Source organism: Bombus affinis, chromosome 12 (genome assembly GCF_024516045.1).
Source record: "Bombus affinis isolate iyBomAffi1 chromosome 12, iyBomAffi1.2, whole genome shotgun sequence".
Taxonomy (NCBI): Eukaryota; Metazoa; Arthropoda; class Insecta; order Hymenoptera; family Apidae; genus Bombus; species Bombus affinis.
Window position 1 is genome coordinate 9,600,333 of NC_066355.1, and position 288,358 is coordinate 9,888,690.

Here is a 288,358-nt window from a genome sequence, read left to right on the forward strand (position 1 = left end):
TAATAGCTCGTTACCGAGTCTCATTGTAAACCGGCGATGTTAATGGGGATAGCAATTTTTCCGTGAGGTTGTAGCCAGCGGAGCACTCACGTTCGTACTACTCTCGTTGTCGTCGGCGTAGCTGCTACCTGGCTCGAACTCACGCGTGTACGGCAAAAGGAGCACGGACAGCCCTTATAAGGGTTGTCACCGTGGTTGCCGGTATAGGATAATAAGATACTACCTCGTTGCTTCTGGATCCCGGACAACGGGCGGAGGCCGTACAGATCGTGACTGTTCTGCCTGCAGAAGACGCACGCTCCTGCTCCGACTGCTGTCTCTCTTTCTTCGACGCGTTGCAACGCGTGCCTCGGCTGCCGAAAATCTTCCTTTACGGGGAAAATTCCAACGCCACGTCGTTAACCGCGATAATCCGCGGGATTTTTCCACTTGGCGTAACATCGAATTCGTTAGAATCGCGATACGGATACGGGGTCGCGTACAAAGTCTCGAGAGCGACCTAAACCGATACGTTACTGTACACACGTGGAGCACACGTATAAGGTGGTGGTCGAGCATCGAAGTTCACGAGGATCGGACGCACTAGGGTCCCGCAGATCGTATCTGCCGAGCGAGTTTACGTAGAAATCCGCGTTCTACCGACGAGCCGGACTAACCTAACTTAACCGCTCTCGAACAGTCAGCCCCTTCGGCTTCTGGTATCGCACTACGAATCGTCTGCTGAATCTTTGGCGCATATATTATCGAACACAGAGACTGTCGCGGAACGTTCCCCGCTAGGAACCGTGGAATTGTCTCGGGCGACGATTATCGACTTCGTGTGGCGAAGACTTACCACGGGCAAGGATGCTAAATTGGCCCTAATTCGAATCCAAAGATATTCCACTTATCCTCGTGGTCGTAAACTTTATACGATATTCTACGTCAAATATGATCCCGTTGGTTTTCACGGTTTTAAAATCAAACTTCCAATTATAGTTTAATAGGTTTCTTCCGTTGCTTTAATATTTTTTTTCCGCAAGATGGATCGAAGATGCATCGATCGTAAAGTCGAGGAGATCGCGAATACGAAACGCATTCTTCCGTTGCTGCGTCTCTTGCCCGAAAGCCGTGACGTTTATGGGCCCATATGGTGGTCGCTCGAAGCAAGCTGATCGGTTCATAAAGCATCCGACCGCGATTCTCTGGTAGTCACAAATCAACTCAACTGGATCGTTTGGGCCCAGTGTTTCAGCGGTCTGTGGTGTAACCAGGCTATATCTGTCGGAATGTACCTATGGTCTCGCGCTACTTCACCAAGACAAACGAACGCTCTCAGATAGATACGAATGAACGGTCCCAGAGACAACACCGAACCTTCGTCTTCTTCGTGGTCTCTCGTAACGGACGAGCCGCGGTGTGATACACGTAAAGCGACGCCCTTAAATCACCACGGACCCGAACGCCACATCCTTCCTTCCCTTTCCCTCCCCAGCCCCCTGTTCCCCTTTCCCTGACCGCCCCAAACCCTTCTCCTCTTTTCCTTCCCTGGCGACTCCGAAGAAGGCTCACCACGTTGGCCACGCAGAGAACCTTCGGCCTTAAAAGAAAGATGGATTTATAAGGGCCCAACGGCAGGCCACGCACAGTTTCGGTGATTCCTGCTCGATTCCACTAGCGACTCGCGTTCTCATTCGTCCGACAATTAGGTATAGGACGTACGTAGCGAAGGACTGCGAGGATGATTAACGGGACAGAGACAAGGACAGTAACTGCTTCGAATAGTTTCTTTTGTACGTGTTTTTAGCAAGTCAGAGTGACGACAATTTTTATTAATTTCTTCGTTTCGTTACATAGGTACGCGATTATCAAGGTTCGATTCACGAGCAACTTTCATACGGGCACTTATGCAACGTAAACGGTCAGCGATATAAATAACAGTAAATTCGAAGGTAGATTTAAAGAACAACGTTTGCAAGTTCATCGTTTCCACGCATTTTTCGATCTATGAAGTCGATCGACGTGACTGGTAAACTGCTTGTCTTTTGAGTCAATACTCGTACTTACCCCTACGGTCGAGTCTCGTTTATCAGACATAATCACTCAGACCTGTATTCCTTTACCTAATCGTCTTTTCGGCTCTTTATTACTCGTACATCTATCGTTATCGGTTATCGGTTACTTCCGATCTTTCCTAGAATCGATACGATATCTAGCAGTCTTACTATCGGATAAACCCAGACGAAGCTAGCCGGTATGTTTTTCATTTAAAAGGATGCCAATGGTTTCACTCGTATCGACGTGGCTATATACGGTGAAAGATGTAATCGCCGAGAACGGGCAAGATCGATACGATATAGAGCAAATATGACGGCGCGTTAACTGGGAACGCCGGGAGGAAGATTTTCCGATGACATCCCCCTTGGGAGCAGCAAATGCCTCCGCGTCCCCTCTGTGTTCTTTATCACCGTCCCGGAATGCTTGATAACGTTTGATTTGTTTCAATCGTAAATATCAAGACCACGCAATATGGCTCCCTCATTGTGGAAGGGGAGGGATCGCGTAGGTGGTGTCGATGCAGACTCGCGTAGCCAGGACGTACGCGCTGGCATGCACGAGACACTGCGTCCTAGGCGAGTGCAATAATCGCGTTGCTCGCGTTACCGCTAGAATGATTATTAAACGGTGGCGTGACTCCACGAACCACCGAGGCAACCGGTTTAAACCTTCGTCGCTTTTGTGCCCGAATTCACGATTACCAAGTAATTTACGCCGCGCGATTCGTCGATTCGCTCTTAATATACAAAAGCAATCCGTAGGATGAAAAGTTCGCGCGTATTGATGCGGCCGTGGTCGTCGAAGCGAGAGCACGTGGTCTTAAATCGCGGAGATACGACGACGGCCGGTGAAGCGAGTCGATGTGGGGAGTAAAGATCGTGGAGCCGCGAACTTGCTATACACGCACGAATGCGCGCATCGTGGTTTTTCAATCGGGTTTCGGCGTATCCTTTAATTCGTCGCTCGAGGATAACACCCCTTCCTACTCTTCACCACGGTCGTCCGGCCGTGTGCTCGCTCGTACGTGCATCTACGCACACGCGAACGAGCCACGTTTCTGCATTTGCATTCTCGACGCAAGAGCTGCGCGCACGCCGCCAAGACAGGAGGCATCGAATGTTTAATTCAAGATACGTGAGAGTGTCGAGCCCGAGCGAGAGACTGAGAGAGAGAAAGAAGGAGAGCACGGAAGAACAAGACTGCTGCACCGACGGAGAGAGAGAGAGAGAGAGAGAGAGAGAGAGAAACTCTGCGGTATAGGGGTAAGGGCGAAGAGCTACAGAAGTTGCGTGCGTATAAGCGAGTCCTAGAGAGTGTGTGTGTGAGAGAGAGAGAGGGAGAGAGAGAGTGCGAGTGAGAGCAAGAGAGAGGCGAGCAGGGAAAGGGAATGGGAAGGAAAGAGAACCGAAAGCGTAGGGTAGCAATTGATGGGACAGGGTGGCGCGTTTGTTGAGCTAATTACTGTAAGGCGAGGCGCTTACGCGCGCCGCTACATACAAACGGCATTAAAGGTGGTGGCCATCAATCCCCGTGGGTCCCCTTTTCCAGTCCTGGCAACTCGCCTCCTCCTATCCTCCGTCGTCTTCCCTACGCGGTATCTCTCTGTCTCCGGCAACGTCCTTCTCGCAGGCCACGCGGCCCTTCCACGCGATACGGGATTCGTGGTATTAATTGGCGCGATCCTCCGTCCTGGCGATCGTTTCGAAATTTCACGGCTAAAAGAGAAGAATCGACGACCGGTTGTCCGCTGGAAGAAGGAACGGTCATCGAAAGGAGCGCGGGTGTCGAAACGCTCGACGATCGGGGGCGTTCGGTCATCGAGGTTCGCCAAAGCACAACACGAGGAGTAGGTACCTGCTATGAGAGTCTTGGTGCGATGGTGTGACGCGACATAAATAATCGCAGCCGATAATTAAGATGGCGTTTCGGCGCTTGTGCGTGTACGGGCCGACACCCGCTGTCTCTTCGCGACGTGGCATCGAGCTCACGCGTGTAGACACGCGAGGCCGTGTCCGAGCCATCCAGGGAAAATATATCGTCCGCCCTCGGCCCATTCCGCCTCGATCCTCTACACTCGCTTCGTTCGTCGTTTCGCGGGATAGAATGCCAGCGAATCGTCGCGAACTCTGGGACATCGAATATCGTAACGGGTAAGGGTCCTCTCTTCTCTCTCGGTTCTTTCTTTAGGAACGAACAAAAAAAAGGGGGGCGGGGGAGCGAGGGAAGAAAGGAAGACGACGAGGAAACAGAAGGAGAGAAGAGGAGAAGGGGAGAGGCAAAGCGAGACCGTCGAGTGCCGTATGCGAGAGCTCTGCTGTCACGGTAGAAAGTATTGCGTGGATTCATCTGGATAAACCTTGGTACGATCAATCACCTCGCGATTAACCGAACTGCCTACGAAATTGAACTCGAACAGCGTAATTTATAGCGCTTTTTTCGGGATAAGATAAGACGTGGCGGCTGGTGACACGGCCGCTCTACACCGACAAAATCTTCTCGCTTATAGAACGCGGGGAAGCCGCTTTCGACGAACTGACCGACCAATCACAGCCACGGCCGATCACGATTAATCACCACGATCGTTCGATGACTATCGGCATCCATAAAGTCGCAGCTAACGCAGCTAACCGTTGAAGGTTATTAACTGTCTAAATAAATGACGCGGTGAAGCGACATCGCGAGGGGAATCTCTGGCTGGCAGTGACATAAGTTGCCGAGTGTAATTAGGGGAATAAAGTCCGCGGAATTTCGCGAGCCACGCTGCCCGGCTAAGATCGTAAAGAGGACGAGTGTTCTGGCGTAACCCGAGGCCCGCAGACTCGTTGCGAGAAGGGGCTGCTGCTGCTGCAGAAACGACGAGGACGCGTTGGGGAATGAAGGTGGGGGGCGTCTCGGTGCCGACGTCGTCGTGCCAACCCCACGGGGCGCCAGGCTCGTTATATCTTCATTAAGCGGTGTACCTAACCATCCTGTCGCGACTTCTTAGCACTTTGCAGTTCACACTAATTTCGCGTTACTTTTTCTTTCTACGTATATCGGTTTCCTTGTTCTCCGTGATAAACTCGCTATAAAGATGCTCGAAAGACAGCCACGCAGACCTCGTACATTCCCTTTTCGCGCTAGTTTTTACGATTCTTTGCCCGCGTAGACTCGATTCCTTACGGGTCGCTTTATATCTGCTAGCTTTTCGAACATCGAACGGAACGTTAGCCATTTGCCGCGAACGGCGGACGAGGAGAGCGACGCAGCTTGAAGATTCGCGAGAACGAACTCGCAGCGTGTACTAAGTTTCCAAAGATTAACTGAAAGTTACGTGACTGAGTAAACGACACTCTGGCTAATGCCATACTCGTTTAAAGCAGAATATATATGTACGTATGTCCCGAAATTTGTAGGGGAGGCCGTTATAAGGACGCCGCGTGTACACTGTCGGTTATACCCGGACAGAAATAAAGTTAATACGCGTATAAATCGCCTCTGCGTTAGCCGTAGGTTTACCAATAGCTGTAAGGCGAATCGTGCCGCGATCACACGGTGGTTTCGATAAGCTCTGGTTCGGTTGTTGAATCGATTTAGACGCGGGTCTCGCGGCGAGAGAAGCGGCGCGAGTTTCGCAAGATTTAAGCGCGATCCTTTGTCCGAAGAGTAACGCCCGCGAATTTCGTGCTCGTGTGTCGGAGTAGGCCGTAGGATCGCCATCGGCAAGGAAATTCCAAGTCCCCGAATCGCCGTAAGATCGGGACACGTCGTTATGGGTCCGCGCGCTCTTTCCTCTTCTCCTTGTCCACCCCGGGCCTCTCCCTCACGGTTTGTGTTTCTCAAGCAGGGGACAGAGGCAGCAGAGCAGCATCGGCATCGGCATCAGCATCGGCATCGGCATCGGCATCGGCATCGGTATCGGGGCGGAGGGCCCGGTCCACGGGCAGAAGGAGGACGCGGTCGTAAATATTCGGGCGCCAAATAATGCCGGTTCCGAGCGAGAGCAAGCGACCACGACTGCTGCTCGACCCGTAATGAAGGACATCCTCGTTAATTAGTCAATAAATTATCCTTCGCGCTCACGACGCCCGTGCTCTCTCTCCTCTCTCCGTCTTTCCAGCTCGGTCTCGTCCTTTTTGCCCAGGAGAACTCAAGGGCCGCATACTTTACGACACCTATCTCGCGCGACAGCACGATGCATTTCTCACAATCAGGACCCTCGAAGACGGAAACGCGTCTTGTAAGACGATCCACGAGGTGGTCCGTCGCTGGCTTTCAGCCACGATGAATTTTTCAACGACCGTTTCGTCTCGTTTCGTTCCATTCCCTTCTCTCTTCTTTCCTCTCCCTCTTTCTCTCTCCTTCGTACACCTCGGTACTTTCATCCGCTCTTGTCCGCGTTCCCGATATCGTGTAAAGCAAAGACGAGAAACAGTACGATTAGTCGCGAGGGATCAACGCGCGCGAGCCGTTCTTCGTAAATTCGTTCGTCACGTTTGCCTTTATTTCTAATAGACGATGAGACGGTATACGTCTACCTTGGTTACACGAGTATGACGAAGCGAAACGTAATACAATGACGACAACTCGCGAACTTACGTACCTGCTGCGTACGGGCGCGTCGAGGAATCCGAGAAATCAGCAGGTGGACTCGAACGATTCTCGTAATATCTCGACGCTAGGGACATAAAGATTCGGTCGTGTACGCGTCCAAAGTACGTACCGTGCCACGTGACCGTACATCACTTTAACTATTTCCTGGCACGGTACAGGCCTACCGGTTCGCACGATCACGAACAACGAGAAGCAACGCCGATACCACCAACGTCCACTGAGCTATGTTCGCCGCGGCTGACGATCCGCGGGATATATATATTCGAACGACGGTTGCGGCGCTTTTAATTTGACTCGTCGCAGTCTCGTCGAACCTTAAAAATCCCGACCGCGTAATCGTTCGCATGGTTAGGAGTTGGGAAAGCGTCGCTGTGCACTTCCAACAGATGCGCGCGGAGCTCCTTCGCGAAATTCGTCTGGAACGGCTTCGGGTTGTCTTCTTGGCAAACGTCGCATTCGTAGATCGTCTTGCCCGGATGCAAGTTCGTGGACAACACGTGTTTCCTCAGGTTTTCCTGCAACACAAACCATTACTATCAGCCTTGTTATTATTCAGAGGTATATAACGCTTTGGTATACGATTCGATTACAAGTAGTTTCTAGGTGACAATACTCTTTTAGCATCGTAACTGAAGGAGGATCGCGAGCTTCATCTATATATCTATATGTCATAATCGTTTATCAAATCGGCCAGTGATAGCGCAGCGAGATTTTTCATGCAGAAAATTACGATTTCTTCTGAATGACACTGACGCGTTTAATTTAAGAAGAGACGGTATTTCAGGATAACGTGATAACAAAGTGACAAGGTATTGCAATATTGTACAAGCGTATGTCTGCAAATGCTTCGTAAAAGACTTATAAGAGAAATATGAAACCTAAAGTCAATCGACGAATATTACGATGAAAGATGGTTTGGTCGGGGAGGTTGCATCGTTTGGCCCGCGAGATTGTCACATCTTACGCTATTGATAGATAGTATATCGTGGAAGAATTGATTTTAGACAAGAACCGATACAAAGTATTCGACGATGAGAAGCAAAATAAGCATCAGATTCGGAGTGTGACGCAAACACCTAACTCGAATTGATTAGTTTTCGCATTTCTTGCGCAACCTTTTGACGAAGCGTTTATAGACTTACGTTTGCATAATGTTTCTTTCCTGTTTCTACTCACAAAGCAAACAACCGAAATTCGATCGTTTAAAACCTCCCCCAACTAACGGACGAACGTCTGTCCGTGTTATCCACCGAAAACTACAATTAGTATCTTATTTGGCACATATCGTAGTTCTCCTATATCGCGTGTCTTATCGTCGTATGCATCTTAAATTTCCCACGAATGCATAAAAATCCGCGTTCTATCTATGATAAGCGCAGATGCTTTTCGTAGCCACTGCATAATGCAACGAGGATCTAAAGGACGCGCGAAACTGAAAACTAGCGGGAGAAAATTGCAACAAATCGAACCGAAGATGCACGCAGAACGCGAAGGTAGAGGCAAAGCAAATGGATGGATCGCTTCTCGATGTCACCGTAGCGGGAAAGATCGGCGCGGGATTAAAGAGCGTGGTCGGATAGGTGAACAGTGCGAAGACGCGCGACATTCGGGAAGTCGAGGACGTTGGAGACGGAGTCAGAGTCTGGATTCGGTGTCGAGGAACGTTCAGGACGAGCTTTCGCCGGTATCGGTCGACGGTGAATACCTGCGACCAGAATCGGTCTGCCGCAAACCGGACGCGTTCATTGGCTGTGCCATGGAGCATTTAAAGGCGCTTTACCCTCTCGAGCTAAGTAGCTGGCCGTAGTCGTAAACATCTTCCTACCAGGCGGGCTTATACGAGCCGTTGATGGCAACGGCAACATCAAATTTAATTTCCCATAAGTAAATCTTTCTGCACGAGCAGCGCTCCGTGACGGTCTCTCGGATAAAGACCCGTTCACACCGTCATGGGCGGTCGTCCACCTCCGCGCGAAACGCTTTCTACAAGCCCGCGGAAAGTGTGCGCCGTCACGCAAATCGCTAGTATACGCTTTTCATTAATCCGATCGATTCCGATTCCTTCGGATATAATTTTCTGTTGCATCGAGACCGTACACGCTCGTCTGTATGTTACCGGCCGTAGAATACTCCGTTTTACGAGGCTTCGTTCTAGGATTTCAAATCGCCGCGCTTTATCTTCCTTCTTCTTTATTTCTTTCGGGATTCCAGCCGGTTCGGGGTCATATTAATTTCCTTCTACCTGTAGACTACTGTATCGTAACTCGAACGTAAATGTTTCTCGTAACGTATGTATATATACATATATACGTAGACATATACATAACGCATATACATTTATACGTATGTAATACTTCTATGGGAATTATCGAATATACAGGAAGGAAGAAAGAAAAAAAGAAATGTTCGATATTCTGTTAGCCGGCCGCTGACCGAGGAGGATTGTAAAATTGTAAGCGCAAACTGCCGGGATCTTTAACCCAGATCAAGATTTTATCGATGAGATATCCAATGGATGCGCGTTTCCACTTTTTACTCGATAACTAATAAATTCCGGCCAACGTTTATCCCGTTGCGTATCCGAGCCCGTCCGAAACCATCCCTTCAGGTAAATTTCCACCCAAGATACCGAATAAATCGATCGTATCGCTTCCATTCGATCGCCTACCACAAACGCCCGATCGGTGGGAATTATTAAATCTTTATTATTTCGACTCGCCATTACTTACCGTGGGGCGGGGGCCAAGTCGGCAAGAAAATTGAAGAGGCAGATAAAAAACGATGGCAGTTGGGAGGAGATGAGAGGAGATGCGTGGAAACGCGTAGCGAATCCTAAACCAACGATGCCTTCGAGGATTATCATTAACGCTACCACCACGTTGTTAGGCAAAGCTACAGTATCTCGGACAAGGAGAAACGTAATTTTTCCTAATGATATCACGAATTAAGCAAAAAAAGAACACAGCGAGTAAAAATTCACTTGCTGTTCTTCTCGTGATTACTTCTTTTTTCCTTCTTCTATGTAATAATTTCGTTCGTGTTTTCTTCGAATAGTTTAAATTAATATTATTATTAATTTCGTACGAAATCCATCGAATCGAGAAGCGTCTCGTTTGATCAATTTGTTTATTTCTCGATAAAACGTTTGTCACTGTCGATCGAAAAGTGTTAAAGTATCAATCCGCTTCGTTTCTCTCGTACGGACCAGTCATTCCTTGACGAGGATTTTCTATAATTCTAATTAAAAGTCGATAAACGCGACCAGACTCCGGCCACCTCATTGATACGATCGATCAAAAAACGAAAGAGCCATAGATAAAAGAATCGTTGTATCGAAGGAGATGGAGTATCCTGGTGACGAGTTAACTCGTTCTTCCGTGGTTAACAGCTCGAAATCTCAGCAAATAAACATCGTACTCGATATCGTTCGCGAGCTAAATCGATTCTTACATCCTCGTCCCGATTTTTCATCCCGTGCCTGACGTACGAACTCGAATCCGATCGAGTACGAATTTAATCGTTCGTTCGATTGCCGATCGTAATCGTAATATTACGATACCGGCGAAACGGCCGACCGATCGTATCCCCGGAAGAACGAAAACGAGCAAAACGAGCCCAGAAGCTGCCACGTCTTCCGTACAGTTACATACGACTCGGTACAATTCAGAAGTGCCTACCTGCTGTATCATTATCGATGCAAGACGTACACCGTTCGCAATTCTCCGTGCCGCGAGATTACCTTGGCTCAAGTTATCCCAGGCTGAGAGCCACTGGAATGAGTTTATGTCGCTATCAAAGAGACACGGAGCCCTCGTATGCGAGTCGCATCCTAACTAAAGCTTCAAAGGGCATTAGCATACCGGCCGCTCGGTATGACTGGGCCGTGCGTGTGTGGGCATCCAGTGAGCACAATTAACTCGTTATCTTATCGCGCCTCGGTGGCGGCAGAGGCGGCGGCATGGTCCAAACGTTAAGGTGTACTTTGCTTAATTTACGCCGCAGAGTCACCGCGGCTACAAAAATTGAACTGCGAGTCAACCTTCCTACCGTGTACAGCCGTAACAGTTCGCAATACGAGACCGATCTTTCCGTTTCGATTCGACCCGCGTTCGAAGGGGTTGTCGCAGCGAGGATGCAGCTGCAACGAGTAACTGTAAAATCCGAGATTTCATATTGCAAACGTTATTCGAACCGATCGGAAGTCGGATCGATCGAGTCGACAAATTGAAAAATAGGACGATGATATGGCAAACGTTGTTTCAGAGATCTACTTTCTAGTTTACCATTGCTCGTGTGCTTTTTTTTCGTATCGCGACAAGCGAATTTATGGAAGTAAATCGTATGGAATTAAGAAATTAATCGAAAGTGGAGTTTGGTCAGTTTGGCTACCGAAAAGCTGATTTATGAGTCGATAAATATTTGCTTGTTACTTTCCATCGATATTACACCGTACCGATGTCCCATGACTTTCTACTTTAGGCCAATTATTGCTTTTATAAAAGCTAGCCTATGGCTGTGGAACAACTAATTCTGATTCCACTGTGTCTCACGCTACTCGCAAATCTCCAACGCTTTACGTGTCCTACGATTTTTCAAATTTCCTTTTCGAGAATCAGAGCTACATCTTACGAATCGATATATTTCGCAAAAAATATATCGTATACGTGGACTTTCATTACGAACTTTTTAACAACTACATCGTCGTACGTTTCGTCTAATTTTCTGCTCTACGATACTTTGAGTTTAATCACGTGGCTTTATTTACCTCGATTAACTCGACACGATGCTCGCAGTATAGATCCTTAGCAACTGGTTCGACTTACCAAGTTGTTGCTGGCGTACGGACAATGACGACACTTGTATGGCTTTGTGCCCGTGTGGAGACGCACGTGCCGCTGCAAATGAGAAGCGAGCTTCGTTTTAAAAGCGCAACCACTGTAGGGACATGCGCGAAGTTCTGATTTTGCCACGTTCCCTGCTTCTTCGTGCCGAGTGCAGTGTCTGCAACAAAGAATTCGCAAGTCATGTTTACACGATCCACTGCTGGTTACACATCCCAGTTTATCTACTTTGACGAACTCGACTGCGCTACTTACCGTAATAAAATTTACGTCTACAGCTACGATCGAATCTACATGTAAATTTCAATCTGAATGTACATGCGAATTGGTTTGATCTTAAACGCGAACACCAGACGATCAATGGGAGCTGGTTGGCATTCGGCAGAAACGTAGTTTATGGTAGTCGACTTTTTCTCTCGTGTCTCGCGTTCCATCAGAGCAGAGAGCAAGAAGGAAGGACACGCAGTTGGAAAAAAACACGGTACCATCGACGAGTTCATCGTCGTATCAGGGCCGGTGATTATGAACGATGCGATATGCGTGCGCGATATTGCGAGGGAGCCATTGGCCATGGTTACGTGTATATCAGGTTCGAAATGCGTGACACGTTTAATTAAAATCCTCTGTGATTTACTCCGCCGCACAGAGCGAGGCCGAAAGAGAGGGAGAAAGATCCGCGCTGGGAGAAAGAGGGAAAGGTGACGCTACAGGACAGCGACGAAAAAAGAGAACGAAAGGAAAACGTGGAAAGGGGAAGAACAGGGTATGGAAAGAGCGAAAGAGAGGGAGAGCAGGACGCAGCTAGAGAAACGAGAGTTTAGGGGGAGGCAGAGCGTAGAGAACGCGGAGGTGGGAGAGAAAGAGAGACCCGTGACACTCTGTGGCTGCGTTGAGTTCGACTCACGTAGTAAGTACTCAATTCGCGATGAAATATCGCGCCGACCATCGCCATGCGGACGATCATAACGGGTTGCCCGCACTTGGCCGACTGCTGCACGCAACTTCCGCTTTCGCCGCTCTTTCCCTCTCTCTCTCTCTCTCTTGTTTCGCTTTTCGCCCCTTTCGTTTCTCTCTTCGTACTCTCTGTTTCCTCCCCTTTTTCCTCTCTGGCCATTCGTTTGGCAAAAGAGAAAAAGCGCAAAACGGTTCAAATGAACAACGAATCAAACGAGATGAAATTTATTAGAGGTCTTCCCCGATACAATGTCCTTAATAAGACTTAATTTAAATCGAATCGCTGGCGTTCGTGCGTAATCTACGAGGCACACGCATCGCATATTTTCCGGTATTAGTGTCCAACCACCTGTCTGCTCGGACAACTAAGAATCAATCGATTAATCCGATTAAAACGCGCGTACGTAGGATACCGGCGTACGTTCGTCGAATAATTAGCGTTTCGCTCTGCTGCGCCCCTTTCTCTCGCTTTCCCTCCAATCTTTTCAGTTATCAGAGAATTTGTTCGATTCGAAGAAGATACGAAGCGATCGTCGTTGATACGCCTGTCCTGTGGTCCGAACATTGTACCGAAGATTCTGTTAAAGCTTCAAACTTTTATTATCGGAAAGTTTATTCATTTGAAAAAAACAGGGAAGAATCGTTAAAGATCTATGCCCGATCTCTCGTCCGAACTTTGCGCCAAAAATTTTCCCAAACGAAACATTGAAATACAGAAAGTTTCAGCTGAATTTAAGGTCAGATCGGGGCAGACAAAATTTAAGCACCGCGGCAGAGTTCTATCATCGGATCTAAACATAGTTGCAGGATGCGTTGTAAGTTTCCTCGTAGTTTCAATTATAAAATAAATATGATGCATCAGCGCGAATGGAAAATTGCATGGAAAGGAGCGTCACGGAACGTGTACGGACCTGCAGTATAGATAAAATAAATTGTATCGATAATATTGGACGATAATATATTCGAGATTGCTGGATCGTGTGGCGACCGAGGGATCACGCGCGCGTACCAAGTGGCGCGTCTTCGGGCCCAAAGTACTACTACGCCCATAGCAATTAATTTTCTACTTCCGCAAAGACATCGATCACGCGTCGTACATACGCGATCCACGAGCACGATGAACAAGACGGAGGTTTGCATCATTCCCAGCGGGAATCTTGATTATAATTAATGCTGAATCCGACATCGAATATTAACGAACGAATTTCTGCGTTTCGTTGCTTGTCTCATTTATTCCGCGATTGCCTTTATTCCACCGAATAAAGTAACACGAACGTACGAGAAGCGTACATTGTCGGTGTACAAAATACATGTGCTTGGTCGATAAGAAAATTCGGATCGTTTTTCTCATTGCACCTATTCCACCTATTGCACCAAGCTCGTTAATTCGGAATTAACGCTAGAAGCACGAAGCTGCGAAACAGCTTTCTAAGATGAGAATTTTCTGTAAGGAAGCAAAAGCGTGAATTGGCCGTTTGGAATTTCTTATCGATGAGATACGATAGCGATTACGAGAAATTGTACGTACCGGCGTAGCTGAGTTTTCGTTTTGGCCGCGTAAGAACAATCGGAGCACTTGTATCGTCTATTAGACGGCGTGCTGTCGTGTACCAAGGTTCTGTGCGATCTCAATTCGGAGGCTGTTCGGAGCACCGTTGGACAGCCCGGAAGTCCGCACTTGTACTTTTTCCCAGCGTGGCGCAGCATATGCTGTCGCAGCGAGTGCCTGAAAGAAAAGAGAAATGGTTGTTGGAAGCGAAACCATTCGTATATGGGTGTTTAGCGTGTTCTAAAAATATTTCGCCGTAGAATTCGTATAATTTTTCGAATACCGAGAGTGGAACGATTGGCCGACACGACGGCGCGCGGAATAATGATTTCGCGACTTAAAGGGACACGTTTTCGTTAAATTCAACGCGTAATAAGACAGCACAATGGCCCAACGAATGCATGGTACGCGTGTGACCATCGGCTGTTCGCACGCCATACGATCCGATCGCAGCTGTTGCATCCTATATCAACCTGCCGGCGAGCGCACACAAGAGCTGCACTTTAAATAGTTTCTGTCAAGAGGTGACGATCTATACGGTTACTGAACTTATACAACCAGATAGTCGAGCAACTCGACGAGTTCGCGTTCCTACTCTAGTTTCGCTACCGACATTGCCTCCTTCCTCGTTTCTTTTCCGATGCGACAGTTACTCTTGGCGAATGGTCGACTGGAAATGTTGCACGGGTCCGTGCCATCCGTGTAAATGCGAAAACCGCGAACCAGGTAGCGACTTGGCGAAGAGAAGAGGGGACGAATGAACGGCAGGAAAACGACAGAGAAGGCACGGGTAATACCGGCATTCCTCGGGACGTATAAAACTAAGCGAAAGCTCGTCGATGTTATCGAAATCGGCAGCAAATTTCCGAACGTGGTAGCCACGATCTTCGCGTACGTATCTCTCGGTGCTGTATCGAGATCTTTGCGAACGAACGTGGTCACCGGCGCAGGGAAACCTACCGCGGTAACAGAACGAAGGACACGGATTTTTCGAGATGGCAGCTCGACGATACCGGCAGCGGGCTCTCCGCGAGCGCGCAACAGAACGAACGCAGTGCCAGGATCCGAACGTGGACGAAGGACAGGCGGATCGAAGAAGAAAATCGAAGAAAAAGGGACGCGGAGGAGGACAGAGATTCGAAGCGGACGAAAGAAAGAAAGGGACAGAGACGAAGAACGGCAGAAGCAGAAGAGAGGCTACGAGATCTGGGCCGTCCTAGAGGGAGTCCCGGCCTACCCAATTGGCTACGCAAGTGTAACGGCAACTTTTACAATGTCAGGATATACACGCCCTCGCACGAGCTTAGGACGTACCTTCTCTTACACCTGCACTCGAATAGTCTTTGCAAGTACGTTCCCGTGTCACCCGTTGCACCAACCTCTGCACCCACTCGCCAAGCTGCGCTTCTTCTTCGCCTCTTGTTTCCTTCGCGACCCCTGTTCGTCCTCTTCGCGCGACTTTTTTACCAGGCTCGTACTGCCGGTCAAGGACAAGTCGTATTCGAGCAGATCGGCCGAAAGCCTACCGCTACGGCAGCGAATCGTCCAAACAAATTGACCGATCCTTCGAGAACGAACACACGCGACGTATCCTTCTACGTACTATAGAAAGGATATAACAACGATCGATTTATACGAAACTACTCGTACGCGTTATGCGAGACAACTTTTTATTTGCAAATTCTTTTCCATCGAATTTATGTCAACAGATTCTGTTTTTCTTTCTTTCTTTGTTTTTCTTTTTCTCGCGTGGAAGGAAATGGAAGCGGCTATGAAAGGAAATTAAGGAACGTAAGGATTCGCTTGATACTTTTGTCGTCGTTTTTTCTGTCGCCGAGATTCTGGAATTTTATGACGTTCGAAGACGTTCAAGCGTTTACAACATTACGACAAATTATTGCCTGGTCCTTAATGGGTTAACTTGTTAACCGAGTTTTCCTTTAACTAGAAACTTTTATAATCAGGAATTGAAAGTTAATAAAAGCATAATTTATTTCGAGTATAAACTTTCTACCGTATAGTAATCGCCGCATTTGTAAAAATTAATTTGCCGCTGCAAAACAACTAGTTTCCGAGTTCTGCTCGAACGCCTCGTCTCTTTTTAAGTTTTCTGTTTGTCTTTTCAAGTTTCTGTTTCGGTGATCGAAACCTGCGCATTTTCAAGCTTCGCCAATTTTACGACTATCGTATTATTCCTGCCAAGAGTGCTATTTACTTTCCATTGTACTTTGTTGCCATATCGAAAGTTATCGTTCCGATAACTTTACGAAAAATCGCGATGTTAATAAGATAGCACATTTTACGCTGAATCGATAAACTTAACGCGTACGACTATCCGCTGCGCACAGATGGCCTTTAGTTTGGACGATTGTTTCAGTCGCACGCCTCTAGCTATCCGTTTTTAGTAGAAATTAAGTACTTTTATCGCTTTTATTTTCCAGTTAGCGATCGCGATCTCTCATTCGCACCGTGTGTCTTAGAAAATTTGCTAGATGCTGATAAACGCGATAAACGACCGGCAGTGGGTTTTCTCAAAAATGTGTTGATACACGTTGCATCGTTAGTCGTCTTCCTTCGTGAAAGGATGTAACACAACACTGCCATTAATAAATTTAGGAAACATTTATGTACATAATAATAAGTGGTTGCTTCTAGGTAAAAAAGATATCGATATAGCGCATTATATGCATCTGTGTTTTCTCACGGTTGCTAAACATAGCGAGGAGAAACAGCGGAGGAGAGTAACCTCGGTCGTTGAGCAATACTCGAAACGTATTATAGACGTCTAGACGATCGTCACGCGTAGGACTGGCGAAGAAAGTGCAAACTCCCGCCGCGAAATCGTCGATCAATGTATTTATCGCGGTTTCGATTTGGATTCGCGGAGGAGTGGAAGGGTAATTCGAACAAAAGGTAAAAATTTGTCGGGACGAAGCGAACGCCGAGACGGCGTCGAGGAACGCGTCGCCTCGGTGAATTATAGCGTTGGGAAATCTCGTGTTGCCGGCCCATTCCGGGGGATTGGAATTCCGATAGAACAATATTAATATGGTGGTCGACAAAAGCGCGTCTCGCGGCAACGACATTGACGAAAGAGGGACGGAGGAGGTTAAAATACGAGGGAAAGAGAGAGGAGACACGTTCTCGGCGTGTGTTTCGGTGGAATGTCGCAGGCGTGACAAGAGGCCGTTAAGAAGAGTCTCGGTCCGATTGGGTAAGCGGATGCGGTCACTCCGGATGATTTAGCGCGACGTCCACCGTCATCTCGTGAAATATGCGCCGGTCCGGCTCGAGGTCATTTAAAAGTCTAATCCGCGGCGGTACGATCGTCCTTATATTCGTCAATAACGGCGGCGATACGTTGCCTCGAGAACTCGCGAACCCAAAGAACGCGCACGGACGTCGTAACCGCCATGATATCCTTCTCGTCTCTGGCGAATCGATCGATCGACGTAAATCGCTTACGCGACGATAGCTGTTCGACGATACGTAGAGTAGAAGGAGCAGCGAGTTGCAATTTTCAAGGCAAGATTGGCAAAAAACCGAAACTCTTCGGCTCAAGGAAGAGGACGAGCTAGTTGGCAGAGAAAGGTGCAACAGTCGGATCGAGTGGAGTCGATCACAGAACGAGGCAAGTATTCGCGTTCGTTCACGAAGCTAAAGTCAGACAGGATATAGCGACGTACAGGTTAATATAGCCTCGATCGTTCTGGGATGGGAATGGCGGAGCCAACGCGGCGATCGTGTACTATCCGAGAGGAGGGAAGCGGATGAGAGCGAGCGAGCACGGGCATTAATTAAAAAGGTTGCGCATTAAAATGATTTGTTTTAATTGGCTGAACGCGCTGAGGTATTTATGGCCTCGCGGTCCTTCGCTCGGTCTGTCGGTCTGCGGCCTCTACAACGAACGTCGACTCGGACTCGACTTCTTCTTCTGCCTCTCCTTCTCTTCCTCCTCCCCGATTCCCCTTCCCCGATGCTTTCTCGGCTCGTTTTCTCTTCGCCTTCCTCGCCTTTCTCGCCTTCCTCGCCTTCCACGTCCTCCACGCCTTCCTCGCCTTCCTCACCGACGGTCTTTCCTGCCGTGCCAAGTCCTTCGCGGCCTAGTCCCCTCCGCCCCTGACCTCTTCGATTATCTCGAAATCGGACGATCGTTCATTCCGACTAGCCACGAGAGCTAAAAGCCGATTCTCTTCTGGCGTACAGCAGAACCGAGGGCGATTCATAAATATCGAGCCACGACAAGTGGATCTTTATTACCGGGAATGATTTACGCGCGACTTGCCCGAGCTCTTTCTTCGACTCTGTCACCGACGCGACATATCCACGAGGCTAGACTGTCCCCATCCTCGAAACTAGCGAGTCGCTTCTTTCCGTAATTTAACAATGTTTCCCTTTTCTTCCTCTCTCTCTCTCTCTCTCTCTCTTTTCTCTCTAGCTCTTCCTCTTCCAGGTTCGTCTGGCTCGTTTCGGTTAGACAACGAGGCGGTCCTCGGTTTCGTTCAAGTACGTACGAGACACCTGGTGAACCTGGCGAAGAGGGAAACTCGCGGCGATATCGAGCGAAGCGGCCGAACGAAGAAACGAACGGTTAAAAGGTAAATACTCGGAGAGCCTACGGCTGGCTGGAGAGTCGAGGCTGCCGCGGTGGGTGGAATCAACGTTTCCAGCGGACGATGGCTAAGGTGGGATCGTGATGGGCCGTGATGGTGGTGTGGCCGTGGAACGATGCCGAAGAGGAGGCAGGACCAAAGTGAACCGAAGGTGATGCATGGCCGACGGTTTCTACGGCGGGGCCGCAGACGAAGAAATAAAGAATAAGAAGAATATCCGCTTCGTCGGGTCCAGAGCCGGCCCCCTGGAGCAAACGCTGTCATAACTCAATCCCACCTTCGTCCGTTCGTACGTCCGTACGTCTGTCCCGTACCGTTGCAGGTTGCACCTGCGTTCGTCTCGCTCTTTCTCCGACTTCTCTGCTTACATCGAGTCCTCTCTTTTCATCTCTATCCGTCTTTCTCGGAGCTCGATCTTGATCATGGCCAAGTATACCCTCTCGATGTAAAGTCATCGGGAGATCTTCTTCCTCGCTCAGGTTAGATTCCATCCGTGATTTTCGTGCCAGCTGTGTGACTTTTTCGTGTTCGCGATGGATCGACCGGTACGTCCCACGGAAGATACGCGGCACGCACTGTTCGCGTCCAAACACCACAGCGTCGATAAGACGAACGCCAGTTAAGGCGAGATTTCCTGCGAGCATTCGCGTTCCGATGCTTTTCGTTGGACGCGACGTTCGAAGATTTCCTATCGGCGTTCGATATCTTCGTCGTGATCGGATTTTACCGATGTTTCTGCATCCGTGGCGAGTTTAAAGGGGAAAATCTAACGTGCCAAGGTACATAGAATATTCAAAGTAGAACAGTCGTCGTGATCTTTGGTAGACGAAAGGAATTTCTATTTACGTTCTATCTCTTTTCTTTTATACGGAAAAATATAGATTCGCGCGAAAGTCGACGATTTAATTATAACGCATCGAACAGATACGCTTCGAAACGATCGCGTTCGAGTCAGATCCGCGCGTATCGCGCTCCAAGAGGAAATCTTATCTTCGTGGAGTCGCCAGACGAAATTCGGCATCCCCGCCGTACCCTCGATGCTCTGCCACGTCTAAATTCCTCCTCCGTTTGATGCGATTCCAGCAAAACAGCTTTTTGCCGAGCGAACGCGTGCGCACGCAGGACCACCGGCGTATCGCAGTTGTCGTCGACTTAACGTCGATTTCGCTTGAAACGAATTCTGTCCGTCCTCGTTTCGTCAGAGTCAGCAGGATCGAGTCCGGGAACCGGTTTAAGAAGTGATTCACGCGTTATTTAAATGGTATAAATTGGTCGATTCCAAGCGGAGATAAAAGCTCGTAAGACGAATCACGGCTTTAATTATAGATTTCTCAAATTTATGTAAACAAGCAGATAAATCCACGGAGGAACACAGATCGATTCTATCGTGCGCGTGTGTGTGTGTGTGTGTGTGTGTGGGTAGGTGGGGGAAGTGATTTGACGGGCCGAGTCGAAAGCCCGAAATAAATCGATCGATCGTGCAGTTTCGATCGTCCGCAACCCTTCGGACGATAAATCTTTCGGAGGAAAGGCCGGTCAAAGCGGGCTCTCGATCGGCGGCGGGCCATCGTTTGGATTTGGCGCGAATGGAAAGCCAAATCGGAACAAACGATCGAACGACCGGAACGTCAGAGGCTCGACCCCGAAAAGCCAGCTTCATTAGCGCGTACGTGACCGCGCGTCAAAATAAGTTCAAATTAACTCGCGAATCCCAATCAAAGGCTGCCCTGCAGGGACAAACAAAACTGGAATTTCGCTTCTGTCGACCGCCAGGGAGTGGTTTGTTAGTCCCGTATTTGGCGCTGATGCTGTAAGTCGGCGAGAATAAAAAAAGAAACGACGAGCGAGAGACGAGGAGAGGCGCGAGGGAGAGATCAGGCTGGCAGAGAGAGAGAGAGAGAGAGAGGGGGGGGTAGGGATAGGTTGGAAGGGTAGAAGGGTGGGAGGGAGGGAGGGAGGATGGTAGAAACTGGAAAAGGAAATGGGATAGAGCGAGAGATTCTAGCTGCCGCGTCAGGGAGATTAGGGGATCGTAGGGTTGGTTGTTGCCAGTAGAGCCAACGTGGGCACGGAGCGGAGGGGTGGTTAACGCTTCGCAGCCGAGGCTCAGAATAAACAACAATATTATAACGCGAGCTTAATTGCGCCAGAGGGCTCGGTAACGGGCGCATAAATCGGAGCAGCGAGCGCGCGCGCCCTCCAAACTACCCTCCCCGCATCTTCCTCTCTCTTTACCTCCGTCTTCGTCTCTCCGATTCGCCACCCCCTAGAACATGTAGCAGTCTTCCACGAGCCGCTCCCGGAGTAGGATTCATTTACAATAAACATGTCCTCCGCTAATTTCGTCGGTGGAAAAGGAGGAATCTCCGGAACGGAGGAGCGTCTTAACCGTAACGTACGTCGACGTTTCTGCCTTCTCGTTCACCGGAGACGATCATTCGTTAGGGGAAGATCGCGAGTTCTTCGTTATCGAGGATAACCTTACCAGAGATTACGAGCCGAATTTCTACGCGGATATCCGCGTTCTCAGCCATTCGTTACTCTTCCAGCCTTTACGCCAGTCTCGGGCTGGTGGAAAAAATTTTAATTAAATAAAACAACTCGCTGCTCCGGAGAGCGGACCATATTTTTTATTTCGCTTCTGGATTCGCCTTCTTCCCTCGTTACCGCATTACGAGAACGCGCTGAAGCGGCTTTCACGGAGTATTCGTGTTCACCGTACCGCACCGTACTACACCGCACCGCATCGTACAGCACCGCACACCGCGCGCCAAACTTATCGAGAACAGCGACCCGTGGCGTGCTGCGACGCGATACCGAAAAATTTCCCTCGTTAGATCTAGTTGCGATGCTTGTGGTTTGCCAATGTATTCGCACCTTGGCCCGCCAAGTCAACGCCAATGACGATAAAAGCCAAAAAGAACGTCGAACGAAGCGTCGTCCATGGTGGATAAAAAGAAAGTCGAACGATTCTTTGCTTCGTTTATCGTACCTATATATATATATAATTTATTTATTCTTTTTTTTTTTGTATGCGTGCGTGCATGTATTTTACGAACGGATAGACGCGCGGAGAAGTTAAAAGACGGCCGACCAAACGAGCAAACGAACAACAGAAGGATGGAGAAGAAAAAACGGTGGATGGAGGCTCGGGGGGATGCGGCGTTTCGAAAAGAGCTTGTAAAGGGATGGAGAGAAAAAGAGAGACAGAGGGGCGGGTTAGGTCTGGGTTAGCGGCCTGCGGCTATATCTACGCGTCCTCGACCGCAGGCCTGTTTTATTTTATGAATCGCAATATTTCACGCGACAACTGGACTCGCGGGGCGGTCACCGCTAAACTGTCTGCATACGGGGGCCGTGCTTACCGCGTGCCACCATACCAAACCATACCACACCGCGTACCATCGCTACCGACCACCATTGCCACCACATAGGAACGAAGAAAACCCATGCTTAACGTACGTACGTTCGTACACAGGCGCGTTCTTGCGACACAATGCGCGCACCGGAGAGACACCTCACTAATACATTTCAATGCGACGAATGCGGTGCAACAGCGTCGTCGCATTGTTCCTCAGGGGGGCATGCAGAAATCTTTCCTCCTCTTTCTTTTCTCTCGCGAGGCCAGCCCGAGCCAGGTCTCCGCCGTTTTGCTCTCCGGCAGCGCGGACAATCCCTCGTAGGATTCAGCAGGCCGGATGTTTAAGGGTGCCTACGGGGTGATCCGTAAAGACGACACCGTGCCTCATTAGCAGCGCCAATGGAGGTGAGAGAAAACGATACACTCACGCACACCGTCCAGACAATGGTAGGATAAGAGACGAGAAGGGTTCGCCGCCGATTCTCCATTCTCTTCGCTCTCTTCGGCCCCTCGAAATTTACGATGATCGGAGATTTATGTACCGCTTCAATTCGAACATGCCTCGCGTTCGAATTAACCGTGCCAAGCTTCCTACTCTGTTTTGTCATTATCTCGGATCCGGTAATCCCCTACTTTTTACATTCCCTCTACGATACGACGGCCAATCTATCGGAGTTTCGAATTTCCTTTTCCGTTTCGAATACAACGATTAAGACGATCGTTTGAACGATCGGTATAACTTTAATCCATTAACCGGAGGCAGATCGGTTAATTCGCTATTCGTTTCGTCAGTGTCTTCGACGCTACGTTCGTTCTATTCGGAGATCCCCTGTTTCTTCGTTCTCGTCCCTCTGCGAAACAAACTCCGTCATTTACATACGTAAATTAAGCTTAATCGAATTAAAATCAACGCGGACCAAACGGACGCGTGTCCTCGATCCACTCGAATTTATTCGACGATTACAGAAGTCGGCGTAACGATCGAACGATCGAACTAATACCCGTGAAAAAGGAAACGCGTCGTTTCTACCCCTCGAACCCAACTACCGTGCGGGAAGCTTTCGTTCGTAAATAGTATCGGGAAAGTGATCCGGTGAAACGTCAACAGGCTGCGAGGTTACGCCAATCTCACCCAGTATGCCTATCTTTACGGCGTTTACCTGACCGGCTACGAAGGAGGTGGACGCGCCATTACTGCTACGGAAGATAAAAGATACGCGCGCGCCACGCCGCGGTCCATATATGTAAATACCTCTGGGGAACTGGCGTACACATCGTCAGGCAGAAACGAGAGGGTTGCCGGTGGGTAGAACGCTGGAAAGGACTGACCAGAGCACGACGAGGAGAAAAGGCCGCGCGGTACGAGAGGCGGAGGGCCCGAGGGTGGAACGAACGAAACGTACGGTCAGTAGCTCGCGTATGTAACATACTATCTTGAATATGCGCATACATCGAGAATTGCCCGCTTATTCTGAGAATTGGTTAGACGATCGAATGCGCGGGAGCTGCCCGTCTTCTCGTAATTATCTCTCTTCTCTTCTTCCTTCCTTCCTTCCTTCCTTCCTTCCTTCCTTCCTTCCTTCCTTCCTTCCTTCCTTCTATCCAACCCTCCGTTCTTGCCCATTCGCCGCGCCATTCCTCGCTTTCCTTCTTCCTATTCTTCCTTCTTTTAGTTCTTGCAGCCGCTACCCGCCTCGTGCTCTTCCATTTTTCGATCTTCTTCTTTTATCTCGTTCCTTACCGGTGTCACGTTCTCGACCGATCCCTCGCAATTTCCTCCGGTATCTCGTAACGAAACACACGTCCAGAACCGAACGAACGACATTGAAAACTTTGGAAATTGAGACCGAGCAAAAGGTACGAAACGCTAGCTTCGTATAATCGATGATAACAGTTTGTTGCATCCCCGAGAACCTACCAAGTTTGTAGAACGCCTCTTGCTAGATTGTCTCCGTTTGCTCGGTAAAACTGAGACAGAGTTTGGATTCGACATTGTCGACAACTGACGCGCAACCGACGCTCGCCTTGCCCTCGATTCTTGGCGTAAATGAAGCCGGAGAAAGTCCTAATCAACGTGGCCCGACCGGAAGTTTTAACAACCTGCGGTCGAAAGATGACGCGCGGTTCTACGTACGCGCCTGCTTTGTGCCTCTGACAGCGGACAATGATCGAGCGGCAAGACACTGTTGCGGAAACTTTCCCGATAGACAAGTCGAATTTACGATGGAACCAGGTCAGTCGGTTAGTCTCGACGTGGAAAAGAATTTTTCACCTTCTCGCAACGAGCACGCCTTATAGAATAAAAAGCAATGCATACGTAACGTCAACGTATACGACGAGATAACGTTCGTCGCCAGGTGTGTGACAGAGCATAGTTTCTGAAAAAGTAAAGTTACGTTACAGCAGGTCACTGAGAGAAACCAACCATATATTATTCAACGATATATAAATCCACGAAAATTCTTCTCTTTTGTTGCCAGCTTTCCAAACAACTCTCTATCTCCAAAACGTATTGACCTGCCACACCGTATCAATTACCGACTCGCTGTACAATTAAAATGATTCGTTCCTTTCGCTTCGCACGACCACCAACAGCTAATCTCGAAATACACGGTCCTTCGACTTTCGTTCGAATTCGAAGATCTTAACCGCGATCGAGAGCGTATCGCGAAAACTCGATCGAGCCTGTATCGAAACGTTATGAGTGGACTGCGGAAAAGATCACGAGGGATATAGCAGGAACGACTATAGGGGTGCCTAATCCCTGGAAATGGCCGGAATCGTGACATTAAGCGAAACCCTTGTCGTTTCGGGCGGAGACGCGGAGACTTCTGACCGACTATTCGGCACGAAGACACGGCTAGGTTTGAGAAGGTAACGCGTGTACGAGACGGGATAGCACGAGTGGCAAGAACGACGAGGACCGAACGGAAGGAACGATCAAGGAGGGAGCGAAAAAGGGACGAGGAAATCGAGCCGGGTGAACGAGCGAGCATACGTGTTAACATTTGCTTTATAGCGATCGCTCGGGCAATGGTTTAATACCAGCATCGACGACGCGCCAGAGAAATGTCTCCGGTTCTGTGTGCGGCGATGTTTAGTCGCGGGAACCTACGAACGCTAACTTTCCTCCATATTACTCGGATTCACGTATCACGTAACGAATAAAAGTATTCGCGCAGATTTTTCTCCAAGATTCTGTGGAATTCGATAAAACGTACGGTTCTTTGTCGATTTTTTTTTCTTTTTAAGCAGGTATATATATATATATGTTGAGTAACATTTTTCAATTACTGTTCCAGTTTGAAAACTAAGTGACTTTGAATATCATAATACTACACCTTTAACTGGTAACTGTGATCATTTATCGTGTAAAATAAGATGCAGCAAGTACTTATTACAAGGTATTATTCTATTAATTACTTCATAAATATAAAGACGTTCATGAAAGGATGATGTAAATCTTAAGATCCGATAGTTATCGAAGTTATTAAAATCATAACTTCATCTGTCTGTTTCGTGCGAGTAAAATCATCGGTAACCGAGCAGCTCGAGATACGCAAAATCAGTATCGCGACACTGTATCTCATGAGAATCGTCGTACAAACGTTCCTATAAGCGGTACATGTACCATTGATATCTATCATATGCGTATCGCGATACACGTATCTCCGCGCGCAATTAACCTAACTCACGAGGCTCTTTGCAAATGCCTGTTGTACTTCGTTACGTTCGCGTGTTATATTTTTATTAAAATATGGAAGGTGTCCGTGGTAACACGTGGGCGATATTTAAAGAATCTCATTGAATAACATCGAATGAGACGTTACATCGCAGCTTGGCACTGATAGTGGCGCAACTCGGACAATGTAAATTTCGAAAGAGAGGCTTTGTAAAATTCACAAAGGAACCTTGGTGAGTCGTTTCAACGACATTATAAGGCTGGCTTAACGCAAGATACGCCACTATTCGCGAAACCAGTATAATCTTCCACTTGTAGCGTCGTAAAACAGCCGAAGATGAGCGAATATCGCTGTAAAACTGAGGTCAGATTGATGAAATAAGTTTGAAGAAATAATTTTCCCCTTTGACGCGAAACCGATGGAATCGTAACGTTCTAAAATTACAATTACGATGTAAACTATACCAACTATGCCAAATTATAATAAAATTATATCACGATAAATATAGAAACATAACGCAGATCTCCTATCGAACGTAAGCAAATTTGAAACTGTTCGAGTTGTGCCGCTATCAACGCCAAACGGCGATATGAGTTTCTATGAGCTTTTCTTCGTTGCTCTTTAGATGCTGAAATATTACCTACGCTATATGCAATAGGTATCGATTCTTCAAGCCGATTCAAATAGCATCGTTAAATACGTATTGCCATGGTCCACCTCGAGCATCTGCTAAACGTATCGACGATTCGTCTACGTCGTTTCGGCATTGCCTCCTATCCGTGGTCCTTCGAGTCGCGCGACCTCCGCAGCGTAAATTGGCATTAGCGGGATTGGATTCGATCGCATTTTTAATAGGACCCACGGGGCGTTAATCCGCGCTAGTAATTTCGCTAGTGTAACGAAGCATTAGCGAGTGCAAGTTTCTAGTTACGTAGGTTGGTACTGGTGGACGCGCGCGCCGCTAGGACGCATACTTGCACGGGCCATAATGCAAGCCCATTAAATGCTAGAATGACCCGTGGGCTTACAGGCCACTATGAGATGTTAATACGAACCGGTGGCAGAGAGCGAGCCGAGTTCCTTCTCGCACCACGGTTTACTCTCGTTCCTCCGCCCCCGCCACCCCGCTTCTCCCGCTCTGCAGAGTTTTCCGTTCCATCTCCGTACTTTCTTCGGCCACTCGCCTCTCCCTCTCGTCTCTCGCTACCCTTGTCCATGGACACGGTCTTTTATTTTATAGTTATGCAGCGAGGACACTTTTACTACGAGAACCCGCGAACGTTTCGTGGTTTCAGCACGCGAGCCCGGCTTTTATTGTCCTGCACTTTTTATCCGCGAACGCAACACCCTTTACTTAGAACGGAAGTCGAGCTCATAGCCACGATGCAGCACGGTGGTCCCTCGTCTCAAAGACGCTGTAATATTTGCGTTACGATAAGCGAGCGTTTTCTTCCACTCTCGACATCGAGTCCCTTAAGGTGGTGATTATACTCTTAACTCGAGTTCAAAGGGTTAGGCTTCTTTCGTTCAACGATCCTTTCATTTTATCGATACGTCCATTCGCTGGTCTCGTTGTCGGAAGGTTTAGTCGTTGCGTTACGTTCGTTCGATTAACATTAGTCCGAGCGACTAACGTTATCGGTATTCTTCAAAACGATCCAAGAAAACGACAAAGCACTCGTTTGATTAAACGAAGAGATTAAAAACCCTGTGCTATGCGAGATGGGAACACGTGCCGTGACTTATCGTATATTTTAGCCGGGGTCTTCGATCACGCGATTATTGTGATTATAAAATTAATATGATCATTACTCGGGACAATATTAATGGAAAGTGTAGCGAATAGCAGTTGTACGTGTTCGGAGCCTGATATCTTAGCTATAATAAAATTTGATCCATACTGGCTTCATAACAAGGCGAACATTTACCAGCGGCGATACGAGATCTACGCGGTGTCGCGACTACGTAACGATACATACGATACGAGGGGAAACAGCCTTCTGTATTTCGATTCAGGCTACTTTCGAGTAAGCAGCGATGCCCACTTTTGGGGCGTAGCCTAGAATATTTACGATATTACTCTCGCGTCGATGTTAACGCACTCGCAAAGGTAACTCGACGAAAGATAAATAGCTCGGTGAAAGGTAGCGAAGTACAGAGCGGTTTGCATCGAACGCGGTCACGGTTCGTTCGACGACCTACCGATCTACGATCGATGCGATATAATTGTACCTAACTGGAAATCCCGTGATAAATGCGATCCTTTTGTTAGCCGGATAATGCAGCAAGTTTTCTACGTTAAACCCATTGTTGTCACGATACAACGTTTGCTATACGTCATACGAGCCATCGAGAGCTTTCGTACACGAAGAACGTGCCCGAGCAATTACTTTTACGCGCCATTTTCGAACGATCGTTTAAGATTATTAATCGCACGATAATTTTCATCCGGACAGAGACAGCTTCTTCGAAGCGTGCCGATATTCGCTGTAAATAGTGTGGGACTGGGAATTCGTACGGATAGCTGCGTGCGTGATAGTCGACCAGATCTTATTTTCATTTCGACGCAGATGATGGAGATCCGAGCGAATATTTATGCTTCGGATAGCTAGTAAAGAGCTGTTACCGTTTTTACCATTCTAAATGAATATAATATCTCGGTTTTGAGGAACAGAAGGATAAATTATTCGCAACATGACGTCTCAACGTGCATGTACTTACTTCCTTTCTCATCGCGTTACGTACAAAAAAATATAACGCAACGTCTAAAAGTTGAAAGTTCCCGGACGATTTATCGTTATGAAACGTACGGACACGCGTATACCGTATGATCGAGAACTCGCTGTAAAATCCAACATCCTCGCAATTCCGCCGTATTAATTCGAACAGGTCGGATAGGTCAAAGGGGCTTTTTTAAGAAAAGTTGACTTTTAGCAACAACCGGCCATCGATTTAACGCACATACGTCCGAAGCATAAACTGTTATATCTTCGGTTTCGGTGTAGATAAAATATTTTCGTGCTACCTGGTATGACTTGATTTAAACGAGAGTTGCAGGTACGCTTTCTCGACTCAACACGGTAGAATAGCGTTAAATAAAACGGTACTTACTTTGTGTAGAAGGCGCTGTTGCACTCGGAACAAACAAAGCTGCGTTTCCGTCCCAAACCTTCCGACCATCCCGACGATGTCGAAGCCGTGCACTCTTTCTGATGGGCGTTTAGGTCGGATCTTCTGGAAAAGGGCACGAGACACTTGGCACACGGAAACGGACGCTCTCCGGTGTGGCTTCTGATGTGATTCCGTAATGACACTTTCGTGAATGCCTTCTTGCAGATGGGGCAAGAATACTTCGCCAATGATTTGCCAGAGTTCTCGTCTTCGTTATCGTTTCGCACGATCCCGGCGTGAAGAGCTTCGTGGAAGATGAATTCCGCCTGAATGTTGGTCGAGAAGCCACAGCTGTTGCATTTCCATTCGTCTCTCGCGTCCGCTGTTTTCGTTTTATTCGATTCATCGTTTGAGTCATGGCATTTGTTTTCCCTCGTGTGCCTCGTCACGTCTTGCGAGAGGGCAAACAGCGTACCGCATTTGGGACATCTGTAAACATCGATCAGGTACATGTACGATGGTTCGCGAAAATATTCCAACGATCGCAGAAATTTTCCATCAACGTGTCGCGCGTATTATACGAAACGTCTTGACACTTCGCGTCCTAATTATTAATCATCACTAAACTTTAGCATATCGTTGATTATACCAGCTCGTTACATCGTTTCTGTCTACGGTATTGTCCGTTTTAACTAGAGCATCCCATCCAGAATGTTTTCGTTTCTCTAAATACATACGCCAATGAAATATTTCAATTTTCCGTGTTCCCCACCCTTTGAGTAGTATCGTATCGCACAGTTACGGTTTCTAGATAAAACTTTAGTCTCTTTCGACTTCGAAATAAGAGGTAGAACATTTGAACTAAGGACTCTTGAATGCGTATTATCGCCACTTCGATTCTCTTACCTGTAACAAAGCTCGGGGTGACAATCGAGAAGGTGTGTCTTGTGCTCCGACAAATTCGTCTGCTTCTGCTTGCAATGAGGACACTGGCGAACCGTGGACGTCGACGGGCCTTCGTTGCTTTTCCGAGCCTTCACCATCTCCTTGTGACTGGACGTTCTTCGATGTAACACGGCTTCTCGAGCAGTGGCAAAGTTCATCGAGCAGAACGAACAGAAATAAGGCGTTGGCTGGGACGAATCGTTCGTCTCGTGTTTCTCGATCTTCGCGACGTGGGAAGACAACTGGTGACGCTGAAGTGCCACCAACGATCGAACTATTTGCGGGCACAGATTGCATTTGATTCGCTGTTGATATTCGTCCGTCGCGGTCAAACTCTCTTCGTGGCCAGTTTCCTTGATGTGCAATCGAAGTTGCAAATTATATCGGAATCGACGATCGCAACCGCCGCAAGTCAGAGCTTGCTGACGACCTATCCTGATCGGCACCGAACCATTCATCATGGAAACAACGTCGCGATGACTCGAATCGACCAGATGCGCTTCCATCGTTTCGTTGTCCTCGCACCAAAAGTCGCAAGGAGTGCATCTGTAACTGCCGGCGATCTGGAAACAGAGATCGACGAGACGAGAAAATATCGTCGAGCATTTTCTAAATAAGTGGATACTAGATAGAAATAGACAGAATTTATACGAAAGGAATTTCATTGTACTCGTAAATCGAAATCGTAATGTAGAGGGAATACCTGGTCGAGCGTTTTTGCATGAAGATCGGATCGCCAATGACGCAGGAATGTTTCCTCTGTGTTACAGTAAAAACGACAAGAGAAACACTGAAAAGGGCACTGCCGAACCACATTCGCCATATTTTCTAGTAAAAAGCGACGCGCCCGTGGGCTGCAAGGATTTACACCTGCCACGCGGCAGTGATAATGAGAGAGCAAATGCTTGCCCATTTGCGTTCTTCTCACTCGGGCATGGCACATTTCGCAACAAAGTATTTCCTTTTCTCGTTTTCGCAAACTTTTCTTCGCTTCTTTCGTTTCCCCCACTTGTTTAGTTCTCTGTCAAACAAGCATATCCGTCAGTATTCTATCTTCGTCTAAATTTCTCCCATATGTATTTATTATATATGGAGTGAAAAAGAGACATAAGCATATAACTAAACGAGATAATAAGAAAGAAAAAAGGGAAACATAATAAAAAAGAAACTGAAGGAACTGAAAGAAGGAAAACGGTAAAGGAAGTAGAGAAAGTTGGAACCGATCGAAGAAGCAACGAGACGAAAGGATAAAGATCGAGATCGTTACTTGATTACGAGTCGATGATTTTTTCAGTGCGTGCAAGTTGGCGGCACGCGGCGGGCAAAGAACGCCATCGATTTCTCGGATGCTCCTTCTAGCGTGCAAATCAGAGAGAAGATGCCTGTTGTAGACCAATCGAGAGGCAAGTTTCCTGCCGCAAGGACTGCACCAATATCCTGATTCGATATCCGTTTGCGCGCCCGGTACCCATTTCCCTTGTGTGTGTCCTGGCGATGGTTGTCCGACGTTGCTCTTAGTCTCGTACTCTTCCGTCTTCTACGAGATGCCAGTGGAAATTTGTCAAAACAAGAGGTTTCGTTTGTAACGACTCGCGGACGTATTTGTAATAGGCGTAACAGAAGGCTCGGAAAAGTTGATAGCAGAGAAATAGGCGCGACAGTTGCGCGTCTGATAAAACAATTTCGACGATTACGTACCTGCGAGGCGTCCGAGGGTCGCCACTTGCCCCCTGTATAAGTCGGCGGCGGATGTTCTTGATGTTCGTCTTCGGGCTCCACGTCGTCGTCCTGAAGTTGAGACATATTTTGAGGAAGATCGTCCAATTCTGGCTTCCATTTGCCACCGATGTGACCACGCGGTGGACGTTCTCGATCTTCCCCATCGTCAGACTCGAAGTAAGAGTCATCCTCCCCCAAATCTTCCTGCAATATATCGTCCTCCGAGTCCTCGTCCTGTTGATATTCGTACTCGTATCTGGTCAAATCCTTGTTTTCGTTGTTCGTTGCCAGCTCGGCCAATATCGTGTATTCCAACCACGTTTGATGAGCCTGTTCGATCCTTTGCGATTCTTCCTGTCGTTTTCTATCCGACTGCTTGGATTCCTGAGACGTCATCAGACCTTCCAAGGAATTTTCCGGCTCGGGCTTCACCGAAAATCCACCGCTGTCGATGTTCGTGGCGACGTTGTTCATCGATTGACTTAATTTGTTCCGGTTGCTCGCAACCGTAGGCTTATTGGACGTGGACGGAACGATGTCGGGAAATCCAACGAGGGATGGCATGCAGAGATGGTCGGTCGGGTTTTCGAGCTCCGAAACTCCGGGCAACATATTGTGAAGCTTCTCTTTCACCGTCGATTCGTCCGCGTCCACCTGCGATTTCTGACTCTTTTTCCTTTTGTCGTCCTTCTTGAACTTCCTACTTTCCTCGAGCAAACCGGATGCCTTTCGAGGATTCGACTTGGAGCTACTCTGTAGCTCCAGCGAACTGAAGAACGCGTCCGCGTTCAGTATCTCCGGATAGAAAACGGTGGTCGGCGAAGCGGCCGTCGTGGGTGATACCCGTACGGCTACGTTCTTGTCGTCCGGTGGCCGACATCCGGATTGACGATGTCGTACGTAATTGTCGAGGCCGTGTATCGTCAGATGGCATTTGATGCAGAAGTGAGTGTCGTCGTCGTCCTCGTAACTTTCCATAGGTTATCCGTTTAACCTGAAAACGTACGCTATATGTACGAAATAACGAAACGTGGCATTTTCCTTGCCGCATCTAGTCGGATAACTAAAGCGAAACGCGAAATAGAAGAGAAAAAAAAAAAAAAAGAAAGGAAGAAAGCCGTGGGTATCCGTGAAGTAACTTGTTTTTTTCAAAGTTAAGCGAACAGTAGCATAGAAAGGAAGGAAGAGAACGCGTGAACGGGAATGGGAACGGGAACAGGTACGGGACTGGGAATGGGAACGAGGACGGGAACGATATCGATGGGACAACTGACGGACCGTGTATGGATTACGCGTAAAGGGCAGTGCATCGCGTAAGCGAACCGCACCGGGCAAATTGAAGGTCCGATATTCGCGGAACAGAAGGGAAACAAGTTGACGCTTCGTACGAGCTAGGGGTAGGAAGATCGGTCGATGCCGCTTGGCCGTTATTCGGACGACGACACTTCGCCTCCCAGTCCTGGCCGACCCTCCGCCGCCCTCTGCCTCCCTCTCCCGTCCTCCCCGGCCCGTTACCCACCCCTGCTTACTTCCAACCATCCACCGCCACCCCATTGCTACCTCCCTCCCTCCTCCGCCTCATCCTCTTCCTCCACTTCGTCCTCCTCCCTCGTCCGGACGCCCTCCGCTGCCTCTACCCCCGGCCTTGTTGCGCCCTTTCCGTTTCCCCTTTCCGAAGTCTGCGAACCGGCAGCGACCTCGTGGCTCCGTCTCCCTACACCCTGTCTCCCGTCTTTTCTCGTTCTCTCTCTCTATCTTTCTCTCAATCTCTCTCTCTCTCTCTCTCTCTCTCTCTCTCTCTCTCCCTTTCACTCTTTCTCTCGTCTCCTTCTCGTCTTATTAAACGGAGAAAACTACCAAATGAGATTTCCATCCGGCTCGAAACACGCTTCTCGCGACCTGATCGCTTAACGCGCGGATCTAGGCGGATCGTTTACTTTTGACGTGACTAAAATTCGATTTGTAACGAGATAGCGGAACTCTCGAGTTATAGGGAAAAGCTTGCCTCTTCGACGAACGCCTTTTCTTTTCGCGTCCTCCCTTTGGAACTGGTTGAAAGGAACGCGAGTCGATTCGTTCATTCATCGGAACGATACCACTCGTCGATCGATTATCCTCGATTATTCGACCGCGTGTACCATCGATCCGAACCTTTCTCTCCGGCATCCGTAACTCTAAAATCTGTAATTATTTGGAAAAGCTTGGACAAGTGGAATTTCCTTTTTCCAAACGTCTCGTACCTTCGAAAGATCTTACCGCGTATACAGGTGCGACGAACGTGTGACGCAATGATTCGCCGCGATAGAACAAGCAAAGGCAAACGGAGCAGAGCAAACGCGTGCCAATTAAGTTTAGGATGGCCGTAGCATGTTAAATATTTGTCGAGCAGGGACAACCTCTCGAACAACGATATTAATTGTACGTCGTCGTGGGGAAGAGCGCGTACAACATGGACAAAGATGCGAACGACCCACGACACGGCAGAAGAGGACTAAATCGAGTGGACAGATCCGTCGAGATTTACGAGTGTTTGCCGGAAAAACAAGAAAGCCCGTTAATTGGCTAGCTGGTCGTGGACAGCATCGAGACGTCGATACGTCAATATAATATCCAACTTTGACATATCGCGCCGGAGACTTCGAACCAACCGATGGCCGCGTTAACGTTGATCGACGATCACCGATGACTAATCCCTTATTACCCATCGTGCTATGGGAAAAAGTACAGCGCACCTGCTACCAAGGAAACGCGGCTTTCCGTTCGATTCTCGCACGCGAAAAATAACCAGCCGTCGGTCTGGTTAAAAAGAACGCGAGGCCACTTTGCGATCTAACTGCAGACACGGGCAGGAAGTAGAGCCGCCGAAGGTGGAGGAGGGATGGATACTTGTTGAACGTACGAACTAGACGAATTCCCTCTGTAGCGATGCCATGCGAAGCTAAATTACACGTGCCGCATGCAACGTGAAACCGTACGATACTGCAACGAAGAACAACTATGTACGTGTATGTATATGTACGTACGTGTAGTCACAGTGTCAGATATATGGAAATCGCGACTTTCGTTTTAACGTTGTTTTCGAACGATGCGTGTCGTAATTATTACGTCGTGGATTCGTTTCGGAAGATGAATCGAACAGAAGCACGGTTTATAAACGGGGTACGAGGCGTCCCCGTTCACGACGATTCCGATCGGTGTCGCTAATCCGATCGAAATGGTCGAGGGTGTCGTACGTCCCTTCGTTCCTCCATATCAACCGCAATTAACGGTAATCAGCGCACGAACCCTCGCGTACGAATTCGCTCGACGGACCGACCACCCTTCTCGCTCGTCTCTCTTGCCGAAATCGATCTTTAAAATACAGAGCAAATCCAATTTCAGGATTTCGGCTAAACTTCGCTCTCCGTAACGCGCGCCGTAACGCGGACGGCTTTCGAGTCTATCGAACGAGATCGATTTTTCGTTCGACCTGGTAGCGCGGTGTGGTCGCCTGTGATCTACGACCTGCGTATCTACTTTCGTTCGAGCTGTATACGAATACTCTTAGCGATCTTTAGTTAACGTGCATAATTGACAAGGAGCAAGAACAGACGAGAACGTGTAAGAATCCGTAACGGAATGGCTAGAGACAGGGAATCTTGTCGGAGATTTGCGAATCGAAAGGTCCGAAGAGCGTAGGTAGGCGAGATAGCCATGGACGAACGTCCGAGATAGAGCGTAGAGCGCAAAGAGGTGGAGGTTGGTCTAGAAGGGAGATGGACCGGAGGTAGACGCAGGGGATGCAAGGTCCGGGGAATATTGAGCCGCTCCGTTAATGTTTATAACGACGTTAGACGTTGGTGTCCCCGGTAGCGCGTGTATAGGTGCCATAGGATAGCTAGGTGGCTTCGCCTACCCTCCAGCGTAGCCTCTGCTTCCTCCCTTCTCACCCTTTACATCCGCGTCTCTCATTCCCTCTTATTATCCTTCGCTCTTGTATCTTCTCCTTCTCCTTCACCGGCTTTCATTCGCTCTTTCTCTTTCTGCGTGTTCATGTTCATGTGGCCACGGTCTCTATCTCACCCGTTCCCGTTCTTTCTTTCTCTTCGCGTCTGTCGCTCTCTTTCTCAGCGGTGGCACACAGCGGTAGTCGTAACAACGGTAGCAGCAGAGGTAGTGGCAGCGGCAGAGACAGAGGCAGAGGCAGAGGCAGAGGCAGAGGCAGAGACAGAGGCAGAGGCAGAGGCAACGGCAGGACAGGAACTGACATAAGCGCACGAGTGTGTATGTAGAGCACGTACTCGGGGGCTCTCCAGTTCGACGGAGTAGGCGGAGGCGGGTGGATGGGTGGGTGGTTGGGTGGTCGTGGGGACCTCTCGGTCGAGAGTATGGGTTGCGGGTGGTGGACGGGTGGATATAGCGCGGAGGGTGAGTATGTCGGTGGGTCGACGAGGAAGAGGAGAAGGGGAGGGCTGCATCCTAGCAATGGGACGAGGGAGCCTCTGTCTAATCGATGCCGCGGCGGTGCGCGCTCGCCCCGCTGGCTATTACGCACCTTAATGTCCTTTTCCCTCGCCTCCCCCCCGCGCCAACCAACCCCCGGTCTCTACCTCCTCTTCCACCTTCGACGCTGCTATCCCCTCGACCGCTTCGCTGCCTAGCCACCTTCCTCGTCTCGCCAGCCTTTCTTCGTTTCTGCTTCTCTTTCTCGCTACCATCCTCTACGCTCTCTTCCCTTTCTCCTTTCCGCCACCTTTCTCTCCACGTTTCCCTCTTTCTCCCGCCACCTGGTTCTCTCGAACACCGAGAGGCGGCCATGACACGTGTCAATCTACCGCAGACGCCCGATCGATACCGACGGACCTCGGCTTCTCTCTGCGCTCCTCCACCTCTTTCTTCGCCCTATCGTCGACAACCACCCCATCCTCGTCCACCTAACCACCCCATACCACCCCACCCTCTTCGTCAACCAGCTCGCACGGCCAACTCTCGCCAACCCCCCCTCCCCTCCTCTTCGCCTGTCCCTCGCGACCCCTTACGACCACGCGCCACACTCCCTATACCGAACCTTCTGCGAATGCTGCCGCTGCTATACACGCTGACGCCAACCCTCGACCCATGACCCGTTCTGCCACCGTCACGGAGAGAATCGCGCTTATTTCGACTACAAAGGAGATTTCGTTTCCGAGACTTTGCCAATCGCAGCCGGCAAACGCCAGCCAACCATTCGACGCCCTGTTCCGTCAACCTTGCCGAAGAAACCTGTCTTTCTTCCATGTCGTCGCGACTCTGTCCCGAGAATCTTCCCAACTTTATCCAACCAGCGATCGCTCTTTCCATTTCATCGAATTCCGATGCTGTCTCGCGGATCTCCGTCATTTTTACCCGCCGACTTTTCACGCTCCTTAAGACGGCCTCGTTCTCCGTTCGATTTCGCGTATCGTCCACCAGCACGGAATACGCGCAACGGAAATCTTGGCACAGCGGACCAGTCGCTTTGCTCGAGATTCGTCAGCCCGCCGTTAATCGTCCACTTTGCTCTTCGTTCGCCATCAGAATCAGTTCGAAACGCTTTGTGCGTACGGTCCATTTATCTAAATTTACTTCTTCTTGTTTAAATCCTCCAACCATCGTAACACGGTTCGGTGGCAAAACAACGTCGACGATATGCGGTGGACGATTCACGTCGGTTCACGCGACTCGATTACGCGTTTCACGTAATATACTCTAATAAAAGGAAGGATATTTCGTTGGGAAATGTATATATATATATATATTCTCATACGTATTCTTCTATGTGTGTACGGATTCCGCGAAGTGTCAACACGTCCAATGTACGAGCGACTTTTTTTCCACGTACGAGAGCCTATATGTTTTCCATATGCGTTATTTGACGATAATAGCTGTAGGATATTGGACGGTAAGGAGCGTGTATTCGTCGGGAACGCGAAACGTTTTCGATAGCCGATAATTCACGAATCGAACCGGAGCCGATTTCGTTACGTTAGCAACGCGTAAAGTTTATCGGGCTCGTAAAATTTCAACGAGCGCGGAAATATGCGAGCACTACGAGGAAAGAACGTTAAAGTACGATCGTATGCGTCTCGTGCCGCGCTAGGTTTTGCGGGACGTTGATATTTCGATCGACGATAACGGGCTGATGTATCCTTCGCTAGAAATAATGCATCGCGAAACCATCAGAGAATGCGCGGACTTTGATCGTCATGAAAAAACGCAGACGCGAGTATAGCGCGAAACATTTGTAATTCGATTGACCGTGGGGGGTTCGTCTGTGATTTCTCCGCGTTAAAACACCAAAGAAATTATTTTCAAACAAGTGGTGCCTGGTCAGCGATCGTCTCGTCTGCCAGTGGATTCTAATCGTCTATTGCCCGAGTTATTTTCGAAACTGCGAAGCTTAACTTCGTTTCGGACAGGTCTTGGTGCGGTATTACCCCTTCGAACAAGACGAATCTTGTCCCTCTGTTCTCGTACAGAGATCTCTCTGCCTTTGCCTCCCTTTGACGTGTTTCTCTTTCTTCCGTTCCGTCTATGTGTCCTCTTTTACCCGTTTTATTCTTGTCGGCTGACCTACGCGTGGAAACCGAGCTTTCAGAGAAACCGGAAAGGAACCTTCTACCTTTGTTTTCAGAGGTAATCCGATAAAAGAATAAAACGTCGAGATCATGTTCAAGCGCTATAGGGTACCGTTTGGCTTATTCGTTCACTTAGCCCCCTTCCTTCTTATCGGACGTTTCTAACGACATCATTTTACGAAACGAAATGCGATTAATCGGTACAAGCCACTCGGTTCTCTCGATGGAATAATTCGGCGAGAAAAAGGTACGGAAAGTTGACGCTAACATCGATACGCTATCTTGTACACGTGACTTTTTACAGGCTTCGAGAACGTAGCTTTGGTAGTGTAGGTGTATCATTAAACTGAACAGTACATTTCACGTATTCATCGTGGTCGCGTGCCGGATCGAAGTCCAGGTGAGGCAAATGGCGAAAGTTCTACTTAATGTGACTTAACTTCATTTGTAATTGTTAAGAAGGAAAACATTCGAAGGCTCTGCATCGTCAACGAAATAAAGATGCGCGTGCACCAAGTATAAGAAATGTACCTTTAAATTCTACGTTACAGAGTCGAATGCAGATCCAATTTTTGATATTACGAGTAAGCGTTCCTCTATTTATACGCTGACCGTTGTAGGTGTCGAGGTTTACGAAAAACGCGTTGCGAAGAACAAAAGGAATATCAACTGAAAAACAGTTTCTTCAACATACGATTCAACTACTTTTAGATCAAACTTTGATTCGTTCTAATTTTTATACCCTGTAATCTTTCGCTTTCACGGAATCTCGGCTGTTTTAATTTCGAGTTCGTTGCGTGATCTCTAAACAGTTTCGGCAGATATCGAATTCTCTTCCAGCAAAATCATCGACATCGCTTTAAAACGAGTCCGCCATCGGCGTTCCATGCACTGTCGATTACAAGTTAATACTCGTTTAGAAAAAAAAAACTAGACGATAGAAACAAGAGAAAATTAGTAAATATCCAGTGTGCTAATACTCGTGATCGGCAATGTCAATGTGACGTTTCGAGATAAATTTAGATTTAATTCTATGCGTCGAAACAAATGAGTACAGCTACGTATAATCGACGCGTTTGGTGGTTAAAACGAAAAATTCCCAACGATTAACGTTCACGATCGAAGCCTATCGTATCGTTAAATGTATCGTGCGATCGTGCGTGATGAACGTTTTGTCCCAATCTACCGTAGTAGCGATCGTGTTAACATCGATCGAGCGATCAGTAGGCGGAAAAGTGATGCTAATGCGTAAAGCGTATCATTTGCTAAATGTATAAACACGCTTCGAGATGTCAGAAACTGTCAGAAGATGGACGATAGTGGGCCACCGTAGATAGTTGGGAAAAGCGGTGTATACGGTGCTTTATTTTACGAGCTGCACTTATTTCGGGTCCCGCGGGGAACTGACTGTACAAAATGAGCAAACGTACACCGTGGACTTGTGCACTGACCCACATTGTCGTTGCATAACGGGACGTCTTTCGAAATATTCGCAAGTTTAGTGCTTTTGGTCTCGTCCACCGACGACAGGAACGCTCGTAAATGGAACCCCCGCAGTCACCGAGAGACACAAACGCAACTGACGCTTACCACGCGCGTGAAAGCATCGTTTCTCCGACTATCGAATTCACGATCCCTCATGTTCCAACCGACGAAAATTATCTTAACGATGCTTGGCCGGTAAATAAATGTTGTCAAATACATATATATAAGGATAGTGATTATTATAGCAAAAGAGGTGGACACGTTGAACGTGTTTAATCATTCGGAGAATTTGATTTAACAAGTAACGTTTAACGAGTATGTACTATCGATGTAGGAAATCGGTATAAATGATATTTGACGGTAATTTCACGATAATCCTTAATTTTAGGACGTTTACGTTCGTAAATATTGGAACAGCTTTACGATAGCGTATCGCGATAAGCTGGAATCTCCTTTAACGTGGATCCTGGAATAAAGAAAAAGATTCGCAACAAAACTACTCGATGGAAACGTCACCTAATAAACGATCTCGTAAACGTCGGACCGCGAATGTCGGCGGCGTTGAATTGGTCTGACGCGCGTAGAAACGACACGATCGCTTCGCAACCCCAGAACAAAAACGGCACCACGATCGTCGAAATAAAATACTTTTTATGACAGTCGCCGCCGCTCCGAATCCCTAACACCATTGGCGTAAAACTCGGGCGTGACAATTGCCACGAATATCCGCAGCTCCTTGAAGAAATTCTTTTCGATATATAGACGCAGCGCCCTCTCAACGATACAAACGTTGCAACAATTGAATCGACCGCCTGACGAAGCTTACGAGGCAGCAAAATTTCGAAATTTCATCGGATCCTTTCAATCAATTCATCACTCGATGGACCGAGCTCGAATTTCTACGGATTAGGTTCTACGCGGATGAGTTCGACGCGGATCGAGCGACGAAGAAGGGGCCGGCTACCAAAGGCGACGAAAGATACTATTTTTGAAACTACGAAGAACGATTCTCAAAAAAGGAAGGAACGAGTTAATTTCGCTACCGTGAGGACAAACATTTTTCTAAAAAAAAAAAAAAAAAAAAAAAAAAAGAAAAAAAAATTAGAAGAAACACGCTCTTAGGCAAAATACAAGCAATACACAGTTTTGTAAAAAGCAAAGGGAGAAAGGTCCGACGAAGGACGAACGTTGAATTGGCAGTAAATCGGGTGCAGTTTTAATTGACAGGAATGTTTAGCGGTAATGAACGCAAGGTGGAAGGAGTCGGAATAAATTGGAGATAGGAAGAGGACAGCTAGTACGATGGCAACGGGAACGAGAACGGCAACGGCAACGGCGACCGACAATGTTAGTGGCAGTGGTGACGGTGGCGGTGGCGGCAACGGCAGCAACGACGGCAGCTACGACGGCAGCATCGGTAGCAGGAACGGCAGAAGAAGAACAGCGCAGCGCCAGGACCGCGACTAGATAGAGACACAGCGGCAGGAGCATAAACATCCCGGTGGCGGCAGTGGTGGTGGCGGCGACGTCGGCGGCGGCAGTGACGGCGGTGGTGGCGGAGGCGGCGGGGGCAGCGCGCACGTTCCACACCGTGGGCGTCGCCATCGAGTTCCTACCACAACGGCAGGGGTGTTCTATGACGCTATAGATCATGCGGGCTCCGCCTGGTAGGCGGGCACAACCTGGTAGTTGGTACGCCAATGCTCTTTTCCCCTCGGCTCCGCCAACCTTGGCAGCGCCACCACCGGTGCCCGCCAAAACGATCTCCGCTCACCAACTATCTATAGCCTGACGAACTCGTATCCTTCGACCTCCTTCCGATTCTTTTCCAACTCAAATCTTCGCCCCGAATTACCGTAAAATATTCCCGGATGGGGGTAACGTTCGTCCTTACTACGGTGACGGATCGAAACCTTTCGAGGAACCGAGGACTTTTCCGAAAAACAGACACGATCATAACTGCGATACCCTAGCCTCCGAACTTGTAAAACGACCGCCTTTCTCGTTCCTTCGTGGAAAGAGGTTTACGCTTTTTCGAGCTTGAGAATAGGAAAATGGGAAGGCTAGTTCTGAAACACTGATTCGCTATGCCGACCATACGCTTCGCGGGGTAAAAGTGTTCGAAGCTGTGGCACTTTCTTTTGTTAAAAATCATTAGGTATGTTTATATCGGAAAGGTTAGAACGGTCAGAGATTCGAGACCGACTATCGCTATTAGACGGTGGAAAAGGTTTTCGTTGCATGGAAGTCTCGATGTCGTTAGAATTCAATCTTCGAGCACGTTAGTCGATTTCATATCTATACGTTGATTTTGTTTACAGTTACATACGCATCGATATCGAGTCACGTTATTAATATCGCTTCAACGTTAAATCGAAAACGAATCGTTTTTACATATACGTATTCAAAGTTATCGTCGTTATATGTTCTATTATCAACGTTGCAATGTGTTTATCTTTCGATTTCTTTAATCCGTCAAACGTTCTTATCCACGTTATATACGTTCTAGAAATACGATCGAATACACGACGAAGTGGAACGACGACATTCGTTCAACTTTTGAGGTTAGCTTCGAAGATTCCTCGATATCGATTTAATCGCAAAGTGCAAACGAATTCGCGATGAAATATATCGTACTTTGATAAAAGACAATTGTTACGACGCACTCACCGAACTCTGCGTGAAGATCAGCGATCTGAAAGGGCTGAAATTGTCGAGAAACTCGTAGGTGTGGCTCCGTGACGCCGTAGTACGATGGCAAGCTACATCGCGAGGCAGCGCCTCTAGCGGCGGAAACAAAAGTCACTCGACAGAGCGGTTCTCCCCTCTCGCGGTTTGGAGCGGGGCCGAGGTGGTTAGGGACCCCGCCTCCTTTCTCGACCATCTCTTACGCGCGCGAGCGCAACGTCAGTCCCTCGGGCCCATCGACGAACTTTCGTCGCACCTTTCCGGTCATTCGCGAATCGTTGCTCTTTTTTTTTTCCACGAAAGAGAGGTCGCATAGCGAGATAAAGGAAAACGCGTTTGTGGCAATGTGCGATCACGTTGAAGCGGTGAGTGCATCCAGCGACGTGGAGTGGTTGTCATTGCGCCGCCGCTAACCTCTCTACCAGCCCCTTGGCCGTTATTGCCGCGGTGTCGAATCGACAAGTAGCCGAAGAAAACCGACGGTTGCGGAGAATCGTCTCTCTGATTTCGTCCGTCCATCCGTGTGTACGTTTTCCGCCTGCATCGCGAACATCTCGTTTTTGTCTCCATTTTGTCACTGGCGTCGCTTCGACTATTCGATTCGACCGTAACTTTCGATAATCGTTCGGTTTTCCGCGAGCCGCGTATCGGTCGGTAAGGTGAACGCGGACGCGAACGCGAGTATACAGCGTGGAAGAAGTGAAAAAAGAAGTCGGCGAAGAGAGGGCAAGAGGCAAAGCATAGCAAGGAAGAGCTGGCAAGCGAGGAAACGAGAACGAGTGGCGGAGACGAGAGGGAAAGAGGACTACTACTCCTGGGGCCCCCCACCACGCGGGCTGCCGCCGCGACGCCAGTCCGTAGTCAGTCAGCGCTGGACCGCCGCCCGCTCGATTTCGCGATCCACGAACGACGGTAGCCACCACTTCCACCTCCACCTCCTCCTCCACCTCCGCTTCTTTTCTCTTTACCTTGCTCACGTTCTTGCCCTCTACCCCTGCATTCTTTCTCGCTCTGTCCCACGCTCCTCCTTTTTTTTATTTTACCTTCTTCGTTTCTCTCTTCATCGATATCCATCCGCGTTTCTTCTTCGTCTCTCTCTCTCTCTCTCTCTCTCTCTCTGTCTCTTTCTCTCTTTTTCACTCACTATCTTTATCTTTCTCAACACTTTTCGCGATCCTCTTCTCTTTCTGTTCCTCTTTTCCACCCTTGCGCTTTCAATTGGTCTCCGAGGTATACACACTCAGAAACGAGCACGCACACAGATGCGATCGCGTATCGGTTTCTTCCCTTGTTTCTCTTGCTCTTTTCCATTTTCCTCTGTCGAGCGAGCTTTCGCTAGCTCCGTACGTACGAACGTAAGTACGTACGGCGGAGTGTCGTGCGCGCGTCCCGAGTGGATGCAAGGCGTCGTCGCGAGGCACACGTCCCGATAGATAAGTTATCGCGCGATCGTCGAAATTCTAGATCCTCCAGCGGAGGATCGGATTTCGCGCAGCAACGGCTCGTTCCTCCGTCTTCGAGAGCCGCGCGTCCCCATCTTCTTCTTTCACCGTCACCGTTCCAACTTTTCGAAAGACGCGCAAAGTGAACCCGCGAGTATCTGCCAGTGACACGGAGTCGGTCGACGATAACGCGTGAACACGTTGAAAGTGCGGAGCCGACGTTCGTTTCGTGCCGTTTCTACCTCGATGATACACGCGGAGGAACGAACGATCGCTTTCCGATCGTTTTGGTGTCTCCCTCGCGACGCGCAACTTCCAGAAGACGCCACGTTTCTCACGTTTGTCTTGGATCTTCCGTAGGTGCGGCATACCCGACGTTGTTCTAACCTTCGTTCGAGCAAGCGTTCCTGCATTTTCAAACAGTGAAGTATACTGGAAGTTGCAAAAAATCGTGCCTCGTCGATTTTCCTCGATTCCGTTACGGCAGTGATGTACACACGATAATAATCACGCTTGGTGACCGCAAGATTCGGATTCAGAGTGAGCTGATAGCGTATGGATCACGAAACTTGGCGACTTTCTGGGCTGTTCAAGTGTAAACAGAGTGCGCGACATTCCGTGAATCTAACTTCAACACCGAAACTAGAAAATATTCTCCTCGTATACGATCTAGCCGATAATAGTTGCGTTCTTCGTGGTTACGTAGTAGTGTATACGGGCACCGATATAGGTGTGGTTTCCTCGTAAGAGAAAGAAACAAATCGGAGGACGAGAATGACACGGATCGTCGATCCATCGATCGCAACAACGAAACGATCTATGGAAATCGCGATGAGGTAGTGCTCGTTGCGTGGGCGCGTGTGGGTGACTGTAGTGCATAGCAAAAGGGAAACTTGGAACAGTTTCCCGCGGAAGATCTACGCCGGATCTTCGAGTGAGATCGCGACATACGACCGTCACATGTTTGGGTTCCGATCGACTGCGTTTAACGAGCGAAGACCTGGAGGCCACAGAGAGAATCGAGCATCCCCGAAGGACGCAGATGCCCCGAAGGAAACAGCACGCTCCACAACGTATGAAATGTAAGTGAAACGCTTCTTCGTATCGTATCCTTATCGGCGAGAAAGGGCCCCGAAACGGTGAACTCTGACCAGCTGAGAAAATAAATTTTCAACGGAGGTAACGTTAGGGTGTCGATAGTTTCGTAAAAAAAAAAAAAAATTCCGTGAAAGCAAAAGGCGCAGTGTCTCGAGGAAAAGTTTGAAAATCTTCAGATTCGATGTTCGTTCGTTGTTATTTTCCTGCGTAGTATACGCGAGACCACGTGGAAGCACGTCGCTCGATAGTACTACGAGTCGTTTTTCCGAGTAATTTCACGCGCGAGTATTCGTCCTCTGGATAAAACGACATTTTTCTCACGACCAGGAAAGCTCGCTAATGAAGAAATAAATTTCATCGATTCCACACGTTCCTCGTTTTCTTCGATTCCGTAATCGACCGCTGTATTATTTATTCCCGTGACGCGTCTAAATTATTTTATCGAGTTGTTCGCGACGCATACGTTAAACATCTTTACGCATCGGTTAATCTAAACTGACTATAAAGTCGGAGGAAAATTTTATCTTGACTCGTAGTATGCCGTTCGTTGAAATTATAACGTTAAATCCGTCCCTCTCATCCTCGAGTATCTAAGGAGTTTCGAAGGTATCCGTTTACACGGAAACAACGTAAATTATCTCGCGTGTAACGAACAGGCATGCGAGCGTAATACCCTTGCAAATCTTCATTTTCTTTTACGAAACGATCATCGAATAGTACCGAAACCGCTCAAAGTAATAATCCTCCTTTATAAATTACCGTTCTTTACGTGACATTTATGTATGGTATACGTATACGAGAAGATTCTAACGGATGATTAATTCATAAAGTTTGAGAATGTTTTTCTGAAACAAACAAAGACGCGGTACAGTGTGTGCGACAAAGAAGAAAAAAAAAAATCTCGCTATAAAATGAAAGCAGAGCCGACGAAATTTCGTGGGCGCTGGTAGAAAAACAGCCGTCAAACGGCTAGTGGATTCGTGGGTTTGAATGCTCGACGCGCGCCATGCTGCTTTTCCCACGTGGGGAGCCATGAGGCGTAAACAAACTCGCCCCTGGTGGAGGACGCCATCTTGGTGAAGTTCTGCCGGAAACATTTACAATTCACTCAACTTGCCCTACCGAAACTCGGCCAAGCGCCGATAAATCTCGTTGTGCGCGCGCGCGGATACACGCCGCGTACATAAATCCACGGCAGTCTACGGAGTTTCGGCGCCGTAAACGCCACAGTTTTTCGCCAGCTTCCGTGGTGCCAGGGCTTCCGAGCGAATTCACCTTTCGATGACGTTTTTTCCCCGAATTCTCCGCCACGAACCGCGTCTCTTCCTCGTCGAACGTACGCGGATCTGTTCATCGCGCATCGTTTCATCGAAATTACGCCGAATCTTAGTCGTCGAATTTTCATTCTCTCGCTGTTTCGCTCCTCTTCGATATAAGTATCGGTGGGTAAAAGCATAAAGTCACGAGACCTATAGTGTTTTCTTCTTTTTCTTTTCTCTCTTTCTTTTTTTCTAACACCTGCGTAGAAAAATATAAAAATACGAAGCATAAAGAGGCAGATATAAACGAGGTACGGAGTACGATGAAGCCGTCAGCGAAAGTAGGCGCGAATAGATTAAGAAAGGACAAAATATACTGTGGCATTCGAGTCGTGCGGCATAGCTTGAGCTAATTTCTCCGTTTAATTTACGATGTCTCGGTGAAAGGACCCGAGAAATACGCCGATCCGTACGAATCGATCTCTCGTCTATCGAGTCGGCCATCGAGCATACGATCGCTACTCCGAGGAAGTTAATTAGCAGTATATTATGACGAAAAGATCGCCGCTGGATGCCGTTCTCGTGGCGCGAGTAAAATTTTTGATAAAATTATAGGCGGACGAAACGATGGGTTACGTGGACGATCGTCGTCAAAAGTGGAAAAGTCGAAACCGTGAAGGGAATGGTGATTGGCAAGCAGACTCGTAGTCAAATTTTTGCGCTCGCGTAAGCTTCGATCGAACGATAAGCGGATCGTTTAAAGTAATCGGTTGTGGAAAGCTGGCATTATTTATTGCCGCTCTTTTCGACTGGAGGAACGACGGGTGATTCAAGATCGCGTTAGTCTAACGCGTTGGCTATTTATCAGAAAATTCGTAGCTGGCGCAACAGGTGCAGTTTCAAGGCATCTTCTCTTCTTAATGTCCGAAAAAGTAAACTCCTGGGTAATTCGATCTCGAGCGGCGCTTTCGATCGAGTCGCGTTACATCGTGCGAACGGCAGGAAAGAAGCGACGATGCGTTTTAAAGCCGAAAGCGTAGTTGCTCGCCACGCGATCGTTCACCCTGAGAATCGCCGATAACGTCGCGGCCTTCTTAATATTCGTCCGACGACGAGTAAACGTCGTCGATGGGAGAGAGGGGATCGAACGAATCTTCGGAGAAGAGAAGGCTCGATAGCGGCGCGCTAATTATAAAGCGTCGCTCGAATAGCTTCAGAGGACACGATCGAGTTGGCTACCGTTCCGTGCGTTTCTCCACGACTCGTGATCCACGGCTCCATTCATAAAGCAGGAAGAGTGCTTTAAGTTGGCGCACGCGCATCCTAACGGCCGTCGTCCGTCTTCGCTACCAGATATTTTCGGCGGTCCGGAATTATAAAGCCAGCGCGGTACTATATGGTTTCATCCGAAACGCCACGAGACTCGTCGCGAGATTCCGCGCAACCGAATGAAAATGATCGATTCGACGACAGACGGACTTCGGGTATTCAAAGCCAAACTTCTCCCGTTTCGATTATATTTAGAAACGGCTGTTTGTCGTTTGGTAATAGTCGACTTTTTTCCCATTCAGCGTACGGAGAGACGGAAATCGAGCGAATCGTTGACACTCGAAAATGGTGTGTTTCTAGGTCGTCGATTGTTTCTTTTAAAGACGCAAATCTCGGATAGACAAAAAAAAAAAAAAAAAAAAAAAAAACGACGCGTATACCTGCGGGAGGTTTGCTAAACGTGGCGCAAAAAAATTTACGATGGTTTCTAACGTCCTGGAAGGGCATGCGTTGCGCACTCCTACTATATACCTGCTTCCTCTCACAAGAAGAAATTTCCCTGTCTATCGTTGTAAAAACCCTTGGTGACCCGTGGCGAACGACGCCTATTGCGTAAAACTTTCGCCTCAAACAATGCCGACGCATTTTTCGGCCTCCAAGCCTCACTCCTCCGTTGCCATAAATCCTTCAACTCTGTGAAAAAAGCATGGCTGTGTCCTTTGCTCGTCTCAGGCTTGGGGTTGACGCGGAAACGAGGCACCCGCATAAGTTGCGCGACTAAACACGGAAAACCCTCCGATGCTTTATCGTCCGTCCTTCGAAACACATCCGGAAGAAGCATGGGAAATGGCCTGTATGGATCGATGATGGGAAAGTTCGCGGCCGAGAACGTCGGTTCGTTTCTAAGAAATTGGCCGATACGCGTCGTCGATACATCGACGACAAACGCGCGATCGTTCTCGATGCCTAACGAATTAGCCATGCATGAAAGACTGGAGTTCGGGGTTTCCGCGTGCAGCGTATGCAAACCAGCTTTCTAATCTGCTTTCGTTATTTCCGGCGATCATGATTCACTCGGGATATCGCATCGACGAGCAAATATGCCAAAAAACGATATATATCTGGACAAATGAGATCACGCGAGAGAACTTGACCGTTCTCGCTTCGTTGTCGGCTTTTCGGTGGCAAACATATTTCTAGAATAACGCGTGTGTTTACCGGTATACGAACAGCGAACGAACGGAACGAACGACAGTTTCCTTCGTGGAATAAAGTTCTGCCTCTGGTGAAAACAAATATTTTTATTAGGCACGCTTGTCGTTTAATCTCTTACGATGTTTCGATGCAGCGACCGATTCGTTTCGAGGGGCGCGGTCCACGTACGACCTACCACGTACGTATATCGCACTTACCGCGTTCGGAATTGCGCGTTTAGAGTTTAGCGTAGGGCGAAACTTTAGTCTCTACGAAAGGTAGAATAGTCGCGCTACTTGCCACCTTTTCCTACGATTTGTCTTCGTAAAAGTTACAGCTGACTTATTGGAATATAATCGGCGTAGCGCGTCACCCAGGAACAGAAGAGCAGAAGTTCGATCGCGTTCTCTTAACGCGAGATTGGAGTCGACGACAGCGTAGCCATCGTCGATATTCTCATTCGGAATGAATCATTTAACGCGAAGAGAGTTTTCATCGCGTTAAGCTCGAACGGGAACGCGCGCGCCCGGTTTCGCGTCCTCTCACCCTATTTTCGATGCTCGTAAAACCGGCGTCGCTGTATCCGACTGATCCGTCTCCCGATTTATACCGAGAGACGCAGCGACGAGTCGCTGCTCGGGACTAGCGCCTGCAGCCGGATCTTTCTCCGCGCCATTCTCTAAGCGGTGCTAATAAATTAGCCGGAGAAAAAGACGGCGGTACGACAGATGCCCGATGGCTGCCATAAAGGAGCTGGTAGAGACGCTCGCGGGTGGTGGAAGCACATCAAAGCGTATCCGTACCGACTCGATGCAGTACCGTTGTTTTATGTTTACCAGGGGATTTGTTGCTCCTCTCCGTTTGCCTGACAAACACCCGAGTGAGTTATATATCGCCGGTTCATACTCTCGAATAAATTCGCGATACTCTTGCAGTCATTCTTACAAAGAGGAACAACAGGCTAACTCCAGTTCATTCAACAACGACGAGAATCGGACGAATTATTAATTTCTTTCGCCTCGTCGACGCAAAGGAGAAGACGAGAGAGAGAGAGAGAGAGAGAGAGAGAGAAAAATTATACAGAAAGTTCTCGTTGGACGTTGCCGTTGAACTATCAGAGTGTTGGCAGAAGCGGTATTCTTACGAATTCCTTTTCCGATTCTCTTTACCACTTGGGCGTTGATCGGGCAACGGAGAACGCAACGGCGTGTCCTCGTAGCGACGACACGGCGTGCCACTCGAAAACGAACTACCGCTGCAGCGCTTGGCGTCGAACGTGCCGGCACGCTTAAGTGACTTTCGGTGTTTGGCCTTTGCACGCGGCGAGAGTGTTTTGCCTTTGCGACAACGTTCGCTTTGCGGCTATGCTCGCGAACCAACCACCAGGCGGAGGCGGCAGTGCGTTTGACCTCTCGTTTCTCCTTCTCCTGTTCGCTCGTTCCTCTCGAGCACACACCGCACGCTCCTGCCGTCCCTGACTTTTCTTTCCCTTTGCGGCCTCCCTCGGGCTACCTGCGCCGTGCTCGCTTTCCCGAACGGATAACTAAATCGCCGCGTTGCGTTGCTCGAGACGATCGTAACGCGCGAAAAGAGACTCGCGGAGACGCTCGTCGAGATCGGGGTGAGTAGGTAAAGGGGCGAAACTGGGTTGACTCGAGGGTGCGGAGAGAAAGTATCCTGTGCCTCGGTGAAACAAAAGTCGGTCCGTGGTTGGCCGCCGTCGAGTAAAACTACCGACACGCATCTTCCATTTCTTTCGCTCGTCTTTCCATAGAACGGATATCTCTCGAGATTCGGTTCAAACACGTTCGTCGATGTTTCAATCGGCAAACGTTGGTACTCGTCGCGTTTGTATATTTCGTTTTGCTTTTAATCCGTTTGAACGATACGATCGAGATCGTCGATAGAGAGATCGATGTTACGCGAAACGCGGCTCTCATCGAGAAGAATAATCGTGGTCGTAAAAGTACGTTCAAGTACCGAGAGTTGTACTCGCGAGACAGGAATTTGTTCAGACGTCTACGAAGGAAGATTGGAAGAGTGGAAAGATCCCGCTGGAAAATAGCGATCGCGGAATACCGAGCCAAAACTCGTAAACGCACACGCATGCATAACCGTGTTCGAAAGACGAGACGACGGAGCCATGCACGCACACTGGCATGCTTGTACGTGTAAGAATATACAGACGCGGGAAAAGTAGAATGGTAGGAAGGGAAGTACGGTGGTATCGCGGTACAGTAGCCAAGCTATTCGGCCATGCACGTACAATCTAGGTACTGTTTCGCAACGAGAAGGCCCCGAAGGGGAAGTAAGCAGTATCTCTCGAGTTTCCCTCGTGGCCCCTCGGTCCTCGGTCCTTGGTCCTCGGTTCTCGGCTCTCGGTCCTCCGTCCTTCGTCTTCTGCTTGTTGCGATCTTCCCTATGTCCTCTCTCTCTCTCTCTCTCTCTCTCTCTCTCTCTCTATGGCAAGTCTACTACCACTGTTCGCCGCTTCATCCACCCCGTCGCCGTGACTCTCCACGAGTCTCCGGGGGAGAAGGGAAGATCGGAGTGGGGTCTTCTCCGTTCGTCCGTCCGTATGTTCGTCCGTTCGTCTGTCCGTTCGTTCCGTCCAGCCGTATCGTCTCGTCTAGTCTCGTCTCGTCTCGTCTCGTCTCGTCTCGTCTCGTCTCGTCTCGTCTCGTCTCGTCTCGTCTCGACTCGACTCGTCTCGCGTGACGGCCTCGTCAGCCGTCAGCCAAGCTCCGTCCGGATCGATACGCTTGCCACCCTTACGACCCCAACTTCCTCCACCTTCTCCTGTGAAAAGCAATGCACCTACCATCCGCGCCCCTCACCATCGCCATCACCTACCCACCCTACTCTCTATCCCTGCTCGCGTCTCCTCCGCGAACCTTCCTTTTCCCCTGACCCCCGCACCTCTTCCTCCTCCGCCACCTTCTCCTCCTCCTTCTCCGGCTGCTGCCTCCTGCCAGCAAGCAGAGTCTAGTTGAGTCGAGTTGAGCCACCGGCCGGGTCAGAAGACGTCTGCTGCCCGGGCGAGCGACAGCTACCACCCTCCCCATTCAAACACCCACCTCCAACCACCCTCATTTTACCACCTCCTCCTCTTTGCCTCCTCCACCTTCGACCATCCACCCACCCCTCGACCTACTCCACGACTCCATTCTACCGCGACGTGCCGCGAGATGGACAGCCTCGCCTCACCGTCGAATCCGCACTCCAAACTCGCTCACCCCTCTGTATCGTTCACATAAACGATACGGTTCTAGGTATTGGTGAACGCCACCGTCCTCTTCGTCAACCACTACCATCGCCACTCGTTTCTCGCTACTACCACCGATGCCAACTCTTCCACCTTCTCCTACCCTTTCTTCGGTTCCTCCATCACCTCCTTCTCCTTCTCATGCTACTGGTACTAGCGCTACTGCTGCTACCGCTGCACCACATCCTCTACCCCTTCGCGACACCGTATCTCGACCCTCGCTTTTCGCAAGTATTCTCTCGCGTCGAACGAACCGACCGTGTATGACGGCCACCATCGTCCTGTCACCGCTCTGCTTTTCCCGTCTGTCATTCCTTCCTTCCACGGATGAACCACCTTGCCTCCCCGCCAATGAGTTTCAGATCCAGAAACCAATTCCACTTACAAAGCATAGGAAATATTTGAAAAAAATATCTCGTAACTGCCGCTTGCTCGAGCTTTCGTTATCGAGCCGGGTTTCTTCCCAAGCTTGCAAACGCTAAAAGTCGCGATGATTACCCGTCTCTTCTTCTTTCTCCTTGCTTCGCGTCGGGTACTTCTCTGCCGCATCGGCCACGATCTTCCGTAATGAATCATTAGTAGTCGAGAGTCAATCGAAGATTAATTAATCGTTCGGATTCGAGAACCAATTAAAGTTTTCTCGACAACGAATCCGTCTGCTCGCTAGCACCGTGAAGATTCCGATTTGTTTTCACCCGTCCGGTTCCACCCAACTCCGCTTGGAAACACCGTTCGTGTCCGCGTCGTTCGCTAAATCGTCGCGATATCGAGAATCCCGAAACGAATTTTTGCCGCGCGCGATCCTTTCGATCTTTCGAAACGACATCGATCGCTCAGCTTTAACGCGACGAATCTTCTACGTTGCCACGCGTTGCTCCAAAGTTTGACGACCCGGTGATTCACGATCAGCCGGCGAGAATCCTGAAAACGAAAAAGCACAGATGGGATAAGCCAGGCAGAGAAGTAGTATCTACGAAAGAAAGGAAAAATGAATAGCAAAGCGGAGGAAATAGATAGCAGCGAGTAGAGGAAAGAAGATAAGATATTTCGCACGGGTGACAGTTTGCCGCTCTTGTCCTTCTTTTCGCCGGGAAAAAGGTGGACGTAACGCGCGTTGCAGCGGTCCAGCAACGAGGCAAAAGAAACTAGAAGGGGCGCGTGTACGTTGGAGGGAAACGGTTGCCGAAGTCGGCTAGGCCGATCAGTCGGCTCGCTACGCATCGATTTTAATCGGCGTCGATCGTCGCGATCCGACGAACGATCGATACAACGAACGTCGGATGTCGATGACGCGACGTGTCGTTCGGATTTCCCGTCACGTTAATCGACCAAAGTTTCGTTGCTTCGTTTCTCTCGTAGCTTGCCGGTTGATTTTCCAACGACTTCGAAACGGGTCTTTCGTTCGCGTTTACGCGTCAAAGCCAGTTAGCTACGTACGTACGTTTAGAATGCGAGTGGAGAAGAACGAGATAGGGTCAACGAGAACAGTTTGCGCGATCCTCCGGAGCCATGGCCAGTTTTTTTTCTTCCACCGGGGTGACATACGGTGAAAATTATTGCCGTCGTCCGTGCTGCCCCTCTGGCCGCTCTCTGCCTCCCTCTCTACGGTTCTCCGTCTCGCTCCTCCGCCTTCTTGCGGGTCGGACGAGTCGGAGGCGATCCCTGCCTCCCACGATACGGCACTGACGCCATCGTAGATGGGTGCCAGCTATCTAAGGGGTGATTTCTAATTTATGAGACTGGGGCGATGTGATGAACAGACGTCATAAAGCATGTCGCGCCCCGCGTCTGTAGCCTGCCACTCCTCCTCTGCCTCTACCTATGCCTCTGCCTCTGCCTCTGCCTCTGCCTCTGACTCTGACTCTGCCTCTGCCTCTGCCTCTGCCGCTGCTTCTGCCTCCACCTCTTACTTCGCCCCCGTTCCCAACCCGGTTACGCCACCCTACCCCGTTACCCGACCGCCCGACCACCCGTCCAACCGTCCACCCGTCCACCCCCCTGTTATCGCTGCCTCCAACCTCTCCGGCCCTCTTCCACCTTCCGACGAACCCTACTTCCAACGCCTCACACCAGCGCTCTGTGATTTGTGGCCTCTCGAATTCTCTTCGCGGGCTTCTCCTTCCCGAAACTTTGCCTCTCTCGCTCCCTCCTTTTCTCTACGTCTCTCTCCGTCCAAAAACCACCTTCCATTCGCCTCTTTCCTTCTCGCTTCTCCCATAGGTCTATTATCTCGCCCTCTTCATCTATCTATCTCTCTATTCGAAGCTCCAGGGTCGCTCGTCTATCCATGAGTTCGTTGAATTCTTCATAAGGGGTAGACAACACGAATGTTCTTGGAAACGATTCTATCATCCCTGTGCACGGTGCTCGAGTTATTAATTAGTTTCGTTCGGTCGTGCGTCCGGTCGTTTGCAGCCTGTCGTTAGACGATCGTCCAAGGATAGCGCTCTTCGTGGTTTTTTCTCGTACGCGTTGCGGATCGTTCGCTACGTACGTAGAAGCGGTTCATCGCGAACGTGCAAAGTTTCGCCGAATGTCAAGCGAACGGTTCGATTCTGCTTTCGATTCCTCGCTGATTCGTCCCGCGACAGATATTTCTACCGATTGACCTTAATACGCGGCATTTCGTATATAGATTCATCGATACACCGATACATCGACGATCACTGTTGACCCGCGATCGCAAACCGTTGCATCTTATGAATCCGTAATGCGCACGAGACGGAAGATAAACGTCTCTAACTGTTCAGACTTTCGGACAGTCTGTAAATTATTATTTATGAATTTAAGCAGACCATCGATGCTTGGAAACGTTCCAGCGTTGTAATCAACAAAATCAGGAAACTATGCTAACGAATAGATCCGTTTAAAATCGGGTTAGATAGTTTTGAAAAAATCGTCAGACGTTTAATTCTCGGTCGATTCGATTCTTCGCTTGCAAATTGATGCGTTGCAACCAAGTTGCAAGGTGTCATCGAGAAATCGTAGTAATCGATCGATCCGGTTTCGAAGGATTTTCAAGTTTTTTAAAAACCGTCTAATCCTTCCACCGCGCGAGGACGAGAGAAACTTGGACGAATCGTCGATTAATAACATTAATTTCTCATCTTAACGCAATTATGAGAAATTATTTATTCCGTGACACGGTGAAAGTAAAGTTGAATCGAACGTAAAACCTTGGCCAGAAATTTATTCGTCCGATGCTAGAAACGCAACAAATTATGACTACGACCAGATAATTATTTTCTTATTCTAAATTCTTCTACGCTTCACGTTACGCTCTAAAGGATACACTTTGAATTACGGCGGGTAATATTTCGACGTTTCTACTCTTTACTGGAAAGTGGATTTCGAACACGAACGACGTGATCGACCGATCAGGTTATATCGGCAGGTATCAACCTTCGATCGAGGCAGGTAGTTGCCAGGAGAAGACGTTCAAGAAGAGATGGACAACGGCTGAAAACGTGGCGCGGCGCGGTTCTCTCGACGCGGCCCACAGAACCTTTGTGAAAAATCGTGTTATAACCCTAATTTAATTTTATGGCCGGCATTACGGCGGATTGTGTTGTATATCGGGGCCTGGGCATAATGGCCGTATATGGCCGCGTATAATAATGGACAGGGCAGAGGAGACGGGGGAGAGAAAAGAGAAAGGAAAGGGAGGAAGACGGAAGAAAGGGGCAGAGGGTAGGAAGGGCGGCTAATAATCAGTTGTAACGCGAACCGTCGTAAACCGCAAAACAACTAGAATCGAGCATCAAACAGGGTACGGAGAGAGAGAGAGAGAGAGAGAGAGAGAGAGAGAGAGAGAGAGAGAGAGAGAGAGAGAGAGAGAGAGAGAGAGAGGCGAAAAAAAACTGACAAAAGAGGAAGAGCAACGCGGAGGAACGATAGGCAGGGACCTACGAGGGTGTGTGTTTATATCTAAAGGGGTGGAAGGTGGAGTATCATTATCTCCGCGTCGAAGGGAAGAGGTCTTTTTCATTTGGCCTTTCGTCACTCGTTTCGTCTCGAGTTTGCCTGGCAAATTCCTCCAGGCTTCGTTGGGTACTCGTCAAAGTGAAACCCGTCCGTTTGGCGCCACGATACCCTTCAAATTATTCGATTCGCGTTTTCGATTTAACGCGATCTTTCTTAACCGCGACGACGGTTCTTTGCCTCTTAACTCACCATGCCTTTTACCATCCGGATGTCTCCGGCCGGCGAAACGAGCAGAATTAAATGGGAAGCGAGAGTAAATAAAAATATCGACGCGAGTTCCGTGATTCCTCCGATACCACGAAAATTTTACCGTATTTTTCGTAACGTACGAAGCGGGCAGCGGTCCAAGACGCGCGGGAGAAGGAACAGAAATCATGGTACAAAATTACTATAATACATCGGGTATATCGAGGCCGGGACAAGAACCGCGTATTCCGTTATTATTATTGATCGGTGGGCAACGATATTAAAGTGGCCAGAGGGGATTCTCTATATTTACGCTGGTTCTTCCGAAAACCGTGAAATTACCGATAATCACTGTGAGCGGGAAGTAACGCGGCTAGACGCACCCTTAACAATAACCGCGACGCTATAATCACCGATCCTTGCCCCTCCTTCGTCTTACATTTCCCTTCTCTTCTCGGCTTCTCCTTGTTCTTTCCCCCCCGATCCAGGCAAACCTTTCTCTTCGTTTTCTTCGTTTGTTCGTTGGCTGTCGAATTTGAAATAGCCCGAGCCAATAATCTCTGTTCTATACGTTAAATCTAAAACAATTTTGCGTTCCTCGTCCGTGTCCGAAAGAACAAAAGAATAGGAAAGAAAGGTCTTTGCGCTGCGAGGAGAATGGGAAATTTATGTAAGGGACGAAGAACCGAAGAAGGGAAGAAAAATCGGTGAAAAACGAGAAAGACTCGTGGTGCGCGACAAACCGGCGTATCTTCGTGCAACGACGCCGCACCGACACGTTCTTCAGCGCGTTCTCGAGAGGGAAAGAAGGAGTCAGAGCGGGGTCAGCCGTCGAGCGGGTAGGCAGCAGTTCGACTTGGGCTGCCGGCCGCCGTAAAAACGTCAATTAAAGTGTTTTATTTGATCCTTCGTTAGAACGTTGAAATGGAATTTTGATTTATGGCTGCGCCGTTCCCGGTGTGCGTGTGCGAGAGTAGAAGTGCGCTCGCGCGCATACGCGTAAATAAAATAAATAGGAGGCTATAATTAGTCGGTCGGTACGGTCTACCACTCGGTCGATCGCCATATACGACCGGTCCGCGTGCTTGATGTAGATACTCGGACGAACAAATTCTTCGATTCGACGTTTCTATCCGTACGGAATAACAGGTAGATACCGTACAGCCTTGGTGTAGCATCGAAAACGCTTTTCAGAGGAGTTGCACGCCGAGAGAAGAACTTTCAGACGTTTCTCGTCTCATTCGAATGGCAAGGAAATCGGTAATGGGTGAAATTGGTCGAGTTCAGGGGATCTCTTTATCGGAACAGATTTAATAACGTGGTTATCGCGCATGAGGAAAAAGAAAGAGCAGCGAGAAGTTGAACGACAGGGCCCGGCGAGATGCCCACGCGCTCGTCGATGTCCTCCCGAAGCGATTTATTATCGAGAACCGGTGTATGTTCGGGAGCGTCGAGGCCGAGGAAATAACACGTGCGATCGGAGCGTGCGCTGGAGCGAGCGAATGACCGAGTTAAGTGAAGAAGAGTCGTACCAGCCGTCCCGCCAGCCGGCCGTCCAAATGTTATTGTTTATTGTGGCCCAACGACAGCTTGATTTATCATGCGAGCCGGCCATAGCCATGCGTGAAATAGTGGCATAATCCCGTTGATTTGTGGCTACCATTGTTCGCGCTACCACTCTGCTGAAAGTATTTTCCTTTTTTTCCCCCCGTTTTCTCCTTTTTTTCACTGTTGTTTTCTCTCCTTTTTTCCCCTCGTTTTTCTATTTTTCGTTTACACACGATTATTGTCTTTCCCGTTCGAACGCGGAACTTTCTGATTTTTCCAGCGCCACCGACGCGATCCGTTTAAAAGATCGGTCGCAAAACCGAATCGAGCGTCGCTTCGTTGGCGCGCGTGCACTAATTTCAATCAGAGTCGAGCGCGACCGTTTCACTCCGTTTTATCGTCTATCGTCTACAGATTATTCTTTTAATCGGTAGGTTTTTCCGTAGGAAAATTCGCGGCCCGTTGCGCGACACGCAACGCGTTCCCCTTCTGCGTTCTTTGATCCGCCGGTTGGCTCGCGGCTATCGATAAATTGCCAAGATGACGCGATAACGACGGGGCGACGCCAGGTTGAAGCGAGCACGTAATTTGTCGAGGATAACTATAGTGCTTAAGACGAGGATGTCGGTTTTCTGGTCGGTAATGCAAGCCGGTGCGTTGCGCCAGGAAATCGGCATCTTCGCCGAGTTTACGACACGCGTCAATCGTTGTTTCGTAATTAGCGTCCGCGCGTCGTTCCTATCGCTGACGTTTCGCCTCATTCAACGACGCATATACCTCTACGACGTATAACCGTAGAAGAGAAGAAGCATCGGGAAAGAAACGTCGTATCGATCGAAGCGTTTACCGTGGTTGGTGAAAAAAGTACCGGGCGAATGAAATTTCTCGCAGAAAGTAACCTTGAAGTCTTTGGCCGAGACGCTGTCAAGGGTCGAGTGACAAACAACTCGCGAGACTTTGAACCCAGTAAGTGGCTTGTTCTCTCGTGGGTAAGTAGCCGTCCGGTCATCGATAAGCCGACCTACTGTGCTTCTTACGCGGTCGCGTATTACGGCGCGAAACGACGGGCGGTCCCTTCCGTTTGACGAGAGCCATTCATCCTCATCCACCTACGTTGATACCCACACGCTACGAGCTGGTAACTCGCACGCAGGCACGCGTGTTCTTCCATTGTACGTCCATCTATCACGTGTCAGAAGTAACGCGGCTTTGCTACCTCGATCGGGGTCGATGCTAGACCCGCTTTATAGCTTCGCAACGATCTCTCCATTTCCCCTATCCCCACTCGCATCCTGCGGACGGATATACCGGCAGATATACTCGCGGCAGTTGTTGCGTTTTCCGTTCGCACCTCCTTCGTTACGACGCGCCAGAGAAATCGATGGAACGTTCGATGAAAGGCGAGACGCAAGAACGGCTGGAATAGCCGAACGTGGCAATTGGTTCGAAAGATTGGAAATGTTACGGAGAAACGGAAGTCGAGATTCGAAACATCTCTGCGGTGGAAGGGCCTCTAGCGGCTCGAAGCACAGGCCCTTTGGCGATGACCTGCCAACGGTTCGCGCATTAGCTCGACAGATAGCGCTGCCTAATCGGGCCTCATAAATTACCAAATTAATATCCCGCGTTGCCGACGCCAGGCTATCCGTCAGGTGTCAGCCGCGGTGCAGATAGCAGCCGCCGCCTCCACCTACTACTCTCCCAGTTTCCCTCCGCTATTCTCCGCAGCTCATCTCGCTCACCACCGACGGCGATCACGAGGACGGCCGTGGTGACAAGGAGAACGACAACGATAAAGATACATCGACGATGACGACAGATGTTTCCAGTTTCTATATACTGGCGTTAGTTTAGCTCGACTTTCGCTTTAGAGAACGCGAACAGTTTCTTTCGCTCGATTCGATACCGAGCCACTAATACACGCCAAGTGGGAGCGGTACGCGTCCAGGACCACCCAGAGTGTTTCGTTGTTCTACAAGAGTTAACGGTGATCGAGCTCGAGTATGTAGGTGTAGGTATGTAACACAGAGGATACGCGGTTCGCTCGGTGCACTGCCACCTTTTCTCCCTCGCGGTTCTCCACCTCCCCTTATCCCTACTCACCCTCTCTCTCTGTCTCTGTCTCCGTCTCTGTCTCTTTCTCTCTCGTAGTCACTCACTCGGTCTCCTATTGCCGTCGACGCTCTTTCTGTCAGGCTGTCCATTCCGTTTAACTCGCCCACGCGCGACGCGTAAACGCATAAAGGGAAGCAGAGCCGAAAGGTGTTCGCGAGAGGGACGGGTACGGGGTGCGTCGGGACGCAGTGGTGTAGAACGAAAGCGCGAGCGCATTTCGAACGGTCAGAGAGATATTTGGGTAGATGGCAAGTAGCCCGAGACGAGACGAAGCGAAACGAAGGAGGAGGGAAAGGTGAACGAAGGGAGGATAGGCTTGGGTGGGAGCGTATTCACGAAAGAAGGGGCAAGAACCGCTTACGAATTACGCGACGAGCAGCCAGCTACACAAACCGGCTTCGAGCTACCTTTATGCGACACGGCTGCCAATTAGCGGGCTGACATCGACCTGACTGACCACCGTGCACTGCCAACCAGTCGTTTCTTCGGCCATATCCTTGCCTCTCGTTTGCCTTCCTCGTCTGCCCGGTGTCATCGTCATCGATCTGTTACGACTTCTAAGTCACGCTGCCGGTTTCATTCGGCCCACCGAACGAATTCTCGCTTTTCTCCATTTTTCTCTCCCTTTCCACCTTGGCTCTTTCGGTTAGTCGGTCCTCTAAAAAAATCACCGTCGGTGCTCCTCGAGTTTCGTCAAGGATGATTTTAAACGGGCATTCGAATCGAAAGAGGACGGTCGTGCAAGCAGGACGAGGAGAAACGAAGAAACGATCTCTCGGAGAGAACGCGTGGGACGTCCGAGGGACTCGCGTAACGATCGAATCTTGGACGAGTTTCGGCGCATCGGTGTTGGTAATTAATCGACCGTTACTTATACAATTTATAATGTGGACAAGCGTGGAGAGACGTTCGGTGTAAAGTTCCGGAAGGGGCAGGGCAAGTCCGTGGATGGCTTAAAATCGTCGATCGATGCCGTTTTCTCGTGGTTCTTCGGCCGCGAGAATCGTTCCACCTATTACCTACCGATCGGTAGCAAGGCGAGTGAGCAAGGCAATAATTATTACGTATGTCGGCTGGTATTATTCGGCCACCTTTTAAAATGTCAATAAAAAACTCGAACGAACCCGCTATCTTTGTCGTTTCCTCTTTTACGCTCCCTTTCCCCCGCTTCTGTCTCTACCCGCAACCCTCGAGCGTCGCTTTCTTCTACCCTTTTTTTAATGCCGATGCAGCTGCACTCTTTTCAGAGGAGGCCCCGTCACGTTGCATTACGGAATGATATTTGCTAATTGGGCACGAAGATAAAACGACAACGGCGTGGCAACTAATAACCGTCCCTGCATCCTACACCTCCTGCTCCTACCACGTTTCTCTCTCTCTCTCTCTCTCTCTCTCTCTCCTCTCTTTTCTCCTCTTCCTCCGATCCCCTTCGCGCGCACCATCATCTCCGCGTAGTTTCTCTTCCGTCGACTCGGTCCCCAGGGGAACGGATAATCATACGTTGAACCGCGTCGCAACTAGCCGCAACACTTTGGGACGAACCGTGTCGCTCCCGTATCAGCCACGTATCTGCTCGTTTTATCGGTTCGCTTGCTCGCCAACTCTCGCCAACTCTCGTCGATTCTCACCAAATCTCGCCAAACGCGCCTCGAACCTCCCTATAGAACCAACCAACTCCGGTCTTTCGACTTGCCTACGAATCAGCAGCAACGATTATCGTCCAAGATCGCGACGATATAAACGATCGGTTAATCGTAATAAAAATACACGTTACGTACAATGAAAGTTACGGTAGGTCGTAGTTCGTACGTCCGAAGCAGACGTACGAACATTTCCTTCCTCGTCTAAACCAAGTCTGAATAGAAAAAGTTCTACTACGCGTATATGTATATGCGTACTTTTTATAAATATCTTACAAACGCACGAATTATCTCAGCCGAGATGTAGCGTTTCTCTTCTCGAGATACCTGGAAAACTTTTCGCACAGCGTGACAATGACGAGTCTCGCTGGCGTTCGTTTAAAAAAGGCGCGCGACTCGTGAATCGACAGCTTCGTTCCGGGACACGAACGTCGTTGGCCTGTGTCGGACCGCGACGAGCTTGTCGGAGTAGGTACGGCCCTGATGCTGTAATAAAAATGAGGGGAGCGAGGAACGTGTGGCTCGATCTGACGGCTGATGGAGACGTCTTCGTTCCAGACAGACGCTTCGGACGTTCGCGACGTTTGATCGACGGTTCTCTCCTCCTTTCGCATACGTTGCTCCCGATCAGACTCGCTCCCTCTTTCGCCCGTCTCTCTTCTCCTGCTGTCTCGTCTCATCTTGTCTCGTCCCGTCTTCCGCCACTCGTCTCCTCGAGGTTTGCGCTTCTCGCATCATCTTGCTACCAGCACCTCGTTCTTCTTTGGCCCGTTCTTCGCCCCTTCTTTCGTTCTTCCTTCTTCCTCCTCTTCCACCGACTCCGATTCTCCAGTCACTCAGTCGTGTGGTTCAGAGAAGGCACTTCGCGCCCCGCCGTCATCGTTCGTGTTTTTGCCGGGCCGCCTATAAATAGGCTAGCCGCGCGGAGCAGAGCCGAGGTACCGAACCGAACGCGCTTTCTCGCGTCACGGGCTCGTCATCGTGTTCAAGGTCGCCACGCTGACGAAACCAAATTCGTCCTTTGTCCCCTTCTACTTTTATTTTGCTCCGCTAATCGGTGGATCGCTGCGCAGGCGCGTGATCGATCGCGCGACGATCGCGCGAAACCAGCGCGACCGAGCAGCGAAACGGTGATCCAGGTACGACGCGGATCGACCGTTTTCGTGGCGAAAAGTCGAAGAAGCACGCGTACGGTGGCCGCGTACTCCGCTAAACATCGGACGTTCGTTCTCATAACGGCGAGTTCCGAAACGCGAAGTTACGAATAGAGTTGCGCTAGCGGTTGCGAGACGAGACACGGGAGGGAAAACTGGCTCGCAGGGTGCGAGGTTGGCGCGTTATGGGCAAAGATACGGTCGGCCCCGAGTGTCCCGGGGTAGAAGGAAAGTCGGCGGCGCGAGAACGAGACGGTGAAAGGCCACGGCGAACGCGTACCGCCTGCACAACTTGATAATAATAAACTGAAAAAGGAGCAAAGGGCGTTATTTTAAAAGGGAAATGCAGCGCCGCATTTTTATGTCTTCGCCAGAACTTTTCATCTCTCGCGCTACCGGCAAAATGGGTCGCTCGGGGGTGCGGAGGAGGGTGTCGAGGGACGAGCGCGGCTATCCGTGGAAACCTCGCGAAGGCTAAAGCGAACGCGGACGACCAAGAAGAGACACGAAAGTACCGAGGGGATACGGTGGGAAAGAGGACGGCGAAAAGGGAACGCGCCCGAGTGCGAAGGGGTGAGAAGAGTGTTTTGGTAGGGTAGGGGCAGCCCGAGTAGGAGGCTAAAACGCGGAATGAAACGGCAGACTGCCGCTGATGAAATTCATAATTTAGATCCAATGCGCTCTCTGTACCTCGTTTAGAATACACTGCTATTTATAGTCGAAATTTTCCTTCGGTAGGAACCACCCCTTCCGACCACCCTATCCGACGCTCCCGAAAGAACGTAAAACCGTCTCCTTCGCATCTATCCCCTCTTCCTTTACGTTCTTTCGTTTGCCCCTTCGTCCCTTCGTTCCCGCGATTACGAAATCTTCCGCGCCACCGATTCTTCCCTAACAAGAGCCACCTACCAATGCGAAGCGAACGCGCGCGATTTTTCGCCACCGCTGATTTAGTACGCACCTTCCGCCAACCAAAACAAAGAAACAACGAGATAATTGAGAAGTGGGTAATTGCATTGTTCGTTGGTTCGAGATGTTCTTCGAGTGGGCGTCGAAACAAGTTATTAGGGACTCGATCCGATTAAATCGAATTAAATTATATCGAGTCAGGCGACTTTAAGTCTTTGTAATCGTACAATAAGACGAATATTTCGTTCAACAAAGGACTCGAACGTATCGAATAGAGCAACTGAATCTTTCTGCTTTTCCGGAAACTTGATCGTTCTCTTGCTTCTCCGAGAAAAAAACTGTGCCTTCTTTAATGGCTAAAAATATTTCTACGATGATTCGTGGTATATCGATATATATCGAAATACGCTTGAAACGATTAAAAAATGTATAAAACGAAAGACGGAAGTGACACGGGTTTCGCGAATTCTACAAGACTTTACGAGCGAGAAACGAGTAGAACGAGGAAAAGTCCAAGAATGGCAATTTCATCGCCGATTGAATAGCTTGGCCCTTGTTATACAGGACAACCGTTCGCTTTTATCATACGCTGTCGCGTTTCATTCGGTAGTTACATCCACCCTAATAGAACGTAATATCATACGTAAGAGTCGCATCTACTCGAATTCGCGGACTCTAACGGTGAGCGATCACGAAAAGGGAAACGGAGTCCTGTGATCGTCGAGACCTACCATCTTTCGGGAAAGTTGCCCAATTCCCTTTGGGACTTTGGTTTACTCTATCGTTCTAAAAGACAAACGTAACCTATATAAGAGGACCCATATAACGAGGTACACGTAGAACTCGAACAAAAAATTACTATTGGCTTTCTATGACGATATACGAGATTTCGTATATACGCGTATGACGATACGTATCGCAGATGCGCAAACATATCGTTACCTTAAACAAACAAAAATAGTACAGTGAAAGGTATGTAATGCGGCAGATACAGTGGTTGAAAATCCTATCGATAAGTAATCTTACTTGCCGTAATATTTACATATCGATTAATTCAGACCAAATATGTTAAATTTCTTGTCATTCCTTTTTTTTATAATTAGTAGCACTTTCGTATGATTCGTTCGTAGCACGCAAATGTATGCCTTTTTGAATTAACCGAAAAATCGTTTGTATTTATAGATACTTACCTACTGCTATCTAACAATTTTACGCTTTTATAAGATGCACATTTACCTTTCCAACGAAAAGAAATTGTTCGTTTAATTCCTACGTCCTGCGTTTCGGATTTCGTGCAACGTGGAACGTATTTGCCGCGTTGTACGACTTCCAACCGTACGAACTTTCGTCACCGTTTTGTCACGTTCGTCACTCTTTCCAAAAAAAAAAAAAAGGAAATCATTTTCGAAGAAGATTTCACGGCGACCGATATCGCGTATCGCGTTCCACCTACGGTCGGGTTACTGGAGCGGGGCGAGGGATCGAGGGAAACCGAGAGGCATCGTAAATTGACCGTAATTGCGTTCAATGTTACGCGCGCACGAACGGATCAAAGTCAATTGTTCGAAGTGACGGAGTCGCGAGGAAGACGACGAAACCAATTGCTTTCTGGGTTCGTCGCAGTCCGCGAACGGTTATATTCGCGTCATCGCGAAAACTCGAACGAACGACACATGTTCGAAGCGATAATCATCGCATACCCATTTTGCTCGATTCCCCTTGTCGAGTCTCGTGTTTCGTTTCGACGAGATCGGTGAAAATCGGCGACGAAGTGATTGGAAGTAGGAAATGACCGGGTTTTCGGAAGGGCTGGTGTCGCGTGAAGCATCGCGTCGCGTGAATTTCGTTGATAAAACAAGGCGCGTTAACAGTGCGACGCGAAGCACCGGGCGCGCTCCCGCGAGCGCGCTCACGGTGAATGACGAGGAGGACAAAGACGGGCGCGCGCAAACAATAAACGTTAAGCTCGAATGGGTCGGCGTACAAAGCCGCGGCTCGTAGAAGAAAATCTAGGATATGGAAAGAGAGAAAGAGACAGTCCTGACAGGGAGACGACGCGTCGATCAAGCGGTCCGCAGAATCGGCATTCAAAGCTTCCTTTTTCTCCGACAGGCCGCGCCGATCGTTAGGAAGTCGAGTGTCAAACTGTCCGGCTTGTCACCGCGTGCACGCCGCCGTAGCTATCGCGGCGTTTACACGCTCGAAAGGGGAATACGAGATTCGCGTTGTCTCCGGAAGATGAACTCGTGCTGGTCGGTGATATAACGCAGGTGACTGTGACACGGGGCTAGAGAATAAGCATTCTGATCAAGAAACGTTTGTTTCGCGAGATCAAAGGTGTTGACGATGCACACCGATATCATTCGGCGATCGCTCGTTCCCCACATTCCAATTCCGTTTATTCGTCTTCGTCCTTCCAACTTTTTTGCCAAAAGTTGTAACTGGGAGACGCGGACGTCGTAACAAATAGAAGATCGAATTTCTTATTAAAAAGCTTATCGATCATAGCTGCGTACGGTTATACGCGATTAGCCTTCTTTGCCACTGTTCGAGCCTCTGCGCTGGATGTATATATATAACGCATGCACGCGTGTTCGCATACCGAGAATTAGCCTTTCGTTGGACGAACCATCAATCTTACAGCGAGACACCGATTGCTCGACGTTACGATCGAGACATCTTTGTTGCGCATGAATCGAGCGCGTGCTAGATCTTGACGGTCGAATCGATCGTACGTGAAACAGAGTTTGTACATGTAGTACGTCGCATATTTCTATGAGCTGGCTTATTTCAAAATGTATCTTATCGTAGCCACTTCGTCTTAACTTGTCCATGTACGACAACGCGTTTCTTCCTGCTATGCGTTAATTTTTATTCGAACGATTTGTCGGTCTGGTGCGTTGTATGCGTAAATAAACGTATAAACGAATGAATTTAGTTTTTCGACATTAGCCTTGCAACTATAGACTGTACGTATTTACTTGGCATGTTCCAACAAGCGAAGAATTCCAAGACCGAAATTTACTCGTTTATTCGTGAATCTACGTGAATGTAAGTGTGTGCGATATATTTAATCGCTGCGAGGTATTCGTGTAAAGGATTTTCTTGGGGATAGCCGTAATGCACGAGATCGATGTTTCCTTTTCGAAGCGTAAAAGTTGCGCGGGCCGATCAACTTCCGACACGTCGTTGGCTGGTTTTCCCTCGATACTGGTCGGTGGGTCGATCGATCGAATCACGCGTGGAAGCGGCCGGGGACGCGAAATATCCTTCTAATTATCGTTCTGCTCGACCCTGGAGACCGGTCGGTGCGTCGCTGCCGATGCTCCGTTGAGAAAAGAGAAAAAGTCGGCAGGTTTACCCACGATAAATCTCGCGGTACTCAGGTATAAAGAGGGCTGTGCTTTGGTCGACGATAACGTTTTCCTTCTCTTTTCGTCTGGCGCGATCTTTCCGCTTCTTCGTCGTATCCTCCGGGAACGCGAGTGCCGCTCTATCGAGTCTACCGGAGAGCGAGGCCGAGAGAAAGAGAGGAAACGAAGAAAGGAGTGGAGCACGAACGAGGCAGAAAGGGTTGAGAGATCGGGCAGAAGATAAGACTCATAATGAAAGGCATTCATTCCACCACGAACCCGACACAGTGAACTTGAGTGACGTGGTTGCAGACAGCTGCTCAAACCTGATCGTTCCGTACGCACCTTCGCGCTCGTCCATCCATCTATCCATCCATCCATCCATCCATCCATCCATCCATCCATCCGTCTCCTCGTTCTATCCATCTATCCATCCATCCATCCGTTCGCGCGTTCCTTCTCACGTGATTTCCTTTCTATAATATCGTGTAACCAGCCGGATCGCAGTTCTATGAAATCGATTCGATACGAAAACGTAGCTGTACGGGATTCTGCCAGGCGACCGCAATCATCCACGATCGTGATTTTATCTCGATGCAGAAGGCGCGGCTACGTATTGTTTAGCCATCGTTCTTCGCCCGTGCCCGATGCTTAACGCGTCGATAAACTTTTCTCGCACGCATCGGTCCGCGCGAATCGAGAAACAAAGTAGATTTTCACCGAAGGAAGAGCGAACATCATTACGACTTTGCGACGACGTTTGTTCGACGTTGTCGAAAACGTATCGAACTCGACGCCGTTATCGCGATTCCCTTCGAGGAGTAAGGTGAAACGTTTCCTCACCCACGACGTGTAACTCGGCTTTCATACCTATTAAAAGTGCACGGCGCATAAATCTTTCGACTTGCTCGAGACTAGTCGAGACCTCCTCGAAGCAAGAAACACGAAGCACGTCGTCCTACGCGTATGCCGAACAGCGTTCTTTTCCCATCTCAGACGTCGAAGAACAAGGTATCGACGTATCTCGCCATGAGAATGCCGCACGCAAGAAAAGGTCACGGAACAAACCAAAGAAAAGCGGGGGGTAAACTGGTACATACGCGTCTATAACTCAGCAGCAAGGTGCACGCAGTGATACCTGCTCGATAACCTTGACCGATGATCACGGAGCATCGGCGTACGTACGGAATGGCTTAGAAGAATTTTCGTTTGCTACCACGAAGATATTCCGGTTGGAAGCGATCCCAATGACTTTAATCCCTATCTCTTAGCCTCTCCCTCGCTTCCGAGTTGCGAGTGCTTTCGTTTCTCTTGCTTCTTCCTTCTCTCGCTTCTTCGTTGGCTGTTTCGAGGTCGAGCTGGCCCGAGAGCGTGACGCTGACAGAATTACGTCGGGGCCCCGGTTCGGCTGTTACCGTGTAGCGAGACCCATAGAGTAGTCGAACCCCTCGCTTCTATGGCTCGCCATAAATATCGGCGGTGACGTTTGGGGAGAAAAAAGAATCTGGCGGTTGGGAACTATGGATGACCTCAGTTTACGAAGCCAGCAACGGTAGGCAGGCTACCGCGATCGCGTCTTTCATCCCTCGTGCTGGCGACGCGAACAAGCTCCAGCAAACTCGCGGACGATATTCGACTCAACTCCGCCGTAGTTCTCATCCTTGCGAATTGTCACGTTTTATCATGGACCGTACACGGCAAAGTTCGTTTCGTCGAGAAAATTCTTGTCGATCCGATGTCAATGCCAAGCTATCCAAGTTTTCGTCGCGTTCGATCGATTTCGTCGTGGATCCGTAGAACGGTAGGCTTCGGCTGAAAGGCGGCACGACGTTGTTTTCAAGCTACCAGCTCGTAGGCCGTACATCCTCGCCTCAGCATCGTCGTTGAATAAGCGACAATTTGTATGACAATTCCTCTCGATGGTCCGGTGCATTGTGCCGGCATGTGAAAGTACGAACGTGGGCACGATGTGTATCCCATCGTGCTCGGTGTCTCTTTACCTCTGCTTCCAGCTCTCCTTCTTCCTCCTGGTTTCGGTGTCTCTTTCGGAACCGCGAGTGGACGAACAGCCTTACGAAGTATGAAAGGGAGCGAGAAAGAGCGCGCCGCGCAGACAGCAACTGTGGAGAGCGGAAAAGAGAGAAGCTGGAAGGAGAAAGGAAATGTGAAATGGAAGGGAGGAGCGGACGAAAAGGCGAGTCGCACGGGAGAAACGAAGAGAGACGATAGAAAAGGAGTGAAAGGGGGTGGGCAGAGGGGAGGAGGAGAGAAAGAGAAAGAGAAAGAACGTGGTTGCACGAGAGATCACGATCCTTGGAGCAAAAGCAAAAGGTCGATCCGTGCTGCACGTTGCAGCACGACTATGCTACGACGGTAGGACGAACGTTTATTAGAAGCAGAGGAAGCGCCTCTGTGACAAATGGCGTGGTTTCATTGTTGCACGAGGACCCCCGGGCCCTCCGACAGGGCCACACGGGCCCCTCTGCGACGTCGTAAATCTGACCAACGCTGACGGATAGAAATCAGAACGGACGGTGGCGCGGTTTTCACAGCTAGACGAGAAGAATGGAATGCCGGGGACATGCGAGACTTTCGGTCTTGCTTTTTGGCCTGCGAGAAAATCCAGCTACAGCTCCTACTACGTTCTCCGCTCGATAGTCAAATTTTACTTCCTATTGCATCGTATCGTATGGGATACGGTGACAGTGTGTACACCAGTTCTGACGAATTGCCGTTTTAACGAATACGTCCCGCCGATCAAATATATGGCACATATCAAATATATAAATATCTTACGAGTTATATACATTCCAGTTTTCAAATGTTTCGCTGGTGGATGCTGTTCCGGCGAATACGTCGGAGCAATCAAACATATAGATCCCTACGAGTACCAGTGCACTTCCCTTTTCAGATGTTTCGCTCGTCGGAACGTACATCCACCGTAACCATAGCCTTAAGCGATCAACATCGTACCCTAGCGGAATTTGATCCGTTTTACCGATCGAAATTACAGCTACGCGTAATGCGCGATTATTTTGCGCACGGCGTTCTCTTTGCAACGACGATTTTACAAAATACGCTTTGCAATTCGATTCCTAAGTTAACTGCAGGCGATTCGAGAAGCTGGAACTTCTAGAGGAGAAGAGAAAAATCGGGGCGCAAAAAACAGAAACGAGGGAAGCGTCGCGGAGGAAAAGAGAGTTCGTTAAGCGGCGATCGGGCACAGGTCTGTCAATCGATCCGAGTCCTCGGAGAAACGAAGGGACCCCAAGATGGCTGCCCGAGAACGTACACGCGGGCCCCCGCTTCACCAGCATCAGCGACTTAGCATAAATCACTCCCGCTCCGCTCCATTCGCTCTCTTGCTCGCTCGTTCGCCCGATATCTGACTACAGAAACGCGACCGCACCGCGATCACAGAGTCCTGTCTTCTTCTTCTTCTTCTTCTTCCTCCTCCTCCTGCTCTTTCTTCTTTACACGACTCGTTTCATAGCGATCCGGGGGTTTGTCGATGTCGCGTCGATGATTTACCTAAATCGAGCCACGCCACGTGTAATTTCTACGGCGGTAGTTTCGAGGAAGAAACGGTAATGCACGGGAGCAGGGGTGACGAAAGGGCGTACAAGATGTTGGATGGAATGTTAAACCTTTTCGCTTTGGTACCCTCGAAGCTGAAAGCTGAAGGTATAAGAATCTTCGTTAACAAGAGAAAAATACGTTTTATATGAACGCCGATGGAAACGTATAGACACGCTTTTAGAAAATTATTGCGTCACTTTCGGAAGCTGTATATTGTCTTTCGCAGGAAGAAAGGATTGAAATTAAGTATAAGGTGTATAAATTTAACGTTTCGAATATAACATTCCCGATATAACTGCGGCGGGCTGTCGATTATCGGAACATCGATCACCGAAAAATTTCGGAAATGATCTGTTATAAGGAACATTGGAAAATAAGAATAAGAATTTGCAGATATGTTCGCGCTTACGAGAGACAATTGTAAATAATTGATTAATTATTTTACATTATATAATATACGAAGAATGGAATGACAGGTTCGTAATAAAGTAAATCAAAAATGTGAAAGCAACGTCCAATTTATAACGGATATCGATAGCGTTCTAATACCGTCTCCTATATTCTTGCTATTTTAAGAAGCAAACTGCGACCAACTTAACTTTCTCTAGATTTTGATTTAACTATATCGACCTGGCCACTCGATTACGTTCGTCGATTGGCGAATCACTCGTTTGATCGTTCGGCTTAGCTTTCGTGCGTGACATCGAAGAGGAGAGTCACACGGAAGAGAAAAGCTCGTGTCACGCGTATATCCATCAACGCGTTCCTCTGTAAGAGCTTGCAGATAGTTTCTTCGGCCACTAACTTGCTACGCACGACCTCGATATTACGGTCAAAAGAAATTCGGGAATTGAGAGAGACAGAGCAAGAGAGAGAGAGAGAGAGAGAGAGAGAGAGAGAGAGAGAGAGAGAGAGAGAGAGAGAGAGAGATAGAAGGACGGAAGCAGCCCGTTAGACGGAGAGGAGAGGAAAGATTTGCAAGAGGTTGGGCGAACAGAGGAAACGGACAGGTCGCTTATTTATGGCAGCCATACTTTGGATATATGAACTGGTTCCCGTCGAAAGTTTCGGACGTCGCGTCGCGTCGCATCTTTCCAGTTGAAAATGTATAGAGAGGTGTCTGGGCGCTCGCCTTGGGCAAGATTTGCGAGGGGTCACCGTCGACGCGATGTCACGCGAGCTTAATTCTTTCCTTGCCAATCCTCGATGGACGACGACAACGACGACGACGACGACGACGAAACGTTTCGAAATAGCGAACAACAGCCGTCCGCTCGGCCATCTTGAGGATTTCCGTAAACTCGGCCAGCGTCTATCCATGTAGGTCTCGAGGGACCTTCTCGATATTTGGCGTACACCGAGTAAAGTCGCATCGGTGCGACCACGTTCGAGGCGAAGAAGCGCGCGCGAGAGCCAACTGAAAGGAAGGGAGCAGAGGGATGCCAGGAACGTAACATTGGGGAGAAGAGAGGCGATGGAGTAGATAAATAGATGGATGGGCAATATTATAACTCACCGGCTGTCATCCTGTACGGCGAGTCAGGCTGCTAATCAGACCCTGGCTCGCTCTCGCCCCTCGACCGACCCTTCACGAAAAATGGATTTATTGCCGTTCGCTTCGACTTCGGCACGCTATCGAGCTCTCTGATCCGTAGAATGTAACCATCGTCGTCGTACTATTCGCGTCTGGCCTTCTTCTCCAAGTTGGCCCCTCCTCGTCTTTCTTCCCTTCCTCGTCTCGTCTCTTCCTTCCTCAATCTCTTCGTCGCTCACGCCGTCAAACGATGTAATCGCTTTTCAAATTATCGCCTCGCCCTTTCCTTTATTTTCCACGAGGAGACCAAACCACGGTTTTTCGCGCGTTTGTTACGTGGCGGCGAGGTAAGCGGAAAAAGTTGCCGACGAAACTCGTTAACGCGGTATTACGGTACGATCGACGACGCGCGATCGGCGATCCGCGGGCCGAGCGGACGTCGATGTGGGCACGGCCAAGAAACGACGCCGAGGGGAGGGCTCAGGTGAGGACCGATGCATCAAGCAAACGGTGACACTCGCCTCTGCACGGCGTGCATAGATCATGTCGACCTCGTTGCCGTCGGACGCGGTGCTCCGCGACGAAGAGACGAGGAAAGATCTAAAGCTTTGGAGGGGGTCGCGCTCCCTCCTCCTTCCTTACGTTTTACTGGCTTTCCTCTTGCTCGCGCTCGTTGCATTCCCAGAGCACAGATGTACGAACCGAACGAGATAGACGCGCGCGGAAGAGAGCGGAACAGTCTGAGATCCCTGCTCGAGAATACGTGCATACGCGCACGGACGCGCGTGCACTCGTGTACGTGGCTGTACGTGTACGCGCGTGTGTTTTTTCAACGAGATTTATTACCGAACTCCTAATGCTTCGGGGCACGAGGAGAGGGTGCTGCCGTTCTTCCCACCCATCGACTCTCATCCCCGTCCCTCCGCTACTACCGTCGCCAACGTCGTCGCCGTCGTCGCCCTCGACGTCATCGTAGCCCGTAGCGTTGTCGTTGTCGTTGTCGTTGTCGCTGTCGTAGTCATCGTCGTCGTCGTCGTCGTCGTCGTCGTCGTCGTTGTCGTAGTCGTAGCTGTGCTCGTTGTCGTCGACGCCGGTCTTGCCTCGCCGGCACTTCGTACCTTCTCGCCGCGTCATAGCACGCTCGCTCTCGTCTTCTCGCGCCGCTTAATCCTCGGCAACCACGCTATTACGAGTTGATTTACATTCCTGCGTTAACAAGGGCCACCGGAACGCACGTATAATTCGGCGCTGCGCCACTCTGCCTCGCCGCAATCGCTTAAGGTCGCGAGCTTTCCTACCTCGAAAAGGGGGAAAATTAAGGAGCGTGCGACCGGACAAAAGATTCGCCGTTTCCAACGCAGTGGCACGCGTGCCGCGTGGTTATGCGCTCCCTTCGAATCTGGTCAAACGTTAATCCGCCTCGCGTAAGCCTAACTGCGGAGGAACTTTGGCTAGCAAACCTCTGAGACGAAAGGGTGTGTACCGACTGCCGTTACACTCGGGCAATAAATGTCATCGCCGAAATATTTACGGCTACAAACGGTATCGTAAGCGTGTAATAAATCATTATTAAGCAAATCGTATTACCGTTTATAAATTTGACTCTTAAGGAAAGCAACTTTAACGAGATCGTCGCGAAGGATTACGTAATTTCGACCGCGGCCGCGTCACCGTGACTCTTTTCTGATCTTGGGAATTCTCACCTAGAAATAGCTGTCCTCCTCGTCAACGGGCCACCGCGGCCACGTCGACTGGAAAGTTTTGACTCGGCCCTCTTCTCTTGCACGTCCTCTCTCTCTCTCTCTCTCTCTCTCTCTCTCTCTCTCTACCTCTCTCTCTCTCTACATCTCTCTCTCTCTCTCTCTCTTGCTCTGCACCTCGTTAGTCCTGCGTTATTCACCCCATCCGCGCTGCGTATCACGCCGAAAGGCGCAAACTAGCTTCGAAGGAAACACCTCGGCCATATAAGCGAATAAAAACACACGGTCGCATATACGTATAGACGCGCGAGTACGAGTATAAAAATGATCGATCACATCGTAATTCTCTTACGAGCTAAACTAATGAGAAAAATGCCGGCCAGCGAGACGCTCGAACAGAGCGATACGAGTCGACGAACGAGTCGGATCGACTGGCGAACGGACGAAGGAATAAATGGAAAAGACAAAGGAAGCGTGTGATACGGTGGGGGATGTCCGGGGGGATGAACCGAGCAAGGTGAAAAGCAGCGTGAGAAGACGGGGGAGAAGAGTAGAGCGAAAGGGATGAGCGGGTAGGAAAGCAGGGATAGAAAGGATAAACGGAAAGACACGGAGAAGAAGTCGCGAGACCAAGGAAAAGAGTCTCCTTCGTGAAACAGGCAAGAGTGGGATGGGGGCGTGGGTGGAATGGGGCGCTAGTGGGGAGAGAAATACGTCGAGCCGGTGCGTGGCAGGGGTGGGGATAGGTCAGGGCCGCGGGTAGAGGGGTACGGACGTTAGGGTGGGTGAGGGGTCAGACGGGGAAAGATACTCGGTTTGGCGCGGGGCTCGGAATGGGACGAGAGTATGCAGAGAGAAAGAGAGAGAGAGAGAGAGAGAGAGAGAAAGAGCGAGCGAGCCAGCTAGAGAGAGAAAGAGAGAGAGAGAGAGAGAGAGAGAGAGAGAATGAGCGAGCGAGAGAGAAGGGTGGCAGGAGAAGCGTGCAGAGAAGCAAGGCAGAGGGGAGGGGAGAGGCGAGGGGGGCTGAATCGGCGGGGAAGCGTGGCCAGGGGCGAGGGGATGGCATAGGGGAAGGTGAGGTAGGGGTTGGCTGGCCGCGGCGGGGCGGGTAGGGGGTGCATCGTCGGCGGCGGCGACGGTGAGGTGGAGGGGGCAGAGGTGGGGAAGATGACCGCGGAGCCGTCAGTGCGCCACGTGCTGTCGTCGTGGGAGGGTCTTTGCTTTCGCTCCGTTTCGTCGGCAAGTCATGCATGTTACCGCGAAATCGTGACTCGTCCCGTGCCCGAGTGCTCGTTCGTCCGTCTTCGATAGTGTCGTGGTCATCGGGAAATTACGTTCGATCGGTCCGTGACGAAAGTCGCGCGACGATGAGATAGTTATTATGGTCGGTGAGGCGCGCGCGAACCCGAACGCAGAAAGAAACGTTGCGAGGGAGTGACAGGCGGCTCGACGAACGCCGAGCCAGTTGAGTGAGTGGTGCGTCTTTATTGTCTTTGCGTTGGTGGAACATCCGTGAGGATGACGCGGTGATATGGTGTCGAGGGAATCACGGAGGACACGCGAGTTCCGATGCTCGTCGTCCAAGCGCCGCGTTGCTTCGCCCATACCAGTAACGAGGATAATCGCTCCTGACGTAGCCACGGAGCGAAGGACTCATCGGGACTGACGTTTCCTGCGCACTGGAACCACTACTTCACGGTGAGTCTGTTTTCTCGGTATCCATCCTCCAACCGGGTATTCGCCTTTTTCTTTCGCTTTTCGGCCCAGCTCCCTTTTGGCATTCTTCGTAACTCTCCTCGCGTCGAGTATAGCCACTGGTTGATCGAAGGAACCGAGACACCCGTTCCTTTCTCTTACGACATTCGGTATCTCTCTGACCAACCGACAAACTTGACCGCTGGTAGACGGTGGTCGATTCTTCCTCGCTCTTTCCAGGGCGTGATTCGTAAATAAGGTCAGCGGGGATATTATTTTGCGCGCCAACGTCCAGTACGCGCGATTCTACGTTTAACCCTCGTGACCGTGCTCCATTCTTAACGTGCATCCCCCTTCGACTTCGACGAAAGCAACGTCGATGCTCGACTCGCCGAGAATCGATTTTCCATTATCGATCGAAAGTCGCGTGGCATCGCGTTTCAATTTTTTATTTCGGTCCATGCGTGTCGTTGTGATTTTCGCTCCTCTTCGTCGTTTCCCACTTTTCTCTTTTTAACTGCCCCCCACCTCGCCTCTTCTCTCCCTCCATCGTATATACGTATAGGGTATACACCCACAGGAGCACATGACCTACTCGAACGGATACATATCCACGCTTGAACAAACAACCGTACACAACGCACCTTCGTACACGCTTCCTCTTCCACTATATACAACGCGTCGATCGACGAGTAACTCGAATCATTTTTACGTACAAATTTTTAAATCGTTCGTAGCAGTCGGTGACTCACACGTGCGTCGTCCATCCGTACGAGTTGCAGCGACTCTCGTCGTCTTTGATGTGTTTGACAAACGCGTTTCGAGTCGGTGACGCGGAGAAGGAGATTAAGACGCGAGAACGCGAAGGGGGATCGGCCCGTCACTGGTCAGACAAGCGGCGACGAACTCGGCCGTGGTGTTCGCGCGGCGCGCCGCGGCGGTTACGTCGCGACAAACGTGCCATCGTTGTTTGCCGAGATGCTCGACGCGTTGCCACGTGGCACGCACCGTGATTTGCGACGGAGATAACTGTCGACGCATATAGCTTTCCTCGTTGCGATCGTCTAAGGCTGCGTCTCACGATCATCGTCCCGCTAGACAAAGAGGGCTTCGTACTTTTACCTTTACATTTACGTGCACCATTGGATTTCACGTTAATTCTTTAGCGTTTTCCATCCGATTTTAAACCCAATCGTCGATCCAATCATCGATCGCCAAGTGACGAGATGAAAGAAACGATCGCGGTAGGGTGCGTGACAGACGAAACGCGTTTGTGATTTCAGGTTCTCGGGAAATATCTGCTCTATCGGAGAGGTGTCTGCGAAAGACGCTATTGTAGAACAGACACGATCGTAGAAAGTTCATCTACGCGAAATTTCGTTCGAAACTAAACTCGCTGCCTATTCCACCTCGGTATACCGTCTAATTCTATTGCCATAGATTAAAACGACGATGCGTTGCATTAACCGCGTGATAATGTTTAAAAGAAGTTATCGTATATCGAGGTGATTTTGCCTATAGTTATTTATATTGGTTAATACGCGCCTCTCGTACGATAGATGCTGCTGGAAAACAGGATATCGTAACAATTATCCATGTGTCATCGGAACAGTTATAGATCTCAGCACTTTATATCTCTGGTTTTAAAAGTCCGGTTGACTGCGTGACTAAGGTCATTATGATCACAGCCGATGCTCGATCTGTGGCAAAGTGTCATTTTGACGAATACGTTCGAACGTACGGTCGAATATATAGGAACAAATCATACGTATAGAGTCTAATAAGTAGAATTTTACGAGTAGAAAGTTTGAGAAAATAAGGATAGCTGGACGATCGAACGTTGGGGAAAATATGGACGACGATGATTCAGATAAAAATGAGATTCGAGCCCACGACTATACTTTGTTCCTTGTTCGACAGAATGATGCGATCGAAATCAGTGTGTATGGTTTGCATCGAAAAATATCGAGTTGACTGGTCATAAATTGGTATTTACATATTCTCGAGCGAGGCGCACCGTTAAAATTCATCGACTTAAAACCGAGCAAGAATGACGTCATTGGACGCGATTAAATCCGTCCTGTCACCGTGAGACGCTTTCGAGACACGTATTATATACTTACTCGCCGAGTCTACGTGTGAGTCGTCGAGAAACGAAGGACCAAGGGTATAAGGCGTTTATTTAATCGAGCATTCTGAATTTGGGAGCGCGAGATTCCTATTGTTTCGACGACTTCGCGATCGAAATGGCTTTCTGCATTTTTTAATAGACGTCAATTCTGCAGAGCTGCGCTTGACGCGTGACTGACACTACTGACGTCATTGTGTCCGGGAAAACCCGCACGTCATTCTAAAGTTCGATTAGGAATATGCTTTCTTACATCGACGATCGCTGTAGCAAATTTAGGCAATAAACCTCTGCTTCTGCCAAAGGTGAAAACGAGATGCTTCTATTCGCGTCCCGCGATAGATCGTAAAAACGGACGAACGAAGAAATCAATCTCGAAGATCATGACCCCCTTGTATAATAATTTATTAACCAACGATATCGGTAAATCGACGGATTACAGACTTCTGTGTTTGTATCGTCGTTATCGACAGATTAGCCACCAAGTGGCCCATTCTGCATATCGAATTACGCGGAAAGATAGAAGAATACGAAAAAGAAAAGCGGCGTGGAGATGGAAAATCGCTCGATGGAATCCACTTGCCCGAACGTGAACATCTAACGCGAGAATGAAACATCGCGGCGAGGAGAATCGCCTAAACTTGTATCACGCGAACCGTGTGTCCTCGGACGAGATGGCGCGAACCAAGTTTCGCCGTATAAAACCAAATTTGATGAAAGACATCCGTATAGATGGACGTTATAAATCGTGTTTGTAGAAAATCTGTCACGACGAAGAGAACTCGTACAGCGATCTAACGTGGTTCAATTATGCAAGAGGATAGCCGAAGAGCAGCTAAATCGCGCGCTACGTCAACACAGCAAAGTCATGCTTCGCTCGATCTTTAATCCGTATAACGTATTTGCTGGCGTTCGCAGCCGGTTGAACGAACATTTACCCGATACGTATATGTAGCAGGGAATGCATGGCCGTAGGAGAGTAGGCGACAAGTGTAGAACGGTAAACAAGCGTGGAGATACAGCTTGTAGGAGTACGCGGCCGAAGTCAGCCGCGGGAACGCGAACCGGAGTTGGAAGCTGGCGTGTTGGAGCTGTGCCGCGTCAATAGCACACCCCCGCGATTCAGTAGCGCCTATTGAAGTCTGCGATGACGGGCCCCGTCTGTCAGCAGATCAAAGCCGAAGTAAGCTCTCTTTGTGATGCTCCGCCGGGTCGGTATTTAATTATGTATGAGATCGATATTCGGGCCTTCGGGGGCTCTCTTTCAACTTCCCAGTCTCTCGGTCTCTTGGTCTCCCCGTCTCGGTCCATCGTTCTCTCTTTTACCCCGCCATCGAGCATTTGCACACACATTCGCCCTGCCGCGTCTCCCGCCACCCCCCTCTTCTTTCTCCCCTCTTCCCTTCGTCGCGCTTTCCATCCAGTCCTCGATACATCCTCGTTAGGAATAAACTCGAAATCATGCCAACTACGTTATACCTGTTCTCGCATCTATGTACTTTGTCCGTCGATAAAAACAGACGGAAATAAACGCCAATGCGAATCTTCGTAAGCGAGCTTCTTCGATCGATTTTTCGTTTCGATCGCATTTACGCCGTTTATATTCGCTTTGGGACGCGGCAAAGAAAAATTCGATCGATTCGCACGTCGAAGAAACGATTCGACGGTTTGTTTACGGGCTCGTACCTGCTCCGTGACGTTTGAAGGGGCGGTGCAGCCAAGCTTTACGCGCACATTTAAATCTCGCCCGATCGTAAAGATCTCGTAAACGGCGAACGTCCATCCGTCTAGAGATACGAAGGATCTTGAGGAGAAAGACGAGATTATTACCGAGGTAAACGAACGCGCGGCCGGTGGCTGTAAACTGTCAAGGGACGCCGCACCCGATTCACCACCTAACGTTTCAATGAACGATCGCTAACCTTTCGCTCGTATTTAGCGTTTTACCAGCTTTCCTTTTAACTACGTCGGTCCTTTTCTTTCTCTTTCTTCCCTTTGGTCCTCTCCTCTCGTTTGCCCCATCTTCATCTACCTTTCGGTATCAATGAACTCCTGACCAATCCAATTTTGATTCCCGTTGACGAAAGCTTCGGTTCGGCGATCGATCGTTTACGCGACAGTTAGCAACGTTATTCGGCCGTGCGAGAGAAATTCATTTTTCGCCATTGTCGAATAACAATCGTTCGATAACTTGTTGGTCGCCTATGCGTAATATAAAGACGATGCGCGTTGCTCGAGCGACGCACGGTAACTGACTTTCCCTTCTTCTTACCGCACCAACCCCACTGGCCTAAAATGTGTCTGTTGTTTATGGCCTGCACTTCGACACACCTTGCCTCGACTATATTATCGACCTATTCCAACAACTATATGTAAATATTGCGCAGAGTAAATATTCCATTTGTATCTGACTTATCTTCGACAAAGTAATTCTATTTTGTTATTCATTGACGTTCTTTAGGAAAATAATCTTTTCGGAGGTGGAAATATCAATATTTATATGCAAAAAGGCGTGTGTGTCACGGATCGTTTAATATACTTAAGATAACGCATAAATACATTAATGAATACATCTATATTGTATCTAATTACAAAGTCGATCTAACTTTATTAACTTGATTTATGAAAGTTCATATTTTTATGAATATAATCGCGCGTATAAAAACTCCCTGGTAAATTGCTCAATTTATTTATAATTAGTATTGTGTCGATTAGAGTACATTTTAGCATATCGCGTAACGTTCTTGCTTCTTTAAACGTTCTACCAACTCGCACCTGTTAATTACTCGGAAAATGATTATTCGATCGTATTAAACCATGTTATTTAGAATCTTTTAAACATCTCGTTTTAGAGATCCGTTTCATCGAAGCTCGCGTGCAAAATTAGCAAGTGTCTGTAACTCGTGGACGGAAATGGAACTGTTAAAAAAAAAAAAAAAAAAAAACGGAGGATATATTTGAATCGATATCGACCCGATTACGAACTTTCGCGGGACCCTTGTACCGCTGGTTATTCCACCAATTTCAGCGAGACTTCGTCTTGCGCGGAAAGACACACACTGGCGAGCGTGGCGGTCAGCGAACCATTTCGAATATTTATTCGTTAAATTTCACGATAAAAAAAACTCTTTGATCAAAATCATGCCACTCGATGAACGTACTATGGGTTTTATCGTGATACATACGTCATTCAAGAAACAAATTCAACGACAAAATAAAAAAAAAAAGGAGGGAAAAAATCGAGAAAAAAGGAAAAAAGCGTCACCCTCCGTGAACGCAAAAAAATATTAGCCAGCCGTGATGGCGCTAATTTGCCGCGACCTGCGGCGGTTCGGTTGTTCCCGTTCTCTTTCTCTTTTCCACCCTCGTTGCGTGTCTCCTTTCCCCCTTCGCCCATCTATCTGCCTATCCGTCCGTCCGCTCGCCTCTGTCTCTCTTTCTGCCCCGCGCGATTACCCGCTCCGCTTTTTCGTCCCGACAAATCCATTTCGCTCGATTTCCATTTTTACGCATCGATTGCGCGTGTGTGCAATCGTGCCGCGCAACGAATGACCACGAAAGGTTATCGTTGCACTTCGAATTACGATCGATGCGTACCTTTCTCGTTTTGACGTTTCTGCTTCGGCCGTCCACGTGCGCGACCTCCAACGAGATGCGGTTTCAAACGCTCGCAAGCTTTTCACGTATATGCGATTCTTTGCTTCGCATGTCGCAGAAGTCCGTAGCGCGATCAGCGAGGCTTCTGATTCTACTTGAAGGAAGAACTTCGAGGAAAACAGGAAATTATCAAATACGGGTTTATCAGGCAAATTCTCAACTGGATATCTTCAAACTCTGTTTGTTCGAAAACGACACCTTAAACGGGGAATCTTATCCCGAGGTTTTCGCTTGTTTTCGTTCTGCTGCTGATCGTCCACGTATACTAAATAAATTTTATTTATCTGTTTATTTATATCCTGGGATGGGCCCATTAAAATACACGCATTTGTAACGACAGGTAGTTACTCGATACGGATATTTAGAGAAAAAAATTTTTCCGAAATATATGTGAAAAAGCATAGTTATAGTAAATTTGGGATAAAGATAACGCCTCGTAGATCGCTCGCTCGAATAACGCGTCACTGGCGAAGATCTATGCGGTCCGAAAAACTATTAGCTGGAGAGAATAACATACGATTTAGGGTATCTAGATGGAAATGTTTGGATCTAGTAAACGCGACATCGACCTAGCAACGGTTTTCAAATTTCCCAATTCTACGTTTCATCGTATTATATCTTCGACTTATTTTTCACGCGCACTCGTGCTCGTATCGAACGCGTTATAATTACCAGGAAAATTTCGTCGTGCCAACGACCGTTCGAATAAGATTCGCCCAGCTTCGTTAACGTTTCCTAATCATTTCGCGAGCGTGCACAAGCCGTGTATCGATGATCGCGGAAACAGGCCAAAGGCAAGAGAGCAAAAACGAAACGTTTGCGATGTTGGGTGGATGAGCACGCGTACACACGATCGAAGCGAGAATTCGTAGCAAAGAGGGACTAAAGAGGAGGACAGAGCAAGAGGGATACGGGGCAAGGGGAAACGTTTTGATCGGTCGCACAGAAAATTGTATTTTCAAAATCAATTAATATCCAGAGAATAATAATACAGTGGCTAATGATCGTGCAGTCATGTATAACCGACTTGTTCCCTCCGCCCCTCTCCCTTTTCCCTTGGTTTACTCGCGATGACCCTCGGGCTACTTCGAACTGGATTCCGCGCGGGTTGTGACGCGTCGATTCGGCCAAAGTGCGTTTGACAATTTTTAATTATCGATAACGAGTTTGACCGCGAAGATAGGTCGACTGAAATGCGATGCATCGACGAACAATCGAAAACCGGGCTCTGCTCGTTCGACGATATCGTATCGTTTCCGTTGTAAGCATCGAGTTCATAAATTGTCTATTTAACACGAACGGTAGTTTGTCTCTTTACCGCGTTGGTCGCAACGATCCCGGCTAATGGTTTATCAAAGGCAGATGCGTGAAATACGATAATTCGACCGGTATGGTTTTATTCCTACGATATTCGACTAAACGCGATCGTACAAAAGTCCGTTCTCTCGTTTTTCTCGTACTAACGCTACCTATATAACCCTTGAAAGGCAGATGGTTTTACGTACGCGGCAGATACTGGGTCCGAGCGGGCCTCTAGCGAAATTTTCCTCTTTAACCCATTAAACGACCAAGATTGCGTTAACGCGATATTTCATTCGCAATTTCCTTTTAGTCGATTTGGATTATCGAGTTTCATAAAATCCGTAACCAACTGAATTTCAAGAAACGTCTCGATATTTCTTTCGTTATTATTTCACCTTTCGTTTCAATTCGACCAAGTTGACAAAATTTTAGGAAGTTTATTTATACACAGCGATTGACGAACGAGGATTAAATCTTCGTCGTTCTAAGTTCCAGCTTCTATGACGCGAGACAATCTTCTCGCCAATAGTTTCATCTCGTATTCTCCGGTTCGACCGCGTACATAATTGCTGGCGACTTCGCGGTTTTCCAGAAGTTTTTCGGAAATTTCTCGCGTGGGATTGCGGCAGCGTTTCGGGCGCCGCATCGATCAAAGAAACTGCCAAGTTGACGTCGCCGGACGGCTCGTAACTTACTCTCCTTGCACAACCATCTAAATATACAGAGAGAGTCTCGTGGTGCTCGGCTTTGTTTCTCCCCCTCTCCCTATCTGCACTCTGTGTTCGCCGTAATGTCGCCAGCTCGAAAAATTCACCGACTTTTTCGCGGTCCGCTTGCTCGGTCGGTTGCATCCATCGCCGTGGATACGTAGACGATCGCGGCCCGAATAGATGATATCTCGCAGTTAGTGCTCGAAGAAGTCCGGAAACGCGAACGACGTACTTTATGTATTCGCGATAGACGATAAATTTTCTCTCGCCTCTTGCCACGAGCGGAAAAATTCCACCGTGAATCACCAGTTAGATTACTCGCGTCGTTGCTCTCCGGATTTCGCAGGACACAAGTATTCTGCTATGCGCGGACAGAGAGAATCGCGTTGGCGACGCGCGCGCGTGTCCCCGCGATGGCTGCGCCATAAATCATTCTTGATGATTCTCCGCGCCCGTACCTACATACTTTGCTCCACGATTCACCGCCACCCGTTACACGAACCGTCTTTAATTTCGGGATCGAGCCGAGCCTACACCGTACTCTCGTACCGAGACCAGCTACTTACTTCTCGCACGCGATCGAGTCGTTCCGTCTACACGGCATTCGATGAATCATCCCCCTCGAGATCGAACGTCGCGTTCCACGCTACCGGAACCGCCACCAAATACGAAATTCGCCCTTTCGAGAGTCGCGATCGGCGAACTCGCCCAGGGACAGTCGAACCATCGTCGGGTTAAGAATCGCTGTGAGGCGTAAGGCGCGTTATCGGTGCGGTTTCTTCGACCGAAAACAGACAGAAATTGTGTCGCTTTCGAGCTTTGTACGCGGCTACGAAAAAAGATGACTGACGGAAAGGTACTGCCACGTCGGATCGCGCGTTGCATGTTTTAAAACATACCACACGCCGTACGATTTTTAATCGTCGTATTGCAACGTTATGTCATGATCGAGGATTTTCATTTCGCAACTAGTTTCATCCGCCTTTGTTTTAACGGAACGTTATTATCTACCTCTTGGTTTTATCGTTGGAAGCAGAAGAAAGGCGTAGGTTTCCTCAATTTTGCTGCACGCTTAAGGAGCTAATAATCCAATATACGAGAGGCTCTTAAAACTTGATTCGGATTAACGATCACGGCTACGGTCAGATCGCGTCAACCTAGGCATCGTTCCAGAGACTTTCATTCGTCTCGCCGGAACCGCCTATTGTTAACGCCGTTACCGAATCGCGTGTAAGCGACGTTGACCGCTGCTTGACTGCGCGTGATTCGACCGTAGCGCGGATCGTCCCCAAGGAATCGTAGCATCGCGCGACGCGAATCCAAATCGCGGAACCAGCTTCAAAAAAATCGTAACCGCGTCGAGCCTGAACCATAGGCGGACTCGAGAAGAAACTTACGCGAGTGGAATTGGTTGGCGAGTTTCGCGCGTTAAGAAGGAAAGGCGAGAGATTATGGTCGTAGCTGGAGGAAGGCGCGAGCGTGTGCGCGTTATAGGTGAAACACGGTACCGGGTGATAACAGCGAATAATAATCGTGCATGTTACGTCAGCGCCGTGCATACGTGCCGAGAGTGCCACCCACTTGCACGTAGATCACTCTCTTGTCTCTTCCCTCTCTGTCTATCCGTAGTTTCTCCCCCTTATCCTGCGTTCCCTCGCGACACGACGAACTGCATTCCGAGGAGGAGCTAGGATCTCGCAACGACAGCGACCACGTCGTAACGCGGTCTATTGTCGGTGAGGCGGCGACACCACGGTTTCTCGGTTCTGTAGCTGCACGCGCGTACCGTCTGTGCCAACACGCGTGTAACGGTATCGAAGTCGCGTGTAAACCGGTGAATCACGGCTCGGCACGGTTCGTTGCGTGGGAAGAAAGTGGGAAGGGGTGGCAGTGGCATTGCTTGGTCCGAGGACACTGATCCTTCGCGAGAAGTTGTCGGGCTGTCGTCTTCGTCGTCGTTGTCGTTGCCACCGTCGCAGACGTGCAACATCAACGACGCTGCAAAACGAGAAGGATGCGAGAACGATGTCTGGGTGGAGTCGAGCGAGGCTCGAAGCGATCGACCTTTCAACGAGCAGGTTGTGTAGGATTCACGGGCTAGGAAAACGTAAATGCGGGATAGACATCGGCGCAACAATGTGCAACCTTGATCTTCCAATTTAATACGCGGCGTTCGAACGAAAGGAACGTTTTATCGGTCGCAATGGGTTTCCGTCTCGCTTCGATCCTGCAAACGTTTTTCCCGTGTAGCGTATTATCGTCCCAAGCGTTCTCCGCCTGTCTGTTAGATTATGCGTATTAGGTTGTCCGGAAAGTTTCTTTCTAAGGAAATAATAGACGCACGATATTTCTTGTTTTATATTAATTTATTGAATTATGCACGAATATAATAATACAAATATAAGGGAATCGATCATACCTAATTCAATAAAATAATATAAAACAAATATAAAAATTATTCTTCGTCTATCATCACCTTATGAAACGAAGGAAACTTTTCCGACAACCTAATATATTCTCATTTTATCATTTCTTACGAATATAACGATTCGACCAGCGAGCAGAAAGACGATGGCAGAGTAGCTTATCCCGATGCAAAAGAAAAAAAAAAGAATTGCGACCGGTACTTGTAGAACACGATGACCAACGCGTATATCGCGTTAGATAAATTTAAAGTTTCGACGCGCTTCCGTTTCCAAAAAATATTTTTACACGCGCTACGTATCCTATACGTTGTACAAAGTTCGGTGTATTCCTCTCGCCCCTGTACCATCTCGCCAAGTTTCCTTCCCAGCCTCGCACAGTACTCGTTACTGGATCTACGTTCGCTTCGTACAGCTCGGATGGACTCCGTTTTAGGGCGGAATGAAAATTCGTGACCGATCGGCCCGGCTGGACGTTCGCGTTAACGTCCGGTCTGGCTCGTCGACACGAGGGATTTGGTTGAGACTCGTCAAGTCGATCGATTATTTTTGACAAGGTTGATCGATAGGCGCGCTGGCAAGCGGCGAACATCGACTGTGCGTCGAACGTTGCGTCGTCGTACGGCGGGCACGACGCTCGCATCGTTGTTAACGTTGCGGGATATTAATATGCCGGATGTTACTGATCGCCGAGAGCTTGTTGAACTTTCTTCCGTTCTTTGGTTCATTTTCTATTCTTAGAAAATTCCATCGGTTTAAGGAAAGTAGGAAAGAATCGTTAGAGACGCGATTTTCTTCGAACAATCTCGCTGCGTCGTTTCAATCATTTTCCCTCAAATAATCATATTTTTCTACCATTGAGAAGTTTCTCGAGGAAAAGATCGTTACCGATCTACGTAATCGACTAAAGATTCTTCTAAAACGTCAGACATTTTATACAGCCTGGCGAATAATATCGTCGAACGAGTCGATCTCTTCCTCGGATCGATCAATAAATACAAAACGAAATTGATCTATTCTTGCTGTACCAGCTTTTTCGCTCGCGCTTTCATATCCGTATCTTGTTCGATTAATTCTGCTCTTTTCCGTGTCTGTTCTTTTATGAATAATTCAGAAAATCATCAATATCCCGATGATAGAGTCAGCAAATCTAAAGTCACTCTTGAAAGTGTCAACGGAAACCTGAATGCGGCGTAATGGATGTGAACGGAGCATATTTTTCATCGTTAGAATATGTGATTTTATGAATGGAATTATTAATCGTCATAATTTGCTTTCTGTCTCCGGCAACAAATCCAGCCAATCTGCTCCGAGAATATTTACTCGTGTATTTCTTGTTGCGAAGGAAAAAATATATTAGAATAAGAATAACTACACAAAGTAGGAAAATATGTATTAATAGCGACACAGACGAGGCTACAGTCCGTCAACTAAATAATACTAAATTATAATAATTATAACGAAATAATAAGAATATCGAAAAAAAAAATATCTTCATCGTTGTAACGATCAAAGCTACTGTGAGAAATTTGTCTATCGTTGCGTAGTACGTTTAACGAAGATCGCATCGTCACGAACGTTCGATCGCCACGCTCAAATAATAATTTTTTCGTCGACCGTTTTACGATTCCGTGGTACCGGCTCGTCGACCGTGTAACCCCGATTCTTCGGCGAGAAATTTCGTGGACGATCTTATACAGCCTCGTCACGGAATGCCATTCGTCAGAATTTTATCGATCGCCGTTGAAGGGGAGCGAAAGACGACGGGTTCCCGTATCGACACGATCGATTCTCATCGATCGCGCGAGTACGATTCCAATTAACCCGTTTCCACGCATCGGTGATCGGTTTACGTTTCAAGGACCTCGTAAATTCGAACGTATCGATCGTCCGAGTATCGATAATTATGATCGAGGGATATCGTTTGTTCCGTTCACGGAGAAAGAGAAAATGACAATAATTGGCTCGTCCGTTAGCAGTTGGATGCTGGGAAACCAGCACAGTGATTCCGCCATGACGAAATCAAATCGACGAGTCTTTCTTTCTTTCGTCTTATCGATCTTAACGCGTGTTCGTCCAACTCTGTTACGCAGCATTCAGGTTTCCCTCGACACCTTCCACACTGTCTTCGCATCTTCCGACTCCATCATCGGGATACGTGACGTTGTAAATGGAATTATCGATCGTGGTAATTTGCTTTCTGGTTTCGACGACAGCCACAACCAATCCGCTCTGAGAACAATTATTTATGCATTTCTTGCGTCGATGAAAAATACGTTAGGTTACATACACATTGCGCACAATAGGAAAATACGCGTTATACCAACGCACATACAAACTTAAAAAGATAATATCGTAACGAGGCGCGATATCACGATTTCTTGATGGCCTGTCGAACGATATATCGATGGAGGTACGTGCGTTATTAGTATTTAATAGCTGGACGATTACCGCTGCTTGCCGAGTTAGTCAAACGCTATACACATTACGAGGCTGAACATGTGGCAAGTTACAACGTCGTATATTTCCCGATAGGACGTTAATTATGAATGCGAATACTAATTCACGGACGAAGGAATCATCGGATCGGTGAATCGAGATGCAAGGAGAATCGTTGACGAAGATAGGACCGGTAGCCACTGGACGAACGAAGACGCGGAAGCGGTCGATATCGGCGTCGATTAGCCTGCGGCGTAGCTCGCAAGTGTTCGAACCGGGCAGAAGGAACGCGTAATCCAGCGTTCGGCCACGTGGCGGATATAAAAAGACTCGTTGTTGCCGACGATGCATTACATAATAGGTATTCCCGTTCATAAACAGCGGCGTTTAACTATGAATGAAGCAGAGGCCCGTGGCCGCCGCTCTCGCCCACTTCTACGCATACCTACAACGCTCGTCCGTGTACCCGGTCTTGACCTGCCTCAAATCATGTAAATCCTAATCCGTCCGCGCACGATCGTTAACTCCGCACGCGCGCCTCTGGATTGTGAATAATTAAAATATTAATGAGTAACACCGACTCACCTGGCGTACTTGGTCGCCGGTTAATTATCGATAGTCGATCCGCGTATTAAACCGCGTTAGCGATTAACGACCCGCAACCCGGCATACGATTTATTTCCGCGCGAAGATAGTGAAAAATTCATTACATCGTGCTGTCTACGGTGTGTCGGTACGCAGTATCCCAACGACGGACACGTACGCGTGGAAAATACGTTGTCGCGTCTGTTTGAACCGATCGGAACGGTATTTGCAATTTTTCAATAGAACGCGCGCTAGCTGGTCGCGGCCAGAGCAGCGTAAAATTTCGTCCGGGCGGATCTGCGCGTTTTCCTGGTGTGGCCGCGGGTAGCCAACCTGTTTAGCTCTGGAAGAGAAGAAAAGGTCGAAAAAAAAACGCGTAAGAGGCTCAGGTGCAGGTATCTCCGGCGTCCGGCTCGAAAGATCGAGTTGCTCGATGTCTTCTCGAATGCCCCGAGAAATTTAAAACGTCTAAGCCGTCAACTTTTCCGCCCCTGTTGCTTGATGCGTCCACCCTTCCTTCCTTTGCGCGTCTCCTTCTCCTCGACTTTCGCCTTCTTAGCGCACGCCCCCCTCCTCTTTGTTCCTTTTTTTACGTTTGTCGTCGAAGAATCGAGCGACGCCCGTGCTTTCGAGCGAACGCCCGATGGAAAATCGCGCTCTCCGGCAGATCGATCTCGAAATAATCAATTTTACAACGATCGGTTTCGTTCGTCTCGGAGATATCCACGATGACAACGCAGTGTCGCAGAAAGCAGACAGTATTGGGTCGTTCGATAAGTTTATGCCGCGGTGAGTTTATACTCTTGATGACGTGTTTTATGAATAGAGCGATCAAGATGATCAATCTTGCAAGATCAAGTGCAGTCTAGAGAAGGCACTCGTGAGGAGAAAATCAATGAATCGCAAGCATTTAGATTCTTCCGGTTATTGTGCAATTTTTTTCTACTATTCCCGCGTCTTACATTCGAGTCAATGCCGTGTGAATAATCTAAAATAACGCGTCCAAGTTCTATGACTGGTTTCATAGCGGAGATACGCGTATCATAGATACCGAATATAGCAGACCGATGGAAGCGTTCGCACGACTATTCTCGCGAGACGCCGTATCTCGCGATACTCGTTCCGCGTATCTTGACAACGATACTTTTCCAACGAAGACGATGGACGAAACTTTAAAAAAAAAAAAAAAAAAAAATGTCGAAGTTCACGCGATACGTACGCAGTCTGCCATACGCGTACCACTCGTATCTCGGTGTGAAACCAGCCTAAAGCGTCTAAATAGCAGAAAAATGAACGATACGAATTTATTGGACGATCTAATAAATAGAAAGCGTGTTCGTGTTATTCGTCTCGTATAAGACGAGCGTTTGCTCGATCGAGTCGAGGCTCAATGGTCGTAGCCGAGTGGAAACCAAGTTTCGAGGTTTGCCTGTAGCCCCGGTGGATTGACAGCTGCGACGAGTCATCTTCCACCGCGTCATCGTGATCGTCATCGTGATCATCATCCTTATGGACGGCGGGCCACGATGATTGGCTGAAAGCGCATTTGTTTCGTGACGCAGCAGGGGCGAGAGCGCAGCGAGTTTCGTCCTTACACATACGTACGAGAATCGTACGTGCGTGTTTGTAAAGGAAGAGGGTGACGATACTCGGCGACTATAGCTCGCGCTGCTTTTACCACGTTGAAAATTCGGCAACAGATCTAATTTCGATCGCAAGAGCGAGCAGAAAGACGCGACAAGTTGCATTTCTTCGATACATCGTCGATGGATCGCGTGTCGTCAAAGCTGTCTCCTTATAAAATTCAGTTACGTGGTTTGCTCGAAAGATATTCGCGTTAAGAACGTTGGTCTCGAAGCTTTCGATTGCCACATTAGACGCGAATATTAGATTTTGTCAGAAATTTCATACATTTGTTACTTGTTCTCGCGACCGATGAATCTCTGCAAGCCGGTGTCGCTTATTTCTTGAGCATCGAATCGTTTCACGTGGACGGAGATCAAGCAACGATCGAACAGAGTTCGAAAAAGAGTTCTGCAAAATTTTCCGCCTATGAATATCGAGACGTATAGCTACAGAAAGATGGGCGAGGGACGATTTCGCGAACGCGAGTACACGCAGCATCGCGTTGTATAGACGCGTGGACGATCCGTAGCTGGAAGGTTGCTTCGTCACTGGACGGCCTTTGGGCTTCGCCGATGCATCGGGCGTAGCGACGAACCGAGACGGAGCTATACCGACGAATAGGTGGAAAAGAGAAATACGATGTACCTGAAGCAAAGTATCCGTAGCGGCAAGGATAATAAATAATAAAGGTATAGGTACGGGAGATTGATGGCTGCACCATGACTGACGTTCCATCAATCACCTCTTCGCCCTTCTCACCAAGGATCGACCGTCTTCGTTCCAAGTACCTCCGACTTCGTTTTCTTCTTCGTTCGTCCCTCGACCATTCGCTCCGTTCCATCCATTCCTTTTCTCCCTTCGTCCTCTCTTTCCGTAGCTTTTTTCCTGCTCGCTATTATCGTACCGGCCCTTATTAGCTAGCTGCCTTTCGCGTTCCTCGATGAATCGAGAAATGACTACCTACCGCGGCCCGAAGCTTTCTCGCTCGCGGGATCCCACAATGACTGCGCTATTTCCGAATCCTCTTATTTGCTGTTCACCTATTAAACAGCCGGCTGCCCTCTGTGCTCGCTCTCGTCGTGTTTTCTCGTTCTTCCAGCGCCACTTCCAACCAACCGAATGCTTCCAACTTGTGCACAACGACTCGTGCTAGTATTATGCGCGGTAATTCGTGCATACGTTGATCGCTGACGACTTGTCAGGCCGATTTTGGAAAACAAATATTTTCCATCCATCAAGTTTGACGACTGGATGATGCAATTATCGTAGTAATAGTAGTGTGCCTTCGTGAAAATTACAAGAATACCATTTTTAGCTTCATCGATGCGTTTCAATCTTTTCAAATACGATATTCTCCGTATCGCGTAATTCTTACGAGTGTATCCGTAATTACGTTTAATGGAATCGTAAAATCGTGGGACAAACGACCGTATACAATTGTTTAACTTTCGATCAACGATAACTGAAGATAAACCCGCATAGCGTTTTACGATACCAATTTCATCGTATTGGGAGTGTAGCATCTGACCGAAGGAATGGCAAAATTTGCCAAAATTCGTATTCGTTGCTCGTCGCTCTAGTCGCGTGACGCTCGCGTTTATCCAAATCGCTAATTGTCAGGATGAAGCGCGTACTCGTGATATATTTTGTGGAATCTAATGGTCAACCAACGACTGGTCAACAGTGCGTAATGTCACTTAGAGAAGAAAGTGCAAACGTTGGCCGTTTCGATTCGCTGCGAAGGAAGAGCCAGACCTCTAGGGCCAAAGTATGGAACGTAGAAGTAGAGAGTAGGAGACTGCTGCCATCCGCCAACTAATCCGTCCCCTTCGGCGTATGGTGAGTGGCCAGGACGTATCAATCGGAAGGCTGGTATAAGTTTCCGCCGTTGTGGTCCGCCGGTACGGAGGTTAGCTGTCGTGGTCAGTTTCGAATTGCGGCGATGTCAGTGACAGCTGTGCTCGAGGGCCGCGTATTGAACTCACGTCCAGTCACGCTCCTTTATACCTACTTACCTTGCCCCCTCTTGCCGCCATTTGCTCTCTTTCTCTCTCTCTCTCTCTCTCTCTCTCTCTCTCTCGTTCGGTTTCACTATCTCTTTTCATTCTACCGTACTTTCTTCTCTTTCCTTCTCTTTCTCCTTGCTCTTCTCGCTCTTCGTCTCTTCCGCGCACTCTTTCCAATCGAGTTTGCTTCGACTCGCCCGGTCCTGTCCAAAGGAAAGCTTCGACCGGGTTCGGTTCACCTAATGGGACACGCGTACAGCGCGCAGCCAATCGGTAATCATCAAGCGGACAAGCTGCGAGTACTTTATTAGGATGTATCGTTATTTTTTATCTTGCATCGTTTCCACTTGAAACGCACCTTTTGCACTACCATCATTTTCGATTTCCTCGGAGCAAAGTTCTCGCTCGTTTCGGCCGACAATTTTCGACTCTTTCGAGGCGAGTTTCTCGAAATCGATCGCGGCCCGACTCCGCCTAATTAAAGCATCTTATTCCCCGCATAGGGATTACAGTATTTCGGCGATAAGAAAATTCCAGCGTATCGGAGAGCGTTGCCCGAGCAGAGTGCGTTTCGCCGTGAAAGGCGAGGCAAGCGTGGAGAGAAGGGTAAGAACAAAGAGAAGAAGTCGCGACAAAGAGAGAGAGAAAGAGAGAGAGAGAGAGAGAGAGAGAGAGAGGTGCATACCGGGGAGCTGTTTAACTTGCCAATTACTGAAAACCCTGGCCCATCGAGACGAGTATTAAACGGGCTTCCGACCACGGCTATATACCGACGTTTCTATTTTCCTTGGCGAACGTTATCCTCGATACCTCTGCGCTCTTCTCTTTCGTTTGGTAAGAAGGCAATACGACGAGTAAGAGCGAAGAGGACGGCAGGATTTCACGAGTGCGTTGCCTTCTCTCTCGTGCTTTCGCTTCCGTTCGTCTATGGACGAACTAAACTCGGCATAACGGCGGCGAGAGGAGCAGGCACGATATTACGCCAGCGAGTCGACGATGCTCCGGAGAACGAGATCGGTGGTCGTAAGGAAGAATAGGGGACGGGACTCGGGTCGAAGCATCGGTATACGTTTCGAGACGTTCACGACGTTCCAGGACGGTCGCTCAGGGACGCTTCGACGCAACGAGCGAGCCTTATCTTCGCTATACGCTCGTAAGGGAGGTACACGGGGTGCGGCGTATCAAGCTTTCACGGTTACTTCCGTTACTCTTCGACCGCCTAGACCTACACAACATACCTGTCCTCGTTCGTTACAAATACATCTTGCTTCTCTGTTCGCAGCTACGTTGAAACACCGTATCGCCCGCCGTAAGATCCAGAGTTTCCTTAGCTCGACAAAAAACAGGCACACCCTTTTTCTCTTATCCGGAAACCACCTCCCTTTCGTATTTTCGAAATTTACGAATCCGTCGGTCGTAAGTTGTTTCGCGAAGAGGCTGCGCAAAGAATGTTATTTTTCCTCGATTCTTATGTGGCCGCGTATTTTTGGAAAGCGATCGCCGCGGTCGACGCAGAAATTACGAAAACCGTGACCGAACCGACCATCCGCACGAAACAAGGGCGAACGCTCGGCGCGAGAAGGATAGGCGACACGGAGCGACAAAAAGGGGTGTCTTGACGATTTATAATCGGTGACGAATGGGCGCGATCGCAGGGAGCCCTCGTCTCTCCGGCGTTTTATAAATGTCGCAGAGCAATAAAGACGCTCGATGGATTAGCCGTGAGCCTGGCATTCCAAAGGCAACGGATTCTATTCTGGTGATTTGAAACCAGGCACGCGCGTCCAATGAATCAATCGAAGCCTCGCTTTTTTCTCTCCTGTCTCCTGTCTCGTGCCTCGGCCTCTTCTATCTCTTCCGATACCTTTATAGTTGGCGAACGACGGACGTTTCCACGTCGGACACGTTCGATTCTCGAGATTCGTCGAATCTACGAATACGCTTCGTCGCGCGCCTTCCTTCAGCTTCGCTCTTTTACCGTACAACAGAGGTGCAGGCTGGTCGCCCCTTTTCCACCGGAGTCGAGTCCCTCCCCGGTGAACCTCCGTTGCTCTCTTTCTTCGGCGACGCCGTGACACGAACACGCGGTATCCCCGCTGTTCCAAGAATTCACGTACGCGTCATAAATAGTGGCCTGCTCGCACTCTGCCGCCTCCACTTCCCCTTCTCACCCCTCCGCTTCGATTTCTCGCACGTTTCGACGTTTTCCAATATTCCAAACTGCACCGATTCCATCTGGGGTCCCTCCGAAGCTTCTTCAACGTCGCCCTCTTTTCCTGTCTCTTCTTTGCCATTCGCCCACCCCTAGCGTTTCTCCGCAACCTCGCGAGTATCGACCGCGAGTATCGTAACCGCCACTTTTCGAATTCCACGTTCCTTTCGTCAAAAGGACGAATCGATGACACGGCGGTATGTCAAACGTTTGTTGCATCGGGAATCCGCGTGTATGTGTCTGTGTGTGTAATACGTATCTATTACGACTTTCGTATTATACGCGTTGGTCAGTGGATAGTTCTCCAAACGATCGTATATCGAGAAGAACGATGGTTGGGATTGATGCAGAAAAGCGATCTTTTCCTTCCGCGTTATTACAGTGGTCACGAAGTGTTATCGAAGAACGAGCGACGAAGTAACACTTGTGTGTAGGGACTTGGGAATATTTATTAGACGCTCTTGTACGTTTACGTGGTACTCGTGAATGTATTCGAACACGTCTCGTAGGAAGCCTCTAAGAAGATGTTAGAAATCATAGCGGAATCTTTTGTGCGTTCCAATTTAATCGCGTACTTTAACTTTTCAAAATATCGTATTAACTTAAGGAAATATATCGAGCTTTTTACAATAGCAAACAGGAGTTGATTATGTACCTGAAAACAATGAAAAGAATTCATGCAATCGTACGTACGTCCTATTCGTTCTTGCCTATAAGATGTGACCAACTTTTACCGATTAACTTTTAGACGAAACGATCGATGTTTTCCAAAATTGTCGAAAACCCTCCTTGATCTGATCACATAATTTTATTTACTATCGTTATTGTCATTATTATTTACTAACGAACGTTGGCCCTGTAACGCAACAAGGGAAACTAAATGTAGAAGTTACAAAGTTACAAAGCTATAAAATTCCGGAGGTTATGTTGCGACTGAAACAAAACAAAACAGGAATACGTCGTTAAATATAGAAACGTGTCACATTATAAATAATTAAAATAATTGCAAACGCTAAACGTGGGAAGTTGCGAAAGGATGCGGAAAAGAGATCGACTCGATTCGACAATGCGTTAGCCTGTGTACATAGCCTCGCAATCGTGTCGCCGTTTCTGTATTTAATTTATTTATTTAAACAGGAAATAACGATAAACCTCTCGACTTTGACATATAAGGCAACGCGATAGGGGAAGGCTAAAGCAACGAATTTTTGAAACGCGCGTGTATCTCGCCGATGACGAAAGTGACTGCGCGTCTAAAAATCGAGTCCGATGAGTAACGCTGGTTCTTTCAAAGACGCACCGATCCGTCTTGTCGAATGGAATTGGCGCCAAACGTTTTACGAGCATGCGCGCCACGTTTCAGCGTTCTCGGCGTGGGTTTGTTGTGCGTCGACCTTTACCTAACGGCTCTCTCGGAGTCGCAGCGAGCTCCCTTAACTCCTCTCCGCTCCCTTGGCCTCCCTTCTGTAACTACCGCCGCGCAGCCACCCCCGTCGCCAACCCTGACCTGATTTATGGGATTCTCCAAGTGTCTACCCTGCCGACGCGCGTTTTCGAGCCTCCCTCCCAACTCTCTCCCTTCCGCTTTCCCTCCTGTCTGTACGCGCAGACAGCTGGCTAGCATTTTCACGAACACGCGTTTCCTCTTCTCCACGCGTTCCGATCCTTCGTTACCTTATCACGCTTTTTACGAATCGACTTCGATTTTTGCTCGATTCCTTCTAGTTTTACTTATTTATCTCCTTATTCTTCAACTGCTCACGCGTTTTCTTCTTTTCTCTTTCGCTTTTTCTTCCCGAAATTGTCTTCGTCGCTCGACTCGGTCAGAAATCGAGCGGAAAAAAGCTATCGGAATATTAATCGCGATCTATACGTGGCGTTGAACGATCTTCGAACGAACGCGATACCGTCCCCCTGGCACCCCTGTTCGAAACGCCTTTCTCCTCTCTCTCCGTTTGCCCGCTAGATATGGCCGAGTAATATACGAGCACTGCATCTGTTCCCCGTGTGACGCAACGTCCTGCCATAGATCACGCTCAGGCTTTTAGAGAGTGAAGGCTGTTAAGAAAAGCGCGACGAGGACGGCGCGCGGACGCCGCACAACGAAGAATAAGAGGGACGAGGACGAAAGGATGGAGGGGCAGGCAGGGAGGGAGAGAGAAACGGAGTAAGGTTGAACGAAAGAGCATCGGAGATCCCTGTTACGGCCGAGAGAAACAGGAAAGCGAGAGAGGGAAAGCGTGGGACAAGGAGGGGCAAAGGGGCTGACAGGGTGACGTACTGTTGCCGTTAAACTCGGCAACAGACTACGACGTAAAGAGGAGTAGCTGCGAGTTCGCGACCGTTTCTCTCTAGAACGTCGCGACACGGAAAAACAGACAAAGACTCTCTCCTTTCGTCTCTACTTTTTATCGATTAACGATCAACGATTCGGAGTCAACGAATACGTAGACAGATATCGTTCGTTTGAAATTCGACGCGACGAGAAACGCGTTTCGATCCGGTTCGGTTCAATTCGAGAAGCTCGACGGTTATTCGCGGTGGTTCGCGACGAACGAGAAATGAGACCAGAGAAAGAAGAAGAGAGTAAAAGAGAGAAAGAGTGAGAGACCAAGAGAAACGAAAGGGAACGCGATGGTAGCCCGGCGATACGCCGAGAAGCCGTCGCGCCGCGCCGCACCACGAGCAAACCATTCAGCCGAGATATACGAGCGAGAGTTTGTTCGCGCTTATGGCCTGCGTCTGGAAAGAGGGTGGTGTGGGCGGAGGAGGGATACGAGGGGTACGCGAAGGGAAGAGAGCTCGGTTGCCGCTTTATCGGAGCACCCTTATGCCTATTATGCCTCCTCATCCCCCGATGGTAGCGGTTTAACGCGGCCATCCCCTTGCCGCGCTAGTCGTTTGGTCGGTCACGACGCGCTGCCGAGTACGGCCGAGTACGAACGAACGGAGTCGAATAGCGGCGACGACGGCCGACGAGTACCGAGGTCGGGCGACGGCGGGTGACGCGGCGTGGCGCGGCGCGCGAATTAAAACGCCTCATAAATATCTGAAACAAAGGCGGCCGCTTTCGAGGGCGTACGGTGGAAAGATATACGGCCGGTTAGGATGGCTGGTAACGGGTGGATAAGAGAAGGGTCGGGAATTGGTTGTGGCTGCGCGGGGGACGCGATTCGGCCGTTTCGCCCATCGTTCGGAAAAACACAGCCAAAGAGGGTGGAAAATTCTTTTCTCGTATCTGGGCTCGCGTTAAGCGTAGTTTCGTCGACCAACGAATTTTTGTGACCATTCTGACTTTTTCTCTTTCAGGTAAGTAGTGGTCTCCGATCGTTTGAAAAGCGAGCGGCCCGCAGCCGTCGCACCGGACGGGAGACATGCGCAGCAAGCAGCAGCCGAGGCCTTCTTTTCGGTGGCCGCAGCAACGCGGCGATAATCTTACCGGTAAATATCTTAACCCACGCAAACGCACGTAGCGCAGTACGCACGAGCACGCACACGCATTCCCGTTTGCACGCAATTTTATTTTTCCGTAGTAATTGTACGCGCTTCTCGCGCGTTTCCACGTTACTTCTATGCTTTCCATCCTTGTTTGCTAGATTGACAGTCGAACGTCCGTATCGCTGACCTTCGATCGGTATAAAGACAATGCAAACGCGTTAACGAGTACGTATCTACTTGCATGCGTCCTTCTTTCGCTATATCCACGTCTAATTGCATAGCGTGCGAAACTGTCCATCGGCTACAGCTAAATGATTTCCATTTCTTTGCTCTTCCTTTCGCTGCCCTTGATGGTTGATTCATAAGTTGCGGCAGGTCGTTGTTAACTTGTTAACCGGAAAACTCGAGTTAAATCGCCGTCCTTGCTCCCTTTTTATTGGAAATAAATTATGCTTTTCAAGATTTTCTACTTGTTTTATCGACTTTTAATTACCCGATTACAGCAGAATCCGGTTAACAGGTTAAAAAAATAAGTATCGTACGCTGTTATCGCGTAGAGACCGAGTCGAGCGTGTTTCGTTATTCGGACGAGTCGACGTCGAGAAAAAGAACCGTCGAAGCGGTAGTTCGCGACGCTGTCGCACAGAGCGTGTGCGTTCTACGTCCGTGCGTGCATTTCGGTGGAGAAATTAGAAATGCCCGGAGAGATTTATTGCCGGTTGCTCTGCGCGCAATTGCCGCAAGAAACGGGAGATCCTCGTCGCTCGTTTCTATCGAGAATCGGTCCACGGAGCGCAAACCAAAGGGACGATGATAGTCCTGGAACGAGACTCGCTTTTCGTTCCCAACGTAAACGCGGCGCGCGTTCTTGCCGCTAATTTACGATACCTCGAACGCACATAGCTATCCAACGAAACGTTTTGATGGGAAATCGTTGTCCGTTCGACGCGATAACGCGTATCCATGTTCGTTCGAACCTCGCGCGATAACCGGGCCCAAGTGCGACAACGCGGTCAGACGCAGGCGGTTGCATCGGTGCTTTCGCTTCGTCGAGAACGGAAGTCGCCGATTGAGATCTACGACGTCGATGGATGGATGACTGGGATGGTCGATGTTCGGTTACGATCGTCGATCACGAGGATCGATATGAAAACGGTCGAGAAACGAAATTAGGAAGATGTCGTGATCGGTACGGCTTTCACGGCACTTTCGATGCGATTATCTGGCTGATTAATCCGAAGATATATTATTGGATCGTAGATATTTACGCGGTCGACTTTTTATAAACGCAACAGAAGCAACCTGGTCGGATAGACGTACAGATATGGTCCCGCATTGTGCACGCTAAAGCGGCTACTACTGTGTATATTCTTCGCCCTTTTCCACTTCAACCTGGGACACCGTACTAATTCGCATACGGAACAGGTGGCAGGGAAAGAGGGCACACGGGTCTCGCGGCTCGAACACAGAAGATTGCGACGAAAGCTAGTTCGTGCAAGAAGAGGTTTGATGGCGCGCGCGTTCTAGAACCTTGGATGACGCTCGAGACAGGCCAGAGATATCGAACGATCGCGTCGCTCGAAAGCGGATAACCGACGCGGATAAAGTACAAGTCCGCGTGCGTGTGCCGGACAAACGGGGTCGTCGAGGGACACGCGACTCCTCTCTCCAATAGCCTCTAGCAGGGAATCGTGCCGGTCTCGGCGATAACCCTCGAATGACGTGACAAGCGAAATCCTGTATCCACGGTCCGGCTGGCGCGGGATATCGGCGGACGTCTAAATGAACCGTTGTACCTTCTGCTTTGATTTCAAAGAGCGGATCCCTAACAGCGGAGGAATATTCATTTAAATATCTGTCGATACTCGAGTCCGACGCGAGGGTTGCACCGATGTCAGCGCCGGACTTATGTGCCCTCCGCGTTCTCCGTTCCCTCTTCCACCTTTTCCCTCCTTTCATCCTGCACCCGCTGCCTCTTTCACCCTTCGCCCCTGCTCTCTTTCTCCACCTCTCTCCCGTTCCAATCCCGTCCCCGTATCCATCCCCGTCCTCTTCTACGGCCGCACGCGTACCTACCTGTCTACCTGCCCGCGTTATATGTATCTATACACGCCCACCAGTCGACGTCTGATCTCTGTCGCGGATACGTTCAATCCCGCACTTTGTTCGTCGCCAGTCCAATTCTATACGATCTCTCGGTTACTTTCTCTTCAGTGTCTTCTTTCGTCGCTTCCTTTCCTCTTTCACGCCTCTTTTTCTTCCCTACTTTCCTTCATTCTTTCTCCATACGATCTCGATCTTTCTCTTCGATATTTCATATATTTTACGTTTACTTATGGGATAAACCTATCGCTACGTAAAAGCGTACATCAAAATTTCAATCAGTTAGTTGTGCAGAAATTCTCCAACTTTTTAAATTACGTGCTCCTACGATAGTCGTTAAAAGAAGACAACTTCTTCGTATCGCTGTATGCACCGAACTAGTTCGGATAACTTGGATCGTCATTCGATAGATTATGCTCTACTGCGAACAACCAGCAACGTTATCGTCGATCGCATTCGCGGAGGCGTAACCTCCCTTACAGTATCCATAGTATCTCGAAGGAAATTATAAAAATCGTAGCTTGAAATTATTGTTTGTTCTTCTCTTTTTTTATTTCATTTTGACGCACTCGTGTGCGCAATACCGAAGAACCTACGTCGGTTAAATAAATAAATAGATAAAAGATAATACGTAGGAGGAAGAAACACGCTGTTCTTATTCCTTCGACTTTTCCTTAGGATCATCGTTTTGCCTCGGTTCCCCTTCCAATCCTCTTTTTCTTTCCGTTCTACTTTTGGATTCTCCTCTTTCCTCGGTTCTTCCTCTCTCACTTTTTCCTCTCGATTTTCCTCGCTCACTCGCGGTTTTCGAGCTTCTTCGCGATTCCCTTTACGATTTCGCGCTTTACCGGCACCGTTTTCTAAAGCGAACGCGTGCAAAGCGACGGAAAAGTAGCGACGAAAGTAAGGGGAAAATCGAGCGGAACGACTCGGGGACGATCTTCGCGCGATAGCAAACACCTTTCCGGTAGCCGTAGGTGGGTGGCGGTGAACCGAAACGGTTAGCGCATCGACGAGGTAGATAGAGACGAACTGGCGGCGGTAGAACGAGAAAGGACCGCCAGGGGGTGTGGAAAGGAGCACTTTGCGTGCGTCGTTTAAGAGAAGCTTAATGCCGCCGTAAAACGCGCTAACGACCGACTCTCAGCCCTTCTTCGTCTTTCACGAGCTATCGCCGTTCTTTAGCTTCCGAAACTGTATTCCCTCTAGCGAGACATTCTGCACCGTCGACGTTGGTTCCCATCTACGAACAGATTTAACATTCCTTTTATGCATCAGAAATCACATGGCCACTCGATCGTCGCGATTTCCGTTACGTGACGCAACAATTAAACACGTTGCAGACGAACGAGTTTCACCAGAGAAACACTCCATTTTCCTACTTCTTTGTATCGGGTACTAGTTGTGCCGTTGACACTCGAACTTTCTTCCACGATATTTTACCAATCGATAATATTATGATATTATTAATTTTAGAACAGCTGAAAATAAAAGTCGTTGTTGCGGCGCAACAGTACGATCGTAAAGTCATCGAGTCATCAGAAATAGTCCAGGGAATCGACAATCGTTCGTGACCAAGGAAAACTCAACGACGCGGAACTTCTTCGAATCAACGTGTCTTTTTCATTATTTTATTAGCCACAAATCGTTAATCGGCTATTCGAAAATCGCGTTCCTTCTTCGATTACTCGGTCTCTCCACCCGTCCATCTCGAGAAAATGCAAATCAGGAAGTTGGAGCGTCTACCCCCGGCAACTTTCTACCATCGGTCTACCATGATAGAACTTTGACGAATGAATACGCATCTTTCTACGAATCTACGTAATATACTTACCTTGGTTTTTTTCCGAACTCCGGTTACCCCTGAAAGAGACTCGACCGCGTTAAGTAGAAGCTCGAGGCAGTCGAGTAAAAGATCGCGCGATCTCTCGTTCTGCGACGATCGAATTTTCCTTTTCTTTTATTTTTCGAGAAAATAAAAAACATACCGTCGTTAATTTTCAGTCGATACGTTTGAAAGTGTTTCAACGATACGTCCGTCGTGTTACGTAATCGCCGTAAGTGTTTTTGTAATTATATCACGAAGTAACTGCGTTTAATGAAACGATAAAATTGCGAAACCGGAGCAGCAGTTGCTTTTGTAAAAGCACTTAATTCTCTTCGACTAGCGACACGTAAAATTTCGCTAATAATATTAGTTCAATTGCGCAACACAGCTCTGGCACTTGCTACGTGTGCGTTGCACTCGCCGCGGGTGTCGTTCGCTCGCGTCGCGTCTAATTGATCCGAATCGACGCGCCTTCGATACGTCATCTTCGATTATAAAAGTGGGAAAAGAGGAAACAGGACGGACGACTGGCGGAAGGAAGGGCGGAAGAAGCAACCGTACTCCCCGAGGGTAGCGCGCCGTATATTCCCTCCCTCTCGACAGTTTCTCCCTTCGCATTTCCGCGGGTAGTCCTACTAGCAGCATTTTAATCCAGCGAACCGACGTCACTCCACCGCCCCGAATAATCAGCCTGAAATTCGTTGCGAGCGTAGGCAGGCGAATTGTCGCGAAACGCAACAAAAGAACGAGATATTAGTCGGCTGCGGCTGTGCGGCTACGGCTGCTGGCCAAACTGTACGCTCGGGAAGCGTCGCGTCGCGACTAGGGAGGAAAGTACGAGCGACTATACGAGGACCTGCGAGGGCTGACATGGTCGACCGCAGTTGAATTCATCCTTCCGGGCTTGTCGGCGACGATCACCAAGTCCAGAACGCGATTACGATCGCGCCAAGGATAACAAAGACGACGTGGAATACCGTAGACAAATACATAATTAGACCACGCGTTGGAGGAACTGGATGGCCTTGTACCTTGCCGTGACGATCCGCGCGCTCGATTATCTGGATCGCGATCTCCCGTTTACCAATCGATTAATAATCTCGTTTTCTAGCTTGTGCGTTTGCATATACGCCACCGCGGGACGTTGATTAATCGGCAATTTATACCGCGACATAAGAATCGGCATTTTTCTTCTTTTTCAATTACGCCTCGTCGTATCTGGCAAAATGTCCAGGTTGAAAATTAATCAGAAACGGAGAACGGGTTTCGCGGCGATTAAAACCGTTTCGAACTGTGAGCGCATTCCGTCTACCTAATACCGGTTCAACGAAAGTTCGATCGTAGACAGAGATCGTTCCGTAACGGAAAAAGGAAATGGAGAGAAAAAGGAAAAAAGAAAAAAGAAAAAGACGAGAATCCGGTGTACTTACTTACTTAGTTACTTACTTGCATACAGTGTAGCACCGGTGCAACGTAAAATCGAGCGAGAGTAAAACGTTGACGCGGCCAAGTGGAGTCGGTGTGAGACGCGTTGGTGCATCGATGCGTTGTTGGTTGGTTTGGCTCGAAGAAGCGGTAGGAGCGAGCGGTACACGGGAGTGTAAGGAGAGCGGAATGAATCGCTGCCACTCAAGGAGCAACAGACGGACGTGCCGGACGGGCTGACAAGGCCGTGCTCGTTCCTCGCTCGTAGCTCGCCGATGCGATGCCGCGCGCCACTGAAACGCCATCCGCGCGTACGCTTCCAACCAACCGCGTCGATATAACTGTCCACTACCGATAACTACGACGAGTTACGGTTGCTAAGCGCGCCTTCGTTCCCAAGATCGCGTCCAAAGAAGTTGCCTGTCTCTCCTCGTTCTTCGACTCTTCGGCCTCTCTGACTTTTCGTCTTCGTCGCGTCTCACCAATCCTCCTCCTCGCCTCCTTCCTGCCTCCTTCACACCGTCGATCCTCTCACACGTTCGTCGAGCTCGCGACGAACACCGTGATGCGCCGCGTACATTCGGTCGTCCATCTATCTGCGTGTCTCTCGTACATAACGCCTATGCCACGGTTCTTGGATGCGGCTTAATTATAATACGGAGATATTTATTGCCACGCGTATCGTCTATTTCCGTCGACGACCGTAGGAGGACCGGGCAAAACCGGGTAAGCGATATCGCGAAAGCGACCCGACTGGCTTCGTGATTCGCCGAGGATCGACGAGTCGATGTTTGCATGACGTGAACGGACGAGAAATACGCTGGTGTTCGGTTTAATAGACGCGTTTTCACCCTTCTCACAGTGGGCGCACAGTTGTTCTCACCAAGATTTGGATCTGCTTCCATGGAGTGGGCCTCGACCTTATCTGCAAACCGTGATCCACGTACCTTCGGTTGGATGGTTAAGAATCATAATGATGTAAGTCAGTTCACTGCTAGTTATCATAAAATACTGTTCTGCGATTAATGATACAAAGAGTTCCTTATATTCCGTCGAGTCGTAACGACGTGTCACGGCAGACGATAAATTAATCGATTGATCGATCGTGAAATTACGTGCAACGTACATTTAACATCTGTAATACGCAACTAAATCCAGATTCTCCAAGTCTTAACTTACATCAATATGAAAAATACAATTTTCCTATCTTCGAGAAATAGTCGCGCGACTATCCTAGCGAAACCGTTCGAGTTTTTCCAACGAAAACTACGACAGACGCCACTATGTTTCGCGAAATTTGTATCGGACGAGTAAGAGATTACAACGAATGCGCGTTCCCACGAACTTTCGTTCCGGCCACTATCGCGCTTAAAAATATACATAATAATTCACGAAGAAAAAAGAAAAAAAAAATTGAACAGACGGAACTGTTGAGGCAGCCGTGACAGAAGGAGTATGGCCAAAGTATCGTTCGGCGAGCGAAGAAAAATTCACGCGGACGTCGGGTGAAAGTACAAAACGACTGAAACGAAGCATCGGACGAAACGTCGAGGGAGATTCGCGGAACGAACGGCAGGAACACGGTCGCGACTCGTGGATCGCGATTCTCGCCGCGAAGTCGCGTGTTCTTTCGCTTGAATTTATGCGAGGGCGAACGATAAGCAGGCGGCGAATAATACGGTCCACAAGCACCTGCCAGCGGGCGGCGCGGTAGCCTCCGGTCGTTCTTAATTCGCCGCGATCGTGGCCGCGGACGACGCTCGATCTCGCTAGATGGTATCGCGGCCACCGATCCCAACCGTGCCTTTCAAACGAACGCACAATAGGCTTTTCGAGCTTCGCGTCAAAAGTATCCAGCTGCTTCTGGTGCCTCTACTTTTCCGGCTTCGCTCTTACATTCACCTCCGTGTCCACCAGATAGCAACGATTCGCGACTCACGGCGAATCGGTACACGATCGTTTTCCGTTCGACGCGCTTCCATCGACGTCAATTATTCCGATTACACGCTGTCCGGTTATGCTTGTCGGAATCAATCGCCGCGACATCGCGTCGTAGGAATAAGAAGAAGCCATCGAAGAGACCTCGCTTTCGCCTCTCTCTCGTAGGCGACGCATCGCAATTAATATCCCCGTCGTGACGACCTCGATCCGTCTCGATGCACCTGGCTTTCGTCTCGTCCCGCACACTCGGACGACGACTCGAGATGACGGGACTGGAATTAATATTCGGAAACAAGACCACTGGACCCCGCTTGGGTTTCTCGGCTCGATCCCGCCCCGCCCCGTCCTATCCCGCACTGTCCTGTCCCGTGTTTCGTCCGCGACGTGGTTCGCCACACATCACCTACGTACTTTACGTTCCATGTGATTCTCTGTGGAACGCCAAACTTTGTCTATGCATACGTTTTCATCGATAAGTGTTTTTAATTCATCCGTTTATTTACCCTTTTATCGTTATTAAACGTATTAATAAAATCACGGCCCATTGCTGGTTCATGAAAGTATCGAGAATTTACCGTGGAAAGTTTGTACGTATCGTATAAGCTTGTTTGCGTTATATAAAACATTTTTCAGATATTTCATTGCCGACGTAACGAAAGATACGTATTTCGTAAAAAATTCTGCAATTCGTATCCACCGTGCTATGGAATATCGAGGCTTATTAACGCAATGGATAATCGATCGTTTAATTAAATATACGGCACCGTTAGTCAGCAAAAGAGAATTCGTTGTATTCGAAACAGCCGAAACAGAGTGTGACTTTTTAATTCGTTACATTTCCTGGCATGCCGAGGTGACTCTTAGTTTTTTAAATGTCACGCCATATTTTTCATAACCTTTCCAACGATTCAGCTGGACATTCTCCACGAAAAGATATCGATCTATTTATACCGATAAATCGTTTTTTAGCGTTTAGCGGATACTTTTACCTTGATTTGTCAAATTTAGACACGAAAATACAGGGAGAGACGAGGATGTATACCTGTAACGAATATCTCGGAGTTTCTAAATTTAAACTCGATTAACATAGCCAAATACTTTCGTGGACCACTGTACGTGCACACCTGTGTACGTTACACGCGTTTATCTCGCGAATTCTTACATTTTCGAATCGAGCAACGTTACACAATCGTGGCCGATGTCTCGCGAGGCGAATATCGGTAAACGATGCTCCGTACGTTGAGCGCGATGCGTTTCAAAGGCACATAGGTGTCCGTCGTCGAAGTTTAATCGACGTTTAACGCTTGTCTAGATCTGCGGGAAGCTGTAGGACGCGCGCGCTTGTAGAAAGGGGCTCGACGGAGCAGGAAGGAGAAAAGGAGGAGAAAGAGAGAGAGAGAGAAGGAGAAAGAGAGACAGAGAGAAAGGAGAAGCAAATGGACGCGAAGTGGACGTCCCGTCCGTCCGTCACGTTGCTGCCGTCAGATTATCGTTCCGACACTTTCCGAGTTATTCCGGCCTTGTGCCTTTTCGTTTCGTTCGGTGTTCGCTTCTCTCCTGCAGGAAGAGGAGGATCGATGCTGTCGTTCTTCTGCTTCTCCAGGGTGCTCGTCTTCGGACGACCTCAGCAGACACGCTCCTCCTTAACCGACGTGTTCGTTTCCAACGGAACGAGAGACGGAAGAAGTCGGACCCGGAGACGTCGTTCGCGTAAATGTTGAGTGATCGAGAAAGAGAAAGGGGAAGAGAGACAGAGACAGAAAGAGAGAGAAAGAGAGAGGAGGAAAGAAGAAGCGAGATGGTATAAAGAAAAGAGAGGAGAAGAGAGGCAAGAGCCAAGAGCCAAGAATCTCGTACCTGCGTATTTGAAGTCCGGTCGACCCGTTTGACCGGTGTCGATCAAATTTCCGAGGACGAGATTATTCAAGGCCGACAACGATCGAGACAAAGCTCCTTTCGCGGCCGTACACCTCTTCCCGACGTCGACTCTTACTTTTTCTGCTCTCTCGCGTTTCCACCCACCTTCGCGCCAATTTCCAAAGCTTCTTCTCTCGGCTTCTGACGGCTGTTCTTTAATTTTATCGAGAAAAAGAAAGAAGAAAAGGATGAGCGAGATGCTCGTATTGCTACGAATCTCGCGGAAGTCGCGCGACTGTACAAGGATACAGCGAAATTAATTCAATTAATCGAAATCATCGATGATCGGGTTAAAATATCTATAAATCCTGCAACGTTCACGGCGGATAAATAATAGCGGTACGTTTGAAACATAGAAACTTTCGATATATAGAACAATTTTTATGATATTTATTTCAGACGAATTAAATGGGAAATTTCCAAAATTTGAATTATACGATCGTAAACAGCGTGTATGGAATCAACGACAAAATAATCACACGAATATTAAAATTGATCGAAATGATGAAAAAACGCGAAGTATATCCGAGAGAAATTCCGGCAAGCCGTCAAACAAATTTCATATCTTAAATGTCATCATAGTTGACCGGTACTCTTCATCGGCGAGTTTTACGATAGATACGATTAACCCTGCTGCGTTCTTTAGGTCGTTCTCGATCGACTCGTATGTTTCTATCTTTAGAAAGACTCTTAGTTGGAGGAAAATTTTCTTAAAACATCGATAGTCTTCCTTTCAGCATGATATAGCTGGGTGATTTTAAACGATATAGGAAACTATATCGTTTAAAAAGAATTGCAGCAGTATTAAAAATAAAAAAAAAAAAAAATACATTTCGCACGCATCCACCACATCAACCGCGAACACTGCAGAGTTAATCGTTTCGCAGAGATCGATGGTTGGCGTTTCGCGATCGATCGTTCGACGTATCGCTAAACGTACATTTTTTTCAGCCACGTTAAACGCCGCTATCCGTCGAACGATTCGCGGTGAACAATCGTTCGATCGCGGCGACAGAGAGAGAACGTGCACGCGAAAATGCGCGCGCGACCTCGTACACGCGCATCATTCAATTAATAATTCAATCATCGTTCCCGATTGGATTACCCTTCGAACGAGGGGAAAAAAAGTCGGGACAAAAATAAATGAGAACGGGCAGAGGAAGGATGCGTGCGACGCGATGCGATGCGACGCGATGCGATGCGACGCGATGCGATGCGATGCGATGCGATGCGATACGACGCGCTGCGATGAGGCGCGACGTGGAACGAACTGGCACAGGATGACGTTAAACGCACGCGCCTATACGTTTACCAAATTATTTCAGTTTTGTACGACCTTATCGATCGGCTAAAACTTGAACTGGTTTGGACGCGGTTGTGACACACTCTTGGTCGCGCCCTTGCTGCTCGGCGCCTCGTTCTCGTTCCGTTTTATCTTTACTTTGTACGAATAAAAATCGCTCGGTTCGGTCGGACGCGGTTTTCCAACGGCGATGGACGTTCGTTCGCTGGCGAATGGAGGAAAAATGCTGATAGGTGGTGGTCGCGCGAACCGCGTATCCCGACTGCTAATTATCGGGCGTTAATTGATGCAGCGTCGCGCTCGTTACGCGTCTATCATTAGGCAACGTAAAAGTGTACGCGAACGGAGAACATCAGCGGCGCGTATTAAAATGCAAACATTCGACTCGGTTTGGACGGTTTAATGCCTCGTTCGATTCGAGCGCGCCAGCCAGGTAATTAAATCGAATGAAATTACGAACGATTAATGCTCTGGACGCGTCCGTGGGTCACGAATCAGCGCGAAATCACCGAGTACCCGGCAAAAAGTATATTCCGGAAAGAGTTATTTCATTGTCCGCGATCTGAATTTTCCCCTACTCTCTGGTCCCGTATCGTCTGTCGTTCTCTCGTTCACCGACCATCGTGCTAACCGTCCTCTTCGCTCCGTTGACTCTTGGAATTTTCGATTCGTCCGAGCCGTTCGCGTTCCGCTTCGTGTTCGTGGATATACTCGCGGAGATGAGAGGCGGGGCGGCCCACGAGAAAGAAACATACACGCAGGCCGAAAGGCAAAAAAGGAGGCTCGGCGTTATATTTTTGCGGTGTATTACGTTGTACGAACCCGGAGCGGGTTTCATCCCCACCATTCAGCATGGAGGCCATTATCGCGAAATACTGCAGATGCATCCACGCACACGGCGTCGTTTTTGGACATTAGCATAGCCGCGTAGCGTGCACGAACGCGGCCGGCGGTCGCTGTGCGCGTAAGTTAATGCTCGCGCGCCAGAGACCGCCGCGACATTTCCCTGATGAAGTCGAGCAGCGACGCGTAATAAGGGTCGCGAGAGAGACGGTCCATACCGGCCTGGACGTACGGACGAACCAACGATGATAAAAGGAATAAGAGGAAGAGAGAAAGGGAGAGGGTAGGAAAGGGTTGTGCGCGGTAGTCAGGGCCGGATCTCGTTTCTCGGTGCTTGGACGAATATTTCTCTGTACGAAGAACGTTCGACGCCGAACGACGATACCGTGTCGCAACGATGGAACGAGTACGGTAGGTCGTTCCACGAATAATTTCCTGACGGTCGAGCGAAACGCGAGCTGTTGCAAGGTTGACCGACGATGAGCGCGGAGACGGTGCTGAACGTGAAAGCGGCAGCTCGACGAACAAAGTGGTCGCGTGGTTGCGCGCGCTACGGTATCGAACGTACGGACGCTGGCGAAACTCAAGGTGGTCCACTACATCCCTGGGTGAAGTTGACGCGCGGGGTGGACCTGTCGAGGAGAAGGGTCGAGGCTGGAAGCGGACGTGACACGGCCGTCTTGTGACCCGTACCGTCCCACCGACGCTCCGCTCCTTCCCCGTGCAACCCTCTGCTGCCTCCTGCCCCCTGGCCCTTGCCCTCCGACCCCCTGTGTCCCCACTTCCCAGTCCACATGCCACCGCGTCGACCGACCGCTGCTAGTCCGGCTCTATTGTTGTTATTATTAAAGGGGGTCGCTGGGGGTGGTTGCCGCTCGGCTGAGAGGGACGATGACGGAAAGGAAGGCGGCGTCTGCAGGTGACAGATGAAACAGCTACCCTCTCCCTCGCACCCTCTTTAGATCCCCCTTGTTCTCTCTTTGCGTTTGCTCTCTCCCTTGCTCGCTCCATCCTATTCCCTATCTCTCACCAACTCTGTTTCGCTTTCTCTCTGGCTTTTTCCTCTCCGTTCTTCCGTCGAATGCACTTGTTCGCTCGCACGCACACGATCCTTCCTACGACGAACGAGATGGAGCGAAAAGGGGGCAAAGGAAAGGGGATCGAAGCTTCCTCTCTCTCTCTCTCTCTCTCTCTCCGGTTGCTGCAACGAAACGTTCGTCCCTCGTGTACCACACCCCACGGTCTTTCGGCGCGGATGTGTGCCGTCGAATGCTTCAGCTTCCTTCGGACAGCCGAGTTCAACTTTCGACGTATCTCGACGGACGACGTATCAATCTGGATCGTTTAATCGACCCCGGGAATCGTAGTTACGCGTGTACGCCACTCCGGAGATACTACGTACGTGTCGGAACAACGTTCTCTCTTGGTACGGATTCGGACGGTGGAAAATTCGGAAAGAAAGACGCGGAAACGGAAGAAACGGATATCGAAAGAGGCGGGCAGCGAGCGTAGCAGTTGGTCGAGGTTAGTTTCATCGCGGTCCGGTGTACTTTCGGGGTCTGTCGACGAAATGGACAGCGCGGGACACGCGAGGAATGCGCGTTTCGCGTTCTCTTGGTCGTGCTGGTGAAGAAAGGAGGTCGTGGCTACATACGTTTACTACGAATTCTCTGCCGTTTCACCGCGGAGGACACACCGTCCCAGACCACTCCGAAATAACTCTACGTCACGGATCGTCACCCCCCTTTAATCGTGCCCGGCACCCTACGCTAGGGATAGCAAGCTCCGGCATCCCGTTACCGTTCTCTGCGTCGACGAGATTCGAGGATTCACCGGAGATCCACGCCAGACAAAACCAATAAACCACTCTCCGGGACGATATTCGGAAGTCTCGTGGAAGGGACTCGGACTGACTGCTTGTCCCCCGTCCCATCTCCGCTTTTTCTCCTTTTTCGCTTTTCCGTTCTAACGACACCAAGACGAAATCCTCTGATCAACTCGTCCTGTCGTTTCTGTCGCCAACGCACGATGCTGCTGTACAGAGCTTGCACTCTACCGTTGATAGTTATTTGCGATATAGATACGTAGGAGGTGTTTTGCACGATTCGTGAAATTTTACACGACTCAAATGACAAATTAATCGATACCGGCGAATTCTCCGATATAATTGGAACAAGTTTGCTAATAGACCGATTGAAATTTTGCAAAATGATGTACGAATTACAATTTGTCGAGAGTCGTTTCGTTTAACGCAAAATTGTAAAGTTCTGAACAGTCTAACTAATCTATAATCCGTTACCAGCACATTAACCAACGTTACCGGTTTGCAAATCACCGTGCAACAGGATTGTTCTATATCCTCGTTACATTTTCAAAGCGTACGATAATAAAAATAAAATAGAGACGTTTCCTCCCTCTTAATTTTCTACTTCTTGTTACGATAACGCGTACGTAGTTTTCTCTACGTAGTTCAGCGTATAACGCGTACTAAAAATTCGACGCGATTGTTTCACCCGAAGCGTATTTTATATATTCGCGACGACAACGAAGTATCCAAATACCGGCGTACCGTAGCGACAACGGGTGTGGTTCCTGCAGCCTTTTCCTACTTTGGTCACGCTCGTATCGTCCGAGGAAACGAACGTCTATCACGATCGCGTGGACTCGTTCCAAGGAACATCGCGTTGCTCTTGTAACGCTCGACCGATGCAATAATTTAGAACGCTGCGGCGGTCGAACACGACGACGAAAGCGCAACGCGGCTAGCGGGCCGGTCACGTCCGTCAAGTGGAAGTCGTTCGTCGTCTCTTCGGACGACGGTGGACGCCCAGGCGTCGTCGCCGTTCACGGCATTGATCTGTCGGACGGCTGTCTTGATATCGACGGTGCGGCGGGGAGGGTGTGGAACGGCGGCTGCTAGACGGCTGCCTACTCCCTTAGCCCGCGAAATAAGCTCTCTGCCAACGTCCACGAGTATGCTCGCGATTGTACGACCGCTCGTCGAGCCCAGAGAGACGAGGGAAACTCGTAAACCGGAAAAATTGCAGGATGGACGAGACGTAAGATACGTCGTTGGAGAAACATTTCGCATTCGATCTGGTTGCCGTGTGTTTACCCTCCTCGAGGGATGCGAAGGATTTCGCCTGCCTTTCCTTGCACCGGCGTCATCCCTGTCTCCTCTCGTGTCTCTATTGCTCCGGTTCGCAGGAATTGAGATTCGATGGGATGCTCGACCGATGTGCTCGCTGGCTCGTTCGTTCGCCGTCACGCGGCAAACGTTAATCGAGGCAAATTGAACGCCGCGCGGTTCTCGACGCTCGATTAAGTTCCCCCTCGACGATCCTTTCCACCCTCGCCGAGCTTTCAGCACGTCGCTTATCCGAAATTCCGAACCCGCTACCGGATGCGTTGCATCGAGCACGAGTCGTTCGCTCACGTTCCACCAAATTATCGCGAGTTTTCCTCGTGAGAATCGACACAACGAGCGTACTCGGCGCCAAAGAAACACGGTAACCCCTAAACCGGCAGCCGATCGACCGGCCCTTAATCACAGCCCTCGGTTTATGATCTCAGACAAAATTCCGCGAACTAGCCGCGGGATCGTTATTGCGGTAAGCCCGACAAATTGTCAGAGGATCGCTCGTTCCACGGACCCGTTTATACCAGAACCACACGGTGGGTGTACACCGTCGAATTAAGCTCCGAATTTCGCTCGATCGCCCGCAATTACGAATAACCCTAATTTTCAACCTTCTCGAGACGAGCGGCGGACGAGTTTATTGCTCGGCCGGAGAATCCAGACGAGAGAAACCGTTCCACGGCAACCACCAGGGGAATTACCGCGACCGAAGGACCCTGTTTACAGCCGCGTTCGTTCGATTATCGTTCACGGCTACGATCGACTATTCGACTCGCCGTTACCGGTTAATCCGTTGCGGTCGTGTGTCCCATTCCGTCTTTTCTTTTCCTTTCCGAACGTTGCGATTATATCGGCGAAAACGGAGCGCGGTGTAACGCTCGCGGTGACGAAGAAAAAGAGGAAGCCGAGGAAGGTCACGAGAGGGAAGTGTAGGGGCTGTAAACGTGGCTATATCGGAAGAAGGCGAGGGCTCCGCGTACGGTAGAAACGAATACGCGCGCAAGTACCAGCACAAGGAGGAGGATAGCAGGGCTTAGGTTAGGTTGGTCGCCTGACCCGGTTGACAATCGATTGACGGCTGTCGCCAAGACCCTTCAGCCTTTCCACCTTCTAACCCGGCGAACTTCCCCGATCCAGTCGATGCCATTACTCTCCTTCTTTCCTAGCTAGCTAGTCGGCTGTCTGTTCCGTCGGCTCCAATAATTTCTAATTATCCTCTACCACCGGATTAGTACGATGCACGGTTGCAAGAAAAAACTCACCCGTTAACTATTTTTATGATTATCAACGAATTAAGATCGTATGCAGAAATTTCCAAGTAAAATATTTCGTACACGCGTATGTCGGTGAGACGGCGAGTTGTCCTTGGTTGTTCAAATTATTACTACGCTATACAATCGTGCATATATACGACGGCAATTATTTAACCGATTACACGATATCGAAGAGCCTCGCGTTGTTACAGTTTCCATGGTCAAGCGATTGACTGGACTCGAATGCCATTGAAAATAGCCAGAGTCGGCTGAAAGTAGCCGTGTTCTCACCTTTACTCACTCTATTACCTTCGCGATTTATTTCCTGTTACCCTTAAGAAGAAAAATGAAAATATCGAGTTTCCAAGCGATGCTAATTCGATAGCCAAGAACCGCGATACGTTACGGTTGGAAATGCGTGCGAGATTCAGATAAGCCTAATTTATTATTCTTTCGCTGGCATAGCCAAGTACGATTAGATAAATAACGCGTATCGTTTCGAAATTGTACCACAACGAAAACTCACCTTTGCTCCAGCAACGGTGGAAAGACGCATACCGATGACGAGTCAGGAATCGACTTTATTCTATCAGCGTATTTTTCCCTCGTTATTCGTAACCATCCCCCGTTAACCGAATGCAAATATAGCGGAACGGTGAAAGATACATCGAGACGCGTGGAAAAAGATTCTTTGGTGGACGTTGTGCACGGTCGATTATGCCCGTGTACGACACAACACATGGCAGCTTTCGCGCGCAAACATACAAGCAACGACACACACACACACACATACACGCACGGCTTCCATCTCGTTCCTCGTACACGAGTCTCTTTTCCACGGTCGCCTGTGCACACGGAGAAAGCTTCGTGGAGGTAATAGGATGGGTATACACCGGGCGGTGTTGGATATTATTTGCCGAGGACAGTGACAAACGCCCGTCAACGTCATTTCCACTCGCAACGTCGCGTCGGCTTCCTGCGACAGTACCGACACCGTGTGCGATATCACCCTCTCCACGACACCTTCGCCTCTTCCACCTCCTCTTTCTCCGTCTCTCTTTGCCCGCTCCCCTCCCGTGCAAGGCGAGCTAGAAACGTGACGAGCATATCTAGTTCTGGACCGACTCCTCGTCTCTGGCAGCCATCAAGAGGTGCCTCTGGTGACTGCGAGACGGGACACTGCTCCCGTCGTTCCGGTACTTTGGCCTCTCGATGCGACGCGACGCCCGACTCGCGGTTCCGCCTGATTCGCGACAACTTCCTGCGCTCACGTATTAACCCTCGCAGCGTTCAATCCGCGCAATCTCGGCGTACGAAAGTATTTCAACGTTTGCCGTAGAAAAATTCTACGAACGTAGATTAGACGCGTCATAGTCGAGATCGTTCGAAATTTTATTCCCATCGGACGGTGATAAAATTTTAAATCGATGGGGCAACGTACGTGGTACAAGACACCCGGCGTTTATTTCAAACGTTATTGCACGCGCTTGGCTCGAGTATCTTTCTTCGTTACAAACCGTGTCGTACCCGATCCAATCAAACTCGCGTATTTTCGTTCTTTCGTAATCGTTTTCACCGTTCCAAGCTTCGGAAAACGATGCCGCGACGCTTATCGCACGATCGATGTTTAACCGAAATAGAGAAAACTCCGACCGAATAAAATTTCGATCGGAGCGTGAACCATTCGAGTTGCCTACGGAGAATCAAAAACTCTGATTCGTATTCGTGAAACGTGCTCGCTCAACGTACCGTCACCGTGGCTCCCCGACGTCGTGCGATAGGCGCACAGTTGCAACGTTGGACGAAAGGTGTTTCACTGACCGTGGGGCACATCGCAAAGGGTTAAAAGCCAGCGAAATTTGCTCTTCCTCGCGCGGTCCATTATCATCGGTACGAAGAAAAGAAAACGCGTATCGCGAAGTGGACACGAGACGAGGTAAATTGGAGTCGCGACCGGAGAAATCGTCCGACCGGCGAGTAGCAAGAGTGGGGTTGGTTAGGCAGAAGGGTGTACGGTAACCGAGGTAGGAAGGGGGTACGACGACTGGAGCGGACGGGAGGAGTCGGCGGGAGGGAAGAGGGGGGGCGTAGGTAGTCATTATGTGGAGGGAGGTGACGTCACTGACGGTGACGGATGGCTACACGTCAGGCAAGTATAAACCCCATGGTACCCAATAAATTATTGCAACTATAAATTACTTCTGTGCTCACGATATAATGCCACGGCTACCGCCGGCACGATGGTGTGCGTGCACGTACACGTACGCGCGTGTGTGCTGTCGCGTCGAAGCCGAAGGTGGGGCGTGCAAACAAAGGTGGTACGATCTCCAACTAACTAGCCACGGTACGGGCACCGTTAACCCCGTCTGTTATTGCCACTCTTTCTCGCGTCTCCTCGTCTCATTCCGGCCCTCTACGAACCCTTCGTCCACGTCGCACACCATCGTTTTCCAACCTACATATTTTACGGTACAATGTAGAGAATCCGAGATACGCGATCGCCAGCTGCAGCGAAAGAGGAAGGTGAATAGAGAAACGGAAGGTGAATCGAAGGCGGCGGGTATTCTTGGTTCGTCGGGCAATGAGAACCACTGACATAACATAATCCCTAGCAATTCGTAATAAATATCGTTGCGACGGCCTGGTTCGGCGTTATTGGTGTATCTGTCTCTCATCTCGATGCCTTTGGGGGGCTAAGAAGCGAGGCAAAGCGGCGGCCGAAGGGATCGGGGGAAGATATTATGGGCGTGCGAGTGAGTTATACGCTTTGCCGCATGTGTGTCGCATAAATCTGCTCCGACCTCGGTACCGGCCCCCTCGCGACTGCACTGGAACCGTTTCTAGACTTTCCTTCGATACCGACAGCCATGACGACAACGACGACCACGGCGACGACCACGGCGACGACCACGACGACGACGAGAACCGACTCGACGACTGACTGACTGCTTCGGCTGCCTAGATAGCCGAGGCTATGTCGGCCGACCAACCGACCGACTGTTCGGCCGACACAGGACCGGCCGATCGATATCGGAGTACGCGTCCTTCCTAAACAGGCGGAAAATTTCTTGCCCGTACCGTGCGTGTCGTTGAAAGCCACTACGAAACGAACCGTCTTTGAGATTATTCTTCGTGTCGATCGCCCTGCTGAACCCGTCGATATACCGTTGCTCGTAAACCGCGTTCCGTGCTACGTTACACAAGATTATTTATAGATCAGTGCCGTCCTCGAAGCGGTGTAGTCACTCGCGTTGGTTTCGCGGCTCGAATATTACCGCAAAAATCGACGTTTCGTGTAGCAACGAAACACCGTAGCCGCGACGACGCACGCGTTTTATCGGGTGGAGACTACGAAATTCTTTCGTCGCGACGTTCTCGAGAGCAAAGAGGAACGCGTCACGGCGTGTCGTGCTTCTATGGCAGAGCAGAGCGAAGCGAAAGGGTGAGGAGATCGAGAGATGCGCGCACCTGTCCTTGCGTACATCAGCCGTCCGTCATCCAGAGGACGGATCGGCTTCTGTCCGTGCACCATCTTCACCGGCAGACTCGCGCGCACCACGAGGCATCGTACTTATTTACGTTGACACAATATTTATTAGGACGGATCGGTGAGGCGGTCGTTCGTTCGCGCCGGCAGCCTATTTCGGGAACCGTTCCTCACAGCGAAAGACCGGCCAGTCGGTCGTTTCACGGGACACATCCACTCTCCTTCGGGATTAAGATACAAAGTCCAGTCAGGCGTCTTATTTTTTCACGGCTGTCACGAGTCATCGGCTTCTAGCGACGAACGAGACTCGAAAGGGTCGTCGTACTCGTTGTGCCTGAGATTTCCTCTCATCGATCGATCGATCGATCGATCGAATCGGATCGCAGAATCAAACGCGTTCAATGCAAGTATTACGCGACGTGAATACTTTTACGATTAGCGAGCAGCGTTCGAAAGCGCGCACTCATTGGCAAACACGTTCGCTAATAGTTTTCGCGAACAATGCTATCCTCCTCGGTTAGAACGTCGAATAGGCGCGTACATGGTGTACCGGTAGTTAACGCTCGCTTGGCTCTACCGTCGCCGATTACCGATGTTCCTAGTGTCAACGCGTAACTGGCGGCATTTACAAACTCTAGGAATTTTTTGCCAGCGTGATAATTTAGAAAATACGCGTCGCAGAGTGTCGCACCGTTGATCGATGACTACCGCTCTATGTATAGTTGTATAACCATTTATAAGCTCCTAAACGTTTCTGTCTGCGTAGCAAAATGTAAAATGTGTCAAATTTGCTTGCGCTCCGCTCGCGAACTATTCCCAGCAGTGGACGCGATACAGTGTGTCTGTTGGGGAACAGTGTACGTAGTCGGTACGGACCGAGCGTTAGGACGCAAACGGCGAAGCTCGTCGGTTGGAGAATTCGGCCCTCGTTTCTCGCGCGACCACTTCGCGCGGGGGCCGCGACACGCAGAGGCTGTGTAAACGAAACGATAACCGGACGGATCGACACCAGCTGCTTCGTGTTTGTTGCCGGTTCTATAAATAGAGCGAACCGTCCGCTCTTTCTCGCGTACTCGAGCTTGCACCATCCGCCCCGCGCTATCCTTTCCCTCTTTTCTGCTTCCCTTTCTCTCTTCCCGGTGTCCTTTCTCCCGGCGAGAGAGCTGCTCCCGCCTCGCTATCCCATCCTCCGACTTTTTAACTCTCTCCCGCTGCTTCGTCTCCTGTCCGTAGCCGACTCGAGAGACGTTACTTCGCTGACAATTATTGTTGTCACGGCCTCTGCACCAGCAGTCGGTAACAGGAGTGACATTTCGAAAGGCGGCGTGACGGCGAGTGGAAGAAAGAGACGCGGAGGACGAGGAGATTCGGAGGTTACGGTCGAAGAACGAGGACAGGGAGGGAGGGGGGGAAAGAAGAGTGACGGATATCGTGATGAAGGCGTCCTCCTGTCATCTCTCCTCTTCCACCTCGCCAGACCGTCGCCCCGTGGCTTCTCGACCCACCGCCGCCGCCGCCGCCACCGCCGACATCCTTTCCTCGCTTCCGCCGCCATCCGCTTAAACCGCGCGTTTGCGTTCGCGTCTGACCATAACGCATCGTGAATCCTCGAAGAAGATCGAACGCGAACGTCCCTCCGAACGATACCAAATAGTGGCCGATCGGGACGAAATTTGGTAGCTACCGTTGAAGGAACGTATATAGCGAGATCGTAAAATCGTCGAGGCTTTTGAACTTACGTGTTTCAAGTAGCGTTCGTCGTATCGCGAAATTACCGTACGCGTAACTGTAATCATATACAGAGGAACTGTATCCGACCGGATCACCAAGTTCTGTCTTACGTTCGAGCTGGCAAGTCGTTGGAAACGAAGAAATTAATCTATATAGTCTTGTCAGTTTCTTCTCACGCGTTATTTATGTACGTACTCGCTCGATCGTAGCTCGGATAACAGGATATACGTAAAGCTGATTCGTTCGATCGTGCAAACGATGCTACGTTATATAATAACGTACGCGTTACCTCAAGCTGAGATTCGACGATGCAAATTCGCTATCTGTTGCCTCGATGCCTAGCCAATTTCGTTACGACTGTTAGCTCTCGGAAGTGTACGGAAACCCTGACCTTTTGAAACCATCGAAATTTCGTTTCTCTCGCGATCGATAGATGTACGATTTCCGTGTACCACCGCCGGGTACCGGTGAAAGCATATCGTTCATTTCCGGTGGATAACGCGCGGTTGGACACGCGCGAAACAACGCGGCACGTTGCGAGCGGGGGAGCTGGAGCGCGACGAACCGACTGCAAAACGGGTTTGCGGATTTCAGCTTTTTAAGTGGGAGCAACAGCAGCAGCCACGGCAGCAGCTACGGCAGCCATGCATCGATCATCACTGTCGCCTGTTGCGCGATCGACCGGCCGAACGAACCGACCAAGGAACGAACGAGAACAAACGAAAAGAACGGTCGGTCTTACCGGACGCGCGTATACCATCATCTATCATCCATCATCCAGTCGTCCTGCCTGCATCAGCGGACGCACCGATGGCGCGACCGTGCGTGCCCGATCATTAATACCGTTCGGCCAAGTACGCGCGACGCAATTTACTCGATCGTTTTCCCGTGCTTCTACTCCTATCGAGACCGATATCGCGAAACTTCGCCGCGGGCGGCGTCGTTAGCGAGCGTATTAAAACCATCTCTTCGCGCAACCGAAATTCTTACGTTCGATGAATTTCGTCCTCCCCGATGACCATTCGCCATTCACGCGACTTTCTTACTGTCCACCATAAAGCATAGATGGAACGTACAGACCATCAACGTTATTGCCAATATCATCGTCATTATGGCGTAATATTCGCATTCAATTTACTTTCTCTGGACGATAGACGTGCCGTTACGGAGATGACGTTTCTCTACAAAATCCGGTACGTTTACACGCATCGGATATCCAAACTTATTTTATCAGCCCCTTATGTATCTAAATACGATCACATTGATACGAACAACATTGGCAGGGTCGCTACACGGCCAACGGATTTCACTATCATTTCGATCTTTTGTCCGATACCGCCCGATACATTTAAACATTTAGTGTATCGCTTTCTTCGTCGTACTATCTCCGTTCCGAACTAATCTCAGCCCGCGTCAATGTACGTTATCTCGCGATGTATTAATTCGCGTCCATTGTGATCCCACAGTCACGCCAACGTTAACTTGCGTAACCTATGCGTAGTGTATACGCTTCCTTGCAGAGTATCTGCTTGTGCATTTCGTCGAGCGAAGGATTTTGTTTCGTTTCATACGTACATACGATATGCTTCTAAAATTGTTCTGTTCGTTGGTTATACCAAACCAACAAATGAATAAATATTTTAACAAATATGAAATATGAACTATAATAAACGATAATAACGAGAATCTAAATTATTGACAGTAACATTGGTATGTAACGATATCGATCGTCTGAACGGTCCTTAAGAAGATTAAGATTGCAATATTTCAGTTGTATTTATTGGAAAAGAAAGAAAAGTATGCATTTGATGTTCGATATAAACTCGTAGCACGTTTTAAAAATCAAAATTTGATTTTGATCGGTTTTTCATTGGTTTTTATTGGGTTATTCGTATTACTGGAAAATGAAGCTGCCTCCCTGTTGCCTCTGATGATTTACGTCGATCTATCGCGTACAAAATCTATTTGCTCGTAAGAATAACATTTGATCATACCGAAGAACGAAATATAATATACGAACATAAATATTAAAATGATTAGAATCGCTTTGATTAATTTCGTAAAGCCAAAAAATTCCGCGACGATGTTGCAAAGATATTAATTTTTAATTTGGGCTTGGAATTGACCAACGCTTATGTCGTCATTTTACGATGAATAAATTTACTAGTAGAAGTTATTTATTTCTTGAAAATCGAATGTTAATCGCTGGTAGTTGATCGGTTTGACTTCTGAACGACGTCTAGGCGCTAGGTAGACTTTAGACATTAAACGACTACGAGAGAATCGGAGAAGGGAGAATCCGTTTGATTTATAACATATGACACTTTGTTTGGTATTCTTTTTATACTTTTTATTCTTTTTATATATGTATTTAACATATTTAACATATCTGCATATTTACGTTTCTTCACCTACATAACTTTGCATACATTTTCTGCAAACGCGCAAAGATCTACGATCCAGTGATAAACAAAAGCTTTTTGCACGGATGGAAAATTACGACTAATCAAAAGCAATCAGAGTAGTTGGACGTACGCGATTGACGCTAATAAAAAGTCTCACCTTCGCGGAGACTCGCGTGTCACGATCGATCGATCGAACGTCTTAATCGGTAGCTGGCCTCGCGGGAACTAAACGGCCAACGCATTTTTTATGCGCCGTTGGAACCGCGAGAGCGAAAGGAGACGAGGCTCGTTCGAACCGGTGGAGAACGAGCAGGGAACGTGGCGGTGGAACTCGGCGATGGAAGGAAGCGATTCGACAGCCTGATGGAGTGAGTGTTGACTTAGGATAACAGTCGGCTCATCGGTCAATCAGTCAGGTAGACTACGGTAGGTCGGTGCTCCGTCTTCGGTTCGGCCCTGTCGTCTCGTTCGGACGCTTAAGTGACTCACGAATCCGACCACCCGACGTGTTTTATCCTGCGAGACAAAGCGATCGGACGAAGAGAAGGAAGATCGAAAGGGGGAGAAACCGAGTCGTAAACATTTGCGTCAACGCCGAACGCGACGCGAACGATCGAACCGGTCGAGCCCGATCGAAAAACGCGAACGAGTCGCGAGAACGTTCGAAGAAACCGCGAAACCGAGTGCCGCGAAAGGCGGTGCGACGAAGGGTGGCATAGATGGCGAAAAGCGAGGAAAATCGTTCGCAGGAACTGAGAAACGACGACGCGTCTCGCGCGTCTGCAACGCAACGCGCTACGAGCTGGAACACGGGTGAGATTCGAGAGGCACAGCCGGTTGCTTGGAGAGGAAGAAGCAACCGTAAGAGAAGGAGCAACGAGCAAACGAGAGCGAGAGAACAGAAAGAAGGACGGAGCAAGGAGAATGGATTCACCCGTCAGTCACTCTCTGGCAGACCGCGAGAGAATCACAATGCGAAGCCTCCCTTTGCTCTCCGTCTCTCTTCGTCCTTCTGTCGGACCGCCCGTTCACCCGTTCGCCCGCCCGCTCCTCCCGCTCGTCCGTTCGTCCGTCTGTCTGCCTGTCCATCCGATCGTCTCTTCGTCTGCCTCCTGTCACTCTCCTCGCCAGCCTCCCGACGGTTCTCTCGCATCAGGAATTCATCTCCTCTCCTGTCCTGTCCTGCCTTGTCCTCCACCGTTGCTCCTTTTGTTCCCTCCCGCCTTCGCCCGCCCTTCCTCCTCGCCTCCTCGTCGCTTTCCTTGCTTCTCCGCTTTCCCGTCACCGCACCGTCGCCACCGTCGCCGCGCCTCATTATCGCGCGCCGTTTTATTTCCGGCACGTTGCGCGAGACCGGCTCGCTCGATCGACCGGTCAACAGGTTCTTCCCGATTCGTCGTGATTCGTCGTCGATCGTCGGTTTCCTCCGGATCGCGTTACCTACACAGCTGGCTAAATTAAGTCGCGGAGATAACGAGCGCAGCTCGCGCAAAGGAAAATTCGTTATCTAGATTTGCCGTGCAAACGATATTAAACTCGTGCGAGCCGCTGTTTTCTCAACGTACGAGATGCTTTAACGACCGCTCTAATTGCCAACAAATCTTGCCGATTTGATACGACGCAAATACATAAATCCAGACGAGATCGAGATTTATCGCGCGATCATCCGCATCCTTGGATGATGTTGTTGGTGATCGGAGTAGGCGATACGCGGTTCATTCGAGGCAAGTTACGAAAAAGTGGAACAGAGGCGGTAATATCGAAGGCGAGATGCGAGACAAGACAAGACGAGGCAAGGAAATCCGTTTCTTCGTAGAAAGAAACGTTATCGACGAAGGGCTACAGCACGAATGAAGAGAACCCGCGATACCCAGACAGATCGGTCCGTTGTTGCACGTTTATGTTAACATTTTTGACATCCCACGACTTCCTCGTTTCTCGATACGTCGAACAATCGCCAATACATTAATAGCGTTTTGCTTTGGTTGCCATATAAATGTAACTGCTGTCCTAGAGTCTTCCGAGCGAGGGTAGATCGGGATGCGTTACTGGTTACGAGAATATGAAAATACATTCCTGAGTCCTACACGATCTTGAAAAATATCTTATCGACTACAAGTTAGAAACACGTCAGAAGCTACTTGTACCGCAACGGATAAAGTTAAAGGGTAAAATTGCGCTGCTATTAGGATCATTTGGTGCGAATTACTCGTCCTCGTCGGTCACACCAACCGTCCAATTGGAAAACTAAGTTCGTACGAAAAATGTGCACGCGCCCTCAAACTTGTAGTAGCAGGAATCACGAAGCGTTATAAGCGCAGCAACCATGATCGGTACATCCCATAGTCGGTAAGGCGCCACGATGTTCGCTGCGAAGTCGAGCACGCCGGATATCACGCGGTAGCATCTGCTAAACCGGTGTCAGGGCTCTGCCGCTTTAAACTCCGTATGCCACGCTGCTTGCTCCCCTCGTATGTTTCCCGCGGCTGTATACGCAACCCCCGTGCTAGTTGCTTCGTTAACGACCTGCCAGTAGAAATACGCCGTATCTCGGCTGGTGCGAGCATTTGCATTCCGGTACCTTCGACGGGTGCGAGGCTCGTGGTAGCGCGGCGACATCCTGGTGGACGATGGAACGTGGACGGTTCCGGGGCGGTGGACCGGGTCGCGAGACCGAGATTGAAACAGCCGCGAGAAAAGAAGCAAGAGGAGCGACGAGGGGAGAGAGGAAGGACAAGAGGAAGAGAAAAGAAAGAGAAGAGGCGCGTTGGTTTCGTGGGCGAACGAAAAGAAGGGAAACGCGACAGGGAAAAGAGAGCGTTCCGAGGGATGCTGGAAGCGGGCGGAGCTCCGGCGAGCACCGGTGGTCCGCCCTGGTCTGCGAGTTGTCGCGTATCCCTTCTCGGTAGCGGACCGATTTCAGTCGATCCTCGCATGCCTCGTTCCTTTTAGCTCGGGCCCTCGTTGTCGTCTTCCTCGTTCTCGTCGACGACGCGGTCATCTTCGCGGTCGTTGGTCGTTGCTCGTTCTCCATTCTTCGAGCACACACCTCCCGTACCCCGACCCAAAGGGTCGGCGAGCAGCAGCGGAGCGCAGCTTCTTCCATCGAATCGTTCACGGTCGCGCAGGGCTTCGGAGGGCCGCTCTGGCCCGCTTCGGCCCGCGCCAGCCGGAGAGAGACAATGGACAATGGGGACATAAATCTGCGTAATTAGTTGCCGATGCCTTCTCGGATCGATGCGCGATCTCTTTTCCCTCCTTCTTCCGTGGCCCATCGGCGAACAAACGATCGTTTGGTTGGTCAGTCGGCAAAGTAGGACGGTGCTCTTCGTCCTGCTTGTCCCCACCCCTCTCGGAAGGGAGGTGTGCTGAGTCCTTTCCGCCTCTTTCTTCCTTTTGCTCTCTTCGGCCACCGGAGAGATGCCCGGATCCGCGGACTCCTCGTCTTGCGCCATCTCGAACGAGGACGCGTCACCGGAACAAGATGGCGATCCCCGTTGCGTCCGTTCGCCGATACTCGCCGGAAATCCGATTTAACGACCGACCGGAACGAGTCGCGTTTCCGCAGCTTCTGGACCAGCCAGAGTCCCGCCGATCCGATCGTCTGCTCGCCTAGGGCGCGAAACGACGACACGCTCCTCTTCTGGTTTTCAGCGTCGAAGTAGAACGTTCGATCGTGCCGGTGATTCGTTCGAGAGTTAGAAATGGAAGGGCAACGGAAGTCCGTAGGTTGCTCGACAATGGCGCGCGATGACTTTGCTCGACGCACTCTCGATGCAATCCCGCGTACCCTCGTCGCCGCGTACTGTCGTTCGCCACGTCTTCTACGTCGTCGTAGCCGCGAAAGGCCGATAAATGAGCCGATAACGGCATTGTCTCGCGCCAACCGTCCTCGCTGTTCGCCTCTTTGCGTCCTTTTCCAACGCTCGCTTTTCTCGTTTCCAAATTCTCGGTGCGAACGGCGCGGCGTGGTTACGAGACGCGTCGATCTTCCTTTCCTTCCTCCTCGATTCAGTGACTGGCGCCGTAACCGCGCCCCGTTCGCCGTCTAGGCCGCTATCGCGTCGCACTGAAACGATCGTACGATTTTCCGTTGCAGGGGAGGACGGAGTCGAAGGCTCAGGGCCTGGCGCGGACCTCCAGGGCGAGGAAGGCGACTGCGTGGAGGATGACGGCCCAATTAGTCCTAGCGAGAGAGGTTGCACGACGGCAGCCAAAGAGGAAGAGGATGGGGACGCGACCGACGATGAAGACGACGAGGACGCATCGCCGCCCACTCCACCGCCTTCCGCAACCGCGAGACTGAATCCTACTATTTTAAGGGACACTGGACCACCGGACAGGTAAAAATCTCGATTAACGTGCTTCGCGATAATTACGAAAGGAAACGGACCGAGACGAGGCGAAACGAAACGAAACGCGAAGCCTATACTTAGGAAGAGACGGAGGCGCGACCGTCGAAAGTGGTATGAACGTAAATTTCAACGAACACGGTTCGCTTGAAACTCATTAGTCGGTGCTTTACTGGCAGCATGGTCATAAACCGCCTAAATCAACGAGAGCGCCGCTGCCGTTCTCTTTGAAGTTGCCGGCGTCGGGCGCCCCTCGTGTACACACACGGGTATTCTCGTTGTTTGAGCGCAACGAATCGTCACGGATACGTGCGGCGCACGAGCGAGAGAACGGTGTAAACGTCGCGTCGTTCGCTGTCTCTGCTAAAGGAAACACGAAGGGGAGAGAGGCGAGGAGATGCGGCGCGCACGAGGACAACAGAGAGAGAACGAAGGAGGGATAAATAAGCCGGTGCCAGACCGATATCGGTGACTGCCGTGCGACGTCATACAGCTAATAGAGATAGGCACGTGTTACGCGTCGGCCTGCATCGACGATCCCACCAACGCCGACGATGACGGCGCTCCACCACCGCTCCGGTACCGCTTTGCCGCATCACCGGTTACAACGGGGGCGGCGGTGGTGGATGCGTGTGCCGGTGGCAGGCTGCGGCAGTGGCGCCTCCGTGTCCTCCGCTGCCCCGCCACCCATCGAAAACTTCCCCTGCATGCGTGCCGGCGCCGTTCCCCTTTCGTCTCGCGGCACGCATTCGGCATTCAGTCAGAAGCAGTCAGTTACGAGCGAGCCGTCGTCAAGTCTACACAACCTCTCTCGCTCGCTCTCCATCTTCGATTCGGTTCGCGTGCCGCGAACAGCACACGCGACGCGACACGCCGCGCACGGATTCTTCGTCCAGTCGCCAGAGTAGCAACGAAGCTCGTCCACAGGATTCGACCACGGGTATCGATCTCCCGCTGTTTTTCGCCGCGCCAATCCGATCAACGCCTGCGCATCCCCGCGATCCCAGCGATCTCGGCCGTCCGATCTTCACCGATCATCGCGCGTAACGTTTCTCCTTTCTGTTTCATGCTTTCAGAGAGCCAATGAGTCCACGCTGTCCCTCGAGAGATTCTCGGGAATCGTCCGGCCCGGCGACCGGAAGTCCTCCGCCGCCAGCGACGCGAAGCACCGCGAGCCCGGTGAGTCCGAGCGGGATCGTGCCACTGCCCCTCGGAAGCCATCCACTGCTACCCCCTCATTCGGCGGCGATGATGGCGGCGTACCTGCAACAGACCCACCAGAGACTGCTACTCGGCCATTCGCCGCTATCCCGTGGTTCCGTGTCTCCGTTGGTATCCTCGTCGTGCTCGCCACCGGCAGCTACTCCTGGCCTTCTGGTCTCGCCCAGCAGCGTCGGCGAGGTATCGCCGTCGGCCACACCGTTACCCGCGGTGCTCGACTTTAGCACGAGGAAAGCGTCGTCGACGGAGGACGACGAAGAGGAGCAGATACTGAACCTCAGCAAGCCGCCAACACCGTCCTCCTCCACGGAGGCGAACAACGGACCTTTGGATTTATCGGTGCCCAGTAGAAAACGACCTGGACCGGAAGATTCTCCGCCGCTGCCCGTTCGCAAGTCCTCCAGGTTGTCCGCTGGCACGGCGGCGGCAGCGGCGGCGGCGGCAGCTGCGGCGGCCGCAGCGGCTCACCAGGAGGCCGCTCAAGCCGTCACGGCTGCAGGTTTCGGCAGACCACCCGTCGTTTCGCCGTGGACGTCGCCCGTGGTCGCCTCTCACTTTCCCTACTTTGCGGCCGCGGTCGCGGCAGCGGCTACTAGTCAACAGCAACTCTCGCCGAAGAGCACCGCCGGCGTAGTCGAACATCATCAGCAACTTTGGAACGGCAAGATGAAACCACCGTCCGCTCTCGACAAGTCGTATCAGCCGAGCGAAGCGACCAAAGCCCTGGAGAAGATGAGCGAACTGAGCAAACTGGGCGGCGAGGATCTGTTCAGATCGAGCACGAGCGCCGGCAGTGGCGGAGCGAGCGGAGCCGCTGCAGCCGCAGCCGCAGCCGCCGCGGCAGCGGTCGCGGGCAACGCGACCGCCGGCTCCACGTCCGGCAGTCGACACAGTGCCTGGCAATCCCACTGGCTGAACAAGGGAGCCGATCAAGCCAAGGACGTGCTCAAGTGCGTATGGTGCAAGCAGAGTTTCCCCACGTTGGCCGCGATGACGACTCACATGAAGGAGGCGAAACACTGCGGCGTAAACATGCCCGTGCCAGCGGCCGCGTCCGCGCTCCACCCGCAGCCACCGAGCGTGGCCAGTATCGTGACGCCGCAGCCGCCGCATCAGCCGCACCAGCCGCAAACCACCGCGTCCAGCAACAACGCTGGCTCCGGCGCCGGTGGTGGTGGTTCCGCGACTCCGAGCAGTAAACAGAGTCCATCCGAGTTGAATCTGCTGATCAAGGAAACGATGCCTCTGCCGAGGAAGCTGGTCAGGGGTCAAGACGTTTGGCTGGGAAAGGGAGCCGAGCAGACCAGACAGATTCTCAAGTGTATGTGGTGCGGTCAGAGTTTCCGCTCTCTCGCCGAGATGACGTCGCACATGCAGCAGACGCAACATTACACCAACATCATCTCCCAGGAGCAGATTATCTCGTGGAAGTCGTCGGACGAGAACAAGAGTGGCAGCGGTGGAAGCGGAGGAAGCGGAGGTGGCGGTGCAGGCAGTGGATCCGTAACCGGCGCCGCTGGTGGCGGGGGTGGCGCGGTTACCGCCGGTGGCGCGTCCGGACCGCACGCCGGAAACGCTACTGGCCCAGGCTCCGGCGCTACCAGCAGCCACGTGAGCGCCGTACTCACGTGCAAGGTTTGCGATCAAGCGTTCAGCTCCCTGAAAGAACTGAGCAATCACATGGTGAAGAATTCCCACTACAAGGAGCACATAATGCGATCGATCACCGAGAGCGGCGGTCGGAGGCGGCAGACGCGGGAGAAACGCAAGAAGTCGCTGCCGGTGAGAAAATTGTTGGAACTGGAACGAGCGCAGAACGAGTTCAAGAACGGCGACGCGGCTACCGGACTGAGCCACAGCCTCGGCAAACACGCCGGTCGTATAACGTGCGAGAAGTGCGGCGAGAAGATCGAGACGACCATCTTCGTCGATCATATACGCCAGTGTATCGGAGCGGGCACCGTGGGCGCGAATCAGCGAAACTTCTTGAAGAACGCGTTGATGTCGAATCACCTACCGGCCACGTTACCGCCGACCGAGACCGGCCGCAAGAGCGTCACCGAAGACGGTTCGTCGGTGTCCTCGAGACACCATCGGTCGCCTTCGTCGGCCAGCGACGCCACCACACCAGGAAAGGACACGCCGACACCGACCGCCGGCGAGACCACCGGTAGTTCCTCGCCGTCCGTGTTGAACGCCATCGAGAAACTGATCGAGAAGAGCTTCGATTCTCGCGTGAGGCACGGTACACCGGGTCTGCATCACGCTCAACCCGGAGCCCCGATGGGTACGAGCATCTTGAAGCGGCTGGGCATCGACGAGAGCGTCGATTACACGAAACCGTTGGTCGATCCACAGACGATGAACCTTCTCCGGTCGTATCAGCAACAACATCAGCATCAGCAACAGCAGCAACATTACGCGACAAGTACGGCCGCGCGGCGGGAACGCAGCGGAAGCGAGTCGAGCTCCGTGTCGGAACGAGGAAGCGGCGGTAGAACCGACGCGATGACGCCGGAGAGACGCGTGGACCTTTCGTCGGTCGGCCACTCGGACACCAGGCATTCCCACCATCATCGGGTCACGCCGGACAAGCAATTGGGCGCGCAAACCTTGCCCTCGAGTCGTCATCATCCAACCACCGAGGAATCCGGTGACGAGGAGTCGTCGACGACCGCATCCGTTTCCGTTGCCGCGGCCAGTTCGGCCGCGACATCGGCGGCGAGCGTGGTCGTGAAGAAGGAACCCCGAGACGACGAGTCGGAGGATCGCGTGGCGAACGAGGAGGAGCAGTCGCAGACTCAGTCACAGTCGAATCGCGAGGTGTTCGTGAAGAAAGAGATCATGGAGGATTGCAGAGACGAGGAGGAGCAAGGTTCGTTCAATCATCGTCGAAGCAGCTTGCACGAAGGATCGGAGGAGGGTCGAGAGGTGTTGTCGCCTCGCATGAACCCACCGACTCCTAGATCGAGCGGTCAACCGGAACAGATCGCGCGTAGTCCTTGCAGGAACAGCACCAGCAGTCCGACGAGCAGCGACCGGTCGGTAACGCCGCGTGGAACACCCGACACGAAGGGGTCGAGCAGTCTCGGGGCGCTTTCTTCCATGTTCGACAGCCTGTCCGGTGGCGGAGGAGGCGGAGGCGGCGGTAGCGGTGGCGGCGGTGGTGGCGGTAGCGGCGGAGGCTCGAACAACGCGGTCGACTCTCAGGGACGCAAAACCAGCAGCCATCCTTTGGCCGCGCTGCAGAAGCTTTGCGACAAGACGGAGACGCGAGGACCTAGTGGCAGCGCGGCCCGATCCGGTGGCGGTCCTGGAGCCGCGTCCGGTCTCGGAGCAGCGGCTGGAAGTGGCGTGGGCGCGACCGGACCCGGTTCCGGGACGACTCCGGGAGCGATCTTGGCGTTCAGCTGGGCCTGCAACGACGCCGTCGTCACCGCCGACTCGATCATGAAATGCGCCTTCTGCGACACGCCGTTCATCTCCAAGGGCGCGTACAGGCATCATCTGTCCAAGATGCATTTCGTCAAGGACGGCGTGATTCCCGATCCACTGACGATCGGCCGATCAGCGGCGGCCGCGGCGGCGGCGGCGGCTGCTGCTGCGGCCGCGGCAGCAGCGGTCTCGCAAACCTCCGCCACCGGACCGCCGCCGGCCGGTCACAGTTCTTCCTCGCCCCCGACTTCCCAGCGCAACAAGTCGCCGCCGCTTGCACAGGCGAACGGTAGCCCGTCTCAGTCAGCGGCCTCTCCCCTCGAAGAGAGTCCGCACTCCAAATTTCTCAAGTATACGGAGCTGGCCAAGCAGTTGTCCAGCAAGTACGTATAGTCCGAGCCCCGTAAGTAGCGGTGCCACTTGTACATAAGTGTATCTATACTGTAACGACTGTAACTAGCGACGCGATTGCAACACCATTTCACCTCCTTCGAAACCTCCGCCTCGGGACATCCATCCTTTTTCGCTCGCGATTCCATTATCCGGTCTCCGCTGTTTCCTACCGCATCTCGTCTCTCGTCTTTTCCTCCTCCTCTCCCTTACTTCGCTTTCCACCCTCTGTTCGCCATTCCCCTCTTTATACCTATCGCTCCTTTTCGCCCGTTCAAATCGAATCGAACCAACTCGTCAGCGGATAATCGAATCGCGCAACGAACACAGAGGGAGGAGGTAGATATCGAACGTGCGTTGATTAAATTGTGATGCCACCATATCTCGCGGCACTGCTGAGTCAAGGGGCTCGGCGAGCGACAAAGTTTGTGATTTTATAAATACTTAAGGACATTTACGACTGGCGTTGAGAAAGAGAGCAAAGCGATGCGAAAGATCGTGCGATCGACAGAGAGAATTTGTATGCTTGAACGAGCGTGTGTCTACACGTGTGTACGTGTCTGTGTGTGTGTTTCTGCGTACGAAAGGGAGAATGGTAGAGAATAAATGAACGACGAAAACGAGTGCAAGCGGAGAAGAGAGCAGCAAAGGCAGAGAGGATAGCGACTAAAATTTTCCAAGGTGTAGGACGGCAAGGCTTACCTGTCACACAGCTGTCGTAAGGTCAGATCAGCATGTATACCTCTAGAACATAAGAGCGTAGTTGATTAGCGCATAGGCTAGGCTAGGGTCCGCCCTTGTATAGGAATCTCTTTGTTGATACTTAGAACTGCGAAATCGGTGAAATCGGGATTCGGACCTCGTCCGAAAAAAGTCAACGAGCGTTCGGCAAAGCGAACCGGCTGACGAGTACGACGATGACGATGACGACGATTGCAGAGTGAGAGAAAAGTGGCATAAAAGGAGCATCGAGAGCAACGAGAACACGGTGCAATAGCGAGGCTCGCGGTTATACTCGAAACACAGGTGCGCGGCGAGTCGAGCGCGCGCGACGCGGCCTCCTCGAACGTTATCGTTTTCCTTCGCTCGTAGCGTACGAGTAGACCATTGTAAATTTTCTTTGTTCAAATAATATTTATTGCGCCGTGCGAGTCGACGCGACGTTTTAAGTGTAAAATACTGTCATTACTATCGCTCGGATTATCGCGAATACCGTGTATATTGATTACGATTACGATTATTCTCTATACAATTAACGAATGGGGAAAAGCAGCGAAAAAGGGGAAAAAAAAGAAACACTTCGAACGGCTACCAACACGCCGGGACTCCATCGTCTCTCGGCTGAGCGGAAAAACGGCGCGCGACCAACGCGTTCTCTGGCGAATCGTCTTCTGCCTGCGTGCGTGCGTGTGTGCGTGCGTGCGTGCGTGCGTGCTTGCTTGCTTGCTTGCTTGCGTGCATTCGAGAACTGGAAAAGTAGGTACGAAAGGGAAACGAGAGTAAAAGTGGCTGACGCCGTGAAGCGGGCAAAAGCGACACCGCGAGAGAGGAATTGAAATCCGGACGAGTATGATCGCGCGAGCGAGAATATGAATAAGGTGTAAAACGCGAGAACGCAAAGAAGCAGGAAGAAGTGGGCGGGAAAGAATGAGCCGAAGGGACGATAATTGCGCGCGTTCGAGGACGAGTTAAAAGCGCAATTTCGGAGCGGAACACACTTGTATACGTATTTCTTGTAAACTCTAATTCTTCCATCGCGGACTTTAAAAGTATTTATCGATATAACGATAATATTAATATTATTATTGTAATTATATACGACTGCTGAGAGAATGTGGCGGGTATAGGAGAAAAAAGAAGAACGTGGTCTACGTGGATGCGATACGCGGCATCATACGCGCGGAAAAAAACGAACGCGGCGCGTACGCACTCGCGGATACGAGAAACGAAACAAGAAATAGCCAACCGTGCGAAAAATACGCTCGAAAAGTACCTACATACTTACAAATGCGCAACCACAAAGATATGCATCATGTATACGCGACTCTTGAAACCATTTTACCAGATTTGTCATTATTTAATTATTTCGGTTGTATTTTAAAATGCAATTAAAGCTCAAATAAATATATATGTTATAAAGTAAATTCTCGTCTAAGTTTCCTTTACTCGTACATCTACATCCCGAGTATCATTCCCTATATGCCATAACTATTATATAATAACTGTCATAGTATTTTTCGTTTCACTGGATTCCATATCAAGTACATATCACAAAAATGTAAAAAGAAAGATTAAATTTTTCATTAAAATATAAAATTCTGTCTACAAATTGTCTATAAGAAACCATCGCTTCTCACGAACTTACAGTAAATCAATTTCATTTACGCAGTCGTATCGGTCCGGTGTTCGATCGCTTCCGGTCATGTCGGTTCGGTGCATCAAGCGATTTCCAAGTCTTTCTTTCCACAAACGAAAATGGTTATTCCTCGTAATAAAATTCGTCTTCCACAAATTTCCTACAAAATCCACAAGGAAATTGTCAATGGATCCCGAAAAATCCGCGTTCAAAGATTAAAAATAAAGATAAAAAGAAGAAAGCAGCGTGTCGAGGCAACCGATTGACGAAAGAATTTCTCGTGCCACCTCCTTGCACATGTTATTCCTCTGATACGAATCCTCAATTTTGGGCCACAGATCTCTTCCGTTTCCCCGAAAATTCGTATTCGATAGGGAATATTCCAATGAATTCGATCGATCAAATTTTCATTCTACTTATCTACTTTGTACACGTCTGTTTCAATTTTTCCACTTTACGTTCTCCGCGTATATATACTCGCATTCCGGTCGTATTCGTCTTTCTTTTCGCTCATAGCTCGTCGTACCGTCGAATTCCGTCGTAGGACTCGCGACAGATTGGAAGAAGCGCTGTCTGACGCGAAAAACAAACGCGGGCGAACGAGATGGAAACAGAGCCGTTGTGCCAGGCGAAGAAGGGGGCAAAGGAAGAGGAAGGATAGAGGGCTTACGGACCTCACCTACCTATTGCCTGGGTCTGGTAATGAATTCGTCTAATGGGTCGTAAAGAATGCGATCTTATGGAGCGGAGAGGATAAAATAAAACATTGGTGGAGAGACTACCGATTCTCGAACGATCCTTAAAGTAACCCTCGCTTTAAAGAAAGGAGCTCTTGTCTCTTTTCTTCTTTTCTTTCCACCTTCCCTTTCTACCCATTTCTCTCTCCTCTTTTCGCTCCTTCGTTCTTCCAATCGTACCTCAGCTTCAGTTCCTCGCTGTGTTGCGTATCTTCTTCCTTCCTGTGTCCTCGTTCGTCCAGTTTCTCGTTTCCTCGTACGTCGATTCGCGCGCATCGTTTCGACCAGCAGTGGAATATTCGAACCCAGAAAGTTTTCAAAACTCGACACCACGCGATATTTTTGCGATTCGAAACTCTCGACACCCGGGAAAAATAATAATCTGTATAAACAATTTCGGAAAATACCCCGACTATTTGAGTTTATTTTTAGTCCAGTAATAACGATCCAATCGAGTTTGTGTTTCAACTTTTTCGATTCATTTTAATTGGTACAATTTCATCGATGCATCGCGACAGTTTGTACGCGACAGAAATGAAACGTACAGACGTATGCGTTTGCTTCCTTCGCTGCTTTCATTTCTTTTCCACCTTTTCCCCTTTCTTGATTTTTCCTGGTTCCAGGAAGCTGCGCGTGGGCGATCCGCCGATGAACGAGAGCAAAGGCGTTGCAGGAACTTACCAAAAAGCGGTCTCGAGAGATCCGGCAGTCCGATAACTGTAGATTTGTAGAGGTTCTGGTCAACCGATAACCGAACCGCTAGCTGTTTTCACGTAGGAACCCGTTTTACTTCCCTTTCGTGTTCGCTTCCTCCGATATTATCGAAACTTAATCGACCAGCGACCACCTCTCCCTCTTTCGTCAATTTTCAAATTCCTCGCAAAATCTGAATCGTGATATTAGCGGCGAGCAGAAAGGGATCGGCGCACGGTGATTCATAAATGAAAAGCAGCTAAATGATTTAAAACGGATAATCTTGTTCGGAGTTTGAAAAAATAACGATTAACTGATTTAGAGATTCGTCGAATCTATCTTCCAAATAGAGGTCTAAATAATAAAATGGCTAGGATAGGTTCGTCATCGAATCTTCGAAATGCGATTATTTTCTCTACATCTCGGAACTAATTGCTCTTTCATTGTTATAATTTATTACATCGAATATAGATATTCTATTCTTTCGTATACTTTTAATATATCAAAATTTCATAGCAGAAAATTAGTATAAATATCTATGATCGTCACTTTACGGAACCTAAAACCGTCAAACGCGATGAATCCAGGTGACACGTAACTCCTGTACAATTTAATCTTTCATCTCAATCCGTGGTTATTCAATTTTATACGTCCTATTGTAAGAGAATTTATCGGCATTTGTATATTCCTCATTTACAACTTGTCATATTTCGCCGATAATATCGGCTCTATCGTGCAACGGAGACCCGCTGTCGCCGATCTGACGCTTTCGTCAAAAATTCAAACGTCAAAGCAGCTGCAGCTTCGACGAAAATTCGAATTCTCTCGGAACGCGAGTCCTCGGCTCAACTAGCCGATGAAGACGTCAGTCGACCGGGAATGCGTGGGACAAGCTAACCGGGTATGCCGGCCGGTGGGTGTTCGCGTTCGCGCTCTTCTCGCGCGTCCTTCTCCGTCCTCTTTCTCTTCCCCTATCCGCGGATTTCCCTTCTTCTCTTCGCCTCCGCTCGTCCCTTTCCTCCCCGCCCGCACTTTCGCTTCTCTATCTCGCCGTTTTACTTTCCGCAAACTCCCCACCCGGACACACCGTCCCGTTCCAATTTAGTTTCGTAAGATACGCGCGATCTGTAAGTACATCTACTTTACGACGGTCGCGCGCGCATGCCAAGAGACCACCGCGCAAAAAAGAAGTGGCGTTTAAGGGGTAAGAGTAAGGATAAGGGTAAGACGCGTCCGATCAGGTAAGCTACTATCCGTGTAGAGACGCCAGACTCGCCAACATTTGTTCCTCGGTTTACACGGGGCACCGTGTACCGTGAACAACAGGGCTTAAGGACATTCCATGGTGGAACAATAAAAATCCCGCGTCACAGCGCAGAAATCTTACGCGATATTTGCATTGCAAATTAGACAGCTTTACGACGTTCCACTTTTGTCTGTCATAGCGACGCGATGATCGTTCGCGTTCAAGGTTTACGAAACAGCTATGCGTTTCGATTCATTTAACGATATTGCTTGGACACTCGGTTAAAGCTCCATTGAAATTGTTGCGGTAGCCTGCAGAGATGCGGATTATCAAGTTGGGGAATTTTATGTACCGATAGCTTTGATTCTGAATTCTCTCAACGTCTTAGCTTATCATTTTTTTAGTGGCTGTTTAATCGTTCATTGTTATAGCGCCATATTTGGTACAGGGTATTGATCTTATTTTGCAGATCTTCAGTCTGACTCATTGAAGCTGTAGTGGAAATTAAAGGGATCGTAATATTGTGGATGTTTCGAGAATTTATCTTTGTTGAATCGTAACCATAATCCGTACGAAACGAATACGTGATACGATACTAAACGGCAACAGCAAGTGTGTACATTTATTTGTATCTTCTGATTTGTTTCTTTACGAATTGTCCTGAATAATGAAATTATTTTATATTATTACCAGCGGACTGGTAACTCGATCGACGATGTGTTAACTCATATTCCACGACTGTCAGTTAATCGTCGAAGAAAGATCGATTCTCGTGTTTGATTCGTTTCGACAATTACTCTATCGCCGTGCTGGTTCTCAACCTTTCACGCTTCGCGTATCTGCTAGAAACGTAGCGTAATCTTCGTGTAGGTAGATGAAACTATAATCATAGCACAACAGAGGAAATGAAATAAAGTACGCACCAAGTGCCTCATTTTAATTTATCCACGAAATTAACTTCCAAACTCTTCATTATCGGAAAAAATATTTCAAATAAAACTTACTATATTTTGCGATTTCAAGCTGACGTTTGCTTCTTCAAATGGAACTATCCATTTCTATTCGACGCACTTTTTTATTCTCTACAAAAGTACTTCTCAAGGTACTTGGGTCGAACGAACGATCGATTCGAAAGGTGTTTTAACTTTAGTGTCGTAAAACTTGTCGCATGAAAAACGAGGAAAACATAAAAAAAAGCTGTGTTCCCTTTCCTTGTCTCGCGCACGACGAATTTTACGACAGTAAAATTGCGCATATATAGGCGGGTTAAAATTTGCATACTTAAACTACAAGCATATACGTCGCGAGTTAATTAGGTCCAAGTAATATCAGATTCGAGTTGGTATAAATTGATCAGTGCCATTTGATCGTACGTTTATAGAACAACAAAAATGTCGTACTGTGACAATGAAGAATAGAACACGGCAGAAGAACTCGGTGCAAATGCTTTCTGTATCCGCACGATGCATCGACGAACAGAAAGATACGACACGGACATTTAACGAACTTTACGATGTTACAAAAATTTCAGATCATCGTGGCGTAAGCCCAAAAACCCCTTTCGCGTGTGCCACATAGAGAAGCCCTGTTGCTATCGTAAAAATTGAGGAAAAATTGAATTTAGAAGACGTTTATAGAAGGGAGGGAGGAAGACGCGGGGCACGTTGGTAGGAAACGATCGCCGCGAACAAGCAGAAACACGAGATCGGGCGAAGAAACAGTGCGAAATAGAGCGGCAAGATACATGTCGGTGGTACAGGTAGCGCCGGTGCGAGTAGGAACGCGAGTATGCGTGTGCACGCGAGTGCGGCTGCGATGCGCTAACGCGAGACGAGCGTAGAATCGCAGGAAGAAGAAGAAGAAGAGGTGGGGCGAGAATCTGTCAGGGCTGGCACACTCGGGCACAGATTTACAAGGCTGCTGTTGTTTTACGACCCCACAAAGTGCCGCTCGTACGTTCGTTCTGCCGGTCCGCACCTACACACGTCTCAACGGTCGATCGTCAAGGGCAAGATACGTATATACGTATAGTATGATATAGCTACGATCGAGTAGCGAACGATCGAGCGGCGACCTTTCGCTCTAGGATCGATTCGCGAATCGATCGGTTCTCTGAAAAACGTGCATGAAATCATCGTCGGAACCGATCGACTCGATCCGGTTCCAAGTTGCCATTCCGATGGCGTTCACCAATTTCAAGGTCGTATCGTGTAGCTGCAACTCGCGACAAAGCACGACTCACGGAAGCAAGATGCACGCCTACGCGGTGTTCACGGTAGCCGCGGTTAATCTTCTCCACGCGTCGGCGAGTTCGTTTCCTCCGCGAGCAGCTGGACACCAGGCTGCCGAGGACTGTACACAACCCCTGGCAATAAGTTCTCGAGCAAACGATACGAAGGGCACGACGAAAAAAAGTACGACGAACACGTTTTCGTTGGTTTCTTTCCTTTTTAAGGAAGTATTTTAACTTTCGATCGGTATCGGTACAGTGATACGAGGTTTCGGGATACGGCGTATAAAATTTAAGTAAAGTACTTTAAAATTGAACGACTTAACCCAAAGTGTTGCGAGTTATCTAGGATCCAACGATACTAATCGAAGGTTGATACGAAGAGTACAGGACTGCACATTTTTGCGATATCGCGATTTCTGTGTCACTTGGTCATCCTGTGAAGTTCAATCTGAATTCTCGGAGGTCACTCGTGATTCATCAAAAAGTATCGATGTATTTATTTATTTATCGAGAAGTTATTAGTTTTATGAATATTTGCACTGTAATTTATGAAACGTGACGCAGCAAGGAGCAGAAAAGACGCGAAGCGGTACAAATTAAAGTTAACATTGCGATCAAATTAGATGGAACACCCTGTACGTACCTTACGGCTCAAAAAGCTTGTGGTATTTTTAGTGTTGCGTTTGGTCGGCAACATATCGCCGAGGAAAATAACTACAGGACAGGCAAGCGCGAATTTTGCGGCCACCGTATAGATCCGGTTCTGTGAATTTTTCGTTATCGAGCAGAAAAGGGTCTATGTCAGGTACGCAGGTGTCGTGACGATGTTTTATTACGCCATAATCGAGGCAACCGAGACGCCGGAAGTTAGCACAGATAGTAGACATCGCGTCGCTGGAAAGAGGCGAGGGACCCGCTTTGGACACCGGTGCCTGTCGAACGTCCAACACGTTCGTTCGTTCTATCTTTTCACCGATCTTTCCGCGTTTTCCATCAACGTTAACTCGCCGTCCGCTTCCACAGATTCGATACGATCGAGAAGATCGGACCTTAATTCGAGAACTAACGATTTATCCGGCTAATCGTTGGATAATTCGTACGCGGATGCGATACGACGCGGAGAACCCGCGAGTACATCGTTTACTTTAATCGACGCGCACGATAGATATTAATCCGAGTCGATTAAATCGATTACAGGAAACGCCACTAGATAGCACGTAGCAGCGCGGCCTACGCTCCGTCGTCGTAGCTCGAGTCGACCGAATAAATCAAAGGCGCGTTAATGGATGTCACGTTAAGCGTTGTCAACGAGATTCTTCTGCTATGCAGAGTTGGAAGGAAGACCATCGACTGACCGCGCGGACGACGATTAGTCTTCAACTAAGATAAACTTCGCGTAAAATCCCTCGAAACTCGAAGAATTGCTGTTCAACTACTTTTTCTTTTTAAACTGTCCAAGGAGGCCATCTATCGTCTCAATTGCTATTACGCAAAATTCTTCGTGCCAAATTCGATTAATCGCAAGGCGAAGATCATGGAATAAAAAGCTGACTGGTCTGTGATTGGTTTCCCGATATCGAACGTTGCATCGTGAGTAAACGAGAGGATTTCATCGCGACATAATCGAAAAGGGAAACAATTTGGCGCAAGATGTAGGTCTTTCAAACGCAAGTTACCATTTCCATTTCTCTATTTCCAGCCTGGTTGTCGACCGGTAATTTTAAGCGATTCTTTAGTTTTCTCCATATTTTCTTGTAAACTTTCGCTTAGCTTAAAACGATTAAGGTCGCATATATTACAGCGATGAAAGCTATTGCACGATATTCCAGAAACTCGCAAGAGCATTCAAGAGTATTTTGGGATACTGTAAAAGGCAAGAATTTGAAAAAATCTGCGTGGCTCGTATTCGGTACGATACGACGACGTCGGTAGAATTTGGTTACGCGCGAAGGGTTAATAGATAATTTAACTTACCTGATGTAATCAATTTCGACGAACCAAAGCTGCGTTCCATCGGCTCGTCTTCTTTCCAGCTTCGCACGGTGCCTCGATCGAACGCTTTTCCACCCTCGTCTTCGCCGGTTCTTCCGGACGATTCTCCGATCGTGCAGACTGCATCAAACTGCGAGTACATATCGTGATTACGAACTAAGGGTAATACGAAAGCAAAGGCAACAAAACGGCGATGCGAGATAACGATAAACTAGACTCGGGAAGAAAAGTACCCGTCTCTGGAGACAGAGCCTCGCGAGGCGGAAAATACAAGCGAGAACAGAAAGGGAAAGAGAGAGAGAGAGAGAGAGAGAGAGAGAGAGAGGCGACATCGTGCACGAGGTAAAAGCAACGAGCGAGCATGAGAAGGGAAATGGTACAGTGGAAGAGAGAAGCGAAAGTAAAAAGAGAAAAGATTAGACTACTATTTTGCAGTTTCTTATAAATATTCATTCCTCCTTCTCGATGAATCGGGGAGGGACTAGAGGCTCGCGCTCCAGGCGGTAAGTCGCGTTAAGAGCGCTAACGAGCGACCCCTCCAGCAAGAAGGGAGTTTCCCCTTGGTTTCCCACTTCCCCGCTGCCACCGCCGAGTACATACACCGGAGACCTCTGTTTCTTCCCTTTCTCTCTTCTCCCTTCCGTTTCTTTTCTCAGAGCAATTCCACGAGGCAACCGCGCGGTGCGCTGAGTTGTGCGAATTTGTTTAATTAGAAGTTAGGCCGACGATACATTAGCAATGTAAATATCCCTCTCGCCTTCTCCGCTCCCTTTTCTTCCGCTCTCCTGTCCTCGATCCTCTCGGCGTCTCTCTTTCGATCTCCTTTCTCGTCCTCTCAAGACATCGTAGATCCGCGAGCGGAAATTATCGTATAGCCCGTGCTCGCCAACCCCGATGAGACACGATAGACCGATGCGACGAGCGTCGCGTGATTTAGCTCTTTCGTTTCGAAGTCTCAGCACGCCGATCTGCGAATCACCGATCGAACACGCGTCCGAAACGGTAGATCACACGGTTGAGAGCCACGGCCGTGACTTGCTAGAAGAGAAGAGAAGAGAAGAGAAGAGAAGAGAAGCGAAGAGAAGCGGCATCGCTTCGCTCGAGCGTCATCTAATTATGTTTTACGCGGGACAGAGCAATAACTTCCAAGGCTGCGTTCGTTCCCTTTCTTCTGCCGGCTGGCTTTGCGCAGCTCGTGCAAGCTCGTGCACGCGAACGTAAGATTTACCTGAACGCGAGACGGAGCAGAGAAAGGAGGAAGGGACGCATCGCGAGAGACGATCTGCGACTCGCGATCGCTATACAAGCGGCGTTTTCACCGTTTGCGATCGTTCGAACGGGGTGACGCTGGTTGCACGGGAGTTAGTCGGCGTTAAAGATCATTAATATTTCGGAGGTTCGGCGAGACGGCGGATTGGCGATCGGCCAAATGGCAAAACGGCGAGCGGCCACGCGCGATCGTGTGTTGGCGGATTAGGAAGACGGCGCGATCGTTCGTGCGTCGACTGACGATGCGACGCGACGATTCCCTGCCGATCGAGACAGCTTTGCTGGTTTCGTGGCAACGAAGAACACCGTGGAAAGAAGCGAGAAGGTGCGTTTAACGACGAAAAGCGACGAGAAGCATGGGACGAGGAACGATCGTCGACGCTGCCGGCCGTCGCGTCGGAGAGCCGCCCTTCATTGGTTTTCCCGAGATTAACACCCATAACTCATTCGGGACACGGAGCCGTGCGTCACTCCTAGCTACGCTATAATTGCCGACATAAATCAATCGGCCGATGAGATCATAAACCCGGGGCGATACACTGCGCCAACAGATCCATATAACGGCGAGTGCACGGCTGCATGTTAAATGTCAATTGACGTCGGCCTGACGTATCGGATTACCACGAACACGGCCGCGAGATGGCACGACACGCGTCGATAGGGACTCTCCAAAGCTAATACGTATCTTCCATCCTATTCTCGTTTCGCTCGTTTTTTCTCCCCGCCCCCCAATACCGTAACCTTCTCGTTCGGCTCGAAGATGGTTAGATCTGGCGCACCAAAAACTCCACCCGGTCGTAGATGGAAAGCTCGTGGACGCGCTGCCGCGACCCTGAACTCTCTTTAGTCGGAGGTGGAGGCGGAGGCGAAGACCGAGAGGCACAGGTATACTCTCGTACGTAAGTACGTGCGGCGGCTGTGCCTGTACGGGGCGGTTCGCGAGCCTAAATATTGAGACGGTGTTTATTTAGCCGGGAGATATATGATATAACGCGGACAATATAATGCATTGTATTCAAATACGGGAGCCCGCGAGTCGTGACCGGGAGCACCGTAGAGGCTTGGTCGTCGCTATCGGCCAGCACCGGCGGCACTGCACCACCGTACCGCTCCACACACCGCTCCGCACCTCTCCGCGCCGCTCCGCAACGATTCAACGATGCTCCAGCAACGGCACACTGGCACCGGCAACGGCATCAACCACTGGCAAACACAGTGGAAGCCCCAGCGTCGCTGCTACCACCGGTTACCTCTCTCGACGACACCGGTCACCGTCACCCATCCCACCCTACCTAACCGACAATCCGCTACCATTCCGCCCGTATAAATAATACGACGCGCTTCGATTCTCAGGATTTGACGCGGCCCGCGAATACCCACCTACTCGAACCGGCGACCAGCACATAGGATTCGAGGAACGGAACAGACTAACGCGAAACCATCGCATCGTAAAACCGCCGGGCTTACGCGCGCATCTACGTGCATCTACGGCGCACCCGGCTCCTCTACCTGGTCGAGAAACGGGCCGATGTCGGCCTCGAACCATATACACACGTGAACGCTTCGTAGGCAGCTATGTAGCCGCATGACAGCGAGTCCGCGCCCGGCGTACGTTACCAGCTATCTACGGTCCATATCAAATGCGGCCGTGTCCTTCCATCGTGCTCCGTTTACACTACGTCTTCCACGTAGTTCGTTTCTTCTGCTCCTTCTTCTTTTTAACCTCCGTGCCTCTGTCCCTTTCTCTCCACAAGTGTCTCCAAAGTCAGCCACCCTGGCGACTCTTTTGTGCTTTTAGCCGAGTCTTTATACCAGATCGTTTCCTCCAACGATCGTTTGTTTCGCCATGCTAAGTACGATCTCTGAACCGATCAGGATACAGCCGCGTTCCAACTTGACGCGCTCTTTCATTTTTTATTTTAACTCGTACATTTCTAACGCCAAAGTGGATCTCAAATTGCAGCGCGATACACGTGGCGCGCGCGTATCTCGAAAATTATCCGAAACTACTTCGAGTAGCGTTAGTTTTGAAATACACGCGCGATACGAAAGAAACGCCAACGTTTCACGCCGACGACGTCTCCGATCGTTTCTAGGTAGTTTGAGATGCCGCCTTTCGATCGACGAATAGCGCACAGCCTGCTAATTCATTCCGAGAAACAACAGCGATAAACTACACGTAGAAAAGGCGTGGATCGAATGAAAAATCGAAAGGGTCGGTTGGAACGTTGGGAAGAGCGATGCGACGATGATTACGGCAACTACCAAGCTGCTTCGCCTAACAAACTCGCTCTATCTTTGGTTGCAGAGCGGATAAGAAAGGGGCGATGCGGAGGTAGGTTCGCGGAAAGAGAATGAACACGCGAAAGAAGGACGCGGGGGTGTGTGGCGTTGGGAATGGAAGAGGGTAGAGAAGAGAAAATTCGGGTAAAGTTTCGTCATTGCGAAATGACACGAGTGGTCTTTATAGCAGCAACGCCGGCTGAGAGAGACCATCCTTTTCGACGGTTGTCTTTCTCCTTCGTTCCGGGTGTATTGACAAAAGTGTCGGTCGGCTTCTCCGCCTCTCGTAGTTTCGTCGCGCCATTCTCCGATATTACCGCCCCGTCGAGGGTTCTGGCACCGGGTAGGATGAGGGTGATTGCGACGAAATCATTGCGAGGAATAGAAGAGGTGCCGCAGTTGGGAACTCATAAGACGTAAAACCGTCTTACCAATGGAGGCAGACGCGGCTACAAGGAAACGGGGGAGGACAGGCAACGACCAGAGAGAACGACAGAGACAGAGAGACAGAGAGGAAGGCGGCAACGGCTGCGGTTGCGGCAGCAAACGAACGTCGGAAACTCTAATCGAGGCGAGAGCGAAGCAAAAAGACGGGGAAAAGTCGCGAGTTCCACGGCTGTCCCGATACGTGACGTCTTCCTTGGCGGTAAAATTACCGTCGTTGTAATTTGGAATTCGCGCGCAACGTCGTGTACTTTGCACGCGGCGTACCTAAGAACGACGAGCTTACCGAGGGATTCGAGCTTTGCGATCGCGAGCGAAAGGAGACGACGGACGACGCTGTTGATTCGACGGCTAGCCGTTGTTCGTCCGTTCTCGGTTCCATTTCTGTCCTCCGCCGATCGAGCCGGTGCTAGTCAAGCCAACGATGATAAAGCAAATAGATAATGTCCGAACTTTAATTAAAACTGGACGGCTGAGTGACATATTTGATTACCCGAGAATTTAATTAATCGCTTCGCGAACTCGCACCGATGGAACGCGAGAAGGGAGAAGAGAGTTCGATGGGGCCGGACCAGGGAGGCGAGGGACGGGCCGGCGGACGGCGAAGCGACCAAGCCGATAAGTCGCGAATTTGTATCGCGAAATTATCTCCTTTTTACGTTCACGCTACGTAGAACGGCCGAGTTCACTAACGAGAGACTAATTAGTCGCGCGAAATTACTCGCATCTATAGGCGCGATAAGCAACGACGTAGCCTGTACGCTTCGATACGCGTACATGCTACTCAAACTACCACCTGTCGTTTTCCTTCCGCTCTCCTCGCTTTTCGTTTCTTTCCTCGAACGGCGATGGACCCATCCGATATTACTTTGATCTCGATTATCGTTTGCCTCGTTGCACCACTTCGATTCTCGCGATAGACTCCTTCGACGAACGCTTCGATTCTTCTTCGCCAACCAACGTTTGTTATCGATAGACCGAAAGATTTAAAGCAACGTGTATATATAATTATAGCGTTTCTTTCAACGAGTCTTTACTTTCTAAACCGTTTGGGAGCTACTTTGATCGACTCTGCGAAATCTTAATCGACGTTACAAACATCTCCTATTAATAGGCGTTCGAATTCTCTATCGAAAGCTGTCAAACTATTTCGCCGGTACAACGACGAAGCATCCGCATCGTTTTGTAATTTTAGGAGCAAGCAACTCGTACGAAAGATTTATTATTCAAGATAAAAATAGCGCGATATGAAATCGTAATCATTTTACACGGTGCTTGAATCAGATGGTAAACGAGAACAATTATCAAGATCTGTTAATCGTTCCTAAAGAGTCAAGTAGCACGATCCCGTTTTCATTACGCATTTGTTTTTCAGCGTGAAGAAAAAGATTATGAAATTTACAGTACACTGCAACAGCAAATTAATGGTACAAAGAGAAAAAGAAAAGAAAATTTAAATATATATAATAGAGACGCGGCACGCGTCTGTTTTCCACCGATTTCTCCTCAGTCGTTATAAAGTTCCACTTGCGAAGCAGATGTTTCATCGTCTACGCGACAGTTTGTTAGGTTATAAACGAAATTTAAAAACTTATTGGCACGATATTCCGAACCAAAAAAAGTTCGTCGACGTATAAAAGAATGGCAATGGAGCGAAAGCTGGTAATACTTTTTCTCAGTCGGGTTCTCGTTTTTCTTTGGATCTACAAGCAACGTAGCCACGTGTTGGTGGTTTCGTTTGCGCCGCGAGCAACAAACATCGCGGGAGGTAATTTGCCTGAGAACAGAGGTAACCGGAATGCGCGTATCACTGCCACTCCGAGCATCTTTTTCGCGTAGTTATTCTACCAATTACGGTTCGAACATTATCCGACACTCTAATAACACGGACCGAAACGTCGTTACGGTCAACGTTCGTGCTTCGCTTGAATCGTGCTACGGACAGCAGACTCGCATCGCGAGATCGTTAGCCCTGGACCGGTGTACCGCGGTGATTTACATTAATGATTCGTCTCGTAGAGACGGGAGCGCACCGGCATTGGTTACAAGATTGGAAGTGCATCGTTCTTCTTGCTTCTCTCTCTCTCTCTCTCTCTCTCTCTCTCTCTCTCTCTCTCCCTCCCTCTTTCTCTCGGCAACGAGGAGATCGCGATTTGATCATTTAGCCCGTTAGTCCTACGAAACAATTATTCTAGCTCGGTTTCGTTGTAACGGCGGTGTCAGAGGTCGCGATCTGTTCGACCAACTTTATTTCGTTACGTAAAACATTTTTATAGACTATGAGAGAAAAACGTGACGAGATAGATTTTTTATTTTGTTGACAGGGGAACAATTTCAGGATTTATTTTATTCAGGGTGCCCGATTTTAATCTATAATTACAAATTACTCGTAAATTATATTTATTGCTCTATTATATATCGCTGTGCGGACAAATGGCTCGGGGAAGAATTGAATGGTTTTCAGGGGAATGTAATTCAGTGTAATTAGGTTTTTTATAAATTGCCGTGTAGAGGTACGCGAAGGACCACGATGATATATTTGCCGGAACACGCATACACGCCGTAACTATACTGCAAATCGAAGGTTCGTCACGAATGCTCCGAAATACTTGCGTTCGCGATCGTTGCTCGAAATTTGGCAAAGCTCGACTACGAAACTTCCGTTTCTTATCGCGTCACCTACGATCGCTTCTTCCATTCTGGCATTAAATCGTCCGCCCTTTTTCGATCGATCGATTCGGAAGGCGAACGCGAAGGCCGCGGGTCGTCCCGCTGCGGAGGCCGGACGCAAGACGCGAGTCAGTGGGACGGAAAGAGGCGAAGCATCGCCGTGAGGCTTTCAGCGCCAGGGTTCGCCGAGCGACTGCCGATCGTAAATATCGCGTGGCGCATCAGATATTTCGGAGGGAAGGAGCGAGAGTTATGGTGGCCAGTCTGGCAGACGTGGCGCAAAGTCATAGACAGGGAGAAACGCAGACTGAAAAGAAGAACGGAGCAGGAGGAGAGGGAGGAAGAGACGAATCGCGCGAAAGACAAAGAAAGGGGAAGAGGAGGAGAGCGAGATCGGAACCGAGGGAATATGGGATGAAAATGAAGAAAGGGTGGAAAACGAGACGGATAAAGCAACGAAGGGCGGAGGCAGTGGATGCGGGGGTGGTGGCAGTGGGTCGAAAGAGAACAAGCGGAAAGAAGCAAAGAGAGAAAAACAGAGCGGCAGGCTAGTACGTGCAAGAACCCTTTGCTCTATCGCTCGACGCTGGCGAAAGCGGAGCGTTGGAAGAAGAGAGAGTGAAACGAGCAGCGAAACGGAGAGGCGCAACGGCAGCTTCGGTATAGCATAACTTCAGGTATATCCAGTGCCAGTAAATTATACGCAAAGTGTACGCGAAGGCCCCCTTCGTCCCGCAGCGTCACCGCCAGCTAGCCCCCGTCCTCCCTCTTTCCCCTCGTTTCTCATCCTTTTCGTTTCCCTTCTCTTCTTCCACGTCCTTCTCCTCGACGCTACTTCCCACCCTCGGTACCCCAGAGGCCGCGCCTGCCTCACGTACATCATTATGATTGATCGCTTCACCTTACTTTGTAATTAAAACTAGTTGCCATTGTGCCCGGCTCCGTGTGCTCGTTCTCCCTTTCTCCTTCTATAGCCCCGTCGTCTCTTTCTCACTCGCGCGTACATACATTCTCGTCCGTTCTCGTTCCCTTTCACGCCACCGGTCTTCGTCTCCCGCGAGCATTTACATACACAACGATGAAGTAAGAGCAACGGCGGTGCCACCGAGCACCCACCACCGGTTATCGTACAACCAGCCATCTAGCTATCCGGCTATCCAGACGACTAACCAACCAGCCCGACCAGCGACACCGACGAACCAGCTACGCCGATCTTTGCGACCAACAGAAGCACGTTCGTTTGCTTCTGCCTTGGATTCCGCTCCTGTTACCACCGCTACCGCTTCTCCCGCCCTCGTCATCGTCGCCGTCACCGCCATCGACGCGATACCGATACACTCGGATCACACGGTTAGGTACCGAGACCAGAATTACGTCGCAAATAGTTTCGTTCTCGCGATCTTGCGGTAGGGTGTAACCGGCAAACCAAACTCTATACACCAGAGTAAAAGCGAGTCAATTTAAGAAACGCGGTCATCGTTTACCAATTACTTTTCGTAGCAACGAAGTTGCTCGTTCATAGAAATTTATCGCGTACGCTGCGATTATTAACTCTTCTCTGTTTGCAAATGTTTCCATCTTATTCTGAAAAATGTACGTGCAACGTATGTACTTGGAATTTGTCTCATAAGTTGAAACGTTATACAACTAGAACATTAAACGTACGGTTTCGTACCGGTTTCCCATATCTGGAAAGTGTCCTAACATCCTCTGAAAGTGTCGTAATATTTACGTACCAGAGTGTATACTCGGATAGATGGGGGAGTTCTCGAAGCGAGCCAAGATCCACGAGAAGAAACTAAGTCGAAGAGTTCCATCGTCACTCGTTACCCTGAAAATATCGACGCACGCGATATTCGCGCGTGCTCGCGCTATAACTGCCAAAGCGGCGGATCCTTCGATCCCTGTCGACGACTTTCTTCCTTCGATTCTCTTCCTTTCATCCCTGTTTTCGTTGCCACTCCCCGTTCCAGCCCCATCGTGTATCTTCTCCCCTGGCCCCTTCGCGTCTCTGCTCGTCCGAACCAAGTCACCACCGCCACAATCCGGTGAGCGCACCCCTGTCTCTTCCCGGGAGCCATGCGTCATAGTTATCTATGCTTTTTGCAACGGAGACTGATTTAGAGCCGTCTAAGGACCCGGAGCCCGACGAAAATTAAATAATTGCTAATTTATGGCGCGCATCGAGCAGCTCGTTACCTCTCCTTCGAATCCTCGCCCCACCTCAACTACTCGCCTCCTTTATGCACGCATACAGCCGCGTACAGTTACGCGTTATCCTTTGCCCGTTTACTTCCGTTCGTGGAATCCGGATCAGAAACGCTGAGACCGATTATATCGTATAAATATGGCGATACATCTCGGACCCGTCGAATACAAAATTCCAAGTACGAAGTCACGCGACTGAACGATTGTCGAAAAACGGGATCCTCGCGTATCATATTTCTGGCTTCGTGCAAGAAGTAACAACGTCAAAAAACTCAGATTTGAATAATTTTCGACGCAGAAGCTTCGGCTGTTTCGAATCTCTTTTCTAATACAAAAAGACAGGGGAAGAGGGAGAGTGAAAGCTTTTGCTATTTATGAAAAATGTTGACGTTGGTATTATAGTCGTTGCTGGATAAAATTTGAGATTTTCCGAATATACATAATTGTTTGCAATTCAATGGCCGATTATTTTTTGCAAAAACGTGACACTGACGCGTCTTGCTGATCTAACACCTAAGAACGTACGATTAAGTTGGGTTGGTTTGACTACAAAAATATAGTAACCTGTATGTCCTCTTCGCATTCGCCTACGAGAAAACTGATCATGTCGAACGATGCCTCCCCCGAAACCATTCAGCTTTTACCCGAAATATTTTTTAATACTATCAAAAATAAGCGAGACATTCCAAATGATCGAGTTAGACGAAACAGTCTGCAGATTTGTGCGAAAGTACCGTCAGCATCACATGGTAAAAATATAACACGTGTGTCCAATATTTTCACTTATTTCCTACGCACTGTATTATATTGTACATTGTACAAACGATTCCTTCGCCCGTCTGTTCTAAAGAATTATTAATTCTGTCGTTTATAAATAATTAGTAATTCGTAATCCGTTTTATACGCGAAAAAGGAGTCGCTCGAAGTTGCTTGTACTCCGACTTTCTTGGATACGGAACACGAAGGAAGAATCGAGTACCGAAAGCAAAAATAGTAGAGCCGCGTGGACAATCGCAGACAGGCGTTGACGTTCCCTTACGATCGTGCTTGTGGTATGCAAATTAATGGCGTCGCGCTTTAATTCGGCAATAAATAGGGGTGACCGTTGCGACGAGAATCGGGTCATCGCTCAGCTCGTTCCCTTTTTGCGTTGCAACATGAGAAAGCTTCGGACTTATTTGATGCGTTTCGACGATATTTATAGGTCCGGTTCGGGCCGATCGCGCACACGCGACGTCGACGCTGTTACTCGACGAACTCGCGCTCTCCTTCGTTCTTCTCCTTACGACGTTCTTCCTCGTTCGAACGGGGACGTAACACGCTTACTATTTACGAGACGTTTCTCCGACGTCGTCGCTACGAACAACGCGTTCGTCGGCCGACAGTTTGCTAATCGACGGTAAAAAAATAAGAGCGGAGAAGACGATGAAATTTATCGCTAAAAAGAAAAGGGGGCCGTGGATATAAATCTCGGGTATTATAATAGGATCTGTCCATTATTAAAGAATGAGTGATTTAAAGGGGGGGTGGAGCCGAACCGTCGTGCTTCGCCGTATAAGTGGGTGGGTTGCCAAAGGATCGTGAGTTTGATCGGCAATTCGGCAGGAAGGCAATCGACTGCGTCTTTCTCGATAATTCGTTACCAAAAGTATCGCGAGTCGCGGCCTTCCAAATTCGATCCTCTTTCTTTCGTCTCATCGTCGTCAGAAAAATTATCAGCACCGAAAAGTGCTTTTACGAAACCCAGGAAAGATTCGTCAGCTCGTTCTCCGTTCTCCGATTCCTCGATCAATTGCAAATCGTCACTCTGAACGTCACTTATCGCTTAACCGTCGTCGAGCCGAAGCTTGATCATCGAAAGTTGTCACGAGCATCGAATATTTTATCCTACAAACGATAAGAGCAAACAGGGATAAGATGAAGATTTTTCGTTCCTATGTGATAATTAAATTTACCTAGAAAATAAGATAACTCGTGCTCATGGTAGACCCTATGTGGACATTGATCCGACAAAATCCTTTCTCACCACGGATGGATTCCGTCCGTGGAAGATGGGCAAAACGAAAATGGAAGTTCGAAGTTGATCCCGTTGGCACGGTACGACATTCTGACTGGAACGATTCACCAGAGATGGTTGGGGTATTCGAGGATCCTCCGCGTCCGTCCATCCGTCCGTCGTCTAAGAGTCTGCCAGGATATTTACGACTGACCGACTCATTGCCGCGGTGAGTTGAGCGAGCGGTCGCCACAAATCACGCCGGAGAAAGCCTGCCTTTCTCTGCTCTGGGAAACGTCTGGTATTTTTCTCTGCCGAGGATAACTTTGACTTATTGGTAACGGCAGAAACGAGAGATAGATGACTTGTACCGATACGACGATAAGATAAATAGATAAGTCGGGGATGAATAAAACGACAGAAATTAGGAGACGCGGGTTAACACCGGAAAGCGCGAGAATGGAAATTTTTCTCCGAGGATCGACGCAAACGAGCGAATTAAGTAGCCGGATCGATTGGATCACGAGTCGAAGATTATAGCGATTTATACGAGTCAAGGTTGCGAGACTTTGGGTCGATGTTAGACGAGTATCTCGAGTCATAAAGATAGTATCTTTTTAGCTTCATAATTAATTCAATTATAATTTCATTTTCCATCGCGATACGTTCTCGTGTCTTCGCAACTTGTTTCCGTTTCTTATTTTCGACATTATTTCGTCACTATCTGTGCATCGCTCCTTCTTCGGTAACGTTGCGTGCCCATTATGAAAAATCGCTCGACCGCGTCGAGCCCAAAACCTCGTTCGCGAGGCAACTTTTGCTCCAACGATTCGGTCGATCCCCCGTACAAATAGCCGAAGAATAGCGCGTTCCTTTATTTTCGATCGAAAGACCTAGTCGTTTCAATCGCGGTTGGCCAACGTAAAAATAAACGTTTAAAAAAAAAAAAAAAGGTTAAACAAACGATACAGTCGAAACGATCATGACGCGGTTTGCGAGCGATCTTCTCTTCTCTTTTGCCTTGCTTGCCGTTTCTCCGCCAATTTTCTCCTTGTTTTCGTAAACGTCGACGAAACGATGAAAAAAGGAAAAAGAAGAAAGGGGGCGTTCGAAGGGATCGCGCGATCGGTAGGTGGCGGCGCGGAAGGGTGGTGGCCGTCCGGTTAGAAGACGATGCACGGGAGAACCGGTGGTCTGGGGTTCGGCGACGGTGCGGTCGGTACGCTCGATGCGCTCGGTGGATGTCCCTGTCGCATAAATCACTGCCGGTATCTTCTGGCACGGCGGCTCGCTCATCACGGCAGAGTTCTTGTCGCGCCTTAATAACGGCCGCTCGTCTCACCCGCGCCGCCGCTTCGTGCCCCTCGAAGCCCACTCCAACCTCGTATCGTAGCTCTCGTCCTTCTCTGGAGCCCGAGCTCGGTCTGGCCCGGACGTTCTCCGCGCCGTACACACTGCCGCGGCTCCGTACCTCGCTACAAATCCTGATTATATTCTGCCACTGACGTTATACCGCGCGAGGGGACGATGCCACGTTCGAGTCTGGTTTTTGTATTTCTCCGTGCTGGTTCTTCCTTCTCCGTCTCGAGCCGACGCCTCGCGCGTCTCACGCCTCACGCCCTATGCTCTTCCGCGTACCAACCTAACGTCCCTGCGCTGCGAACACGCCGGCCATGCTTTCTCCACTGTTCTGTGTCCACCTTTCCACCGTGTTCCATCTTTCCCTCTCTCCGCCCACGCTGCTTCTCTTCTTTGCTACCGGGTTCCGTTCCCTGCCACAGTCAGCAGCATCTCCGAGGAGAGCTACCCCCGCAAAAGCGGACGAGCATCCTGCACTCGTCTTTACCCGGCCAACTGACAGGCTGGTTCGCGTAAATCAATTTTCAATTACGGCACAGCCAGGCGAGCAAGACGGCGTAACCGACCGCCGAAGTAAGGCGGAGCGGCGCGACGCGGAACACCAGCCATCGCCACGTGGTCGATCGCTCGATCGGACGATTCGTTTCTACCGACCGGCTCCGCCACACCTCGGCTACGACCGAGAATCGAAAAGCGACGCTCGTAACGAACGAATCGAGGCCGATCTCTTCGATTTTCTTCGACCAGCAACGAGCAACGCGCCAATTGCCGGAACACAGATATCGAGACGAGTAGGAAACTGGAAAGACGGACCACGTCGACATGCGGAAGAACGGTTAGACACGACGAAGGAAAGAGACGAAAGGGGAAAGAACAGCGACGCGGACCGGTGGATACGTAGGTATTATTATACTTCGCTACAGTCATATTTATAAATCAGCGATATAGCAGGACGAACAGAGACGCGGAGGGATGGAATTTATAGCTTCGTTCTCTTTCCTCTGCTGCCAGTTCCTGCCACCCCTCTCCACTAGCAAGCGTCCCCCTCGTCTTCTTCACCCTCCGACACCGCTCATTCTACGAGCCACCCCTTCCGATATCCTCGCGCTCTCGCTCTTCGCTGTATCTCACACTTGCCGTCTTTCTCTCACCCGCTTCGCCGTTCCCCTTTCCAACTGATTCTCGCTCGCGCGCTTCGTCCGTCTCTCTTGCTAGATTCGTAGTCTCTCTGGACGGAGAGTGCGCGGGCATACAAACTGCCAAGGCTGTACGTATGAGCTTAGGTCGACATTTTCCCTCCTCTCTTTGGCAATAAATCTGCGAGTCTTTTGAGCCGACGGCACGGTTTGGGGAAGAGGCGCGGGGCTAGGGTTTCGGAGCACGGCTCGCCGTTCCTAGGGTACCAGAGGTCGCCTTCTCTTTCTCCGTCTTTCTCCCTTTCGACCTCTCGCCGGCTCGTCCTCACCCGCCCCCCTCCCCCTGCCTGTTGGTCTCCCTCTCTCGCGTCACGGGAATGTATATAATTAGCAGCATTGTGCTTCCTCGGACAGATTTACGGGTCGTATCGCTACCGCGGCTGCATGCATAAGCGCGTTAAATAAGTATTTATCCGCCCCGTGGGGGATGCGATGCCGAGGCACCCGCCTGATGGATTTGCCGCTCGAACGACCGAAACTACGTTAAACGGCTGCCCACCAGCCAACACTCCCCCTCGTTCTCCTTCCGTGTCGTCGATGGACCGAAGATAACCGCCGCTTCCACCACGCACCGACAACCAACCTTCCGACGAGTTCATCGTTGAAATCTGCGATCGTTCGATTTCTATCGACTTGGCCTGCGGTTACGGCGAATACGTGTTCCATGGAATATGCCGGAACAGGTGGATGCCGTGTAGTAACGCGAGCAGACAATTGTTATCGCGAATAACAAAACTGTTGCAAAATTGTTTGGAAAAAAAAACTCCATATGCATTGCTTTTCTTAAGCGTTGCGACACCTGATTTCGTACGAGACGCGATAATCGATACGGTGTATGTATAGCAGGAAGGACAAGATTACTCTGTTAACGTTGTATATCCGCGCGTACTCGGCTAATAGATGTAAAAATTAAAAATTTGCTACACCTAGGGATATATGTAGCTACCCCTAGTCGTTTAATGGCAACTACAAATCCATTTTACGACGCAAGTTGGTAGATAGAAGCGACTTACTTATCGACAGACCTACGTATTTACATACGACCAGCTATTCTGCAGCGTTTGATCGTCATACGGGTTTTGCCCAGTCTTGGATCTCGCGGGAATTTCCATCGAGAGAACGTGACCGCGCAACAACGCTCCTTCCGGCCGTGACGCTGGATCCTCCAGCCTGATCCCATAATTTTGGCGGTAAAGTTGGATAGTCGTCGGAACGCGTCGTGAAGCGAGAGGCGCGACGATAACGAACGAAGCGTAGGAGCGAGAAAGAGAAAGAGATTCGGGTCGAAGGAAGAGAATATCGTAGAGTAGATTCATCGTTGGATAACGACGACTATCGAGGTAAGCACCGCTCGCCTCTATCCGCCGCGCCGTTTTACCCAGAGATTTCGAGTTCCATAGGTTTGTCTCATTTCCGGGATCCAATCTCTCGGCTCGAAGCCGGCTGCCAGACTGCGGGTTCGCCACTCGCTTAAAATCGCCACACGTCCCACTGGTTTTCAACGAAATTTTCCACTAGAGGAAAGGTTCGTTCCGTTTCGTTAGCGGTCTTCGCGATGTTACCGTTTATTTCGTCGTCTTAAACCTTTGTAGCGCGCTCTTATTGCTTTGCGTTGCGCGAATGGTAACGCGCTCCACGTGTTACTTTTCCACACACGTGGCTCGATTCTGTCATTCCAGAGCTAGAAACACCTCTGCCGACGTTTTGATCCTTCAAGCACCGGGTTACGTTTTCATAAATCTTTTCCGAGGCTATGACGATAATTCCCTTCGATGGAAATGAAAAGAGTACATGGAATACTTAACGAGAATCTCGTCGTATTTTTTTCAATATATTTGAAACCATGTCGTTGTTTAGGAAATTTCTAATTTCAATTTCAACATTAAGATTATTATATTAGCTCGTGATAGGGTTTATAATTCGATGGAAAATTAATTTCTGCGCTCGGTACGTGTAATAATATACGGCAAATCTAGCTGGAAAGATCGAATTATTCGTGTATCTTGTCTGCAAAGTCCGTATCCCATTCTCGTGACGAGTTTCGATAATTCGATCAGAGGCGCGAAAGATGAAACGGATTCGTAAAAGCGTTGCAGAAGATGGGAGACTCGAGTCGAGTCGAGTCGATTCGAATCGAGCGGAGCTGGGTTAAAAGCCACGCTAGAACTTTGTCCATTTCCATTCCAGTCCAGAGTATTCTAACCAACCGTCTTATCTCGACCAACACGGCGAAATTTTGCGAGCGACTCGGTAGAATGGCACCGCGTCGAAGGATAAGCGCGCGCACGCATGCACGAGAGAAATCACGAATCTCAAAAAGATATAGGAAAAAATATTTAAAGATTTCGTTTTATCACTTTCGAAGTAAAATTATACCTGTGCAAGTTGTTACGAAACAACGACTGAATATATTAAATTGACTTAAAGGAAATAAAAACGATACGAAAAGGAAAATGACGGAACTCTAATCTTCTTCGGTTTCGCTATAGTAAATGAAACGTTTTAACGAAGGAGGACGGGCTGCTAGTTGGAAAATGGTGGAAAGTGGGAAAACGTAGCGAGATTATCCGCAATTTTTTGAAAGTTCGTCACGATACGCAAATGTCAGCGAGCGACCGAGCGACCAAGCGGATTCAATGGACCGGCGTGGTCAGCCCCGTTAAAATCGATGAATTACGAGACAACGCATTAGTGCAGTCCGCACGATACTAATCAGCGAAATTTCCGTGCGATAAATAAACGAATGAAAGCGCGTAACCAGATACGCGCGGTAATGTCGATGCGATGGAAACGGTGCCCCTCGTAAATCGACAGATTTTTCGGTAAAAAGGGAAAAACAAATAAATGAACAAAGAACGAAAATCAAAACCTCGAATGCATCGGCAACGATTGCACTGGGAAATGTATACGAGGCCGCGGCTTATTGGTGGTTTCGAGGTGAATTTGCTCGTAAATATGTATTCGTAATATTGATTCGACATAGACGCATAAAGATAGACTAAACGGGATTTAAGCGCGGAATTGTAATTTGTGTATATATTATGTTTGCGCGTCGATCGCGGCCGGAATATCGTCCGGCAGAATCATTTTTTAAATCTCACAGTCGTGTATAGGTTTCCGCTGATGTTATACGCGATCGGTTGCCGTTTTCAACCCGCGGAGACCCCGGTACACCGGTAGCGATCGCGCGATACAACGCGCTCCTTCAAAATTCTTTCGCCAATTAATTGGATTGCCTCGAAACTTGTCTATTAGAATACGTTCTACAAATTTCGATTAGAACGTTCGTCCAGGTAGATCAATGCGCACATTACGTTGAGGTAAGATAGGATTATTCTGGTCAATCGAGCTTCAACATCTCTAAATTCTGCCTCAAACTTTATAGAGAAAAGACAACACCCTTGTCGCATGTTACGAGATACCTTTCGGATGTCTTTGATGCAATAACAAAGTAACGAGAACGTATCGTGTATTTTAGATGAGACAAGAGAAAACGAAAAACAACGCCACGAAGAAGATAAATTCGGAAAATAAAAAAAGAATAAGCTACGATAATTATTCAACCGAGGGTATCAACGTCGAACGATCTTCCTTCTTCCCTTTTGACGAGTAGAATTTATATCCTCGTAAAAGACCGTGACCATAGTGCTGTCAATGTAAATACACGATCAGAGGAGATTCGAGGATGGAAGAGAGAATTTAAAGAAGGGAAAAGAAGAAGAATACGGGATTCGAGGGGACGACGGGTGGATGGTGACCCGCGAAGCGTGCCGGATTTTCGCGGGGTGTTTCAAGATGACGGAACGTATTCGAGCTTGCATTGTTACGCGATGGTGTCTCTGTCAGATTCTCGCGCTGTTCTTCCCGCGGCGATAGCTAGGCAGATACCTCGAATATCGCATAATACTTTTGTATAGGCTGGCTAGGGTAACGCGGCCATAACAGGCCGATGGAAACGAGCCGAGCGGAGATAATAGCAAAGAGATAAGAGCGCCGGCTCGTTACATTCGGCGTGCCAGCTATGCGACCTCATTGCCATTCTCTCTGGTGCGCTGTGGCGCGTGTTTCGATCCGTTTCTTCCTGTGACCGTCTTCGAAAACGTCGAAACATCGCCGGTGATGTTCGGTTTCAGACGAGCAGCAATTCGCGAGTATTGGCACGCTTGCACGAGTATTTCTTTATTATTACTATTATTATTACTAATACTGTTAATTATTATAAACGGGGAAAAACTTCCATCGGTGTAGGAAAATGAGAATCTGAAAATGATCAGTTGAAATATTTATATTACGCGCAAAACTTACACGTAACGTATAACGTTGGAGAAATTTACACAGACTAAAACGATAATTTCTCAAGACTAGAAATACGTAAGTAACATACTACAAACGAAGCGAGGCATCAAGCTGAACTAAACTCAAGATATCAGAAGAGTCGACGTGATAACGTAGATTATTAAAAAATAAACGATAAGTGAGATGTAAGTTCACGTTGTTGAAGGGTAGGAAACTTAAACTTGAAACTAGAGCGAACTTAAAATTGTATCGTAATTATGGCAAGTTTTCGCGGTTGGCTTGTATCTTTTATGGGAAACGAAGCGTCAAAATTTATGTTGGATTTTTTCCATTGAGTATCGTACGACTTTGACGATAAGGGTTGCAAATGGAATCCAATACAACACGGCAGTCGACGAACACCGTTGTTCTCCTCGTTGCTTCTTCTTCGAGCTCCTATCTCATCGGATATTTCCTCGTTTTAGGATACGTTGTTTGCAAAAAGAGTAGAATACGTTAAATGGTAGTAGAACTATACAGACTACTAAATTATTTAGAAACTATCTATATATTAGCAGGGACAAGGATTACTTTTATTACGAGCTTCTTCATTTGGTCAGAGTGCGGCCGTTTCTACTACCACTCAACCATCAACGACTTTACGCGTTATCACGTTTATATGCACAAGCAGTAACCGTGACTCGATGACTTTCGTGGAGAAAGATTTATAATAGGTACGAACGCCGAGACAAGACGAGACGAGACAAGATGAGACGAGACGAGATGGGATCGGACGAGGTCGGAAGATTGTCAAAGAAAGGACAAAAAGAAAAAGAGAAAAGAAAAGGAGAGATTGGAAGGAAGCAGTAGAAATAAAAGAAAACGGATACTCCTTTGGAATAGTCGGTCGAGGCTGGAGCGTTGCCGCCGCGACAAACGGATCGATCGTCGAGAATGATCGTTGAGAATGATCGTGCACGGACGATCTCCAATGTCCTCGATGACAATGAGCCGTTCTACGGTCACGACCGACTCCTTCGTCTCTTCTGTCCGGGTTCGCCAGTTTGGTATTGTTGTAAATTATTTTCAAGCCCGCAACGCGAAACGAAGAACGGGAGAGAAAACAGGGGGGGAAAGAGGATGGAGCGAAAGAGAAGGAAACGATGAGAGCGCGAGAAAACCGGATAAAGAGACACGGTTGATCCGCGGTAACAAGATCAATCGCGCATACGTCGCGGATGGATTCGATAAAAGAGGGAAAATATTAACGACGTGCGCGCGCTCGTAACGGTACGGTGTGCGATGGAAAAGTTGGAAAAACTCGTCCGCGCGGACAACGCGCAGGATTATCGGACCTTCTGTCGTGAGATCGGACCGAGTGAGGGATTGCTTCGACAGAGCGATTACGGTGGTCGACGCGTTTCAATGGAAAAAAAAGAGGGGAAAGAAAGAAAAAAAAATCAGCGATACCAAACAACGGGGTCGAGTCAACGTAGAGAGAGGGATCCGGTGGGGTCGCGTTTTTCCGGGGTGAACTAATAGACTCCCGCTCGCTCGTTCGCTCGCTCAACTCGGCGTACACCCCCCTCTCCCCCTCTCACCCTCCTTTCTAGTTCCTCTTTCGCCCTCCTTCTCCACCCCTTCCTCTCGCTTTCTCGCTCCCTCACCCTATTTCTCTCACGGGTTCCCTCGCTCGCTCGTGCGCTCAAATAAAAGTTTCCCGTGACCCACCGCCACGACACCTGTTGAACCACTGGCCAGAGCCGGCTCGTCGTCCGAAAATAAAAAAGACAAAAAAATTGGCAATTAGCGTATGAAGCCTGTCCATCAAGGTCAACTGGAAAAGATTTACGACGAGAGAGCGTGTGAAAGAAAGAGAGAGAGAGGGAGAGAGAGAGAGAGAGAGAGAGAGAGAGAGAGAGAGAAGAGGAGAGGGAAAGCAAGGGTGTGAAACATAGGAAAAACGACGATCGGTGTTTCTTTTATAGCGTGCATCCATCGATATCGCGATCTGGTCTCGTTACCGCGAATACTCTGCTCTTTGCCGCTTCGACACCGATCGATCTGGAAAACGTTGGAAGACCTCGGCACACGAGAATCAACGGGTGTGGCCGTTGGAACTTTTCGTAGAGACACGAGGAGTTTCGTTCGTACGTTCGGGTCCACACTGGCAAGATAGAATTCGTCGAATCCGCGCTCTCGACCCTCGGCGGCGATTCGCCAAGAACAGTGGTCCAAATGGAAATTTACGAGCTGAATACCGGGATAAATCGTGCCCCGTATCGAGCAGCTTTTAGGGCAATAGGTCGTTGCGTTCCCGCAACCCGAAACCGTCGATGACCGGTCTCGTGTTTTGCGAGCGGACGCTATACGAGTTTTTCTTCGTGATAGTCGAAGATTCGAGAAACGAGAAAACGAAGAAACGGTTGGTCCGTGTTGCGAGTTTCCATCGAGTTTATCGAGCAAGGGAATCGGTGAAACTCGCGTCTCTCCCATCCCCCTGTTCCCGGTGTAGTTCGTAAGCGACTCGAGTCGTCGGAGGATCGAAGGCGAGTCACGGGGTTGGCGAGGGTGGTATGTTTATTGCTGGAAGCTATCTCTCCGAGCAAGGGTGGTTGCCGCGTCACACAGGACCATTTTCATAATTCGGCCGTTCGTATTCTCCGCAACCGTGCGGCCCGAATCGAACAACAGCTCGCCGCGAAGGCCGCGAGCTCGCTCTCTGGCTCTGCCTTCTCTCTTCGCCCGTTTCCCCTTCGCTGCTGATCCCAGTCTCTCCCCGGCCATTTGCTTTCTTTCGCTCGCGGCCCCTCCCCTCTTCGTCTGCCCCTTTTTCTTTCTGCTTCGTTCGTTTTCTTCGCGTCTCCCTTCGCGTTCTGCCTCGCGTTCGATCCCGATGCGACGTCGCAACACCTACGTACCGTACGCTCTCTCGTCTATCCCTCGCCTCGTTTTTCCACGACCGCCTCCTCCTTCCTTCGTGCCGCTTTCACGCACCTCCCCGTCCTCAGTTCGGCTCGGTGTCTCGGACGTCCCAGTCCCTCTGTCGTTTTTGCTCGCGAGCGCGCGCCACCGATCCAGACAGAGACAAAAGCAGGGGAAGCGAACGAGGCAAGAATGGGAAAGAGCGAGATAGAGACAAAAGGAGAGGAGCCGAGACCAGTATGGCGTCAGTGTCTCCGTTGATCTATTGCTCCCAGCACGGCGGATCGATGCGAGCCAATCAACCGACGCCGCCGGTTCTCCGTGTCTTTTCCGATGACCAACCGAGCCGATCTTTCTCTCGCCGGACTCAGCAGGTTCCTCGTCGAGTTCTTTACGCCCGGGGCGGCGCATCTTGCCTCCTCGATCCATAGATAGCCATAGGGCCCTTAACCGTTCTGCCGTGCTCAATGGTGTTTTAGTCGGTCACCGTTTCAAGTCCTTTAACGTATCGCTTCACGCTTTAGATTCGCTGCAGACGAACGACGCGCTATTATTACCATTTCACGCAACGACCCACGCCTTTTCTGCCCCTCGCTGTCTCCGATATCGGGGCGCTAGAAACGCGTGAGCAGGGCAGAGCGTGTCGCATGCCGCTACATCGAAATACAGAAAAATTATATGGAAACCGGGTCCTCACGCGCCGCGTCGTACGTCGTAAAAAAACGTCATGCCGCCGAATCGTACGACGATGCTGAAAAATCGCAACGTCATCGCGTCGCGCCGTTGTTCGTCTGCATCCGCGTCTTACATGGAATTTAAGGGGCATCGACGGGAAATGCAAAACAACCCGTGTCTCGAGCGATTCGTAAGCTGGAATTCGCGTGGAAACGAAGGAAGGATACGGAGGAACCGCGAGGGACGGTAGCCGTGGAGACCGCGGAGAAAGAGCCCGGCGCTATATTAACCCTAATGGCTCGCAAGAACATAAAGCACATCCCGCGCGCTATACTAACTCGTTATTATTACCGCATAAATAACGCGATAATCCCGTCGCGGCGACGAAAGTACAAGGATTCGTGAGAAGTCGCCGGGGCGCAGCTTTCTGGCTTCCAGCGCTCGCCCCGAGTACGCGTCAGAATTCGTCGTGGAAACGGTTCGTCGATAGCGGGCGAATTCGTGACAAGGTTGCAGAGTGCAACACTGGATACGTTTTAAAGCCACGCGACGTTTTTCCGACATTACCCGGGAGGGACGAAGATGGTCCCCTCCGTGACGTGTTTTCGCGCTCGGGGCAGGGGTGTGAAACAGGGTTTGTACCGGTACGAAGGTAAAGCAGTGGCCAACGGTAAGAACAAAGAGAGGAAACGTAGGATGGAGAAAGAGAGAGATATTCTACATCGAGGGATCCAGGAGGGCTTGCCTGGAGGCTCCAACTCGGTTGCTGGCAGGGCGCGCGTCAATAAGCGTCCATCAGCCGTAATGGCAGCGAGCGCCACCTCGGATGCATTTAGATGGCTGTTTAGCCCCGGTTGTCTCGATGTGGCCTGAAATTCTCTTCTCCGCAACCTCCTTCTTACCGTTACCCGAGACTCGAGCGTTTCTCAGTTCCGCGGAAGCCAACACCATCACCGCCCTCAACCCCCTATCTTGCTCTCCCCAACTTTCGTAGTTGCACCAAACGAGGCTACTCGCCCACCTTGGTAATTAGACGAGCCGGTTCGTTTTGCACAGTCTTTTAATTAATTTGTATACGATCTTCGTTGCGCATTCCCTTCTACCCACTTTCCTCCATCCCGTTCTACCTCTGTCCACTGGAATTCTCTCCGAACATATCTCTTTTCGAGATAGTCGCTTTCCATCTGTCGGCCGATGATTCTCCGTAAATTCTCTCCGCGTAAACGAACGATTTGCCTTTAGATACGTTGTCGCAACGCTACCGAGGATAGGGAGCATACGTAGCGTTGCAACAGCTCGTTCTTAGATGCGTGACAATTCCGTAGCTACGTATAAATGCACAACAGCGTGACAAAGTATCTGGAAGGATCGATTTCTCACTTTCCGCAGTTGGAGTTTCAAAAGCGGCGCGTAAAAGAGTTTTAACTGATATTTGGATAAGCACGTACAAACGTATCTAATAGCTTCCGAACGACGAGCTCTTGGACAAAACTCGCTCGTGCATTAACCGTCGCCCGTTGACGCACAGGGCGCCGAAATTCGAGCGTGTTTCCGCCGATCGAAGCGCGACAGACGCCATACCTTTTTTCACCCCGTCATATATCGCGTATATTCGATAATTCGAACGGATGTTTTTCCCGTTTGTGCGTCAACGTATGTATATCATCGCGGCCGATGGTAATCTGGACGCGTGGCGATCTGCACGACTGTTTGTTGGTGGTTGCTGGAGTTTCGCGGCGCGGAGGGGCGACGGGGGTCGCGACGTCGGGACGATCGAAACGGTCGTAAAGTAGAGGTCGCGTATCGTCGAAAAAGCTTCTCGAAAAACGAGAATTCGGTCGGTTCTCGGTGTACGTTCGGTCGCGATATATGCAAAAAAGCTCGGGCGAAGGGTGGGAGGATCGCCACAGAGTTCGGGCTCGAGCCCGAGCTCGAGGATTAAGGACATTATTAACGGGCGTACCAGGGACCGACATACTTACGTCCGGCCGGAATGCCCCGCGATAAATACACCGGTGGCTACGAAACTGGACGAGAACGAAGAGGAAAGGGGAGCTGGCGTTTAAATAAAATCAGCATTTTATGTTACAAGGGCCGCTCTTGGATAGCGGCCGACCAGACCGTGGTACAACGCCGCTACGAACCGCAACGAGGATCGACCGATAGACCGATCGACCGATCGACCGATCGACCGACTCCTCTTCGATCGCATAGGCGTAGACGTGTCTCGAGTCTCCATATCGCGAAATCTTATTTCATATACGAAATAAAATACTAAAGCGTGAGAGATTGCCCGTTCAGAATCAAAGTAATTGCTGCATATGTATTTTCTTTTTTCAAATTTTTGACGAAGATTTTGTTTCGATTAATTTAATTTCCAGTTCTACTATACTGATATATAGTAGAGTGGCTGTCAAAAGCATGGGTCATATTAGGTTGTGAACGATACTTGCGAACAGGTAAGTGTTTTTCTTAATAGCGTTATATAATTTTTCAGAAATTGCAGTGAAAATTTCATTATCATTTGCGCGAAGACGACTAAGAATTGAGAGAGAAATTGCGAGAAAGAGAATCGTTTCACCATTTTCTCCCTCCTGCCTGGTATTCCTTCATAGCGACTATACTTCAGTCATCTGGCAACCCCAGTACGACCAGACAAAGAAACCAGCCAGAGTGGATCCAGCACTTTTTTCTAAGGTTCCCTGCTTATAAATCCGGCTGTCCGATGAATGTTCGTGACCACGACTACACTCCTATCGTGGCAAAATATTATCCACTTGCTACCAGGCGATTGGCTGACGAGGCTATTTTTCTACTTAAAATCTTAAATGGATTTGTCGACTGTCCACAGCTTCTTAACGTTATCAACTTCCATACAGCATCCTGTTTCTCTAGGTCTTCTTACACTACTCTCTGTCCTTCTTCTACGGATTTGGCTAAACAAATGTTACAGCCCGTATATGTGAGTTAGGCCACACTTTATGCAATAGTATTAACTTTCTCCCCACCTCAACGAGAGAGAAAGAGAGAAATAAGGGATCTCAGGAAGAAGGTCTACGTAGTCTTAGGTAATTCGAGCGATCTGCGCTACGATAGTTTTAAGTTCAGCCTATTTGTACACGCGTTTCCCTTAGCATCTCACCCCGATACTTGTTTCCCTCCCATCGTATATGATCTTCTTGTGAAAAAAAAGATGGATCTTTACACGTATAACGAATAAATGAAATGAAATCAAATTAAAATAAATTTTCCTCGAATCGACGAATACGACCAAACGTTGCACGTGGCGTTTTTCAACAGATCGTCAAAAAAGTCAGAATAAACTTTCATCGGTCCAGCGTAAAACGTATCGTCAACGGCAGAGGGTGCTCATCGCAGTGGATATTCCGCTGCCTGCTCGTTGCCGAGGAGTTTGCTGTGTACAGCTTCGAGTAAATGTGACTCGTAATGTATGCCGTTGACGCGATGCCTCCCTCCTGCTCCTTCTCATTCTCCATGCTCGACATTCGACGTTCGACGCCCTCCACGATACTAAACGAGCCGATGGGCCGCGATATCCTGCCGCCATCGCATCGGCGTGTCATCGAGACAGATTTACCTGTGCGTCACGATCGGATCGGACCGGATCGAAGCGTAGCAAGTACAGCGAACACGATCGAATTCGTGCGGTTGTCGCAGGAACGCGATCGAGCCGCGAATTTGCGATTCCCGGCGATTCGCCGCGTTCGCGAATCGATATGAAACGCCGGTTTCCCGGTCGCTGTTCCGCCAGGAATCGGCTGAATTTCAACCATCTTCCATCCATCGGCTGTCCTTCCGCTACCAACGGTTCTCGACGCGACGCAAAGTATTCGTATTCGTAGGTGGAATTCACGTAATTGAATGTAGTGTTTCACGAAAGTACTTTGATATACAATTTTTAAACGTAATTGACTTGGGCGAAATAATGGGAACACCTTTGTATGCATCACGTGCATATTATACATACATACACCGCTTTCCACGAATGTCCGGACACTTACGTAGTTGCGGATATCTCACGAACATCCCGCTTCAGTTTCGTTTATGGATTTGCGTATTGTCCTGTGATCTTGATATTACTCTTTGCTAATATTTCGTTAACGCGTAATACAAAGATAGGCAAACCAGAATGTACATATAGAGATGAAATGAAGATGATATCAAGACGATGAGTAAAATGTTTCGAATGATTTTACCGCCTGTTGACCTTTTTCTACGGTGCAATTTATTTAATACGTTCGTTTCTTGTAGAATGTGATGTGGTCTATCAAGTGGATATCAAGCACTGAAGATTGATAAACATGAAAGCAGGCTTAGCCATAACTTAATAACAATAATAACTCGATCAGTATCCACAGTATTTTAATATTGACTTGACCAATTTCATTCGTTAATAAATATTGCTTATATTGTCCAAGAGCAACGTTAAAACTGTGGGGCGACATATAAAGCTCGTAAAAGAAGCTAAATTCGCAAGATGTTTATGCGAAATCCGCGAATACGTCAGTGTGCGAATACATACACACGGGGGTGTATATACGTAAATGACATATAAGAGGTGTTTCCATTATTTCGTCCAAGCCCAGTATGTATAACGTTTGGATATTTCATTAAGACTGTAATGAGACACGAGCCAATCTGAAAATGTATATAGAAGTATCACGAGATATCCATTTCAAGCATATTCTTCGCAGAGACCATGCAATTTTCTGCGTCTCGTGTTGTGCAAGTTTCACGAGAGGAATATAATGACAATTGTTATAAATAATATTTGTCCCTGTTGTTGACAGGTCAGGGGGTGGATGTTTTATCGTTCGACAAATAGTTTGACAGGTTTCGAGAAAGAATTTCGATCTTCAAGATCGGTCACGCTCTTTACGACGATCTTAAATAGACACGGATAAAAGTTGACGATCTATCGAACGAAACAGAAGCTTTATCGACGTAGTAGCGTTCAAAATCTCCAAAATTTCAAGATCAATCGTCCATTGCTATTTAAAAAGAAGAAACTGAAAACGAAAGCGACCAAGTAGCAGGAAAAATGAACGTCGCGAGCTGATACCACCTCGCACTTAGCTTCTACGCACGTTTTTAGATTTCTTTCAAACATTATCCATACAATCGCGGCAGTAGCGTTACATTACGCTGCTAATGAAATCGCGAAACGTTCCTCCCTGTAACGCATATAATATATTCGTAAAAGGTTTGTAACAGCGTTCGAACGCTCTGGCGAGCCAGCGTATGCAACGGTATGGAAGGAATCGGTCCTTCTATTTCTCGAAGGCGATTTCAAGGTACGACAAAGGTGGACGGAACGTTTACCGTGCGGGCGCTGGAACGAGAAAGGGGATTCGTTTCGAGCGAAAGCGACGCGACAGCAGCCCAGTTCCTCCTTCTTCTGCCCGTCTTTTCGCCTCTCTGTTCAGCCGTTTCTGCTTTCGCCGGTAAAATTTTCATCCTCCAACCTCCCGATATCGGTACTTGAAATATACAGGCGTGCGCGTAGTAGACCACGCCATAGCAACGAAATATTAGACAAGAGGTCCGCACGGCTGGGAAGGTATTGGATGGGCAGTGCCGGGCTGGATACAACAAAGTTGTGGCTGCACCGATGATTTAGTCCCGGCCTTAATGGAGCTATAAATACTAGCTTTTCGATAGCGGAGGATGAGGATGCCATGGTTCGTCGTGTACGATGCTCGCCAGGATCGTGGCTCCGGATTTCGCGTCCGGCCAAGCTCCCTCTTCGTAGACCACTGCTCGTCTCCCCGGAAATCGCTCGAACGCTTCGGCGGCCTATCTGCAGATCACAATCTGCCCCCGCTAAGACGACCATCGTAATTCCGTACATTCACGCCTGTTCCAACGTCCATCGAGTTTGGTAGACAAATTTCTTAGCCGAAAACGTTGATTTTTTGCCGAGAGGGAAGAGAGATAGATAGATAGATAGATAGATAGATAAATAGACAGAGAGAGAGAAAAAGAGAGAGAGAGAGAGAGAGAGAGAGGCTAAAGGCGAGACGAGAACGAACGGTCTCTCCGGCTCTTCTATCGGGCTCTATTTAAACGTGCGTCAGCTCCGTGAATTATAGGACGGGCCACATGATTTGCGACGGACTCGCTGCGCCATTAATTACCGCGCAGCATCTTTCCTCGCCTGTAGTCTTCCGTGGTGCGAAACGATGCGATTCGTACGTCCGACGCGCAACTCGCGTCTTCGATCTTTCGCTGGCGTAAAACTTAGACTTGACTGGCTGATCCAAACTTCAGGCAACTCGTACTTAAAACGTTGGCTGACGCGTGCGACTTTGTTCCATCGTGACGCGATAGGACTACGGGCGATGAAGTGTGCTATATCACGAGTTACGATAGCGTTCTAAAGTACGGTGAAATACTTGGTGTATCTAGGTTGGCGGGCTTTCACGAGAACATTTCACTTCTATTCGTCAAAAGCAAAGAAATTTCTCCGATGTTAATTTCCTCCAGTCTCGATCGTCAACAACGCGCGCGTATCACTATACCCGTGCGAGTTATTTTATCGGTTCTGATATCATAATTCCCCTGTGATGACTCGAGTAACTCTACCGTAGGGTTGGTCGCGTGGCTTTCTCGAATTTGGTATTGTTCGTCGCCACACCATTCGATATCGTATTAAAGACCAATGGTCTCGTAATGAACAACAAGTTTAACTGTTCTATGCAAAGTAGGAGATTAAATTTTGAGATATTGAACCTTAAGCGACTCGTACTTTAACGTAGTGGATTTTTCGCCAAAAAACGCATCCACTATAAAGGCGAGCTAATAGGTCGCTGGTAAAACAGATTCGCGTAAATTGCGATGCTGTCGGTGGCGTCGAATTCGATAAGCGGCCGTGTTCGAGCGCGGCGTACGATGAACCGCGAGGAGACACGGGACGTCCTTGATCGCGAGCTAAAGATCGCGAGGACACTTCATATTTTAAAGTCGAGGGATGTTTGTGCGCAGTTTAGATACGAGATTCGCCCATCGCGAGCAGATAACCCGCGTCCGCCTCGGATATATCTCGACAAAGTTAGACGCTACTTTGGTATCGGTCTTTATTGCTACCGGCGTCCTCGAAAACCTGTTTAGTCTTTCTGGCCGACGACTGGCGCGTAAACTATTTTGCAACACGATGGGAAAAAACTAGTCGGCGTTTGCTTTCGCGACAAACGCGCAACTCTTTTTATTCTTTTCGTTCGCGACTTTTTGCAAAAGCGCGTCTCCAAGCAATCGACGACGCGGCGAACGTCCAAACCCCGCGACCTCGGTCCACGCTACTTAACCAACAACTCGCGCTAAACGTAAAACGCGAGTCGGTCTCGTGGGTGGACGTACGACCGAGGAATGCGTCCCAAGCACGAATCGTGCGCCGCGGTTCGCGTCCCACGAATTACACATCCATCTTGTTCACTCGGCAATTACGTCCGCTTGCCATTATATACAGTGGCGCACAAAGGTACTTAAACATTTAATTAAAATTTGTCCGAATACGAGAACGACAGCTGACACAGCCATTGTAATAAGGAGGAACGTAAAGTTGCGTTATTTAAATTGTAAATCGCGAGAGAAATGATTTCATATTGAAAAAAGGTAAAAGTTCCTTCCTACGAATATTACGTCGCTACGAATTGGTAGCGCTTTCCCGAAAGCCATTTGATTTTACCGATTTCGAGCTAATGTTTGTCGGTTTACGAACCAATTTACTAGAAATTGGTGCTGTCTCTCTATCGCGGCAACTCTTCATCGAGATACACGTTCTCCGTAACCGTAGCCTCGACAGAGACTCGGCTACGAGTTCGTTTGTTCTTATTTAGGAAATGCCGATAGACGAGGCTGTACTGTACCAAAATCATAGACTCGTTCCAGCATCGTTTCGAACGAGGTGAAAGGAGTAAGAGAAAGAAGGAAACGCGAACAAGCGATCAAGCACGTTTTGTTTCCCAACGACGTATGGGAGAAGGAGCATGTTCGTCGGTACTTGGACGACCTCGATCAACGATCAATCGTGAAACAGCCGCGATTATTTCACGTCAGTTTAATTAGCACGCGGCGCCGGTACGCCCGATAAAACTCAACGGAGTGAAGCAGCTAGCCTGCTATCTCACGGGAATCTGATTTATGGCAAGTGACCATCGCGCGCACACTATTCCAACGCTTAGTATACGTAGCTGCGTACGTAGCTATACGCGCGACCATAGATCGCGTACGAGCGTATTCGCAGACCCGCGTAGACGCGTAGATTCCCGAACGGTAGTCCATAGTCGCGAGCACGGGGAACAGAGTCCACAGGGTGCCGTAAGTGTAACACACGGGAGCTAGATTTCCTGCACATCGCTTCGCTCGTTTACCGGAATATGCAGAGCGGTCAGACACAGGAATAGGCGATCAAACGCGGTGGACGAGACGCGAAAATTCCAAATAAAAAGAAATCTTTGTCTCGGGGGACGCTGGTCGTGCACGTCTAAGGTTCGCAGTCTTTCAAACCAGCAAATGTTACGAAATTTATAAGAAATGTCATCCAAACTTTATCCAACTTTCCTTATGAAACGCGATTTTTAGAAGTTACAAGTAATCGTGACATCGATCTCGGTTGTTAAGTCGGGGTACGTACGATCTTTATTTCGTGTAATCGTTACGAGCGATTGAACACTTTCATTTCGTTACAATTTTTACGTGCTTTGTTATATGCATTCTAAATTATTTTCTTTTTATCTTATATCCAAGTTTTTCCTTGATTTTCAATTTTACGATAATGCAAGTCTTACATGTCGGCTAAGAGCAATCCGTATTATACGTTGTTTATTAGTTTCGTTTCGTTCTCGGGCTGCTTAACGACGACGAATTACGATATACTTAAACTCCCGGCTCGAGAGTTATATCTTACAAAGAAATCTAAATCCATCTGGATAAAGAATCGTATCGTTGGTCAGACAACGAGGAGAGTCGTCGACCAGCACGCTACTTTGATATTCCGTTGCTTCGAATCGTTGGAGGTACCCTAGTCTGTCGTTTCTCCGTAAAAATTCGTTTGAATTTCGTTTTTCATAGCTCTCGACCGGTCACCTTGACACCGTCCGCGCCATCTGTTGGCTCGAGAAGCAACTATAAGAGTCCTTCGCAATCGTTCGAGAGTGGAAATGGCATTCGCCGCTGGCGCGCGGCATACGATTTTCACGAACGAGAGAATGCAGCCTGGCGACGAAAGGATTTCGATTAGAATCTCGATCATCGTTACAGCTTTCGTTCCACCGTCTGCAACGGAAAATAACGCGATTCCGAAGCTTATCTGGAGATCTTTTTGGACGACGCTCAATGCCACGTTAGTCGCGCATATTACTTTCGGACGGGACGCATTCGCGTCGACAAAGTTCTATTACCACGCGCGCATCGTTCCACAGACTTCGCGCGAAATAAGGTCCTCCGATCACCACCCACTTGTTGCCCGTACATTTTTCTTTTGCATTTACAGCGGCCCGTTCTCGAGATCCAAAAAGCTCGTTCGAATTACTCGAGTTACGCCGAGTCAAGCGACTGGAATTCACGAAAACTGAGATCACCGGTACCGTTATGAATCCGTCATTTACTTCACTCGAAATACGCTTCTAGGTCTCCACACTTTCTTCTTGTTAGATCCAGTTTACGGCGGATGCGCGTTTCGACGAACTGCCGTTTCGACGATTGAATCATCCGGGGACCAAAATGCGTACGCTCGTAAGAATTCGAATCGAGTTTGTCGGAATGATACTCGATGAGAACAAGCATCCACGGTAACCACGGCCTTGCTCGACGTTTAAATTCAAGCAACTTGATCAATCCGATAGAGGCTAGGGCCGACTAACGTTGAAATTTTCGAATGCTCGCGTCCGCATGGAACGAGAAATCTTACGTGGCCATCAACGCACACGGGTTCACCATCTGCCTTTCTCGCTGACTGAGACGTCAACCTCCCACCCTTCGAGATCTGGTCGCGTAACCTCTCTACCTACCATAGCCGTCTTACCGACGACGTTGAAGGAAGAAGAAGAAGAAGAAGAAGAAGAAGAAGAAAGGCGATTTGTTGGGAAGGACCGCGGCCCACATCGAGCGAATCGCGTCGTCCTCTACGATCAACGCCACGGTCCCGTCGAACGTACGAACCGCGAGACCACCCGACACGATCGAGGGCCTTGTATATTCGGGGCGAGCGAGAGGAGGCCGCGTCAACGACAGAGAATAGAACAAAGACAAAGCGAATCGGAGGAAATGGAGAAGGCGGAGGGAGGAGAAGGCGCGAGAGGAAGAAACTCGGGTCGAACCGCGATCGCGCCAACACCGGTGAATCGCGGATATAATAAAGATGGCGATATAGGAGTCATAATGTAGTGGTATACTTAAGATGCACCGATGCACCAACGAACATTCCGATGGCCCCGCGAGATGGGAGAGCGGAAAGGCCGAGAGTGAGAAACGACGAAGAGAGAAAAAGAAAGATGGGGCAAGGGGGAGGAGGAGAGGAGAGGAGAGACAGGTAAGAAGCGAAAAGGACGGTGGAGAGATGGAAAGGCATCGTCGTCCTCGTCAGCCTCTCGCTCACGCTCGAGGCTCCGAGACAAGCTCTTACTAATGGAGGAAATAAATTTCGGATTAAATCGTAGCCCGGCTACTTTATAAGGCTGCTTGCTCTTGGCCGATGGCGAGTCGAGGTGCGTGTGTGACGCCATGGACCCCTCCTGACATCCATGGATGGTCCACCATGCCCGTCGAACGACCACCCGCCCCTTCTCTATCTCCTTCCGCTCCTTCTGCTTCTGCTCCCGTCCAGAACCTTTCCTTCCTACCTTTCTTCCTTCCTTCCTTCCTTCCTTCCTTTCTTCCTTTCTCTCTTGCTTCCTCTCTTACTCCGCGTTCTTCTGCTTCTCGACATCCTAGTGGACTCTATAGTGCAACTATGTACGTACAAAGTTATGCCTAACGTATTTAACGAATCTAACGTATCTAATCGTACGTACGAGATGCGAATCGTCGTTGAGGTGGCGATTACGTGTTTCCCGCGGAATACGGTACCGGCCAGCTGGATAAAGAAACCACGAAGAAGTCGAACGAGACAGGGGCAACGGTGGGTGGTGGCGGAGGAGGCGATCGGAGGAAACGATGGTGCCGATGGACAGACTGTTACATAGACGGGTCGGGGAGGGGGTGGTGGTGGTGGAGTGGAGCGGGTAGTGGGGCAGGATGGCAGGGGGCAGGAGGGACCACGCTGCGCTGTCCTCCATAAATCTATCAGTCGCGGTTGTATAAATACGACTCAATGAGGCGGCCGTGAATCACCCTGACGTGCTTCATAAGTCCCGGGAGTTTATTAAACCGGCGGGCATTTCTCATGTCGGGGGATAAGATCAATACGGCCGCGCGCGGCCACGGTTGCCCCTAACCTCCGTCTCCTATCCACCTCCTCCTTCCACTTCTCGTGCCCTCGTCCACCATACCACCCCATCCCATGTCTGCCGCCCCCTCGGACACTCTGGCCTTTCGCCGACCACGATGCCTCGCACGACGCGTTGCTCGTCCACCTTCTCCAACGGTCCGAATAATCGCGCGAAACAGGGGACGCGATTCCATTCGACTCGGACGAACCGCCACCGCCTAGTACCGTCTCCTCGTGTCGATCCTCTTCGAACGACGGAAGATTCGAATCTGATTCGCTTTCACGGCTCCTTCCGAACTGTTTCGGACCGTGTCGCGTGTGTACGCGCAACGATCGTGCTACGATAAACGGTAGACGCGTCAGCGAGTCGCAAACTCGATTATCGCTCGATCCTGGAAAAGATCAACGCGCGGCGGCCTTGTGTCGTCCGTAGACGGACACTTCACGACGCGCTGGCGCGTTCCACGAGAAGCGTTGGTATGGTGGCTGAGTTCGAAAAGAGGATGAGGAGTAGATGGAGGTTGAATGTTTCTTCTAGGAGCCCGCCGCGCGATTTATGGAGCGAAGTGACGGGAGGTGTTTATTGTGCAGCATCTGTTACGTTACTCTGGCTCTGCAGTCTCCCTCCATCCACCCTCCTTTACCCTCTACCCCACTTGCTCTAGCTCCTTCTCTTTCCCTCTCCCCTCTGCCTCTCGGACCTTCTCTTTCGCGCGTGTTCTCGTTTCATCTTTCCACGAATCTCTTCGCCCTCTCTTTTCCCCTGCCACTCGTTCGTTCCACGAGCTCGCAGGTTTGCGCCAGCCCGCCATCATACATACAACAGACGCCCTCGATTTATAGTTTTGAATTAGATGGAAGTAAAGGAAAGGTCGCTGGTTGCTGTAGCGTAAATTTCAGACCCTTGAAATATCTCGTTTCCTCTCTCTTTCTCTCTCTTTCTCTTTCACCCTCCCTGTCCGTCTCCCTATCCTTTGCTTTTTCGCGTTAATTTATCGCTCTCAAACCGGGAACGAGAGAGAGTGAGAGTGAGTGAGAGAGAGAGAGAGAGAGAGAGAGAGAGAGAGAATAGATCGAACGCGCGCGAAAAATGGATAATCGAGGGTAACGGAGAGTCGCGGAGACGATTCTGGAGACGTAACCGGGCGAAATCGAAAGGACAAGGACATATATTGGGGGATGAAGGGCGATGGAAAGGGGACAGGCAAGGCCCTGCCACGGAGAGAGACACGTCACTCACTCGCTTCGTGTCACTTACACAAACAGACGTACATCACGGGCAAACCGGCAGGCGGGCAGGCGGGCAGGCGGGCAAGCAAGCAAGCAAGCAAGCAAGCAAGCAAGCAAGCAAGCAAGCAGCCAGGCAACCAGGCAGGCATGCAGCTAGCTACGTGTTCCCTTTTATGTTCCCACACACGCGCTCGCATAAACCTGTCAGTCTCGTGTCACGTGCAGCGCAGTCATTCACTGTCGCCGGCAGCGTACCGGCACTCACGACACAGTCCTGTTGCCGGTGACTGAGAGAAACCCCTTGCCGTGCTCAGGACGTACGAATAAGAGCGTGGAAAAGACGGACGGACGCGTTTAGCCGATGGCTAAAGTTTCGGACGACGTGGCCGAGAATAGAACGCCAGGAGACGCAGAGACGCGGTCGCGGTCGTCGAAACCGACGATTCGTCTCCATTGCTTCACGTTCGCGAAGAAAAGAGTTTCCCGTGGTGGGCGAGATCGTCGGGCCGGAAGGGCGGAACAAGTGGGGAGACTGATAATTTCGCCACGCGAGTCGGATCGTGGATTATACGTATATCAAGCACGTCCGCGGACGAGAAGAGCAGAGCCCCGGAGGTTTTACGAGATATGAAAATGAGGACGGCCGTAATAAAAGTGATGTAGGGGGCTCCTCAGAGTCGTTCCTGAAGGCGCCACGAGTCACTCGTCAGGTTTATGCGGAGACGTCCATCATCCCCTTGACGTGCTTCATTGCCTCCTGGGCAAACTCTGCCGTTCCGGTTCTACGGTTTACCGCATTCGTCACTCCCTTCTTCTTCTTCTTCTTCGTCTTCTTCTACTTCTCCTCCTTCGCCTCTTTCCTCCTCTACTTCTTTTTCCAACCACCCTTCCCTCCGCCACCCTTCTCCTCTTCGACCGCTTTTGCCCCTTGCGGCTCGTACGTATCTCGCGAGAAGAACGCGCGTCCCTCCTTCCGCCGCCAACGTCTCCTGGCGGCGACCCTACTTCCGCGCTCCTTTCCAATTTCTCTTCGCGCACCATTCTCCGAGCTATATAGATTCGACTGTAAGAGACGGTCAACGTCGCGCCCTCGAAAGTTCGCCGATGTCGTCCACCACCCTCGTCCTAGCCCGATGGAGAATCCCTCGTGATCTACGATCCGATTTCGATTCGATATATCGTTCGGTCTTATCTGGAGCCGGAACCTTCTTTACGCTCCAGCCTCGGCCACTCTTCGAGCCGCGAGATATCTCACTTTTTTTCTCTCGTGTCCCCCCCCCCCTCCATCCCTCGTCTTCTTCTTCCCGGCGACCCAATCTCCAGACCAAAAATTAATCGTCGCGAGTGTACGCTGCGCCAGAGCCGGTAGCGCGTACCGATCGCGATAAGAAGCTGGGAACGCGTCACTTCCGGCACTGCGGAGGTTCCAGTATACTTTTTCCCAGTTTTTCACCGAGTTGTTGTTCACGCGCGTCTCACCCTTCTCTCGTCAACCCTCTGTTGCTCACGGAACGCGCGCGTACCGGCGACTCTTCGACTTCTCCGCCCCGCAGAACAGGGGAAAGTGAAATATCCCCGTGTAAGACACGATCCTCTTTGTAAACGGGTTGGAGGGCCGCCGGAACGCGTCCAAGCGAGAAGGGAATAACAAATGCGCGAGGGCCGAACGAAGAAAGATGCTGGAGGAAGAGCAGCGTGCGGAGGGCCGAGAGGCAACCGAGAGGCAACCGAGAGGAGAACTGTGAACCGAGAAGGGTGAAGGGAGAAGGGATCGTGGGCGCAGATAAATCGGCTTTGCCGCCGTAAGAGGCAGCTCGCGTGAACGTGTCTCCATTAAGGCAGCCAGAACTCTCGCTGACGTAGACGAGAGGCCGCTCTTGCGGTCTTCCTCCTCTGTCTTTATTCCCTTTCTTTCTTCTTTCTTATTTGCCGTTCTCTGCGCGCCGTCTTCCCCATTCTCCTGCTGCTCCGACTACTAACGACATCCAGCTCCTAAAACAAAAGAATGAACAGGTCAGGGGTGACAAGTTGGAAACTTCTCCTCCCCCCTAGGAAATCGCGGAAAACGTTGCGACGAAACGAAAGTAATATTTTCGATTATTATCTATCACGGTTTATCGTACCAGATGCCGAACGACGTATCGCGGTACCAAATTTTTCCGCTCACACCAAAGTACTTACTACCACGACGATATTGACGAAATTGAACGTACTTGAAATTAATCGATTAGTATGCCAATGTCATAATATGATACGATCGTGCGCAGACACCTTTTGTAGGAACTGTATATTTTTTAAAGTTCATTCGTGGTTTCCACGTTCCATTACCAAACTTGTTACTCGAATGAGCGAAACTTTATTAAGACTGACAACTTAATTCTAACTTGTAATCTTTTTATAGCGAGTTACTGTCTTTTTTTTTTTCTGTTAGAAATTGCTGCAAATAACAGGCTAAAATAGTTACTTTTCTTCCCTCCTTGTTTATCTTCGACATACTGAAATTTATTAGCGAATTTTTAATTATCGTAGTCATTCGTGAAGCTGAGCTACGAAATTTCGACTTTGACCTACCGAGCACCGGCGGGATCGATGTATCCGATCTGCGAACCAACACTGACCCACCCTTTGTCGTGAAACGTGGCGGTACATACGAGGCACGAGTCTCGCGCGGTTTCTTTCGTTCGTGCGAACGATCGTTCGCATTTTACGTGTGTGAAACGAGAGAAGAGCCGTCGTGGAAAAAGCAATCTTGCCGAATTGGCGAACAACGGTATCGCCGCGAAAGCCGACTCGATTCCTTCTCGCTCGTATCTTTCCTGTTACTGTTCGAGTGCAACGAGGAGAGCCACGCGAATGAAGGGGGTGAAGAGGAAGAAAGCGAAACTCGCATTTGTAAATACGGCACGTTCTGCTTTTAAACCTATCTGCATGACACGCAGGCAGGCCTGCACTTTCGAGTTACGATCTCCCGCGCACGGAGTTTCGATAAATGCTAAACGCGAACACGTGAGCTTGCTCGTCGAGGCACACTTTATTGCCGAGCGTCGAGAGTCGAGTGTCGAGCAGCGAACGAAGCAGCTCCCCCTTGCAAACAACCAACACTACCGCGCCTTCGTCATCACCGGCGGCTACACGTGCGCGCACTACCTTATAAACCCGGCGTTCGTATACGTGTCGACGATGCAACCGCAACCGTATTCTCTGCGTCGTACCACGCGACAACCAACGACCCACCTAGAGCAACGAGAATTTTTCGTTTTGGCCTATACACCTGCCTCGGTCGCGCTCCCTTAATCGCCATCCAATCCACGAGGTGAATTCCATCTTATCATTCCCCTAACATCTACTTTTCATCCTTTCGAGTCGAAATGAAAGGAGTAAACAAGAAGAAGAAACGACAGCTCGTGTAAAAACCAAAGAGAAAACGTGCAGAGACACGTAACCGTAAAAGACGAGTCTTGCTCGTCCGTTCGATCTACTCCTATGGCGAACCGATCACGACGTTCCAGCGAATCCACGACCGTTTCTTTATCGGATAGCAGTAAAATCGTATTCCAAACCGAGCGTAAAGCCGGTGGACATCGTCGACTGGAGGAACACGAAAGAAGAGAGCATGGATGCGAATGCGAATGCGAATACGAATACGAATACGAATGCAAACCGAGGGCGGCAGGGATGATCGGAGGTCGTGCGCGTGTGTGTACGTGCACGTACGTACGCTGGTAAAGAGAGTGGTATCGAGCACAAGGATAGGAAGAAGAAGGTAGGAGGGCGAGATATAGGAATGCCGGAGAAAGGTGGGAAAAGTGGTGCAAGAGTAGCGCGAGAGCCGAAAGGGTGAAAGGGTGCAGGACAGTTGTTCGGTTTGCAAGACACGTCGCAGGGTTGACCCAGCCTCTTCTCGATCCCCCACTGGTCAGCTTTCTCGTCGTGTATCCGGCTCTTTCTCCCCGTGTGCTCTGTTGCGGCGACCCCTCAGGGCTGCCCGTTACTTTAGCATCAACAACAATCTCCACCGGCGAGCGCCGTTATTCCGTTAGTGTCTTAGTGGCAACGGAACCGCCGGCACCAACACAACGATAAACGGGGATGCCGATGGTGTGTCGGTTTCGAGCGGATATTCCGCTTCTCCGTCTTGCCGTCTCTCTTCTTCGGTGCTGTGGCGTCCGCCTCGCGTTTCTACGCCTCTTGCTCGCTCTCGTCTCCACACCGAGCTCGTTCGCTCGCTCGTTCGCTCGGAATACTGTTTCGCGCGCGAGCGCGCTCGTCTCCTTTCCACCGATGTTCCCTCCTGCTCGCGACCATGGTCCACTCTCCGGCCAGTAATTAAACAGCCACGCGGCAGGCAAATTGAATCAGTCGAAGAGACAAGGGAGCGTCGACGCAGAGGTGACGGCCAACCAGCCGCAACTATGGTGTCTATAGTGAAGGGGCTATCGTGGCGCGTTCGCGTACCTCCGAACCTAAAGCAGTCGAACGAGGAGGGAAATGCAGGGATCGCGGAAGGAGGGCTGTGAACTCGCCCTCGTACCGGCCATCTGGACGTTTACAAGCCCGAACTAGCCACCCACCCGCCACCACCCGACCAAGGGAGTTCGAACCGTAGTCCACCGCCCATCGCATCCTGCCATCGTCTTTCTGCTTGCCTTGCCTCGCCTCGCCTCGCCTCGTCTCGCCTCGCCTCGCCTCGCCACACACTTTGCCTCGCCTGACAACCTTGCATTAACTCCCCGTCCCCTTTAAGTGCCAAGTTTACCCCAAGATTGCATAATGCTTCGCCCGCTCGACTGCGTATGGACGAGTATGCCGCGTTACACTTACTATCCCTTGTCCTTGTTCCCTTCTTTCTCTATCTCTTCTCCTCCTTCCTTCTGTCTCTCGTACAACGCCCACACCCTACGCGTTTACAGCCTTTCGGTTCTCGTCGAGCTTTCTGGTTAACACACGAACGAACCTTCGATTTCTTCTATACGAACATACAAGTACACGCGAGTTCGTATCGCACCTTCTCTTCGGCGACGTCCAACGAGAAAAAAGAGAAGAAGCTGAAACGTAGCTGGTTAGTCTTACTGGAAGACTTAGAAGCGGTTGGCTATTCTTTCGAGTTCATCGAAGGTACCCTTCGTTACGGGCTCGGCGGTCTAATGAAAATATAACGGTTTCTATGCCGCGCGGGCGGAGTTTGTCTGGTAGACTTCTGGCGCATCAACCTGACACATAAACTCTTATTATGCTATACGTTAGCAGCCGGGGGCGCTAATGGAGCCACAAGTCAGCCAGGTATCGTGGCGAGCACCTTACCGTTGCACCCGTCTACTTATTTTATATTTAAGCGTCGTAAAGAAGGAACTACTTACAAGACGAAAGGGATATTTAATAATTGATATCGTCCGCTCGTGCGGCAAATGATGACGCGTAAACGTTTGACGGGGATGCGAATCGACGCAGCTCCAACGAAACAACGAGCGAGGTGAAAAATTTCGGCGAATCGGCAGACACGAAGGGCGCGAACGCGAAGCCGTTGAACGAAACCGGCACCGGAACAGGAAGCGCAAACGCGAAGTCGACCGACTGGACGGAGAAGCGGCGCGCAGAAATATCGCGTCGCGTTACGGAAGAATACATCGGAGATTAGCGCGCGGCGCGACTATCGTCGAGCACCGCACGGAATCGATAATCGCGAGCGAAAACGTATCCATAAATTCCGCGACGCGGCCCGTGTACGCCTGTATGAAAATTACAAAGCTATTAATTACGACCGCGATAAATTAAGCAGCCGTGGGGCCATTATAGAGCGCGAGCCCCGGTGAATTGTTGGTAAACTTGGTCCAAGTACGCAACATGGGCGTTGGTGGTACTCTCGGCCCAACGCGGCTCACCAGGCATATAATAATGGTTGGTTAGAATGCTAATATATGTCCGGACGGGGGTGGCACCGGGGGACCTTGCATCATCGGAGGACCCAACTGGGCACTCGCCCGTTCCTGGCCGGACACCGTATAATCTACACCCCGAGACGTTATTACTCCCCGAGACACTAAAATCCCTCCGATGGTAACGCCGTCCCGCCAACCGATATACCACCATCGTTGCTACTACCGTCACTGCATCGGCTTCAGCCTTTCCACCACCATCCACGATCTTTCCACTCTTCTTCGCGCCTAGATCTTCCGATCGTGTCACTGCTCATTGATTTTTGAAAGGATAATTTTGTCCAAAGATTAAAGAGATTTCTGTTTCTTACAGCACGTATATATCGTATAAGGGTAGCAAGGTATGGCAGAGTTTAAAAAATCCAAGTACTCCGGGTTTTCAGTTTTAACAAATAGGTTTTTATGATAATCTTCTTCTCGGTTAGGTATATATAAAGAGCAAATTGCTTTAGCAAAATTTCTCCCCTCGGCAATGTGCCTTTATCACCTTCGAAGGGTGGCAATTACGCAAATCCTTCGAGGGTCTGTCCGCGGTAACTTCAATTCGCATAATCGTTATCGATCTTTGGTTTTGTATTCCTACGGTGCATAACCGTCGTCATACGGTTTATTCTTACTAACGGACTTTAAACACGAGAAATACTTTCGCGAGCCAGTGTATTTCAAGACTATCAAAATGGTCCTAAAAGCGTCTTTTTTCTACGAACGCGTCCTTTACAACAAAGCATCTTTATACAAACACGGAAGCTAGTCTGTCGTGGTCTTCATCTCGATAGAACGAAATCGATCGTGCATAATTTAATAAAATAATATGAAACAAAAAATGAAACTTTTGGGACAATCTAATATATATCCAATTCTATATAATTAAAATTAAATCTTGGCGACGCGAAACAACGCAACCGTAGCGACATTTTTCTCTTTGTGTTACACGAGGAGCGCGGCCGGTGATGACGGAGCTGGGAAAACCCAAGACGGACGCTCGCAAGTGACAGAAACGTTGGACGTTGCCGGGAAGGTTAGCTGGGAGGGTAGCCCGAAGGGGTTAGGTTGCCTCGGCTCGAAGGAACGAGGCAACGAGCAAGAAGGTTTCCTCGCTGTCCCGTCCACGCGGTCGAGGTCGATTCCACGCGGTGGGACGAGTCGAGTGGGACGAGGTAAGACGATGTTTGCGGCGGAGCCGGTGGTCGAAAACACCGGCACAATGCTCGCGCTGCCGGGGGTCACGTCAGCCGGAGAATACCGGTCGGCAGTTAGCTTTGTACCGTGCTATGTTCTAAGGAGGACTCGCAAACAACCGCGCCGTCTCGTCGACGTTTCGACCGCGCATCTAACCGGGATGTCCAGCCCTCCGGACCATACGCTAAACGTTAAACGTTTGCACGTTGAATCCGCGAATCGCGAGACCAGCACGTGTACCGTGACTAACCCGAGCTCCTTCCGAAAACCAACCGAATTTTCGCCGTCTCTGGGTAAACGCGGAGACGTTAATCCGAAATACGTGTTGCGTGCGTAGTCGAGACGACGGTACCAGGCATACCGGTTTTACACGGTGGACGACAGAACGCATAATACAACGGACGTACATAAATCCACGTGCCAGTCAACAATGTGCATAAATACTGGCCCCTTGTAACGCGGCCCGAGCGACGAACGTAGGTAGGAGAAGGCAGAAGGGTAAAGTAAGCGACTTGGAGGGTGCCACGAAACCGACGATTCGACCGAGGGCTGCTTTCGAGGGAGGAAGTGCTTCGAGTCGCGGCAAGACATCTCTCAGGAATTCCGAGTGTCGCGGAACGCCGTTTCGAATACCTCGTCCGAGAGCGAAACGTCGATTTTCCAATAATTTTTGGAAAAATAGAACGAGTACGTTTGAACGGTTTTGATAAATTACGTTCGTCAATCCGTTAAAACGATGTTTGCTTCGTTTTACTCGATGAGTCGTAGATCCCTAAAACAGGCTCACAGTTGAAAACGTCTTACAACTTCGAAGTTAATCATGTTTGAACGCACGTTTATTAAGACCTTTTTGTCTGTTTTGACGAACGCTACATGCTGCCGAAGTTTCGCGGAAACTTTCGCGGAACATCCTGTGAATAGAAAGAGGAAGAAATAGAAGAAAGAGGAAGGATAGAGGAGCGAAAGAGGGGGAGAAAGAACGAAAGGGTTAAAAACGGAAGGACACTCCGAAACGAGACAACGAGACAGAGGAAGAGGGGTAAAGCGTAAGCGGCTGAGTGCGTGAGACACAGGAGCGAAAGGAAAAAGGAAGAGGAGGAAAAAGGGGAAGGGAAACGGATTCGAGTGAGCTTGTCGTACTCTCGGGAGGCATGGTTACGTTCGTAAATACATATATACGTTTCAATCTCCGGCGTAATCCCGTACGGACGACGGTATTAGGAAAGTTTTTCCTGCCAGTACATCACGGAGCTTGCTTAGCTGGCTTACTCGCGCTCGCTCCGTCTTACCCCTTCTGCGTCGATTCTTTTATTTCTTTTGACCCATACACATACACAAACATACACACGCGTGCGCACACAGCGGACACACAGTTACGCAACGCACGCGACCCATTTCGCTGCAAGTACGAGCAGACGTACAGCGTACACGCTGAAATCTAAGACGAACCTATCGCGATCGTTGACTAAAAATCGGAAGAAACGAGCACGGCCGCTACGTAACTCCGTTTACCGGGTCCGAATCCGTTTCCGGAGTCGGCTAACGCTATCTTCCTTACCGAAGCCAGGAGCTAAAGGACACTAGGGACCGGAACACTGGTTTCGCAATCTTATCTGACCAGTACGGTTTTCCCGTTCCCTGCCGCGTACCATCTACACCAGATACCAACCGCTATACTTTCCTCTCTCCCCATCTATCCGCTCTCCTTCTCGCGACTTTTCATCCTCTACTTCTCTGACCCTCGCTGTTGCTCTCGAGGATTAGTTGGCGATCTCGGTTTCACGTTCGATTCGTTTCGTCGCGACACCGATCGACCGAGCTTCAAGCCAGACGAAAGTTTTCCCTTTCTTAAGACCAACTCTTTGGGAACGCTGTCCTTGTAAATATGGCGCCCAATGACCAAGGATATCGGCTGATATTCCAAGAGACGTAGGATCGCCACTCGTCCCACAGGTGAATCCATTTTGTTTCTATATCTTAGTACTTTCCCGTACGTCCAAGATCCTGTTTTTTTCTTTGTTTACCTCTTCTTTTTCTTCTTCTTCTTCTTCTTCTTCTGCTCTTTATAACCATTTTGTCTACCTGTTCGACGTTCTCGTTCGACCCTCGATCTATCTCTCGGGTTAGCCTCTACCACCGAGAACTACGACGTCGACGACGACGAGTGTACAATATTTATATTATCCCAACAGGACACTCCCGGGTAACACGGACATGATTGCAATCCTGTTCATATATCTTTGGCTATACGACCGTACACGAGTCTACGCTACGCTAGGGACGTATCAAAACCGGCGGCCACCTTGCACCGAGAACAGGGACGACACGGTCATAATATTTTCAGATAAACCTACGATTTCTCTCCTGCCCTCCTCTGCCCGATTTCTCCTCCGTATCCGCTTTGCCTTTGATAAGCACACCTAGCTGTATTCGCGTCTCGCCTCTCTCTCTCTCTCTCTCTCTCTCTTTCTGTCTCTCTTTCCTTCAGGTTTCATAACTGCAGAGAATTTCTTCGAATTAGCAGAAAAGTAATACAGTGACTCGTGAAAATATCTCTAAAGCAATTACCTATTTATGAATATATCGTCTGTATTACTTGAAAGATTTTAAATTTTTATTAGTATTGTTCACTGAGATACAACTATCGTGACTATATTTCTACAATTTCAGAAAAATGTGAAATAGGCCTCTTGTGCGCTACGAGTAGAAGAAATATCTTTCCTCCGTAGATGAAATAAGTGTAATAGCATTTAATACGAGCCTGACTGGCGATCGTTCGGAATTAGAACGTTTAGACATGCTTGGCTCTTCGTCGAATAGAATACGAATCGACGAAAGTACGAAGTGGTTCGAATCTCCAAGGTAAAGGGGTAACGACAACAAGGATTACCTTTGCCCGAGCCGGAGAGAATTCGCGGGGAAGAGGAGAGCGGTTGGGTTGAGGGTGGTAAATGAGGCGGAGCCAATCGTTTCATTGCATCAATAGTCGTAGCGAAGTTATACCAACTTTCTTGATAAATCCCGCTTACTTTGCGCCATAACATAACTTTACAGAATCGGAACCACGGCCATGGAAGAATTGCGATTCGTAACTTTGGATGAGGTCCCCCGCTACGAATGCTTCTTCCTCTTTCCTTCTTCCTCTTTAACCGTATTATCCCCTCGCCCGCGTAGTATCCGCGAGTCCCGTCGCGTTCCGTCGCGTCGCCTGGCCTCGTGTCGCCCCGATATACGAATTTTCCTACGAGCATCGTTTCCGCCGGATTTCGAGGGAAAGTCTGTCGGTGGGGAAAGAGGGGATCCTCGCTGTCGGTTACGATCGTCTTAACTCCGGCGTCGGACGTCCTTTGCGGTCTCTGCTCGTCGGTGGTGCGGGCTCGTAATCCGCGGACCAAACCTCTGGGACGTTGTAAACTGCGACAGAGAGAAAGTGAGAAAGAGAAAGAGGGATTCGAAGCGGATATCTAGAGCGGAACGCGTCGATACCGCGATGACGATGAAATTTCCCTTGACGTGAGCTAGAATAGTAGAGGCAGGGGTAGGAGAAAAAGGAAGGACTGATTGGGACCGGTCCTTCTTAACGAACGAGTCGGAAAGCTTCGTCGAACATGTCGGAAGCATCGATCGTTTGCGGAGTACCGTCCCTCGCCGGAATTCCAGCCGCTCGCTTCAGAATTTCCATTCCGACGCACGACGTTCGCCACCGCGAAGAGGGCTTTCGGCAAATTGGCATTCTTCTTTCGGAACGGAACGACGGTGAATGCGAGAGCGGGACTGGTTTGACATTCGCCGGGCTTCTTTGAACGAGAGATCCTGGACATCGCTTCCGAGTGAAGTGATCTCCGGCTGCCACCGACACAGTTCCCTCCACCCTGCCTCGTTACCTTCAGCCTCGCATCCCCCTTCATCCGCGCCTCCGTACCATCGCCACGGCCACGCCACCACCAACGTCATCCCCTTTCTTTCTCTCTTCCCTGTTGCCCGTTACCCCGTTGCCCGTTGCCCGTTGCACGTTGCCCGTTTCTCCGCTCTCATCCTCCCACCTTTCGACGCCGCCCTCCGCCACTTACCGCGCCTTTCCGTGACCGGCTACGACCTTCCCTCGGCCGTATCTCGCTCCTGCTCGTTTACACGGCCTCTCTTCTATCGCCGTTCACGATGGCATTGTGCGCGACTAATTAGTCGAAGCGCGAGATCGTGGAGCGAACGGCTTTAATTAACATTCCTGGCTCGCCCACCATCGCCGCCTTCTCGGAAGGGCGAATTGAAGGCTGTAAATGTCGAGAGAATCGTCCGAACGGTACCGATAGTCCTGCGTATTCATTCACAATCGTCCCCAAATTGGACTTTTCTTTCCCGGTTTAGCGCTTTTCCAACTTTCACGTCTATCGTTATTTTCGACTTTGCTCTCGACGATCCTTCGATCGACGAAACGAAGACGGCGTCTGCTACGATGACACGCGTCATTTCGTATCGCGCGCTGCTCCTTTCTATAGCCGCGAACGTTAACTCGCCAACGATGGATCGCATCCAGCGCAGAAGGTTAATTTTCCACGAATAATTGGTATCCGATCGATCGATTTGCCAGGGTACCCTGCATCCTTCCGGGAAGGTGGTGAAACGCCGTCTAAGTCATCTCATTCGTCTTCGGTGAGATAGTCGAGAGAGGAGATCATCGATTTCGACGCTGGGGCTAAGGAAAATTAAATGACGCAGACCCCCGTTGAAGGAGAGTTATTTGTCACGGCCGTTGATGTAACCCTCTTCGTCTCATTCGCTTCTATCGCTTCGCTTCCACTGTTTGCAAACACTATCGTCTTCCCTATTCCTTCCGCCCTCTCCTCCTCCTCCCTCTCTCTCTCTCTCTCTCTCACTTTCTCTCGTTACCCTTTTCATCGGCGCCAGCGGTTTCGTTGCTTAACCTAACCATACCGCTATTTGTAACGCTTCCATTAGGAGGATGATTCCATCTCACGTTCGTGGATTTCTTCCGACGCGACCGTGCGTTTCTTCTTTCGGAGAAAGAAGGTGAAAAATCTGAAAGTGGAGAAGTAGTCGAGGAACAATTCAAATTCAAACGTGTACCTTAACCCCTGCTGGAATTTTCTGCTTCTTAACCTCGTTTGAACCGAGGAGGTGACTTTCGATCTTTAAAAATATCGTCGTGGAAAATTTTTACGTTTCGTCTCTCGCTCCCTCGGTGGTCCTATGCATAGCCGCGACCATAATTACGATTCCGTACTTCGTAGATCGAACAGGAGTGTAGTATCGTGGACAAAAGGCCTAAGATATCGGCCGAACCGTATACAATGTTGCGAGAACCGCGGTGTCGTTGGGTACAGCAATGTATCGTCGATCTTTTCAACTGAACAGTTTCGTCTAAAAGGCCTACGTGACCCTGGTCACGAGCGTTTTCGGGACACGTGCGCTATAGGGCGGGGAAAAAAACAAAAGAGACGCTAAAGACAATGTTAGTTAAGACGCAGGCGAGAACGAACGCAAAAGGCGCGCAGTATGGGTTGAGAATCGAGAGCGTGCGAGTGCGGATGCCGAAGACGAGAGTTATAGAGAGTGATTTGAGCGGAATAAGACTTTTGTGTTTTAGTTCAAGTTGAACATTTATCGTTCTCTGTCCAATTAATCCTTGTTATTTCTATTTATCTTAATAAATAGTATTAGGAGAATTTTACAAATCTAAATTATCCTAATCCCATCCTTTTTCGATACTACAAATTGGGGGCTCGTCCGGGATTGAAACCAGACAGAGAACGACACGTTTAACGGAACTAATTGTGCTGAAAAAAAAAGAGTTGTTGAAAATGGCAAATTGTGAAGAGGAACAGTTTTCGACTGAAGAGGTTTCGACGCTGGAGGAGCTAAGAAATAAGCTCGCAAGTCTGAATCTGCCGATATCAGGCTCGAAGTCAGTGCTGATGGCCAGGCTGAACCGAGCGTATAAGGCTGGTCAATCAACTTCGAAGGAATCGAAGCGCGATGAGGAATCGGTAAATCAGCGAAACCTAAGGAGTGGGCAGAGAGCTGAGCGCGATCAGGATGGAGACGAAGACCTCGAGAAGCTGAGGACGAAGGAGTTGAGAGCGCGCCTCGCTAGCTTGGGGTTAAAGGTCACAGGGAGAAAATCTGAACTACGCGCACGGCTACAGGCGGCCCTGGAAGGAGACAACGTATCGTCGGAAGAAGAAAGCGACGACGAAAGTGACAATGAAAAAGATGAGAGAGACGTGATGAAACACGAAGGAGGTACGCGAGCGATGTGCTCGGACCGTGATGAACATCGCCAAAAGGCAGGTACCGTTTCGGTGTTAAGCTTTAAAGACGTCGAAGACGCATTAGAATTGTTTAGCGGTGACAAAGGTGAAAACGTGGAGCGATGGTTCGAATCATTCGAAGAAGTCGCGGACACGTGTATGTGGTCCGACGGTCAGAAGGCAGTCTACGCGAGGAAGCTGCTGAGGGGATCGGCGAAAATATTCGCAAGCTTCGAGTGCCATGCCAGGACTTGGCATGAGCTGAAGAAGGGACTAATCAGAGAGTTCTCCAGAAAGTCCAACAGTAGGCAAGTACACCAAAAGCTTAGTGGGACGAGAAAGAAAAGCGACGAGGCGTGCTTGGCCTACATGTATCGCATGCTGGAAATAGCCAGTCATGCCGATATAGAGGAAGAAGTCAAAGTAGAGTACATCATAGACGGGATAATAGACGAAGAGGTCCATAAATCTATGCTGTATGGTGCTGCATCCATCAAGGAGCTAAGGAAGAGGCTAATCGCGTACGAGGAGCAGAAGAGCCGAAGGACGAAGTCGGTTGCGAAGCCGGCCAGAGTTGAGAGAAACAACAGTCCCAGTCAAGGTGGAAGTGCGAGAAAGACGCGTTGCTACAATTGCGGCGATAAAGCACATGTAAGCGCGGATTGCCCGAACAAGTCGAAGGGTCCTAAGTGTTTCGAGTGTAGAGAGTACGGACACGTCGCATCGAAATGCAGCGATCTGGGTAAGTCCCCTAAAGAGGTTTGTAATACACAAATGTCGCTGCGAGCGGGTTGTAAAAGTGTTAGAATTGGAAATTGCGAACTGAGCGCGTTGATAGATACCGGTAGCGAATTAACCCTGATGCGGGCGGATCAGCATGCCAAAATTGGAGCGCCCAAATTAATTCGGGAAATTATCGAGTTTCGCAGTATCGGATCCGAGAACAATCTTACGCTCGGGAAATTTTCAACGGATATTGTCATAGATGATGAGTTATATCATATAACGGTGCATGTAGTTCCAAACACTATGATGCACCGTTCGTTGATAATAGGCACAGACTTCCTGGATACCGTTGAGATGAACAGGAGGAGGGGAGATATCTCCATTTTCAGATTAAAAGACGAAAACTCCGATGGGATTCCGGAAGTTTTTAAAGTAGACATAGAGACGGGGGCGCGTGAAGTAGATTTATCCCATATCGAAAACGTGCACCATAAGCAGGCAGTAGAGAGTTTAATCCGAAATTATAGGCCACAGAAAACGCGCGAAGTAGGAATCAAAATGAACATAATATTGCATGACGATATTCCGGTTTACGAAAGGCCGCGAAGACTATCTCCACAAGACAAGGTCGAGGTCGACAAACAGATCAAAATGTGGCTGGAGGATGGAATAATACGCCAATCACATTCCGACTATGCCAGTCCGATCGTTTTGGTAAAAAAGAAAGACGGCTCGACTAGAATTTGCGTTGATTATAGACAATTAAATAAAAAGGTAGTAAAAGATAGATACCCACTGCCCTTGATCGAAGACCAACTAGATTCGCTACAGGGCTCGAGGGTATTTAGCACGTTGGATCTTAAGAACGGATTTTTTCATGTTCCTGTTGGGGAAAGTAGCAGGAAGTATACAGCGTTCGTAGTCCCCACAGGCCAGTACGAATTCCTCAAAATGCCTTTTGGATTGTGCAATTCGCCAGCCGTCTTTCAGAAATATATAAACGCAGTTTTTAAAGAGTTGATCGCGACAGGGGTGGTGCTGACGTACATGGACGATCTGATCGTGCCGTCGACTGACTTTTCGAGTGGGATAGAGAAACTAAGCACAGTGCTGCGTGTTGCTAGTGAACACGGACTACTCGTAAACTGGAGTAAATGTCGATTCCTACAAACGAAAATAGAATATTTGGGCCACATCATCGAGGGCGGTAATATTCAACCATCTGAATGCAAAACCAAGGCCGTCGCTAATTTCCCGGAGCCCCGATCGGCTAGAGATGTTCAGAGTTTCCTGGGCTTAGCGGGATACTTTAGGAAGTTTGTGCCCCGGTATTCTGTCATCGCGAGACCATTAACAGATCTATTGAGGGAAAATGTCCCGTTCAGGTTCGAATCGCGCGAGCGCGAAGCGTTCGGAAGCCTAAAAACCGCGTTAAGCGAGAAGCCACTGTTGAAGCTGTATCGCGTTGGAGCGGAGACTCAGCTGCATACGGATGCGTGCAGCGGGGGATACGGAGCGATCTTACTGCAACGCGACAGCGAGGACAACGTTTTTCACCCCGTGTATTACTCGAGCGGAAAAACATCACCGGCTGAAGAGAAGTACACCAGTTACGAGCTTGAGGTTTTGGCCATCGTGAAAGCGCTGAAGAAATTCCGTGTCTACTTGCTCGGCATTCCATTCAAAATCGTTACAGATTGTCAGGCGTTCGCGTTAACAATGCGGAAAAAGGACTTGTGCGTGCGCGTCGCGAGGTGGGCGATCCTCCTAGAGGAGTTCGATTATAAGGTGGAGCATAGGCCCGGGACCAGTATGATGCATGTCGACGCGTTGAGTCGAAACCCCCTACCCGAGGTCATGCTAATAGACGAAGACGAACGAGGGATTGTCGTACGTTTGAGAGAAGCGCAGTTGCAAGAGGATGACCTGCGACAGATCCGAGACAACATAAAGCAGTACGAGGCCGACGGGTACGTCTTAAGAAACGAACTTTTGTATCGAGAAGTAGAAGACACACCGCTATTGGTCGTGCCGAAGTCGATGCAAACCCAGGTGGTCCGACGAGCTCACGAACGTGGCCATTTCGGCGTTACCAAAACAGAGGCGTTGGTAAAAAGGGACTACTGGTTCCGGGGAATGCGCGAGAAAGTGGAAAGGGTGGTGCGGAGTTGCATCGACTGTATCCTTGCGGAGAGAAAGCAAGGGAAGAAGGAAGGGTTGCTAAATACCATCGACAAGGGAGAATTGCCGTTCGACACGTATCATGTCGATCATATTGGACCGTTACCCACTACAAAGAAAAGCTACCGGCATATCTTCGTAGTGGTCGATGCTTTCACCAAGTTCGTCTGGTTGTACCCCACCAAATCAACGGGTTCTGCAGAGGTTATCAGCCGCTTGGAAAAACAGTCTGTTTGTTTCGGGAATCCGCGAAGGATCATCTCTGACCGTGGGACGGCGTTCACAGCTGGTGCTTTCGAGGACTATTGTAGCGAGGAAGGCATAGAGCACGTGCGAACTACAACTGGAATTCCGCGGGCCAATGGTCAGGTAGAAAGAGTAAACCGGATACTTATCCCGTTGTTGACGAAGTTATCTGCACCAACGCCAGGCGAGTGGTTCAAGCACCTGGAGAAAACTCAAAAATACCTCAACGCAACACCCAGCAGAAGCACTAGCGTTACTCCGTTCCAGTTGCTGTTTGGCACGCGGATGAGAATGCGGGACGATCCGCAGATGAGGCAGTTAGTTGAAGATGAATGGGTCGCAATGTTCCAGGAAGAACGGGATCAATTGCGTGAAATAGCAAAGAGACGGATCGAGGAGCTTCAAACCCGCAATAGACAAACGTTCAACAAGAGACGCAAGAAGGCGACAGTCTACAAAACAGGAGATCTGGTGGCGATCGAGAGGACGCAAGGCGGTCCTGGGTTAAAGCTGCATTCAAAGTTCCTTGGGCCGTACCGTGTGGTGAAAGTCCTGCGAAATGACCGTTACGTAGTGCAACGAGAAGGCGAACACGAGGGACCGCGCACGACTTCCACCGCAGCCGACCACATGAAGTGGTGGAACATTGGTGTTAGTGATGATAGTGAGAACAGTGATGAGCACATCTGAGGGCAGATGTGATTTGTCAGGAATGGCCGAGTGTAGTATCGTGGACAAAAGGCCTAAGATATCGGCCGAACCGTATACAATGTTGCGAGAACCGCGGTGTCGTTGGGTACAGCAATGTATCGTCGATCTTTTCAACTGAACAGTTTCGTCTAAAAGGCCTACGTGACCCTGGTCACGAGCGTTTTCGGGACACGTGCGCTATAGGGCGGGGAAAAAAACAAAAGAGACGCTAAAGACAATGTTAGTTAAGACGCAGGCGAGAACGAACGCAAAAGGCGCGCAGTATGGGTTGAGAATCGAGAGCGTGCGAGTGCGGATGCCGAAGACGAGAGTTATAGAGAGTGATTTGAGCGGAATAAGACTTTTGTGTTTTAGTTCAAGTTGAACATTTATCGTTCTCTGTCCAATTAATCCTTGTTATTTCTATTTATCTTAATAAATAGTATTAGGAGAATTTTACAAATCTAAATTATCCTAATCCCATCCTTTTTCGATACTACAGGAGGAAAACAGGAGGAAAATTGCCGACATTCTTTTCTTGTTTAAGGTTTTACGTAATTTCGTTGATTGCCCTCGGCTTGTCCAGCTTATAAATTTTAACGCGTGTCTCGCTGCCTTTGCGTAATGCCATTGTTTTCCGGGTTAATTTCCTTGCGACCGATATCAGAAACAGCGACCCGATATTACCAGGCTATGTACACATGCTAACGCATTATCCGATCGAGTTCAACTCTCTTCTGTATCCTTTCACGACTTTAAACGCTCGGTCTTCGCGATATACGTATATCGTCTAATTATTTATAACGCAACGTATTTGTTTCTCCGTTGTATTATAGGGCTAATGTCCGTCAATAAATAATAATAATAACAATAGTACTCCAACGATATTCCACAAGTAGCAGATACTACAGAAACTTTGTTACAATGAAAAGCACGATTCGATTAAAAATAATTGATAGAAGGCTAAGATTCATCAGGAGAGTAAAGAGATTTCAAGATTTTGACCGTATTTCCTTTAGTTGGGACCGTGAAGTCGCGTTTCTTTCAAGTTTCATACAATTTCTCCGTTTCCTATCTGCTCTCGATTCCTCTGTCCCTTTCATCTTGCTCGATGGCGAAAGGGTAGCTACTCGAATTCCTGACGCGCGAGAGAAAGTAAGAGCACGGGGTGAAGACGAAACGGGGTGAGTCGGGTTTCCCGTCCCAGCCCTCCTCCCCCGCGCGATAACTTTTTCCTTCTCCGCTTGTACCGTGCTCGAATTTATGCCGGACGGAGAATTAATGCGTGACAGATTTGTAGTTATTACGAGGAGGAGGCGGAGGTCGGATGGAAAGAGTAGGAAGACGAGTGGCCGGGACTCCTCACTCACAGCCCCAGGGAATGAAAAGGCGAAAGAGAGAACACGCTGGACGGACGGACGGACGGACGGACGGAAGGGCGGCACGAAACGAAGAAAGAGGAAAAAGGAGCGTGGCCGTTCGCAGAAGAGGACGGGAAACGATCGCGAAGAAAGAGCAAGAGGTGGAAGAGAATGAGACGACGCGATAGCACGAAGGCACGAAGGCACGAAGGTTTCACAGGGCATCGGAGGCATAACCGGGCAAGGCAGTCGGGCATTCAGGCAGCGACGGCAGCGGAAGTGAGCCCATTACTTATTATAACTGCCTGGCGAGCGAGCGAGCGCCTGTCAAGCATCCATCATCGCGACGAATGGCCTCGCTGCCAATAACATCCGCCGTCATCGCCAACTTTTCGCGGTCTTCCTCGCTAGCTTGCTTGCCTGCCTGCCTGCCTGCCTGCCTGTCTGCTTGCTTACTTGCTCACTCGCTTATCCCCTCTTCGTCCGTATAGCTGCACATACGCTCGATCACTCGTGACTAACTCGACAGTCTTGACTTTGGTTGTTGCCATTTTTGCCTTTCTCCTCTTAAACGCAAGGAGACCGGACGGTGATCTACGATCGACGAACGACGAAACAAACGAAAATCAGAAGCAAAGGAAACGAGAATGAACGAGAAAGCAACTACACTTTTCTATATTTTCGTAAGAAAGACAGTTTTCTTCGTTTCGGTCGTTCGATCGAATCGCAAGGGGACGAAGGGAAGACGAACGAACGCGCGGAAAAGTTCGTTATTTCCACGTTGGTCGGTTTATACGGAAATATCAGAGATTTGGCATGGTACATCCGACGGCTGTAGTGCATATTCAACTGCAGCCCGTTTCGCCGGGCATATGGCACGTCGTATCTCAACGTAGTCAGCCGGACAGTCCGAGTGACTCATGGCGGATTACCGTGATTGCTTGTTTATGGTCATTAACATCCTCGTGGTCCCATAACTACCGCATGGCGTCCCGTTCCATCAACGAGCGTCACCGTAGGTGTTGTACGCGTCGCGCGCGTTCTACGCGCCCGTGTGCGTGCATGCGCATATCTCTATCGAGTGGTACGTTCGAATAAGTCGCGGGCTTCTTTCGCGGCTCCTCTTTCCCCAATATTATCACATTGGTTTACCAGCGTGTTGTCCCTCGTTTTTCGAAAAAAAGATGCAGTCACGTGTGTACGTATATATGTCGAAACTGATATCGGATTTTTTCAACTGCGTACAGAACGAGAACGTTCAGTCGATGAGCGGGCGCGCAGAGATGGCTGGAAAACGTATATAAAATCGCGTTCGAGCAATTAGAGTATCGAACAGTAGGATCGCGTGTGATTCGCGCTTGACTGTTTAGCGGTGCTGATTGATGGGAACGGCTCCTCCTAGAGCAACTGCTACCCACCGACGGCAATTATACCTGCTACACGTATTGTATCGTTCCCGACACATAGATCGCCGAGCTCGTTCGGATCGGCTCGGCTCGGTGGCCAGCAACGTTAATACGATTCCGGGATGCGTAACTCGCGTCACCCCGCAACGTCGGTATCGGCATCGACACTAGCATCGGCATCGACACTGCTACCGACACCGATACCAACACCAACACCAATCTACATTGACATCGCATCGACATCGACATCGACATAGACATAGACATAGACATAGACATAGACATAGACATAGACATAGACATAGACATAGCCATAGACATAGACATAGACGTAGACATAGACGTCGGCATCGACCATCGATATCGTCAACCAACGTCCGTTGCAACACCACCGCCGCCACCGCCGCCGACGCCACTGCCACCCCTTGATTGCCTCATTGGATCGCATTATGTCGGCACCATTATCATAATTCAGGGATTTTTCACAGCCGTCCCACAGAGCGCACGAGCTTTGGCTCGAGGCCCGGTCACCCGCCGAGGGGGACATACGCCGATCGATGCCCGTCGAGTCGCAAGCTACCTCTGCCTTCCAACTTCCGTTTCACTCAGTTTCTTCGAGACCTTTCGATCGATGCGTCACGCCGATAACAGCTTCGCAGCCTTCTCCTTTCGTCAATAGTCTTTCATCTGTCTTTTACGCTACGCACTGTACAACGAGGCTTACCTCCAGACGAGGTCTCACGCGAGATTCTGTATCGCGATATCATATCGCAATCGGCAACTTTCACGCAGTGCAATGTGATTTACCGCGACTATTTCATCGATAGGTCGACTCAAGCTCGCAGTTCCTGTACACGCGTGTTAATTGTACAAACAAATTGCAATGAATTCACAAGGAAAATGGACACCTCTGCATGGACAGTTACGTTTCTGGCAGTTGGTCGATCTTTTAACCGTTTTCTTCCTTCGTACGATACTTCCTTCTCTTCTATCGCTACAGCGAACAATCGTCGAAACGATATTTCGTCGCTTCAAAGCTGCTGATCGCGACTAGGTGACACGATACCTAATTCAGCCAGCGCGAGACTTTGTCTAGAGAGATGCCTCGAGGCAACTTTCATCGCGCAGGGACTAATTTTCGCTATACTAGAAATAATTAGACGCTGTAGGTCAGAAGTAAAGCCTGATAACGCCACAATTCGGATTTCCTCGAGTAGTGCCTGCTTGCAGAGGGCAAGAAGAGGAGGGACAAAGGAGGAGCGTCAAGACCGTTTATCGTCGCGTTGCGGACCGCGAACCTTCGACCTCGATGCTCTGCAATGTCAGCTGGAGTTGGATTCATGTGCATGCGTGTCTCGCAGACGTTCGTGGACGAGGGGTAACGCGGTATAATATGATAATAACGCCCACCGCGCAGGTAGATACGTATAATTGTCGAGCATAACTCAGGGCAGAGCGCCCTGGACGTCCGTGATGTACGCCTCGGTAAAGCGATTGCGATACTACGGCGTAGCAGACTCTGTCGGTCAACCTGTATCTCGGGTTACGTCTTGCGCAGTAGTCGTCCGTCGATGTAAAAATGAGATGTAAACGATTATGTACTAAACCTAAACCGAAACCTATCGTACCAGATTACAAACAGAGTCGTTGATAATAGGACGATGCGTGAAACGTCTCATAAGAATCTGTATGTAAGGATGTTCGAAAAATTCGTGGCATTTTTATGATGAATTTCTGTCAAATAAGAAAATGTTCGAACAGATATAACGCTCTTGGTTGGATGCTAAAGAAAATTATGAGATACATCGAAAATTAATAAATTCGTTTCTTTTCTCAGGGAGATAATGTCTCGTATGTCCAAGAAATCTTCGATCGTATGTGAAATGTTCGCTCCTATCAGCGATCGATCAGATTGTACGATGTCGAAGCGTAAATGACTCGAAAAATTCTGTATTTGTATGCTTTGTTATATTTGTCCGAGGTTCGTCAGAACACGCGTGTACCGCGACCACGGTGTAACAGTTTGAAGTCTAGAAGCACGTATTTTCGTAAATAATCAGCGGTTGAAAGAAGAAAAATCGGTGACGACAAAGGAACAAGAGACAGGGTGAGCCAACAGCAACGCGCACAGTCACCAGTACGCAACGTGGCGCGCCAAGTGCGAGTATTAGAGCGATTGACTGCCGGACGTAACCCGTACGTGCCGGCCGGTAACACGTGTAACATACTGCCGCCATGTATCTCTCCCACTTTCTCCCTCTAGTCTCCCTTCTCTCCGTTTATACCACGTTTATGCGCGTGGAATCGAAAACAATAGCAATTGCGACGCGTCGACACGACGCGATACGTTCGATCGACTTTTTTCGGCTTCGTTGCTTTCGAGCTCCTCGACGAAAAAATAAAAGAGTTTCGAAGCGAAAGGAGTCGTGCGCCCGACGATTTCCGTCACGGAAAGGGAAATTATACAACGAGGAATGAATCGTTCGACGATTAAAACGCGAGTCGCGATAAAGGGCGATAGGGGTTGGTGGAATGTACGCCGGTAGGTCGGTGGGTACGTAGGTGGTTTATAGCGATGCGACAAAAATGTAAATGCGATATCGTCCAAGGAGTCCACGGTATAAATCTCGCGTTAATGCGTGGAACGAGCGACACGCCGTTGGCTACGAGAACGAGTCGGAGAAGAAAGATTGGTAGGGAAAAGCGAGAACGGTATACAGAAGAAAAGAGAGACTTCGTCGTGGCGTTCATTAGGGATCCCTCCGACTCCCTTCGGTCCGCCACCCCCGTCTGCCGAATCGGAGCAAAGTACAGAGCGCTGAGAGATCTGGAAGAAGAGTTAGAGCGGTAGAGACAGAAAAGGCAAGAAAGAGCGAACGGGGGGTGTAAAGAGGGGAGAGGGTGGGTATGTAAGAGAAAGAGAGAGAAAGAGAGAGAAAGAGAGAGAGAGAGAGAGAGCCAAACAGAGAAAAGGAGACAGAAGAGTAGGAGCGAGGTGGAAGGGTGAGGGCGCTGCGATAGATCACACGGACGGCAGCGCTCCTTCGAAAAACATCCATAAAACGCAGTAGGGCGGACTCAGCGACAATAAACTCTACATATAAATCTTGTCCTGTGACGCTGTGATACGCTGATGGCGAGCACGATAATCTCCGAGAATGCGGGCTCCTCCTCTCCTCCCTCGACGCCGACTCTTCTTGTCGTTCTCTTTCTTCTTCTTCCTCGCGTGCTCATTTCACCGGACTTTTACTCTCTTCCTTTCTCCTAATCTCTGTCTCTCGCCATCTCTCTCCCCCGTGCACCCCTCCGCCGTTTTCTTCGTCAACGTCGCGGGCGACATTTAAATCCTTTCGTCTCGACCCATTTCGCCTCGGTTTCTTCGGTTACTTTGCCTTACAGCGTCGTACAGCTTCCTTATAGTTCTATTCGATCGCGATATTGTCCTCGCGATCTTCCTCGATTCGAGTACGCGCAACGTACACGACGCGTGCGGAACCGCCGCGTCGAGGTTCGAGAAGAAAAGGAGAACGAACCACGTAAGTAACGCGAAGAGACAACGACGAAGCAGGCAACCGACGATTAATCTCGCTTCGCCACGCAGAGTCGAAATCGAAGAGCCGTTTACGGCGAAGAATCGTTGCTCCGTTAGCCGGCCGATGTAGCTCGGAATTAAAGTCTCAGTGCCGGTAGCAGCCCCTCGGCTTGTCCCTGGCCTCCTTCACCCTCGGCCGTTCTTCCACGGCATCCCTCCGCTTCTTCGCCGTGTCTCGGCGTATCTTCGACCGTAATTCACCTCCCTGCGCTTGCTTGCCGCTCCCTAAATGCTTCTAACTCCTATTCCTTTGCCGGAATCGAACAATGGCGCGTGAAATTTCAACTTTGAGCCTTCTCTTCCCATCCACCTTTCAGTTTCCTTCTATCTTCCACCCCAGCGTCCTTCTTTCGTTCTCGCCCACGCTCCCCTCCTATCTCTCGTCCTTTTTCTATCTGCCTCTTTCTTCTGCTTCTCCTCGTCCCTATTTTCCCCTTCCATCGCTTCGTTTCCCTCTTGTGTTTCTTTCTGCCACAGCTGCCCCGTTCCTCCTCCCATCGTGAGATCTCTCGCTCGCGTAATTTAATTATTCAGTCGAAAGCCAAACTTGCCGAATCTTGGCCGACTACCGTCCGTTTGGCCGCCTCGGTCGCATCCGGTGTTAACTTACAGACGCGATCCTTCCAGCTCATTTTCAACCTACTCTCGGATCAAAGTCCGATTCGGCGCGCGAACGAACCGAGGAAGAACGAGAAAAAAGATACACCGTGAAGCAAGTTCGAATCTTCTTCTAGCGTGGCACGTAAATCTTCGATGATACTTAATCGCAAGAAGCAAGGATTGCTCCGACAAGCCGCTGGACAGATAAACGCGAGCTAGACGTCGACGTTCTCTTTTCTCGCGACGCATCGTTGCGCTCGCCACCTCTGCTCGCTTCCTTCCCCGTTGCTCTTTCCGCGACAGCTTCTTCACGCGCTTTTTTTACCCGAGGGAACACGATTCGGCTGATTTACGGCCGAGAGTAATTAACGGGCGTCCGGTCGCGCGCATGCAACGGAAAAAGATCGATGCCACGGCCGTGAACGAAGGTTCCGGTGAAGGCTCTGCGTCGACGTTAGTTTCGATCGCGTCGATCGTTCGTGTCTCTTTTATGATGAACGGAAGGCCGAAACGAGCGGAACGAGGTACGCCGATAATCAACGTAGCCCGTCTAGGCGTCGCCGCGGTTAAGGCAAGATGGATTTGTCACGCATCGCTGTCGTTTAGCCGATAAAGTGACGGCAGTCAGCCGGTGGCACGAGGTGCTAACTAGACAGAGCGGCACTCAATTACTACCGTCAGACCTCGTGTAGTTTAACTCATCTACTCCATTCCGACGAGTCCTCCTCTCCACCTGCCTTCCCTTTGGCTAAACACTTTACGAGCAGCTTGCCTACGCGTCGCGCGCGATCATCGTCGTCCTTGCAACGTCTCTTATCGAAAATGGCAGCGCGTTAACGGAGTGTACCGTACTGCGCGCGTACCAACGATACCAATACGAGCTCGCCCCGTTCATCGTACACCGCATCCTCGCGTTCTCGGCAACACGCGATCCCTCTCTATCCTCGTCTGCCGCCACTTTCCATCGAAACGCCAACCCCGCGATAATCCTCTCCCTTTCTCTCTCTCTCTCTCTCTCTCTCCCGTTTTCCACCGTTAACGCGAATACCACCGTTTTCGTTATCTTTCCGGCCAATTACCAATCGGTCGACCCCTCTATCAAATTTCTTTTCACACCTCATCCTCTGTTTCCGTTCTTCCTCGTTCTTTTTTCTCGCGTTGCTCTTCTATCCACCACGGTTCCGTACGTTTACCGCGAAATCGACGTCCAAGGGGTTCCTGTCTCTTTCATCATCTACCCTCGTGGTACATCAACTTGCATGCGTCTACGTTCACGGGGTGTTTCAGAAATACGTAGGTGGCAAACTTTAGTGGCGCGTTCCACTCTCCTTTAAGGATGAGTTCTTCGTTCCAAAAGGAAACTGAATAATTTTACCGGCATAGGTGGTAGGTTACCCTTAAATCAAAAATATTACGCGCGTACATTATGGATAATCGTTTGCTTAACGCAAATATCATAGAAGATGCGTGGTAAGGATGAGTAGCAGGCTAGACAAAAATCAAAACTGCTGAGACCAGAGAGAGAAAGATCAAACTTTGTTAGATCAGATTGATAAAGTTTTCAATCCGACGTTTCAAACGAGATGATAATTTTTAAACGTCTTGACAATTTCCCAACGATGTCTCAGAATCGTTTATTGTGTTTCCGAAGCTGTTTCATACTTGCGAACGTATTTCTGAGACACCCCGTATTTTGCCAATTTTTTACCCGTTGTCTACGATGAATGGCACAGCATAGATCCGCCTGTTACTGTACGTGTTATGGCAGGATGCGAAACAAATTTATCGAGAGTGCGATATGACCGATACGCAACCGGTTCCAAGATTTCTCCGAGGAATTCGCGGATACGTCGATACTCCTGCATCCTCGAAGGATACTCGCGATTCCAGTCGTTCATCGCGAGATCATGCAAGGAAAATTGGATGTGAAAATTTCGACGAGACCGATATCAGTCTCGTTTCATCTCTCGAAAAGTTTCAACCATACATAGCAAGATTCTGCTGGAACGTCCCTTCCCCGATCGTCTCCAGCATTCTAGGTTTCTCGTTCGAGATGTACTTCTTCGGGATCAACGGCAAAACGTATCGCTATTTACGTTAGATTTCTCCTAGCAGCCGGCAATTACCAGCAGCCGTGCTTTCGGCCCCGACAACGCGTACGTTGCCGGTTCCCTGCAGACAACGAAACAATCGATAAACAACACGTGTAGATAACAATCGTGGGATGGAAACCCTCTATTTTCCAGAATGGTCGTTGTAATTGCCGTACGTGTTTCGAGGAGCTTCTCCTTGTTCGTACCTTCTATCGCGAAATCGTGTCGCGTGCGCGCGTATACCTGCGTGTTTTCTCATGCAACGAAGTCTTGCGCGTTATTCGAGTACGACTCGAATTAGCGTTTCAGAATTTTCGAACGCGTGGTTGTAGAATGGCCGAAGCGAAACGCGTTGACTGCTTGTTGCTAGCCACTAGTTTTGTGACGTGGCTTCCGATGATCGCACACGATTTCTACACCCTATTGCACGAGCGAGGCCCGCGTAAAGATCGCATAGCAAGGTAATCCCTGTCCCGTGGCCTCCGATTTTTCCTCGCTTTATCCCCTTCTGAGGATGTACGTGATTTTAGAGATTTCCTTTTTTGACGTCCGAAGGATTCCACGTCAATTTCTCCAACTATTTTAAAAATGTCAGTTAATATCAGTCGATTAAAGTACAAAAAATAGGTAGTAACGAACGATCAAGATTATGACGATGTTTCCTTATCAGCGACTTTAATTTTACTGGTCAAAAACATGAACACGTTGCTCGAAGGAAATCACGTGGCATCCGTGGCAGAGGTCAGCGCACAGGTGGAAGAAAGGGGTAGCTGAGAAACGATCGAAGGCAAGTAGACAGATAGGTAGTCGTAGGTAGTCGTAGGCAGTCAGCCGGACTGAGATCGCATGCAAATACAAGGGAAACCTCGAAACTTAGCGCCAGCTAATTACAATCTTGACTTCACCCTTGAGCTTCATAACGGCTAACGGCTCCGCCATGCTTGCCTTACCAACTTTTTGGCTTATTGTCCTTACGTACTGGCCACGGGGGATATCCGACTCGCGTCTAACCTATCTTGCCAACCCCGTGTTACCGCCGATCCCCTACCTAACGCTGCTGACTTTTGCCTCAAAGGTAAGTACTTTCAAACTCGTATACAGTTTGCAACTCGTGCATCGCGAAACGCGTGCTTGCTTTTTAATGCTATCTATACGATCGCGAAAGACAAGACGTGACGCGGCACATCGCCTGCTATGCAGAGTCGCAAGATAATAGGGTTCTCGCTTAATCTGTTAACCGAGAAGGATGCGTAAACTTGTCACTCGGATTCTCAATCTCCAAGATATGGTAATTTCATTATTTAAGTCTCTGAGAAGCTAATACGATCAATTCTCGTGATGCCTTTACGCTCAAAACTCTATTGACCGCTGTTGCTTGTTTAAAATTGTTTAAAACGTGTCTGAGGCTAGCAGCCTCGCTAAATTTCAATTTCAACATTTCTGAATAATAATTTCAGTAATTTTAACTAATCTCAATACTTCTAAATATACTAAACAATAAAATTAAAAATGTTGCGGATGAATCAACCTCAATTAGATTATCAGTCCTTAAAAAGGTAAATTTGTACGAAAGTAAGATTATTCGTAACGCAGAAATATAGGGAATCTCTAGATAAAGAAATTATTATCCGAATAAAGAGTTAATTCGTCTTGACAGATTCACGGGCCATACCTTGACTTTCACGATATATCGGAGTATTTCAACGTTAATCAATCGTTTCGTTACGGGTTTCGCAAGCAAACCGCGTTTGTTCGTTCTTCTTAGGTATCTTTCGCTTCGGACTTCGGACGTTCCACAGATTCGCTATAAGAGAGAAGTTTTCATAGGAGCGCTTGCGCGACTTCGAGTTGCTTCTGTCCAAGGGAAGACGAGACAGCAAGCTGACGGGACAGCCGGTCCACTTAAAATCGATACCAGGCTGCAGCCGTCTCCGTCGCGTGCAATTCCCATGCAAATGAATTGCACCGACACCGACGTTACGTGAACCTTGGCTGGGATTGATTTTTCCAAAGTTTCCAACCGTTCCACGACCGACCTCCGCCATCGATAAAGATGTTCGTTGATTTCAACCCAGCGGATTTCCGTCCTAAATTACCTACTTTTCGTGTTGCGACTCGACCTCGCGTCGTGCTCTCGCCTTCCTACGGAAAACGTCTTAAAACTAAATTTCGTAAGTCGTCCGACTATCATTTACAACGTAGGATTACGATACATTCAAATGTGAAAAAGTATCAGTTAATCGTGACATTTAAAGTAGGATACGTAGTTGCCTCGGTAGGTGTTTGCCAAAATTTTCAGCAAGAAACACAAGCAACCATTCGACGAAATTAAATAAAATTGAATAAAATGAAGGGCGTCGGTGAAATTTCGATACAAGCAGATAGATGTAACGAAATAAAAAGTGGAAAGAACGAGTACAAGGAACAAGCGTGAGAAGACTAGAGGGAAAGGGATAGCTGGTCGTCGTTGCTATTCCGAGTGATGATTACACGCGCAACCACGGTTGTGCTAATTATCCGGACCATGATGGATCATTTCCGTACGGAAGGCATGCGCCCAAACAATACTTAGTTATTTCCATTAAGGTACTAGTGCAGAGATCGTAACACCGAGGTGCTACAATAATTAATCACTCGCGCGTCCGTGGACAAGGTTCGTTTAAGACGAGACGAGCGTTTTCAAATTGGGAGACCAACATCGACGCTTGCCACATAATCGTCCGATCTTTGACTCGTAATTGTATTTGCCTAGTCCTTATCGTTTTCGATGTCGTCGTGTGGTTAAAAGACGACGAAGAAAAATCGCGCGGTAAGAAAAGGCAAAAGTACGAGGGCAAGTATGAGATTTTCTCAGCCATAGAGCAACAAAACACGACTGCGGCAAATGTATTACCCGAACCGTCCGACTGAAGTTCGGTTGTACGCTAATGAAACGTAGCAGAAATATCTCGGTCGTTTAATTAGAAGCAATAAACGGGAGAAGTTCAATTGTCTGGTGTATTCGTAGGGCAAGGCTCCGTACAGACCCGAGCCGTATCGCCCATCTAGCGAACACCGCGGCAGCTTCCATCGCAGGCTTCTTCCCTATCCAACTCCGGGTAACCTCCAAGGTATCTTGTGCCGTCTTTCCTAAGATCCCTCTCCCCCTTCTGGTTTCCCCTGTACTCGTTCTAACCCACCTACCACCGCCACCACCCTCGGCTTCTATCTCTTTAGCTTCGTTCTAGCGGTGCACACGGCCTGGCTTTAGACGGTCCACGCGCGAACCTTCTCTTGTATAATTCCAACAGGATACTTCCAATATTTAATGCTCTGCTCCTCTTCGAACGGATACTACAGAGCACCCAGACACGACAAACGGTATAGAACGTGTCTACGTGTCGGCGACGCGCGATAAGTACGTGCCACCGCGATTAAGATTTCACGAGAACCAACCGAGATCCTGGAAAGTGTCGTTCATTCGATATGCACAAACAGCCGTGTGACGGGACTTGGTTACACTCTCCGCTCGAAAGGAAGTTTGTCGTCTCGTCGCGTATTAGGAGGCTACCGCAAACCATCGTGTATCCGACTGTTCGACCTTAAAGCATTGTACTCGTTACTCTTACAATTTACACCTTTACCGTATGTGGGTTTTATTGTTATAGTACGTGGCATTAACCCTCGCCGAGAACGACGAACACTGCATCACTTCTGACTCGTGCAGATACTTTGCGTTTTTTAAGTTACGTTCTATCAAACTGTACGAATTTATTTCTCAGGTTAATTTAGTCGTAAAACCCTCACACTTGGCTCGTTTAAGCCGAAACACGTGATATCCAAACGACAAGTGTAAAAGATATTCCAAAGAAGATTCGTGTTAAAAATTTCACTGTACTCGACATACGCGTAAAAGGGAGAATCTAATCGATGGATTACAGCGCTCCGTTTAGTGGTATCGTATTATTTCAAACTGACGCGTTCCGATTAAAATTCTGGACGAAAAGTCGTCTGTAGTCGCTTGAGCATCGACGTAAACTTTCCGCATACCTACGAGGAAGAAAAAGTAAGTACAAAGACTCGGGAGCTAGTGAATGCGAAGTGACGCTGCAGAGTAATTCTACTCTTCTTAGAGAAGACGAGAGAGAGAGAGAGGGAGAATACGTGATAAGATGGACGAAGGGAGCAGATACAGGGGGAGGGACAGGTGCGGAGAATGTAAGTGTATATGTGCGTGTATGTACGGGTACACGGTGTCTTGCACGAACTAGAGAAGCAGAGAGAGAGCTAGAGAAGTGCCCTAGATCACCGGACGTCTAGCAGCGGAGCTGTGAGTGCAGATAAGGACCGCCACGGCGACGGCCAAGATGGACGGCCGACCGGTCTCAGCACTAGCCGGGCTTTCTACTCGGCTACCACGTCGCTACCGAGCGAGGATCTCCTCTGCCTGCTGTCCCCTTACCCCCAGAAGCTTCCTGGGGATCCTTATTTATACGCCGTCGGCCCAGACTAACGCCCATTGTCCCATTTCACCCCCGGGGTAATCTGCCGGACGCAAATCTAAGGCCCTGATCCTGCGGGCTACCGCGAAAATCTATGACGCCTTTAATTTACACGCACCTCGACCTGCTACACCCCACCGACATCGTCGTCGTCGTCGTCGTCGCTGTCGTCTTCCTCGTCGTCGTCGCCACCGTTGTTACCAAACCCGCACCCTTGGCCAAACTCACGATCCAGACCTGCAACAGTAAAAAGTCAGAATTATATTTGGTTATGGTTACTGGTACGAAGTTTGGTAGAATTAGGATACGCGTTAGGACTTCCTCGAGTACGATACAAGTAAGTTAACGGTACTTCATGCTTCGTGAAAAAAGGTTACTGTGAATCTGCTTTTCTTTTACTGGACGATAGGTCTGTCGTACTCGTGTGCTTTAAATTGTCTTTAAGAAGGAAATATTGTAATGTCAGAGACATTGATGAAAGAGCAACTTTTAAAAACATAGGAAACACTGTTCAGCATTTTAATCCTAAATGAACGAGAGACGCCAGTACATTGAGAAGGTTCTTAGTAGCCGAAAATTTATACTTATTTCCGCAATTAAATACTATTTGTCAACCTACAAGTTTCGATATTATTTCCAATGAAAAGTTCAATTTCGAATGTTCTACTTTTAGCGAAGATTTAGAGAAAGGATCATTAATTTTATCAGCACTCTGACTCCTAGATTGAATGTTTGCTTCATAGTGCAACCATAACGTTAACGTCATTGCATCCGTATTCTTTCTCTTTCCATACCGCATATCTTCTCCTTTATTTCGTTCTTCTTATTTAAAGAAAATCGTCATTTGTACGATTAAGAGACAAGATGGATAAGAAGGATCGCGTAGCAGTAATTCCCGATGCGCCCGTACGTCTGCAAGGGGAATGGAACTCGCGTGGCTTTCACGAAATCGAAGGTAGAGCGGAGGCGATGGGTGTGGGCCAAATATTAACGTCGTGCGCGATAATTGCGAAGTAGATTGTAGGAAGGGCGGATTTCGCAGCGCGATCGGACAAACCCAGGGTCCTCGTGCCCGATAACATCTCGTCCTCTCCATAAATATGTCGCAGCGAGCTTAACCCCCTCGCCTATCTGCCGGTTACGAAGTAGGGGAAGCATTAACGTCAAACCGAGACGGGAATTATGGCTCCCCCGTCAGTTCTCAATGAATCGAACGTTTTCGGTAGGAAATCCAGCTTGGAAACGAACTTTGCTCGCTCGTGCGAGCAACAAAACGTCCGATCACCGATATTGTCTTTTGCTCTCCGATATTTTTAATCCTCGCGCGAGTTCATTCGTATCGAGTTCATTCGAGCCTAGTCGCGTACCAATTACTTCAGTCGTGAACATTCGTTCGAAATCAAACGCCTTGTCTTCTTCGAAACATCAAATTTCTGACTCGACGTTACGTAAGGAACGAAATTTCGCTAAGGTTTCGCTTGAACCTAAGATCCATCTTACCAGGAGGGGGAGCGGGGTAAAACCATCCACTTTTCAAGGATTAACGTTCTTCCGGAATTTAGAGAGTAAAGTAGACACAGTGGAATGGCGACTTGTATGTGAAAGTGACGTGAAACTCGACGCGACGCAAGCGTCGAAGCTATAGCGGAAGAAACGAAGTCGATAGAGAGGATTTAAGTATTCGTCGCGAACACGAGCACCCTGTCCTATTGTCTTCTCGTAGATGATACAAATAACGCAATCAGTATGCAGAAACTTCATGCATATTTCAGAGGGGGCCGCAAGGGTGGCCGGTGCTAAGAAGGGTTTATGACGGGGGTTGATCCGAGGATCCCCGTCAAACCGCACCGGTCTCAATATCTAGTTAAGCGGCCGGGGAACGACGAACGGCCAGGGGAGACGCGCGTACCTCTTAACTCCTGCAAACTCATTACAATAAATCAAGCTTTGTTCTTCGAGCGAGCAATGTTTGGTTAAATTCCGCGCTCGCTCGCGCCATCCTTCCCTCTCCGATTTCCACTTTAGCGCAGCCAGGTCACTGATTTTACGCATTCTCCGAGTATCCACAGCTCCTATTCGTCGATATAATACAAAGCTGAAAAGAAGATGAACGAGACGATAGAGAAACAGGTAGGATATACCGCTCATTCTACCGACCAAGCGACAAGTAGCATGTGTGACCGTATGTGCTGATGTTAATATATCGTAGAAGGCAGTCAAAAATGCGGAAACGCTTTGCGTTTCGTCTTACGTTACGACACAGGATTTCCACTGCAAGAGGACCGAACGAAGGGCGTAGATGACACCTTGATATACATCGATCTTTCTTCATCTTGATCCTGTCTAGATCGGTGACGTTGTTCGCGTCTCTGTTTCTAATTCTAGTAACAGCCAATGATACGTTGCACGCGAGATTAAGATGAATCTAATGTATCGCGACCAATCGATCCCGTAGACCTTTCGTCTGTCATTCCAACTCTGCAGAGTGCAGAAGTGACGGAGTAATCCGCGCGCGCAAAGAACACGGGACACGGCCGTGGCTCGAAGACGGGGAATCCGTAACTCGAATTTGTAGTTACGGATACAGAGGGATATCAAGCAGCTGGTGCATTCTGCGGGACTCCACGTGGTATAGGCGTCGACGTTGACTAATGACGGCGTAACGGCTAGATAGAAGGGAAGAGGAGAAAGACAGAGAGACAGACAGGGGGTGGCGTGGGGTGCATACTACGGATGTGGGGGTGAGAGGAGGAAGAGAGAAAGAGAACAACGACGTTAGGGGTGGCTGTGACCATGGCGGGAGGGAACAGAGGAGCGAAGGGGTCAGAGGGAATAACAGGGGGAGGGGAATGCAGGAGGGCCAGACAGCGCGCCCTGGAACAGAAAATTCACCCAAGTTCACGCGACCTGTTGCACCCCCTAGCTCACCGTTTAACCTATAACCTGCCCGCCAAACATGGGTTTAACCTCGCCTTATCGCGTTATCGAACTGCTTGGACCGCCTTTGCCACCTTTGCCGCCTCAGCCTCGTCCAAAGGTTCCCCCCTCGTCCTTTGCATTTTTCGTCACGTTGCGTTCTTACCATATCTCCGAGCAAACACACTCTGAAGATCTTCCTGTAAATCCCAGGTATCGGTTAGCGGCTATCTCTACCCGTTAGTTGCCTACGAATGGCAAACTGTGTGAAAAATGGAAAGAGAGAAAATGGGAGAACAAAAAATTGGAAAACATGAAAAGTTCGGAAAGTGGTGGGAAGGCCGAACGCAATGTTATCTAGCTAGAAGGTTGGACGTGTAGCCAATCTAGACGTTAATTAGCCTAGCGTCGCGTCCCCGAAATTCCGACCGCTCGTTATTCGTTGGTTCGAATCGATTCGCACGCTGACGAGCAACGAGTACATCGAACGGAGAGCAAATTAAATTTGGTTGCCGCGTCAACGCGATTACCAAACGTTCTGGCAAAAATATCAATCGCACGTGCAGGTATAATACCGGTTAACGAGTGTGCCTTTTAATTAATCGATGTTCTACCGTTATCCGGAAACGCTTGATTTTTCACAAGTTGACTTGTGAAGGGGTTGTATACACGAGCACGAGTGTTATAAAGATCCTATATACACATACATCCGTTGATTCCATAGATACTTTCTGTCTAGTAAAATTCGCATATTGTTCATACAAATCTATCGAAACGTCAGCATCGAATATTAGCGCATCTTTGGGATCTCGACGCACAAAAGCTCAATCTCTTTGATCAATCGTTGCCCCCTTGCTATTTTCCCCGTTTCTAGTTATCTGACTATATAGTGGAACGCTGGATTACGCGGCCGTAGTAAAGCATCAATCCGTAACGACGGATCTAAGAACATTGGCCACGCCTTCTACGTGCTCTTCCTTATTGGCCATTCTTCCTGACGCGACGACAGTTCCAAATTTCGTCTACCAATTAGCGCGACGCTGTTTCCCAACCAGCAAAACCGGTCTTAAGCAATCTTCGCGTTCCTGCGAATTTATCCGTGAAAATATCCCTCGATGCGCGATCGATGTACGGGACACATCCGAGATGGAATGTTTAGAGACGGGGAGAAGGCGAAATCCCGTGGTCTCCGCGATCTACGGTATCGTCGTCGAAACGACATGGTCGTGGAATAACGGAAGAACCACAGGCAAAACCTTTTAAAAGCAACTCGGCGTACTCACGTGAGTTGATGAATATTCATGCAGCTATATAATAACATTTTTGAGCCACTGTTTAGCTAATCCTCCGGACTCATTTATCGTCGGCGGCAAGGACAGCAATAATTCTTGAAAACGTTCCAACGGCGTTACTATTATTATCATGCGAATAAATACCCCGGGATTAAGCAAGACGGGGCAAGGCGAGGTGTACTCGCGAACGGTGCATTTTACGGAAACAAACGCACTAGCCGTCGACGTTCCGCGATTTTTCCTTTCTAACTACCGATCGTAACGACGGGCCACGCAACGCCTCTTTCGATTTAACTTAAGGCCGATTTATATTATATGGCAGACACCATCGTGTAACAGCAACGTCATGTACCGGTCAGTGGTGAATAGAGTGAACCGTCTCGTTTAAAGCGCATGTTTCAATGTTGTGTATATATACAGGGTGTAGCAGAACACGTATGACCCACTTCGGCAGCTGATTGTACACCTAAAAACAATGAAAAAGGTTCGTATAAACGTATGTTCTATCTATCATCGTTTATGAGATATGACGAATTTTCTTCTACCTATGTGTTTTATATATTCCATATATATACCCACATGAAAATAATATACCACGAAACGTAGCAAGCACAAAGTACGATTAAAAAATGAAAGAAAAACGTGGTAAATCAGTATCGAGATCAACCCTTGTATTTATACACATCGCTAGTCTTAAGTATAACGATACTTTCCACGATATTTAATGCAAATTGATCGCTTTTATTTCCTAGTTATTCCTACCTATGAGTCTGTCGTTTCATTTGCCTCGCGTATGCCTCGAAACGTAAAATCCCGAACAAAATAACATTCTTAGAGTTTTCCAATAAATGTGACGAGTACGCGATCTAATACTTAGAACTGACAGTGTATTTACACGAGTTTACGCCGCGAAAAGTTTGATGAGACGCGATAGACCAGCAAGCCGTTTCACTATTACCAATTCGGAAAGCAATTACATTTAATCCGTTCACGGTGAATTTGCGTTTGGACTTTGAAGTCGCGCAGGCGATACGTTATTATCACGTCACCTGATGATCCACCTACATCGTCCGATATGACGCGAAGCCATCTATAATTGAATAAGCAAATCGTAATCGCACATACCACGCGTGACATTTATTATTCAGCCAAACTTCGTTAATCGTCGCTAAAATAATGAAATATGGCAATTGTAATTCCAATATCTGATAAAAATGAACGTCCGTCTGGATAAAAACGTTGCGTCTAATTAAAAGTAGTGTACACGTACGTCTAGATGATCAGACGCTTATAGAAAATTCCACTTTTGCGTCCAAGTAAATTCTCGCCGCTTCTTGGCAGCCGATCTACCCCTTTTTTTTCTTTTTTCTTTTTTGTGCTCTTTCTATGCGGCAGCATCGCAAACGTTCGAGTTAATCCACATTCAGGCTTCGTTAATGGAGGAGATGCATCGGAAAGTCGGTGGTGAACTCACGCTCCGTTTCCATCTTCCTGAACGACTCTTTCCCTCGTTCGCTTCTTGGCCCGCGTACCAAGCAGCAAACCTACATAGGTATATACACTACGAAACAAAGGGCACGTCTCTTCGTTTAATGTTACCGCAGTCGAGTCTCGGAGAGATTATAATAATCTCGGTTTACGTAGCGTCTCTCAAGCCGGTTAATTTGAGGAGGAAACTTGCGCCGACCGTAGGATTCGTGAATCCCGTGGCTCCCGTTCCATCGTGATCTCTTCTAGCCTACCAAATACCCGATCTCTGTCTAAATTCTCGGGCTATACTTCCGTAAGACACCTGATCAAGATGAAATTTCGTACATTTCGTGGAGAAAGATAGCTGATCTGAACAATGATATATCAGTTTTCGCGATTGATGCGTTCGGATGACATCGGTTCTTATATATTATATAAGTCGTCGCATTTAAAGCTAACGAAAATATATTCTCAACTGTTTTAGATTTTCCACTTTCACGATATCTACCGGATGACGTATATGTTCCTCGCGGTTCAATCGTGATTTTGATAGTACGTTGCGCTTTAATTAGTACGAAGTTTCTGTTCACGTCTTCAGGATAGACGAGAAACTTATTTACGTATGACAATATATCTTTTGCTACTACGTGCTATCTTTTACGTGTCAAAGGATTTATCTCGCGAAATAAATAAATATATAAACGATTAAATAAATGATCAGAACCAAATTTCGTTTGATTTCGGTCATTGGAACCACTGACTTGCCGAGTCGAGACACGGTAGATCGACAAATACCTGCAAAAGCTTCGGTTAGAAGGTTAGAAGGGCATCTTTCGGTCCATTGGCCAGACGGCATGATGTAGACTCGTTTCGTGTGCTCGGCACATGTCCCGACGGAGAAGAACACATCGCCGTTCCACAGGAACGTTCGTTTCACCGGATGACAGACGATGATTTGTGGTCGGTCTCGGCCGCGAGCGGTTTCCCGATTTTTATGTAAGGAGGCCGTGTTCCGCACGGTGCCCGGAGGATTCCATACTCTCGGACGATCGTAAATTACAGCGAAACGTTGCGAGGTCCTGCTCGTTCGATTCACCCGCGCTCCTTCCAGTCGTTTAGCTGTCGTTTTCGTCGCTTTCTTCGGTTCCTTCCACTTCTTACGTTTCTCTGATTTCTTCGATTCTTTTGATTTCTTGTACAGTCGCAAGGTAAAAGGTCGCTCGATGACGATACAGTTCGATTGTGTAGCAAGGAACGAGTTATTCAGGATGATAAGGTAGGGTCCGCTCTATTTATCATGTTACATACAGCAGTCTGGTGGCAACTGTGTAAACTTACGCTTAATATGGTTCTAATAAGCTGACAGGATAAACAGAAGCGGCCATCAATTTCAGTAAATCATCTCCGTTCGTAAATATCAGTACATTTATAAAAAACAAGATGGTACAAAAAAATCATTAAGGACTTTTTAAAAATTGTAGGGTTATCGTCTCGTTTGCAAACTCGAGATTACATATTGCTTGTTCTTGTATCTCTTTCGTTGTGGATACATACTACGACTGATCGCGAATCTCGAGAGACTCATCATGACGATTTTCATGGAAAACACCAAGTACATATAGTGAAATATTATTTTCAAAATGGCCTGTATAATATTTCCTCGCTGACCCAAATAACCCGTACTATACGTACCAACTTTTATGAAAAAGTATCTACAGGAGTTCGTAACTAAGATTTCCAAGTGATTACACAAACCTTGTCAGAGTCTAACGCGGATTAATTTTCGAACAAGAACGAAAAAAGCTTAGGAGGGCGAAATTTCGGCGTCTCGTACGTGTTTTAGGCGCGCTGCTCCGAGAACGACGGTTCCTTGCCGAGAAGCTCGATACGTCGCGCAACACGTTGCAGCCGTCTCAGCTACGCGACGGAAAGTTCGAGTTGAGTTTAAGCTGCCGCCGTCGCGGGACGACGCAGCCAAGAACGGAGCGAGTCACGCGACCAAGTGATATGTGTCAGGTCCACAATACTCGAGCGCGACTTTGCTAAGTAAATGTTATTTCCGCCGGTGCATAATTGTGACTAGGTCGAGAAACGAGAAACGAGAAATGTCGTGACGTAAACGTTCAAAACGGTTAAAGGGAGGCCCAGGTGGCAAGCAAAAGCACTCTTTGCTGGTTACGCGAATCCTCGATCTTTCGTTACGTTGACATGCAATCATTTTCTTTTCTGTAGCCTTGGTTTCCTTGCTTCGGGCCAAAATCTAAATACACGTGAAATTCCCTACAACTACACGCGCGAGGTCATAAAATAATCTACATGTACACCTCCGTTGATAAATATTAGGACACGTACTAGTTCCACGCGAAACATGATAATTAATTTCAATCATTAACACGTTCGAGATCGATGACATAGCATGCGTGTTATGCAGTATCTCACCGCAATGACCGACGACAGCACCATCATGTATGTCATCGGAATTTTCAGTCAATTCTCAGATAACAATCGGAAAAGTCCGAAGTATTAATTATTTTTGCAGTGGTTGCAAAGATAATCCGGGTTTATGTTTCAGAGAGGTTTATGTCTTGTTTCAAGAATTATCATAAGGATAATTTATTTATATTACTTGAAACAATTTTTGCATTTAATTATATACATAAATATACCTTTATATTTCAGTAAAATTATGTATATACATGTTATATAACCTTCTCATTCTTGAAATAAATATTATTACCTTTTACGTGTTTATCTTTCCTGAAATTTTAACTAAAACGCTATTTTATTCGGATGACGTACATGGTATGTCACTTGGTCATCCGACATCAAAATTATTACAAATGTCCGATGACATACCGCGTATGTCATCACGTATTTTTAAATAAAATTTTTCTGAAACGTGCTTTTTTTATTCCTGCACTGATTACTTTCACGTATTTTTCATTACAAATGCAAAAAACGTTTCCCGTCGTTCAGGAGAGATTTGTTCCAAATGTCACCGGTCTCGAACGTATTAAGGAAACGATCAATCATAATTTCACGCGTATTGCGTGATTCAATGCGCAGAGTAAAGATTTGCTAAAACAATTTGTAAGAGTTACAAATGCATACAGTAAATTATAACAATTGTCAATATAAACGATATAAACGCGAAAATTTCGAACAAAATACCTTTCAAACAGAAATCGAACGTCCCTTCGATCCATCGCTCTAGTCTCGTTTCGACGCGTTTAGCGTATACAAGCATTAATTGCTTTTCATTTGTCTAGCTAATTTCAAGGCTCGAGGTTAGGGGTGGAGACGGGGCTGGAGGAAAAGGGGTGGGAGTAGCGGTGGAAGGATCGGAAACGGAAAGGAAGCGCCGGTCTGTTTAGAGCGACGCAGCGTAGTAGGTAATCATCCGTAGATGAAAGAGCTGTCGGAGTCCGTCGAGGCGAACGAAAGGGAGCAAAGAAGAGAACGGCACGAAACAGAGCCACTACTCTCTGCTTTGGTTCGTAGCATGTTCTTCCCCGGCAGCGTGCCTCCGCTCTGCTAGCATCCATTCTCGTTTTACCCTCGAACGGAGGGCCCCGCGGGCTGTCGTTCCCCCTCGTTCCCAGCCCGTACACCCCCTCGCCACCTTCTTACCGTCCCTTTCAATTAACCGATCAATCGGGCTACGTTAACGTTTCCTTCGACATCAAACACGCGTTGTTCGCGATAATTAATCGTCAAACTTGGTAACAGGGCATACGCCGTTAGTTATTGGCAGTCTAATCGAATTTTTTCCCCGCAGAGGAATCGGTCATCGAGAGAGAGGGAAGCAAGCGAACCGCTCCGACACAAGGAAACAGCCATTTTTTGTCGCCTCGTAACATCAAAGAGAAAACCGAGCGCGCGACCATTTATATATCGAGTCGTAACCGATTTTCGAATACCGCGTTTCGATATACCCGGCCGTCTATTAATAAGAGGGCCGCCATCACGAAATAAAGAGATGAGCAAACTATCGGAGTAACGTGCCTTCCGGCTGAGATAACGTAATCGCGTTCGCCGACAACGATATGATTCAGTTTCTGTCCGCTTTATCCACTCCTGTCATTGACTCGTTATTTTCATCGTTGCTTCGAATTGATACCATCGATTGAGTGTCGTCGGCGAGGAACGATCGAGGCAACCTAGTCGAAAGGGAAGGGATATGGAACCGATGGAAGGAACCGATGTTGCGAGGTCGGTAAAACTGGTCAGCGATTAGAGCGTACAACTTTCGACGAAAACGTTAAATACGACCATTAACTTGTGGCGAACAAATTTATGTAAATAAGATTTCCTTTCTCGGACGTTGGATACCAGATATGTACCTGGATAATGTGCAATTGATAACTCGATAAAAAGTGCAGACTCGATTGTGCAAACATTAATCGTTTTCTTCAAGTAAATATAGAAACTTCTTGCAAGATTTATAAATATTTGTACGATCCCTTGAAATTAGGAGTAGAAGAATCGCGTTGTGCGTACATCGTTGGATGAAGATGAAAGAAGATAGCGCGTTACGAACGTGTTTAGACGCGGTGGTTGGCAGTAGTCGTGTGGCACTCTAATTATTCAACGATGTACGGCTTACTAGAAGTCCGTGCACAAGGTACCTGCTAATAATGACCGTCCGGCTTGCGGTTAACGTACCTGCAGTTCCGTACTCGAGGGGTTCGTGTAATCTCTCTGTGAAAGCTCACCCTTCTCTCTGCCGGCCAAGTCGAGGGTGACAGTGCTCCTAACGCGTTGTGCGCCGTACCTCGTGCTTGCTAACGCTTCAGCTTCTGCCGCTTCTGCTTTTGCTTCTGCCTCCACTCTTGCTGCTTTGCTTCCGGTGCCTGGAAACGTCGACTTCAAACGGAATCATCAAAGGTTCATCGGCTAAGAGTAATATAATTCCTTCGTTACCGTGTATCTGATCTATACAACACGCTATCTCGGTAGATCGCCTACTGTTTGCTTTCGAACAGCTCGTTAGACCGTATCGCAGCTCCAACTGGAGTTCGTGAAACTGAAAGATACGACAACCGTAAAAACGACCTGTCCTTTCCTAAGAAAGCGTGACATCGTGGTTGTTTTTTTCTTAATCAGCCTATTTTTACTACGTTTTAGTAACGATGCGTGTTCCTGGTCAAAGTACGCTGCACAGCTAAGAAGAATTCACATGAGACGACACAACGACGAAGGAAATGCTCCTCTCGTTTATTACTGTCGCGCGATACAATTAGGTTGTACGAAAATTAGGAAGAATTTAACTAAAATCAGGCTTTTTGATATCTATAACTTCACCGGTCTTCTCTGAAACATCTTTTCGTCCTTTTCGGTAACAAATTATTTGAAATAGCTTTTACAGAGTACGCTGGAACCTCGATTATTCGAACTCTGCTATTCGAATTCTCTATCATTCAAACATCGTGCCATCCCAACGTTCCATTATGCGAACACGTTTCGCATATAAAATGTTCAATCTTCCACGAAAATTTTTGTTAACGATCAACGACGCTACTGGCAAAAAGGTGATACAACAACTTCACAAGCAATTAAATTTAACGCATTGCTGTTACATGGTGACATATGCTTGGTTGGGCGTTAAATGTGTGACACGGAAAAGAGCGTGGAATAAACCAGTGAATTACATCGATGAAACCATACGGGAAAAAGTGAACGATAATATTACGACAGATGTAGAAGAAACTCTTCCTGCGCCGATTCAATACCGACACTACATTGATTCGATGGTTGTGATAGCGCTGCAACGCGATAGAATGGTTTCAATGTGACGGATTTACTCGATTGACCATGACACTAAGAGCATTTGAGGCGTTAGAAGTAAAATTAAGATGGGAGAAGGCACAAAATGAATGTAACTTCGCCGAATTGAATCCGCTAAACAAGGTTTCTGATTTAGCAGCGAAAAAGCCTTGAGATCCATAAATCTTCGATCGAATCGTATCTGCTTACGTTATTTATATCGCTATTACGAATATTTACGTTCTTTTTTCAAATAAATACACGAAGATAAACATCGAAAAAGTAACTGTTCTATTATCCGAAAATTCCCTCATCTGAACGCCCTTGTCTCTCGATTAGATCGGATAAATGAGGTTCTACTGTATATAATGTTTTGTTTACGTCTTTGTCTCGGCCAGTAACATTTCCAAAAGAGAAGACTGACGCATACGTCCAAACACGGTGGCCGAGAGAAGACGATGGAGAAACAACTGATATCGAGTCCATCCTCTCCCCCTGTTCCAAGAAGGAAACTTTCTCCTTTTCCTTCATTTTGTTTCTCTTCGACGAGGTCCACGCGCTGCGATCTGCCGTGTCCGCAACTTGTTCGAACATTCGTGGTTCCAGATGGCAGCAGTAGCTGCGGAACGTCGAGAAGATACGGCGTTGATCCGGTCCCCTTTTCTTCTCGCTCCTTCCCCGGTGTCTTGCTCCTCGCGCCTCCATCTATTACGCTGCGTCATGTTTGCAGTGTCCTAGTCCATTACCGGGAAACGTGTAACATTTAAAAATTGATAAATTGATAAATTCGCGGGATCGTCGGGACGAATGACGAATGCGCGATGCGTAAGCCATACGCGCTTGTCCATCGGTGAAAAATGCCGCGTAATAACGAAACGAATGATCGTGTTTGAATAGAGTACCGGACGGTCGGAATTGCGATGAAAGGATCGCGTCAACCGTAGCCTTTCGTTTTTGCACGGTCGTACGTTATTTTAATGTTTTAATATCGTGTCGGCGCGGCCATTCGCGCAACGTGGTGTCTGGATCGTTCTCGATGCACTTCCCTCGTGTATTTTCCTTCGTCGATCACCGTTTGCCCGTATCCTCCTTTCGGACAATCCGTCGCAAACTTTCGTATCTGCAAAATTAATCAATTAAGTAATAATCGAAAAGAGAAAAGGAAAGGAAGAATAACTATTAAATATACCAAATTAACGGAGTTTTCAGAAAGTTTTTTATCTCTTTGCATTTTTATATTCGATGTTTAAAGTATACTGAGCACGAATGGGATAAATTTTCGGAATGGGCTAACAGCTAAATAATATTCACAGTCGCAAAGGTTTCGAATTGGATTGGGTAAAGTCGAGACACTCGAGTAGCAAGTATTTCGTACAACGATTTGATCGAGCAATTTTTATCTTTACGATTTCTATCTGTGGCATGTTGGACTCGAAACATACGAAATGAAAGAGTTTTTTCCTTTTTTCTCTTACAGGCCGCGAGCCTGCGAACGAATACGGGAGGAGACTGGACGGCTTGCACTACCGATATCCACTCGCATCGATAGCTATATCGACAGCTATAGAACAGGCGCGCAATGGGAAAGGAAAAGTACACGAGTCGTCGAATTGTATTCTCGCGGCTCCTGGTTCGCGGACGATTTAACATGGGGCCGATAACGACCGGGATAAATCAGCGCCCGTCCGAACGAGGCGCGGTCCGAAATCAATAATAATGGGCAGGAGCCATTAGTAAAATTAATAAATTATGCCTCACATTATGTGCGCATTGTGAGTCGCGCGCGCTAGCACGTCGGGGTAATACGTCGTAAATCATATTAGTGAATAATCCGCATCACCATAACCAGCCGCGCGAGCAACGAGTACGTTTCGCGCAAAGGCAAAAGTCGCGTCGATCCCCTTTCGCTTGTTTGCCAACTCGTATTCCGCTTTGTTCCATGATTTGTCGATCTTTCTCGATTTCTAGCCGGTTCCCGTATCGGCCACGTCGGATACAGCTAGGGCTGTGCTAACGACAGATACCATTGACAATAATGCAAAGCAATAATCGGCGAAGATATTCGACAAAAATAGAATCGAACGATCGATCGTTGTATTAGAAGGATACGAGGAGTTTGACGAACAAAGGCGATCGTTAAATTCGATCGCAAGCGCTAAAACCGCATCTTCCATCGTTTGAATGGTGGTGATCGTCGAAACGATAGTCGCATTTACGAATCGGGATAGTCGTAAGGCCAGACGGTCAGATGTTGAGGGGATCGGTCGGTCGGTCGGTCAATCGATCGGTTGGTCGGTCTACGTTAGATATCTATCGACGAACGCATAGCTTCCTATTAGCGAAGCATTTCCTACGAACGAGATTCTAGCTTGGTTCGCTTCTGCTCCCCGCTTCGTCCTTCTCACCACCACGTTTGTGTCTCTTCACCGTTCCGCGCTGCACCGTGCCGCGCCACGCCGCGCTACACCGCGCTACGCCGCACCCGTGGGCGATATCGTATAAATGTGTCGTTAATTACTTACCCCGCGGCCGCGACACCACCCTTCTCTTCCACTGGTATTTCTCCTCCCTCTAACCGTCTCCGCCAACCTCCACTACGTCCGCTACCGCCGCCTCCTCCACCGTCACCCTTCTGTTCCATAGACCCGTCACCTCTACCGACCTGCCTTCCGAGTGTACCACGCTATCCTCCTCTTCCTCCCAAAACCCCCCCGCGCTTGCCTCTTTCTCTTTTCCCACCTTCGATTTGCCCCTCTTACTTTCTCGCTTTGTTCCCTACTGCCACTACCATCGCTGCCACCTCCTCCTTCTCCTTCTCTTCTGTCCCTTTCACCAACCAGTTCTCTCTTTCTCCACCGATTTGACCGTTCCTATCTTCTTTCCGCTATCGGGCTGTTTCTCTACTCTCTCCGCAGAGCCTCATCCTCGCCCTCGTTCTCGTTCTCGTTCTCGTCCTCGTCCTTGCCCTCATCCTCCGCCACGTTATGGCACCGCGTGTTAAGGAAACTAATGTTTATTTGAAAAACTAATTGAACGGGACTCTCGCGTCTACAGCCGGCAATTAAACGAGATTACTGCAGTAGCGCTCGAGCCCCCGTGGGGATTAGATAGCACAGTAAGATATGGAACGCGTAATGTTTAACTACGGCTGCCGGCAGCCCTCTGAAGCGCCGCCAATAATTAATTGTTAGCTCGATACTGCTACTACCGCGAAAACCAGCCGATATCAAAAAACCGGAATACTGCTGCTGCCGTCGCCGCCGCCGCCGCCTCCGCCGCCGCCACCGCGGATCGTTTCACCCTTCCTCTCGTCTCCTTCCTCCTTCTCCCATTGCCACCCATCTCGGCCGTTTCTCTCACATTCTTCTATTTTCTTCCCCTATCCGTTCGCTTCACTTTTCCTCGCACTGATCCTCTCGTCGTTAGCAAGCTTCGTTTCTTCACCGGTTTACTTTGATCACGATTCGTGTAATCTCCCGAGATGAAACTCTATGCGCCGCGCGGCGAGGTCCGCTCGTTTCGCCATTTCAAAAGTTCCGTATACGCACAGAGGCGGTCAAGCAAGACAAGAACAACGCGGTACGTTTCGTCGAGCCCGTTAACACTGTTTTCATACGTGTTCCTTCTCGAATTGAATTTACGCTTCGTCCAAAGAATTGGAAAGACGAGAAATCGTTTCCTCGTTTTTGTCGCGTCGTATCGCCCTTCTTATCATCTCTACGCATAGGCGAGTACGCGTTGCGTCGAGTAATTACGGCACTCGATAGCCTCCGCGCCGATTCCCTATTTGTCAAGCCTTTACTGCAACAAAGCGAAACGAACCAGCCTTTGGAGGATCCGCCGTCAGCTTTTTCGTTCGCAATACGTTGCATACGGGCGACACACGCTCGTCGATAGTCGACAATCAGCTACTATTCCAAGATCTGCACAGTCAGAGAAAAATATTGTTAGTATATTGCGGATGTTTATGCGTTTCTATGAAATTTATATACGTAACAATGTAAATATGTAAATATATAGAAAACAACAAAAATAAAGTACTCGCGACAATCGCGTCTCATTGCAATGCTAATTAAATGTCAAAATGTCGAAAAGCTTTGTAAATTAGGCGATCTGTTTGTTGCATACATATATATGTCCTTGCGTTTTATGTAAACATTCTGCGTTCATACTAATCTACAATAATGGTACTTAAGCCTGTTTATCATCACCTGTATTAATAAAGATTATGAGATAAAGATTATAAGAAAGATATAATAAAGATATAAACATTTTTTATGGTAATGGTAGGTGTTCAAATACTTTCGTGAAACATCGTAAATGTCAACTCTTGTCTTTGTATGACGTTTTACGACATCGAACGCACCGGAAATATTCTCTCTCCGAAAGAAAGCGGAACGCTAACCTAACCCATTGTAGACCGTCCTCTGTCGATACTAGCTCGGGGATTAATGCAACGTAGTAACGCGATAGTGTCCGCTCACCGAGCCGCAACCACCGCTCGCAGCATTCGGTCCGCCACCTTGACTATCGCAGTCGACCCCATCAGCCCTTTTCTGACCAACGAAACACCGATCCTGGCAAGTTTCTAACTTATAATTATCATCTCTGGCTATACGCTCGAGCTCGTCTATGACAACGTCCGATGCTGTGGCAACACGATCCGCTCCGTATTACGGTTCCTTTACCATCATCGCAACGCAAAAAGGATATCATCGTCGACATCGACACGCCTAATATCATACACGCGCTCATACACGTACACTGCCATTCGCAAGTATTGGGACACCTGCCGGTCTCATACGAAACGTGACAATTAATTCGTACTGCTATCTGATCAATGGTAAATAAACGATCAAGATTCTGTATTTATGCAAAGCAAAAGATTGCTAAAACTTCTTGAAAGAATTACAGTAAGATAGTAAATTAGTATAATTATGCATTAACCTCGACAGTTTCCTAACTTTAATACTGAAAAGCTTGAATTAGACAAAAGATCGCAAGGTCGTAAAGGGGTTCTTCTATTCTATTCTCCCTGAGCACAGTGATAACTGTAGGATATTTTATCGACGTTTCCTACCGTGCTCGGCAGTCTTTTGAACGTCGTGGCCTGTGAACAGCTCGCATGTTCGCTACTATGATGCGGATCAACGCAATTGCTCGCATATTATAATTTATAACTGTGCCTCTGTGCAAGGACTATTTGGATGTGAACAATCGGCACGCCGACAATACGAGACCTTAAATCATAATTTGGTTAATGTGGAATGTAATGTCGATGTTGGCGGAAGCGTCTCTACATCCCGATAGGTTGGGGCAGACAATGCGCTGGTGAGAACGAGAGGACAGGCTCGCTCGTTCGTTCGTTTGTTCGTTCGTTGCACGATAGTTGGCCGACGCCTGGTCGGTCGGCTAGCTGGCACGTTCGCGCGCGACCACGTGCGCGCTTCTGTACTCTATGCGAGGGATTATAAATCGCTGACCAATGAGTGCATTCCATTTGTTATCACGATCGTTGGTACGCCAGTTAGACGCTGTTCGTTGTTTTATGCTTGAAATATCGCGCTGCGTAGACGACGTTAACCTCGTCTTTTGTCGATCGACGAGAACCGAGTCAAACGAAACTATTACGCCTCGGAACGACCGCTGCGGTCTCGCGGTAGTTCTCGTTGATGTTGGATACGCTTGAACCCAGTGGTGTACCGGTTATCCTACAGTTGCGAACGTCCGTTTGTAATAACACACCTTATCTCGTTTCAAAGATAAAGTTCAAATATATATTCTTCGATTGTAGTTAGATCAATTTTAATTATTGAAAATACAAGCAGAAACGAAAAGCCTCATTAAAAAATAAGAGATTCGCAAATAAAGAAATTGTTATATCCAAGTAAATGAGGATCCAGTTAACGAATTGATTGGCCAACAGTGGTTAGCAGGCTAAAATAGTTCTATTTGCGATTCATTTGTCTTTATTAACATTTAATTTCATGATTATAGACATTTATATTTAATTTTGGACTCGGTAAAAGAGAACAGATTAGAAGAAACACGCAATGATGGATGATGGAGCGCGTTAAGTGATATAAGTACGTATATGGTCAGACGCAAGAGATACGTGTCCGAGCGAAGCAATAGCTGAGGAGTAGATTCGTGTTATTTTTGTTAGACATAATGGACACGTGCTGCTCGATTCGCACAATATATCCGCCATCATTTAAAAGAACATTTAACGCGACTGTCTCTTGGTTCGCGAAACAATAACGACGGGATATTATCAATTACCAAGCCCTGATATCACTACTCACCATACGTGCAGTAAGATAGTCAATCGTTTACACGCTGGACATTCGCGAGCGTAACGTTTAACCCTAGTGTCCGAGCCAGTTACACTTTCCATATTTCTTCCAATAATATTTTTATTTCCTAGTGAAAATACTACGACGCTGCTCTTGATTTCATTCTTTGGACATTTCCGCATCAAACTTTACAGAAAAGTCTCGAACATCGAATCTTCAAATTCTTTTACGTGCTCCACATTTTACTTACCGTACGAGGGTTAACCTATCCCTTCCGCTCTGCCTCTCTCTTTCTCTGTACATTTCTAAATGCGAAACGAAGAAGAAATTAGAATGTAGAAAAACTGAGTAGACCGTGGCAAAAGCGAACAGAAAAGGGAGAGTGAATCAGAGGGTGATGGTTAGAAGAGGGGTATGGTGTGGGGCAGAGACGGCTGGTGGGGGAGGGGAATAGAAACAGGCAGCCGGTCGTTAGATGGGTAGCGCGAAAGGTGGTCGGTGGAAAAGGAGGTGGAGGAGGAGGTAGCGGAGGAGGAGGTGGAGAAGAGGAGGTGTTGGTGGAGGAGGAAGGGCGGCGGTAGAAGGGTAGCCATAAAAGTTTATGCTCTCCATATGTTGTAATATAGTCGGTAGCAAGCGGCAGGGTGCGGGGGGATCGGTAAAATATGCGGGCAATAAGTATGGATTGTTATTAACACGGGGCGCGCGGTGTCCGCCGCGTTTCTGAATCCATTACCTCCGCATGGCGGCTGAAATACCGGCCGATATATCCGACCTGGTGTGTACATCGCCGCACCAATGGCGAGGGAAAGAGTAGAGGCAGGAACGCTAGATAGCGAATGCGAGAATGAGAATGAGAATGGGAGAGGGAAAGAGAGGAGAGGATTCGGAGAGCGTATGAATGGATTAGCAGGTACGGCAGGCGCGGTGCGGCTAAAATTACGATCGGATTTCACGTGCCGTACACCCAGACCAGACGTATACGTATGTACGTTCAAGCCTGCGTTTACACCGTACAAGCGTATTCACTTTCCGACACGGAGAAAACCCAGTCGTCCCGCTTTCCTTCGCGAGCTTCCCCTGTCCCGAGCCTACCGTTTAACGGCATCGCGAAATCATGCGGATGATCGTTCCTGTTGTCCTAACGAGATTCGACTTCTTTTTCGAAAGTCAACATCTTTCCACCATCGACTGTTAAACCTGGCTGGTCAAGAACAGGATAACCTCCTGTTACGGTACGAAGATCGGCGAATTCGTTCAAGCCTCTTACTTTTATTAAAAAGATGAAAGACGTCGAAAGCGAAACTCGTTTCTTTTTCTTTCCTCCTTTAACGCAGTTTTGATCTTCATGAATTGTAATAAGAGTCGCGAAAGTGCGAGCCGCGAACCAGCTATACAGAGCTTCCTTTCTACATTTACACCTCTTCATTCTTATTTTCACTGGGCGTACACCTTCTTGCATCGATTGTTAAACTTGGCCGATTAAGAACACGGTAATCCCCTGTTCACGATCGTGACTCACACCTTTCCAGACTCTTAAAATGGAAAGACAAATAATCGTGGTAGAACGAGCACGGCAGACGACTGATGGGTCTGGCATGGCTCTAACTAGACGCAATCAAGCGAGGAGCCGGAGTTTGTGGCTGGTTACGAGAAAGAGAGAGAGAGAGAGGAATGAAGACTAACAGCGTGTCGCTCGGAGGCTAACCAGAAGTAATGCTACCTTGGATCAATCTCCCCCATCCAGAATCCAAAGCCGCGACTGAAGACGAGGTCGAGACCGAAATTCGCCGGACCGACATCGACATAGACGCCAATCCTTGACAACGCAGCATCGCTCATTTTCTTTCCGCAACTTCTTACCTCGTCCGCTATTTCGCCCCTACCGCATTTTTTACCTTTCGCTTCGTTTTCATTATCGAAACGATCCAAGTTAAGCGGATCAATGTCGTATACCAACTGTCTATGCGAAGATGACTGACCAAAGAAAGTTTTCTCCGATTTGTTACTTGTTACTATTTCTTACCGAACGTGACGAAGCAGAAAATGAAAAAGATAGTTGGTACTTGAAAGGAAAGATTCGACAGGGGCTAGCCAGGTATTCGTAGGTAGTCGACGTATATGATACGTTGGAGGCAAAGCATCGTTTGGAGGAAAGTGGTGCAAAGGTGGGCGAGAATCGCGCGCGACGCAACCGAATCGCTGCGGTATTTATCGCTATCCGAAATACATTCATTTTCATTTCGAACATTACGTGCGAGTAGCGTAGAAGGGTGAGGAGGCGAGGATGGCGATCGAAGGGGAACGAAAAGTGGTAGGGGAGTATGGTACCACGAGAGGGGGGGAGAAGCGAAGGGAAGCATCAGCAGCACCGCCAGCAGCCAGGGTATTACCAAGAGCCAATGATATAGTGACTATTACCGTCACTACATACTCGTGCGCGGAGTGATGGCGGGTGACTGCGTGCTTCGATAGCGCTAAGCCTCGGGGCAGTAAAATACATTGGTCCGGTAGCTGTGATCCGGCCGTATCAATGCTGCTCGCCCGTTATGCACGCGAACCACCACCCTCGCTGCCTTCCACGCGAGGCCACTGCACTTATGGCAGCGTGCACAAACTATCCACCGTCCCATCGCGGTTCATCGCGGCTCATCGCGGTCTATCTTGACCCGTCGTGGCCCATCGCAGAAATATTCCATCTATATACCGACACTTCGATTATGACCATTCGTCGTCGTTCATTGTTGTTCGCCATAGTTTACCGTACTGCTCTACTTCGTGCAAATATCTTATTTGTCTCTTTTCAAGATAGAGTAGACTGCCCTCAACCTGTCCTTACGCCACTGAACAATCTGCGGTCTTGTCGAATGACAGCAGTGCGTATATATGGCAAGGTGTAATTGTCAGTTTTCTTTATTCAGACGTAATAGATTTCTTGTTAAAGATATTAGCGCAACCAGACAACCGATAAACTTTACTATATATACGCTACAAAGTACGATTCGCATTTCGACTTAAGAACGTCGAATGATTTTTCGTATTTGCTCCGGTAGTTTGTGTTAGCCGAAATAGCTGCACAGTTTTATCATAGACGAGAAGTAGATCCAAATACGGTAGATCCAAAGAGGTACATCTCACGGATTCAGCTAAATGTGTAATTAGCTGTGGACGACTGAAAGCTCCTCGTCTACAAAGGCTATCAATTGTCTTCTGTTAGTTGCTTCTAATAACAAATATGTGCACACGTGACAGAAATTCGGAATCCAATTTTCTGCAACTCTCGTTGGTCACTCGTACGACCGCTACAAACGTTTGATTTTGGCAGCGATTATTGTCAAAGTATGGTCTGAAAGGTTCGGACCATGAGTCAGTTGCCTTTCCGTTAAGGTGGCAACCGGTTGCCGTGTACGAAACTTGGGTAATTTCCGGATAAGCGAGCCGCCTCTTGGGAATGTCATGGTGGGAAGAAGGGCGTCTTTCACGCCCGCGGACTTGATAACTCGTTAAATATGCATATTCCGAGAAGAGGGCCAGATCTGGCTAGCTAAACCAGGGGAGAACCACGAGAAGGGGATTTTCATCGGACAGTCTTCCTCAATTATCTCATGGTTGACGATCTAATCGCGCATACCGCACCATCGTGGCTAAAACGAAAGCTTTGGAAAACCTTTGAAACATCTACCTTTGGCTTAATACCATCGCCTTAATGCTCCTCCGCCTCGTGTTTCATCCATTGTCCGGTTTTCGCTTTCCACTTCCCGCTTCCCATTCTTTCTTTTTCACGAGACCGAGGAACGCAACGAACAGTAGATACACGACTTAGAATTTCTAATTAATTTCCCTGATACGTTCTGCCTGATATCTTTCGTGGATATTCTTAAACGAGACCACATCCGTGTTAGACAGCGAATTCGCTACCGGCGTTCTTCGAATAATCTTCGAATGCGCGAGACGCATCGATCGCCATTATTCGAGGAGGCTCGTCGCTTTTGGATGCAATTCCGGCTGGAATCCTGCGCGATTCTGCTCATTGTTTCCGGTTAACGATGTCGAAGGGAACCACCGGTTATCGCCCAATATTCCACGTTAGCAAACTATTCGTTAGAGTCCGCACATCGTGAAGCCGATTCGTTCGTCATCGAACGCCGACTCGGGACGATTTTCTTCGTTCGTCCACTTTCTCCCGCTTTCAGAAACCTTCGCGTCGTTCTTTCAAACTAAAGTATTCCACTTCTTACAGAAGATAACGAGCATCGAAAAGAAAGATCCGTGCCTGCTTGAAATTTTCATCGCGCGCAATTGTCGTGCGTGATCGTCAGGCATGATAAAGAGTGGCGATCCACGCGTAATCCCCATGGATCCGTTATTCGCTGGCAATAAACAGTTTTCCGTTAATAGGACCGAGGTGGACCGAGTAGACCGAGTGGACCGAGTGAACCGGGTGAACCGGGTGGACAGGGTAGATTGGGTGGACTGGGTGGTGAAACGGGTGGTGGATCGTACGGTGGAACGGGTGGCGAGTGCTGCGAGACTCGTACATTCGTAGAACCGCCGGTAAAATAGTAACAGCAGATGGTACAACAGGGAGGAGGTGAGCCGAAGCGAGGGTGGCATGCATAGAGGAGAAACAACGAGAGAAGGGAGGAAGCTGGAAGGGTTGCTGGTTGGCTACAGCTTCGCTACGAAGGCGAAGCAAGTTGTATCTCACAGATCTGTCGCGTGATTAAGCTTATTAAACGCTTAACTCATCTTACTCTGCTCCTTCTCTTCCGTTTCACTCTTCCACCCACCATGCTCTCTCTCTCTCTCTCTCTCTCTCTCTCTCTCTCCCTCGTCATAGACCGTCTTTCTCGCGATTCACAGCTTTTCCCCTCTACGCGAAATAGATATACGTAGGTGTGCGTTAATGTGACCAAACTGCAGATACGAATGGTTTCTATACGCGCGTCTCTTCTATCATTGCTCCTCTTGTCACACGTGCGGCTGTGTTTCGTTCCATTCTTCGTTCGTTCAACGTTCTATCTGAGTTTACTTTTGCTCGTGCAGCTTCAACACCATGATTTCAGCCATTATCGTTCTTCTAGCAATGTTTCTTCAAGCGTGTGTATGTTTCGAGCAGCTATTATACGGAAATACGTAGATCAAAATGGAGGAATCGAAGAAGCTGTAGGATCGCAAGACGACGATCGAGGAATGAATCGATTTATTCTGGACCGACAAACGACAACCGACAAACGACGAACGACGAATGATAAACGACAAACGACAAACGACAAACGACAAACGACAAACGACGAACGACGAACGACGAAACAGTGATGGCTCGCGAACGAATCGCAGCGCGCCCGATTGTCTCACCGCGGTAACGGTGACTACAGATTAAACTGTGGATTTTGCGAACCGCAATGCTTGTTGCGAAATTAATCCACGCAGTTCGTTATTACGACAGTTACATCGGTGGTACGTGTAATCTGACCGTGCTTTTGTTGCTGAGCACATCGAAACCACCGAACAATTCTTCTTTGTTAATGGCGTCTGTTTACGATATAAAACTGTTTGTCCGCGATAATGGCCGTCGCAATGCGCACCAATAATTATTTCGAATTACGAAATCGCGAAATGGGCTTTTACACGGAGTTACGAACTGCAATCATTCTCGCGCGTATAAACGTCGATCGAACCGCATTGCGATTGTTTCGAGAGAGAGCGAGTGCGATTCGTCGCGCGCTAACCACCGCCGAAAAAACAAAATCATCCTGTGGATTTATGCACGTCCGATTCTTTCAAACCTTTCCTCTGTCACGCAATCAACACGTCCAACTATGCTTTCGATATATGTATACATTCGCGTGGTGCAAATCTTCGCTACCATCGTGACCACGACAACACCTAATGAATTTCGAAAGTCTTTGTTAATACATTCTCGTAATCGCCTTACGACAAAGAATCTCCTTATCGTTCGTGTAACTCAACCTCGATTCGACCTGCGCAAACTTTGATTCTTACCGAGTAATATGAAAATTTTCCGCGGTATACAGCCACCGATTAGTCGTGCCGCTACTCGATAAAATAATTTATCGAATATATTTCAATTTCACGCGTATTATGCCGCCCCGAAAGAGTAATTCAATGGAAAATATAAATATTCATTTGCGGGGATTTAAAGCGAACGGATGTTCTCTCTCGCACACTTACCCATACTTCTCTTATTCACTCACTTCCATCGAATCCATCCCCCTCCTTTTCTGCCCCTCCCCCTCCCTTCTACCTCGCATTCACCCCGCCTACTCAACGAACCGATGATTTATACCGGCAAAATAATAATTTAATTTCACCGCAGTTGGGCACGATACAAAATTGCACGACAAAAATAATAAATAAATTTTGTGCCGACCGGTCATGTCGATTTCAGTTCGCTACGTTGGCCACCCCCTTATCCACCCTACCCCAGCACACAACGGTAGCGGAATATTTTTATACGTGCTTCCTTTTTACTGGCATAAACGCTCACGTGTTACAACAATGATACGCCAATTCTCCAGCCTTGTACCGATTACATAGATACGCGAATACACGAATACGCGAGTCGCAGAGATATATAGCGAATATCTCTCCGATTTTCGCCCTTGCGCAACCATCGAAACACTCCCGCTTTAGCGTTCGTAGCCCGGGACCATATCTTTGTCCCCTTTAGTTCGAAAATCCTACTTGCCATTCCGAGATCGAAGAAAACTCAAATTTCGTCCTTTTCCGCGCGACATCTTTGTCTTTCTTCGTTCAATTAGGAATATTTAATCGTCGCCTTAACCGGTGTGATGTAACTTTGTGTTGAAGATAAAAAGGCGCCTGGCATCTTCGAATATCTCAACGTATCTTGAAAGACGAAGAGACGCTACATAGGAAATTTTTACTAAGGCAAACTTGAACGCTTAGCTTCTCTCTCTCTCTCTCTCTCGCTCTCTCTCTGGACAGGTGGTTTCTGAGAATTTGAATGAGCGGACGAGAATGAACGAGCGTGAGTAAGATACCAATGGGCAGCTCAATTAACGAGGATATTAGAATTCCGAGAAATCGAAGCAACAAAATATGCGTGTAACAATGCGTAACACGTCATAGCGGATATTGCGAGCGACGGTAGCCCAAATTCCAGTCGAACGTATTTCCTCGAGAGGAACGATTTCAAATCGTTGAAATTTGGAGAATGGTGAAATAGTTCTTCTCCTGTTTTTTCGCTTTTGATCTTGGTACCATTATCCCGCGCTAACTTTCAGAGCATCGTTGGTATCCCTGGGCCGTCTTCTCGGTAGAAACTGTCGTCCCAAACCCAAAGCCATGGTGTATCCGAGACACTTGACGCCATTAGCGGCTCCAAACTGTTCCACGGGCAGTTAAAGTGATTTGCGACTATCCGTAGCCAGAAACCACCTCTCTTTTCGCTTTATCAGCTTACCAAGCCTTCGCTCCTCGTCCCCCTTCTAGCTCGCTGCCCTTTCTCTTTTTCAAGAGACAAAACCGCTTTCTCCCCGTACTTACTTCCCTCTTCTGCGTCTCAGATTATAGAAAGTATCGGCTCGAATTGGTTTCGTTCGCGCCGCCTTCGATCGGCCATCTTCCGAAGGTCGAGCGCAACACCAGCAACGAAAACACAAACAAGAGGAAACGAAGACGACGCACCGCGTAGAAAAAATCAACTCGGGTTCGAACATCCGCGTATGAGCCACCGATTCTCGTATACAGGATAGAGCTATCCTACGTTTTATCTTGCGTTTTATCCCGCGTTTTACCGTGCTCGTACAACCTTCTGTTTTCGTATTCGTTGAAAACCATAATGTTCCTACCACTGATATTTCAGCTAAATAACTACGTGTGACAGCCGTGGTTAAGCGCCGAAATGAACGGGTGCTATTAACGATTAAAAACAAAAAGGGAGCAGCGACAGGACGAAAGGGAAAAAAGAGAAACAAGCGAGCGGGTAGAAAAAGGCGAAATATGAGAGCAGTTAATAACACTTTGCGGGAAATAATACTGCGAGAAAGGCCGCTTACCGTGACAAATAACGACTCTCTCGTTCTTTCCCCTCCTAGTCCTTGTTCTCCTCTCTTCGATGTCTCTACCTATCTCTTTCTCTCTATTCACAGTCTACTTCGAAGCGTTTACAATGTCCCGTGCCACGCTTCTGCGAGATTCGAGTCAGTCTCTGGTCTGTTCTTCGCAACCTGTCCATCGATTCCAACAAGCAAGACGAGTAAAACGAGGTAAGACGAGGTAAGACGAGTAGTTAGACGCAAGGACGTTTCACCTTCGCGCGTTTCTAGCCAAGCCGAGATCTCTGACACGCTCAATTTCCATCGATCCTCACTTGGAACGTTTCTTCCGGCCGTTCTCTCGCGCTTCCACGCGTCCGAGCTCATTAGATCGACCGGTAGCGTCGACGCGATAACAACGTCAGCCTGCATTCAGCGCGCCACGGACGTCACCGTCGTCGCTTGAAACATTCACAGTTGACAGATGTCACGCGCTGACCCGCGTCACACCTGTCACCTGTCAACCACCGATCCGGACGAATTACGCGATACAACGAGCACGTGTTACGTCTCGAATAATGCGCGGAAAATTTCAGTGAACCATCATTATATCGGCTGGATACGTGGAAGCCGTGAGTATCGTTGACAGAAAAATGATAGACAAGTTGCGGAGACGATACTCGATAGCGTCCAGGTCGGACTCGTTAAGGGCAACCGTGATCGTTCGCACGCGAAACGTCGAGGCGTGTCCGCTATTTGCGAAACTAACAGCTACGATCCAGATCGATAACGCGAGATCATGATCGTGAAACCACTTCTAACGTGGGCGCTGTTAATTGCACGTGGAGATGCGCTAGTGCGCGATTTAGCTGATTTGTAGCAACAACATAGTGTTGGTAAAATATTAGGGCATTATAAAATATAGCGTATTGAATATGCATGTAAATCTTTCGTAAGATAAATATATATTGCAGTGTAAGATACGGTGGCTAAAATTCATAAAGATCGCTGGCTAAATTATTAATCGTTAGTTATTGTTGCTATCTATTGCTATCTGTTTCGTTGTATCTTTACTTCAATTTTTAGATACTCTTCTTTCCTTGTCTTTCTTTTTTGCCAGCGTGAATACAGCGTGTTCGTTCACTAATCTATAATATATTATAGGCAAGAAAAAGATAAATTATTTTTCAATACAGCTTGAAACGTGCCATACTTCGTTCCTTATCATGTTAACCAGAAAATATAAGGATTGAAAAGTTCTGGGTGGCTTCCCATTAACGATAAAACTATCATCGGTATCCATCGTCGGTATACCGCGATACATAGCCCGAATTTGCAAGAGGACATGGTTGACTCGCGCTGGAAATGACGAACGAATAAACACGCGATCCGCACGCTTTCATCAGTCAAACGATTCCTTTCGGTTATTATCCGATTAAAATAGTCCGTTTAAATATAACGCGGTACACACACAGAGCAGAAGGGGTGCGAAGCTCGAAGAGAAGGTAAGCCTAGCGCTAAGCGAGGCTCTCGATCGTACCGCCTGGACAAAAGGGACAAGGTGATGCTGTTTCGCTAGTGGAAAAATATTTCTCACGGTGTTTGCGAGCACGCCCACTTCGGACTTCCTCTATTCTTCCCCTTTCTTCGTTTTGCCCTCTTCAACCGGCCTTTTCTCCAGTGCTCGCGCTTTTCCCGACTTTATTTCACCAGCGAAAAATTATCGTCGTATTCGTCGTACGCTGTGCTCCCGAGATTGTGCTCGTGTGCGTACGTACGTGTGCAAACGACGCAAGAACAATGGCACTGAATTGGCGTCTAACCGGTGAGCAATAGGTCCATCCCTTTCGTCCGAATAAAGGCGCTCCCGTTAATTAATGGAGCCTATAAATCAGCACTCGGAATAATACCCAAGGAGACAACAGGAATAGTTTATAAAGCGGCTGGGGAGTGCCGATGCCTTTGCCTTTGCCTGTGCGGACGTCTCGACGATCTTGACTTTTAACGGTGCAACGCGCTGAATCTTTCAGCTACTCTCACCGTGTGTCGTAAAGACAAACACGACTGTGTTCGCGTAACACGTCAAAACGTACTTGTACCGGTCGTTCATCCATGAATGATAAAGAGAGAAAGAACATTCCTACGTAACGCTTTGCCAAGATCTTACATTTCGACGATAAGTTGACCGATATGACGATATCGTTCTTCGACTGATTCGAATCATTTACGAAGTTAAGAGTCCGAGGTCGAATTGCCCATTCAAACGCTTTGGTAGTTGATAATAACATTGCTATTAGAAACGCTTTGAATCACGCCTCTCAATTTTTCGTAGAGGATAAATTTTACCGACGATAAAAATAATTAAAACTTTGTGTAATAGCAACTCGATGACCAAGAACCGTAGCAACAAATACGATTAGACGGCCGTTCTATGTTCGGTCGCTTCACGTATCCAACGCGTTCACCCGTCACGGAGCGATTACCCCCCTGGAAAGGAATATAGCATAGGAAAGAAACGAGGTTGCTCGTTTTTCCATTCGTTTTCTCTTCTAATTCGTTCCCTCGGGCAAGCTTCGGGAGGACGACGTCGCGGTACGCGAATTTATCTTAAACGTAAAACGAACCAAACACGCTCGCTTGATATACGGTCGCGTAATGTCTATATTTTTATTATTTACGGGCTGCGAGATAAGTGAACAGACCTCCCTCTTTTACCGCTTCCCTCACCCCGTCCGTGCGCGCTTCTGCTTCCCTGACGATTCGAAGCAGCCCGAGCTCTCTGTATGGAGTACCGTGATAGAGTCTATGCCGCAAGAAACGCGGACATTCGTTCCACGAGCACGACGTACAATGCTAACTTCTCAGCTTGAAACCACCCTTTCTCTTTCCGCTCTCTTCTACCCGACCCACCACCCACCCCCGATGTATCACGACCTCTCCGTTCCCATTCTCGACGCCCTTCCCCCATTCTCCTACCCTCTGCGTACCTTTTCCGTACTGTCTCCGCTACCAACACCGCCGGCTGCCATTGTATCGAGAAATATCACGCGCCTATAAATCATCCCGAACACCGCATATTATACCAGCGAACTATTCGCGAAAGGTAGGGGTGGTGACCTGTGCACGGTTCTGGGATACTGGCTACCAGTGGCGAGTGGCCGACTACCCTGTGCCGAGCGGCGAGGGGTGTCTGGTGTCCGGTATCGGGTGTCGGCTGTCGGCCGATGGCTAGTGGCTAGTAGAATGGTTGCGCGGTTCGATCGAAACTGACGCGACATCGATTATTTTATTTCTCTTCGCAAAGCCGCCGTCATCGGCCGAATCGTTGATTCGCCGAATCGTCCAATGGACGTCCATTTGGTTATTTTAAACATCGTGTTCCGACGGGTTCGCTGTCAGCGAAAAATCGACGACGCTTAACTTTCCGGTTGGCGATGAGAGCGATCGACTGTTGACCGACTTGAACGCGTGGCACATGCTCGCCACGTTCAAAATTCTTCCTCGTCGTACGTCAAATTAAGGCAAACGTCTCAAGGACGTGGAAGATGTTTTCGTTGTTTGAAAATAAACGAGGGATAAACGAGAGAGGAAACGAGGATCGAAAGATACGAATTGATTCGAAGAAAAAATGTTGGTATACAATGGGGGAAAAAGTTTCGTTGGGAGCGATAACGAGGCTAGGAAAATACAAAAGTGGGACATAACGGTTTGGCGGCAGCCGTAACACGTTCGCGGTTGGTAGCAATAGTGGCGGTGGCGTACGCTTTGGAAAAAGGGAACAGCGATGGCACGAGAGAAAGAGAGTAAAAGGATAGAAGGGGAGAGTGGAGGAGAGGGTAAGGGGAAGCACGAGCAACGAGCAGCGGACAACGGGCAATGAGCAGCGGGCAGTGGGCGCAGTGGGCAGTGGGCAGTGGACAGAGCGGGCCGCGGGCACCGGGCAGCTGGCAGGAGGCAGGAAAGAGGAGGTGGTGACGGTAGCGACGGCAGTAGCGGTAGAGGTAGCGGTAGAGGTAGCGGTGGCGGTATGAAACAGCGGTGGTGGTAGCGGCGGCAGCGGCGGCGGCGGCGGCGGCGGCGGCGGCGGTGGCGGCGGCGGTGGTGGTAGAGACGGAGGATGAGGAAGCGGCGAAAGAGCGGGGGAAGAGGTAAACGGCTGTCGACCCATCGCTCATACCACGTTTCTCGTACACACGCTGATCTAGTTGTATTTATGCCAGCAGTGAATCACGTCGAAGGTTTGATTTGTCGATGGCTTTTATGGACGGGAATTAACGCGTGCAGCGCTTCGCATTTTGTTACGGCAAATGCCGTTCCCTCCATCCCCATTCCCTCCCTCCATCCCACCAGCCGCCCGTTTATACCCTTCTCTTTTGGTTGGTTCAACATTTCCAAATAACCGGTACTCGTTCGATGATTTGTACTTCCACTTTACCAATTTTTTAATGCGAAAACAACAGTCGCCCGTCATCCCCGTCCTCCACCGATTCGACTCTAAATATGATAAAAGGTCGTGCCGTGGCATCCGCCTAAAACGAATACTTCGGCCCGATCGAACGGAGATCGATAAAAATTACACGCATCTTGTCGTCTCTCGTGCAAATACTTTCTTCCTTCGATTACGACCTTTCTCTCCGTGTCCCCTACCCTTACGTCTTTTTCTCCCTTACGTTTTCGCCGTTACTTTCCGCTTCCCGCCGCCCATTAAATCAGCACGCGGTTCGTTCGCGCTTTTAACGACGCGTTCTTTTAAACGCGTTTTAATTCCCTCCGCCTGAAGAAAGCGTTACTGTGACACGCGCGATTTAAGTCGTTAATCGCCCCGCGTTGATAATTCAAGCAAGCGGGATAAGGAAGGTACACGCGCGCGCTAGCATCATCGACAACGTGAACCGTAATTGTATGGGAAAGATGGCACTTTGCTCGGCATTTTGTCGCCTTGGACCCCTAATGGCCGGTGGTTGATAACAAGGTTTACAGACTAGACAGCGCTGCCCACTGAGAGACGTTGACAGCGGCTTTCAACCTTCCCGCGGCTCCAGCTGCCTCGATCCGATCCGTGGTCAGTTCAAATGCGTTACGAGTTACTCTTGACTTTTCCCAGCGCGTATCATACGTGTTCCGGTTACCCGTCTGGTACACGGTTCGCATACGTTCCTTTTGCTTCCGGCGAGAGGAGGCAAAGTATAACTTGCGCGTTATACCACCGCTGACCGAATAGACACGGTCGTGCACGCGCGAGGAAACTTGCATGGTATAGAGCACGTGCGCGCTGCACCCCGTGCACCGTAAGCGCGGTCAGGCGCGTTACGCGACGCAAGAAGAAGGCTTTTCTGCTAATCCTCGGTGCGGCACTAAACGAGCTGGTGGATTTGTTGGAAAGAGCTTATACTTACTGAGACAGAGAGAATGCCCCTCCGCTAGAACAGAAACAGGAAATAGAAGGTAGGGAAAAGGTGCAGCAACGTGGCTTCTGCTCGTGAAACTACAAAGCTCCTATCCACACGCGGGCTAACAACAATGGGATGATCCGGCCGGATTACGCGATCCGACACGAAGAAGAGGCCGACTGCTTCGTTTTGTTACCGACATTCAAGCGAGACTATGCTTGCGATACACTTTAACGATTCTACCATTTTCACCAGACATTCCGATGCTCGTTTCCTTTTTCGTCAATCGCGCATTCATTTTTCGGATCTTGATTACACTCGAGAGACAAAAATTCTTTGTCTCTGTGTATCATGTATATTCTTTCCTTTTTTCTTTTTTTTTTTTTTTTTTTTTTTTAAAGAATTACAATAACTATGGCTTTCGTGTTCGCAGTCTTGGACCATATCTGAACGCGTCACTTCTGAGAATTTTTCTCAGGGAACAAGAAAGAACGTTTGTGAGTGAAATACCAATCCTTGACACGGATATATAGGTGTTATGCTGCTTCTGGTCAATTGTTATTAATTCTCGTTTGCAAGAATTGATGGAGTCAGCGATGAACGCCAAATCGAGCAAAAATCCGAACGTTGGAACGAATAATATAGTACACACAAACCTCGAGTACTTAATGGTACGTTCTTCCTACGGAAATCACGCGGTATATACGTTGAGCGATTTAGTGATCGACGATATGCTAGCAATAGGTACAGGATAGGGTAGGTAAGCAGTCAACCAACCAGTCAGCCAACCAGCCAGCCAGCCAGCCAGCCAGCCAGCCAGCCAGGTAGGTAGGTAGATGCACGGACGAAGAAGAAGATAGGTAACAAGCGCGCGTGAGAAACATGGGGGGAGGAGAGAGAGAGAGAGAGAGTGGAAGAGGAAGAGAGAGACTCGGGTGGTGACGTTGACTAATGATGGTGGTGAGAGAACACACTCTACTCTAACCCGACCTGTTGCACCCCCAATAAACCCCGTCAAACGACGCACCGCTAAATAGAATCGCACCGTGTCTCTCGATCTTACAGACTGCTTCATGCCACCAACTGGAAACACGATTTCTCATTACGATTAAATTATCCCATAACGCCGATACTTTAACTCGTAGAATCAACAACTGAAATCTAACGTGTCCGCGTTAGAAATATGTTTCCTTCTCTCCTCCTGTCATCTAACGCATTTTTTATTATCTATCGAGATCTTGACGAAACTTATTCGAAAGTTATGTACAAGAAAGAATACTCTAGCCTGTGAAGCCTGAATAAGAAGCCTGTGAAGATTATTTGAAGGAATTCGCTATCGATAAAGGCGAGAGATTTTTCGAGGAAAAAGCTCATAATGTTATAGACGAAAAAGATATCTAATTCCAAATATAAACGTTTTTCGACCAAAGTATCCGGATATTTACGATTATCGATAAGATAAGTAAATACCGAATACGCGATACGGTCGTACAATTACAAGATTATACGAAAAATTGTGCAAGGACGTCGATCACAGACTGAACGGTGTCCGAAACGAATAGAACAGATCGAGATTATGCCACTGGCACAAGAGTGGCAATGGCAGCGACGGTAACGTTGTTGATCGAAACGTCGTTGAAGACGATATTGGAAAGTCGCATCCGATGAAAGACCGAATCGACGATCTTCCGTTCTCGCAAGACTGGCCTGACCGCGCCACGTCGAGCACTCTTCAACGCGGATTCAATCCCGGTGAGCCACGAAATAATCATCTCCCGGCGATTCATCCCTTCGCCAGCAGAAGCCTCTTATTGCTGGAATCGTCCGCAGTCTGGTCAGGAATAAACGTCTGTCGTTCTCCCTTTCTTGGTTTTCCCTCGTGCCAATATCTTCTGACCTCCATGATCTTTCTCCCTATCGCTTCTCACGTCCGCCATCGTTTAAACAATACCGGTATTCTTATTAACAATTACTCGGATATTATACGTTCACTGAGCATTACGACCTTACAAGATACGTGATAGATACACATGCTATCCAAAGCATCTTGGTAGAATTAACGCCAATGCGTCTATTAGAGACATTCTAATACGTTCACACCACAGCTGTACGCTTCTCGTTTCGAATATACCGACGTCATCACCAGATTGTCATAATTTGCAAATCAATTCGCTAACAGCGTAAACTTCTTTGACGACTTTACGTCTTCTTTCAAGTTAAACGGACAAAAAGTTCTCTGAAGCGGATTAGATACTTAGACAATTATCAATTTTGTGCTTTGCGACATTTCGCTCGTGTATAAAAGAGGGGTGAACTGGTGTATAATAGAACAAATAAAATAAGTATGAATTTTTGGACATTTTTTAAAATTGAAAAAGTACGGATAGATGGAAAGAAAGAATGCAGCGTGGTACGGAAGGAAATCCAAGTTAAATTCAGCCGGTCTGGCTATAGAAACGCCAGGGTCAGATCAGCATATTCGCTTGGTCAATGATACGATACGCGTAGTCTACACGGGACGCATTTTGAATTACCCGATTGCTCTTGCTACTTTTCGCTATTTACCGTACAACAGGTAAATATACTCTGCTCGCCACGCACTCTTACACGCCTTCGTTGCTTTATAGCCGTATTGTTCTGAAAATCAAGAAATATGTCACCGACAGCGAGGGTAAAATGCTCGGGAACCAAGCGTCGTCGTAGCAGTGTCACGGCCAGGAAAACGTTACTCTCCTCGCTCTTTTCGTCTCTCCTCCCTCGTTTCTCAAGCCTAGTTGCACCGTCTTTCGTCTACTCCCGATTCACCCTCTCTCTCTGTTTTCTTCCCATGTCACTCGTTCCTTTTGTATTTTCGTATGCTCCACCTCACACAACCCACCCCTTGAATCCTTTTAGATACATTTTGAATTGGCGCAACGAACTGACTCCAGGTTAACGGTCGAACAATGAATTATCCCGTCGACTTGTCCTCCAGGCACGTTATCCTCCAACGAAGATTCCCTTTTTATCACGACCAAGAATAAACATGTTTCGACAGCACGTTTCAAGTGCAACGAGTTTAACATGTTGACTAACCCGATACGAGTTAACCGGTACTCAATAAATCATCTCCAAAAAAAAAAAAAAAGGATAAGAATATTTAAACCATTTTGTTTTATATCTTTTATGTTTCATTTTAGCTTGTCCAGGATTTAATATTTTACTGGTTTTGACGCTTAAGGATTCTGCTCTTTCGCGAAGAAGATTTGGCAGTTACGGTTAGCATATTGCTTTTCATTATGTTACGAGAAGACTCGTACAAGGTGTCTATATCTATGGTCTTCGTTTTAAAAAACAATTCTTCCTCTACCGATCGACGCGCGACTTTGAATTTTTGATCGGAGAAGGCAGCCAGTCCGTGTTGAAAGGAGCCGAGAATCGAAAGTTGATTTCGCAGATGCCGGCACGATCTTTGTTGAACATCCAAACCATCGGACGTTCAACTTATTGGTAATCCGTGCAAGGGGGCACACATTCGATTTTATTTCACGGTTTCCTTTATGCGAGAGACGTAGAATTTCTATTAGCTTTGTACCCCGGTTAGATTGAATAGCCGCAGGCTGCCAGGGCATACGTTCATGACTGTTTCATTTACAAATGTATTTCCCTCTCAGACGGAACTTTCAATTTAGTCGGATGCTTCCTACGATTGCATGAAACGCGTAGCCGAAGCTGTTCCATATACACGATACGCCTGCTTAGAACTTTCCTTTCGGGAAACAAATCGAAACGACGGACGAGCTGTTTTTTACGCTCGACCCTGTAAGATCGCCGTTTGGATCCCCGCGGAACAAATCTCGTATCATTTCCGAGTGTTTTCTGAGTACTCGGTAAGAGGAACAGTGAAATTTATCAAAACAAAACGTAGATTCGTAGTAAATCATCGAGCAGTGCGATTAAATTACGATGAACGACATAAAACAAATCTGACAAACGTCTATCAAATTATCAAAGATGAAGAAACGTCAAGAGTACGCTCCTTTGCGGAACTCAGCGTTACCCAACTTTTTCCGTGTCGCGTAACCAGTTTTATAACAGGCAAACAAATTGAAATTCAAACAAACTCGAATATTTTTGGTAAGCTAGCAAAAAACACGTTAGAATTTGGTAAGCCAAAATATAATTCTAATTAAACTATTCTAATTAAACCGCTTCGGCATTTAAAAAAAAAAGTCCCTTCAATGGAAATGCACGATGCTCGAGTGGAGACGAAAGACGAAATAAGCGAAGCCAACGACGTTCGATAGTTCGTACGTTATCGTGGCGAAAAGCAACGTTAATCGGATATCGGCAGATAACGTTGCGTCGCTGGAAAAGGCTATCGCCTTTCCTTCTCTCGTTCTCCTCTGTCGCAGTCGCACACCGTCGTGGCACACTCGCACAGAAGCACCTACTGTATCTGCCGCTCGTATTCCCCGTGTCACCCCTTGTTCGGCGTGTGTAAACGTAGAAACGCACACAGAGATTGGCCAGCGTGCGTAAACACACGTACACATGTACGCGTATCAAGTCAATAATTAACACCAGTTACAACTTGTGGGAATAGTAACGGCGTTTATGCTCCCGGGGACGTCGTATTTCAGGAAAATGTGCTCGTACCGTCGCGCCGCGCTGGTCTGTAGGAGTACCGCGCGAGGATTTGTCGTCGGCGGGAAGCGAGTTCGAAGCGTCGGAGGTCGAGCGAGAGCAAGATGCGAGATGGGAGAGATGCGAGATGCGAGATGCGCGAGACGAGGCGAAGGGAGGCGAAGGTGAAGAGCAGAACGCGATAGAGGAGAAGGGTTTGGAAACACAGGGGATGTTACGGGTGGTGGAAGGTTGCGCGAAACGCTTCTGCCACCGTTAACTCGGTGGTAGCAGATGAACAGATACGGGTTATGGGAGGTAGAAATATAGATTTAGGCTAGAGGCGACCACCAACTCCCTTCTCGTACGTCCTCTCGGCTACACGAGAAAGCTAATACAGATTGCCAGCCACTGAATGAAGCAACCCAACCAGCTCGGTCTTTACGTGTACGTGTACGTGTACGAGCGCGTGCTTACGTTCGCGATAGAGAGAGGATCCGCGGTTTCATCCGCCTAAGTCCTTGGGTTTACAGCGATTATGGATTCGCGTGCGATCTTACACCGACACTGTCGGCATCGTTCGTACCATCCTACGAGGGGCAGGCTAGCTAGCTGCTCGTTCCTACGTTTGGCTTGAGTTTCGGGTTTGCCGCCGTCGTTTCCAACCTAGAGAAGCCAAAACGGCAAAGCACGCGGGGCAGAGGAAGGTGGTAAGGCGGGTGCTAGAGCTGATTTACTACCGGCTTATGGGGTGTGAGACAACGCCACGACGTTAGATCGTCTATGAACGAGTTAATGGACCGAGTAGGTTGCGCCACGCCAAAGACCAAAGACCAACTATTCTAACGAACGACCTTCCTTTTTTCCCTTTTCTTCTCTTCTCTCTTGTTTCTCCGCGGCTTCTCCTTACTTTCGGCATAGCTTTTTTCTTCCGTATATGACGAGTCTTCGTTACATCTTCTCGCCTCGGTAGGAGAAGAGGACGAAGCGATCGAAGGTAAATCAGAGTCATGCTCGTTAGTAGAAGGAAGATATAGGGGATAGTTAAAATAAATCTTAGAAGCGAGTAATTATACGTGTATTAGCTAGTTTCCCCGTTGCGGGAGTGATGGACGACGCAGCGGCAGATGTACTAAAACGGCTCTTCATTCCTCGATTTCCTTTATTGCTACTCGACGGACACGTTGCGAGCAGCGTCTGCTGTTTCCACGTCCACTCGTTGTTCTCGCGTGAATGTCGCACGTATTCACATTTTCCCGAAGAAAACGAGTCGATCTTTCGACTCTGTAAGTTGCCTATCAACGAAATTCCACGTAATCGTCAACTCGACCACATCAACGTTTACCAAAAATTGATTAACACGTATCGATCGGGATACACTTTCGATTCAAAGTTATCGATTATAGCTTCTACCAAAACCAGTTCGACGGATTATGTTCGTCGCTGGCTTTATGAGCTCATCGACAATTACTAGTGTTTTGCCCCGGAGTCCAATTAGTTGCTGATCAAAGTAACATTTATCCACAGCTCTTTACTTCCGTTCTCATTAAGCTCATCAGTGCATCGGATAGGCACGTGTTCATGGCGCGATATTAATTTACCTTTGAAAGCAATCGAACAGTCGCGATTCACAAATTCGAACGCGAACTCGCCAAAATTTCCAATAAAATAACCAACTTTAGCCACCCCCTACAGTTGCTGTCGCTGCCGCTGCCTCTGCCGGCAGTGCCATTCTCCTACCCCTCTATTTCTACCCACCAACCTACTCCCTGTACGCACATACGCGCCACGGTATCGCTTTCTTTCTCTCTTCCACTTCTGCCTCTCACCGTCCTTCTCTTTCTTTCTTTCTTTTGCCCCCCCCCCTCCTCTCGTCGTTTCCCTTCGTCCCTGTTGCTCTCTGCGAGTATCGGTGCGGAGACAAGCCACCGCGTCCGCTCGCATCATCCTATACGCTCCTCTGTAGCAGGAATCGGTGAACTCATTATTACGATAAACTCGTATACATATTTATCGCGATGCATTATTACTCTTTCGCCGATGGTCCAGCGTGGTCATCGATTGTGAATTTCATTTTGCGACTTAATGTACCGAATAGTAATGCCGCGTCGAGGTACTTTTCATTAACGCGCGCACTGTTTACGGCATTAAGCCCAATTAAAAGCGTACCGGATACAAACGTTAAAGCCAAACCGTTATCTCGTTGCGCCTACTACGAGAGCATTTCTAGCGTGGAAAACGACGCGTGCCAAACGATCGCCTCGCCGTAAGCCGTATCTAACGTTAAGGAGAAACGCCGGCGGACCGTGTTCGTTAAAACAGAGAACCCATCGTCTTCCACCGTTCGTTTCTCCTTTTCTGCGAATCTGTCGCGCGAAATAATGGTCTAGCTTCGGTTTCATTTGGTTAGCGCCAGCTGTACCGGCCGTGTTCCAGCTAATATCGATAAATTCACAGGTGTGCTGCACAAGTGCGCGTCTACAGCGTACAATGCGCATCAATTCCGAAGAGCTTAACGCACGAACGAAAACATACGCGACTCGCTCCGCCATTTCCGAAAAATGTCTACCTCGAAATTTCCTTCGCGGCGTACATCTCGTCAAATTCTTGATCCTGCGCAGTATAACCTAACAATGGAATAAACAACGGATACAACCCAGAAGATGCCAGCGGTCACCGTATTAACGGAAGACGCACATATCGTTTATAGCGTTTAAGTGGACGGTTGCTTCGATCTGGCGACGCGCACGCAACGCGAACCGGCGTTCGAGGAACACGTGCGTGGAACGACCGCGCGTGGAACAAGCGGCTCGCGAACAACCGCTAAGCGCTAATGTTGGCCGGACAAACGGCCGCCACGATGCGGAGGGTTTAGAAACCGTCGGTTAGATAGGGTGAACGAATAGCGGAGTGGCGAGCAAGCGAACAGACGAGGAGTCGCAAGGACGGACAGAAAGAGAGACGAGTTTGAAAGGAGAGAGAATAGGGAACACCGCGGGGAAATAGAGAACGAGAGACCCGTTGTCGGGTGGGAAGGGAAGGGATAGAGAGAACGAAGCTCAGGAGTGAGGGGGGACGTTATTGTTATCTTAGATTTATAGTCATAACGGATGGTACTACCTCGCTAGCCAGCAACCCCGAGCGGTCTTATAATCACCCTCCACCTCTACTTCCATCTCCTCCTGCCCCTGTTCCTCGTCCGCTTTCTCCATCCTCTGCACCCTCGACTATCCACCAGACCGCCCCCCCTCCCTCCCCCGCTGCTCCTTCCCGAGAGTCGAGCTTGCCCTCGCGTAGCTCCACCAGCCGCAGTTTAAGTGATTTGCGACGCGGTAGAGCCGCCATGCAGATCCTTTTGCCTGTAGCTGCCCTCTCGCACCCCGCCGTCGCCTAAACCACCACCACCACTGCCACTAACACCACCACCACCACCGCCGTCAGCTTCGCCTACTCTACACCGATGCCGCGGGCAAAACGAGCGACGCCCGCGAGGGATTAAGTCACCGGCTCTGAGAGAGAGCCAAGAAGAGAGAGAGAGAAAGAGAGAGAAAGAGAGAGAGAGCGAGAGGAGGGCGCGAAATCGAGTCGTAGGCTGAATTTGAGAACGAGAGAAAATATGGGAAGAGATAACAGGCAAGAAAACCCGTACAGACAAGACGATGAAATCGTTCTTCGTCAAACAGCCGCAGTCGTCGTACGAATCTCGTCTAGCGTGCGCTCTTTCCTCTCGGTAACGGAATAGAACGAATAAAAGCTGGAAAAGTACAGTATCCAGCCGGAGAACATTGAAACGGGAAGGATAAGAAAGGTAAGGAAAAAAGAACCGTGGCGACGGAGGGAGGAGAAACGGAAAACGGAAGAAAGTCGATGGAAGCTGTGAAAATCCAGAACGAACTGTTGTGACGAGCACGTAGGTTCGCGGATGGAACCAATCGAGAAAGCTGCGAGTCAGCGAATTCAACCGTACCGGTGCTTGTTACCCTCGCTCTTACGACGACTCGCTTCGTGACAGTTCCGATCAAGAGCCGAGCCAAGCTCACCTGCTCGAGAATCTTGTAATCGTTTTCATCGTCTTGCGTCTCTTTCAAAACTTTGACAAATATCGTTCGCGCGACGAGGCATTAATCGTCAAACGTTTCTCGTACAATTTTTAATCGATCTCGGCGAAGCAACGACAATTCGCGAGAATCGACCAAGTCCTACCACATTCGGAAACAAACTGTTCCTATCGCAAAGAGACTATTACAAGGAATTCGTAGGGAGGGTATTTTTTGTTTCGCGGAGTTAGTTCATCCCTAAGAGGGAAGTAAGAAAGTAACCATGAAAGTGCATGCTATATAAACGTGGCGTGGGCGACAACGACAACGAAGACGACGACGAAGACGACGACGGAAAGCGCGCGCGCGCGCACGCGTAAAGAAAATAACGTGGGTCTGGGATCGCTTGGACCGAGACGCGGCGACCCGGTTAGGACGATAAGGGATCCCGTAGAGCTTGATGGAATTCCATAGATCCACGTCGGCGTCGAGACAGAGTCGGCTAAGCAGCCATTTAAATGCAACCGATGTGTCTCGGGGAGCTATTACATCTGATGGACGGTTATTGACGCGCACTGGCTTATACCGAGCAGCACCAGCAGCACCGGCAGCGCCGGCAGCCACCCCCACAGTCCCACAACCCTGCAACCCCACACCCTCGTACCTTCATGCCATGCTCCCAACCCACCTCGACCGCTGTCTCCCTACACTCGACTCAACCACCGCACCATTCCTACGTAAACTCTCTACTACACATCGATTCGTTAGCTTTGTGTCGGTTCGTCTCTGTGTAACTGCGCCTGTATATCGTTTCTGTAGCCGTTTAGCGTCTGTATTTATTCGTGCACGTACGAACACGGACGCGATCGTGACAAAACCAAGGAAAGCACATGGCGAAAAGCTAAGGGAAAAGGTCTGTGTTACGGCGAGAAAGAAACAGTGATACAAACGGTACTGGAGAGTGAACGAGAGAAGCAGCATCCCACGAGAACTGAATTCAGCTCAATACGCGCTTTTAGTACGCGCCCGATGGGAGATGAGACGCGATCAAAGCGAACGCGATCAAAGTGGACGTACGGTGAACCGCTTCGGCGGAATAGCCAATCGTTTCCTAAATTAACGGAGTGTACGATACTCGGAAGAAGCTTCGGAAAGCACAACGAAATGAAAAAGTAGTGGCGCAATGGTGACGTTATGCTCGTTCGCATTCGTTACTCGTCAATGTTGTAAACTCGAATAGACCGCCTAACTGCGGAAGAACCGGTACGCTCGTCTTACGTACGACCGTGTTTACCACGGCTTTTCGAATTTATGTCTCGTTACGGGACGTCATTTCCAGCAGAAACTATAAAATAAATTCGAGCAGAAGATCTCCGCAGATTGCCGTTCGTGCGTCCACGGACTTCGCCCTGAGAGGAATCCCTCGTAACTTCGGCCAGCGTAGTCGAAATACGCCCGGAAAAGGAGAGAGAATTTCTTTCAATTTGGATAATCGCCGCCCGTAGCACGTTCGCGCACTCTACGGAAACGATGTTTCGTCCATGCATCGAAATGCGAGAGCACCGTGGCACGATAATTTGCAAACTTACGTCGGTGAATCGACGAGATACGAGATGTAAGTCGTACGTCTCTTCTTTACAATTTCCTAATTTTTCGCCATAGTAAGAGAATTTGTCAGTTGTAGAATGTACACGCTCGCGGCAATTTCGTCACACGGTGGATATTTCGTTAAAAATAAACTGACACGCATCGATGTCGATAATCGAAGATGTAGACTGTTCTTTCGCCTTCGTGGGAAAAAAGACAAATACGAAGAAGGATTCATTTCTATTATAACCCCTTGCATCGCATCGAGCATTGTCCTTCGATATTCTTAGAATTCTGCAAATTCTAGAACTCCAATCAATTCGATCGAAGGATTAAAAGCAGACGTAAACGATACTGCCTCGAGTTGAACGATTTCGCGTTTTAAAACTCCTTCGAACGGAGGAAATTGACGAACACCGGGGTGGTGAAAGAGTACACAAGCTAGCAGCGAAGGAAGTACGAGCAGTAAGAAACCGGTGGCGTAGGAAATCGCGATATTATCGTCGCAGAAATATTACTCAGAAAATTGCCAGCGTGACTCCGAGCAGCCTCGTTAATTACCGTGAATTACCCATAATTATAAGGAGCGTAAAAGTTTTTACTATCGTCGTGGGACGAGCCGGGCTCGGAACTATGATGCAAAGCCTCGATGGGCCCACCTTGTCTGTAAATCCACCAAGATGTAACTTACAGTTTCGTAATTTAAGGTTTCTCCGCGTGTACCGTGGCTTCTATCTTACCCATCGATTCGTCGCCTCGCGTCTCATTGTCGCCCTCGTCAATCTCAAATTTCGAAGCTCGAATTGAAATTAAAATTTGAGTCTTCCTCCTTTTGATCTTTTCGAGTCGTGCGGTAAATTTTTCCACTAGTTTTACTTTATCCTATAGCCAATTAAAAAGGACTGTTTCGGTGCCACACCACAGAACCGATTGATAACGCGATAAATCGAAAGATTACTTGTCACGTTCTTTTCTTGTAATTTACAATCTATTCGTAAGAATCTTCTGCGTGTGTTCAAATGCTTTGCACGAGTTACTATACATACGTATTACCTGTTCGTTACATTATAACTCGTTCTAGTGCATAATCGAGTATTTTTTTTTTTTTATCGTTATTGATGCTTTCTTTTTTGTATATAACGCGTAACGAAACAATCGCTAGACAGCGAATCGATTAAACAAACGATTCCCGTGTGATCGATTCTTTTCGAAAAAGAGGAATTGAAAACGCGTTAAAGTTTGCTTGCCAGCCTTATCGCAAACGAATCTACTACGCGGAAACAATTTGTCCGCGATAGAAATTCAAACGATTCGTATTTAAGGTCGATACGTCCGAATCTTGTGTCACACCGTTACAATGAACCTGAACATCCATCAGTCAATGTGAATGCACTCGTTCGTTCTTGATAAACGGACGTCCACACTTTATGGGCCACCTGTTGCACCTACGCGCGACTCCTCGTCGAACTTTTAGTCTTTGCATTCGAATCCGCAAGAAAACATCGTCGTTGAGATCGTTTTCGAACGTGGTGCTGATGTTTCGTTCGAAAACACGTCGATCGGTGTGAACAGTGATTTTCAACAGTGATAGGAAACAAACTGTTTCCGTGAAATCTCTTTATTCTCCCCTATCTTTCTTCTGTTTTTTCTTTTTTTTTTTCAGCAATCCCGGGGAGAGTGGAACTCGTATAGAACCGAACGTAGAGAGAAAAACGTCATTCTTTCGAATAAAAAAATTTGTTCGTAGTATCGTTGACGAAAGAAACGCGAAGTTACGATGGTTAGGAAATTATATTTAATATACAACGACTATTAAGGTATCGCTTTAAAGCGTCGCGGAGGACTATATTTTGTTACTTTCTTTGCTGTCTCTGGTTTTTTCTTCATCCGGTTTAAAATATCCAGTCGCTATTAACGTAACAGACTGTATAATACATCTTTATTTCGAAGGTAAAAGATACGAGCGGCTTCAAATTTTTTAACATCTCTTGAAAAATGAAAAAAGAAACAGATGCCAGATACAGCATTTTAACTGGGTCGTCTTTCGAGCAGAAATTTCTGCAATCGTGGAGTTAAAATCTCATGGAAACAAATTAATTTCAGGTAGGTTAGTTTTTAGTTAGTGTTTAGCGCGTAAATACGATGCCAACGATATGAAAAAAATCAAGAAACGTACGCACTCCGGTTTTCTCTCTCTCTCTCTCTCTCTTTCTCTTTCCCGCTCTCTCCTCTCCTTCATCCCTTTCTCAATCAACGAGAGCAATGCTGTCACAAACATAGAACAACCACTATCACCGGTAGATGGAAGCGCGATTTTAACATGGCTCGTGCATTTCCCTAATGATTTACAAGCATTATTGGGTATTAATTTCAATCTACACTCACAGGGGATAGAAGGCCGTGTGACGTGACTCGATGTGGATATATCAAAAGGTTGGGAGGGAGGAAGTTGGGTAACAGCGCAACCGTTAGAGACAGAGAAAGTGCAAAACGAGGAGAATTCAAGGTATACGAGAGAAAGAGAATATAGAGCGGTAAAGAGAAAATATATGTGTACGCGTGTGAATAAGATAAAGATAGACGGATAGTCGGATAAATAGAGATAAGGGGTGGGGAGGGGGTGGATTGCACGTGTATAGGGGGACAGCTCGACGCCACACGTCGCGGGCTACAAATCAACCGTTCCGAACAAATTATGAATGATATATTCGTTGTGCCCGCTTGATATATGCGTATCTCCCGTCGGTACCGCCTGACTGCAGTCGTGGTAACGTTTTGAAAATTCGTCCGTACTTTCTCGACAAACATTCGCTTTTACACGTATATAATAAAAAATTACGCGCCTGCTCAAGTCGATTTAGCTGTGATTTCTAATTCCTTCTAGTTCTATTTCTTAAAATACGTTTAAGAGAGATTCGAAGCTTGTTACGATCTCAACCGGTTAGCCGTCTTTGACGGGTATACTCGTCATGAAGAAACAGCGATATATCGCGTTATGACGAGCCTTGTCAGTAATAAAATAAAAAAAAAAAGAATAAAACGTTCATTTAGTTACAACTTAGTTCTATATCATTAACAGCCACGCATACTCTGCGTTCGACGAGTACACTCGTCGTCATCGTTTACTTTTTGCGACAGATTTTAGGTACACACTGTGCCAAGTTTTCAAAGAGGTCGCAACAGCTAACTGTTTGATCGAGACAAATGGCGAGCAATACGAACGACGATAAAAAAACGTTGGGTAGAGCAAACGATCTCATTGTAGCAATTAGTATTTTGAGAACGTGATGGGAGAAAAATTGGCCGATGTGAAGCAAGATTCGAAAAGTATGAGGTATGAGAATCGTCGAATGCATATTGACGAATACATTTTGCATTACGTACTGAGATTTGTGAAAAATGGTTACAAGAATCTAAACGGTCTTACGTGCGCGTAAAAGTATTATATATATATATATGTATGTATGTATATATATATTACCGTGCATTGCTACATTTTGAAAGCATAACAAAACCGACAAAGTTGAAACGTTTTAAACACCGTCGACGTATACTATGCCGAATTTGTACCTAACCCGCGCGCAATAACTTGCCGCTATAAAAGCTATCGACAAATCAAATTTTGACATGATTCACTGTCCAGCATAAATTCCAGGATTCAGGCAAGAGAGGCGACGGTGACACGGACATGTGTTTCATTCTCTCGTTCTCTCATTCTCTCGTTTCCTCGTTTTCTCGCCAATACAAAGTTGCTAGCTGTCTCTCTTTTTCTTTATCGCGCACGTGACACGACTATTTATCGTTTTATACACCCGACTAGCAAACTTCGCTATCGTTGCACGCGACTCGTTCACAACCATTTTCGTTTGTCAATCTTTCACTGTTTTACTTTTCCCCTCGCGCTCTAATTTAGACAAAGTATATTTTCCCCGTGAACGAAGAAAACGGCAGATGAGAAAGAGCGAGACACGATAAACGGAAAAAAAGTCGTGTACAAGAGGAAGCGAAAGAGAGGGAGAAAAAGAAATACAATCGGATATCGTCGGACGAAAGAAAGCTTCTTAACGTACAGCGGACGTGTATATATCTTTTACCTCTGTTTCTTCTACGTTGCATACCCGCGGCAAAATCTGCAATTCGAGGTACGGAAGAAAAGAGTAGAAATCTAACGCTCCTCTTCGGTTCGTTCGATAGAACTGCACAAAGGATCGTCGCGTCTTTGACGCGTTTTCTTTCTTTTTCGTTAAGATTAATCAGCGAAAGAAGGCAGCTGTAGCGTCTGCACGACGACGGAAAGCCAAAAGAATTTGGACGAATGGATATAGAATTATAGCAAGACGGGACGAACAAACGAAACGGAAGGAAACAGCCAGCGGAGATTTAAATAGCGATTGCCTTGTCGGGCATCGACTCTGAGATATATAAAAAGGCGAAGGATTGTTAACAGAAGATATAAGGTCGTAATGGTTCTTGCTGTTACTACCCCCGTTACGCCTACAGGGACAAGAGGAAAGGAAGAACGAAGGAGAAGAAATGAGAAAGAATAAGGGAATAAGAGCGAGGGGTAAGAGAGAAAAAAAGAAGCGAGAGATTCGCCGGGCGTGGAACATTCCGATTATCACAGGAACCTCGTAGGATTCGCTATACCGCGGGCACGGACAGATAAGAACCGGTGGAGGTTTGTCACGTACCGCTTTGAGTACGATGCTTGCGATCCTTCTCGCTTCCACGTTGCTCTAACATTCCGTTGCTTCCATACGCCTTAACCTGCCGCCGTTCGTTCTTCCCCTCCCTCCACCGCTTTCCTTCTCTTTATACGATACAACGCGAAAAATAGCGAACCACGGGCATTATGCAAATTCCGTTTAACGTCAGATCGGCCTGCAACGATAGTTCGCAAGCTTTTCTCGAACGCCCGTTACGAACAGAAAAAAGAACTAACAGGTTCAAGCGGTTAAAGTAGTTTCAAGCTACTTGAATCCAAGTCGCGCTTGATTCCAGCAAACTTGATCAATCCGAGCGCGGCTTAAGAAACTGAAGAAAAATGTGAACGATACGCGTATAACTCGATGTTGCTACAGAAATCTGGCGCGGCACACACTCTACGGTTTGTTAGCCGGATCACGAGTTTACGTGGAACCGTGGAAAAGTGGGTTAAAAAGCAACGGAAACGCGCAGTTCGCGCGTCGGGTATCGTAACTCAGTTTCGTTAACTCGGAACATGGTGGGAGGGGCGAGGAAGCGCGCTAGGGTTATGGTATTCGAGATAGCGAAGCGAAGCGTGGGTGGAACGGGGAAAGCAATCAGAACTTGGGCCATTGCTGGATATTACGGAGACGTGAGAGATGTCTCCTCAATCATATTAATTGCCGAGATAACCGGTGCTTCGATGGCGCCCACCACCGGTGCTCTTGGTCCACCTTACCAACCACCGCGACCGAATTTTCTGCTATTCGATCCCCTGTGTCCTGGACCAGGTCCTTCTTCGTTTCGATCGTCAAATTTCTTCGATCGACAAACGCGCCCATATAATCGTGATAGATAATCACGACAGTCTCGTTACAGCGTTAATGAAATATCAATATGTCTCGCGTTATATACAGTAGCGGACAAACGTTTAAGACGACTACCTTAGATACCGAACTTACGACTTTGATACTAAATAACCAACAGTTCGAGATTGTCCTTATAATTACATGTACACTCGCGCTCTATCTACGAACGTCTACGAGACTTTTAAAATATCGACCATTATTCTTGAGAGGATAGGTATGAAACGATCCGATGCTGCGGACGTTGGTTTAAGACGAACATTCAAACAACAGTCGAATCGACTGAACGATAATGGGACTATTTAACGAAACGTATTAAATTTAGATAGAAAAATTACTGTTACTTACTGTTAATTACTGTTACTCGCAAAAAGAAAAAGATATTTGCTGAAATGTAGTAAATATTATTGGTAGCTATGAACTATCGGACTAATAACTAGCGGAAGGCAAACATTTTCGAACCGCCACTGATATTTAAAACACAATCCACGCTACGATTGATCTAAACATTTGCGTAAGAAGCGTTCGGAGACGCCTTCGTGATTTTGGCCTGACAAGTGACGCGTGTCTCGGAACAAGCCAATACTCGGTCGTAAAAGTCGACAGCTGAAAATTGCTTTCGCTAACCTACACAAACACTGGACGGTACAAGATTTCGTCGCAAGCGTTATTTCCAGATGAATTGAAATTTAATGCCTAAAGTTATCATTGTCTTAAGCTTTTGTCCATTAACGTTTATAGTATACAGGCAGTAGCAGAATATGTGACACCCACCTCGAGAACTACGATAAAAAAGCAATCTAAATACAATAAATACGTCCATATAAACATATGATTTACCCGTTTTCGTTTATGAGACTCAACCAATTTCATAAATGCGATGTATTAAAATACGAAGATTCAAGATGAAAGGAGCTTCTCGGTGAATGGCGGAAACGCGAGAAACCATTCACGGTGTAACCGAATCCACGACAAGACGTTACAATGCAAGATTCCTGTCAGTGCAAGGCGATCGCTTTGAGCATCTTCCGTAAACGTAATTAGATAACACAAAGTCGATACAGAAAATTCGTTGCATCCCGTACACGAATATAGACAGAGCATATATTTGTACGAACATATGTCTCATTGTTCTCATTGAAGTGGATCGCACATATTTTTTTACAGGCTATACTTTATATTATACTACGTACAAAGGATATAACATGTATATTCGTAAAAAGTCGGCATAAGTGTTTGAATATTATCGTGAACCGCTATAGTTAGACTGTTGCACGGTTTCATACGGATTTCTTCTAGTTTAGTCTCCCAGTAGTCGACTAAAGGAGGATTCTCGCTTTCCATAAGAATCGTTCGTCGCGCGAAAAGAATCCCTGACGTATGCAACAGGTATTGCACTCTTCCATTCTGAAAGCGATAACAACTGCTGAATCTTCAGGCCGCGTCCCTGAGTGCCATCGTCGAGAAAGATTCGCGATTTTACCGGCTATCGTTATATAGTTCTGTATCGTTGCCACCTTTTAAATTACTGGTTCGACGCTAGCTGCAAACAAGATCAGATCTTTGTCGCTTTATATTTGCTGACTACGGAAGGAGAGAAGAAAACAACCAAGACGTGCTCTCCAAGCTCGTTCTGTATCCACCGACTACGCAGATCTGCACGAATCTCTCACGACGTTACTTTTGACCCTCGTCCAATGGGCGCCGGGTCATTGCTGTCACGAGCGTTTTATACAGAACGAGGTATCTGCTATCATTATCTTGATTCGATCGAAAGATTTCGAAGGAGAGACATTTTGATGTCGTTGGTTCCTTTCCATAGAAGTAGAAGAAAAATTAGAGACGCTAGAGTATTCTTTGTTCTCCTCGAAGAGACCAAAAGTGAACGATTGGTCTAACATTCGCCATTCAAATGTGAAGCTTTTTAATTTCTCCTTCTCCGTCGATTCGTTCGTCTTCCGAACAGAATATACGACTACCACCCGCTGTCGTTAAAACTACACACATTGTAGGTAGCTGCATGTTCACCGTAGACCGCGTACGTGGGTCTTATCCACCGTGTACGTAACTGTTGGTACGATAGCTGCTGGCTAGGCAGCGAGTCAGCGTATATAAAATAAACGGACCAACTCTTCTTGGCTTGAACAAGTTTGCTATTCGGAAGCCTGATTCAGCCGGATGCGACGAATATTCTCGTGTCCTTGAATATCCACTTCATTTTCTTAGCTTTTCGATCCAACATTCTGGACGTCGACGATTACTATTTGTTGGCGTGACGTGGAGACTGTACAGACAGTTTCTTGTCGTCGGATTAGGACCACGTGAAAAAATTCTACACGTCTGACTGCGTTACAAGTCGTAAACGCACAAACGCGATTTCTTTGCAAGGGGTCAAGTTTGAACCGAAAGGAGAGCTGCCGGTGGTAACGTTAAAAACACTCGCGTTTCATTAGGTCGATCGGCGATGGATAATCGGTGACGATCAAGTTTCACTGTGGTGATTGGATTGGCATACTCCGATGCCAAATGCAGCTGCATATGCATGACGCAATCTCGACTATCCACACTCGCAAGCCAATGCGCGATAGAGAATCGCGAGAAGAGGACATCCCTACAGGGGTTAACAGCGTCCAACGAGGAAAGTAATGGGGTGAGAAGAGCGAAAGAGAGAGAGAGAGAGAACGAGAGCGTGTGTGCGTGAATGCACGGAGGAGCGAAGGAAGGCGAAAGAGAAAGCGACAAAGGGGTGCGAGAGGAAAGCAAACAACGTGAACGGCGCAAATAGCGTAAACGGGCCGCAGCATCGAACGCAGCGAGCAAAAGCAAGAGCAAGAGCAAGCGCAAAATCAAGAGCAACGACAGCAAAGGCAAACGAAGCGAGGGAGTGGAGGTTCGATTCCCACCGCGGTGTGTCATTACTCGTCATTATCCACCTATCGAATCGCTCAGCAGTAACTATCTGACCGTTACTGTTACACAGCGTGCAGCGACCCAGCTCCCATGCCACGGGCCCGGCTTACTAGCAATCGAAACGTCTCTCTGGTCTAGTCGTATCGTACGATCGAGAATAATCGCGGGAATTTATCGTCGACCAACTATAGCGCGCACCGAAGAAACGATAATTCGACGTTTCGAACGATACAACGATCCAACTGCTTTCGCAATCCTTTGACTGGAATCCTCGACCGAGAATATCCTAGTTGAGGGAAACGAGGGATAGACGTTTAGTAAACGATAATAGAAGTTTTCTTAGGAATCGAGGAAAATTCGGGATTCGTTCACGAACGAGGTTCGCATGGTTGAAGAGCAGTTGAACGTAAGATCGAGCAAAGCGACTAAACCGTAGAGGTTTCCGGCCGGTGGTGCACACCCGGATGTTATTGGCAGGAGAGTGGAGCCATTAGTCGCGATGATGGATGCCTGACAGCAACTCCTACCTCGGTCAGCCTCCTACCCCGCCGACGGCAGTTATAGTAAGTAATGGGTTTGCTCTCTACCCTGAGAAAGCCTTCGCGCGCCACCATTCTGCGCCAATCTCTTCTCCGTTGCTCTGCGTCCCTCTCCATTGCCGCGTCTGTGCGTGTCCCGCAATAACAACAAATCTTGCCTATATTAATTTCCTGACAGACATTACTCTTTCCCCCTTGGCTGGCGGGGCAAAACCTTGCGAAAAGTTTCTCGATGAGAACCGTTCTGCGACCATTGCTAGAATAACAAACTACCGCAGCTGATCCAAGTCGAACCGTATCTTTCTAAGTATATATACATTTTCATCCTGTCTTTTCAAAAATCTATAGTCCGTGTTACGTGGTGTTGGTACAACGTCTGTCTCGAGTAAGCAAGTAAGCAAGCCATCGTACTCGTCGCTTTCGTTTCGGGCGAAACGCTACAAGTACGATCTCCGCATATATAGGCCATACTGTAGCTGGACGTATCCTAACCGATCGCCTAGGGCACCGGGGAAAGGGGAAACGCGCACGCGACCTTCCATTCTCTGGCTCGTTGCTGCTACCAACTAGTACGTACGCACGAGTCGCGAAACGCCTCTGATCTCCCTTTCCTTCCAAAGTACTTTGCACTTTGTCCCTCTTCGCGCCAATCAGTCCATCCACCCTCTCTTGCTTAACCATACGCACGCACGCACGCACAAACCACGCGCGCTCTCCTCGTTATCTCTCTTCTATGCGCGCTCTTCCACGCTCCGACCTCTACCTGTTCCCAGATTCCCAACCTCATTCCCATTCTCGACCACGTCCCGATCTCCATCCCTGTTCCCCTTTCCGTGCCCCCGATCCCTCCGCCCTTCCCCATTCGCAACCCCACCTCCCTTAAATCATTGATTGTTGCATTATCTGTTATTGGCAATGCAATTAACCCCTTACGGTAAAACAACGCTAACCCCCCCCCCCATTTTCCTCGTCCCTTCCCCGTCCACCATTCTCTCTCTCGCCATCACTTGGTCTCTTTCTCTCTACGTTTGCCAACATCCCTCCTCATCTACCTCCGCCTCTCTCTTGTCCCCCGCACTGTCCAGTTTCGCCTCGTACAACCACTGCAACTGCAACTACGAATGCGATCGTGATTGTAACCACGATTGGTTTCACTGCACATACAACGGATACTCCTTTGCTCTGATGCCCGTGTGCAGAAGTTAGTTCAAACGTAATCCTTTTTAGTTTAGTAGATCTTGCGTGAATCTTGAACGAACGAGAGGAAATAAATTGCCAGCTTGTCGATATTATATTACGAACACTATAACGACGGTCGTTATATTTCTTGGAAAAGTCTAGCAAATCTTACTTGGATTAGCATTTCACGGTAGAAGACTGGCGGTGGCGGCGGTTGCAAAAAAGTATCGCGAATACCAAAGCGACAGCAAGCAATTTGAAATTTAACACGCTTGGACCTGGTTAATTGGTATGTAAATGCTACGGTAAATAAAATGGGCCGTGCAAATACTTTTCGCGTGTGAAGGCCTCGCTGTACAAGAACCACAGCGATGTACGTCGACTCGTAGTTATTTTTCGTAGTAGAACGGCGTGCTGCGTTCGGTATCATAAAAGCATCGTTACATCTTCCCAGTCACGAAAATGTATCGCGGCATAGCATGAACTGGTGGCTCAATTACGAAACTAAAGGGGTAATACTCTTAAGAGTGGAGATATAATACATGACTAAACGCAACGTGGAAAAATCCGAAGAATTCTTGAAATCTCGTGTACGACGAAAAGGTGTAAAGCAGCGGAATTAGAATGGAATGGAAATCGTAAAGATCGAACGTTTCGATTGGCACAACGCGTTCACCAACCCTCCCTTCTCCTGTCTCTGTCGCAGCAACGCGTTTCCGCCCTTTACCTTCGAGTTATAATTGCGAAATTTCACGCGTCCTGTACCAGTAACCACCTCGTTTCCCATTTCCCTACGCCACGCATATTCTATCTCATGTGTTACATCGCGTTCACGATCAGGTGCAATTACGAGCAAGTTAATAATCGTTGCAATTAACGTGGTCGCATTGCAGGAATACACCCGGTATACCGTAATCCATCGAAATCGATCGAAAAGTTTGCAGCTTCCATTCGACTCGACGCGATGCGACACGATGCGACGCGCTGTTCGATCTTCGGAAAGCGCTACACTCTCTGCGAACGGAGCTTCGGGGAACGATCGCGGTCAGAACGTAGAACGTAAGGGAAACCTGTGCAAAACCGTATTTAGCAGGATAAAATCGTGGATCGTGCTTATCTCTGCAGCTAATACGTAAAACTTCCACTTCCATTTGGTGGTTAATTTTCGTTAATTTTCGATCGACGAAGTTCGATAAATATAAATAAAAAGGGAAATTAATTTCGTTGCACCGAATTTACGATCTAACGTTTCAAGCAAGATTTTTGCGTATTTGCGTATATTTCCCGATCATTGTTCGATATTCACGCGACTCGACGTGGCTTCGCAGACTGTAAATGCCTAGAGAAATTATTTAGAAAACCATCGGACTTTATCTTTCGCTGCATGGTTCCAAGTAATTGATACAGTCTGGTTTCTTTTTGATAGCAACACGTATACCACCGAGGCGGTGTTTCGCTTTGAAAATAGACGCGAGAAAGACGAGAGAAGCTTGTTGGGAGAATTAGCGGCGTAGGGAGAAAGGCAAAGGATCCGCGAACAACCGGCTTAAGCCGCGTTGAATCATAACGAGGACTTATACCGAAAGCCTGCGACCAAAAGCCAAGGAGCTTCCTCCGTCTCTTCTTCGTCAACTCGTCCTCCTTACCATTTTCTACGCGTCTCACCGTCCGTCTCTGTTCGCGTTCCTTGCTTTTCCATTTTATGCCAACGCTGAAGCAACCCTCGAGCCACGTCCGACTACCTCGGGCATTTCAGAATCGTCCTGGATCGTTTCGGACGGTCCCGGATCGTTCTACGGCGTCTCCTTCGTTAACTTTTTACCTTTTAGCCTTTTCCCTTCGCTCTCTGCCGGCCACTCGACGAAAACATTCCCCCGTGTCAACGCGAATTTCTTCTCTTCGCCGTTGAACTTGAATTTTTCGCGAATTAATCAGAAACAGACGGAAATTAACGTTCGCTGGGATAAGCAAAATTTTGCAAGTTGTCCGTAAAACTTAGACGCAAGTTGAAAGCTTCGATACCGGAAAATCGTGGATATACTTCGATGTAAGAATATGGAAATAAGATATACGTTGGATATATCGTTAGAAGAAATATAGAAAGTGGGTAACCAGGTAGCCGTTTGCCCACCTTAAGGTTGAAAGAGGAACAACAAGACGAAGAAGAAAGAAAGGAGCAACAAAGATATCTACGATCGAAATTGGATACAATTGGCCGAGTATACGTTAGGATATATATTCGATGCAAGTATCGGGGCATACCGCCGTATCGGCGAACCTCTACGTTCGTTTTAATGCGCGCCTAGATAATTGGCTGGAAGCTGTTAGCTAGTTCCATTAGGAAACATCTTATTGGCCTTAAGGCGCTTATTACTACTCTTAATTGCGCGAACGCGCGCTTTTACTCTTATTAACTGTCGTCGACGACTATACCCTAATAGGATGGCGTTATTACCCGGATAATGCGTTTTCACGCACGTCTTTTTCATAGTTTCTTATCTTTTTCCCGGGACATTTCGCTTCGGCTGGAAAAGGAAACGCGGAGAAACGCGGAAGGATAGAAAGATGCGCGAGTTGGCGAAAAAACTAAGGTAACACACTGTCGTTACACTACGCGAAACATGCAACGACTGAAAGAAGAAGAGCCAGGACGAATCGACTAGAACGGACGTAGGAAAGATCCAGACTGGTTTCAGCTTCGACGTGCATTGTATGTACCGAGGGGTATCCATTAGGGACAGAAGTATTCGCGCGCGAGATATATCGACGTCGCCCTGGAGGATTTATCGTGACAGCGGCGCTTGAAGGGATTGTAAATCCCCGTTTGAGGATCGCTGATACCAAGTTTTATGTGGGACATTAGTTGGGTGGGGCGTGGTTGAATGGTGCGGAGTCGAGAATAGCGCTGGAAAGACGAGAGGAGACACGAGGAGAAAGAATAGGAGAGAAAGAAACAGAGATCAAGAGGGGTGGTGGGAACGCAGGCAAGTAAGAAACGCCGCGAGTAAGTGTGTGCGAGGAAGAAAGAGAGAGAGAAGGAGAAAGAGAAAGAGAAAGGGGAACTGCTTGGGCGCAATAAATTAGCCCGAAATGAAAGACAAATCGCCTCGGAGCTGTCCGCCCGTTCGCCCAACGTGATAGAAGTGCGCGGACCTAGCTGATGCCGACTGCTACTGCCTCCTCTTTTCCACCTTCCATCTTTCTACCACCCCCTTCTCTGTACTTCTTTCCTTCCTCGCCACCCCTTTCACCGTCTCTGCCTCTCTCGCTCTCACCGTCTTCTTTCTCCTCTTTGCCTCGGTATTCTCGGTAGACCAATCCTCAGGGTGACTGAGAAAGAGGCTGAGAATGTCGGTTCTTCCGACTTTTTCTCTAGTTCGTTCGGTTTCGCGTGTCACCGACCACCTTGACGGACGGCTGTCGATACGCAAGGGACCACCGCTATCCTTCTCGCCCATCCACCTACTAACTTTGTCCACACGTCCTCAGAATTTTCCCCCTCCTCGCTTAACGTTCCACGATAGACGCTCGTCTCTGACCGATCCGATTACCTTCGATCGGTCTAAATCACGACGAAACTTAATAACCGGCGTGTCGAGCGTTACAATTGACAAAGCTGCGATTCCTACGAAAATTACGAAAATTCACGGGATACTACGAGATTCCTGTGATATTAGTTCGCCGAATGCTTCGAATTTCATTTCGCACCGCACGTACTTTTCGTTCGTTTATGGTTTATCGAGTCGCGTGTTATACCGATCCATGTGAAACACGACAGACACGTCACAGATACGAATTTTCGACGTAAACGAGATACTGTAATTTTCCAAAAAGCTCTCCCTCCCCTTTTGTTACATCGGGCAAGGGTTGTCCAGAAAATAATTCATAGAGCAATCGCGGCAACAGCAGCAACACCGGCACCAGTACCACCAGCGACGCTAGCAGGACGAGCACACTGTTGCCGAGTGTCTGCGGCGAAATGAACGTTTTAATTCCCCTCCATAAAAGCCAACGACAAATCAAACGACTTTGACATGATTAACTGGCGGGCATAAATATCGGTATCAATGCACGTGCACGTGCAATGACGCGTCGCGCCATGCCCCTCTTTCTTCCTCTTTTACCCACTATCTACCTATCCATCTATTCATCCATCTTTTCATCTATTCATTCGTCTGTTTGCGCGCCCATTTATTTATTTGTTAAACTATTTATTTATACAGCTATCTAATAAGCTTGTTACAATATATCATCTTTCGCCATTACCTTTTCACCGATTTCCTTATTAGTACGATACGTAAATATGTACAGCAGTACGTATTTTCTAAAACACGTACCATCTTAAATCCGATCCTCTTGTTTATTCCTAACTAATTATTTACAAGTTTCCATTTTCTTTAAGTATCGATCCAACGATCGATCGATCGTAATCGATCGATTTTAAAACACCTTTCGAACGAAACGCTTCCTCCGTATAAAATACGAGTATCGTCCGAAACAACTGCCGCTATACTTCCTTCGCGAATCTCATACAGTCAAATGAAACAAAGTTCTTAGTAATCAAAGAACAAATACATTTTCTGTACGTAGAAATTTCATAAAAAGAAGTCGTCTAAAAGTCACGATAGCGAAGAATAGAAGCTAGAGTTTCGTAGCGCGATAGCTCACATTACAGATCCGATTAATATTCACTACTTTGCTCCAGAGATATCAGCGTGCATCGTAAATGCCTTCCAATTCGATTGTCCCTTCGCAAACATCGCGTAAAGGTGGAGAATTTCAGGAATCCTTGGAAAGTTGAAAAACTTCCCGCTTGGTATATGTAAGAAACTGGGTTACGGCAACAGGTGGGTACTAAAGTAAATATACGCACATTACGTCTACTCCTTAGGACCGGGAAAGGATCATTACGTATTTGAATTTTCCTACGATTAACTGTCACGTTCTCGTAGCTTTCGCCGTTGCGTGCATCGCTCACGCTTAAACCATCAAACGGATACAATTTTCGCCCGGTCTATACGTTACGAATTCGATGCACCCGAATCTCCGAAAAGATTCACACATCACGCGCCCATGCGTGACTCATACTTTTTCAACACGAATACGAGTCGAGAACCAATCGTATCGACGACTTTCGAGTAAATCTACGTGTAAAAAATCTTCGGATAAATTGTGCTCGCGTATGATATGAACGCGTCGAATGATGTCGTTTTCATATTTATCGAAGATTCGTGGATGTACAAATTTAGTCGAAAAAATAAATCTTTAGAATTACGTTTTCAAACGATGTCGTTAACAAACCACTAGGGAGCACGTACAAGTTCGAAGGTAAACAACAAGACGTCTCCGCACCTGCGTACGCCATTAAACTGTACCATTAACTATTAACGTAGACATTTATCGCGCGTAATATATTCGACGGATTGTAATAGCTCAGAAATGATTCCATCTTCCTTCTTTCTTACTCATTTCCGACCGTATTTTTTAAATATATCCGTACAATTCCTTTTCTATTAGTCTAACTTGAAGTAACAAATAAGCGATTAATTAAAATTATATTTAAAATTCTATCGAAATATAAGTATAACTATTTCTATATAACAAATGGAAATTGTGTTACAAACATAGATAATTATAGTGTATGTGATTTCAATTATTGAACCAGATGCTGATCAGGTAGAACAAAATTACAAAATATCTAATGTCAATAAGGGATAATTCCATAGTCGATAATGTGCTCTACGGCTCCCGTTGTTACCGACTCTTAGTATACTGACTTCGTTCTAAAATCACTGATGAATTGGTTTACCCAACGCGACCATTTGAAATTTTATCCATTATTGGCAACAAATATTATCATAGACAAAAGCTTACTGTTATTTCCTATGTTACCAACATAAAATGATAATAACACAGGTGAACACACCAAATACTGATCTTACCGATAGCATTGCGCGCGCGGTCAGAAAAATTAAAATAACGCATTGAAGAGAAAACTGTATTAGAAAATAACGAAGTAAAGAAAAGAAGGAACATATCCTTTTTCATATTTTTCTTCTCTTTACTATCGAATGGTTATTTATGAAAATATTGCTTTTTCAAGATTACAAACTAATTATTATTCATTTACCACAGAGAAAAAGATATATCGTATAATATAAATAGAATATGTAGTTAATATGTAGTGACATACACGATACACGATGAAGCGAACAATGCATACTGATAATGAAAGACAAAAAGGGAAATCCTAAGCCATTGACTATTGTAGGCAAATCTCAACATTTCTGAAAGAAATGTTTAATGGCTTCGTAAAAATATTATTTCTAGTAGAGTCAGAATTTCCTGAGTAAAAAAAAAAATAAACGTAGAAATATATAAGTAAATAACCACATAGAAAATAAAGCATAAATATACAAAGTATAAAACATAAAAGTAAAGGTAAAAGGAAATTCTAACTCGGTATAGGGATGTAGTATGCAATAATCGTGTACGATTTTCTTTTTTTTCGGTCGGAATAAAAATTGGTTCGTTCTATCCGCGTACAACGCAGACATATGAGTGATTCGTAAATATCATCTGTCTAACTGAATATACGCCATTTATTTTGTGCTAATAAAACATGGCGCGCTTTTCTTGTCCGTTAAACATAAGTGCGCAGTACGACAAAAATGCTATGCGCAGAACGTGTTCAAACCTGTCTGTGATAGCTATCCTTCTCGAATATAACAAAAACTATTAAAAACTACTGAAAAATTAAAGAAAATCAAACGTTACCAAATCTGCATGAAAAGTTTTCGGATTCACCGTCGAACATCGCAGTGTCCTTTTGAATTTCGTGATATGCCTCTAATGCTTCGAAGTTTCCCTCGCAATGAAGCAATGATCTGCACAAATAAAAATCAAAACGTTAAAATAAATGTATACAAAGAATAGATTATTTGAAAATTATTTGAAAATTTATTTGAAATAATTATCGATTAAATTGCATCTCGAAAAATCATTTACCGGTAAATGGAGTAACCAAAAAGACAATCAAAGAAAAGAAGATAATCAAATAATAGATTATAACGTAATATTGAATAGAAACGTACATTAATTAAACGAAGTTACCAGTAGCGTGGTTTCAAGCAGTAAACGAATGATTATGAAAATACTACGCGGTGGAGAAATTGACACCTGTCACGGAATAACACAGATACACATCTAATCACTCTGATTTTCGACAATAAACTGACACCTGCATCGTAACTTGAGCAGTGAATTTCAAATGGTAGGGAGAAAGAGGTGACGTCAAACCATGTGAGTACGTACTATAGAGGTCGCGAAATGCGGAGAATCGAAATCATTTAGTTGTTGAATTTCGTGGCGGTAGTGTGTAATAAATTGTGACAGGTCAGTAACGTATTGTAACCTATCAGTGACGTTCTTTCGATGACATCGCTTTTGCATTAATCTTACTACCGTTTATATTGTATTATTAACATTATATAGTTATTACATATGTATTTATTTAAAATTTCATGAACATTAAGATAACGAAATTAAATACGTATGTAGTTCTCTAAAATCTTTCTCGTTAATATTTCTTCAATCGTCCGTTTCATTGTTAATATTACCGGTAGCTCGTGTTGTAGTTTCTGTAATAGAATTTAAGCTTGATTGTTGTTTCATCTTAATATATTTGCTTTTATTTTATACATTTTTTATTACTTTCAATTTCCGTTTTTACACATTATTGGTTGATTGCAAAGATGACATACGAGTAGTAAGAGTTATATGTAAATAAGGAGTGCTTAATAAATGATTTTTTCATAGTTACTGGCTTTATAACTTTCGACGATTGAATTGAATATATTTCTTATGTTGGTCGCAGCAAATTACAATAAGAAACATTTTAATTTTTTGAAAATCGATATTTCAGATAATTCCTACACTCACCGCTCTAAATCGTAGATAGCATAATCTTGTGACACAAAATCCTATAAGATGCCATATCTATTTCATACTTCGTCTATAATGATTTATCTTATATATTGTTCGTCATCTAATTTTATGATTCTTACAGATGTCTCTGTAATCGTATTCGCGAGGACAAGTTTTCCCAAACTAAAATATAACCTCACGCTGAAATAAAACATTGGAAAATCATTAAATATTGTTTCTGTTGTACAAAGCTATTTTTAACAATAAATAAAAATGCTAAATTCTTCTATGAATGACCGTGAAAGTCAATGCCAAAGTTTGGATGACTTCACTAAGAAAATACACCAAGAAATTGTTGAAACCATTTCTACGTTAAATTGGACCATAGAAAGTATAGAAACCGACGTAAGTATATTAGAGGTAATATCTCATCAACAATTAAACAAACAAAACTCTTTATTATGTATTCTTTTAGAATGATAATATGCTGATTTGTCCGTACGATTCATCTCATCAAGTTAGTAAAAAGATGTTATATCAACACCTGGAATGCTGTCAGTTGAAACATGAAGGTTATAATGAATTTGATATTCCACTGCCTGAATCGTGTTTACCATTAAACTCATATTCCTCAATAAAATTAGGTATGTATTAAGCTTCATTGAAAATTCAATTTCAATTTTGATAATAGGATTTATGGTAAACCTTGATTTAATTGTAGATTCACAAATGCAAAACAGCATTTTACAAAAAGCAAAGGAGAAGGATTCAACTTTGAAAATTGGTTAGTATAATGCACATAAAATTTCAATGCTGAAATTTCTACAAGTTTTAAATCGGTCCATTTTTTGCAGCAAGTTATGAATGTTCTACTTGGCACAAGCTCTATATATCCTTTTTCATGTTCTTTGTCATATATTTAAATAATATTAAATATCTACCTCATATTTCCTTATTTAGTTTATTTTCTAAGTATGTAGCTTTTTTCAAAACATGAATTCTTAACACTGATAATAGGTTTGGGTGAGCGATTAATTCCAAGAACGTCCAACAGAATCTTCACAGATTTTACTTGTGATGAAAGGAAAATTTTATATGATTATGTTATATCAAATACAGTGAAGCCTGACATTGGACATGATATTACAGATATTCAGAAATTGTAAGTTTGTACAAATAAAGTTTACTTTTTAGGCCTTACATATGCAATATCTTGTAATATCCTTTAACATTGTTTCAGAAAAAGCCAAGATAAAGAAGATAAGAAATTATCCTTTTTGGAGTTGCTTATACAAGAACGCAATTTAAAAAGACGACGGGCTAAGCACAGAGGTGTGCATACAAATAAAAAGTCTCACATAGAAGTTCTCAGGGAAGTTATACAACAGCAAATGGAGTTATATATAGATTATATAACAGAAGCACATACAACTAATCGCGATACGAATACTACTACCGAAATTCAAAGTTCCAGTGTTAGTCTTAGCGATACGATTGATGAATTTCCATTAAAATGCAACGACGTCTTTATAGAAAATACGCAGAATCATCGCGGACATTCCAGTTCTCAATATAATAAGAAATATGAGTACTTTGAGAAACCATATACTACTTGTCCAAAAGATTCAAAACAAAGAGAAAGTTCACGAATTACAACTGAATCAAGGAAAGCGCAAAAGCTTCATAAACATAAGAGATCTCATTCGAGGGAACGTGATCATGATAGAAAAAGCAAACATGGTTCTACACGAACGCATCATAAGAAATCTCATAAGAGTGATAAGTCATTTGATAGCAACACCTCCAAACGAAGTAACGATCGCCGAGAAAAATTAATATTATAACTGTTAAATTTGTATCGTTATTGATATTAAAGGATTTTCTGTATAAATAATGACACAAACCCTAACTCTAAGGGTTACATCTTTTCCTATTCTATGAAATTAGAAAAAGAATATATATAGTAAAACCTATCGTTTTAATTATTACTTCATTAACAAAAGATTATTAATCTGGTAACCTAACTAGTTATTATTTAGTGACAGAATGTTTCTTACACTAATAAATTGCTTTATTTGTGCTTGGAAAATGTCTGAATTTTCAATTGTTGGTTATGTTCAGCCATGGTGTATTTTGTTCCATAGTATATGGCGTATAATATATTATGTGTTACACTTGACTGTAGGTATAGATATAGTTCATTACACGTTGCCAAACGAGTGCCTTGTTATATCCAAGTACGTATAATAGGTATCATATTATGTTTTATACTTTTTATTTATAAAACTATTAATCTGTCTTTTCGTATTTATATTATTCATGTTTCGTATATACGTACATATATATATATGTATATATATATACAGACGCGCACGCTCGCACGTGTATCCAATAAGATTATGGAAAAATATGAAGTTTTAAAACAAGTGGGCGAGGGATCTTTTGGACAAGTATACAAAGCAAAGAAACGATCTGACGGTGAAATCGTAGCTTTCAAAGTAATCCGAAAGGTAAAGCGATAAATATTCGACCAAGTTCATGGTAATGGTTACCTGCCTGGATTCATAATTTTATATGTATTTCTGTTTCGTACAAATAAAATTATATAGCGTGGTAGATCATTCAAAGAACTAAAGAGTTTGCGTCAAGAATGTGAAATTCAACGTCATCTTCATCATCCAAATATAATACAAATGCTTGATTCATTTGAAACAGAAAATGAGGTATTGATATAATTTTTGAGAAGCATTTGCAATTATGCATTTCCTGTAGAATACAGCTAATCTTTTCTTTAGATAGTAGTTGTCACTGAGTATGCAGACAAGGAATTGTATGAGATATTAGGTAAAGCAGGTCGTTTGTCGGAACAAAGGGCACAAGTAATAGCTTGTGATCTTGTGTCTGCACTCTACTACTTGCATTCCAACAGAGTATTACACAGGTTCGATATTTTACCTGTTAAAATGTTTTCTGATAATAATAAGTTGTTTCTGCTCTAGGGATCTTAAACCACAAAATGTACTTCTTGAAAGCAATGGAGTTGCAAAGTTGTGTGATTTTGGATTTGCTCGCAGTATGAGTACAGGGACGCATGTATTAACTTCTATAAAGGGAACGCCACTGTATATGGCTCCAGAACTTATAGAAGAACGCCCTTATGACCATAATGCAGACTTGTGGTGTGTTAATTTTATAGATAACTAGATATGAAAATGTTTAGCAAAGCACAGTATATATAATACGCATAGCACTTTGTTTCCAGGTCCTTGGGTTGTATCGTGTATGAACTAGTTGTAGGGTCTCCACCTTTTCAAACAACTTCTATTCTACATTTAGTCAGATTGATAAGATTTGAAGCGATAAAGTGGCCTGATTACATTTCTCAAAATTGCAAACAATTTTTACAGGTTGTAGCATATTGATAAGCTTTAGAAGGTTTTTATTTTTTTCTTGTCCATCAATGATAATTTTATTAGTAGGGTCTGCTACAAAAGGATCCTTCGCAAAGGTTAACTTGGCCAGCTCTTTTAGATCATCCTTTTGTCAAAAATAGAATAGTAATAGTAGGTGAAATTGGGCCTACACCATTCACTACACCTTTATCCGCAAGTCAGGCTAGAGAGAAACAGATGCAACTACAGAACTTGGCAGTGCAACCTACCAATCATCAATCAAAGTATATATATATAACATACACGTTACAGTTAAAATCTAACTTTTATCAAAACTGAGTCTTCTCAGTGAATATTGGACTAACAGATCTTCTTTGTAAATACTGGTTTTAATTAGTTAATTCGAGAATTAATTGTATTTCGTTAATTAGAACTAGTTGTAATTTCTAGAATTAACTAGTTAATACTGTCATTGAGACAAGAAACCTTTGATAAAACTTAGTTTTGATTGATGAAATCGAGTAGAGACAGATCTCTTAAGTAAATAAGAATTTTATATGAATATAATGCAGATTTTTGGAGAAAGCTATTAAAAAGTTACAAGAGCACGAAAGAACAATCGAAGAACGTCGCCAGAAAACATTTACATCAAATACGCGCTATCCGATACCACACGGATACTGTCAACATCAAATGAACCAATGTTATACTTTACGACATAGCGAACCAAGCGGAACGGATTCTAGTACTAGTGTCGATGTATTATTAGGAAATCTTAGTTTAAGGGCATCGTTGAAAAGCGACTTACTCTCAGCGGATCATGCATTGTGTCGAAGTGATTGTCCAAACACTACGAATTCAACGAATAAGCAAACTGTTTTAACGTTTGATCAGATATCAAACGTTAAATTACCGATTCGTTTAAGTGAACGAAACTCGAAACATCATTCGGAAGAAGAAAAATCGGAAAATAACATCGAACTAAAAAATACCGGTGGTAATAAATTGAATCTTGTGCAGCAGATCGCTCCTCGAGAAATCGAAACGATTCAATCAGAAAGAAACCATGAAAACGACGAATACGCATATGATCAACAGCTACATTGCCGAAGATACGATTCAGTTAATGCTGGACTATCATGTAACAGCAGAATACCTGACTGGAATCCGAAGGCTGTCGATAGGCCGATCGAAAACGAAGAATGGATAGCGTTTTTACAACGATCCATGGAGGAAATTATGGAGGGCGAAGTAGGATCGTTGCTTCAACAAAACTGCGTGTCGGTATTTGTATCACCATTAAGGAATCCAGCAGCCAGTTGTCGCGTTGTAGAATACGTTGCTTGTCTTTTGTCTTTACCATTCGTTGTATCGGTAACGAAAGATTCTCTCGAGAAGATCACGCAAGTATACTTGGATGTTAGAGTCGTACCGAATCTCGTTTACTCTCTGAAACTTTTAATGTCCGAACGTTCCGAGTTCGAACTGGATAAAAAGTCTGAACCGACAAATGCAAACACCAGATCAGCATCTACGCTATCCGCGGACGAGTTACAAACTCTAGAATACATGATGCTTGTACTTTGCAGATTAGTTTACAATCGACAGCAATTTCTCACTCAATTCTGCGACGCCGTTTACATCGTAAACGGAGTGACGTTGTTACAACAATTGTTGAGTTTGGAAAAAAGAAAAGCACGCGTGGTCGTAGACCTCGTTGCGATTTTAAGCAACATATTACGTTCTCAACCAGAAAATGCTCATCTTGTGGAAAAAGTTGTATTGCATTCGCATTTATCGGGTAAGTTTGTCGACTCGAAATTCTCATGTTTTTATTTCTAATCGGCGGAAGACTTTGATTTAGTTTTCCTCCCCTTTTAATTATTTCACTTTCTTTTTATTTCTTTTATATCGTTTTTTATTTTTTCGCCATTTCTCTTTTATCATTTGTAAGTCGATTGTCGTTTCGTCATAATATCAACGAAATATTTTTTCGTTAAAAAGGAAATTCCATAGAGCAGCTCGGTAAACTGCTCACGCATCGACAAACGATACTCCGAATGAGAACATGTCAGCTGATTAGACTCTTAGCCAGATTTTCTTGTAGAGCTTTGCAACAAATCTGGTGTAAGTCTCTGAAGAATCTAGTAGAAAATTTAGTCCTTGACAACGATCAGTGTGTGAGGCTTGTAAGTAATAAAATTACAATTTAAATGAAACAAATAAGAACTCGGGTCGTCGTCGTCTAAAATATAGGCTCGAGAGTACATACGAAATATACTTTCAGGCCGCCGAAGACGCAGTCAAGGAATTAAAGGAATTGATGTACTACAATCAACAAAATCCTGTTACTTGATGCATTTCCTTCTTTGAATATTTTAACATTTATTTTTGTTTGTACTTGACAGCAACAAATTTGCATATTATCTTTTTTTATCAAATTAAACACGATCCCAACGTTACTATTCATTTTATTATTCAACACAGCGTCAAACTAAATGCTACTATAGCAATTTATTAATTTTGATATTACGATCTAGTGAGTAGCCACTCGATAGATATATCATCCGATGAATCATCGCTGTCCGTCGTTTCATTCATTTGCCGTTTGTTACATTCCTCTTTGTACATTTCTAGTAACTTCAGTGTATCCTTCCCGCTGAGTCCTTTTCGTTGACCAAGTTCTGTTTCCTCCTTCTGCAGAATACAAACGTTGAGCAAAAAGGAAGGATTTCAAATTTTTCCTAAATTTCCCTATCAACTCTCGGGGCAACGTAATAATAATAATCTTTTGCAGTTATGAATATGGAACCTATATCTTCCGTTCTTTTCCAGTAAATACAAGTATTGTCGCGAACTTTTCAATTCGCGAAATTACGCCGATTACTTACTTTCGGTGTAATGGTCGGTTCACCATTTCTTGAAAACGCGTGAGAACTATAATGCATTACACTCGTATAATCGTAACCAATTCCATAATCTGTGACAGTGCCATTATCGTATTTATTAAAATTATGCTCCTTGCCTGTATAAATCGTAATAACGCGAATAAATTTTGTTTGTCCAACGTGAATTTCGATCGGATCCGCCAATCATCGAAATAATCGACGCGTTACCTGGTTTTATATTTTCCCAATTTATCGTCACCCACTCGTCACGATCCGCGGCACTCTGTTGATGGTAAAAGCCTAATGCGTGCATCAACTCGTGCACGACCACACCATGGTGCACGCATCCCGGATTCTGCAAATTCACTACTTGTCCGCGATCGTGCCTACCAACCAAGGACCAACATCCCGACATTTTGCCCTTTATAGTGATATAGTCGGTATCTGCCTTTTTATAAGGACGAAAACGTATGCAGGTGTTCTTATGGTATTCCTCTATAGCACCTTCGATTACCTCGATATCTTCTTCATCTATAAAAGTACACGTAAATGCGGTGGCATCGTTTATCTCAGCTCTGTATTATCTACTTAACGGGGTACAACGTCTTGACAGTTTAAAAAATCGAATCTTCTGTTCTAATTTTCTTAAAATTTGACTTCAAATCTCAAAGGCTTCTAATTTTCTTCAAATTTCAAGGTAGCATACTCCCTTAACAAAATAATTTACCGAAATCCTCTTCCTTTATGTAATAGGGTACAACTCCGCCTGGCCAACGAAACACGTTGTTCACCAGACCATTTTTCCCCCCATCTTCCTCCGAATTAAGCATTATATCTCCTTCGTACAAACCGCTTAATTCCCAAACGTTCTGTTTGTCCTCATTCGTCCATGATTTTATGCGATCAGCTGTCAGCAGTGAATAGAAACAAATAACAAATCGTGATTTAATTAAAATGAATTTTCCTACTTCTGCCGATCAATTGGGCAGCTTTCTGAGAGAAGGTTCATAAGACAAAATAGCGCATTGAGCAAATTGCCTCGAATTTTTCGTTTAAATCTTCATTACGTTTGAATTCATAGTTATAACGGCGCTTAAAGTGCCGGCTACTTTCGACCAATGGTGTTTACCACAGACCTTATAGATCCTTTTTTCAAAAAGCTTCTCAATTACGATCGTATACCGATGGTTTGATGTTCGTGTCTTTCGTTGAACGTTCCTTCGAATTTCGGCGTTGGTGGAACAATCTTTCGCTTTGAACCGTAATCAGTAGCTTTCGAATCGACACCAATTGCCACCGTTACGAGGAACAATATAATTGCCGTTTCACTATTTTTGAACCGAAGCATCCTTAGGCGATAAATAGTATGCTCGATCGTAATTTTTCCGTCGCTGCGATCCAACAAAATATCAACTAGAATATATATCGTACGGTACAACCGTACTTTTATACGCGAACAGGGACATACGTACTTAAATAAATAGACACGTATGCTGCCCACCCTTCGTGTCTTCCATTATCAAACGTTACTTGGTAAAACCTGCTCGTAACCGATATGCACCGTCATTTCCGTCGATTAACCCATTAAGGGCTAACATTGCGTTAATCCAACGCTTCATCCGCAACTTTCTTTTTTCTAGTTTATATTACTGGTAGCGATGAAAATTCATGTCAAAATCAAATGTGTTTCCGGTCTATTCAAAATAATGCTTGCCATTTTCTTCGAAAATAACATATCAATGCATATTCATGATAGACGATATCGAGATCGCAAAGAGAATACCAATTTGTTCTCTTATCTTGTTACTTATACATGTAATTAAAAATTATCTCTATAACCATTTGAAGAGCATACGGGAAAACATGGTATCATATACATATGTAGGTCAAAATGATTCGGTAGTTAGTCGTGTAATTCGGTATATGGACATGTCATCTCGGAATCATTTCGGGCCTTTCTCCCCTGCTCTCGTGCTCTCTTGGTGTATTCTTGTCAGCTTTCGATCTCTGCCTCGATCGCCGTAGCTACTATAATCATCGTTATATTCGAAGATAAAAATCAAAGGAATTTCATATTGCTCTGCACGTTCTATCGGCCACGGAAGACTTTCGAACAAAGACGTCGTACGATCGGCCATCAGAGAGCACGATATTCGGATTCCTAGTTGAAAAACTATTTTCATATTTAATTGGCTCGCAACAGTTCTCGATCATGTTCGAATAGCGGAAAGTGCGTGGAGAGAACGACAATGTCTCGTGTCGCGTGTCGAAGACAATCACTGGTAAACTTGTAATCACGCTTGAAAATCTTTTCAAAGAGCGATCGAAGCAAGGTCAATGACCAGCCTGTTCCAGATTCGAGTAGGAGCTCCACATAGCCTAAATTCTAACCGGATTTCTTGGAACCGCAAGCAAGCAGAATGGTTCTTTCGCGTCTGTTACGATCGGTACACCTTTTTCAAGTAGATACGACGGCTAACGATCGAGTTGCCCGAACATTCGCATTCGTTTCTTTCTCTATTTCTCTCTCGTTTACTTCGAATCATTTCTCTGTTTCTGTCCTCGCCTAAAATCGTGATTACTTTTATTTGCACGTCAAACGCGTTGTGCAAATCATCTTGCGATTCTCTGTGCAACGTGCTATAACTCGAAACGAATCTAAAAATGTATATAGAAACTACAATGTATTTATTGTAAACATTATCTATGTTTATGGGACATATCCATATTTATAGCGATAATAACTCACATTAATTTTTCATATTTTGGGATATGAAGTCTTTAAAATAAGTTACATAGAGTATATGCTTCTAAAAACTAGAGAATATTTGTTTCAATGTGTTGAGAAACAATCAATTTGCCAACGGTATAAACAAATATGTACAACAAAAATATATCTCGCACATATGAAATATTAGTTGTGAATATAATAAATATGTTTATGATAATGCGTAAACAGAATTAGTTTAAATACGTAATGTTGAAAAAAATACGAGTAAACATCGAGCGTGTTGCAAAAGGATCGTATCTTTCTCGCGTGTATCCTCGAGAGGTTCTTCGTGAACCACTGACCCACTGGGGCCGACTGGGGACCCACGGAGAAATATCGGCGGGAACGTCTCGCCGCGTCGGGAACGTATTTCGGTAGTGTGTACACTGACCAAAAAACCATACTCTTTCATGGTTCACTGACCTCGTCCAGCCTCTTCGCACTCTATCTTCTTATTTTTCTTTTTGTCTTTGCCTCGCTACTCGTTACCCCTCTACAGTGGCTGCCGAAAGTATTTGGACACTTCTAGAAACCTTTTCCGAATATATTATGTGTGTTATAGGAATTTTAAAATTTTATTAAATTTTGAAATTTTACGATCATATTGGTAAAATTTCAAAGAAAATTGAAAATATACGTACGACGATACCACGTGGACACTGGGTCGTTATCCAGCGGACCACGCGACATTCTCCGCTTTCCGAACCATTCATTCCTATCTCTAATACATTTTCTTCTTATTCTCTCTGCGTTTTTCACACCATGAATTTAATTTACATACAGTATCGATACGTTTAACGACGATTGGAAATTAAGCACTGCGCAGACTATAACGTCTTTGCGATAACCGAAGATGCGACTAAAAGATTCTCTGAAAAAAAAGACGACGTTTTACACGTACCAGTCTATTATTAGATAGCTGCAAAAATTAGACAGTTCTGTCATTTCTCTTATTTGTTTGTCACGTTTCTTTGTGTCCCTCCCTCCCTTCTTTTTCCTCCCTCTTTCTTTCCCGCTCTCGATCTCTTTCTCGTCGCCCCTCTATCCCTTCCATTCCCATATTCTATCCCCCTTCTCTTTCCCCAACGATACTCGTTCAGGTAACAAGTATTTCCGAGCTCTCGACTCGGTCATACACCTGTGAGAGTGAAAGTGTCCTCCATCCCCACTAAGAAGCTTTGTACCGTATAGCCACGCTGACGAACAACCAGCCCCGACGCTAGAAGAGACAGCAGAAACGACGTCGCTACCGCTATTATCGTCGTCATCGCCTATTGCTACCGCTATCGTCATCGTTCTCGACAAAAGAATATTTTTATCGTGAGAAAACCATCATCTCCGACTTCATTCACTTATTTTTATTGCTGGGTCTAACTCATCGTCGTCTGGATTCATTTCGATTTGTTTTCGTTTTTCAAAATCTCGTACCGATGAAACATATTGTCAAAGATATGCGACACGTTGATTCGAACGATCGTTGAAGAAAAAGTTGAGTGGCGTGGTAATGTCGATTTTCCTACGTCTTCGCTTTCTTCGCGAGTGTAATTGCACTTCTTTTTACAGATCGCATATTGCATATCGTGAAGAATTTTAATTCTTTGCTAAGATATAACTTCGAGCGTTAAGTACACGTTGGTACCAGCAACGTGAAAGAGTAATCGATTCCTTTCCGCCCTTACTTTTCTCCAAATCGGGCATTTCCATCGTGAAAGTATCAAGGAGAAATAATTAAAGAAAAGAAGGAACGCTACTTCAGGTAGCGAGTGTGCGTAAAGAAACTGGAGGGTTTAAAGGGAATTAAAGAGAAAGTAAGACGGTAAAGGCAGCAAGTATGCGCTGCCTGTTAGAAATACTCGTATAGCGTGTAAAACCATGATGGGTTTAAAAGACATTAAAATGCTTTCATCGATGTATTACCTTGTCGTATCCGATGTATATTACCTTCCGAGGAGAAATTTCGAAAGGTGCGTTCCATAATTTTTTTTACCGTACTTCTCTACTGGCAATCAGTCGCCAGTCGAAATAATACAGTGTTACAGGGTATAGACGCACGGTAGTTTGCGATCGAACTGGCGTAGGTAATAAACCCAGAAACGCCTGTCGGGGCCAATACACCCACCTTCTTTTATGGGGCAACGAACTCTGTATATACTCTCTGTATCGTACTGTATCACGAATCACGGTGTCACTCACAACCTATCCTTTATTCGCATACATTAAGTCTGGAGAACCACCACCGATCCATTGATGAATCGTTCGTAATTCAAATCAGGAAGCTCGTTCTCTGATTTCGTTCGATTCGTTCCAACAGGTTGTTTAATCGAATTATTTCTGATTACATATGGATAAAATATTCCGCAATTATTTGTCGACACTAGCCGATCGTCGATATATCACAAAGATCAGATTAAGAAGACTAATCTTCCAAAGTGATAGAAATACTACTGATGTTAATACGATGATATTTATATAGTAACTGTATGTAACAGCGTATACGGTGAATACTAAAATGTATTATTGTTATGTTTTTTAATAGCTTAAGGTTATATCCCGGTGGTTCCATCAGAAAGCGGTAAACGTTGATTCGAACTATTAATTCATCGTTAGTTTGTACTCTAATAAAATTCATATACCGTTACCATAAATCAATTAAACTGTCCCGATACTTATGGTCGACAGTGTATGCGACTTTAGGTTCGTTCCATTATCGTAACCGTCAAATTCGTTGAACTTTCTGAAATGCTTCGATATGGTTTTACGTAATAGGGCGAGCAACGAACTGTTTCTTAATTATCTCCTTTCGCCAAAAATATTTCGTTTGGTTCGTCGGCCCGTCCTGCATCAGATACAGGACGATAAAATGGCATGCTTGCGAAGTACGAAAGTCGTGAAAATAGCGTATTAACAAAATTAGCATAAAAGGAGAAAGTCGCGGTCGTTGGCCGCACGACCACGTTTGGTTCGACTGTCGAATCTGCGAATTCTCGTGTGAACGGGTCTCGCAACAGAAAGATCGAGATATGGCGACAACGTGCGACCGATCGGACATTCAAAAAGAAACTGTACTCACACACACAGTCTGAGGAAAAAGAAGGCAGACAACGGGTACGGGACGAGTATCCACTGGGAATAAATCGAATATCAATTTTTTTATCCGAACAAAAATGATTCGTCCCCGTGTTTGTCTTTCTCCAGAATAACGAAAGAACAGTCTGGCATCTTTAATTCCTGTTCAATACGTTACGCATGTACTATACAATTGCTGTAAGTCTATCTGTAGTTATGTTCTAGAAAAATGAAATCGCATTCGACATTATTTTTGTAGAACCTTTTAATTTCTATCCGACGATAAATCAAGACGTAGACCATTTTCTAGCCTCTAAGAAGGTCCACAAATTTGGCGAGGATCATTTCCGTTATGAAGACTTTTTCAATTCCTTTTGTCTTTCTCATCACTCGAATCAGCCACCCTATTCGACTTCCTTAGAGACCAACGTGTTAGCGATAATAGTTTCGTTATATTCTCGATTTACACGGGTACGCATTAATAGTCATCGAACCATTAAATGGGAAGGATTTTAAAGAGCATGTGAAACTTACTAGTCAGTCATCGTTTACCTGGTAGTTGATAAATAATTAAAATTGAAAGGTAGGAGCTGTTGGCTGATCTTGACATATCGCATTACGATGCGACTCGCATACGGGTGAATAAACTTGAGAAATTTATCGAGGAGAAACGATGATCTCTCGCGAGCAAAGAAAAGGACCCTAACCTTGATAACTGGATCCAGCCAATGACCCCAGTCGATCGTTGCCCCGGTTCTACCTGCTTACCACAAGAATTAGAGGAAAGAGGTAGATAGACTGGTACCTATGTGCCAATCCTGCATCTTGTTCCACCATTAACCCTCCTTTAAATATGACCACCTCCTACTATAATATTCGTTTTAACAATGATGATTCTACGTTCACCGAATAGCACAAATAAAGATGAAAAATAAGAATACAAGAAAATAAAAAAATATGAAAAACAGAAAAAGAGAGAAGGTAAAAAGGAAGGATAGAAGTTTGGGTCGACGAATTATCAAAGTAGTACGATAGGTTGAACGAAAAAGTGAAGGAACAAATAGAGTATATGAATGCAGGGAAAGGTGAATCGTGGAGGACAGGAAGGATCACGAAGAAAAGCTACGTGGTTCGTCCATGAGGATTGCGATCAGCATAAAGTTCGTTATACCCTTCAAAGAGAGTTGACAAAAAGTCTACGGTCATCAACCAGCCTTGGAGAAAAATCATTTTATCGAGCTCGGAGTAGTTGTCCTTAGGTTAAATGAAAAATAATAAAATTACATTAAAAGGTTGAGCAATTTATCACCGGTGCGAATAGTTCACCTCACACGAAGGAACGAATATGTTGAACTTTTGAAAGAAAGAGTGGATGTACAGAACAGAATAGGTACAATTAAGAAAAATGGAAAAGTTTCGGCAGTAAAGGGATAGCTTCAATATTTAAAATGTACTTATTGGAATAGGAAAGAAGATATAAATTTCTTATGAAGATTACACGGGAAGAATATAAGCCTTGTTTTATTGATTTTTACGTCACTTTATGATTGAAAGGACGATTGTCGCCAAACATTCAGTTAATAAAACCTAACATATCTACTCTCATTAGCTGTTAATACCCCACTTCGAAACTGCTAGCGATAAAAAATTGAATCTCTTTAAAGTTATCCGCAAATAAAAGTTCAATGGGGTGAAATTAAAGGTGACATTGAAAGTTAAAGTATTATTATATTTTGTATCTTTAATATAACTTTTTAACTGACCAATGTTTACGTAACATTTTGTGCCTGATTATACCCATAGGATATACTGACAAAGTATAACTGCTAAACCTTGGGACATTCTGGATATCGTAACATGTTACATCTCAGGAACTTCAATAGTTTTAATTAGCTTATTGTGTTTGATCGAGAGCTTATTGCCAGGGATGGTAGTAATAGAACCCTTTTCACTCCACTCCACTTTTCCCTCTACTTTTCCTTCTACTTTTCAAACCAACCCTTCGCCTTCGCCTTCGCCTTCGCCTTCGCCTTCGCCTTCGCCTTCGCCTTCGCCTTCGCCTTCGCCTTCGCCTTCGCCTTCGCCTTCGCCTTCGCCTTCGCCTTCGCCTTCGCCTTCGCCTTCGCCTTCGCCTTCGCCTTCGCCTTCGCCTTCGCCTTCGCCTTCGCCTTCGCCTTCGCCTTCGCCTTCGCCTTCGCCTTCGCCTTCGCCTTCGTGTCCCTTTGAAATTTTCCAGTGGCGAAGGAAGATGTAATTAAAATATTTACTGACGGTTCACAGCCTCAAAAAAGAAGTGGTTGAGTAGACTCGCGTTGAATCGCTAAAATATATTGTGCTTATACAATTTCTGCTGATCATAGAGAAAGAGAAGAAGCAAGCTTAGCGTTCGTCTAAACGATGGTGTCACTGCAGTGACGGCATTTGCAAACACAAACAGTTCCAGATATAGTGTTTAACTCTATGTAATCATGTAAATTGTAAGTAGCGTAAATATGGAAGTAGTAAATCTCATCTCATATATTTATACGTTAGGTTAGAATTGTGGAAGACTGACTGATTAACTTCTAGGTAACATGTAGAATACAGTACGTATACGTATGCATATCTTACAATGTTATCCTGTAAGTGACATTAGTGAAAGTTGTAAGTCTGATTAAGCTTAGGACCTCGAGATAGATGTCTTCCTAATCTTTTAGAGACCTTCTAAATCTCTTCAAAAAAAAAAAAAAAAAAAAATGTCAAAACCAAAGCACTCACGATCAAGTTCTACGAAACAAATCAGGTAAGAAGAAAGAGGCCGAAACTAAAAAATAGTTTTTCCTTGTCCTAGATGGACCAGATAAGCGAAACTTGTCAAATAGTATCTTTTTTACTTGCTATTTTTGCCCTAGGACCCTAGGGTCCTAGGGTGTAGATTAGAGCAGCGATATTCTAACACATTGATAACGGTTGACAAGTTCTTGGAATTACCAAAAATAATCGAAGAGCTAAAAGAAATTGTAAATTTAGCCACGTCCACGAAATATCACAAATGGACTGACAAACAAGATAGCAAGGAACGACGAGACAAAAGTATTAGCGTCAGTAGTTTATGCCAGTAATACTTTTGATAGCTTCAGAGTGCGACGTGGTTCTTTGTAACTGTTCTAATCGTAGTATTTTATATCAAAATAACAAATAATGTGTTTTTGAGGATACAATATATAAATAATTACAACTACAACGTTAAAGTGAACATAATATATATAATATATATAACTTTCGCATAAAATACAAAATTCTAAAGCGATTCGTATTAAAGCAGAATAAGCAGATCGTTCTGGCCGTCTCGATCGTGTAGTCGTATCTCGATTGTAAAACGGTCGATCGACTATTTGAAAGTCAAAAATTTAAATTGTTTCTATTCTTACTTGTGTCCGACTTAACGGACTACTCGGGATTGCCAGTCAATCGTTTACGTTGTAACTGGGTAGTTCCATCGTTTAATATCCTCTAAAATACACAGCCTTCATACACATATTCTCGCTCAACTTCAATTACATCTGAGTTCAGTGTTATCGTCGATAAATATTCGCTACGTTTTTACGTTAATAATTACGTGAGTATTTGGATACTTCTCAATTATTGCAAATATACAGGATGTCTTTACAATTACGATACAACCGAGCAAGAAGTGATTTGTTTGTTCTTTGTTACAGGTAACGCAGCAAACATCGTTTCGGAAGATTCAATCGAATCGCTCGATGCTTCATCGGTGCTTCACAAACTGATTCACGATGAACTTCATTTACGCGATATTCGTTTTATTCGTATCCGTTCTTGTATACGTTTTCTATATAAATCGAAAGATACGTCGTCTACCACCTGGTCCTTGGCAACTTCCGATCGTCGGCTATCTTCCATGGATCGATGCAAAAAAACCACACGAAACTCTGACGAATTTATCCAGAGTTTACGGTCCTATATGCGGCTTTCGCATGGGTTCCGTTTATACCGTTTTATTGTCGGATCCTCAATTAATAAAGCAGACCTTCTCGAAGGATATGTCCACCGGTAGGGCACCTTTGTACCTTACACACGGAATTATGAAAGGATATGGTAAGATTATCTGACAAAATCGTGTGTATCACTCAGAAACTATACTCGTTAATTCTATAAATCGAAAAATAGAAAAAAGTAACGATATTATAAATATTATTTCGTAATTTCGAATGACATTGTACAGGTTTAGTTTGCGCGGAGGGAGAACGGTGGAAGGATCAGAGAAAATTCGTTAGCAATTGCTTACGAAACTTTGGGATGATAAAGCACGAAGGACCAAAGCGAGAGAAAATGGAGAAACGAATATCCGATGCAGCAAATGAATGTGCAACGGTATGTCGTATTATTAGTCACTTCTTCGTTGTTTCTTTCGATAACTAATCGTGATACATATATATTAATCCTGATAATAAAATTTCCGACTAAACGCAATAGTACTAGGATAACTTAAAATAGTAAAATATTTGCTTGGTGAAAAAGTAAATACCAGGAAGAACAATTCCAAACAGGTTACATGTTGAGAACAAAAATATTTGGCTTTCTGATGTCTAATTCTGTTAATAGCATGAATTGAATTCAATAGGTCGACGCGATATATCAATCGATGACACATCACTCACTTTTTATATAATTTTCTTCGTCTGCGTATGATAGGCACTGAAAAATCGCGGGGCAAATGGACCGATTGATCCATTAAATACGCTTCATCATTGTATGGGTAATCTCGTTAATAGCATCGTATTTGGAAAAACCTATAAAGAGGAAGACGAAGTTTGGAAATGGCTAAGACATTTGCAAGAAGAAGGAGTGAAAGAAATTGGTGTCGCTGGACCGCTCAACTTTTTACCTTTTCTCAGGTACATCCAAGTGTTAAATTTTAAACGACATTATTAAAATAAAAGAATGACAAATTTATGCGTAAAAATTGCACTTCAGATTCTTACCACGATACGGCCGAACGATACAATCAATCGTCGATGGAAAGGAGAAAACGCATAAAGTATATCGGCAAATACTCGAAGAACACCGTGCGAAGATCACGCAAGCATCAGAGAATACGGATAGAGTCGAGAGCTTTTTAGCAGCATTCGACGAACAAATGAGGAAAGAAAACGGCACAAAATCCGAGTTTTTCACAGAACCCCAACTGTACCATTTATTGGCGGATCTCTTTGGTGCTGGAACTGATACTACTTTGACCACCTTTCGTTGGTTCCTCTTATTCATGGCTACCCATCCTATGGAGCAGGTATGTCGCACTCTCCTACAACTCCTCCTACTATAATCTCATAGCAAAAACAACCTTTGTCCATATTTGTCTTTCCTCGGAAAAGCAAACTATTTATCCGATGATAAATTCACGTAAAGGCAGTTGGACCGTCTATCACTTCTATTTACTCTATTATTCACAGGAAAAGATACAATCGGAGATGGATCTATGTTTGAAGGAAGGGGAGCAGCCGACTCTAGACGATAGAATCGCTATGCCTCGTCTCGAAGCTGCTATAGCCGAAGTGCAAAGGATAAGGACTGTTACACCACTCGGTATTCCTCATGGAACATCAGAGGTACCGTACCGTTCACAAATCGAATGCCACTTTCTCGATGGGAAATTTCGTCTGTTTAGGATATGCAGATAGGTGATTACGATGTACCACGCGGTACCATGATCGTGCCGATGCAGTGGGCTATTCACACCGATCCTGCTTACTGGCAAGATCCTCTCGAATTTCGACCCGACAGATTCCTATCCGATGATGGAAGTTTCTTCAAACCGGAATCGTTTCTCCCATTTCAAAGTGGTAATTATCTTCGACTTTTCTCCCGCTCCTTCTCTTCTCTCGTTCACCTTCTCTTCGTGATATTATAGATACGTACTTTCTGCTTCATCGTATTTATTCGAATAACAAATACCTGCTCGACGCGTTTTTTCTTTTCTCCCCCTTTTATTTCGTTCTATTCTCTTTTAATTTTATTTCGTTTGATTTCATTTTGTTCGAAGGAAAACGCATTTGCGTCGGAGAGGAACTCGCTAAGATGGTACTATTTTTGTTCGCCGGGAGGATACTGCGTGCATTCGTTATATCCGTACCACCGGACGAGATCGTCGATCTCGAAGGCGATTGCGGCATTACGTTAGTCCCGAAACCACATCGCTTGATGTTCGTTCCGCGACATCAATAATTAACGATTATAATCGATAAAAGATGCGGATCTAATAGATCGACTATTGTAATACGCTCGATCATCGTTACAAGTTACAACTATCACAAGCGTGTTTTACGAAAATATACATTTTTCATAATTAACCTGGTCGAACGATCGATCGTTTAGAAAGTTTTCGTCCAGCGGATAAACGAACGACTCTTTCGTTTCTCCTTTTCTCAATCACGCCTCCCCGTTCCTCTCTTCCCCCCTTTGTTGCTGTTCGCTCCTTTTTTGTATCTGTCTTTTTTCTTAAATACCTGTTCTTTCGTCTTGGTCGAGCTATATCGCCTGTCATCCCGAAAGTTCAGCTTCCGCCCACATTCCCGTCCCTCCATCTCTGGCTCTCTTAATCTTTTCGTCAACAGGTATATTCGTGAATTCGGAAAACACAAAATCGATTCCCCGTAACGCACAAAAGGTATCCCCTTCATCTTCTTCGTAATTACAGTCTTTTTCTACTTTTTTCCCTTTTTCTTCTTCTCTTTCTAGCGAAACGGTGTCTCAAGCGTAATACAAACCGAGAGAAATATGAAATAAATACGAAATAAATTGTGGGGAAGGAAAAGCAAAAAAGAGAAAGGATCATCGACTACTGGATCGAAATAAAACGGGGAATGTAATTTTCAGCTCAGAAAAAGTCACGAACATAATCGTGACGGTCGTTTCGTTCGTGAACACGACTCGCCGAGCAACAACGTACGCACGATGCGATACGAGGCAATGATTGATTTTCATGAAATACAAAATATCGATTTATTTCGTGCGAAGAGGAGACACACGTATTATCAATTACAATTACAAGCTTGGTCATATGGTCGTTAGCATTGTTCAATGATCGTTACAAAAAAAGAAAAATAGATAATAACATTAAGTAACACAGATTCGCGGTCGGCGGGTGAACACAATGCGGTGCTCCGCAATTCGAGCATGTAACATATAAATTTCTTACTGGTGAATACAAACGAAGCATCGACGCGGTGATATGTACGTGGCGTTAAAGCTCACCGCGGCAAAAGGAAAACGTAAGAGGAACGATGAAGAGGAAGAAAGATGACGGAATATAAAGAAACCAGGGGGAATCCGCGTCGATGGTTCGTCGGCTTTCGCCGGACACGCAACAAAATATATCTTTGGAAATGATTTTACGATCGCGTTATCACAGGAATCTCGAGGGTCCCATGTCCTAAATTCGAAATTCACAGCCTTAATCTTTGCCCGCACCCAACGGATCGAGTTCGATGTTGGTCTTGAATTCTGAAACGCTACGTAACTACACTGTGTGTGGTGTCGCAAGAATCTCGTTCTAACTTTCACGAAAATCACTGTTCTAGGTCAACAGCCGCGTCCATCCGACGCGCAGCCCTACGATCTAATCCATTCGAATTTAGTCGCGTCGAAACTTTCGAACGATAAGGGAAAGAGAACTCGTTTAGTCGAAGACGATCTCGCGCTCTCGTTCACCGCCTATTATCAAGATAATACCTAGATATGTACATAATATGGTAACCTACGAATATCTGTGCGCACACTCACAGCGTACTTCGTTACACGCTCTTTTGTTTTTTCTTTTTCCTTTTTTTCTTTTTTCTTTTTATTATTAACTCGAAATTCTTAATCTAGCATTTACCACTATCGCTATCGTCGATATTGTCGTTATCAATTATCATTTTACCAATACTATCGCCTGTACTATTGTTGCCGCTATTACTTTTGTCTATTTCTATCGCTACCGCTACCACTACCACTACTTATTTCTAATACCGTTACTAATAATTGATTCCTCTTATTATCATTACTATCTAAAAGTCTTTTGTCTCTTTTTACGTCCGAGACTGCGTCAACACAACGATCTCTAGAACGTGACGGATCATCGTTGACGGAATTGTTATCGAAATCGTTCTTGTATATTGTATGCAACGAATTTGAACATGTACACGCAAACTTCTCGTATCATTCAACCGTATACACACGTTCTATACCGACATACATTTTATCAAATAACGCTAATGACTAAATGCGAATAAATAAAGAGCGAAATGTTACCCTAAATATGTATAAATGCTGTCTAGTACACGCAAGGAAATTAAATAATAGAAATCGAGAGTGAAACGACATTTATGCGATAGGTAGATGAAGAGAAGAATAAGAGGAGGGATAATGGAACGCATTCGAATGAACTTTTCGACGACGATGTGAAATCTTGTAGGGCTGATTAAGGATGGACAAACGTACGATGGATCGTATTAGATCGTATTGAATCGTATTAGATCGAATTGGATCAGGTTGGATCGTGTCGGGCCAAGTCGGTCCAGGTCGGATCGGTCTCGTTAGGAACGATTACCGTGCTCCGTCGATCGTTATGGAGCGTTCGAAAAAGCAGGAAACTCAGTGACTGCCGATATTCCGCAGAATAGCGCCGGAGGGGATCACATCGTTGCTCGCATCTTCGATGAGATCCAAATTTCTTGGTACCAAACAAACGTCAAAGGGGTCAGGCGTGACGGTGACACCGGCGTTGCCGCGCAAACTCGGCAAGGACGAGCCCTGCGGCGATCGCAACTCGAACGTGTGCATCAACGAACTAAAGAACAAGAATAACTCCATGCGTGCCAACACATCGCCCAGGCACATACGTCTGCCGACACCGAAAGGCATAAAGTATTCCGGTTTCTGGACTTTACCTTCGGCCGAGAGAAACCGACTCGGTCGAAACTCCTCGGGCTCCTCCCAAAGTTCTGGATCCATATGCACGGCATGCAACAACGGTACCACTTGCGATCCAGCTGGTATCGTGTAACCGTGCAACGTCACATCTCTGAAACATTTTTACACCTTTCAATCTTAACTATCTCACACGTTCCATCGAGATCGTGATTCATCCATTCATTCATCGCGGCGCCCCAATACTACGAAAATTGTATATCTATATCGGCGCCTCGTCTTTGTCCTTTTCTCTTTTGCTCGTCCACTCACCGCTTTACAAGATAGCAACGTTTTTCGAAAGCAAATAACCTAATTAGCGACTGGTTCGATTTTACTTTCGCTTTTATCGCGGTATATCGATAGATATTAACCCAATTGAAGAAACCCAATTATAGCAATGAGACGAAAGAGAGAATGATCTCGCTCGATATAATTCGATTAAAAAACCAGGTTGGAAATACGACCGACGAATTCTCGTAGGAACCGTGTTAACAGTGGGGTTTGTAGACGATATAATTACCTCGTCGTTGCGTGTGTGGTTCCCAAAGGGACAATACTCGACCGCCTAAGAACCTCGAGTATCGTCGCTTCGGTTATCGGAAGAAAAGGTAGATCCTCCAAAGCAGGCATCCTCGATTTTCCTACCACTTGGTCCAATTCTTCCTGTACGGCAGTTGCCGCATCCGGATGATGTAGCATCAAGATTATTGCCCATTCGAGCGTGGTCTTCACCGTTTCCATACCGGCAGAGAACAGATCACCGAGAATTTGTTGCATCTGGCGATCTATGAATAGTACGAAAAAAAGAAAGAGGTGAGTAGTGTAAAACGAAACGCGATTCTTACGAGCGAACTGCGAATGTTTATGGAGTTCTTTGTTAAATTTCGTACGAAACCAAAATTTATCGACATCGTTCGTTTAAACCCAGAAGACAAATTCGACGTACGTCGCTTCCTATCTTATATTAGCTTCTCTATACGTATTTATATCAAAAAGCTCATGCTCGTTAACAAAGGAAATAATCAAAGATAAACGAAAACAGCACGCAAAATTATACGAAATATTTAATATCGTTGCGACATTTAATAAACAAATTTCCATTTCTTTGTCCATGAAAATACGAATGAAAATACAAATTTTCATAAATATTCGCTGTCTATGTACGAGATATATCATCGGTGCACTCTCACCATGATTTTTCCCTTGAAAGAGCGTAGTCGCGCGACCTTCTCCCTTCGCTTTCTCGATCTCGAGCAGATAAGCGTCGACAAGGTCTCGTAAAGTGCTTTCGTCGAACGTTGCTCGATGTTGATCGACCGCCTCTTGGAAGAAATCGGCCATTTCCGCGCGATTTTCCGCAATCTTGTTGCGAACCTTTTGCAGGCAAGGCAAGTAACGCATCACAGGAATAAAGTTGACAGCGGCCATACTACCGAACAGCTTGAAACCTTCCTCGATCAAGTCCATGAATCTTTTGAACCTTTTGTCGCCATGTTGGAAACGCACTCCCATTATAATGGAACATATAACGTTGCTGATCGACATTCCAAGGGAAGCTGAAACGTCTGTCGGTGTTCCTCGTTTCGTCACCAATCCACGAAGGAACGTCTTAACCTCGCGCTAAAACCAATTAGAAATTATTCGTCTCTTTTTCATTTACTTGATATCAAGTGCAACGAAGCGAGTATTATACGAATGTACAGTAAAACCTTGATTATTCGGATACAATCAGGACGCACGCTGTTCGAATAATCGGATATATTGGTTTTTTTTTTTTCATAAGAACGTCGTTTATCTCGAGATACGTTTAAGTATTAATATTAGTCAGAAATAAAGATTTGCGAGCAAAGATGTATTATCAGTTTCAGTTGCTATTTATATTTCTTAATCTTTCTTATACGGCCGACTATTCTTAAACTTCTCATTAGTCGATCGTTTGATTAATTTTACTCGGGTTCTACTGTAGTACGTGGAAGAAAAGAAAAGCTATAAAAAAAAAAAGGAAAGACGAAATTTTGTAAAACGCAGCGCTCACCATGATTCTCGATTCCATAATTTTCTTCCCACCGCCCATATAGGTCATGCCGAAGCCTCTGAGCTTATCGTGAAGAAATTTTCTTTGGTCTTTCCACATAGCACCTTCGGTGTTGATAATACCTACGAGAGAAAAACTCTTGAGCTTCAAAAGTCAAGAGAACTGACCAGTTCGTAGAACGAAACCACTTCGAACGAATAACGCAGATTCTACGTGTTTTAATTCGTACGCAGCGTAATAATATAATAAATTATCTATAAACTATACAAGCTTTCCTGCCGGTAATCACGGAATCGAAAGAATCGGTGACGCGAAAAAAATAATCTACGAGCAAGATGAACGCAATGTATCGAATAACGAAAAAAAAAAGAGGTAGAAGTCAATTGGTTAAAAGTGGAAAACAGGAAAAAAAAAGAAAGATTCGGCGATAAAATCGGACGCACGCATACAGCGGCGAGATAGTTGATAAAAATGTGAGAAGAAAAAAAAGGGAAGAGATAAGAATCTAGTGGGAAAGCGTAGAGTGAAAAATATGCGAGAACACGAAATCGAGATAGAGTTAGTTATCGGAAAACGAGCATGACAGGCGTCACGTGTTATACACTTACCATATCCACCGAGGATGTTGATGAACTCGGTATGCGGTCTGCCAGTAAACTCTTCCCGACGAAACGTGTCGCGAATCGTACGATGATCGCTAAGAACAACCACCAGTTGCGTTCCTAGTCGAGCACTGAACATTGGACCATACTTCTTTGCGAGTTCTCCGTACCGGAGGTGAACGTCGCCTTTCAAGAATGGCAAATAACCAAACACGGGTACACCCCAAGGCCCTGGAGGCAAAGAGCGCACATACCTAAGCCATTGCATGCACCTTACTACCAATAATACACCTAAGAACACGAGAAACGTGTAAAGGACCTCGATTCTCGTGCCACCCATTGCTTGCCAAGCCCATTGTGTCGCGTGTTCCACTAACATCGCGCTATATTCAATTACGCTTTTATAATAATACGTTTTGCGTTCGTTTCTCCAAATATTTCGGGAACGAAATTTCCCTTCGATTTTTCCAATTCGAAATAGGAAGCTTTTTTCTCTCAAACCCTTAATCCCGATACACTTTTATTCGTTTCTTCCTTCCTCTCTGTATTCTATCTTTTCTTATCGTTTTAACTTTCCCCCGGCTTCGTAAATTGAATTTCTACCCCTCTCTCGATTACTTTCTCTTTTCGTTATCACTTCGACCTCTTCGGCGTCTAATATTATACACAACCTTCGTTGTTACTTCCTATTCTTTCTCTTTCTGCTTCTTTTTCCTTTCTTCCCTCTCTCCTTTCTCCGCGTAGCACCTTCTTCCGTCGCCTCTTTCGTTCTTTCAACCCTGTCTCCTATCTCCGCT

The 288,358-nt window shown here is 47.5% G+C and overlaps 7 protein-coding genes and 1 long non-coding RNA gene across 20 annotated transcripts in view; 4 read left to right on the forward strand and 4 right to left on the reverse strand.

Moving 5' to 3' along the window:
- Nucleotides 1-6,163: 6,163 nt before the first annotated feature.
- LOC126922510 (zinc finger protein 845) lies at nt 6,164-42,313 on the reverse strand. Of its 2 annotated transcripts, none has more exons than XM_050735099.1 (9): nt 42,137-42,313; nt 31,386-32,400; nt 30,955-31,224; nt 30,391-30,708; nt 29,649-30,250; nt 28,743-29,231; nt 13,954-14,151; nt 11,454-11,631; nt 6,164-7,145 (listed from the first exon to the last, which is right to left on the reverse strand). In XM_050735099.1, the coding sequence occupies exons 2-9, from the start codon at nt 32,382-32,384 to the stop codon at nt 6,915-6,917; spliced, it is 3,285 nt and encodes a 1,094-aa protein (XP_050591056.1). In that variant the 5' UTR covers nt 32,385-32,400; nt 42,137-42,313; the 3' UTR covers nt 6,164-6,914. The 2 variants fall into 2 exon arrangements, with proteins under 2 accessions (XP_050591056.1, XP_050591057.1); XM_050735100.1 differs by having other exon boundaries at nt 31,386-32,413.
- A 508-nt stretch (nt 42,314-42,821) lies between these two features.
- Nucleotides 42,822-132,521, forward strand: LOC126922509 (protein tiptop). Of its 9 annotated transcripts, none has more exons than XM_050735089.1 (5): nt 42,822-43,509; nt 43,957-44,678; nt 97,476-97,607; nt 125,079-125,322; nt 126,408-132,521. In XM_050735089.1, the coding sequence occupies exons 3-5, from the start codon at nt 97,541-97,543 to the stop codon at nt 130,378-130,380; spliced, it is 4,284 nt and encodes a 1,427-aa protein (XP_050591046.1). In that variant the 5' UTR covers nt 42,822-43,509; nt 43,957-44,678; nt 97,476-97,540; the 3' UTR covers nt 130,381-132,521. The 9 variants fall into 9 exon arrangements, with proteins under 9 accessions (XP_050591046.1, XP_050591048.1, XP_050591050.1 ...); XM_050735091.1 differs by having other exon boundaries at nt 42,822-43,066; XM_050735090.1 differs by lacking the exons at nt 42,822-43,509; nt 43,957-44,678 and adding an exon at nt 74,503-75,081.
- Nucleotides 132,522-203,770: 71,249 nt separating this feature from the next.
- Nucleotides 203,771-219,733, reverse strand: LOC126922354 (uncharacterized). 2 transcript variants are annotated; one of them, XR_007712712.1, is made up of 3 exons: nt 219,634-219,733; nt 214,761-216,931; nt 203,771-204,604 (listed from the first exon to the last, which is right to left on the reverse strand). It is a non-coding gene; the product is annotated as an uncharacterized LOC126922354 (long non-coding RNA). The 2 variants fall into 2 exon arrangements; XR_007712711.1 differs by lacking the exon at nt 219,634-219,733 and adding an exon at nt 218,334-219,492.
- Nucleotides 219,734-221,687: 1,954 nt separating this feature from the next.
- Nucleotides 221,688-282,322, forward strand: LOC126922375 (cytochrome P450 306a1). 2 transcript variants are annotated; one of them, XM_050734919.1, is made up of 8 exons: nt 221,688-221,698; nt 279,671-280,070; nt 280,198-280,346; nt 280,668-280,870; nt 280,950-281,262; nt 281,426-281,581; nt 281,641-281,815; nt 282,016-282,322. In XM_050734919.1, exons 2-8 carry the CDS (start codon nt 279,749-279,751, stop codon nt 282,195-282,197), a joined length of 1,500 nt encoding a protein of 499 aa, XP_050590876.1. In that variant the 5' UTR covers nt 221,688-221,698; nt 279,671-279,748; the 3' UTR covers nt 282,198-282,322. The 2 variants fall into 2 exon arrangements, with proteins under 2 accessions (XP_050590876.1, XP_050590875.1); XM_050734918.1 differs by lacking the exon at nt 221,688-221,698 and adding an exon at nt 278,770-279,570.
- Nucleotides 263,262-265,829, forward strand: LOC126922384 (U11/U12 small nuclear ribonucleoprotein 48 kDa protein-like). The gene is made up of 6 exons (XM_050734937.1): nt 263,262-263,325; nt 263,999-264,261; nt 264,332-264,500; nt 264,578-264,640; nt 264,874-265,018; nt 265,097-265,829. Exons 2-6 carry the CDS (start codon nt 264,130-264,132, stop codon nt 265,698-265,700), a joined length of 1,113 nt encoding a protein of 370 aa, XP_050590894.1. The 5' UTR covers nt 263,262-263,325; nt 263,999-264,129; the 3' UTR covers nt 265,701-265,829.
- Nucleotides 265,966-269,710, forward strand: LOC126922364 (serine/threonine-protein kinase fused). 2 transcript variants are annotated; one of them, XM_050734889.1, is made up of 10 exons: nt 265,966-266,093; nt 266,223-266,366; nt 266,466-266,579; nt 266,652-266,797; nt 266,856-267,035; nt 267,119-267,263; nt 267,336-267,532; nt 267,821-269,049; nt 269,253-269,437; nt 269,536-269,710. In XM_050734889.1, exons 1-10 carry the CDS (start codon nt 266,004-266,006, stop codon nt 269,602-269,604), a joined length of 2,499 nt encoding a protein of 832 aa, XP_050590846.1. In that variant the 5' UTR covers nt 265,966-266,003; the 3' UTR covers nt 269,605-269,710. The 2 variants fall into 2 exon arrangements, with proteins under 2 accessions (XP_050590846.1, XP_050590845.1); XM_050734888.1 differs by having other exon boundaries at nt 265,976-266,366.
- Nucleotides 269,778-271,623, reverse strand: LOC126922388 (hatching enzyme 1.2). The gene is made up of 5 exons (XM_050734944.1): nt 271,319-271,623; nt 270,864-271,043; nt 270,365-270,667; nt 270,140-270,273; nt 269,778-269,945 (listed from the first exon to the last, which is right to left on the reverse strand). The coding sequence occupies exons 1-5, from the start codon at nt 271,482-271,484 to the stop codon at nt 269,778-269,780; spliced, it is 951 nt and encodes a 316-aa protein (XP_050590901.1). The 5' UTR covers nt 271,485-271,623.
- Nucleotides 282,323-282,960: 638 nt separating the features above from the next.
- The window catches only part of LOC126922374 (cytochrome P450 18a1), a 5,797-nt gene continuing 399 nt past the window's right edge, over nt 282,961-288,358 (reverse strand). The window contains exons 1-5 of the mRNA XM_050734917.1: nt 287,568-288,358; nt 286,960-287,081; nt 286,115-286,544; nt 285,445-285,709; nt 282,961-285,036 (exon numbers count right to left, since the gene is read on the reverse strand). The exon at nt 287,568-288,358 is cut by the window's right edge and continues 399 nt beyond it. Coding sequence (XP_050590874.1) covers nt 284,607-285,036; nt 285,445-285,709; nt 286,115-286,544; nt 286,960-287,081; nt 287,568-287,940 — 1,620 coding nt within the window. The 5' untranslated portion in view covers nt 287,941-288,358 and the 3' untranslated portion in view covers nt 282,961-284,606. The remainder of the gene's footprint in view (nt 285,037-285,444; nt 285,710-286,114; nt 286,545-286,959; nt 287,082-287,567) is intronic.

Excerpts from the sequence above, each read along its gene's own strand:
- LOC126922510 (XM_050735099.1), bottom strand. The coding sequence starts at position 32,384 with ATGGAAAGTTACGAGGACGACGACGACACTCACTTCTGCATCAAATGC. Across the intron at positions 11,632-13,953 it reads ACGAAAACTCAGCTACGCCG|ACACTGCACTCGGCACGAAG; the intron begins GTACGTACAATT and ends TCTTTGTTGCAG. Across the intron at positions 7,146-11,453 it reads CGTACGCCAGCAACAACTTG|GAAAACCTGAGGAAACACGT; the intron begins GTAAGTCGAACC and ends TTTGTGTTGCAG.
- LOC126922509 (XM_050735089.1), top strand. The coding sequence starts at position 97,541 with ATGCGCAGCAAGCAGCAGCCGAGGCCTTCTTTTCGGTGGCCGCAGCAA. Across the intron at positions 97,608-125,078 it reads ACGCGGCGATAATCTTACCG|GGGAGGACGGAGTCGAAGGC; the intron begins GTAAATATCTTA and ends TTTCCGTTGCAG. Across the intron at positions 125,323-126,407 it reads GACACTGGACCACCGGACAG|AGAGCCAATGAGTCCACGCT; the intron begins GTAAAAATCTCG and ends TCATGCTTTCAG.
- LOC126922384 (XM_050734937.1), top strand. The coding sequence starts at position 264,130 with ATGCTAAATTCTTCTATGAATGACCGTGAAAGTCAATGCCAAAGTTTG. Across the intron at positions 264,641-264,873 it reads GGATTCAACTTTGAAAATTG|GTTTGGGTGAGCGATTAATT; the intron begins GTTAGTATAATG and ends CACTGATAATAG. Across the intron at positions 265,019-265,096 it reads ATTACAGATATTCAGAAATT|AAAAAGCCAAGATAAAGAAG; the intron begins GTAAGTTTGTAC and ends ACATTGTTTCAG.
- LOC126922364 (XM_050734888.1), top strand. The coding sequence starts at position 266,004 with ATGGCGTATAATATATTATGTGTTACACTTGACTGTAGGTATAGATAT. Across the intron at positions 266,580-266,651 it reads CATTTGAAACAGAAAATGAG|ATAGTAGTTGTCACTGAGTA; the intron begins GTATTGATATAA and ends TCTTTTCTTTAG. Across the intron at positions 266,798-266,855 it reads TCCAACAGAGTATTACACAG|GGATCTTAAACCACAAAATG; the intron begins GTTCGATATTTT and ends TTTCTGCTCTAG.
- LOC126922388 (XM_050734944.1), bottom strand. The coding sequence starts at position 271,484 with ATGCTTCGGTTCAAAAATAGTGAAACGGCAATTATATTGTTCCTCGTA. Across the intron at positions 270,668-270,863 it reads CATAAAGGAAGAGGATTTCG|ATGAAGAAGATATCGAGGTA; the intron begins GTAAATTATTTT and ends GTACTTTTATAG. Across the intron at positions 269,946-270,139 it reads AACCGACCATTACACCGAAA|AAGGAGGAAACAGAACTTGG; the intron begins GTAAGTAATCGG and ends TGTATTCTGCAG.
- LOC126922375 (XM_050734919.1), top strand. The coding sequence starts at position 279,749 with ATGAACTTCATTTACGCGATATTCGTTTTATTCGTATCCGTTCTTGTA. Across the intron at positions 280,347-280,667 it reads CAGCAAATGAATGTGCAACG|GCACTGAAAAATCGCGGGGC; the intron begins GTATGTCGTATT and ends TGCGTATGATAG. Across the intron at positions 281,582-281,640 it reads TTCCTCATGGAACATCAGAG|GATATGCAGATAGGTGATTA; the intron begins GTACCGTACCGT and ends TCGTCTGTTTAG.